This window comes from Tachypleus tridentatus, chromosome 3 (genome assembly GCF_004210375.1).
Source record: "Tachypleus tridentatus isolate NWPU-2018 chromosome 3, ASM421037v1, whole genome shotgun sequence".
Taxonomy (NCBI): Eukaryota; Metazoa; Arthropoda; class Merostomata; order Xiphosura; family Limulidae; genus Tachypleus; species Tachypleus tridentatus.
This window is the reverse complement of record NC_134827.1, coordinates 47,182,729-47,453,621: the sequence shown is the minus strand read 5'-3', so window position 1 is coordinate 47,453,621 and position 270,893 is coordinate 47,182,729. Positions and strand designations below refer to the sequence as shown.

The window sequence follows — 270,893 nt, the reverse complement described above, 5'->3', positions numbered from 1 at the left end:
TGTGTAAAGAGTATAAAGAGGTGTGTAAAGAGAAGAGAGTGGTGTGTAAAGAGTATAAAGTGGTGTGTAAAGAGTATAAAGTGGTGTGTAAAGAGAAGAGAGTTGTGTGTAAAGAGTATAAAGTTGTGTGTAAAGAGTATAAAGTTGTGTGAAATTGTATATATGTGGGAAACATTTCCAATCATGTCTTTTGGATGTTACGATTTAAGAATTAGAAATAAATGAAATCTTTAGTGTTAATATAACATTTCTGAATCGGAAACTAAATGTATTAGTTTCAGGAAACATAAAAAATTGTTAAAATCTCTACCTTTAGAATAAGCAAGAACTGTTTTTTGTGTGTGTTTTTTAGGTACTACATTTACTTATCGAGAAAGGAAACAGCTTTAGAAATCCAAACCCGACACATTAGGAACAAAGTGAAGTGAGTGTTAGACGTTTCGTGAACAGAAACTGGAGTGTTTGACTACGAAACGATCAATAAGATAATTTGAACAGTGACGTGATAACTTTTACCTTGGCTCTTATACAGGTCTGACTGTTTGTTATTGGACGTGTGAAAAAATAATCGAATATTTCCAGTATCATTTCGCAGAAAAAACAAGATGTCTTTCAAACTCATATTACACAATGATAGAAGCCAGAAAAGAACAAATATTTCTATTATCTGATAGTATCAGAACCAACTAGCTAATTAATGAACGTGTTTTTTATATCACAACTCCTTTAGAAGTCATTAGTCTCTGGTATAAACAGAAGAAAAGTTTTGTTATATTTTACTGTTTCCTAAGAGACTCAACTTTCGTAGAACGTAATAAATAATTTGTTGTAATTATATAATCAGAGACTTTAGTTAGGTTTCAGTCATAAATTTGAGTTGCTTAAGTCGGTAGATTTTAGTAGTTATAACTTTAGGCAAAAGTTTCTTGATCAAATAGCATTTGTTAATTATTGTTTTGTGTAACAAAAGCAAGAAATATCGATTTTGATTTGGACTTAATAACAAGAAATATCGATTTTGATTTAAACTTAATAATCACAAGTACTCCATGTATTATATTCTCTTACCTCAGTTTTCAGTTTATGATATTTAACTTTCATATATTTATTGAAAACATGTACGTCTATCTGAGAAAGTTTCAAAACTACTGTCTTAACTTTTAACCACTACATTTGCTATAATCAGAAAGTAAGATGGTTCTATAAGTTTTTGGTTTTACTTCTCGAATGTTCAATAAATAGTCAAGGATAACATCTCCAAAACTGGTTCGATAGCAATCGATCTAAATACAACTAGATCAAAGAAACGTAAAGCTAGGTTTGAATTTCGACAACACACCGCCTGTTTAGAAGACAGAAAAATAGAAGGAAACGTCTGTTATGAAATTGATGACGTGGAAACAGAGCTTTCTATTACAGCCGAGTAAAGCATCGGTCAGGAAGAACAGATTGCACTTGTTCAGTTGGAGTGAAAAGTTGTTTGGAACTTTGATCTGTCTTGTTGACACAGATCATGAGTGACACTTACTGATCAATATATCAATAGATCACAAGTGACACTAACTAATCAATACAATGTCAAATAAATAGTGACAATAACAAATTAATATCTTATCAGATCAATAGTGACAATAACAGATCAATAGTGACAATAACATATCGATATCTTGGCAGTTCAATAGTGACAATAACAGATCGATATCTTGACAGATCAATAGTGACAATAACAGATCGATATCTTCACAGATCAATAGTGACAATAACAGATCGATATCTTCACAGATCAATAGTGACAATAACATATCGATATCTTGACAGATCAATTGTGACAATAACAGATCAATATGTTGACAGATCAATATTGACAATAACAAATCCATATCATATCAGATCAATAGTGACAATAACAGATCAATAATGACAATAACAGATCGATATCTTGACAAATCAATAGTGACAATAAGAGATCAATATCTTAACAGATCAATAGTGACAATAACAGATCAATATCTTGACAGTTCAATAGTAACAATAACAAATTAATATCTATTCAGATCAATAGTGACAGTAACAGATCAATATCTTGACAGATCAATAGTGACAGTAACAGATCAATATCTTGACAAATCAATAGTGACAATAACAGATCAATATCTTCACAGATCAATAGTAACAATAACAAATCAATATCTTGGCAGTTCAATAGTGACAATAACAGATCGATATCTTGACAGATCAATAGTGACAATAACAGATCAATATCTTGACAAATCAATAGTGACAATAACAGATCGATATCTTCACAGATCAATAGTGACAATAACAGATCGATATCTTCACAGATCAATAGTGACAATAACAGATCAATATATTGACAGATCAATAGTGACAATAACATATCGATATCTTGGCAGTTCAATAGTGACAATAACAGATCGATATCTTGACAGATCAATAGTGACAATAACAGATCAATATTTTGACAGATCAATTGTGACAATAACAGATCAATATGTTGACAGATCAATATTGACAATAACAAATTCATATCATATCAGATCAATAGTGACAATAACAGATCAATAATGACAATAACAGATCGATATCTTGACAAATCAATAGTGACAATAAGAGATCAATATCTTAACAGATCAATAGTGACAATAACAGATCAATATCTTGACAGTTCAATAGTGACAATACCAAATTAATATCTATTCAGATCAATAGTGACAGTAACAGATCAATATCTTGACAGATCAATAGTGACAATAACAGATCAATATCTTCACAGATCAATAGTAACAATAACAAATCAATATTATCAGATCAATATGTTGACAGAAAAATATTGACAATAACAGATCCATATCATATCAGATCAATAGTGACAATAACAGATCGATATCTTGACAGATAAATAGTGACAATAACAGATCAATAGTGACAATAACTAGAGTGATACTTATTGATCAACAAAAGAGTCAAAACAATGAATAAAAATCATTGAAAAATATTTCGAGTGACATGTACCCTCTGGTTTTCCAGGCTGCACTGTTAATTATTGTTACCAGTGACATGTACCCTCTGGTTTTCCAGGCTGCACTGTTAATTATTGTTATGAGTGGCATGTACCCTCTAGTTTTCCAGGCTGCACTGTTAATTATTGTTATGAGTGGCATGTACCCTATGGTTTTCCAGGCCGCACTGTTAATTATTGTTACCAGTGACATGTACCCTTTGGTTTTCCAGGCTGCACTGTTAATTATTGTTATGAGTGGCATGTACCCTCTGGTTTTCCAGGCTGCACTGTTAATTATTGTTATGAGTGGCATGTACCCTATGGTTTTCCAGGCCGCACTGTTAATTATTGTTACCAGTGACATGTACCCTTTGGTTTTCCAGGCTGCACTGTTAATTATTGTTACCAGTGACATGTACCCTCTGGTTTTCCAGGCTGCACTGTTAATTATTGTTATGAGTGGCATGTACCCTCTGGTTTTCCAGGCTGCACTGTTAATTATTGTTATGAGTGGCATGTACCCTATGGTTTTCTAGGCTGCGCTGTTAATTATTGTTACCAGTGACATGTACCCTTTGGTTTTCTAGGCTGCGCTGTTAATTATTGTTACCAGTGACATGTACCCTTTGGTTTTCTAGGCTGCTCTGTTAATTATTGTTACCAGTGACATGTACCCTTTGGTTTTCTAGGCTGCACTGTTAATTATTGTTACGAGTGACATGTACCCTTTGGTTTTCTAGGCTGCGCTGTTAATTATTGTTACCAGTGACATGTACCCTTTGGTTTTCTAGGCTGCGCTGTTAATTATTGTTACCAGTGACATGTACCCTCTGGTTTTCCAGGCTGCACTGTTAATTATTGTTATGAGTGACATGTACCCTCTGGTTTTCCAGGCTGCACTGTTAATTATTGTTATGAGTGACATGTACCCTCTGGTTTTCCAGGGGGCACTGTTAATTATTGTTACCAGTGACATGTACCCTTTGGTTTTCTAGGCTGCGCTGTTAATTATTGTTACCAGTGACATGTACCCTTTGGTTTTCCAGGCTGCACTGTTAATTATTGTTATGAGTGACATGTACCCTTTGGTTTTCTAGGCGGCACTGTTAATTATTGTTACCAGTGACATGTACCCTTTGGTTTTCTAGGCTGCGCTGTTAATTATTGTTACCAGTGACATGTACCCTTTGGTTTTCTAGGCTGCGCTGTTAATTATTGTTACCAGTGACATGTACCCTATGGTTTTCCAGGCTGCACTGTTAATTATTGTTATGAGTGACATGTACCCTCTGGTTTTCCAGGCTGCACTGTTAATTATTGTTATGAGTGACATGTACCCTCTGGTTTTCCAGGCTGCACTGTTAATTATTGTTACGAGTGACATGTACCCTATGATTTTCCAGGCTGCACTGTTAATTATTGTTATGAGTGACATGTACCCTCTGGTTTTCCAGGCGGCACTGTTAATTATTGTTACCAGTGACATGTACCCTTTGGTTTTCTAGGCGGCACTGTTAATTATTGTTACGAGTGACATGTACCCTTTGGTTTTCTAGGCTGCGCTGTTAATTATTGTTACCAGTGACATGTACCCTTTGGTTTTCTAGGCTGCGCTGTTAATTATTGTTACCAGTGACATGTACCCTCTGGTTTTCCAGGCTGCACTGTTAATTATTGTTATGAGTGACATGTACCCTCTGGTTTTCCAGGCTGCACTGTTAATTATTGTTATGAGTGACATGTACCCTCTGGTTTTCCAGGCTGCACTGTTAATTATTGTTATGAGTGACATGTACCCTCTGGTTTTCCAGGGGGCACTGTTAATTATTGTTACCAGTGACATGTACCCTTTGGTTTTCCAGGCTGCACTGTTAATTATTGTTATGAGTGACATGTACCCTTTGGTTTTCTAGGCGGCACTGTTAATTATTGTTACCAGTGACATGTACCCTTTGGTTTTCTAGGCTGCGCTGTTAATTATTGTTACCAGTGATATGTACCCTTTGGTTTTCTAGGCTGCGCTGTTAATTATTGTTACCAGTGACATGTACCCTCTGGTTTTCCAGGCTGCACTGTTAATTATTGTTACCAGTGACATGTACCCTCTGGTTTTCCAGGCTGCACTGTTAATTATTGTTACCAGTGACATGTACCCTCTGGTTTTCCAGGCTGCACTGTTAATTATTGTTATGAGTGACATGTACCCTTTGGTTTTCCAGGCTGCACTGTTAATTATTGTTACCAGTGACATGTACCCTCTGGTTTTCCAGGCTGCACTGTTAATTATTGTTACCAGTGACATGTACCCTCTGGTTTTCCAGGCTGCACTGTTAATTATTGTTATGAGTGACATGTACCCTTTGGTTTTCTAGGCTGCGCTGTTAATTATTGTTACCAGTGACATGTACCCTCTGGTTTTCCAGGCTGCACTGTTAATTATTGTTACCAGTGACATGTACCCTCTGGTTTTCCAGGCTGCACTGTTAATTATTGTTATGAGTGACATGTACCCTTTGGTTTTCCAGGCGGCACTGTTAATTATTGTTACCAGTGACATGTACCCTTTGGTTTTCTAGGCTGCACTGTTAATTATTGTTATGAGTGACATGTACCCTCTGGTTTTCCAGGCGGCACTGTTAATTATTGTTACCAGTGACATGTACCCTTTGGTTTTCTAGGCTGCGCTGTTAATTATTGTTACCAGTGACATGTACCCTTTGGTTTTCTAGGCGGCACTGTTAATTATTGTTACCAGTGACATGTACCCTTTGGTTTTCTAGGCTGCTCTGTTAATTATTGTTACCAGTGACATGTACCCTTTGGTTTTCTAGGCTGCGCTGTTAATTATTGTTACCAGTGACATGTACCCTATGGTTTTCCAGGCTGCACTGTTAATTATTGTTATGAGTGACATGTACCCTCTGGTTTTCCAGGCTGCACTGTTAATTATTGTTATGAGTGACATGTACCCTCTGGTTTTCCAGGCTGCACTGTTAATTATTGTTACGAGTGACATGTACCCTATGATTTTCCAGGCTGCACTGTTAATTATTGTTATGAGTGACATGTACCCTCTGGTTTTCCAGGCGGCACTGTTAATTATTGTTACGAGTGACATGTACCCTCTGGTTTTCCAGGCTGCACTGTTAATTATTGTTTCCAGTGATATGTACCCTCTGGTTTTCCAGGCTGCACTGTTAATTATTGTTACCAGTGACATGTACCCTCTGGTTTTCCAGGCTGCACTGTTAATTATTGTTTCCAGTGATATGTACCCTCTGGTTTTCCAGGCTGCACTGTTAATTATTGTTACCAGTGATATGTACCCTCTGGTTTTCCAGGCTGCACTGTTAATTATTGTTACCAGTGACATGTACCCTCTGGTTTTCCAGGCTGCACTGTTAATTATTGTTACGAGTGACATGTACCCTCTGGTTTTCCAGGCTGCACTGTTAATTATTGTTACCAGTGACATGTACCCTCTGGTTTTCCAGGCTGCACTGTTAATTATTGTTACCAGTGACATGTACCCTCTGGTTTTCCAGGCTGCACTGTCAGCTGATGTTTTTTATTGATGTATAACAAGATGATTGTTTGGTTATTAGATGTTTATATATGCAATTGTTGATGTTTTTGTACACTAAAAGTGTTTATTTAAAAATTAACAATTTTTAAGAACTCCAGTTTTCTAGTGCTACATTAACAAATTACACCAATAAAGATACAATCAAAACCTTACATACAGTCCTAGTGGAAGTTGTGTTACTGCTGAGAGGATAGAATTTTTACTTCATGTTATGTTCTGTTATAAAGAAATTGTTGTTATACATACCACAATTAGTTTTGTTATGGCTAGAATCTTGAATAGCCATGTTCTGTTATAAAGAAATGGTTGTTATACATACCACAGTTAGTTTTGTTATGGCTAGAATCTTGAATAACCATGTTCTGTTATAAAGAAATGGTTGTTATACATACCACAGTTAGTTTTGTTATGGCTAGAATCTTGAATAACCATGTTATGTTATTAAGAAATGGTTGTTATACACACCACAGTTAGTTTTGTTATGGCTAGAATCTTGAATAACCATGTTATGTTATTAAGAAATGGTTGTTATACATACCACAGTTAGTTTTGTTATGGCTAGAATCTTGAATAACCATGTTCTGTTATTAAGAAATGGTTGTTATACATACCACAGTTAGTTTTGTTATGGCTATAATCTTGAATAGCCATGTTCTGTTATAAAGAAATGGTTGTTATACATACCACAGTTAGTTTTGTTATGGCTAGAATCTTGAATAACCATGTTATGTTATAAAGAAATGGTTGTTATACATACCACAGTTAGTTTTGTTATGGCTAGAATCTTGAATAACCATGTTCTGTTATAAAGAAATGGTTGTTATACATACCACAGTTAGTTTTGTTATGGCTAGAATCTTGAATAACCATGTTATGTTATAAAGAAATGGTTGTTATACATACCACAGTTAGTTTTGTTATGGCTAGAATCTTGAATAACCATGTTCTGTTATAAAGAAATGGTTGTTATACATACCACAGTTAGTTTTGTTATGGCTAGAATCTTGAATAACCATGTTCTGTTATAAAGAAATGGTTGTTATACATACCACAGTTAGTTTTGTTATGGCTAGAATCTTGAATAACCATGTTATGTTATTAAGAAATGGTTGTTATACACACCACAGTTAGTTTTGTTATGGCTAGAATCTTGAATAACCATGTTATGTTATTAAGAAATGGTTGTTATACACACCACAGTTAGTTTTGTTATGGCTAGAATCTTGAATAACCATGTTATGTTATTAAGAAATGGTTGTTATACATACCACAGTTAGTTTTGTTATGGCTAGAATCTTGAATAACCATGTTCTGTTATTAAGAAATGGTTGTTATACATACCACAGTTAGTTTTGTTATGGCTAGAATCTTGAATAGCCATGTTCTGTTATAAAGAAATGGTTGTTATACATACCACAGTTAGTTTTGTTATGGCTAGAATCTTGAATAGCCAAAGTGTGATTTTTTAGTACATTTACATAAATTTTGCACAAATTTTGATTGCATACACAGATATTAACATACACGCTAAGTCCATCCTGGTGAGATATAGTTAAAGTCCAGTCTTTATATCATGCCATTAATTATCTGTAAACACATAGAAAACATCTTATATCTGTTTGTAAGTGTTAACTCAATAACAACAGAACAACATGGACAGTCATTATAAATATTGTAGATATTAATTCACATCTGTTTGTGTTAACTCAATAACAACAGTATTACATGGACAGTGATTCTAAATAAGATACAGTATATGTCAATTTATATCTGAATGTAAGTGGTAACTCAATAACAACAGTATTACATGGACAATCATTCTAAATAAGATACAGTATATGTCAATTTATATCTGAATGTAAGTGGTAACTCAATAACAACAGTATTACATAAACAATCATTCTAAATAAGATACAGAGTATGTCAATTTATATCTGAATGTAAGTGTTAACTTAATAACAACAGTATTACATGGACAATCATTCTAAATAAGATACAGTATATGTCAATTTATATCTGAATGTAAGTGTTAACTCAATAACAACAGTATTACATGGACAATCATTCTAAATAAGATACAGTATATGTCAATTTATATCTGAATGTAAGTGTTAACTTAATAACAACAGTATTACATGGACAATCATTCTAAATAAGATACAGTATATGTCAATTTATATCTGAATGTAAGTGTTAACTTAATAACAACAGTATTACATGGACAATCATTCTAAATAAGATACAGTATATGTCAATTTATATCTGAATGTAAGTGTTAACTCAATAACAACAGTATTACATGGACAATCATTCTAAATAAGATACAGTATATGTCAATTTATATCTGAATGTAAGTGTTAACTTAATAACAACAGTATTACATGGACAATCATTCTAAATAAGATACAGTATATGTCAATTTATATCTGAATGTAAGTGTTAACTCAATAACAACAGTATTACATGGACAATCATTCTAAATAAGATACAGTATATGTCAATTTATATCTGAATGTAAGTGTTAACTCAATAACAACAGTATTACATGGACAATCATTCTAAATAAGATACAGTATATGTCAATTTATATCTGAATGTAAGTGTTAACTCAATAACAACAGTATTACATGGACAATCATTCTAAATAAGATACAGTATATGTCAATTTATATCTGAATGTAAGTGTTAACTTAATAACAACAGTATTACATGGACAATCATTCTAAATAAGATACAGTATATGTCAATTTATATCTGAATGTAAGTGTTAACTTAATAACAACAGTATTACATGGACAATCATTCTAAATAAGATACAGTTTATGTCAATTTATATCTGAATGTAAGTGTTAACTTAATAACAGCAGTATTACATGGACAATCATTCTAAATAAGATACAGTATATGTCAATTTATATCTGAATGTAAGTGTTAACTTAATAACAACAGTATTACATGGACAATCATTCTAAATAAGATACAGTATATGTCAATTTATATCTGAATGTAAGTGTTAACTTAATAACAACAGTATTACATGGACAATCATTCTAAATAAGATACAGTATATGTCAATTTATATCTGAATGTAAGTGTTAACTTAATAACAACAGTATTACATGGACAATCATTCTAAATAAGATACAGTATATGTCAATTTATATCTGAATGTAAGTGTTAACTTAATAACAGCAGTATTACATGGACAATCATTCTAAATAAGATACAGTATATGTCAATTTATATCTGAATGTAAGTGTTAACTTAATAACAGCAGTATTACATGGACAATCATTCTAAATAAGATACAGTATATGTCAATTTATATCTGAATGTAAGTGTTAACTCAATAACAACAGTATTACATGGACAATCATTCTAAATAAGATACAGTATATGTCAATTTATATCTGAATGTAAGTGTTAACTCAATAACAACAGTATTACATGGACAATCATTCTAAATAAGATACAGTATATGTCAATTTATAGCTGAATGTAAGTGTTAACTTAATAACAACAGTATTACATGGACAATCATTCTAAATAAAATACAGTATATGTCAATTTATAGCTGAATGTAAGTGTTAACTTAATAACAACAGTATTACATGGACAATCATTCTAAATAAGATACAGTATATGTCAATTTATATCTCAATGTAAGTGTTAAATCAATAACAACAGTACTATATGGACAGTGATTCTAAATAAGACAGATGTATGTCAGTCACTTCAGATACTAAGAAACTGAATTAAATTAGTTTTCAATAAAAACTAAACTAAACGTAAAATTATTCGACCTTATATGACCTTATGACCTTATATGACGGATTGGAACTCATCTGTTTCAAGACGGTGGCACGATATTAATTATGACGGATTGGAACTCATCTGTTTCAAGACGGTGGCACGATATTAATTCGAAACTTGATGTATAAAAGAGCGCGACTTTCAATGGTTATAATTTTTTTTCCCCAATACAAAGCCGCTCAAGGGTTGGCTAACAGCATTACCTAGGTCTGATCTAATACAGTATAGTGAAATCAACTGGTCTACAGCGCACATCGCAAACTGGTTTACTACGTATATGTGACAGAACAGTGGAATTTATCTGTTAGTGTGCTTCGTTGTAATCACACGTTTTAATGAAAATAAAATGGTGTGTGTGTGATTTCTCATAGCATAGCCACATCTGCTGAGTCCACTGAGAGGAATCGCTCCTCTGATTTTAGCGTTGAAATTCGTAGACTTACCCTTGTACAAGCGGGGAAGAAACTAAATGGATATTTTCACAATAATACCTGGACGCGAACCGCGAAACTTTGAGCATACAGTTCGAATAATCACCATAAACGTCGAAAATGTAATTACAAACTTAAGTGAAAATGACAAATCTTACAAGTGCAAATAGCAAAACTAATTGACAATATTATGATAAAACTAACTGATAATATTACAGTAAAAGTAACTGATGATATGTATATACAACTATATTATAATAAAACTAACTGATTATATTATAATAAAACTACCTGATGATAGTGTAATAAAATTACCTGATGATAGTGTAATAAAACTACCTGATGATATTATAATAAAACTACCTGATGATGGTGTAATAAAACTACCTTATGATAGTGTAATAAAACTACCTGATGATATTATAATAAAACTACCTGATGATAGTGTAATAAAACTACCTGATGATATTATAATAAAACTACCTGATGATATTATAATAAAACTACCTGATGATAGTGTAATAAAACTACCTGTTGATAGTGTAATAAAACTACCTGATGATAGTGTAATAAAACTACCTGATGATATTTTAATAAAACTACCTGTTGATAGTGTAATAAAACTACCTGTTGATAGTGTAATAAAAATACCTGATGATATTATAATAAAACTACCTGTTGATAGTGTAATAAAACTACCTGATGATAGTGTAATAAAACTACCTGATGATATTATAACAAAACTACCTGATGATATTATAATAAAATTCACTGATGATAGTGTAATAAAATTACCTGATGATATTATAATAAAACTACCTGATGATGGTGTAATAAAACTACCTGATGATAGTGTAATAAAATTACCTGATGATATTATAATAAAACTACCTGATGATGGTGTAATAAAACTACCTTATGATAGTGTAATAAAACTACCTGATGATATTATAATAAAACTACCTGATGATAGTGTAATAAAACTACCTGATGATATTATAATAAAACTACCTGATGATATTATAATAAAACTACCTGATAATATTATAATAAAACTACCTGATGATAGTGTAATAAAACTACCTGATGAAAGTGTAATAAAACTACCTGATGATATTATAATAAAACTACCTGTTGATAGTGTAATAAAACTACCTGATGATAGTGTAATAAAACTACCTGATGATATTATAATAAAACTACCTGTTGATAGTGTAATCAAACTATCTCATGATATGTAATAGAATTAACTGATTATATTATAATAGAATTAACTGATTATATTATAATAAAATTAACAGATTATATTATTAAAAAACGTACTGATTATATTTAATAAAACTAATTGATGGTCTTATAATAAAACTAACATATTATATAATAATAAAACTAACTTATTATACAATAATAAAACTAACTGATTATATTTTAATAAAAGTAATTGATTATATTACAATAAAAGAAACTGATAATATTATAATAAAACTTAATAATAATGTGTACCTTCAAAGCTCTATGTTGTAATAAAACTAACTGATTATCTTATAATAAAACTAACTCATTACATGACAAAACTAACTGATAATATTATAACAAAACTATCTCATGATATGTAATAAAACTAACTGATGATATTATAATCAAACTAACTGATGATACTGATATAGATACTAGTTAATATTTTCATGTGTTGTCACTTATAACTCAGTTTGAATACCCTGACACTATAATAGGTAATAATTACAATTTTTATGTGTTGTGACTCATAACAATGTTTGAATACTCTGACACTAAGATAATTAATAGTTAGTATTTTTGTGTGTTGTCACTTATAACACAATTTGAATACTATGACTTTAGGATAATTAATAGTTACTATGTTTTGTGTGTTGTCACTTATAACACTGTTTAAATACTATGACTTTAGTATAGTTAATAGTTACTATGTTTTGTGTGTTGTCACTTATAACACTGTTTAAATACCATGACTTTAGGATAGTTAATAGTTACTATGTTTTGTGTTTTGTCACTTATAACACTATTTAAATACTACGACTTTAGGATAGTTAATAGTTACTATGTTTTGTCACTTATAACACTGAATACTTTGGCCCTAACAAAGTTTATTTGTTGTATTGAACTTTATGTAGTTTGTAAATTAAGTATATTTACTTACATATAACCCACGTGATGTCACTAATTAATTCTATTTATATTTGCCAGCTGAACTCGCCTATAAAACCACTTGCACCTTTTTTCCTACGAGGTTCTTGTTCACATGGCTTGGAGGAATGTAATAAAAAAGAAACACCAAGTGACGCTTACAGCATATATTGCAACTAATTCCAGCGTTTAGCACGCGACATTAGATAAAATAAACCACAGCTAACAAGAACAACGATGCTGACGATTTCTTATTACAACAGCTCAGGAATATTTTATAAAACGTCTCTTGAAAACCGTGTTTATTTTAAAAATTGTAGGAGATTTCCTTTTCCTTCTGAAAGAAATTTGGTTCAAATAAACTTTGAACAACGTTAGCAAAATTAGAGAAAGGTTTCGTAAGAAATATTCCAGATTTTTCTTTCATTTTTAACATTTTAAACGCCCTCTGGTATAAAACATTCGTTGTTTTTATTGAAATTAATTACTTTAATTACCAGAAGTTTCCGTAGTTCATGTACAAGATATTCTAAACATGTTTATAGACTAGCCGTGTTTCTGTGCGATCTGTTAACCCAACGAAACGTATATCATTTCTCACATTTTACTTAAGAGAATAGAACTACAACCAATAAAGTGTACCACAGTTTTGTTAACAGGACGGAAACACTTCGTCATGTTTTAGTTATCTTCCCCTGTGAGGGAAACCCAAGGCTTCAAGTATAATAATCTTTATATAAACTTGTGTCAATTTTAGTACTGTTCGGGAGATATTTTCAGTTAGGCTTAACATGTTTAATATTTCTTTGTTGATTGAAGTGTGGCTTTCTGTGTGTTATTTGTCGTAAAAACGATGTTAAACTTTAGAACTCGTTTAGTTTTGTAAACATTTTCATTCCAACGAAATTTAAAGTTGTCCATTTTTTAAACTAAGGGCCTGATATGGCCAAGTGTATTAAGGCGTTCGACTCGTAATCTGAGGGTCGCGGGTTCGAATCCCGGTCGCACCAAACATGCTTGCCCTTTCGTTTTGATGGTCAATCCCACTATTCGTTTGTAAAAGAGTAGCCCAAGAATTGGTGGTGGGTGGTGATGACTAGCTGCCTTCCCTCTAGTCTTACACTGCTAAATTAGAGATGGCTAGTGCAGATAGCCCTAGTGTAGCTTTGCGCGAAATTCAAAAACAAACAATTTTTCAAAATAAAAACTTGTATATAGAAATGTTGCAGTAAAATAATTTTTGACATGAAATTTACTCCTAGACTGATTTAAATCTGTCTTATAATTTTTATTCGAAGTTATATGAGCTCTAGATATTTAAAGTACTAAAAGAAAATAACTATAATACGTTACTCTAGAAATATCTTCATATATTTACGAATTCACTGTTTTGAAGCTCGTCTAGCGCTATCTTTTAGGAATATATTCATCTCTTTAGTTTAATGAAACAAAGTAAACTGTGTCACGGTGGATTTAAATACACGTTTTGATAAACAGAAAATTCGAACCTTATTTTTAATAAACATATTAAGTTGTTCGAGAAATAACGGTAAACTTAAAATTTTAACTTTAATAAGAAATGAAAAATTCAAAAGCAACTTTATTAATCAAAATATAAACCTAGTAAATCTATACACTTTTATTAACGAGAAACGAAATTATTTATGTCATGACGATAAAACAACGAAGTCCTAGAAATAAAAAAAAAATATTCAAAGCCATCTCTGACGCTGTGCAAATGTTTGAAAAACTGGTAGTCGGTGGGTGACAGGTCTGGGGAGTAATAAAGTTGGGGCAATGTTGAGCTTCTGGGGTCGAGCATTATCTTGAAGCGAGATTGGTTCTTTTAGATTGACTAGTGCTAGCATTTTTTTCATGAAACTTTCTATGAATTTCTTTCAATTCTAGATAGATCGTCCGCAATGATATTCTGGCTCTGGTTAAGCAAGCTGTGATGGATAATACCGGCCACAGACCACCATATAGTAACCATAATCTTCTGTTGGTGCAATTTTGGTTTTGGAAAGTGTTTTGGAGCCTCGTCACGGTTGGACAATGTGCAAGTCACTTTTTATTGTTGTAAAGGGCTCACTTTTTTCACAAGTGCAATTATATTAAGAAATGAGTCATTTCTTTTGGGCAGAATCAGAATATAACACAGTTCAAAACGACAATTTTTCTGATTTTCACTGAGTTCGTGTGGAATCCACTTTCTACTTTTCCTATTAGCTCCATACGGTCAGAACTTGTGGAACATCCAATTATCGGCGCAGATTTCTTTCCACTAATACTTTCAGTTAGTGGTTTTCAACACCAGAAGGACTTCTTTATCTTCAAAACTCACATCTCCATTACTAAACTTTTGGAGCCAATGCAGTACTATACGATCAGAGGAAGTTCCTTCGCCCCATGCTTGGTTGATATTACGAGCTGTTTATGATGTATTTGACCGAGTTCGACTTAATGCAAAGAATGATGTGCAACAAGGGTCTGGAACATTGGACATAGTTTTAGAATAAAACTTTAGATTTTTAATATGAAGTAGTGAAAACAGATAGTTTCTTATCCCTATAAATAACTACAATAAAATTCCGCTATTATTTTTGGAACAGTCTGATATGAATACGTGCAGGGTGGGTAACTATAAAGAATCTAGAAATAGTGTAGAGCAGAAAATTTTACCTTTCAATCATTATACAGGCCGAAATATAAGAGTGAAATAGAATTTTATGTTAAAGGTTTAGTTTGAATTTCGCGCAAAGCTACACTAGGGCTATCTGCGCAAGCCGTCCATTTAGCAGTGTAAGACTAGAGAGAAGGCAATTAGTCATCACCACTCACCGCCAACTCTTGGACTACTATTTTACCAACAAATAGTGGGATTGATCGGGACATTATAACGCTCCCACGGCTGAGAGGGCGAGCGTGTTTGGTGTGACGGGGATTCGAACCCGCGACCCTCGGATTACGAGTTGAACTCCTTAACCCACCTGGCCATGCCGAGCCCCCGATGTTTAAAAACCGAAAAAAATTCTGAGTACATATTTGTATACAGTGTTTTTGAATGAAACTCGTCTTGGGAAGGACTGGAAATATGCTATTACTAAAGACAAACTGTATATTAAACATTGTTTTGAGAGAAATTAGTGAAAGGTTTTTTATCTTATTTATTTAGAATAGTACGTTTTGAAAGCAATTTGTTTCGTAATTTGGCAGACGAACAAATGCAAGCCGTGCTACAGTACTGCAGTGTCATCTACCGGTTTAAAGTGCTATTAGCAATATCGGATTATCGACGCGTTGCTAAATTATGTACAAAAATTAAAAAAAAAAGTTAACCGTGTATCTAATTAAACAGACATGAAAGTGTCCCGAAGACTTGTTTTTTAGTTAAGTTATTAAAATATCAAACGTTACTTTGATGAATTTATCAATTAAAGAGTTTAAAAAGGAATGAATTTTCTAAAAAGTTTGCTATAAAAATACTACAGAACTTTTAAAGAGTTTTTGGATGATAATTAAACTTCTCTAGAAGAAAACACCTTATTAAACAGATATATTATTTTTATCATAAATACGCTTCACAAAATGTAAAAAATAACAACTTTTCTAACAGCCTTTCCTTGTAGTTATATTTCTCTTTGACAACAAGTAAAAATATTTTCGCATACTACAACTCCGATAGCGCCTGGAATGTGTGATCATGTTATAATTATACGTTAAACGTCTGAAAGCAAACTTCGACTTTCTTTTATTTTTCAACTCAGTTTTCCGATATTATACAACACATCTGTTTTTGTTAACTAGCAATATTCGACACGCACGAATATTTTAATACACAGTTTCCGTTAAGCTGTTTCATTGCTCTATTTGTTTAATGTCGAACTGAAAACTACATAATTGGCTATCTGTGTTGTACCCACTGTTGGTATCAAAATTCGTTTTTTATCGTTGCAAGCTTTCATAGTTACGGCTAAGTCATAAAGTAGCAACTTAAAAATGTATTTTCATGGCGACTGGTATGGATATTAAAATTTCTACTTTGCAACTGTTGAAAATTCTCTCATTATCAACCTGAAGATGACCCAAGAACGTTGATCTCTACTTCATTTTAATGAAAGTGTTAATACCCAGACCAGACGTCTCGAGAACAAATTTTTACTTCAAGTAGGTTTCTCGTCATCACAAAGAAGCAACTTAACATAAATATTCGAACGTTTTGTTTTAAGACTGTCCAAACGTACATATATTCTCATAAACAAATATAACTATCTTGTTATTTGTATGGCTAGCTTAATTATATCGTCACAATTAAATACAATCTGTTTGATGGCCCGCAGATATACGTTACTCCCTCTAGTGAAATAAATTTCACCTTTTTTGATAAATGAGTGGTTAAACGTACCTAACACTAGTCGAAGCAAAGGTCATTAATTATTATTTTTAGTATAAAGAACTATATACATTTGTATAACAAACAGCGTTCTTGTTGTACGGTTGGTCATTCGATGCACGTTCCATAACGTATTATTCATAACTCTTCAAAATGAAATGTAACTTTACAAAAAATTAAAGAAATATTGGGTTGAGGAATAATTCGTGAGCGTTTTTTGAAGTTAAAAAAATATATTCATAAATGAAACGCTTTCGCAAAATATTTCATGTCATTTGGTAGATAATTTTTTGCTCTAATAGATGGTGTGTTTGATTTTCATATGTCTTTAATTTTTGCTTTCATTTTCAGCTCATTAAATGGAATGTCAAGTGGACAAAATCGAGCATTTTCGACACCATCTGCTTTTCGCATTTAATTTCTGGCAATTTCGTTTAAAACAATGCATACTATATACCTAGGTATTACATGAAATAAAGTATCATAATAAATGTTTTGGGTGTAATGTGTAATCCATGCATTGTATAGTCTTGCATGTAATGCTTGAATGAAATTATTTAAAAACGCTCACGAATTATTCCTCAACCTAATATTTAATATATTGTTTCATTTCAAACTTAACGACATACATAAATTAGTAATCCTACACAGATAGCAGCACCAACAAAACAATTAAAGAAGTATTATATATCTTATTTTATTTCAAATTCAAGGCCCATACAAAAATCATCACTCGTCGATAGATAGCAGCACCAACAAACAGTGTTTAATCTATACGGTTAATTCAAACATCAGATTTGGTTAACAACACCAGAAGATTTTGTATGTTTACAACAAATTAAGATTCGAACACTAGGCTATTATAAATTATTCGATCACATTCAAAATAACTTTTAAAATAATAAACGACAAAATATTTGTTTGTATTTTTGTAAAATATCTCCTTTAATTACCATCAACTCTGTAGGTTTTATTTTAGAATCAGAGTCCCATACCTATTTAGCTTCACAACCTAATAATTTAATTACTTCACATTTGGGCATAACACGAATAGCCCGTTTTACAGGTTTTTGCTTAATTACAAACACACAATATTTTTATCAAGATCTAGTGCTTCGCAAACTAAATGTTCCTATCTAATTCAAAACCTGATCCTTTAACCCTTCATTAATTTAGAATGTGTGATTTACAACAGTATTACTTACAACTATCTTCTATATCTGTACACACAATATTAAACATCACTTTATACCAAGTACCTGACCTTTAACAAACTTATATATCTGTACACACAATATTAAACATTACTTTATACCAAGTACCTGACCTTTAACAAACTTATATATCTGTACACACAATATTAAACATCACTTTATACCAAGTACCTGACCTTTAACAAAGTTATATATCTGTACACACAATATTAAACATCACTTTATACCAAGTACCTGACCTTTAACAAAGTTATATATCTGTACAGACGATATTAAACATTACTTTATACCAAAATGTTGACCTATGCTGACCTATGACCTAATCTGTTCTTTTTTAACAAATAAAATAACCTTTAGCACAAAATATTTATAGCTAAAACCTGACCTATAATGTAATCCATTAATTCAATACAATATCGTAACCTTTAATCTACAACAACATAACCTTTAACCTACCCTATTATTTTTCATCCACGGAATGAACCTTATTATATTTTCTTTCTTAAGTAACTTAAATCTCTATTCACCCTACACCTCTTAGGCCTTCTTGTCCTTGTATTCGTCTAAAATGGCAGTTTCTTTTTCTTAAGTTTTGTAAATTATTCTTGCATGAGTATTGCTTGATAAATAGGTTTATTATGTTTCCTCTGATCCCTCTTGTGATCTACTAAGAACAGTGTAAATTGTTGTGTCTTAGAAGGAATTGTTTCAGAAGTGTATTTACCATTGGACACACCAGTGGTTCAGGGAAATCAAGATGTGTGTTTTTCTGTTGCTCTGATTGTACTATGTCTTATGCCAGTAGCAACAGCACGTGTTCATGATGTAACCGACATTGTTAGATAACCAAGCCCCAGCTGACAATTATACACGGAAAAATAAAACTTTGAATTAAAAAAGCTACAAGGAATGATAAATTATAAACGTCCTGTAAGTTAAGAGTATCTGGTGAGGCCTTCATAAGAACTATCGAAATGTCATTGCTATGTCTATGAAATCTATTATAACTTTGGAAATGCAAAGCTCAGTTTCTCTACTTTGTCTTCAGAATAGCCAGAAATGATACGTTTCTTGGAACAGCTGCAGGGTTTTTTTCGTTGAGAAAAAAACGACATATAAAAAAGTTGTATTAAAGTTATTATTGCCTGCAGAGGTGGTTAACGTAATATTCTGGTCTTAAGATCTCGCTTCGTTTAAAAATAACTTAAGAATTTGGTACTCGAGGAGATTGGTTGCTTGCTATGTCGTAGTTTAGTGGCACGTGAGAGACAAACTGATCAAAAGAAACCTTCACATAACATACAAACGACGGTTTGTAGACTGTAAAACACATAAAAATAAACAAACTAGATACTGGATTCGATCTATTTATACCAGGGTATAAGGTCTTTTCAAGAATAAAAAAAAACGTGTCCGAACGTGTCACATAACAATTATACCACGTGTTACATAACAATTATACCACGTGTTATATAACAATTATACCACGTGTAACATAACAATTATACCACGTGTTACATAACAATTATACCACGTGTAACATAACAATTATACCACGTGTTACATAACAATTATACCACGTGTAACATAACAACTATACCACGTGTTACATAACAATTATACCACGTGTAACATAACAATTATACCACGTGTAACATACCAGTTATACCACGTGCTACATAACAATTATACCACGTGTAACATAACAATTATACCACGTGTTGCATAACAGCAATACCACGTGTAACATAACAATTATACCACGTGTAACATACCATTTATACCACGTGCTACATAACAATTATACCACGTGTAACATAACAATTATACCACGTGTAACATACCATTTATACCACGTGCTACATAACAATTATACCACGTGTAACATAACAATTATACCACGTGTTGCATAACAGCAATACCACGTGTAACATAACAATTATACCACGTGTAATATAACAATTATACCACGTGTAACATATCAATTATACCACGTGTTACATAACAACTACACCACGTGTTACATAACAATTATACCACGTGTGACACATTTGGTTACATGATTGTTTTTCTTATTGAAGGTAATAACACCCAAGAGTATTCTAAGATATTCAAACTCCCATGACATTAAGAATATTTTGATTGGTGTTTCTTAATTACAGACGGGGTATAATTTATTGACCACTAAACGTAACGACCATAAAACTTTGTGTGAATGTGTTTTTGTAACAAAGCCACAATGGGCTATCTACAGAGCCCATCCAGAAGAATCGAACCCCTGATTTTAGCGTTGTAAATCCGTAGACCTACAGCTTTAATAATGGAGGAGGCGATATAACTTCTATTTTTCCAAGATGTATCTTAGGACGGCTGGTATGGGTGTTAACACTTACTAAATACAGCAGAGAACAACGTTTGTTAACCTGAAGATGACCTAAGAAGGTCAAAACGTTGTTCTTTGCTTTATTTAGTAAGTGTTAACACCCATACCAGCCGTCCTAAGATACATTTTTATTTCAAGTGGGTTTCTCGTCATCATGGATTTGACCTAGAATTCAGAGACAACCTTAAATCTGTTTATTTATGAGACGTAATGAGTAAAACTAAAAAAAGATACACAATAGGCTATTTGTACTTATAATTTAAGGCGAGGCTTCTTGAAGTCTCTGTTGTTCTAGCTACGTTACAAAATGAAGTAAACTAGTATATGATGAAATACTGTGATAATGTTGTTTATTTTATTATGATTAAATGTTAGGACTTAAAAGAACTCTTTCATGAGTCTTGTCTAACCTGAAGTTGGTGTTTTGGACCTTAAGATAAAAGTTCAGAAACACTTCTTTAACCTGAGAGTATTTTGGACCTTAAGATAAAAGTTTAGAAACTCTTCCTTGACCTGAGAGTAATTTGGACCTTAAGATAAAAGTTTAGAAACTCTTCCTTGACCTAAGAGAATTTTGGACCTTAAGATAAAAGTTCAGAAACTTTTCCTTGACCTGAGAGTAACTTGAATTTTAACTTTCAACTTTGTTCCTGAAGAAGAAAGGTCCACCTTTCGAAAGCGATCGGATTATAAGTTTTTTATTCCTTCCTATCAAGATTTGTTGAACGTACGTGTTTTTCTAACATCATGAATTGGTTTTTAAGTGGAATTCAACCACATGGAACAAAGTGTTTTACAAACCCAGCTCACAGTTCATGAGTAACCTTGTTATTGTTGTAGAGCCATTAGGTATTGTCATTACTTCAGAAAATATCCTCGGCAGAATTAGGTGTTTAAGGCTAGTACAACTAGTGAACACAAAACTATAGACGTTTGAAGACTGGATATAATGACATGTCATGACGGCCCATCGTGCAACAAGTTGAATAAAAACCGTTTTTTTTTGTTCATCTTAAAGCTAGAATTTAAGACTAAAACGTTCAGATGTTGACCACAACAAACCAAATTGAGAGACCAGCTTGTTGCATCTTCACCAACCATTCTTGTAGTCAGGCCACTTGTGGTGCTAAATGTTGCACTCAACGTAGTCAGGCCACTTGTAGTACCAAATGTTGCACTCAACGTAGTCAGGCTACTTGTAGTACCAAATGTTGCACTCAATGCAGTCAGGCCACTTGTAGTACCAAATGATACACTCAACGCAGTCAGGCCACTTGTAGTACCAAATGTTGCACTCAACGCAGTCAGGCCACTTGTAGTACCAAATGTTGCACTCAACGCAGTCAGGCCACTTGTAGTACCAAATGTTGCACTCAACGCAGTCAGGCCACTTGTAGTACCAAATGATACACTCAACGCAGTCAGGCCACTTGTAGTACCAAATGTTGCACTCAACGCAGTCAGGCCACTTGTAGTACCAAATGTTGCACTCAACGTAGTCAGGCCACTTGTAGTACCAAATGATACACTCAACGCAGTCAGGCCACTTGTAGTACCAAATGTTGCACTCAACGTAGTCAGGCCACTTGTAGTACCAAACGTTACATTCAACGTAGTCAGGCCACTTGTAGTATCAAATGTTGCACTCAACGTAGTCAGGCCACTTGTAGTATCAAATGTTGCACTCAACGCAGTCAGGCCACTTGTAGTACCAAATGTTGCACTCAACGTAGTCAGGCCACTTGTAGTACCAAATGATACACTCAACGCAGTCAGGCCACTTGTAGTACCAAATGTTGCACTCAACGTAGTCAGGCCACTTGTAGTACCAAACGTTACATTCAACGTAGTCAGGCCACTTGTAGTATCAAATGTTGCACTCAACGTAGTCAGGCCACTTGTAGTATCAAATGTTGCACTCAACGTAGTCAGGCTACTTGTAGTACCAAATGTTGCACTCAACGTAGTCAGGCCACTTGTAGTACCAAATGTTGCACTCAACGTAGTCAGGCCACTTGTAGTACCAAACGTTACATTCAACGTAGTCAGGCCACTTGTAGTAACCATATGCATAGTGTGAGATGAAACCATACAATACCTCTACCTATTTACAAATACGAACTTGTTTTGTTCATTCAAAGCACCATATTCAATCAAAGTCAAAAGACAAGTAACTGGTTTCTGTATACAAAGATACATTCTGGTAACCAGCTCTTTCCTTGACCTCTTGGTGCAGTTACTGAACTACTATCACATATCACGAAGGATCTGATATCGATGATCCAACCAAAATCTCCTGGACCTAACGACAAGGGCTTGAAGAGGCAATTTCCCAAGAATAGCTACAAGTGAAAATGAACAGTTGAAATGTAGGGATCAGGTTTGGTGTTGGTAAACAAACAGTCCAAACTGTTTCACTACTTTTCTCTTAGAAACACATGTTATGTAACTGACTTACAACATGATACATTCTCTTGAGCATACAATAAATGTTTATTTAGGAAACGTTTAGGTGTTCTAATTAGATACAATAAACGGGAAAGATTAATAAACGTGTTTCCTGGAACCCAGCAAGTAAACATTCTCTGAGGACAAACAAACAGCATACTAAAATATTAGCAAGGTTTGGATGGATATATAACTCATGATTTTATGATAGTTGGCATGTTCTAGCCACACTGTGTGACAAGAGATACTGTATGCAAGAGGGATGTGTGTGCGTGTGTTTTTTATAGCAGAGCCACATCAGGCTATCTGCCGAGTCCACCGAGAGGAATCGAACCCCTGATTTAAGTGTTGTAAATCTGAACACTTAATGCTGTACCAACGGGGTGTCAAAGCTCTTTAGTTTAACAAATTAACTAAGTATCGAGAGAACTTCTAATTTTTGGAATAAATTTTCATGGTAACAAATCTTGGACTCTGAGTAAATGTTCAATATGGTTAGATCTGGTATTTTAATTCAATAGGATCTATCACGTTCGAAATATATCAGATAAATAATAGTCTATACTTGTATCTATCACGTTTGGAATATATCGGATAAATACTAGTCTATACTAGGATCTCTCACATTTGGAATATATCAGATAAATAATAGTATATACTAGGATCTCTCACATTTGGAATATATCAGATAAATAATAGTCTATACTAGGATCTCTCACATTTGGAATATATCAGATAAGTAACAGTCTATACTAGGGTCTCTCACATTTGGAATATATCAAATAAATAATGGTCTATACTAGGATCTGTCACATTTGTAATATATCAGATAAATAATGGTCTATACTTGGATCTATCACATTTGGAATATATCAGATAAATAATAGTCTATACTAGGATCTCTCACATTTGGAATATATCAGATAAATAATAGTCTATACTAGGATTTTTCACATTTGGAATATATCAGATAAATAATGGTCTATACTAGGATCTCTCACGTTTGGAATATATCAGATAAATAATAGTCTATACTAGGATCTCTCACATTTGTAATATATCAAATAAATAATAGTCTATACCAGGATCTCTCACGTTTGAAATATATCAGATAAATAATGGTCTATACTAGGATCTATCACATTTGGAATATATCAGATGAATAATGGTCTATACTAGGATCTATCACATTTGGAATATATCAGATGAATAATGGTCTATACTAGGATTTTTCACATTTGAAATATATCAGATGAATAATGGTCTATACTAGGATTTTTCACATTTGAAATATATCAGATAAATAATGGTCTATACTAGGATCTCTCACATTTGGAATATATCAGATAAGTAACAGTCTATACTAGGATCTCTCACGTTTGGAATATATCAGATAAATAATAGTCTGTACTAGGATTTTTCACATTTGGAATATATCAGATAAATAATGGTCTATACTAGGATCTCTCACATTTGGAATATATCAAATAAATAATGGTCTATACTAGGATCTGTCACATTTGTAATATATCAGATAAATAATAGTCTATACTAGGATCTCTCACGTTTGTAATATATCAGATAAATAATAGTCTATACTAGGATCTCTCACATTTGGAATATATCAGATAAATAATGGTCTATACTAGGATCTCTTACGTTTGGAATATATCAGATAAATAATGGTCTATACTAGGATCTGTCACATTTGTAATATATCAGATAAATAATGGTCTATACTAGGATCTGTCACATTTGTAATATATCAGATAAATAATAGTCTATACTAGGATCTCTCACGTTTGTAATATATCAGATAAATAATAGTCTATACTAGGATCTCTCACATTTGGAATATATCAGATAAATAATGGTCTATACTAGGATCTCTTACGTTTGGAATATATCAGATAAATAATGGTCTATACTAGGATCTGTCACATTTGTAATATATCAGATAAATAATAGTCTATACTAGAATCTCTCACATTTGGATTATATCAGATAAATAATGGTCTGTACTAGAATCTCTCACGTTTGGAATATATCAGATAAATAATGGTCTATACTTGGATCTATCACGTTTGGAATATATTAGATAAATAATGGTCTATACTTGGATCTATCACGTTTGGAATATATTAGATAAATATGGTCTCTCCCAGAAATTCCCTGATATTGTTTTAATTCGTATTATTATGTTACGTCTAACGACACGAACTGAACAGTTTAACTTACATATTATCTTTCAGAGCACGATGTCACGTGGACAGCTCACTTTTCACGTGAACAAACTCTAATGTTACATCTCTTACACTTGTAACGGGTTTATTGCTATTTGGAGAAATTCTTATTTAGTTCTTGTTGGACTTGTATTCTAGTCAGGGGTTGATTGAATTGAAGAAATCTATCAAGAATAATCAGATGTGGCTGAGTAAAAAACGACTTTGGACTTGTACAGGTGTAGAGAATCAGCGGAATACAGAATACTGACAGTACAGACCATTCAGAATACAGAACATTGACAATACAGAATTAGTAGGATACAGAACACTGACAATACAGAATCAGCAGGATACAGAATACTGACAGTACAGACCATTCAGAATACAGAACATTGACAATACAGAATTAGTAGGATACAGAACACTGACAATACAGAATCAGCAGGATACAGAATACTGACAGTACAGACCATTCAGAATACAGAACATTGACAATACAGAATTAGTAGGATACAGAACACTGACAATACAGAATCAGCAGGATACAGAATACTGACAGTACAGACCATTCAGAATACAGAACATTGACAATACAGAATTAGTAGGATACAGAACACTGACAATACAGAATCAGCAGGATACAGAATACTGACAGTACAGACCATTCAGAATACAGAACATTGACAATACAGAATTAGTAGGATACAGAACACTGACAATACAGAATCAGCGGAATACAGAATACTGACAGTACAGACCATTCAGAATACAGAACATTGACAATACAGAATTAGTAGGATACAGAACACTGACAATACAGAATCAGCAGGATACAGAATACTGACAGTACAGACCATTCAGAATACAGAACATTGACAATACAGAATTAGTAGGATACAGAACACTGACAATACAGAATCAGCAGAATACAGAATACTGACAGTACAGACCATTCAGAATACAGAACATTGACAATACAGAATTAGTAGGATACAGAACACTGACAATACAGAATCAGCAGGATACAGAATACTGACAGTACAGACCATTCAGAATACAGAACATTGACAATACAGAATTAGTAGGATACAGAATACTGACAATACAGAATCAGCAGGATACAGAATACTGACAGTACAGACCATTCAGAATACAGAACATTGACAATACAGAATTAGTAGGATACAGAACACTGACAATACAGAATCAGCAGGATACAGAATACTGACAGTACAGACCATTCAGAATACAGAACATTGACAATACAGAATTAGTAGGATACAGAACACTGACAATACAGAATCAGCAGGATACAGAATACTGACAGTACAGACCATTCAGAATACAGAACATTGACAATACAGAATTAGTAGGATACAGAACACTGACAATACAGAATCAGCAGGATACAGAATACTGACAGTACAGACCATTCAGAATACAGAACATTGACAATACAGAATTAGTAGGATACAGAACACTGACAATACAGAATCAGCAGGATACAGAATACTGACAGTACAGACCATTCAGAATACAGAACATTGACAATACAGAATTAGTAGGATACAGAACACTGACAATACAGAATCAGCAGGATACAGAATACTGACAGTACAGACCATTCAGAATACAGAACATTGACAATACAGAATTAGTAGGATACAGAACACTGACAATACAGAATCAGCAGGATACAGAATACTGACAGTACAGACCATTCAGAATACAGAACATTGACAATACAGAATTAGTAGGATACAGAATACTGACAATACAGAATCAGCAGGATACAGAATACTGACAGTACAGACCATTCAGAATACAGAACATTGACAATACAGAATTAGTAGGATACAGAACACTGACAATACAGAATCAGCAGGATACAGAATACTGACAGTACAGACCATTCAGAATACAGAACATTGACAATACAGAATTAGTAGGATACAGAACACTGACAATACAGAATCAGCAGGATACAGAATACTGACAGTACAGACCATTCAGAATACAGAACATTGACAATACAGAATTAGTAGGATACAGAACACTGACAATACAGAATCAGCGGAATACAGAATACTGACAGTACAGACCATTCAGAATACAGAACATTGACAATACAGAATTAGTAGGATACAGAACACTGACAATACAGAATCAGCAGGATACAGAATACTGACAGTACAGACCATTCAGAATACAGAACATTGACAATACAGAATTAGTAGGATACAGAACACTGACAATACAGAATCAGCGGAATACAGAATACTGACAGTACAGACCATTCAGAATACAGAACATTGACAATACAGAATTAGTAGGATACAGAACACTGACAATACAGAATCAGCAGGATACAGAATACTGACAGTACAGACCATTCAGAATACAGAACATTGACAATACAGAATTAGTAGGATACAGAATACTGACAATACAGAATCAGCAGGATACAGAATACTGACAGTACAGACCATTCAGAATACAGAACATTGACAATACAGAATTAGTAGGATACAGAACACTGACAATACAGAATCAGCAGGATACAGAATACTGACAGTACAGACCATTCAGAATACAGAACATTGACAATACAGAATTAGTAGGATACAGAACACTGACAATACAGAATCAGCAGGATACAGAATACTGAAAGTACAGACCATTCAGAATACAGAACATTGACAATACAGAATTAGTAGGATACAGAACACTGACAATACAGAATCAGCAGGATACAGAATACTGACAGTACAGACCATTCAGAATACAGAACATTGACAATACAGAATTAGTAGGATACAGAACACTGACAATACAGAATCAGCAGGATACAGAATACTGACAGTACAGACCATTCAGAATACAGAACATTGACAATACAGAATTAGTAGGATACAGAACACTGACAATACAGAATCAGCAGGATACAGAATACTGACAGTACAGACCATTCAGAATACAGAACATTGACAATACAGAATTAGTAGGATACAGAACACTGACAATACAGAATCAGCAGGATACAGAATACTGACAGTACAGACCATTCAGAATACAGAACATTGACAATACAGAATTAGTAGGATACAGAACACTGACAATACAGAATCAGCAGGATACAGAATACTGACAGTACAGACCATTCAGAATACAAAACATTGACAATACAGAATTAGTAGGATACAGAATACTGACAGTACAGACCATTCAGAATACAGAACATTGACAATACAGAATTAGTAGGATACAGAACACTGCCAATATAGAATCAGCAGGATACAGAATACTGACAGTACAGACCATTCAGAATACAGAACACTGAAAATACAGAACAGCAGGATACAGAATACTGACAGTACAGACCATTCAAACTATAGAACATTGACAATACAGAATTAGTAGGATACAGAACACTGACAATACAGAATCAGCAGGATACAGAATACTGACAGTACAGACCATTTAGAATACAGAACATTGACAATACAGAATTAGCAGGATACAGAACACTGACAATACAGAATCTGCAGCATACAGAACACTGACAATACAGTCATTTCAGGTCTACCACCACTACTACTATTACTGGTACTACTACCACCACTACTACTATTACTAGTACTACTACCACTACTACTACTATTACTACTATTACTGGTACAACTACCACTACTACTACTATTACTGGTACTACTACCACCACTACTACTATTACTATTACTACTACTGGTACAACTACTACTATTACTGGTCCTACTACCACTACTACTACTATTACTGGTACTACTACCACTACTACTACTCTTACTGGTACTAGTACTACTACTACTATTACTGGTACAACTACCACTACTACTACTATTACTGGTACTACTACCACCACTACTACTATTACTAGTACTACTACCACTACTACTACTATTACTGGTACTAGTACTACTACTACTATTACTACTATTACTGGTACAACTACCACTACTACTACTATTACTGGTACTACTACCACTACTACTACTATTACTCTTACTACTACCACTACTACTACTATTACTGGTACTACTACCACTACTACTACTATTACTGGTACAACTACTACTACTACTACTATTACTGGTACTACTACCACTACTACTACTATTACAGGTACTACTACCACCACTACTACTATTACTAGTACTACTACCACTACTACTACTATTACTGGTACTAGTACTACTACTACTATTACTACTATTACTGGTACTACTACCACTACTACTACTATTACTGGTACTACTACCACTACTACTACTATTACTGGTACTACTACTACTACTACTATTACTACTACTTACTACTACTATTACTACTATTACTGGTACTACTTCTACTACTACTACTATTACTGGTACTACTACTACCACTACTACTACTATTACTGGTACTACTACCACTACTACTACTATTATTACTCGTACTACTACAACTACCACTACTACTACTATTACTCTAGTACTACTACCACTACTACTACTATTACTGGTACTAGTACTACTACTACTACTATTACTGGTACTACTACTACTACTGGTACTACTACCACTACTACTACTATTACTGGTACTACTACTACTACCTACTGGTACTACCACTACTACTACTATTACTGGTACTAGTACTACCACTACTACTACTACTATTACTGGTACTGGTACCACTACTCACTACTACTACTACTACTACTATTACTGGTACTACCACTACTACTACTATTACTGGTACTACTACTACTACTATTACTGGTACTACTACCACTACTACTACTATTACTGGTACTACCACCACTACTACTATTACTGGTACTACTACCACTACTACTACTATTACTGGTACTACTACTACTACTACTACTACTACTACTATTACTGGTACTACTACTATTACTGGTACTACTACCACTACTACTACTATTACTGGTACTACTACTACTACTACTACTATTACTGGTACTACTACCACTACTACTACTATTACTGGTACTACTACCACTACTACTACTATTATTACTGGTACTACTACTACTATTACTGGTACAACTACCACTACTACTACTATTACTGGTACTACTACTACTATTACTGGTACTACTACTACTATTACTGGTACTACTACCACCACTACTACTATTACTGGTACTACTACCACTACTACTACTATTACTGGTACTACTACTACTACTATTACTGGTACTACTACCACTACTACTACTATTACTGGTACTAGTACTACTACAACTACCACTACTACTACTATTACTGGTACTACTACTACTACTACTACTATTACTGGTAAAACTACCACCACTACTACTATTACTACTACTATTACTACTTACCACTACTACTTTATTACTATTACTGGTACTACTTACTACTACTATTATCATTACTGGTACAACTGGTACTACTACTACTACTACTACTGGTATTACTACTACTATTACTGGTACTACTACTCATTACTGGTACTACCACTACTACTACTACTACTTACTACTACTTTACTACTACACTGGTACTACTACCACTATTACTACTATTACTGGTACTACTACTACTACTTACTATTACTGGTACTACTATTACTACTACTACTACTACTACTACTACTATTACTGGTACTACTACTACTACTACTATACTGGTACTATTACTACTACTACTACTACTACTACTACTACTATTACTGGTACAACTACCACTACTACTACTACTACTGGTACTACTACTACTATTACTGGTACAACTACCACTACTACTACTATTACTGGTACTACTACTTTATTACTGGTTACACTACTACCACCGGTTACTTCTACTACTATTACTGATACTACTACTACTACTATTACTGGTACTACTACTACTACTATTACTGGTACTCGTACTACTACTACTATTACTGGTACTAGTACTACTACTACTACTACTATTACTGTTACTGGTACAACTACCACTACTACTACTACTACTACTACTATTACTGTTACTGGTACAACTACCACTACTACTACTACTATTATTAGTGGTACTACTACCACTACTATTACTACTACTATTACTATTACTGGTACAACTACCACTACTACTACTACTATTATTAGTGGTACTACTATCACTACTACTACTACGAGAGACGTTTCTAAAGTTGTTAAGGATTTCCTGCAATTTGTTATTGTCGTAGGACCACGTAATATTGGAATTCAATTCCTGTCAGTTCACCTGCTTTACGAGACACACGTCAACAGCTGTCGCCGGTTCTGGAGAAGCAATATTTAGGATATTGGAAAACGGAAGAGGTGTGAGGAGGACACAAGTTATTTTACTCGCCTCGTGTTGACCAATGGAAGGTACCCGTTTGTCTCGAGCATGCTTGTTCATAGGCTTGACAGTTAACACGTAGTGGTCTTTTCTATCCGTACGTCCTGCTATGTCGATATTGACCTAATATGTACCAGTTCGAGGAGTCGATGAACTTTTGTTGATCTGTAGCAAACGGTAAATTTATTGGGTTATTTTGCTTGTCTCGAACACTTTCCCCTGATATTGGTGGACACTGTTGTTGTTGTTCTTACTATTTCTTAGTTACAAGTGTTGGTACACTTGTACTCTTAGTCAGACAGCAGGGTCGGTACACTTGTATACTTAGTCTGTCAGCAGAGTTGGTACACTTGTGCTCTTAATCAGTTAGCAGGGTTGGTACATTTGTACTCTTAGTCAGTCTGCAGAGTCGGTACACTTGTACTCTTGGTCAGTTAGCAGGGTTGGTATACTTGTACTCTTACTCTGTCAGTAGGGTTGGTAGACTTGTACTCTTACTCTGTCAGTAGGGTTGGTATACTTGTACTCTTACTCTGTCAGTAGGGTTGGTAGACTTGTACTCTTAGTTTGTCAGTAGGGTTGGTACACTTGTATACATAGTCAGTCAGTATGGTTGGTACACTTGTATACTTAGTCAGTCAGTATGGTTGGTACACTTGTATACTTAGTCTGTCAGTATGGTTGGTACACTTGTATATTTAGTCAGTCAGTATGGTTGGTACACTTGTATACTTAGTCTGTCAGTATGGTTGGTACACTTGTATACTTAGTCTGTCAGTATGGTTGGTACACTTGTATACTAAGTCAGTCAGTAGGGTTGGTACACTTGTACTCTTACTCTGTCAGTATGGTTGGTAGACTTGTATACTTAGTCTGTCAGTATGGTTGGTACACTTGTATACTTAGTCTGTCAGTAGGGTTGGTACACTTGTATACTTAGTCTGTCAGTATGGTTGGTACACTTGTATACTTAGTCAGTCAGTATGGTTGGTACACTTGTACTCTTACTCTGTCAGTAGGGTTGGTACACTTGTACTCTTAGTTTGTCAGTAGGGTTGGTACACTTGTATACATAGTCAGTCAGTATGGTTGGTACACTTGTATACTTAGTCAGTCAGTATGGTTGGTACACTTGTATACTTAGTTTGTCAGTAGGGTTGGTACACTTGTATACATAGTCAGTCAGTATGGTTGGTACACTTGTATACTTAGTCAGTCAGTATGGTTGGTACACTTGTACTCTTAGTCTGTCAGTATGGTTGTTACACTTGTATATTTAGTCAGTCAGTATGGTTGGTACACTTGTACTCTTAGTCTGTCAGTATGGTTGGTAGACTTGTATATTTAGTCAGTCAGTATGGTTGGTACACTTGTACTCTTAGTCTGTCAGTATGGTTGGTACACTTGTATACTTAGTCAGTCAGTATGGTTGGTACACTTGTACTCTTAGTCTGTCAATATGGTTGGTACACTTGTATACTTAGTCTGTCAGTAGGGTTGGTACACTTGTATACTTAGTCTGTCAGTATGGTTGGTACACTTGTATACTTAATCAGTCAGTATGGTTGGTACACTTGTACTCTTACTCTGTCAGTAGGGTTGGTACACTTGTACTCTTAGTTTGTCAGTAGGGTTGGTACACTTGTATACATAGTCAGTCAGTATGGTTGGTACACTTGTATACTTAGTCAGTCAGTATGGTTGGTACACTTGTATACTTAGTTTGTCAGTAGGGTTGGTACACTTGTATACATAGTCAGTCAGTATGGTTGGTACACTTGTATACTTAGTCAGTCAGTATGGTTGGTACACTTGTATATTTACTCAGTCAGTATGGTTGGTACACTTGTACTCTTAGTCTGTCAGTATGGTTGGTACACTTGTATATTTAGTCAGTCAGTATGGTTGGTACACTTGTACTCTTAGTCTGTCAGTATGGTTGGTACACTTGTATACTTAGTCAGTCAGTATGGTTGGTACACTTGTACTCTTAGACTGTCAGTATGGTTGGTACACTTGTATACTTACTCTGTCAGTAGGGTTGGTACACTTGTACTCTTAGTCTGTCAATATGGTTGGTACACTTGTATACTTAGTCTGTCAGTAGGGTTGGTACACTTGTATACTTAGTCTGTCAGTATGGTTGGTACACTTGTATACTTAATCAGTCAGTATGGTTGGTACACTTGTACTCTTACTCTGTCAGTAGGGTTGGTACACTTGTACTCTTAGTTTGTCAGTAGGGTTGGTACACTTGTATACATAGTCAGTCAGTATGGTTGGTACACTTGTATACTTAGTCAGTCAGTATGGTTGGTACACTTGTATACTTAGTTTGTCAGTAGGGTTGGTACACTTGTATACATAGTCAGTCAGTATGGTTGGTACACTTGTATACTTAGTCAGTCAGTATGGTTGGTACACTTGTATATTTACTCAGTCAGTATGGTTGGTACACTTGTACTCTTAGTCTGTCAGTATGGTTGGTACACTTGTATATTTAGTCAGTCAGTATGGTTGGTACACTTGTACTCTTAGTCTGTCAGTATGGTTGGTACACTTGTATACTTAGTCAGTCAGTATGGTTGGTACACTTGTACTCTTAGACTGTCAGTATGGTTGGTACACTTGTATACTTACTCTGTCAGTAGGGTTGGTACACTTGTACTCTTGGTCAGTCAGTATGGTTGGTACATTTGTTTGGTGTTTGATTGACTCTAAGTTCACTTTGTTCACAAAATCTGTCGTAATTACTTTTATTAACTAAGGAGAAACATTTCACACGAGTTTGTGATATTGAAAACAACTGTTGTTACAAGAATATATAGAGAAACAAAGTCCATCGTAATACTATGTACACCCTGTACGGTCCATCATACTATAATACACACCCTGTACGGTTCATCATACTATAATACACACCCTGTACGGTTCATCATACTATAATATACACCCTGTACGGTTCATCATACTATAATACACACTCTGTACGGTTCATCATACTATAATATACACCCTGTACGGTCCATCATACTATAATATACATCCCGTTAGGTCCATCATACTATAATATACATCCTGTACGGTCCATCATACTATAATACACATCCCGTTAGGTTCATCATACTATAATACACATCTTGTACGGTCCATCATACTATGATATACATCCCGTTAGGTCCATCATACTATAATATACATCCCGTTAGGTCCATCATACTATAATACACATCCTGTACGGTCCATCATACTATAATATACATCCTGTACGGTTCATCATACTATAATATACATCCCGTTAGGTTCATCATACTATAATATACATCGTTTACAGTTCATCATACTATAATGTACATCCTGTACGGTTCATCATACTATAATATACATCGTTTACAGTTCATCATACTATAATATACATCCTATACGGTTCATCATACTATAATAAACATACTCTACGGTTCATCATACTATAGTATACATTCTGTACGGTTCATAATACTATAATATACATCCTGTACGGTCCATCATACTATAATACACACCCTGTACGGTTCATCATACTATAATACACACCCTGTACGGTTCATCATACTATAATACACACCCTGTACGGTTCATCATACTATAATATACACCCTGTACGGTTCATCATACTATAATACACACCCTGTACGGTTCATCATACTATAATATACACCCTGTACGGTCCATCATACTATAATACACACCCTGTACGGTTCATCATACTATAATATACACCCTGTACGGTCCATCATACTATAATATACATCCCGTTAGGTCCATCATACTATAATACACACCCTGTACGGTCCATCATACTATAATATACATCCCGTTAGGTCCATCATACTATAATATACATCCTGTACGGTTCATCATACTATAATATACATCCCGTTAGGTCCATGATACTATAATACACATCCTGTACGGTCCATCATACTATAATATACATCCTGTACGGTTCATCATACTATAATATACATCCCGTTAGGTTCATCATACTATAATATACATCCTTTACAGTTCATCATACTATAATGTACATCCTGTACGGTTCATCATACTATAATATACATCGTTTACAGTTCATCATACTATAATATACATCCTATACGGTTCATCATACTATAATAAACATACTCTACGGTTCATCATACTATAGCATACATTCTGTATGGTTCATAATACTATAGCATACATCCTGTACGGTTCATCATACTATAATATACATCCCGTTAGGTTCATGATACTATAATATACATCCTGTACGGTCCATCATACTATAATATACATCCTGTACGGTTCATCATACTATAATACATATCCTGTACGGTCCATCATACTATAATATACATCCTGTTAGGTCCATCATATTATAATACACATCATGTACGGTCCATCATACTATAATACACATCCTGTACGGTCCATCATACTATGATATACATCCCGTTAGGTCCATCATACTATAATATACATCCTGTACGGTTCATCATACTATAATATACATCCAGTTAGATCCATCATACTATAATACACATCCTGTACGGTCCATCATACTATAATATACATCCTGTACGGTTCATCATACTATAATACATATCCTGTACGGTCCATCATACTATGATATACATCCCGTTAGGTCCATCATACTATAATACACATCCTGTACGGTTCATCATACTATAATACATATCCTGTACGGTCCATCATACTATAATATACATCATGTACGGTTCATCATACTATAATATACATCCTGTACGGTTCATCATACTATAATATACATCTTGTACGGTTCATCATACTATAGTATACATTTTGTACGGTTCATAATACTATAGTATACATCCTGTACGGTTCATCGTACATCCTGCACATCATGCTGTTACTTAGAGAGAGAATAGATCATAATATAATAAAGGGTATTGTTTGACTATTGTCGATTTTCACCTCCAAGTTTAAACATTATAAAATCAGAGAATTATCACAAAAGCTCTGAGTTTTGTGTAGATACAAATCAACTGTCTTTACTGTAAAATCCAATATTACTAAATCTAGAATGTTCATGTTCTCAATAAATCTCATGTTTTATATATAGTATATTACTGTGTACACAAAACAATTTTGAGATATGCGTTTTAGATTTAAATTGTCTCTCCAACAAGAAAAATATTAAAGTATTTTTACCCAGTTTCTGAATCAAACACGCAACATTATAAACTGTAACTATACCAGTATTATACTCTTTTGTTTTCTTTGTATAGTAATGACAAAAAGTACAATTCATTACGTGTGCGTATTTCGATTAAATTTCGGAGAAATGAAAAATCAGTTATCGCTTAAATATTTTTCTCTGTCAGTAAGACTGTTAGAGTGTAATATATCTCCTCATTTTAAATCTCGATTCCGGATACTTTGGTCTTTAAAGGTAGCTTATTCCGGACACTTTCTACAAGGCTCGTGCACGAAATCCTAAATAACAAAATTTAATATGATTGTGAAATGAAAAATATGACGCTTGTAAAACGAAATGAACACGGAAGTGTAGAAGTAAGAACATATGCTGGAAGTAAGCAAGGTGGACAGTTTTTACTTTAATACAAAAGACTTTATATTTACTCTTTATAACAAGATCGATTTTATAAAGTTACTATTTAAAATTAGGTTTACAATGAACCATTTTCTTTACAATAAATACAGAGTTTACAGTAAAACATTTTCTTTACAATAAGTCTAAATTTACAATGAACCATCTTCTTTACAATAAATCCAAAGTTTACAATAAAACATTTTATTTACAATAAATCCAAAGTTTACAATGAACCATCACCTCCACAGTAAGTGTAAATTTACAATGAACCATTTTCTTTACAATAAATCCAAATTTTACAATAAAACATTTTCTAAAGATTAAGAAACAAATTACTACCGGGATATAAAATGTATTAAAGTAACAAAACAAGAGACATAAAGTGACCATGAATTGACCCTAAAGTGACCATTAGTTGAACTAACTTAACACATTTCTACCTTTCATAGAATAAGATAAACTGGTGAAGTCCAGATAAGTAGATTCGTTTTAAAAACGAACCTGTTATTTTGTGTAACAACATTTTAAAATGAGAATCCAGAAAATATGAAGCTTCGGAAACACGAATTACTAAATCAATTTAATTCAAACCTAATATTAAAAATATTAGTTAAAAATCTGACTGGTGCATGAGGTTGGCTCAAGTTATTTCTTTTACCTTAAATCTATACACATATATTAATAACATCAAAAGTTGAGGACTTGATTTACAAGTTTGTAAAAATTAAAACTGAATCGATATTACTTTTAAAAATTTAAAATAAAATTTTATTTATTAAAGAACTACCCCGTTCCCATAAACATGCGCTTCGCAAACGGAGAAATGGGTGTGCTTTAGCTTAGCTGTTAAATCCCACCATTCAACTGGTGTGGCACAATAGCTGAGGGGAGGTGGCGCTGCTTTCCCTCCACTTCATCAACTCATCGTCTGCAGGGTCTCTCAGCTAGGCCTTGTTTAGTTTGTTTTTGTGTAAGTATTCGAGACAACAGACACTCACTCCTCTAACCATATTTTAAATATTAAACGTCCAGTTATTTAACGAGAGATTTTTTTCTTCTTGACGTTTCTTCAACTATTATTAGATTTTAACAACACATATTTTCACGTGAGGCCCACATGTTTATCTGTTTATGGAAATATCAGGTTGTTAACTCGATTCTCATATACTTTTCTGGAACTTTGTATTGCTACACTTTAGTCTAATTATTTAGACCACTGACATACAGTCTGTACTAAACATAAGTTTAAATATCTAGACTACTGACAAAAGGGATCTACCATATCTTCAGCCTAATTATCTAGACTACTCTCATACAGTCTGTACTAAACATAAGTTTAAATATCTAGACTACTGACAAAAGGGATCTACCATATCTTCAGCCTAATTATCTAGACTACTCTCATACAGTCTCTACCATAACATCAGTCTAATTATCTAGACTACTGACATACAGTTTCTACCATAACATCAGTCTAATTATCAAGTCTACTGACATACAGTCTCTACCATAACATCAGTCTAATTATCTACACTACTGACATACAGTTTCTACCATAACATCAGTATAATTATCTAGACTACTGACATAGAGTCAGTACCATAACATTAGATTTATTATCTAGACTACTGACATACAGTCTCTACTATAACATCAGTATAATTATCTAGACTACTGACATACAGTCTCTACTATAACATCAGTATAATTATCTAGACTAATGTCATACAGTTTCTACCATAAAATCAGTATAATTATCTAGACTACTGACATACAGTCTCTACCATAACATCAGTATAATTATCTAGACTACTGACATAGAGTCAGTACCATAACATTAGATTTATTATCTAGACTACTGACATACAGTCTCTACCATAACATCAGTACAATTGTCTAGACTACTGACATAGAGTCTCTACTATAACATCAGTATAATTATCTAGACTACTGACATACAGTCTCTACTATAACATCAGTTTAATTATCTAGACTAATGTCATACAGTTTCTACCATAACATCAGATTAATTATCTAGGCTACTGACATACAGTCTCTACTATAACATAGTATAATTATCTAGACTAATGTCATACAGTTTCTACCATAACATCAGTATAATTGTCTAGACTACTGACATACAGTCTCTACTATAACATCAGTATAATTATCTAGACTACTGACATACAGTCTCTACTATAACATCAGTATAATTATCTAGACTACTGACATACAGTCTCTACTATAACATCAGTATAATTATCTAGACTACTGACATACAGTCTCTACTATAACATCAGTATAATTATCTAGACTACTGACATACAGTCTCTACTATAACATCAGTATAATTATCTAGACTAATGTCATACAGTTTCTACCATAACATCAGATTAATTATCTAGACTACTGACATACGGTCTCTACTATAACATCAGTATAATTATCTAGACTAATGTCATACAGTTTCTACCATAACATCAGTATAATTGTCTAGACTACTGACATACAGTCTCTACTATAACATCAGTATAATTATCTAGACTAATGTCATACAGTTTCTACCATAACATCAGTATAATTATCTAGACTACTGACATACAGTCTCTACTATAACATCAGTATAATTATCTAGACTAATGTCATACAGTTTCTACCATAACATCAGTATAATTATCTAGACTACTGACATACAGTCTCTACTATAACATCAGTATAATTATTTAGACTAATATCATACAGTTTCTACCATAACATCAGTTTAAGTATCTACACTACTGACATACAGTCTCTACCATAACATCAGTATAATTATCTAGACTACTGACATACAGTCTCTACTATAACATCAGTATAATTATCTAGACTAATGTCATACAGTCTCTACCATAACATCAGTTTAAGTATCTACACTACTGTCATACAGTCTCCACTATAACATCAGTTTAATTATCTAGACTACTGACATACAGTCTCTACCATAACATCAGTTTAAGTATCTACACTACTGTCATACAGTCTCTACTATAACATCAGTTTAATTATCTAGACTACTGACATACAGTCTCTACCATAACATCAGTATAATTATCTAGTCCACTGACATACAGTCTCTACCATAACATCAGTTTAAGTATCTACACTACTGACATACAGTCTCTACCATAACATCAGTTTAAGTATCTAGACTACTGACATACAGTCTCTACCATAACATTAGATTTATTATCTGGACTACTGACATAGAGTCTCTACCATAACATTAGATTTATTATCTAGACTACTGACATAGAGTCTCTACTATAACATCAGTTTAATTATCTAGACTACTGACATACAGTCTCTACCATAACATCAGTTTAAGTATCTAGACTACTGACATACAGTCTCTACTATAACATCAGTTTAAGTATCTACACTACTGTCATACAGTCTCTACTATAACTATCTCCAGTTACAAAAGTACTGGTATATATAGAACCAATATGCTACACTATTGACAGTTACACTGGTGTACCAAACTCTAATATGTTACACTAGTCCTGGTATAGCTAACACTAATATGTTACACTAGTCCTGGTATAGCTAACACTAATATGTTACACTAGTCCTGGTATAGCTAACACTAATATGTTACACTAGTCCTAGTATAGCTAACACTAATATGTTACACTAGTTCTTGTTTAGCTAACACTAATATGTTACACTAGTCCTGGTATAGCTAACACTAATATGAATTTTTGAATTAGTCTTCTAACTTACAGTTCAAAGTTCCTAAACTTTTTTTTATAAATTAAGTTCCAAAAAGAGTTTTATATTCAAGTTTTCACTTTTTATTTAATATTTTCAATAGAGAAAAACATGTACTTTTGTTTTTTAACATATATTTTTTTTATCCGTATAAAATTATTTATATTGAGATGTAAATATTTTCAAAACTTTAGCTGGAAACAATTGTGTTGACTTCATTAGTAGTTTTCTTTGTAAGTTTGTGTTTTAGAGACAGTCTGAAGTAGTTTCTAATTTTCGGTGTGATAATTCTTATTTTGTTTTTCTGTGTAATAATATACTTCATTTGGTTACAGCTTTGTATGTTTTAGCCTTTAGCATTTCCATTATCCAAGTAAAGTACTTCTATTTTGCATAAATGAATGCAAACTGCTGATATAAAAAATAGAATATTCATTCGACTGTCATTCAATTAGATAATTCATGTTTATCTGTTCGTTTCCTCTTGAGAAAATTGTCAGGCTTCAAAGAAAACTCAATTTTCTAGCGAGTTTCGAGTAGGTTGGCTCTTCCACGCGACTTGTCTGTTTATTAGTTTGTAAAACAGATAACGAATCTCAGAAAGGAGTTAGAGACCACCTTCTTAAGCAGGGTATGACTTTACAGCATGTCGTTCTTAGGTTAATTTATTCAATATTCGGCTTTTATTGAATAGCCAAATTTTTATTTACGTTGTACTACGTTCGAGTCTTGGTTTGGTTTCTTTATTTAGTATTTGAGTGTTTTCTATGGTTATGTTGTGTTTATTTGACTTGGAGTGTTCGAAAACGTGTGAAGGTGACTTTTTATGTTCTTTGAATCTGGTTTCCATTTTTCTACTTGTTTCTCCAATTTTGAAGTCGTGGCAGTTATCAAATTGTATTTTGTAAATAATGTTGGTGTGGTGTTTGTCAGTGTAGTTTTTATATAGTATAGACCTCAGTTTTGTGCCTGGTTTTTGAATAAATTTGATATTAACTGGAATGTCATATTTTGTTACTAGTTTTTGAATACATTTGGTATTAACTGGAATGACATGTTTTGTTACTAACAACAAAAGAAACAAACATAAACAAACGCAAAATTAAAGAAGCCTTACTTATACAACAACTTAAACCCAAAATAAACCAATATAAAGGAACGCCTTTATACCTATATTAATATAATAAAATAAATAAAATTATGTATTCAAAATCTAACACTGCCCTCTACATTCCGACACTCAGTTACACAACCCCTTTCAAACATGTGGTCAGCTTCCGGTCAGTTACCTCTTTCTTTGTGAACCTGACGATGACCGAAGAAGGTCGAAACGTTGTTCGCTCTTCTATGTAAAATATTTTCTCAACCCAAATGAGCCGTTTTTTGCATATACATTTCTCAACAAGTGGGTTTCTCGACATCACTGAGTGTTCATTACCTAACTGACGTGGTGTTCCCTAAACTGTTCATTACCTAACTAACGTGGTGTTCCCTAAACTGTTCATTACCTAACTAACGTGGTGTTCCCTAAACTGTTCATTACCTAACTAACGTGGTGTTCCCTAAACTGTTCATTACCTAACTAACGTGGTGTTCCCTAAACTCTTCATTACCTAACTGACGTGGTGTTCCCTAAACTGTTCATTACCTAACTAACGTGGTGTTCCCTAAACTGTTCATTACCTAACTGACGTGGTGTTCCCTAAACTGTTCATTACCTAACTAACGTGGTGTTCCCTAAACTCTTCATTACCTAACTGACGTGGTGTTCCCTAAACTGTTCATTACCTAACTGACGTGGTGTTCCCTAAACTGTTCATTACCTAACTAACGTGGTGTTCCCTAAACTGTTCATTACCTAACTAACGTGGTGTTCCCTAAACTGTTCATTACCTAACTGACGTGGTGTTCCCTAAACTGTTCATTACCTAACTAACGTGGTGTTCCCTAAACTGTTCATTACCTAACTGACGTGGTGTTCCCTAAACTGTTCATTACCTAACTAACGTGGTGTTCCCTAAACTGTTCATTACCTAACTAACGTGGTGTTCCCTAAACTCTTCATTACCTAACTGACGTGGTGTTCCTAAACTCTTCATTACCTAACTAACGTGGTGTTCCCTAAACTGTTCATTACCTAACTAACGTGGTGTTCCCTAAACTCTTCATTACCTAACTGACGTGGTGTTCCCTAAACTGTTCATTACCTAACTGACGTGGTGTTCCCTAAACTGTTCATTACCTAACTAACGTGGTGTTCCCTAAACTGTTCATTACCTAACTAACGTGGTGTTCCCTAAACTGTTCATTACCTAACTGACGTGGTGTTCCCTAAACTGTTCATTACCCAACTGACGTGGTGTTCCCTAAACTGTTCATTACCTAACTGACGTGGTGTTCCCTAAACTGTTCATTACCTAACTAACGTGGTGTTCCCTAAACTGTTCATTACCTAACTAACGTGGTGTTCCCTAAACTGTTCATTACCTAACTGACGTGGTGTTCCCTAAACTGTTCATTACCTAACTAACGTGGTGTTCCCTAAACTGTTCATTACCTAACTAACGTGGTGTTCCCTAAACTCTTCATTACCTAAGTGACGTGGTGTTCCCTAAAGTCTTCATTATCTAACTAACGTGGTGTTCCCTAAACTCTTCATTACCTAACTAACGTGGTGTTCCCTAAACTCTTCATTACCTAACTAACGTGGTGTTCCCTAAACTGTTCAGTACCTAACTGACGTGGTGTTCCCTAAACTGTTCAGTACCTAACTAACGTGGTGTTCCCTAAACTCTTCATTACCTAACTAACGTGGTGTTCCCTAAACTCTTCATTACCTAACTAACGTGGTGTTCCCTAAACTGTTCATTACCTAACTAACGTGGTGTTCCCTAAACTCTTCATTACCTAACTAACGTGGTGTTCCCTAAACTCTTCATTACCTAACTAACGTGGTGTTCCTAAACTGTTTATTACCTAACTAACGTGGTGTTCCCTAAACTGTTCATTACCTAACTAACGTGGTGTTCCCTAAACTGTTCATTACCTAACTGACGTGAATTGTTCCCTAAACTGTTCATTACCTAACTGACGTGGTGTTCCCTAAACTCTTCATTACCTAACTAACGTGGTGTTCCCTAAACTGTTCATTACCCAACTGACGTGGTGTTCCCTAAACTGTTCAGTACCTAACTAACGTGGTGTTCCCTAAACTGTTCATTACCTAACTAACGTGGTGTTCCCTAAAATCTTCATTACCTAACTAACGTGGTGTTCCCTAAACTCTTCATTACCCAACTAACGTGGTGTTCCCTAAACTGTTCAGTACCTAACTGACGTGGTGTTCCCTAAACTCTTCATTACCTAACTGACGTGGTGTTCCCTAAACTCTTCATTACCTAACTAACGTGGTGTTCCCTAAACTCTTCATTACCTAACTAACGTGGTGTTCCCTAAACTCTTCATTACCTAACTAACGTGGTGTTCCCTAAACTGTTCATTACCCAACTGACGTGGTGTTCCCTAAACTGTGCAGTACCTAACTGACGTGGTGTTCCCTAAACTCTTCATTACCTAACTAACGTGGTGTTCCCTAAACTCTTCATTACCTAACTGACGTGGTGTTCCCTAAACTGTTCATTACCTAACTGACGTGGTGTTCCCTAAACTCTTCATTACCTAACTAACGTGGTGTTCCCTAAACTCTTCATTACCTAACTAACGTGGTGTTCCCTAAACTGTTCATTACCTAACTGACGTGGTGTTCCCTAAACTCTTCATTACCTAACTGACGTGGTGTTCCCTAAACTATTCATTACCCAACTAACGTGGTGTTCCCTAAACTGTTCATTACCTAACTGACGTGGTGTTCCCTAAACTGTTCATTACCTAACTGACGTGGTGTTCCCTAAACTGTTCATTACCTAACTAACGTGGTGTTCCCTAAACTGTTCATTACCTAACTGACGTGGTGTTCCCTAAACTCTTCATTACCTAACTGACGTGGTGTTCCCTAAACTGTTCATTACCTAACTAACGTGGTGTTCCCTAAACTGTTCATATAACTGTACTATAATGTACATCCTGTACGGTTCATCATACTATAATATACATCGTTTACAGTTCATCATACTATAATATACATCCTATACGGTTCATCATACTATAATAAACATACTCTACGGTTCATCATACTATAGCATACATTCTGTACGGTTCATAATACTATAATATACATCCTGTACGGTTCATCATACTATAATATACATCCTGTACGGTTCATCATACTATAATATACATCCCGTTAGGTTCATGATACTATAATATACATCCTGTACGGTCCATCATACTATAATATACATCCTGTACGGTTCATCATACTATAATACATATCCTGTACGGTCCATCATACTATAATATACATCCTGTTAGGTCCATCATATTATAATACACATCATGTACGGTCCATCATACTATAATACACATCCTGTACGGTCCATCATACTATGATATACATCCCGTTAGGTCCATCATACTATAATATACATCCTGTACGGTTCATCATACTATAATATACATCCAGTTAGATCCATCATACTATAATACACATCCTGTACGGTCCATCATACTATAATATACATCCTGTACGGTTCATCATACTATAATACATATCCTGTACGGTCCATCATACTATGATATACATCCCGTTAGGTCCATCATACTATAATACACATCCTGTACGGTTCATCATACTATAATACATATCCTGTACGGTCCATCATACTATAATATACATCATGTACGGTTCATCATACTATAATATACATCCTGTACGGTTCATCATACTATAATATACATCTTGTACGGTTCATCATACTATAGTATACATTTTGTACGGTTCATAATACTATAGTATACATCCTGTACGGTTCATCGTACATCCTGCACATCATGCTGTTACTTAGAGAGAGAATAGATCATAATATAATAAAGGGTATTGTTTGACTATTGTCGATTTTCACCTCCAAGTTTAAACATTATAAAATCAGAGAATTATCACAAAAGCTCTGAGTTTTGTGTAGATACAAATCAACTGTCTTTACTGTAAAATCCAATATTACTAAATCTAGAATGTTCATGTTCTCAATAAATCTCATGTTTTATATATAGTATATTACTGTGTACACAAAACAATTTTGAGATATGCGTTTTAGATTTAAATTGTCTCTCCAACAAGAAAAATATTAAAGTATTTTTACCCAGTTTCTGAATCAAACACGCAACATTATAAACTGTAACTATACCAGTATTATACTCTTTTGTTTTCTTTGTATAGTAATGACAAAAAGTACAATTCATTACGTGTGCGTATTTCGATTAAATTTCGGAGAAATGAAAATCAGTTATCGCTTAAATATTTTCTCTGTCAGTAAGACTGTTAGAGTGTAATATATCTCCTCATTTTAAATCTCGATTCCGGATACTTTGGTCTTTAAAGGTAGCTTATTCCGGACACTTTCTACAAGGCTCGTGCACGAAATCCTAAATAACAAAATTTAATATGATTGTGAAATGAAAAATATGACGCTTGTAAAACGAAATGAACACGGAAGTGTAGAAGTAAGAACACATGCTGGAAGTAAGCAAGGTGGACAGTTTTTACTTTAATACAAAAGACTTTATATTTACTCTTTATAACAAGATCGATTTTATAAAGTTACTATTTAAAATTAGGTTTACAATGAACCATTTTCTTTACAATAAATACAGAGTTTACAGTAAAACATTTTCTTTACAATAAGTCTAAATTTACAATGAACCATCTTCTTTACAATAAATCCAAAGTTTACAATAAAACATTTTATTTACAATAAATCCAAAGTTTACAATGAACCATCACCTCCACAGTAAGTGTAAATTTACAATGAACCATTTTCTTTACAATAAATCCAAATTTTACAATAAAACATTTTCTAAAGATTAAGAAACAAATTACTACCGGGATATAAAATGTATTAAAGTAACAAAACAAGAGACATAAAGTGACCATGAAGTGACCCTAAAGTGACCATTAGTTGAACTAACTTAACACATTTCTACCTTTCATAGAATAAGATAAACTGGTGAAGTCCAGATAAGTAGATTCGTTTTAAAAACGAACCTGTTATTTTGTGTAACAACATTTTAAAATGAGAATCCAGAAAATATGAAGCTTCGGAAACACGAATTACTAAATCAATTTAATTCAAACCTAATATTAAAAATATTAGTTAAAAATCTGACTGGTGCATGAGGTTGGCTCAAGTTATTTCTTTTACCTTAAATCTATACACATATATTAATAACATCAAAAGTTGAGGACTTGATTTACAAGTTTGTAAAAATTAAAACTGAATCGATATTACTTTTAAAAATTTAAAATAAAATTTTATTTATTAAAGAACTACCCCGTTCCCATAAACATGCGCTTCGCAAACGGAGAAATGGGTGTGCTTTAGCTTAGCTGTTAAATCCCACCATTCAACTGGTGTAGCACAATAGCTGAGGGGAGGTGGCGCTGCTTTCCCTCCACTTCATCAACTCATCGTCTGCAGGGTCTCTCAGCTAGGCCTTGTTTAGTTTGTTTTTGTGTAAGTATTCGAGACAACAGACACTCACTCCTCTAACCATATTTTTAAATATTAAACGTCCAGTTATTTAACGAGAGATTTTTTTCTTCTTGACGTTTCTTCAACTATTATTAGATTTTAACAACACATATTTTCACGTGAGGCCCACATGTTTATCTGTTTATGGAAATATCAGGTTGTTAACTCGATTCTCATATACTTTTCTGGAACTTTGTATTGCTACACTTTAGTCTAATTATTTAGACCACTGACATACAGTCTGTACTAAACATAAGTTTAAATATCTAGACTACTGACAAAAGGGATCTACCATATCTTCAGCCTAATTATCTAGACTACTCTCATACAGTCTGTACTAAACATAAGTTTAAATATCTAGACTACTGACAAAAGGGATCTACCATATCTTCAGCCTAATTATCTAGACTACTCTCATACAGTCTCTACCATAACATCAGTCTAATTATCTAGACTACTGACATACAGTTTCTACCATAACATCAGTCTAATTATCAAGTCTACTGACATACAGTCTCTACCATAACATCAGTCTAATTATCTACACTACTGACATACAGTTTCTACCATAACATCAGTATAATTATCTAGACTACTGACATAGAGTCAGTACCATAACATTAGATTTATTATCTAGACTACTGACATACAGTCTCTACCATAACATCAGTATAATTGTCTAGACTACTGACATAGAGTCTCTACTATAACATCAGTATAATTATCTAGACTACTGACATACAGTCTCTACTATAACATCAGTATAATTATCTAGACTAATGTCATACAGTTTCTACCATAAAATCAGTATAATTATCTAGACTACTGACATACAGTCTCTACCATAACATCAGTATAATTATCTAGACTACTGACATAGAGTCAGTACCATAACATTAGATTTATTATCTAGACTACTGACATACAGTCTCTACCATAACATCAGTATAATTGTCTAGACTACTGACATAGAGTCTCTACTATAACATCAGTATAATTATCTAGACTACTGACATACAGTCTCTACTATAACATCAGATTAATTATCTAGACTAATGTCATACAGTTTCTACCATAACATCAGATTAATTATCTAGGCTACTGACATACAGTCTCTACTATAACATAGTATAATTATCTAGACTAATGTCATACAGTTTCTACCATAACATCAGTATAATTGTCTAGACTACTGACATACAGTCTCTACTATAACATCAGTATAATTATCTAGACTACTGACATACAGTCTCTACTATAACATCAGTATAATTATCTAGACTACTGACATACAGTCTCTACTATAACATCAGTATAATTATCTAGACTACTGACATACAGTCTCTACTATAACATCAGTATAATTATCTAGACTAATGTCATACAGTTTCTACCATAACATCAGATTAATTATCTAGACTACTGACATACGGTCTCTACTATAACATCAGTATAATTATCTAGACTAATGTCATACAGTTTCTACCATAACATCAGTATAATTGTCTAGACTACTGACATACAGTCTCTACTATAACATCAGTATAATTATCTAGACTAATGTCATACAGTTTCTACCATAACATCAGTATAATTATCTAGACTACTGACATACAGTCTCTACTATAACATCAGTATAATTATCTAGACTAATGTCATACAGTTTCTACCATAACATCAGTATAATTATCTAGACTACTGACATACAGTCTCTACTATAACATCAGTATAATTATCTAGACTAATATCATACAGTTTCTACCATAACATCAGTTTAAGTATCTACACTACTGACATACAGTCTCTACCATAACATCAGTTTAAGTATATACACTACTGTCATACAGTCTCTACTATAACATCAGTTTAATTATCTTGTCTACTGACATACAGTCTCTACCATAACATCAGTTTAAGTATCTACACTACTGTCATACAGTCTCCACTATAACATCAGTTTAATTATCTAGACTACTGACATACAGTCTCTACCATAACATCAGTTTAAGTATCTACACTACTGTCATACAGTCTCTACTATAACATCAGTTTAATTATCTAGACTACTGACATACAGTCTCTACCATAACATCAGTATAATTATCTAGTCCACTGACATACAGTCTCTACCATAACATCAGTTTAAGTATCTACACTACTGACATACAGTCTCTACTATAACATCAGTTTAATTATCTAGACTACTGACATACAGTCTCTACCATAACATCAGTTTAAGTATCTAGACTACTGACATACTGTCTCTACCATAACATTAGATTTATTATCTGGACTACTGACATAGAGTCTCTACCATAACATTAGATTTATTATCTAGACTACTGACATACAGTCTCTACCATAACATCAGTTTAAGTATCTAGACTACTGACATACAGTCTCTACTATAACATCAGTTTAAGTATCTACACTACTGTCATACAGTCTCTACTATAACTATCTCCAGTTACAAAAGTACTGGTATATATAGAACCAATATGCTACACTATTGACAGTTACACTGGTGTACCAAACTCTAATATGTTACACTAGTCCTGGTATAGCTAACACTAATATGTTACACTAGTCCTGGTATAGCTAACACTAATATGTTACACTAGTCCTGGTATAGCTAACACTAATATGTTACACTAGTCCTGGTATAGCTAACACTAATATGTTACACTAGTCCTGGTATAGCTAACACTAATATGTTACATTAGTCCTGGTATAGCTAACACTAATATGTTACACTAGTCCTAGTATAGCTAACACTAATATGTTACACTAGTTCTTGTTTAGCTAACACTAATATGTTACACTAGTCCTGGTATAGCTAACACTAATATGAATTTTTGAATTAGTCTTCTAACTTACAGTTCAAAGTTCCTAAACTTTTTTTTATAAATTAAGTTCCAAAAAGAGTTTTATATTCAAGTTTTCACTTTTTATTTAATATTTTCAATAGAGAAAAACATGCACTTTTGTTTTTTAACATATATTTTTTTTATCCGTATAAAATTATTTATATTGAGATGTAAATATTTTCAAAACTTTAGCTGGAAACAATTGTGTTGACTTCATTAGTAGTTTTCTTTGTAAGTTTGTGTTTTAGAGACAGTCTGAAGTAGTTTCTAATTTTCGGTGTGATAATTCTTATTTTGTTTTTCTGTGTAATAATATACTTCATTTGGTTACAGCTTTGTATGTTTTAGCCTTTAGCATTTCCATTATCCAAGTAAAGTACTTCTATTTTGCATAAATGAATGCAAACTGCTGATATAAAAAATAGAATATTCATTCGACTGTCATTCAATTAGATAATTCATGTTTATCTGTTCGTTTCCTCTTGAGAAAATTGTCAGGCTTCAAAGAAAACTCAATTTTCTAGCGAGTTTCGAGTAGGTTGGCTCTTCCACGCGACTTGTCTGTTTATTAGTTTGTAAAACAGATAACGAATCTCAGAAAGGAGTTAGAGACCACCTTCTTAAGCAGGGTATGACTTTACAGCATGTCGTTCTTAGGTTAATTTATTCAATATTCGGCTTTTATTGAATAGCCAAATTTTTATTTACGTTGTACTACGTTCGAGTCTTGGTTTGGTTTCTTTATTTAGTATTTGAGTGTTTTCTATGGTTATGTTGTGTTTATTTGACTTGGAGTGTTCGAAAACGTGTGAAGGTGACTTTTTATGTTCTTTGAATCTGGTTTCCATTTTTCTACTTGTTTCTCCAATTTTGAAGTCGTGGCAGTTATCAAATTGTATTTTGTAAATAATGTTGGTGTGGTGTTTGTCAGTGTAGTTTTTATATAGTATAGACCTCAGTTTTGTGCCTGGTTTTTGAATAAATTTGATATTAACTGGAATGTCATATTTTGTTACTAGTTTTTGAATACATTTGGTATTAACTGGAATGACATGTTTTGTTACTAACAACAAAAGAAACAAACATAAACAAACGCAAAATTAAAGAAGCCTTACTTATACAACAACTTAAACCCAAAATAAACCAATATAAAGGAACGCCTTTATACCTATATTAATATAATAAAATAAATAAAATTATATATTCAAAATCTAACACTGCCCTCTACATTCCGACACTCAGTTACACAACCCCTTTCAAACATGTGGTCAGCTTCCGGTCAGTTACCTCTTTCTTTGTGAACCTGACGATGACCGAAGAAGGTCGAAACGTTGTTCGCTCTTCTATGTAAAATATTTTCTCAACCCAAATGAGCCGTTTTTGCATATACATTTCTCAACAAGTGGGTTTCTCGACATCACTGAGTGTTCATTACCTAACTGACGTGGTGTTCCCTAAACTGTTCATTACCTAACTAACGTGGTGTTCCCTAAACTGTTCATTACCTAACTAACGTGGTGTTCCCTAAACTGTTCATTACCTAACTGACGTGGTGTTCCCTAAACTGTTCATTACCTAACTAACGTGGTGTTCCCTAAACTCTTCATTACCTAACTGACGTGGTGTTCCCTAAACTGTTCATTACCTAACTGACGTGGTGTTCCCTAAACTGTTCATTACCTAACTGACGTGGTGTTCCTTAAACTGTTCATTACCTAACTAACGTGGTGTTCCCTAAACTGTTCATTACCTAACTAACGTGGTGTTCCCTAAACTGTTCATTACCTAACTGACGTGGTGTTCCCTAAACTGTTCATTACCTAACTAACGTGGTGTTCCCTAAACTGTTCATTACCTAACTGACGTGGTGTTCCCTAAACTGTTCATTACCTAACTAACGTGGTGTTCCCTAAACTGTTCATTACCTAACTAACGTGGTGTTCCCTAAACTCTTCATTACCTAACTGACGTGGTGTTCCCTAAACTGTTCATTACCTAACTAACGTGGTGTTCCCTAAACTGTTCATTACCTAACTAACGTGGTGTTCCCTAAACTCTTCATTACCTAACTGACGTGGTGTTCCCTAAACTGTTCATTACCTAACTGACGTGGTGTTCCCTAAACTGTTCATTACCTAACTAACGTGGTGTTCCCTAAACTGTTCATTACCTAACTAACGTGGTGTTCCCTAAACTGTTCATTACCTAACTAACGTGGTGTTCCCTAAACTCTTCATTACCTAACTGACGTGGTGTTCCCTAAACTCTTCATTACCTAACTAACGTGGTGTTCCCTAAACTGTTCATTACCTAACTAACGTGGTGTTCCCTAAACTGTTCATTACCTAACTGACGTGGTGTTCCCTAAACTGTTCATTACCTAACTAACGTGGTGTTCCCTAAACTCTTCATTACCTAACTGACGTGGTGTTCCCTAAACTGTTCATTACCTAACTGACGTGGTGTTCCCTAAACTGTTCATTACCTAACTGACGTGGTGTTCCCTAAACTGTTCATTACCTAACTAACGTGGTGTTCCCTAAACTGTTCATTACCTAACTAACGTGGTGTTCCCTAAACTGTTCATTACCTAACTAACGTGGTGTTCCCTAAACTGTTCATTACCTAACTGACGTGGTGTTCCCTAAACTCTTCATTACCTAACTAACGTGGTGTTCCCTAAACTGTTCATTACCTAACTAACGTGGTGTTCCCTAAACTCTTCATTACCTAACTGACGTGGTGTTCCCTAAACTCTTCATTACCTAACTAACGTGGTGTTCCCTAAACTCTTCATTACCTAACTAACGTGGTGTTCCCTAAACTCTTCATTACCTAACTAACGTGGTGTTCCCTAAACTGTTCATTACCTAACTGACGTGGTGTTCCCTAAACTGTTCAGTACCTAACTAACGTGGTGTTCCCTAAACTCTTCATTACCTAACTAACGTGGTGTTCCCTAAACTCTTCATTACCTAACTAACGTGGTGTTCCCTAAACTCTTCATTACCTAACTAACGTGGTGTTCCCTAAACTGTTTATTACCTAACTAACGTGGTGTTCCCTAAACTGTTCATTACCTAACTAACGTGGTGTTCCCTAAACTGTTCATTACCTAACTGACGTGGTGTTCCCTAAACTGTTCATTACCTAACTGACGTGGTGTTCCCTAAACTCTTCATTACCTAACTAACGTGGTGTTTCCTAAACTGTTCATTACCCAACTGACGTGGTGTTCCCTAAACTGTTCAGTACCTAACTAACGTGGTGTTCCCTAAACTGTTCATTACCTAACTAACGTGGTGTTCCCTAAACTCTTCATTACCTAACTGACGTGGTGTTCCCTAAACTCTTCATTACCTAACTAACGTGGTGTTCCCTAAACTCTTCATTACCCAACTAACGTGGTGTTCCCTAAACTGTTCAGTACCTAACTGACGTGGTGTTCCCTAAACTCTTCATTACCTAACTGACGTGGTGTTCCCTAAACTCTTCATTACCTAACTAACGTGGTGTTCCCTAAACTCTTCATTACCTAACTAACGTGGTGTTCCCTAAACTGTTCATTACCCAACTGACGTGGTGTTCCCTAAACTGTGCAGTACCTAACTGACGTGGTGTTCCCTAAACTCTTCATTACCTAACTAACGTGGTGTTCCCTAAACTGTTCATTACCTAACTAACGTGGTGTTCCCTAAACTGTTCATTACCTAACTGACGTGGTGTTCCCTAAACTGTTCATTACCTAACTAACGTGGTGTTCCCTAAACTGTTCATTACCTAACTAACGTGGTGTTCCCTAAACTCTTCATTACCTAACTAACGTGGTGTTCCCTAAACTCTACATTACCTAACTGACGTGGTGTTCCCTAAACTGTTCATTACCTAACTAACGTGGTGTTCCCTAAACTGTTCATTACCTAACTGACGTGGTGTTCCCTAAACTGTTCATTACCTAACTAACGTGGTGTTCCCTAAACTGTTCATTACCTAACTGACGTGGTGTTCCCTAAACTGTTCATTACCTAACTAACGTGGTGTTCCCTAAACTGTTCATTACCTAACTAACGTGGTGTTCCCTAAACTCTTCATTACCTAACTGACGTGGTGTTCCCTAAACTGTTCATTACCTAACTAACGTGGTGTTCCCTAAACTGTTCATTACCTAACTAACGTGGTGTTCCCTAAACTCTTCATTACCTAACTGACGTGGTGTTCCCTAAACTGTTCATTACCTAACTGACGTGGTGTTCCCTAAACTGTTCATTACCTAACTAACGTGGTGTTCCCTAAACTCTTCATTACCTAACTGACGTGGTGTTCCCTAAACTGTTCATTACCTAACTGACGTGGTGTTCCCTAAACTGTTCATTACCTAACTAACGTGGTGTTCCCTAAACTGTTCATTACCTAACTAACGTGGTGTTCCCTAAACTGTTCATTACCTAACTAACATGGTGTTCCCTAAACTGTTCATTACCTAACTGACGTGGTGTTCCCTAAACTGTTCATTACCTAACTAACGTAGTGTTCCCTAAACTGTTCATTACCTAACTAACGTGGTGTTTCCTAAACTCTTCATTACCTAACTGACGTGGTGTTCCCTAAACTCTTCATTACCTAACTGACGTGGTGTTCCCTAAACTCTTCATTACCTAACTAACGTGGTGTTCCCTAAACTCTTCATTACCTAACTAACGTGGTGTTCCCTAAACTCTTCATTACCTAACTAACGTGGTGTTCCCTAAACTGTTCATTACCTAACTGACGTGGTGTTCCCTAAACTGTTCAGTACCTAACTAACGTGGTGTTCCCTAAACTCTTCATTACCTAACTAACGTGGTGTTCCCTAAACTCTTCATTACCTAACTAACGTGGTGTTCCCTAAACTCTTCATTACCTAACTAACGTGGTGTTCCCCTAAACTGTTCATTACCTAACTAACGTGGTGTTCCCTAAACTGTTCATTACCTAACTAACGTGGTGTTCCCTAAACTGTTCATTACCTAATTGACGTGGTGTTCCCTAAACTGTTCATTACCCAACTGACGTGGTGTTCCCTAAACTGTTCATTACCTAACTGACGTGGTGTTCCCTAAACTGTTCATTACCTAACTAACGTGGTGTTCCCTAAACTGTTCATTACCTAACTAACGTGGTGTTCCCTAAACTCTTCATTACCTAACTAACGTGGTGTTCCCTAAACTGTTCAGTACCTAACTGACGTGGTGTTCCCTAAACTGTTCAGTACCTAACTAACGTGGTGTTCCCTAAACTCTTCATTACCTAACTAACGTGGTGTTCCCTAAACTCTTCATTACCTAACTAACGTGGTGTTCCTAAACTCTTCATTACCTAACTAACGTGGTGTTCCCTAAACTGTTCATTACCTAACTGACGTGGTGTTCCCTAAACTGTTCATTACCTAACTGACGTGGTGTTCCCTAAACTCTTCATTACCTAACTAACGTGGTGTTCCCTAAACTGTTCATTACCCAACTGACGTGGTGTTCCCTAAACTGTTCAGTACCTAACTAACGTGGTGTTCCCTAAACTGTTCATTACCTAACTAACGTGGTGTTCCCTAAACTCTTCATTACCTAACTGACGTGGTGTTCCCTAAACTCTTCATTACCCAACTGACGTGGTGTTCCCTAAACTGTTCAGTACCTAACTGACGTGGTGTTCCCTAAACTCTTCATTACCTAACTGACGTGGTGTTCCCTAAACTCTTCATTACCTAACTAACGTGGTGTTCCCTAAACTCTTCATTACCTAACTAACGTGGTGTTCCCTAAACTCTTCATTACCTAACTAACGTGGTGTTCCCTAAACTGTTCAGTACCTAACTGACGTGGTGTTCCCTAAACTGTTCATTACCTAACTAACGTGGTGTTCCCTAAACTCTTCATTACCTAACTAACGTGGTGTTCCCTAAACTCTTCATTACCTAACTGACGTGGTGTTCCCTAAACTGTTCATTACCTAACTGACGTGGTGTTCCCTAAACTCTTCATTACCTAACTAACGTGGTGTTCCCTAAACTCTTCATTACCTAACTAACGTGGTGTTCCCTAAACTGTTCATTACCTAACTGACGTGGTGTTCCCTAAACTCTTCATTACCTAACTGACGTGGTGTTCCCTAAACTATTCATTACCCAACTAACGTGGTGTTCCCTAAACTGTTCATTACCTAACTGACGTGGTGTTCCTAAACTGTTCATTACCTAACTGACGTGGTGTTCCCTAAACTGTTCATTACCTAACTAACGTGGTGTTCCCTAAACTGTTCATTACCTAACTGACGTGGTGTTCCCTAAACTCTTCATTACCTAACTGACGTGGTGTTCCCTAAACTGTTCATTACCTAACTAACGTGGTGTTCCCTAAACTGTTCATTACCTAACTAACGTGGTGTTCCCTAAACTCTTCATTACCTAACTGACGTGGTGTTCCCTAAACTGTTCATTACCTAACTGACGTGGTGTTCCCTAAACTGTTCATTACCTAGCTAACGTGGTGTTCCCTAAACTGTTCATTACCTAACTAACGTTAATTAATATTGTATGACGTAGTTCTCTTTAACTAACATTAATATTGTATGACGTAGTTCTATTTAACTAACATTAATATTGTATGACGTAGTTCTCTTTAACTAATATTAATACCATATAAGGTAGTCGTCTTTAACTGTTAAACCAATTTAATTGTTTTATATAATGTTTAAATTATCCACATATATACATATTCTTTTTAACATCCACTCATACAAAAGGGGAATATATGAAAACAAACACATTTAACTTAATAAAAGAGAGTGGCTTAAATATATCATCTTCTGCCTCTCAATTTAGTTCTATCAAAAGACTGTTAATAGTTTTGTGATAAGAGGGAGGAAACGTGTCTTGAATTGCTCTGTTTTCATTGGTCAATCATTTTCTATTGAACTACTCGTTTTACTAACACCACACAGAAGTTGGCTTTAACTTACTTTAATAACTCGCATTAAGTAGTGGAATAAGTTTAATTATAAAAATACGATCGTGTACCCCCTAGTAGCACAACGATGAACTTAAACCGTTAAAAGTGGGTTTTGATACCTGTGTTCAGTACAGCTAATCTATTGTGTAGTTTTGTGGTTAACTTAAAAACAACCAGTATAGTGAGTGTTTGTAGAAATAAATCACGCGTATTTTTCTCTCTATGTAAACAAGTTCTATTTATCGCTGCGAAATATTTCTCTTCAGAATAATAATAACGATTAGACAGTGGCGCCATCATTTGACAGGTGAGTAGTTAGCTGCCGGATAGAAAACCAGTACACACCGCGGCTCTGAACGAAGTCACCAGGCACTGCATTAATTCTCTGCTGTTTCTGGAGCACGAATTCGTGTGTGAACGTTCGTGAGGAATACTTAAATGTAACTATAGACGTAATACGGGTCTAAAAAAAGAAAATACATGAACTTACCTGCTGACATGAACAATGGCTTTTTGGTTTTGTAAGAATTCTGTTATTTGAGGCCCAATACAAATAGTGTTGACATCGTAGTAAAGACATTGGAGTTACCAACTTCATTCTACATGGACTGAGGTCAAAGAAAAAAAAATGAAAGAAAATAATGGAGTGAAGTGTAAGAAATTGTGGGGCCTTCTTGGAAACATCTGGTTCATCTTTAACCGTCCTGCCCTGCAGTTTGGTTTTATCTTCTTGGTTACAGGTAGGCCACCTAATGTTCCAGACACTTCGTAAACCAGTTACAGTCAACATACTTGCTCGAATTTATAACTGTACGGAATTAGAATACACACTTATCTCAGCTCGAAGCACGTCGGATAAAAGTCTTTCTACAATACACTAAAGATCGCACAACAATACTGTTTACTGTTACAGTACACACAACAATACTGTCGTAGTACACAGAACAATACTGGTTACTGTTACAGTACACACAACAATACTGTCATAGTACACAGAACAATACTGGTTATGGTTACAGTACACACAACAACACTGTCATAGTACACAGAACAATACTGGTTACTGTTACAGTACACACAACAATACTGTCATAGTACACAGAACAATACTGGTTACTGTTACAGTACACACAACAATACTGTCGTAGTACACAGAACAATATTTGTCACTGTTACAGTACACACAACAATACTGTCGTAGTACACAGAACAATACTGGTTACTGTTACAGTACACACAACAATACTGTCATAGTACACAGAACAATACTGGTTATGGTTACAGTACACACAACAACACTGTCATAGTACACAGAACAATACTGGTTACTGTTACAGTACACACAACAATACTGTCATAGTACACAGAACAATACTGGTTACTGTTACAGTACACACAACAATACTGTCGTAGTACACAGAACAATATTTGTTACTGTTACAGTACACACAACAATACTGTCATAGTACACAGAACAATACTGGTTACTGTTACAGTACACATAACAGTACTGTAGTAGAAAATATAACAATACTTGATACTGTTACAGTACACATAACAATACTGTCGTAGTACACAGAACAATACTGGTTACTGTTACAATACACATAACAGTACTGTAGTAGAAAATATAAAAATACTTGATACTGTTACAGTACACATAACAATACTGTAGTAGAACACATAACAATACTTGATACTGTTACAGTACACACAACAATATTGTCATAGTACACAGAACAATATTGGTTACTGTTACAGTACACACAACAATACTGTCATAGTACACAGAACAATACTGGTTATGGTTACAGTACACACAACAATACTGTCGTAGTACACAGAACAATACTGGTTACTGTTACAGTACACACAACAGTACTGTAGTAGAACACATAACAATACTTGATACTGTTACAGTACACATAACAGTACTGTAGTAGAACACATAACAATACTTGATACTGTTACAGTACACATAACAATACTTGATACTGTTACAGTACACATAACAATACTTGATACTGTTACAGTACACATAACAGTACTGTAGTAGAACACATAACAATACTTGATACTGTTACAGTACACACAACAATACTGTCGTAGTACACAGAACAATACTGGTTACTGTTACAGTACACCTAACAATACTGTAGTAGAACACATAACAATACTTGATAATGTTACAGTACACATAACAGTACTGTAGTAGAACACATAACAATACTTGATACTGTTACAGTACACATAACAATACTGTAGTAGAACACATAACAATACTTGATACTGTTACAGTACACATAACAATACTGTAGTAGAACACATAACAATACTTGATACTGTTACAGTACACACAATAATACTGTTGTAGTATACAGATCAATACTGGTTATGGTTACAGTACACACAACAATACTGTTGTAGTATACTGATCAATATTGGTTATGGTTACAGTACACACAACAATACTGTTGTAGTGTACTGATCAATACTGGTTATGGTTACAGTACACACAACAATACTGTCGTAGTACACAGAACAATACTGGTTACTGTTACAGTACACACAACAGTACTGTAGTAGAACACATAACAATACTTGATACTGTTACAGTACACATAACAGTACTGTAGTAGAACACATAACAATACATGATACTGTTACAGTACACATAACAGTACTGTAGTAGAACACATAACAGTACTGTAGTAGAACACATAACAATACTTGATAATGTTACAGTACACACAACAATACTGTCGTAGTACACAGAACAATACTGGTTACTGTTACAGTACACACAACAGTACTGTAGTAGAACACACAACAATACTTGATACTGTTACAGTACACATAACAGTACTGTAGTAGAACACATAACAATACTTGATACTGTTACAGTACACATAACAATACTGTAGTAGAACACATAACAATACTTGATACTGTTACAGTATACATAACAGTACTGTAGTAGAACACATAACAATACTTGATACTGTTACAGTACACATAACAGTACTGTAGCAGAACACATAATAATACTTGATACTGTTACAGTACACATAACAGTACTGTAGAAGAACACATAACAGTACTGTAGTAGAACACATAACAATACTTGATACTGTTACAGTACACACAATAATACTGTCATAGTACACAGAACAATACTTGATACTGTTACAGTACACACAATAATACTGTCATAGTACACAGAACAATACTTGATACTGTTACAGTACACATAACAGTACTGTAGTAGAACACATAACAATACTTGATACTGTTACAGTTCACATAACAGTACTGTAGTAGAACACAATACAATATTTGATAGTGTTACAGTACACATAACAATACTGTAGTAGAACACATAACAATACTTGATTATGTTACAGTACACATAACAGTACTGTAGTAGAACACATAACAATACTTGATACTGTTACAGTACACGTAACAATACTGTAGTAGAACACATAACAATACTTGATAATGTTACAGTACACATAACAGTACTGTAGTAGAACACATAACAATACTTGATACTGTTACAGTACACATAACAGTACTGTAGTAGAACACATAACAATACTTGATACTGTTACAGTACACACAACAATACTGTTGTAGTATACAGATCAATACTGGTTATGGTTATAGTACACACAACAATACTGTTGTAGTATACTGATCAATACTGGTTATGGTTACAGTACACACAACAATACTGTTGTAGTATACTGATTAATATTGGTTATGGTTACAGTACACACAACAATACTGTTGTAGTATACAGATCAATACTGGTTATGGTTACAGTACACACAACAATACTGTTGTAGTATACTGATCAATACTTGTTATGGTTACAGTACACACAATAATACTGTTGTAGTATACTGATCAATACTTGTTATGGTTACAGTACACACAACAATACTGTTGTAGTATACTGATCAATACTGGTTATGGTTACAGTACACACAACAATACTGTTGTAGTGTACAGTTCAATACTGGTTATGGTTACAGTACACACAACAATACTGTCATAGTACACAGAACAATAGTTGTTACTGTTACAGTACACACAACAATACTGTCGTAGTACACAGAACAATACTTGATACTGTTACAGTACACATAACAATACTGTAGTAGAACACATAACAATACTTGATACTTTTACAGTACACACAACAATACTGTCATAGTACACAGAACAATACTGGTTACTGTTACAGTACACACAACAATACTGTCATAGTACACAGAACAATACTGGTTACTGTTACAGTACACATAACAGTACTGTAGTAGAAAATATAACAATACTTGATACTGTTACAGTACACCTAACAATACTGTAGTAGAACACATAACAATACTTGATACTGTTACAGTACACACAACAATACTGTTGTAGTATACAGATCAATACTGGTTATGGTTATAGTACACACAACAATACTGTTGTAGTATACAGATCAATACTGGTTATGGTTACGGTACATACAACAATACTGTTGTAGTATACAGATCAATACTGGTTATGGTTACAGTACATACAACAATACTGTTGTAGTATACAGATCAATATTGGTTATGGTTACAGTACACCCAACAACACTGTTGTAGTGTACAGATCAATACTGGTTATGGTTACAGTACACACAACAATACTGTTGTAGTGTACAGATCAATATTGGTTATGGTTACAGTACACACAACAATGCTTCTTGAGTATAGATAGTAACACCGTTATCCTTGAAGTGACGTTTTGCCTACTAGATGAACGTTTCGCTTGGTATTTTTTAGGAAATAACCGATATAATTTAGAAAAATGGTGTTATCGCAAGTGTTTAGAACAAACAAAATAGTGTAATTATTATATCTATATCTTTGAATTAAAATTAACCATGAACGTTCTTGAAATATAAATTATACGACAAGATGAAGGATAATCTCTCATTATTTCTCTATGTTTTTGTTATAAACAACATGGTTTCAGTTTCGTTATTTCCATAGTGCAACTCGATATAAGAACCGTTGTTTCCCAGATCTGATGTTTCTAAAACATGTCAACAACTCCTGCGATAATCAGGCTTATTTATCCCAGAACTGTGTGGCTAATTGAATAAGGGTTAGGCATGATGAATGGATATCAAGATGAGCTTTCTTCTGGCTTCAACTCTACCCATTGTTACACAGTATCTTTGATTAAATACAATTGAATCATGAGCTTTGACGTTTAATCTATAATACTTAACTTTAACTTGTAATGATTTTCCTGAAATAGCTGTTTAGGGGTATTTAAGATGAGGCCTAGCGTTGAGGGGTGAATATGGTTAAAGATCTTGCACGTTTAGTACAGACTGTAAGTGTTTTATTGAAGGTGTAAAGGTTACACGTTACACGTGATTATGTTTGTTCCACACGTTCCTTGAATAATTAAGCATGTTACTTCGTATTAACCCTTGTTACTGAGGATGTACAAGTGACATATATATGTTTGTTCCACACGTTCCTTGAAGAATTAAGCATGTCACTTCGTGTTAACCCTTGTTACTGAGGATGTACAAGTGACATATATATGTTTGTTCCATACGTTCCTTGAATAATTAATCATGTCACTTCGTATTAACCCTTGTTACTGAGGATGTACAAGTGACATATATATGTTTGTTCCACACGTTCCTTGAAGAATTAAGCATGTCACTTCGTGTTAACCCTTGTTAATGAGAATGTACAAGTGACATATATAATGTCGTATATATAAATTAATAAAACGCAACTACCGAATTAATACAATATATATAAATATATAATAGAAAATAAATTTACAAGAAATAATTCTATCAACATAAAACCGTGAACTGTTTTATTTCAAAAATTAAAATAAAACTGAATCAAGATCAATAATAAAGAATCAGGTATGACCAATGGTCAGTATGTTCAGACTGCTAAACATACAGTATGGCTCAGTGGTTAGAATGTTCAGACTGTTAAACAAACAGTATGGCCCAGTGGTTAGCATGTTCAAACTACTAAACAAACAGTATGACCCAGTGGTTAGTATGTTCAAACTACTAAACAAACAGTATGACCCAGTGATCAGTATGTTCCGATTGTTAAACAAACAGTATGGCCCAGTGGTTAGAATGTTCAAACTGTTAAACAAACAGTATGGCCCAGTGATCAGTATGTTCAGACTGTTAAACAAACAGTATGGCCCAGTGGTCAGTATGTTTAGATTACTAAACAAGCAGTATGGTCTAGTGGTCAGTATGTTCAGACTGTTAAACAAACAGTATGGCCCAGTGGTCAGTATGTTTAGATTACTAAACAAGCAGTATGGTCTAGTGGTCAGTATGTTCAGACTGTTAAACAAACAGTATGGTCCAGTGGTCAGTATGTTCAGACTGTTAAACAAACAGTATGGCCCAGTGGTCAGTATGTTCCGATTGTTAAACAAACAGTAAGGCCCAGTGGTTAGAATGCTCAAACTGTTAAACAAACTGTATGGCCCAGTGGTTAGTATGTTCAGACTATTAAACAAACAGTATGGCCAGTGGTCAGTATGTTCAGACTGTTAAACAAACAGTATGGCCCAGTGGTTAGTATGTTCAGACTGTTAAACAAACTGTATGGCCCAGTGGTCAGTGTGTTTAGATTACTAAACAAACAGTATGGCCCAGTGGTTAGTATGTTCAGACTGGTAAACAAACAGTATGGACCAGTGGTCAGTATATTTAGACTACTTAATAAACAGTATGGCCCAGTGGTTAGTATGTTCAAACTGTTAAACAAACTGTATGGCCCAGTGGTCAGTGTGTTTAGATTACTAAACAAACAGTAAGGCCCAGTGGTTAGTATGTTAAAACTGTTAAACAAACAGTATGGCCCAGTGGTCAGTATGTTCAGACTGTTAAACAAACAGTATGACCCAGTGGTTAGTATGTTCAGACTGATAAACAAACTGTATGGCCAGTGGTCAGTATGTTCAGACTGTTAAACAAGCAGTATGGCCAGTGGTCAGTATGTTCAGACTGTTAAACAAACAGTATGGCCCAGTGGATAGTATGTTCAGACTGTTAAACAAACAGTATGGCCCAGAGGTTAGTATGTTCAGACTGTTAAACAAACAGTATGGCCCAGTGGTCAGTATGTTCAATCTGTTAAACAAACAGTATGGCCCAGTGGTTAGTATGTTCAGACTGTTAAACAAACAGCATGGCTCTGTGGTTAGTATGTTCAGACTGTTAAACAAACAGTATGTCCCTGTGGTCAGTATGTTCAATCTGTTAAACAAACAGTATGGCCCAGTGGTTAGTATGTTCAGACTGTTAAACAAACAGCATGGCCCTGTGGTTAGTATGTTCAGACTGTTAAACAAACAGTATGGCCCTGTGGTCAGTATGTTTAGAGTTCTAAACAAACAGTATGGCCCAGTGGTCAGTATGTTCAGACTGTTAAACAAACAGTATGGCCCTGTGGTCAGTATGTTCAAACTGTTAAACAAACAATATGGCCCAGTGGTCAGTATGTTCAAACTGTTAAACAAACAGTATGGCCCTGTGGTCAGTATGTTTAGAGTACTAAACAAACAGTATGGCCTAGTGGTCAGTATGTTCAGACTGTTAAACAAACAGTATGGCTCTATGGTCAGTATGTTGAGACTGTTAAATAAGCAGTACGTGGTTTACGAACCTTGTAGGAAGAGTGAAGATCGTGGTTTTATTTTCATGGATGCAACATAAGAATGAGAGTAAAGTCTGTCAGTAACCAGTTGGAGACCTTTGTATAATGTGCGCGAAAATTCTGAAACATAAGTCGTCTTAACTTGGTGTAGCACGAGTGATACGTCATATTATACAGTAATTTTGATTACGAGAAACCCACGTGAAATAAAAATGCATCTCAGAACGGCTGCTGTTGGTGTTAACACTTTTGTTGATAAACAGATAATAACGTTTCGACCTTCCTAGGTCATCTTATCTCCAGGTTAACAAAGAGAGAGTTTGCAACTGACCGTTGCTGGGCACATGTCTTGGGAACGAGAGTACAAACGGATACGAGTCACTTGCAAACTTTTTCTTTCTCAACCTGAAGATGACCTAGGAAGGTCAAAACGTTATTATCTGTTTATCAATTAAAGTATTAATACCCATACCAGCCGTTCTGAGATGTATTTTATACACTGATCTGTAAAACTTCTTGATCCATTACTTTGTTTGTAATGTATTCTACTGCATTATTTGTAATGTATTCCACTACTTTATTTGTAATGTATTCCACTGCTTTACTTGTAATGTATTCTACTGCTTTAGTTGTAATGTATTCCACTGCTTTAGTTGTAATGTATTCCACTACTTTATTTGTAATGTATTTCAGTACTTTTCTGTTTATGTTTTAGTTTATATTATTGTTGCTTCGATTTACTTTTAATATATTTCAATATCTTTCTTATGTGTTAAATGTTTTTCTAACTAACGTAAGATTTAGCGAAACTTTATCCAAAGCTACTTAAATAAAAACACAAACATTTAACCAAAAGTGTCTGCTTTATAGCACCGTTGGACAGAAACGTTTCTTGTTTCTTACGTTCTCTTGTTGGTTTTTTTAAATGTATCAAATGATAGTTTTTTATTATTTCGTGTGGTCTTTCATTTAACTGGATCATCTGCCTACCTTCAGCTGTTTAACTTATCCTACTTGATTTTTAACAATTTTTGAGCCAAAAATTCTCCTCTAAAAATAAACATCTCTAAGATTTGTGTAGTTGATGATATGTCAAAGTGTTTAACACGTTTTCCTGTGTTGTAATAGATATCCAATCGATAACGTAGGTCACAAAAACTAAAGTTAACGCAAATCATTTTTCAGGCGCGTGCATTTATTCAAATAAATTAATAAACATACATTTGTAGTATGTATTGAATACTAGTGTTCATAATTCCATCTTTGTTTCTACTGATTCGACTAGTTTTTCTTATATTTGGTTGTTGTCTGGAGCCGAAAGGAAATTATAGTACGTACTTTCTAATGCACGAGACAGAGCAAAAGCCTCATTTCCGGCTACTGTTTCTGATTAGATTCTTTAATTAACGCACGAGAACACTGGGAGTCTCGAGCGATCAAAGGATGGAAGCCAATAACGACGACAAATTAAGTATACAGTGAAGCAACTGTGGAACAAAGAACTGTTTTGTTCCCACTCGAACGTGGCGATTTGAAGCTCATAAAAAATACATTAACATAAAAATGTTACAGTAAAAAGCGACATCTTTTAGATGATTGAAAAAAAAATTATTCATAAAATTTATTAAAAACTTTTATGTGCCAAGCTGATCGATTTGATACAGCACGCAAAGCTTAAATTATCGTAGACCTGACTGTTCCAGTGACGATTAGGGTTGGCTGTCAATATGGTTAAGTCTCTACACGCCTAACCACTCTGGCTGAGTTTTATCTCTTCGAAGAGAAAAGTAAAGTGTTGTAACGTGAATTTTCAGTCTCCTGCTGGTACAGCGGTAAGTCTATGGATTTACAATCAGGGGTTCGATTCTCCTCGGTAAACTCAGTAGATAGTCTGATGTGGCTTTGCTGTAAGAAAACACACATACTGAATTTTCACCTCATGTAACAGAACTTCGTCCATAAAATTATTCACAATGATAACGATATAACAAATAATTAAGGTTCAAGTAATAAAGTTTGTATTTGTCAAGAAATCACGTCACGTTAAGTTAGTATATGATCATATATAGCGTCCTTATAGAATCTGGGAGACTGTTGAATTAGGATTTAACCAACGTACGGATGACTATATATCATATGATTGTCGTACAGTTACGACAGAAAGTGTTTGTACCCCTGCGTCCCGAGTGGTTTTTTACTCATAACTTAAGAAGTATCACGATTAGACTAATAAAAGTATAATATATTATAAATATTATATTAACACACATCTACATAAATTGTTATGTAAGTTACATGACAAATAAACTGTTTATAAACAAATAACCAAAAACAGGAGGAACAGAAAGTGTTCGTACAGTTCAGAACGTATGAAAAGACTGATATTCCCGTAAAAAGTTTGTTTAGTTTGGCAAATAAACTACATTATACCATTCCAGAACTAGACATTGGGTTCATAATTATTGGAATTTAGCGAGCAAAAAATGTACTTCCGGCAATTTAGCGCCATCTCCGTCTTTATCAGCTTGGTCATCATGGCGAACAGGAAACAACTGTCCAGTGATTTAAAAAACCGAATTATTGTAAACTACAAGTCTCGTATGTCTCTTTCCAGTATTGCTACACAACTTAATGTGCCAAAATCTACTGATCAAAACATAATTGCCAAGTTTAAGCTTACAGGATCAACTGCTAACCTTCCTCGCTCCGGACTCCCCACTAAAATTCCAGAGAGAACCAGAAGGAAGGTTCTCAGAGAAGTTAGTAGGAACCCTCGTTTAACACGTAATAACATACAGAAACTGGTAAGGGTAACTGGGGTTGAAGTAAGCACCTCTACGGTTACGAACATGTTACGCTCTTCTCGGTTCAAAGCATGTCGACCTCGCAGAACTCCATATTTAAAGCCTATTCATTTAGAAGCACGATTGAGGTATGCAGAAAAGCATGTAAATAAACCCTTTACCTATTGGAAGAGTATTCTTTGGTCAGATGAGACTAAAATCGAGCTTTTCGGCCATAATGATGTTTGCTATATTTTCCGTAAGAAGGCGGAACAAAATCTTCCAAAGAACACCGTCCCTACAGTTAAATACGGAGGTGGTTCAATCATGTTATGGGGTTCCTTCAGCTCTTCTGGTGTAGGCAGCCTTCACCGTGTTAACGTAATCATGAAAAAAGAAGAGCACGTTGATATATTAGGAACTTATATCAACAATGATGCTCGGAACTTGCGGCTTGGGCGTCGTTGGATCTTCCAGCACGACAATGACCCTAAGCACTCATCGAAATATGTGTAATCCTTATTGCAGAGTACCATATAAGCGTTCTGGAATGGCCATCGCAGTCACCCGATCTCAACCCAATGAAAACGTTTGGCATGAGTTGAAGACCAGGGTTCATCATCGTCATCCGAAAAACTTGCAAGAGTTGGAGGCTTCTGTGAAGAAGAATGGAAGAAAATACCAGTCGAGTACTGTCAAACAATCATGGAGGGCTATGAGAAGAGACTGCGCCAAGTAATTCACCTGAAAAGCTACACAACTGACCATTAAAGTAAACGAACGAACACTTTCTGCCCCTCCTATGTTTGGTTATTTGTTAATAAACAGTTTATTTGTCGTTTAACTTACATAAAAATTTATGTAAACATATGTTAGTATAATATTTATAAAATACTATATTTTCATTACCCTTATCATGATACTTTTTAAGTTATGAGGAAAAAACTACTCACGATGCAGGGGTACGAATACTTTCTGTCGTAACTGTATCTCGAAGACTGTTGAATTAGGGTACAACCAACGTAAAAACAGACGATCAGATAAAAATGTTGTATCGTAAACACAACAGTTTTCGAAGAACTAGTTCGATAATGTCACATCTAAAAACCAATAAAAACAGATAGAATTAATACATTTTAAACGGTTGTAAAATTATGTGTATTATTACAACTATCAACAATGATTAATTAGTGTGTTTTAAACACTAGTACAGTAAGATGTATTATTACAACTATCAACAATGATTAATTAGTGTGTTTTAAACACTAGTACAGAGGGATGTGTTATTACAACTATCAACCATGATTGATTAGTGTGTTTTAAACACTAGTAGAGTAAGATGTATAATTACAACTATCAACAATGATTAATTAGTGTGTTATAAACACTAGTACAGTAAGATGTATTATTACAACTATCAACAATGATTAATTAGTGTGTTTTAAACACTAGTACAGTAAGATGTATTATTACAACTATCAACAATGATTAATTAGTATGTTTTAACCACTAGTACAGTAAGATGTATTATAACAACAATCAACAATGATTAATTAGTGTGTTTTAAACACTAGTACAGTAAGATGTATTATTACAACTATCAACAATGATTAATTACTATGTTTTAAACACTAGTAGAGTAAGATGTATTATTACAACTATCAACAATGATTAATTAGTGTATTTTAAACACTAGTACAGTAAGATGTATTATTACAACTATCAACAATGATTAATTAGTGTATTTTAAACACTAGTACAGTAAGATGTATTATTACAACAATCAACAATGATTAATTAGTATGTTTTAAACACTAGTAGCGTAAGATGTATTATTACAACTATCAACAATGATTAATTAGTGTGTTTTAAACACTAGTACAGTAAGATGTATTATTACAACTATCAACAATGATTAATTAGTGTGTTTTAAACACTAGTACAGTAAGATGTATTATTACAACTATCAACAATGATTAATTAGTGTGTTTTAAACACTAGTACAGTAAGATGTATTATTACAACTATCAACAATGATTAATTAGTATGTTTTAAACACTAGTACAGTAAGATGTATTATTACAACAATCAACAATGATTAATTACTATGTTTTAAACACTAGTACAGTAAGATGTATTATTACAACTATCAACAATGATTAATTACTATGTTTTAAACACTAGTAGAGTAAGATGTATAATAACAACTATCAACAATGATTAATTAGTATGTTTTAAACACTAGTACAGTAAGATGTATTATTACAACTATCAACAATGATTAAATAGTGTGTTTTAAACACTAGTACAGTAAGATGTATTATTACAACAATCAACAATGATTAATTAGTATGTTTTAAACACTAGTAGAGTAAGATGTATTATTACAACTATCAACAATGATTAATTAGTGTGTTTTAAACACTAGTACAGTAAGATGTATTATTACAACTATCAACAATGATTAATTACTATGTTTTAAACATTAGTAGAGTAAGATGTATTATTACAACTATCAACAATGATTAATTAGTGTATTTTAAACACTAGTACAGTAAGATGTATTATTACAACTATCAACAATGATTAATTAGTGTGTTTTAAACACTAGTACAGTAAGATGTATTATTACAACTATCAACAATGATTAATTAGTGTGTTTTAAACACTAGTACAGTAAGATGTATTATTACAACAATCAACAATGATTAATTAGTATGTTTTAAACACTAGTACAGTAAGATGTATTATTACAACTATCAACAATGATTAATTACTATGTTTTAAACACTAGTAGAGTAAGATGTATAATAACAACTATCAACAATGATTAATTAGTGTGTTTTAAACACTAGTACAGTAAGATGTATTATTACAACAATCAACAATGATTAATTAGTATGTTTTAAACACTAGTACAGTAAGATGTATTATTACAACTATCAACAATGATTAATTAGTGTGTTTTAAACACTAGTACAGTAAGATGTATTATTACAACTATCAACAATGATTAATTACTATATTTTAAACACTAGTAGAGTAAGATGTATAATAACAACTATCAACAATGATTAATTAGTATGTTTTAAACACTGGTGCAGTAAGATGTATTATTACAACTATCAACAATGATTAATTAGTGTGTTTTAAACACTAGTACAGTAAGATGTATTATTACAACTATCAACAATGATTAATTAGTGTGTTTTAAACACTAGTACAGTAAGATGTATTATTACAACTATCAACAATGATTAATTAGTGTGTTTTAAACACTAGTACAGTAAGATGTATTATTACAACAATCAACAATGATTAATTAGTATGTTTTAAACACTAGTACAGTAAGATGTATTATTACAACTATCAACAATGATTAATTAGTGTGTTTTAAACACTAGTACAGTAAGATGTATTATTACAACTATCAACAATGATTAATTACTATGTTTTAAACACTAGTAGAGTAAGATGTATAATAACAACTATCAACAATGATTAATTAGTATGTTTTAAACACTAGTACAGTAAGATGTATTATTACAACTATCAACAATGATTAATTAGTGTGTTTTAAACACTAGTACAGTAAGATGTATTATTACAACTATCAACAATGATTAATTAGTGTGTTTTAAACACTAGTACAGTAAGATGTATTATTACAACAATCAACAATGATTAATTAGTATGTTTTAAACACTAGTACAGTAAGATGTATTATTACAACTATCAACAATGATTAATTAGTGTGTTTTAAACACTAGTACAGTAAGATGTATTATTACAACTATCAACAATGATTAATTACTATGTTTTAAACACTAGTAGAGTAAGATGTATAATAACAACTATCAACAATGATTAATTAGTATGTTTTAAACACTGATGCCGTAAGATGTATTATTACAACTATCAACAATGATTAATTAGTATGTTGTAAACACTGGTGCAGTAAGATGTATTATTACAACTCTCAACAATGATTAATTAGTGTGTTTTAAACACTAGTACAGTAAGATGTATTATTACAACTATCAACAATGATTAATTAGTGTGTTTTAAACACTAGTACAGTAAGATGTATTATTACAACTATCAACAATGATTAATTAGTATGTTTTAAACACTAGTAGAGTAAGATGTATAATTACAACTATCAACAATGATTAATTAGTGTGTTATAAACACTAGTACAGTAAGATGTATTATTACAACTATCAACAATGATTAATTAGTGTGTTTTAAACACTAGTACAGTAAGATGTATTATTACAACAATCAACAATGATTAATTAGTATGTTTTAAACACTAGTACAGTAAGATGTATTATTACAACTATCAACAATGATTAATTAGTGTGTTTTAAACACTAGTACAGTAAGATGTATTATTACAACTATCAACAATGATTAATTAGTGTGTTTTAAACACTAGTAGAGTAATATGTATTATTACAACTATCAACAATGATTAATTAGTATGTTTTAAACACTAGTACAGTGAGATGTATTATTACAACTATCAACAATGATTAATTAGTATGTTTTAAACACTAGTACAGTAAGATGTATTATTACAACTATCAACAATGATTAATTAGTGTGTTTTAAACACTAGTACAGTAAGATGTATTATTACAACTATCAACAATGATTAATTAGTATGTTTTAAACACTAGTAGAGTAAGATGTATAATTACAACTATCAACAATGATTAATTAGTGTGTTATAAACACTAGTACAGTAAAATGTATTATTACAACTATCAAGAATGATTAATTAGTATGTTTTAAACACTAGTAGAGTAAGATGTATTATTACAACTATCAACAATGATTAATTACTATGTTTTAAACACTAGTACAGTAAGATGTATTATTACAACTATCAACAATGATTAATTAGTATGTTTTAAACACTAGTACAGTAAGATGTATTATTACAACTATCAACAATGATTAATTAGTATGTTTTAAACACTAGTACAGTAAGATGTATTATTACACCTATCAACAATGATTAATTGGTATGTTTTAAACACTAATACAGTAAGATGTATTATTACAACTATCAACAATGATTAATTAGTATGTTTTAAACACTAGTACAGTAAGATGTATTATTACAACTATCAACAATGATTAATTAGTATGTTTTAAACACTAGTACAGTAAGATGTATTATTACAACTATCAACAATGATTAATTAGTGTGTTTTAAACACTAGTACAGTAAGATGTATTATTACAACTATCAACAATGATTAATTAGTATGTTTTAAACACTAGTAGAGTAAGATGTATAATTACAACTATCAACAATGATTAATTAGTGTGTTATAAACACTAGTACAGTAAGATGTATTATTACAACTATCAACAATGATAAATTAGTGTGTTTTAAACACTAGTACAGTAAGATGTATTATTACAACTATCAACAATGATTAATTACTATGTTTTAAACACTAGTACAGTAAGATGTATTATTACAACTATCAAGAATGATTAATTAGTATGTTTTAAATACTAGTAGAGTAAGATGTATTATTAGAACTATCAACAATGATTAATTAGTGTGTTATAAACACTAGTACAGTAAGATGTATTATTACAACTATCAACAATGATTAATTAGTATGTTTTAAACACTAGTAGAGTAAGATGTATTATTACAACTATCAACAATGATTAATTAGTATGTTTTAAACACTAGTACAGTAAGATGTATTATTACACCTATCAACAATGATTAATTGGTATGTTTTAAACACTAATACAGTAAGATGTATTATTACAACTATCAACAATGATTAATTAGTATGTTTTAAACACTAGTACAGTAAGATGTATTAATACAACTATCAACAATGATTAATTACTATGTTTTAAACACTAGTACAGTAAGATGTATTATTACAACTATCAACAATGATTAATTAGTATGTTTTAAACACTAGTACAGTAAGATGTATTATTTCAACTATCAACAATGAATTATCATAATTAGTGTCAGTGTTTTATAAATGCAAAGTACAACGTACATATAAGGAATAGAAATCATACTTTGGATGGTGTAGTTGATGTAGGACAGTTAACATTGGCATTTATACAAAAGTAACTTTCCCAGTGCTCAAGTAGAGAGTCATTACGTAGCTAGTATGAAGTTGGTTGTGTCATAGATAAATAGTGTTACTAACTGAATATCTTTTAATAAATGTTATAGATAGTGTTCTTACACAAATATGAAGAGAAGGAAACGTGGAAATCTCGAAGATTACATGAATAGGAAATTTGATAGAGATGTGAAAATAATTGTTATTATTTGAAGAGGTTATATGGAGTTTCCGATGGATACAAATTATTTGTTTTTGAGTTTCGCGCAAAGCTACACGAGGGCTATCTGCACTAGCCGTTCCTTAATTTAGCAGCGTACAAATAGATGAAAGACAGCTAGTCAACACCACTCGCTGCCAACTCTTGGGCTACTCTTTTACTAACGAATAGTGGGATTGACCGACACAATATAACGTCCCCACGGCTGAAATGGCAAGCTTGTTTGGTGCGACGGTGATTCGAACCCGTGATTCTCAGATTACGAGTCGAACGTCTTAACCCATCTGGCCATGCCAAGCCTGGAGACTAACGAAGAGATCGGTTTGAATCAGAGGAATCAGTCAAAGAAGAGCCCTCTGTGTTACAGAAGTGGTGGGATTGTGGATACTTGTAAATTAATATACTCAGTTTAACGTTGCTATTCTAGTTTTGAATTGAAATGAATATAGAGATTGTCGAGTTTAAAATGTACTGTGGGTTCTGTGTTTCACATACAAAACTTGACTATCGTAAAGACTTTATGTAATTGGTCTAGTCTGACATGGAATGTTGTATTTCACTATTGTGGGGGCGGTCTGCTTATGAGGTTGGTGATGTATAGTGTTTGTTATAGCAAGAAACTTTTCATTGAAATACTTGGTGGTTTGTACCCTATACAAAATATATACATACTCCAGTCTTTTTATTCTCTGTTTATTTCATAATAAGTATTGTTGATAAAAATTCATTTGGACACTTCTTCAGTTCGACACTTCATCAGTTAAACACTTCATCAGTTTTGAAAATAAAATAATTTTGTCTTGTTTGTTTAGATGTACCAATTCATGTGAAGAATCTTCTTGGTATAAGGTTGTTTTAGATCCACATCAGTTAAGGAAAACTATCTATCTATCTATTTATTTGAAACTTTGGTCATTTTTTTCAGAGTATATTATTATTGTTGAATATACCTTACAGGAAGACAACCAAGTATCTTAGAATTGAATAATTCTAGCCCTAAATCTGTTTGTCTAATTAAGTCATTTTTACGAACTTTAAAACACCGATTAAAATAATGACAAACCTTTCATTTTACTAACATTTAGAAAAGTCTGTTTTATGTTTAAAATATCAATTTATCAATTTTTAAAGTTTTATAAAAAGCACAGTAATTTAATCTCTAATGTTTCTAAGAGCAGAATTTTATAATAGACAATTAGTATTGTTTTATTAATAGATAATTAGTATTGTTTGTTAATAGATAATTAGTAGTGTTTTATTAATAGATAATTAGTATTGTTTTATTAATAGATAATTAGTATTGTTTGTTAATAGATAATTAGTATTGTTTTATTAATAGATAATTAGTATTGTTTATTAATAGATAATTACTATTGTTTTATTGATAGATAATTACTATTGTTTTATTAAAAGATAATTAGTATTATTTGTAAATAGATAATTAGTATTGTTTGTTAATAGATAATTAGTATTGTTTATTAATAGATAATTAGTATTGTTTGTTAATAGATAATTAGTATTGTTTAGTAATATATAATTACTATTGTTTTATTAAGAGATAATTAGTATTGTTTTATTAATATATAAATACTATTGTTTTATTAAAAGATAATTAGTATTATTTGTTAATAGATAATTAGTATTGTTTGTTAATAGATAATTAGTATTGTTTATTAATAGATAATTAGTATTGTTTGTTAATAGATAATTAGTATTGTTTATTAATATATAATTACTATTGTTTTATTAAGAGATAATTAGTATTGTTTTATTAATATATAAATACTATTGTTTTATTAAAGATAATTAGTATTATTTGTTAATAGATAATTAGTATTGTTTGTTAATAGATAATTAGTATTGTTTATTAATAGATAATTAGTATTGTTTGTTAATAGATAATTAGTATTGTTTATTAATATATAATTACTATTGTTTTATTAATAGATAATTAGTATTGTTTTATTAATATATAAATACTATTGTTTTATTAATAGATAATTAGTATTGTTTGTTAATAGATAATTACTATTGTTTTATTAATAGATAATTAGTATTGCTTGTTAATATATAAATATTATTGTTTTATTAATAGATAATTAGTATTTTTGTTAATAGATAATTAGTATTGTTTTATTAATATATAAATACTATTGTTTGTTAACAGATAATTAGTATTGTTTTGTTAATAGATAATTAGTATTGTTTATTAATATATAATTACTATTGCTTTATTAATAGATAATTAGTATTGTTTTATTTAATGTATAAATATTATTGTTTTATTAAAAGATAATTAGTATTATTTGTTAATAGATAATTAGTATTGTTTGTTAATAGATAATTAGTATTGTTTATTAATAGATAATTAGTATTGTTTGTTAATAGATAATTAGTATTGTTTATTAATATATAATTACTATTGTTTTATTAAGAGATAATTAGTATTGTTTTATTAATATATAAATACTATTGTTTTATTAAAAGATAATTAGTATTATTTGTTAATAGATAATTAGTATTGTTTGTTAATAGATAATTAGTATTGTTTATTAATAGATAATTAGTATTGTTTGTTAATAGATAATTAGTATTGTTTATTAATATACAATTACTATTGTTTTATTAATAGATAATTAGTATTGTTTTATTAATATATAAATACTATTGTTTTATTAATAGATAATTAGTATTGTTTGTTAATAGATAATTAGTATTGTTTATTAATAGATAATTAGTATTGTTTTATTAATAGATAATTACTGTTGTTTTATTAATAGATAATTAGTATTGTTTGTTAATAGATAATTACTATTGTTTTATTAATAGATAATTAGTATTGCTTGTTAATATATAAATACTATTGTTTTATTAATAGATAATTAGTATTGTTTGTTAATAGATAATTAGTATTGTTTTATTAATATATAAATACTATTGTTTTATTAATAGATAATTAGTATTGTTTGTTAACAGATAATTAGTATTGTTTTGTTAATAGATAATTAGTATTGTTTATTAATATATAATTACTATTGTTTTATTAATAGATAATTAGTATTGTTTTATTAATATATAAATACTATTGTTTTATTAAAAGATAATTAGTATTATTTGTTAATAGATAATTAGTATTGTTTGTTAATAGATAATTAGTATTGTTTATTAATAGATAATTAGTATTGTTTGTTAAGAGATAATTAGTATTGTTTATTAATATATAATTACTATTGTTTTATTAATAGATAATTAGTATTGTTTTATTAATATATAAATACTATTGTTTTATTAATAGATAATTAGTATTGTTTGTTAATAGATAATTAGTATTGTTTATTAATATAAAATTACTATTGTTTTATTAATAGATAATTAGTATTGTTTTATTAATATATAAATACTATTGTTTTATTAATAGATAATTAGTATTGTTTGTTAATAGATAATTAGTATTGTTTGTTAATAGATAATTAGTATTGTTTATTAATAGATAATTAGTATTGTTTGTTAATAGATAATTAGTATTGTTTTATTAATAGATAAATAGTATTGTTTGTTAATAGATAATTAGTATTGTTTTATTAATAGATAATTAGTATTATTTATTGATAGATAATTACTATTGTTTTATTAATAGATAATTAGTATTGTTTGTTAATAGATTATTACTATTGTTTTATTAATAGATAATTAGTATTGTTTTATTAATATATAAATACTATTGTTTTATTAATAGATAATTAGTATTGTTTGTTAATAGATAATTAGTATTGTTTGTTAATAGATAATTAGTATTGTTTTATTAATAGATAATTAGTATTGTTTGTTAATAGATAATTAGTATTGTTTTATTAATAGATAATTACTATTGTTTTATTAATAGATAATTAGTATTGTTTGTTAATAGATAATTGGTATTGTTTGTTAATAGATACTTAGTATTGTTTTATTAATAGATAATTAGTATTGTTTGTTAATAGATAAATACTATTGTTTTATTAATAGATAATTACTATTGTTTTGTTAATAGATAATTAGTATTGTTTTATTAATAGATAATTAGTATTGTTTGTTAATAGATAATTAGTATTGTTTTATTAATAGATAATTACTATTGTTTTATTAATAGATAATTAGTATTGTTTGTTAATAGATAATTAGTATTGTTTTATTAATAGATAATTAGTATTGTTTATTAATAGATAATTAGTATTGTTTTATTAATAGATAATTAGTATTGTTTTATTAATAGATAATTACTATTGTTTTATTAATAGATAATTAGTATTGTTTAATTAATAGATAAATAGTATTGTTTTAGCTGTCCCTGACATCTCTTTATTACAGGAATACTTCTTTATTTAAGTTTCGACTCACGAGCTTATTTGTAATTAGTGTTATAATTTGTTTGTGTAGAATCAAGCACACAACTACACAATGGGTATACTATGATCTGACTGCCACGAGTATCGAAACCCGATTGTTAGCAGGGTAAGTCCGCAGACGTGTTGCTCTGCTACAGGGTTCTATTGTCTTGAGTGAAAGCAACTTAATCTGGTTGTGTTCTATTACTACTAAACGCCCCATTTCTCCCTAAACGTGTCGATTGTTTAAGAGAAAGCTGGGATAGCTGCCCGAATTTTAAAACTTTATTACATATCGATTTCTAATGAGGTGAATCGGTTTTTGTAACAACAGTAAAATTCTCTCTCGCCCCTCTATAAATGATAAAGTAATTACAAATATATTACCAAACGTAATATCTGTTGTAGATCATTTATGAAATATTTTAATATTTTGCACATTATAAGAGCTTTCTTCCAACAACCACAGTATCAATGTGGTTAACTTATCGTGTCAGTAAACAACACATATTAAAAAAGGTTTATATCAAATTATCTTTACTTGTACTTAACCCAGCACAACCAAGTGGGTTAAAATGTTCGACTCATAATCTGAGGAGCGCAGATTCGAATCTCAATCGCACCAACTATACTCGCCATTTCAGCCATGGGGGTTTTATAATGTAACGATCAATCCCACTATTCGTTGGTAAAAGAGTAGCCCCAAAACAAAACGTATTGTAGTTAGGCAAATAATTATAAATGCACGAAGTCGCCAGTAGATGGCTAGCTGGCGAAGGATCGTTTGTTTTTGAATTTCGCACAAAGCTACACGAGGGCTATCTGTGCTAGCCGTCCCTAATTTACCAGTGTAAGACTAGAGGTAAGGCAGTTAGTAACCGCCAACTCTCGGGCTACTCTTTTACCAACGAATAGTGGGATTGACCGTCACATTATTATGCCTCCATGGTTGAAAGGACGAGCATCTTTGGTGTGACGGGGATTCGAACCTTGGACTCTGAGATTACGAGTCGAACCGAGGGAACTAATGGAGGGATGGAATGATAAAAACTAATTGTCTAACGGGAGATGAAAGGTTGAAATATACGAAGTTTTATTTTCTTCATTTGATTAGAGAAACCCACGACTTTAGGGTGGGCGTCGTTGACTAGTCGCCTTCTCTTTAGGCTAACGTTTAAAAACTGGAAACGGCTTGTGCAAGAGTCGTTGTGTAGTGAACCTCATTTGTTTTGCTTTCATCAAGGTAGTTATCTCTGGTTAGAATGTTATTAAATTACCGGGCGACTAGATAAACCATACTGAGATGACTACTAGTGTAAAAAATATATCAGAATGGTTTCTAAATTATACTTAAATTTTGTTTTAATATTCTCTGTATTTTTTTCTGTTCTATTTAATAATAATTTTAATTAGTAATTTACAAAACACGAAAGTAAGTTTGAAAATGTATTGATACCTTAACGTTTTACGTCACATTAAAAGTAATACGTCAGAGTAAAGAGTAGACAAGATAAAATTATCGACATTTAAAGTAGATTCAATGATTCAAGTGGTTGTTTCACCAACATAATTTTTATTTTGGATTCTCAAAACTAAAGAACATAAGGTTGCTTCTACAGTAGGTATTCGCGTTGGTGAACGCTCAGCGAGAATTAGACACTACAGAGATGTTTGGTTTGTTGTTGTTTTTTAGTTTCGCGCAAAGCTACACGAGGGCTGTCTGCGCTAACTGTCCTTAATTTAGCATCACCACGTACCGCCAACTCTTGGGCTATTTTTTACCAACAAATAGTGGGATGACCGTCACATTATAACGCCCCTACGGCTGAAAGAGCGAACATTCGGATTTCGAGTCGAATACTTTAACCACCTGGCCATGCCGGGCCCAGTGTAGAAAGAAACCAAAGGTTAAAATTTTGGTAATGTAGGAAGTTTCATTCCTTTATAAACAATGTAATGATTACAAAAAAACAGCTGCTTTACCAGAGATCTTGTTAGCCAGGATAACAGTTTTCTGGAAATGTTTTTAAACTAATCCTCAGTCAATATTATTGTCTTTACATTAATGAGTCCCTAACACAGAACACGAACTCTTTGTGTGCATGTATTAAGATGCGAAGCTGTATATCCGGACCGCGCTACTCTTCCGTGTGCACGAATAGAAAGTTAATTACCACAGTACACTGAAGCCAAGCAATAATTATTTTCTGAAAGAAAAAAAAATCTAAAACGTCTTTGAATTTCTAGTTAACATTTGTACGAAATGACAAACAAAGTGAAACGAAACTTTCAGCGTTAAAATTATTCTACAAATTGGACTCTTTCACACAAACAAAAAATACATTAAAATATAAAAAGTACTTTGTAATCTTATCTCATAGAATGTTTTTCCAGTGTGGATAGCCTTCTTAACATGGAAGTTCATACTTTTATTTTACCAACAGTCTAAGGCAAAAAAGTCTATTTAAAGTATAGATTGTAGCTTCAGTGTTATCATGTCTTGTTACGTATGTATTATCAAGTATGTACTATATTGGATATCCTGTATTGTAACACGTGTATATTCATTAGAAATAAAACCAGTTTCAATTCAAACAAACTGTTTGATGTTATCTTCTAATTAATTAAGTACAAAGATGCGAGCTGTGCTGTGGCCACCACGAATATTGAAATCCTTTTACTAGTGTTAGAAGGTTGTTGCGGGAAGGGCTACTCTAAAACTGGCTATTAATTTTAATAATTATCGTGCTACTAATTAGGTAAATAAACAAACGAATAAAAATGGCTAATTATGTCTTCAATGATCATTTGAGTTTCTGACCACAGCGCTTATTTTTGAGGGACTTTAACATTAAATATAGGGTTTCGATACCCGTGGTGGACAGAACAGAAGTAGTCTATTGTGTAGACACAAAAGTGACTTTAGATTAATAAAGTACTATTCTATTGTAATGTTGTTTTAGATTTTTTTATCTTCAAAGAAAGTAAATGCCTCCTATATAATGACTGAATTTCCAGGAAGAATTGAACTGAATTTTTTCATTGTAGAAAGTTTACCAATCTCTATCAAAACCTGCACTTTATAAACAATATGGATCTCAACTCGTCTCTATTATCATTAAAAATATTGGGAGTGAAAACTGAAGAGTTATTTTGGTTTATTTATAATGTTTGTTTGTTTTTCAATCTATTTCCTCGAATTTTTCTCTCACACTTGCTGTATTTAATTACCTAGAATTTGTGTATTGCTTAATGAGTTAATAAAATATTAGGATACACTAATGAAAACCAAAACCTAAGTAATTTTTAGTGAATCTTTGAAACGTTGTTATTCAGAACTCGTGGATCAGCTCCGCCATCTACTGGAGTTACTATTCATCTAATTGTTATTCCTACAATATTAAAAACTAACTAACTAACTATAAACAAGCGAGTAGTTAGTGATTTGTTAATATGTAGTTATGTGAGTCTTTATAACTCATTCGACTCGTAATCCGAGGGTCGCGGCTTTGAATCTCCGTCGTACCAAACATGCTCGCCCTTTCAGCCGTGGGGGCGTCATAATGTGACGGTCAATCCCACTATTAGTTGGTAAAAGAATAGCCCAAGAGTTGGCGGTGGGTGGTGATGATCAGCTGCCTTCCCTCTAGTCTCACACTGGTAAATTAGGGACGGCTAGCACAGATAGCCCTCGAGTAGCTTTGTGCGAAATTAAAAAAAACAAACAAACTTTATAACTCAGTTTGTTATTTGTTACGTTGCTCGTAACTCGCTTAATATATTTAAGACACATACTGTAACATATTTTAACACACATATTATAACATCCATATTGTAACACACACATTATAACATCCATATTGCAACATATTGTTATTCAGAGGAAATATTATGAGGAAATAATAAAAATGAAGTAATTACGTTACGTCGTGAGGAAATAATAACAATGAAGTAATTACGTTACGTCGTGAGGAAATAATAACAATGAAGTAATTACGTTACGTCCTGAGGAAATAATAACAATGAAGCAATTACGTCAAGTCCTGAGGAAATAAAATCAATGAAGTAAATACGTTACGTCAGAAAATAATAACAATGAAATAATTACGTCACGTTCTGAGGAAATAATAACAATGAAGTAAATACGTTACGTCAGGAAATAATGACAATGATGTAATTACGTCACGTCCTGAGGAAATAATAACAATGAAGTAAATACGTTACGTCAGAAAATAATAACAACGAAGTAATTACGTCACGTCCTGAGGAAATAATAACAATGATGTAAATACGTTACGTCAGGAAATAATGACAATGATGTAATTACGTTACGTCGTGAGGAAATAATAACAATAAGGTAATAAATTTAATTTATGAAGTGAATATCTTTGTTTACCATTCTATTATATTAAACAAACATTTTTATTGTACTTTAAAAACAGTGTAAATCTACCTTTTATATTTACACTTAAATTCTACAAACATTTTTCACTTAAAAACAAAATAAATGCTTAGTTGTATCCATACGTAAGAACACACACGTCCTGTACTCTTGTGTAATCTTTAAACCGACACTTTTACACCCAGTAACTTGACTTCCATCAACTAGAAGGTGCTATAATGATATAACCTTCCCTCTTCTTATGATCCATTTCCTTATTCTTTCTTTCTTTCAAATCGCTTCCGTGAGATAACATTCAGAGAACTCAAAGTTCTAGTTCGTCTTTCTCCCTTATCGGATTCATTCCACTCGGGTAATCCTGTTTTTACGATCAAACATTTGAAACCGTGCCAAAGCTATTACAAAGTCTAGTGTTTAATCTACTCAACGTTTTTTGGTTCTCCTAAGAAACAGTGGTTCTCTATAATAACAAAATCTTTTACTAAATGTCTCCTTGTAAGTTTTCTCATCTCATTTCCTCTGATTTTCCATAATGAAACAGTTCCTTATGAGACTGTTTTCTATATCTTATCTAGAGTTACTTCATCATTAACTTAGAATTAACATATATTTCAATTAATTTCTGTCAACGCTAAACCTTTTAAACACATTAATGTCTTGTTACCAAACATAATCGAGATATTACCACACTGTGGTTCTTACACTAAACATACGAGACAGAAGTCACATCAATAAAACCCATCAATGAACGAAGTGTTTATCTAATAAAACCCATCAATGAACGAAGTGTTTATATAATAGAACCCATCAATGAACGAAGTGTTTATCTAATAAAACCCATTAATCAACAAAATGTTTATCTAATAAAACCCATCAATGAACGAAGTATTTATGGCACAAAAGCCCCATTTATCAAGAGGGGTTTGTTTCTCTATAAACACCTAATACTCACTGAATTATTCATCTTACAATATACTTAACTATCTGTATATTAGAATGAATATCTTTCTTTTTCTGTCTCCTATCTGTCTTTGTCGTTAACAGAATAAATATCTATTTCTCTGTTTACTTGTATGTGTGTCTGACTATTTGTATATCTACTTATCCATCTGACTGGCTGTATATCCGTTAACTACCTATACGTGCCTGTTTAAAATATGTAGCTAGGATTTTCTTATTCAGCAGCTATATTTAATTTATTACAGTTAAAATATATATCATTAACATTTCATTCGAAATGATAACCCAAAATATACTACAATGTATTTTGTTCATGAGATGTGGTGGTTATGTACTCTGTTTGATACAACTGGATACACACGTGAAATATCAGTAGGTGTCGTTTAGGGTTGCTCGTGACACTTTCTCAGTCTTGTTCCTGAATAATTATAACTGAACATGCCTCTTTCCACCAAACTTGTAATGCTGCATAGATATAAGCTGTCTTTACATCCTTATGTTCTTATAAAGTTGTATATCAGTTGATAATAATTAACTATTCCCATTCTCTTCACTGAGATCATAGCATTTGAAGTTGTAAGTTTATAACATTAAACTAGATATAGAGGGCGCTGTCATACCACTGTCATGGCTGAATGGTAATTAAAGCTCACGGAGATCATTCTAACGACGACTGTAATATGTGTGGATAACATACTTGTCCAGCAATGGAAAATAACGAAGTCCACTTGGAGTACAACTAATTGGCGTTGCTCACGAAGCTGTTTGGAATAAAGTAACAGCTCCCTCTGTTGTTTTAAAACTTTCAAATAATATAAAGATAAATAACGACTTGAACAGTATTCACTGACATAAAAATTAGTTTATTCAACTGTCTATCGAAATAATCTGGATTTGTTAACTTTAATATGTGAGTGGTTTGTTTTGCACATGTATTGTTTAATGCATCATATAAATGTGTGTTTAAATCATCTAATGTTTAAATGGGTTATGTAATATGGGGTGGACCATGAAATAACTGAGAGATCATGTGACATCCGATGGGTCATATTGTAATACCGTGTAACAGTTGTTTGTGTATTGTGGGATGGGTTACAAATGTGTTGGAGAGTTATAAGTTGATGTGATATAATGATTCTTCATATAATATATAGGCTGGTCATAAAATGTTCATATAATATGCTCATTGTTCATCTAATGTATTGATTGTTTATATATGTTGATTGTTGTGTTGTCACTAAATACCATTACAATACAGTATGTTGTCACTAAACACCATTACAACACAGTGTGTTGTCACTAAATACAATTACAACTCAGTATGTGAGCATTTTTAAAGATATTAAAGACTTTGAAATATAAAAAACGTTTTAAATTTAGATAAAGTATAAACTTTCGTATTTAGTTCAATAAGATAAACATGGACCTTAATACTTGGTGTAATTAGATATAAATTATTAAATACAACAAAATATAACGTTTCAGATAAGGTACAGTCCTATTAAAATGGTGAATGTAACCAGATACCTTTTGTCTATGTTCTTTAATTAATAATAAACTAATTTGAGTGTTTGTGTGAGAGCGCCCAATCTTTAGATCCCAGGTGAGAATCTCTTGACCGAACATGTTCGTATTTTCAGCTATGGTGGGCGTTATAAATCATCAATCAATTCCACTGTTCTTTGATAAAGAGAAACCTAAGACTTGGCGGTGGGTGGTGATGACTAGCTTCCTTTCCCCTTGTCTGTCACTTCTTAATTAGGGACAGCTAATGCGGACAGACCTTGTGCAGCTTGGCCAAAAGTTCTACAAATAAACTAAAAAGAAACAGTAATTTGGTTCGCCAAACAACACATATTAAAAACCACCAGAGACGAAAATAACCTCAGTTCTTTCTTGTTTGGACCGGCATTGCCAGGTGGAATAAGACGTTCGACTCATGATCTGAGGGTTGGGGGTTCGAATCCCGATTGCATCAAACATGCTCGCCCTTTCAGCCGTGGGGGCGTTATAATGTTACGGACAATCCCAATATTCGTTGGTAAAAGAATATCCCAACAGTTGGCCGTGGGCGGTGATGACTAGCTGCTTTACCTCTAGTCTTACACTCCTAAATTATGGACGGTTAGCGCAGATAGCCCTCGTGTAGCTTCGCGAGAAATTCAAAACAAACAAACAAATATAAATACGTGCATAGCGCAAACATTTACCATTACACAACCATATATCATTACATAACTATATCCGTTACATAAATGTGTACCATTACATAAATATATATCATTACATAAATACGTACCATTGCATATATATGTACCATTAAATAAATATGTAAAATTAAAAATAAACACTCGTTTTGATCATATTAAAGGTGTAAGTCAGTATTGTCTGTTATTTTATTATTTTTATCATTATAATGTACTACTTACTCAGATCTATAAAATATCCTATATTTATTATTATGATCTCTAAGCTACTCATATCTAGACGGTATTCTATATTTACTATTATGATCTATAACTTACTCAGATCTATGAGATATCCTATATTTACTATTATAATCTATAACTTACTCAGATCTATGAGGTATCCTATATTTACTATTATGATCTATAACTTACTCAGATCTATGAGATATCCTATATTTACTATTATAATCTATAACTTACTCAGATCTATGAGGTATCCTATATTTACTATTATAATCTATAACTTACTCAGATCTATGAGATATCCTATATTTACTATTATAATCTATAACTTACTCAGATCTATGAGGTATCCTATATTTACTATTATGATCTATAACTTACTCAGATCTATGAGGTATCCTATATTTACAATTATGATCTATAACTTACTCAGATCTATGAGATATCCTATATTTACTATTATAATCTATAACTTACTCAGATCTATGAGGTATCCTATATTTACTATTATAATCTATAACTTACTCAGATCTATGAGATATCCTATATTTACTATTATAATCTATAACTTACTCAGATCTATGAGGTATCCTATATTTACTATTATAATCTATAACTTACTCAGATCTATGAGATATCCTATATTTACTATTATGATCTATAACTTACTCAGATCTATGAGGTATCCTATATTTACTATTACGATCTATAACTTACTCAGATCTATGAGATATCCTACATTTACTATTGTAATCTATAACTTACTCAGATCTGTAAAGTGTTTTATCTTTGTTTTCTCTAAGTTACAACGTGTTAAAAAGTTTCATATTTTTGTTATTATACATAACTTCCTAGTCTTATTACGTTTCTCATGTTTATTATTATAATACATTCCAGTGACGTTAGGTTAACAATACTTAGAGCATAATAAATTGAACTTAAGCTCAGGGTTCTATTGTTCACTGTTACTAGTGAGACGGTTTAACAATGGTTAGATCGTTTTATAACCTGTAGAGTTCCAGATTAATTGTTACGAATTTTTTTATACGTCAGGTACTTAAAACTCTAAAACTTTCATTAGAATAGAAGTATTCCTATCAGCAGGCGTATGAACATATGAAAGTATTTGTTATTCTACTGGTCTCTGAAATAAAAACAAGAGAGCCTGAGCAACCTCATATTAACACACACCACTTAATATTGGGTATATAAGTTGTGCTCTCCAATTGCACAGCGATATATCAGCGAACTTACAGCGCTAGACTCCAGGTTTCGATACCCGTGATGGGCATAGTAGAGTCAGTAAATTTTGTAGTTTTATGCTGAACAAGAAACAAAGAAAGCAGGCGTTATATGTTGACTTTCAGACAGTTTTAGGTTTCTTTAGTTTTCAGTGTATATTTCTGTTTCGGTTTTGACAACGAGCTTAGATCACGTTCGTTTAAATCACACACTAACATGAATATCGGTTCTAGGTTCTAAGAGATCTCTTTTGTATTTTGAATATTTGGTTTATTTTAGACGTGAACAAAAGCAGATGTAGTTTCATCTGTACGTGCCTTATGTTAAAACGCCTGTCAAATACATTGAAGTGTTTATTATTTGTTGTTTAATATTATAAGAAATGTACGTACTCGAAACATAAACAAACAAACCAGCATTCCCTTTTACTTCACAAATTATAAGAAAAGGTAAGTCCCTGTGAGGTAATATTTAATACGTGTTCGTTCATCATAACGTAAATACATCAGTACATACAGGACGTTACAAAAAGTGCTACATTTTGACGTAGCGATAGTAAAATAACGTTACTTCAGCTTTATAGACTATCTGCAGTTGCACTCTTACATTGTTATAACTGTATTGATATAGCGATAGTAAAATAACGTTACTACAACTACAAAGACTATCTGTAGTTACATTTTTACATTCTTGTAACTGTACTGAAGTTAAGATAGTAAAATAACTTTACTTCTGTTCTATAGACTATCTGTAGTTACAGTGCTACATTGTTGTATCTGTACTCAAATAGCGATAGTAAAATAACGTTACTTCTGTTCTATAGACTATCTGTAGTTACAGTGCTACATTGTTGTAACTGTACTCAAATAGCAACAGTAAAATAGCGTTACTTTTGTTCTATAGACTATCTGTAGTTACAGTGCTACATTGTTGTATCTGTACTCAAATAGCAATAGTAAAATAACGTTAATTTTGTTCTATAGCTTATCTGTAGTTACAGTGCTACATTGTTGTATCTGTACTCAAATATCGATAGTAAAATAACGTTACTTTTGTTCTATAGATTATCTGTAGTTACAGTGCTACATTGTTGTATCTGTACTCAAATAGCAATAGTAAAATAACGTTAATTTTGTTCTATAGATTATCTGTAGTTACAGTGCTACATTGTTGTATCTGTACTCAAATAGCGATAGTAAAATAACGTTACTTCTGTTCTATAGCTTATCTGTAGTTACAGTGCTACATTGTTGTATCTGTACTCAAATAGCGATAGTAAAATAACGTTACTTCTGTTCTATAGCTTATCTGTAGTTACAGTGCTACATTGTTGTATCTGTACTCAAATAGCGATAGTAAAATAGCGTTACTTCTGTTCTATAGCTTATCTGTAGTTACAGTGCTACATTGTTGTATCTGTACTCAAATAGCGATAGTAAAATAACGTTACTTCTGTTCTATAGCTTATCTGTAGTTACAGTGCTACATTGTTGTATCTGTACTCAAATAGCGATAGTAAAATAGCGTTACTTCTGTTCTATAGCTTATCTGTAGTTACAGTGCTACATTGTTGTATCTGTACTCAAATAGCGATAGTAAAATAACGTTACTTCTGTTCTATAGCTTATCTGTAGCTACAGTGCTACATTGTTGTATCTGTACTCAAATAGCGATAGTAAAATAACGTTACTTCTGTTCTATAGACTATCTGTAGTTACAGTGCTACATTGTTGTATCTGTACTCAAATAGCAATAGTAAAATAACGTTAATTTTGTTCTATAGACTATCTGTAGTTACAGTGCTACATTGTTGTATCTGTACTCAAATAGCGATAATAAAATAACGTTACTTCTGTTCTATAGACTATCTGTAGTTACAGTGCTACATTGTTGTATCTGTACTCAAATAGCGATAGTAAAATAGCGTTACTTCTGTTCTATAGCTTATCTGTAGTTACAGTGCTACATTGTTGTATCTGTACTCAAATAGCGATAGTAAAATAGCGTTACTTCTGTTCTATAGCTTATCTGTAGTTACAGTGCTACATTGTTGTATCTATACTCAAATAGCGATAGTAAAATAGCGTTACTTCTGTTCTATAGCTTATCTGTAGTTACAGTGCTACATTGTTGTATCTGTACTCAAATAGCGATAGTAAAATAACGTTACTTTTGTTCTATAGATTATCTGTAGTTACAGTGCTACATTGTAAGTGTACTGATGTAGCGATATATATATATATTATAGTTTATATAACTTGTCTATATGCTTTATACACGTACATTGTATAGTTTATTACCTGGTCAACAGGTTTTATATAGTTTATGAACCTTGTGTTTATTTTATTACCACAAAGGTGAAAATGTCGTTTAGTTTTTAGGGTCAAAGGTTATTACCCCAGGATTACAGTTGCAACACTGCAAGCCCTGTGTCTTTAGGCGTGGGAATCGAACCACGTTCTATAAAAGAGACGTCAAATCCTTCTTTTATCAAAACACAGTGTAGAACAAAATAACAAGACATTCTTACTGTCTTTTATCAAAACACGGTGTAGAACAAGATAACATGACATTCTTATTGTCTTTTATCAAAACACGGTGTAGAACAAGATAACATGACATTCTTATTGTCTTTTGTCAAAACACAGTGTAGAACAAGATAACATGACATTCTTATTGTCTTTTGTCAAAACACAGTGTAGAACAAGATAACATGACATTCTTATTGTCTTTTATCAAAACACGGTGTAGAACAAGATAACATGACATTCTTATTGTCTTTTGTGAAAACACAGTGTAGAACAAGATAACATGACATTCTTATTATCTTTTGTCAAAACACAGTGTAGAACAAGATAACATGACATTCTTATTGTCTTTTGTCAAAACACAGTGTAGAACAAGATAACATGACATTCTTATTGTCTTTTATCAAAACACGGTGTAGAACAAGATAACATGACATTCTTACTGTCTTTTATCAAAACACAGTGTAGAACAAGATAACATGACATTCTTATTGTCTTTTATCAAAACACAGTGTAGAACAAGATAACATGACATTCTTATTGTCTTTTATCAAAACACAGTGTAGAACAAGATAACATGACATTCTTATTATCTTTTGTCAAAACACAGTGTAGAACAAGATAACATGACATTCTTATTGTCTTTTATCAAAACACAGTGTAGAACAAGATAACATGACATTCTTATTGTCTTTTGTCAAAACACAGTGTAGAACAAGATAACATGACATTCTTATTGTCTTTTGTCAAAACACAGTGTAGAACAAGATAACATGACATTCTTATTGTCTTTTGTCAAAACACAGTGTAGAACAAGATAACATGACATTCTTATTGTCTTTTGTCAAAACACAGTGTAGAACAAGATAACATGACATTCTTATTGTCTTTTGTCAAAACACAGTGTAGAACAAGATAACATGACATTCTTATTATCTTTTGTCAAAACACAGTGTAGAACAAGATAACATGACATTCTTATTGTCTTTTGTCAAAACACAGTGTAGAACAAGATAACATGACATTCTTATTGTCTTTTATCAAAACACAGTGTAGAACAAGATAACATGACATTCTTATTGTCTTTTATCAAAACACGGTGTAGAACAAGATAACATGACATTCTTATTGTCTTTTAGCAAAACACAGTGTAGAACAAGATAACATGACATTCTTATTGTCTTTTATCAAAACACAGTGTAGAACAAGATAACATGACATTCTTATTGTCTTTTGTCAAAACACAGTGTAGAACAAGATAACATGACATTCTTATTGTCTTTTATCAAAACACAGTGTAGAACAAGATAACATGACATTCTTATTATCTTTTGTCAAAACACAGTGTAGAACAAGATAACATGACATTCTTATTGTCTTTTATCAAAACACAGTGTAGAACAAGATAACATGACATTCTTATTGTCTTTTATCGTAAGCAGTTTCCCTCTCGTTACATTTAACAAAAGTATCAATACTACATTATATGTCCCTTGTATCAATACTACATTATATGTCCCTTGTATCAATACTACATTATATGCCCCTTGTATCAATACTACATTATTTGCCCCTTGTATTAAAGGATACTCTATACTCTAGGAGAACAAGAATTATTAATTTAAAACTCTGTCCTGTGTTGGGAGCGAGAACAATCTATTTGAAACACGAACATACCTTCGATGATTTGACGTTAAAGTTCAGAGTTCGAACTCTACGGAGAGCACAGCTTAAAAAACATGAAGCAGTAAGACTGTTTGTTTTGAATTTCGCGTTAAGCTACATGAGGGTTATCTGCGCTAGCCGTCCCTAATTTAGCAGTGTAAGACTAGAGGAAAGGCAGCTAGTCATCACTACCTACCGCCAATTCTTGGGCTACTCTTTACCAACAAATAGTGGAACTGACCGTTACTTTATAACACTCTCAAGGCTTAGAGGACGAACATGTTTGTTATGACGTGGGTTCGAACCCGAGACCTTTGGATCAGGATTTGAATACTTTATCCACCTGGCCATGTCGGGTCGAATGAGTACGACCTAAATGAAGTTAATTTACACTTCCCTAACAATCGGGAATTTTATTATCTGAAGAGGATATGAAATATCTGTTCTGAGTGAACTTAGAAACTACCAAGAATTGCTTGTCGTTCTTATTCGTTCATTGTTTTCGTGGTAAACAAAACACAAGTTATTAGTGTCTTAGTAAGAAAACGACAATACAATATTCTAATAAAAAAACCTTTTATTATTATTTCTTAAAGTTTTAAATTGTGTTTCATCACGAGATAGTTTCCTTCTGCCATTATCGATTTGTCAGAATAAGTACATGAAAATAAAAACGGTATTTTGAGAAAATACTGTAATATTATCTCTAACCACAGGAATTATGAGTTAAGGTATTTTATTATCCTTGGAAGTAGTTTAATTCAAAAATATAATGTATTTTAAGTAGGTCTTAAAGTCCCGTGTATGTGAAGTTCACGTAAACACATACGTAGGTTATATAATCTCTTTGACTAGAAGAAAACCGAACAACTGTAGATCAGACACAATTGTGTCTTGTCTTTCCTGAAGATGACGTTCGAACGTCGAGTCATGTTGAGTCAAACAAAGAACTTAATTAAAATGTTTCTACTTGTTTTTAAAGTTGAATGTTATTTAATATCTTATTTCTTGTAATTAACTTCTCATCAGAATACTGAGATATGTCAAACGGAACCTTAATGTACCGATCTAACTCGGAGTCGGACGGTTTGTTTCAATAGTGGCGTACCTCCATTTATAGCGACATTTTAGGCCATAGTCTAAATAATTTACTTTAGTACGTTAGTGAAGTTTGGAGTAATATTTGTTTTTTCCCTATTATAATAAATGCAGATTACCATAATAGAAGTTTCTATCTTTTGTTTTCTCTGTCAACAGGAGTCGCTGGAGAGGTTACGAGGGACTATCTTCAAGGACCGTTCTTTTCCTTGGAACCCAACCATCTCGTAGAGTTTTCCAATAACAGCGGTGCTGAAGTTAAGTGTTCAGCAACAGGAAGACCCTGGCCTGCACTACAGTGGACCAATAGGGAGGGTCAACACATCCAAGATGTCACTGGAATCAGATACATCACATCGGACGGAACACTGGTCTTCGCGCCCTTTAAACCAGATGATTACCGACAGGATATCCACGCTGCTGTATACACATGCGTAGCTTCGAACAAAGTTGGTTCTATTAGAAGCAGAGACGTACAGGTTCGTGCAGGTAAGGTTTGGTTTCCGTTTTGTTTCCACTTCTAGTTAAAATAATGTTTCCTATGCCTGCGTGTCTTCTGTGAATGAATAAAACTAGGTATAATATTTTCATTCGTTTTGTTCCCCCTGGTGGCACAGCAGTATGTGTGAGCTAACCAACAAGACTAATCGGGTTTCAAAACCCGTGGTGAGCAGAGCACAGATAGCACATTGTGTAGCTTTGTGCTTAACTTTTAAAAAAAATCATTTTATTGTAAAAGATGAAAGAAAAGTTAAATAGAGTTTTGAGGAAAACCTTTGTTCTGACTGGGGTTCTAACAACCAGTACTTTATGACGTAAGTGCAGTTAGAGACTCACGGAGGCTGTCCAGCTTGGTTACCAACATACCTTCCTTTCATCGATTCAGTCACCTTCAAAAGTAACACGAACCTCAAGATGAATGGACAACAGATTGTACCAGTGTCTGGAAGAATTATACAGTTTCTCAGTATACTTTAGTGATAGCTTATATATTATTGTAGGTATATCACTGAGCAAACATTAATACCATAAAACAAATGGTGAACGTAGTAAACGTTTTTAATAAAATTTGATCGATTTCGCTTGTTTCCTTTGATTAATCAAACACGTCAAAATGTCATTTATAAATTACAGACTGTTAAATGTATCCAAATACACCTATATAAAAACTATCTTCTTTAATAAGTTATATATGAAAAAAATGGCATATGCACAAACAACGTACCATCTCAACGTACATGTCAACAAACAACATACAGTAATGATACACATAAAATACACTCTTCATCATAACGTACATGTCAACAAACAACATACAGTAATCATACACATAAAATATACTCTTCAACCCCATGAACATAAATACGTTTCCTAATAATAAACAGCAAACAAAGTGTTATTTTTAAATACGTAAGATTTGTATAACCTATTACCAACCGGAACATAGAGACTAACACCAACCGGAACACACTGACTATAACTAACAACACAAACAGGATGTCAACCTATTACCACACCAACAGGAACACGCTGACTACAACTAACAACACAAACAGGATGTCAACCTATTACCACACCAACAGGAACACGCTGACTACAACTAACAACACACACAGGATGTCAACCTATTACCACACCAACAGGAACACGCTGACTACAACTAACAACACAAACAGGATGTCAACCTACTACAACATCAAACACAACACAGTGAGTATAAGTAATAACACACACAGACAAGATGTCAACCTACTACAACATCAAACACAACACAGTGAGTATAAGTAATAACACACACAAACAGGATGTCAACCTACTACAACATCAAACACAACACAGTGAGTATAAGTAACAACACACACAAACAGGATGTCAACCTACTACAACATCAAACACAACACTGTGAGTATAAGTCACAACACACACAAACAGGATGTCAACCTACTACAACATTAAACACAACACACTAAGTATAAGTAATAACACACACAAACAGGATGTCAACCAACTACAACATCGAACACAACACAGTGAGTATAAGTAACAACACACACAAACAGGATGTCAACCTACTACAACATCGAACAAAACACAGTGAGTATAAGTAATAACACACACAGACAGGATGTCAACCTACTACAACATCAAACACAACACAGTGAGTATAAGTAACAACACACACAAACAGGATGTCAACCTACTACAACATCAAACACAACACAGTGAGTATAAGTAATAACACACACAAACAGGATGTCAACCTACTACAACATCAAACACAACACAGTGAGTATAAGTAACAACACACACAAACAGGATGTCAACCTACTACAACATCAAACACAACACAGTGAGTACAAGTAATAACACACACAGACAGGATGTCAACCTACTACAACATCAAACACAACACAGTGAGTATAAGTAATAACACACACAGACAGGATGTCAACCTACTACAACATCAAACACAACCCAGTGAGTATAAGTAGTAACACACACAAACAGGATGTCAACCTACTACAACATCAAACACAACACAGTGAGTAAAAGTAATAACACACACATACAGGATGTCAACCTACCACAACATCAAACACAACACAGTGAGTATAAGTCACAACACACACAAACAGGATGTCAACCTACTACAACATCAAACACAACACAGTGAGTATAAGTAATAACACACACAGACAAGATGTCAACCTACTACAACATCAAACACAACACAGTGAGTATAAGTCACAACACACACAAACAGGATGTCAACCTACTACAACATCAAACACAACACAGTGAGTATAAGTAATAACACACACAGACAAGATGTCAACCTACTACAACATCAAACACAACACAGTGAGTATAAGTAATAACACACACATACAGGATGTCAACCTACTACAACATCAAACACAACACTGTGAGTATAAGTCACAACACACACAAACAGGATGTCAACCTACTACAACATCAAACACAACACAGTGAGTATAAGTAATAACACACACATACAGGATGTCAACCTACTACAACATCAAACACAACACAGTGAGTATAAGTAACAACACACACAAACAGGATGTCAACCTACTACAACATCAAACACAACACTGTGAGTATAAGTCACAACACACACAAACAGGATGTCAACCTACTACAACATCAAACACAACACAGTGAGTATAAGTAATAACACACACAAACAGGATGTCAACCTACTACAACATCAAACACAACATAGTGAGTATAAGTAATAACACACACAAACAGGATGTCAACCTACTACAACATCAAACACAACACAGTGAGTATAAGTCACAACACACACAAACAGGATGTCAACCTACTACAACATCAAACACAACACAGTGAGTATAAGTAACAACACACACAAACAGGATGTCAACGTTAATAGTTTTCTTGATAAAATGCTGATTTCAGGAACTAGACATGTAGTCAGTCAGTCGAACCTCGAGAAGCAATATCAGCCTCAGCCACAGACTCATGCGATACCCACGTATTTGCAACAGACACACCTTCTTCTTGTAATAAGTACGTCTTTACAATCTATTCAGGAGAGTCCATTGTGCAAGATTGAGTAGACATTTGAACGATTGTCATATTTCATAGCCAGTCAGTTCTCAAGGGATTATAATATCATGGAACGGTGATCGGACATTTGACCCAACACACGTGTAACAGAGAGTTTAATGTACAAGATGATTGGTACTGTTCCTTAGTCTTATTGAGAGCCACGCCTACATCAACTATTTATTACTTTCCTTCTTTAGAAGTTGTTTGAGCAAGAAAATACTTCCAAACATTCGAAATATTTACACGCTATTTACCCAAATAATTTCTTTTATCCACGCTTTCATTAGGAAGGCGTAAGTCGCTTAGAAAACTTATAAAATATCGTAACTCGTGTGACAATAAAGTCCTTTCTCAAACAAAAACGATATGAACATATTGACTTCGTTTCACGTTCCTTCTCTGCTGTCTTGGTGTTTACACAGTGAAAACAAACACCTCTTTAGTTTACTTATATTGAATTTCACGTATCGCGCGATGAAAGCTAAAAACTTGATAATTTTTATGCTAATTCCTGTTTATAATTCAAAAAATTAGGCGGCTTCAGTTTTCACCCACAAAGAAACCTGTTAAAAGAAGAGGTCGAGGATTCCGTGTTCGCAACACTTTATACCAAAACGCACTTGGTGAGATAGGTAGACAGAAGTTACAACACTGGTTTACTGTATATTTGTACTTAGCTGAACACGTAATGTTGTCTCATGATAATATAAAGTTACAACACTGGTTTACTGTATATTTGTACTGAGCTGAACACCTCATGTTGTGTCATGATAATATAAAGTTACAACACTTGTTTATTGTATATTTGTACTTAGCTGAACACCTCATGTTGTGTTATAATAATATAAAGTTACAACACTTGTTTATTGTATATTTGTACTTAGCTGAACACCTCATGTTGTGTCATGATAATATAAAGTTACAACACTGGTTTACTGTATATTTGTACTTAGCTGAACACCTCATGTTGTGTCATGATAATATAAAGTTACAACACTGGTTTACTGTACATTTGTACTTAGCTGAACACCTCATGTTGTGTTATAATAATATAAAGTTACAACACTTGTTTATTGTATATTTGTACTTAGCTGAACACCTCATGTTGTGTCATGATAATATAAAGTTACAACACTGGTTTACTGTATATTTGTACTTAGCTGAACACCTCATGTTGTGTCATGATAATATAAAGTTACAACACTGGTTTACTGTACATTTGTACTTAGCTGAACACCTCATGTTGTGTTATAATAATATAAAGTTACAACACTGGTTTACTGTATATTTGTACTTAGCTGAACACCTCATGTTGTGTTATGATAATATAAAGTTACAACACTGGTTTACTGTATATTTGTACTTAGCTGAACACGTGATGTTGTGTCATGATAATATAAAGTTACAACACTGGTTTATTGTATATTTGTACTTAGCTGAACACGTGATGTTGTGTCATGATAATATAAAGTTACAACACTGGTTTACTGTATATTTGTACTTAGCTGAACACCTCATGTTGTGTCATGATAATATAAAGTTACAACACTGGTTTACTGTATATTTGTACTTAGCTGAACACGTAATGTTGTGTTATGATATTATAAAGTTACAACACTGGATTACTGTATATTTGCACTTAGTTTGGAAACATGCCTATCGGGGTTTATGAAAATCATATAAGAAGTGAATATAGTTTATTCGTGAGGTTAGTGTAGAATAAAATTAGTTTTTAACATGTTTACTCTTTATAACAGCATGTGAAAGAACATCTGAGGAACTCTCTATTCCTAGGTTCACGTGGCTGCTGGCAGCCTTACTTCCACATTATAACGACTATGTTTAATTACTAGTTTCTATCCTCCTACATGAGAAATAATTAGATTTTCCTTCTTTAGTTTGGTTTAATGAAGCTTTTCGTACTCGTGTCTTCTGTGTGTTGTAAACCAGCTCTCTTCCCCTCGGGAAATTAGATTATTACATTAGGGAGACACGAAGTTTCGCTTTTGATTGTTAGGAACAGTCTTTCTACAGAACAGTGTTACCATAACAACGTCTCTCTCGAAATTTCGCGCCTCGTTTCACGTGTTTTTCAAACTGCTTTCTTGTTAGTTGATACCGATGGAAGAGCCGCCAACTTCTGAAATCCTAGGTGTATTGTTTATCTATTTGTACAGGTTATAACTATCTGGTGTGTTTAGCTGTCTCATCTGCACTTCATGTGTCATGTTCACGTCTGTAGAGCAGTATAGATAAGATTTGTAATGTTAAAATCCGTAGTTCGGTTCCTAACGTTAGGAAGGACACAGACGTTTTATTACTTAGTTCTATAAAGATAAAATCCGCAGTTCGGTTCCTAACGTTAGGAAGGACATAGACGCTTTATTACATAGCTCTACAAAGCTAAAATCCTTAGTTCGGTTCCTAACGTTAGGAAGGACATAGACGCTTTATTACATAGTTCTACAAAGCTAAAATCCGCAGTTCGGTTCCTAACGTTAGGAAGGACACAGACGTTTTATTACTTAGTTCTATAAAGATAAAATCCGCAGTTCGGTTCCTAACGTTAGGAAGGACATAGACGCTTTATTACATAGCTCTACAAAGCTAAAATCCGCAGTTCGGTTCCTAACGTTAGGAAGGACATAGACGCTTTATTACATAGTTCTATAAAGATAAAATCCGCAGTTCGGTTCCTCACGGTAGGAAGGACACAGACGCTTTATTACATAGTTCTACGATTGAAATAGCATTACGTAGTGTTCGGATGGTGTGTTACGATTCCAATCACATTTTTAGGTTTTTTTTATTGTTGGTCAGTGAAAACTGAAATTCTGGTTTCGCATCCCGTAGTGAGCACAACATAAGTAATCGTGTAGCTTAGTTCTGAGCTATAAACGTCATATTCAAATAATTTCGGGATAATATGTCAAAACCTAAAGTAATTATTGAATGATATAAAAATTCCTATAATATCAACTTCTGAGTTTGAAAGGAATGATTTGAAAATCAAATCACGTAATAACGTTTCATTATAGTAAATTATAAAATATTAATTTCGTAATTTAATATGTACCCAACTTGAATGGATAACAATGGTTATAATGCCCGTATTTGGGATCATGGATTCGAACCCTAGTAATAAACCAAATAGCTTTGTGGTTGTGACGAACAAAAAAAGGTTTGATATAATATCTGATAACGGCCGATGAATTCATCGGTCGAAACGCTGTGAAAATAATAATTTGTATAATGGCCAGGTAGTTAAGGCATCGACTCATAATCCGAGGGTTGTGGGGGCGTTATAATGTGACGGTCAATCCCACTATTCGTTGGTAAAAGAGTCGTCCAAGAGTTGGCGGTAGGTGGTGATGACTAGCTGCTCTCACTGTAAGTCTTACATTGATAAATTATGGACGGCTATCTCAGATAGCCCTCTTGTAGCTTTGCGCGGAATTCAAATAAAACCAGACCAGACGAGAATAATAGTTTGAATGGTTATACTGTTAGTAATAATATGTTCTTCTAGGGTAAATGTGGTTTATTTTAATTATAACAAGCCAGGTGAGTAATTATATTAGAAAAATTGGATACAAGTAATTCAATCAAGGTTTTGATTCGAGGGAAATTTCACTTGGTAGAGAACTAACTTACGTGTAAGTTACGCTAGGGTTAACCGCACCAGATTTCCCTAATTTTAATGTGACAGACTAGAGGAAAGGCAACTAGTCAATATCACCATCCGCCAACTGTTGGGCTACTCTTTTAAAATACCTCCACAACTAAAACGACAAGTATGTTCTGGGAACAGATTTGAAACAAGCAAGTTGTAAGTCAAGCGCCCTAACCAGTAAGCCTAGTTTATACAGCCTAGCTGCCTCCCATCTAGTCTTACACTGCTAAATCAGGGGCGGCTAGCGCAGATAGCCTACGTGTAGTTTAGCGCGAAATTCAAAACCAAACGTTAAAAATTATACAGATTTATAAGTTTAAGTTAACGAAACCATGACGTCATAATTGTTAAGGGTCAGTGGACTTTCAAGACTCGGTAAAAATTACTAGTTGGGTAAAATAATTTTATAAAATTACCAAGTTTTACACAATTCTAATATTTTCACGTGATAAAAAGATAGTGTTGTGAATATCTCAATAGATAATATATTTTCAAACCTAAGTCCAGGAAGAAGAAACATGTTTACCACACGATATATTGTACGTATTGCTTAGTGGCATTTCAAACAATAATGTATAACAAAGTATCTGTACAGTTATAATATTATCAACTGGTACTTTTCTGATGGGCATATGATTTATCTCCTACAATCCGCGTTGATAGCACGTGTACGGTGCTTTCCGTACAGCCTTAATTATTTATTATTTTGTTTCCACGTTAATTGTATTTGTTATCGTTACCTGACCGCTGTACGTGCAGCGTACAATCCATTACAGTTACTACCAGCCTAGCCCTCGTTTAATAATCGTGTAAAGTGGAAATTAGAAGCTTCACCTTAATGATGGTACAAGTCCGTTCTGCTTCTCGTGGTTATTTCATTATCCTTAAAACTTCAATAAACCTCTTTAAATCCAAGCCAACTTTTAATATATTAAACAGAGTTAGGTTGTAAAATATATTTCTTTTAAATTATAAAACGAGACATCGGTTTCAGACTCAATAAATAACAAGTAAAATGAACATTCCTTCAATGCACATGAAAGTAAAAAACCATAACAACGAATATATATATATATTACTGTGATCTCAAGTTCTCTTTTGTTTGTCTACCCTCAGTACAAAGCCATACAATAGGCTATCTGTGATGTGCCCACCGCGCGTATAGAAACCCATGGTTTAGCTTTACAAGTACTGATACTTACGTCTGGTCACTCGAGCGCCGTCAAAGTGTAAACACCTTTATATATATGTATATAATATATCTAAAAGTAATTGTAATGAAAGTGAGATAATTTCCACGTAACAAATAAAAACAATAATCCACTGGAAGACAAAGAACAGCGAAAAGACGTGATTTATATCTTAATTATATAATTATTCTGCAATAAGTCGATTGTCTGAGTTATATAGCTAAAGACAGACGTTATGTCGAACAACGTTTCCTAGATAACGTTTCGGACCAAGTTACAATTATCAGCGAACTTAAACAGGCAGGTAACAATGATGTTTCTTCGCTCACAATAATGTTTGAAGTTAAACAATCAGTGCAACAATAAACACAATATTTAAACATTTACTGTAAGGTTTTCAACAGAGTCACAACAGTTGAGGAATATGAACAGTAAGCGTAATATTTCATCCACTCAAATAAAAATTATAATGTTTATACCTTAACAGAAATATTTATAATGGATTAAGACACAATATAGTGATAGTTTACATATATACACATTTAGTGTTTATAAATTACTAGAAATATTTATAATGGAACTGACATTAAGACATCACATGGTGATAGTTTACATGTATACACATTTAGTGTTTATAAATTACTAGAAATATTTATAATGGAACTGACATTAAGACACAATATAGTGATAGTTTACATATATACACATTTAGTGTTTATAAATTACTAGAAATATTTATAATGGAACTGACATTAAGACATCACATGGTGATAGTTTACATGTATACACATTTAGTGTTTATAAGTTACTAGAAATATTTATAATGGAACTGACATTAAGACATCACATGGTGATAGTTTACATGTATACACATTTAGTGTTTATAAATTACTAGAAATATTTATAATGGAACTGACATTAAGACACAATATAGTGATAGTTTACATATATACACATTTAGTGTTTATAAATTACTAGAAATATTTATAATGGAACTGACATTAAGACATCACATGGTGATAGTTTACATGTATACACATTTAGTGTTTATAAATTACTAGAAATATTTATAATGGAACTGACATTAAGACACAATATAGTGATAGTTTACATGTATACACATTTAGTGTTTATAAATAACTAGAAATATTTATAATGGAACTGACATTAAGACATCACATGGTGATAGTTTACATGTATACACATTTAGTGTTTATAAATTACTAGAAATATTTATAATGGAACTGACATTAAGACATCACATGGTGATAGTTTACATGTATACACATTTAGTGTTTATAAATTACTAGAAATATTTATAATGGAACTGACATTAAGACATCACATGGTGATAGTTTACATGTATACACATTTAGTGTTTATAAATTACTAGAAATATTTATAATGGAACTGACATTAAGACATCACATGGTGATAGTTTACATGTATACACATTTAGTGTTTATAAATTACTAGAAATATTTATAATGGAACTGACATTAAGACACAATATAGTGATAGTTTACATATATACACATTTAGTGTTTATAAATAACTAGAAATATTTATAATGGAACTGACATTAAGACATCACATGGTGATAGTTTACACATATACACATTTAGTGTTTATAAATTACTAGAAATATTTATTATGGAACTGACATTAAGACATCACATGGTGATAGTTTACACATATACACATTTAGTGTTTATAAATTACTAGAAATATTTATTATGGAACTGACATTAAGACATCACATGGTGATAGTTTACACATATACACATTTAGTGTTTATAAATTACTAGAAATATTTATTATGGAACTGACATTAAGACATCATATAGTGATAGTTTACACATATACACATTTAGTGTTTATAAATTACTAGAAATATTTATTATGGAACTGACAACGAAACCAGCATGTAAAAAAAAAACAACCCAACTTCATTCTAGAACAACACAAACTTCCGAAATTAAACCAATAGGCCTGAAGAAGTTAGGGTGTAAACAAGCATCCATTTCGCCACATATATAGATAGATATATAGATGGATCGACTTAACAATCCATTCTAATGGTCTCTCTCGAAACAATATGAAGACACAACTCTAACACGAATATCGTAAAACACATATGTTGACCGTAATGTTTTGTTTTACTTACACAGTTTTAGTAATTTGGATCCAGATTCGCTGAAACTAATTTATTTTTATTCAGATGACCTGACTATTTGCACACATTAATATCTTGATGTTACTTGGATTCTGTATATTACTTTATACAGAAGACGCACCTCATCTCTTTCCCAGTTAATCTACAGAAATGTGTTTGGAAGTTACGAAAGTTCAAACTGAGTGATTTTCATTTGTTTTGTTGTCATGTGTTTCTCTAGCTCACTCGGTAATGTTTGTTTCAAGTGTAAATTTACTCATTTTATAACAAAAAATTTCACATCTTATTAACTTAAGTCATGCAACTTTAACAAGCTCTTTCAAGACAAAAATTACAAATTAATTTTAAAACAAATTAATTTAAAATTTAGGTTTAACACTGATAACTGACGTAGCCTTATAAACAGTTTTAATACCGATAACTGACGTAGCCTTATCAACAGTTTCAACACTGATGACTGGCGTAGCCTTATCAACAGTTTCAACACTGATAACTGGTGTAGCCTTATAAACAGTTTCAACACTGATAACTGACGTAGCCTTATAAACAGTTTCAACACTGATAACTGGCGTAGCCTTATCAACAGTTTCAACACTGATGACTGGCTTAGCCTTATCAACAGTTTCAACACTGATAACTAGCGTAGCCTTATAAACAGTTTCAACACTGATAACTGACGCAGCCTTATCAACAGTTTCAACACTGATAACTAGCGTAGCCTTATAAAAAGTTTCAACACTGATAACTGGCGTAGCCTTATCAACAGTTTCATCACTGATAACTGGCATAGCCTTATATACAGTTTCAACACTGATAACTGGCGTAGCCTTATCAACAGTTTCAACACTGATAACTGACGTAGCCTTATAAACAGTTTCAACACTGATAACTGACGTAGCCTTATAAACAGTTTCAACACTGATAACTGGCGTAGCCTTAGCAACAGTTTCAACACTGATAACTGACGTAGCCTTAAAAACAGTTTCAACACTGATAACTGACGTAGCCTTATAAACAGTTTCAACACTGATAACTAGCGTAGCCTTATAAACAGTTTCAACACTGAAAACTGGCGTAGCCTTATAAACAGTTTCAACACTGATAACTGGCGTAGCCTTATAAACAGTTTCAACACTGATAACTGACGTAGCCTTATATACAGTTTCAACACTGATAACTGGCGTAGCCTTATCAACAGTTTCAACACTGATAACTGACGTAGCCTTATATACAGTTTCAACACTGATAACTGGCGTAGCCTTATATACAGTTTCAACACTGATAACTGACGTAGCCTTAAAAACAGTTTCAACACTGATAACTAGCGTAGCCTTATAAACAGTTTCAACACTGATAACTGGCGTAGCCTTATCAACAGTTTCAACACTGATAACTGACGTATCCTTATAAACAGTTTCAACACTGATAACTGACGTAGCCTTATCAACAGTTTCAACACTGATAACTGGCGTAGCCTTATCAACAGTTTCATCACTGATAACTGGCATAGCCTTATAAACAGTTTCAACACTGATAACTGACGTAGCCTTATAAACAGTTTCAACACTGATGACTGGCTTAGCCTTATAAACAGTTTCAACACTGATGACTGGCTTAGCCTTATCAACAGTTTCAACACTGATAACTGACGTAGCCTTATAAACAGTTTCAACACTGATGACTGGCTTAGCCTTATAAACAGTTATCAATGTTTAATAATCGACAGCTAAACTTTGTATCGCACTTTTGCTGTTTGTGTTAAATAAAAACCTTGAACTGTTTACTTCAAGTAATCATGGGTAACAAACATGTTAATATTCTCTTGTCCCAATCAAGTAATCATGTGTAACAAACATGTTAATATTCTCTTGTCCTAAAGACCTGACATGGCCTGGTGGTTAGGGCGTTCGACTTCCAATCCGCGCTCCCCGGATTTGAAACTATCGCCGAATGCTCGTTCTTTTAGCCGTGGGGGCGTTATAATGTGACAGTCAATTCCTCTCTTCGTTGGTAAAGAGTATACCACGAGTTGGCGGTTGGTGGTGACGACTAGCTCCCTTCCCTCTTGTCCTTCACTGCTAACTTAAGGACGGATAGCGCAGATAAGCCTCATGTAGCTTTGTGCGAATTTCAAAACAAATATACAGTCTTATCTGAAAACGAAACGCACGTAGAAATCCAGGAAGAGCTAATCTTGTGCTAATTTGTATTCCAGACTTCATTTCTGGCACCAACATAATTGTAACCGTCATCTCCTTTCACCAACAGTCAATACTGAACCATGATGTGGAATCAGCATAGGTTTCACTAACCGACACAAAATTGATGGCACCTTGACTGCTGGCAGCAACAAGGAGATATTTCTACAGTAACGTTAATTACCGTCTTCCAGCAGACCGTAACCCTACAGTGAAAATTTATCTTAACGGTGAAAAAGACAATGGAACTATGGTTTCACCTGGACAAAGTCCTTATGTGACCAATCTTGAAGAAGAAAGACGGACAAATAGAAGTTTCATCTCCTACCATCCAGTGTGCAAAATTCAAATCTCTTATTAACTTTAAATACATGAACGGGGGTCAACACGAGCATGTTACGACCTTTCTACAGCATGTCATTCAACACTGAGATATCAACCATTCATTTCAGTTTACAATGTTGATTTAGCAACATAGAACTTATCAGATACAATAGAGTTATACTGTAAAAACTGTAGTTATCGATTTCGAAAGTTCCAGAGATTACGAAAACAAAACACACAAACTGAAGAACAGGCAAAATATTTTTATTATTCAAGTTAGTTCCATCTTACGCTACGCCTTCTCGGACACAACATCACCAGTTCACAGGCAAAACTTGAGGTAAAACACTTTTCTAAAAAAAAATCATCATTTACGTACAACAGACGTGTACACTTATCACGTTTCCTGAAAATACACTTAATAAATTTGTAACTATAGACAGCATTCCCTTTCCAATTGGACAGATCTTTTTGACATCATTTGTTAATTGGTTGTTGCATTTTCAAACGCACAAATATTAAAGTTATTTTCCCGAGTCGAAGTTCAACCCTAACCTACATATCTTCCAACCAAACCTGTCACCAGCTTCTGATAAAATAGTTTCTAGTATGTTGACAAACTTTGTAAAGTACAGTTTTACATCTGACATCAGTAGGGAGGTAACACATCAGATAAACAGACGTCCATAATTTCAAATCCCTGATGGATACAACATTCAGATCAGTAGTAAATTTGAAGAATAACTGGCCATGCAGAATTAACTTGATAATTATAGTAAATAACGTACATAAAAGACGAAAACAGGTTTCCATAGTCGATAAAGTTCCATCACTCGGTCCGTAAGATTTTATGTTGTTTTCAACACGGGGCTAAAGTTGCTATTAGAACTACAGAAGAGGCTAACTTGGAAGTTGAGTCATTTCTTTAGGTCGGAGTTTCTTAAGAAAAAAAAAATCTTCCAAATTGTCAATATTGCTAAAGCAGCGTCATCTGTGTTCAGATGATTGAAACATCTATCAGCGCCCCCTATCTATAAGAACAAAGTTTTTGTACAACGAAACGTCAGCCAACTTCAGTCTTTCTATTGTGATTAAGTTTATGTTACCACACAAAACTTTTAACAAATTATCGTAACATAACAATTAAACATAATGTCACCAATCGAAGCTCTTCTTACTCGAATAAACTGATCTTTGGAATCGCTTCCACATTACTAAACCTTATGAAAATGATTCAAAGGAAACACTTCCACCTTAATAAACCTTATTAAAGTATTCTCTCGAATAAACCTCCATGCTAATAAACTTTAATAAAGTGATTCCTGGATTCACTTCCATATTATTAAACCTTTTTAAAGTCATCTCTGGAACCACTTCCATGTTAATGAGCCTTGTTAAAGGGCTTCCTGGTTTCACTGTCACGTGACCAAGTCGTAATGAAGCGATCGCTGAGTTTGATTTCCTACATATGATCATGTACTCAAGGGCCATCCTTTAAAAAATCATTATTCTTGTGACATTAAACTTTGTCCAGAATAAAAAATGCAGTTCCGTTATTAATACAGAAATTTGTCCAACCATCGCTGTGATGCAATTATTAACACAGAAACTTGTCCCTAACACAGATTCATGTCCAAATGGTAATGTGATGAGTTATTTTTACAGAAGCTTGTTCCTAACACAGGTTCACGTCCGAATGGTAATGTGATGAGTTATTTTTACAGAAGCTTGTCCCTAACACAGGTTCACGTCCGAATGGTAATGTGATGAGTTATTTTTACAGAAGCTTGTCCCTAACACAGGATATATCTGAGACTGACTTCTGTACTTACCTATATGTTCATTTTATCTTACCTTTGTTTTTACACGTATTTCATTCTTCGTTCTAGTGATACAACATCAATTTAAACCCCAGGTCCATAATGTGGTCATCACTAAGGACAACACTGCACTTCTTCAGTGTCACGTTCCATCTGTCGTTCGTCAGTTTGTAAGTGTAGAATCGTGGTCACGTAGTGATGGTGTCGTGTACAGACAAAACCACTCGGACGGTAAGTGGACAGATGAACAAATGTTTGTGGTAAGATTTTAACTACATCAATTTATTATTTTTATTATTCAAGCGCCAATTAGTTTTAATATTCTATTTAAGAAACCTTTTATTCATAGCCAGAAATAAAGAAGTCCACCTTGATAATTGTAGTTCACACATGTCCTTCCGGGTGCATGATTGTAGGTTAGTGTCAAGTTTTTTTCTATCTAAGCCTAAATTTAATATCATGTTTGAATATCCATGTGACTATCATGCTTATTTTTTCTCTTGTAACATGTAATGTTCAATCATGTTACTTAATGTTCCACTTCATGTACAGAGAGATTATCGAGTCATTTCCTTTCGAATCTCATACTTAAAGGATTGGACTAGCCCTAATCCCTTTTCTTTAATGCGCATGCGTTGAATGTTTATGGTAATAAGATTGGAGATTATGTGGCTCATTCAGGACAAAATTCCATCTCTCAGTAACAGTATAATCCTGTTCGCCTTTAAGACGATAAAAATAAATGTTACTTTCAAAGAAATGTTATATAAGAAATCATCTGTCTGTTCTGTCATCGTTTTCTTAGATAGCGATTTGAAATTCGACGGATATTCACAGACTGGGATTTTGTCTTCCATCATTTTGCGAGGGTTTTGTGAAAGAAATGTTTTATATTATAACAAAGATCTACATTAGGATATTTTACTTGTTTACCCTGGAATACAAAATATTATCTTGTAAAATGAAACGGGTAGACACAAATATAGAAGAAAGCATGTGTTTTCTTATAGCAATGCCACATAGGGCTATCTGCTGAGCCCACCGAAGGGAATCGAACCCCCAATTTTAGTGTTGTAAATTCGTAGACTTATTGCTGTACTAGCGGGTGGCTAGAAGAAAGCTGTTTAGATGAAAGACTTCTGATTTCTGACACTCTTAATTGTACTATGACTATTGGAATTAAAGATAAAGTGTCTATATGACATTACTGGTCTTTACGCTAACAACCAGTGGAATACGGACCAAAATACAAGAGTGTTCAGTATTCGTTTATCTTCAAGTGTTCCGGCGGAATTATTAGGATGTTTTTTAAAAAGACATTTTTCCAGATATGAGTTAGTGGTCAATGTTGGATTACGGTTGAAGATCCAACGTTCGAGATTTGATAACGTAAACAGCGTACTCGTTATTTTTTAAATTTTTAATTCAGACAAAGAACGTCTTTGTGGCGGTATATGGTACCGGGTATGTACCTCTGGTTTTGTCAATAGCTAAGAATTAGATACTTGCTTGTTTGCTTGCTTGTTTTTGAATTTCGCTCGAAGCTACATGAGAGCTATCTGCAGTAACCGTCCCTAATTTACCAATGTAAGACTAGAGGGAGGGCAGCTAGTCATCATCACCTACCGCCAACTCTTGGGCTACTCTTTTACCAACGAATTGTGAGATTGACCGTTACATTATAACACCCCCACGGCTGAAAGGGCGTGCATGTTTGGTGCGACGGGGATTCGAATCCGCGACTCTCAGATTACGAATCGAACGCCTTAACCCACCTGGCCATGTCGAGCCGTCAGTGTTTAGTAGTTCTTATTGGAAACAGTAAACCAGAATCATACGTGGATATCTATAGAAAGAAATGCTGCTCAACTATTCAAAGTTTGTGTCCTTTAGAGTATCGAAATTATGTTAAATTAAATTAACACTAAAAACAAATGATTCTCTCAACCTTCATAACTATATACACATCGCTTTGAATCGATACCCGTTCTTCAAAGGTTCCCTTTTTGTTTTCTTTCTGAAACAAAACACAGAATCCTAAAGAAAGATTGGAAAGCCTAAGTTGTAATAAAGAAAACTAAATAGCGATTCGTTTTTGATCAAACCCCTCATTTGTTGAACGCATGCGCACATTGTATCCATCTTTTCACTCTAACTAATTAGTGATTGGAAGCTACATAGAATAAAAAATAAAATAAAGTGAGACAGTCCACTCACTGTTACTGTTAATTAGATTATATTAACGTATTTCGTCTCTAGTTTAATAAAAAATAGCGACTTTTTGAATCAGCATTTTTATTATTTTTTTTTTCGTTTCACAAGATTTTTAGATTTGTTGTCACAGCAAGAAAGAATTCTTATCCGGATAAGAGTAGACTAAGAGTTGGCGGTGGGTGGTGATGACTAAATGCCTTTCCTCTGGTCTTACACTGCTAAATGAGGGACGACTAACGAAGATAGCCCTCGTGTAGCTTTGCGCGAAAGCAAACAGATAAAATTAAGCACTTTGTTAGCAGATTTCAGTACAATATTCAAATAAAAATCATAATTAGTATTCGACACAATTTGAAACAAGAACTGTTTTCAGATTCGATGTTAAAATAAACAACTTATCAATAAACATACTGTTTGCTTTTATTGATTTCAGATAACGTTCGTGTTCTTCAGACAGGAGAAATGCTTGTATATAATGTGGTAAATGATAACACACAATACACCTACATGTGTAAAGCCAAGCACAGACTGACCGGATACATCGCTACTAGCGCCACCTATGGGAAGCTCACAATACAAGGTACATTATAAATGGAGTTGTTAAAGCCAGCGATGTCTGTGCGTTAAGATAATTTTAATTTGCATATAAATAGAAGGTTTCACAACAACATTAAGCTATTAAAGCTAATACTCGTATTGTTTATAAATATTTAAAAATCTAGGAGATTAACTTATGAACTTCAACATATTCAAGGTATCAAAAACCACTATTGTCAAACCATGCTAGGACTACATCAAGTTGCTTTGACAGCTGTGAGTCACGCATTCTAATAATCACATGACTGGCACAGTTTTTTTTTATGTCGTATATTATTTACATAAGGTCAAATATTAGTAAAATAATAATTGTATTTACATTTCTACAGGCTGCTAAAACCTAAAGTTGTTAATCCTATAAAGTTATTTTTGCAGAACGACACCTGATATCTTAAATTCTATAGTCACTATTTACATCTCATTTTGCTTTGCTATTTCTAAGGTTTCTAGTTTTGTTCATCTTCGATATTTTTGCTGCTTGCTTCCTGTGAAAGTTCTAGATTTAATTAGTTAATTAATTAGACTGTCTCTTGAAGTGTTCGCCAATTTACTAAGAAATGACAAGGAGCAAAAAACTCTAAAACCGATTATTCTTGACACAATGAATAACAAAATATTTAATTGTAAGCTTTATATTTTTACTCGTAATACAATAGAACACAATCGGTCTGAAAATAAATTATTATTAGCAAATACTTGTCTGCAATGTATGCAATTAAAATGAGTATTTTAATATACTGTATGTAATTAAAAAGGAGAAATTATGTTCCCAAAATCTTAAATAAAACGAATATTTTTCAGGAGGTTCAAACAGTTATTGCTTCGTACAACGTTTAGAAAAAAAGAATTTATCGATATATATAGATGTACAACTATTCTCATTTTTTTTTGTTTTATTTATACAATAATATAATTAGAATTATGACGAATCTGTTTGGCTTATGTGTTTTTATATTTTCGCTCAAAACAAGAATGGAAAGCTATATTTTCGTTAGAACATCTGTACTTATCTATTGTTGTATTTGTTTGTGTTTAGTCAAACATTGTAGACGTAGAAACAAATACCTCGGTATAAACATTTTACAATATTACACACAATAGTCATAGTATCTCACAGAAGTCACAATGTTTTATGAAACTACGAGAACCGCAGTATTGTAAGTCGCTAGAGTCACGTACATTAGTTACAGTAGTCACACGTAAGTTGTGGTGATACGTAAGTTGTGGTGTCTTACAAAGAGTCACAACTCTTTGTCGAGTTTCACAAGAATCCCAGTATCTTAAAAAGTCACAGAAGTGTTACAGTATATTACAGTGACGTGTAAGAATTACAAAATTCTAAAGTTTGGAGAATAAATTTAACATTATAATGAAAACTTTATTTTATGTCAAAAGTTACAGTTCTTTATTATTGTCCCTTCGTGTATCATATTCTGTTGTAAATATGATTAAAATAAACGCGAACTGGAAGATATGTAATGATGCAGTTTACAGTAAAATATATATGAACTATTCTTATATTAAAGAAGGAACAGTTTATAAAACTGTTATCAATGTTTTTATGAAACAACTCAATAGGAAATGAGAATAAGTTTATTGGGTTGCAGTGAAACAAAATGAGTTATTTGGGCTTTACTCACCACGGGTATCGAAATCCGGTTTTTAGAGTTGGGTTTCTAGACATGAACATATTTAAAGGGAAATACAAATAGGTTTTTAGTTACAAACACATTCAACTGGTAATATGAATGGATTTCTATACATCAACACATCCAACTGGTAATATGAATGGATTTCTATATATCAACACATCCAGCTGGTAATATGAATGGATTTCTATATATGAACACATCCAACTGGTAATATGAATGGATTTCTATATATCAACACATTCATCTGGTAATATGAATGGATTTCTATATATCAGCACATTCAACTGGTAATATAAATGGATTTCTATACATCAACACATCCAACTGGTAATATGAATGGATTTCTATACATCAACACATCCAACTGGTAATATGAATGGATTTTTATATATCAACACATTCAACTGGTAATATGAATGGATTTCTATATATCAACAAATCCAACTGGTAATATGAATGGATTTCTATATATCAACACATCCAACTGGTAATATAAATGGATTTCTATACATCAACACATTCAACTGGTAATATGAATGGATTTCTATACATCAACACATTCAACTGGTAATATGAATGGATTTCTATATATCAACACATCCAACTGGTAAAATTAATGATTTTCTATACATCAACACATTCAACTGGTAACTTTAATGGATTTATAAGGTTTTTGGGATATCCTCATGTTTTCAGTATACATATTGTAATAACCAACTGTATCGTTTTGTTTTATGAATTTCTAACAAATCAGGGTTGAGGTAAGACAGCTTTCCTACTTTATTTAGAGCCTCATGGACCATCGAGCCCAAGGTTTGTTTTAAAATGCTCATCTGTGAAAGTACTTGAGGGACAACAATCCGAGTTACCATGTGTTACAGAAGGCTGGCCTGTTCCAACTGTTAGGTAATTAAGTCAAACATGGAAACGTTTATGTTAACTATAAATGTATTTCTTTTATCTTAAAACACTCGTTATATTGAAAGGTGATTGTACTTCCAATTACCAACCTGGCTGTCTACTTATATTTACCTGTTTCTATGTGATTGGCTGTCTATCTATCTACGTATTTCTGGCTGTCTGGCTGTCTACTTATATCTACCTGTTTTTATGTGATTGGCTGTCTATCTATCTATGCATTTCTGTGTGTCTGGCTGTCTACTTATATCTACCTGTTTCTGTTTGATTGGCTGTCTACCTATCTACGTATGTCTTTCTGTTTCTCTGGCTGTTTACTTATATCTACCTGTTTCTATTTGATTGGCTGTCTATCTATCTATGTATTTCTGTGTGTCTGACTGTCTACTTATATCTACCTGTTTCTATGTGATTGGCTGTCTATCTATCTACGTATTTCTGGCTGTCTTCTTACCAGCTAGTTTCTCTCTGTCAGTTTAACTTTATTTCTTCTCGTTGTATTGGTTGTGCAGCTAAATGTCTGTTTTTTTTTTCTCTTTATCTGCTTGTGTGTATGACTGTCTATTCACCTGTACTATTATTCGCTCATTATCAGCTAATATTTTACTTTGGTTTTCAATTTGCTTTTGTCTGACTCTCTTTGTTCTATTGTCTTTTCTTTGCGAATGTATTTCAACATATTTAAATATCTATATACTCAACATAGAACCTTTAATCTGAACTGTTATTATTGTGTTATTAAAAGTTAAATAATAACATCAAATATTTAATAATTTTGTTTATTTTAATGCAAAGCCAAGCATTTAATCTAAGAATGTTAATTCAAGTTTAACTGTAATTGTTTCTTTACTTCTCTGGAAGTTAGTTCTGGATAGTAATAATTCATCATAATTCATTTAAAGTGAATACGTTGAAGAAATTATCGCAGTAATAGTTTACCTAACGAAATTATGAAGACTGTGAGAAATCACTGATTAAGACAGGTTCTGGTTAACACTTACATCTGTTACTTTGAATAATTCTTAAATCAGTCAAGTCTAGTTCACTGGTTAAAACAGGTTCTGGTTTAACTCTTACATCTGTAACTTTGAATAAGTCTTAAATCAATCAAGTCTAGTTCACTGGTTAAAACAGGTTCTGGTTTAACTCTTACATCTATTACTTTGAATAATTCTTAAATCAGTCAAGTCTAGTTCACTGGTTAAAACAGGTTCTGGTTTAACACTTACATCTGTTACTTTGAATAATTCAAACATGTGGTCAGCTTCCGGTCAGTTACATCTTCCTTTCTTTGTGAACCTGACGATGACCGAAACAGGTCGAAACTTTGTTCGCTCCTCTACTTAAAAAATTTTCTCAACCCAAACGAGCCGTTTTTATATACATGAAATCTTAAACCGTTCATTATGGAACCTTTGTTAATGGATATGGACATTAAACGAACACACAGACATATATAAATGTATCTTAGACCCTTTATATTCTACAGTGATGAAACTTTAACTTCGACAGATGGTATAAAGAGTATAATGGAAAACTTGAGTCTCTGCCAGCCACAGAGAGAGTGTCGTCTGACCATGGTATATTGACCATTCGTGACACAGAGAGGTATGATGAAGGGTTATATGTCTGTATCACCAATAACAGTGTGGAAGAGAAGAGGGAAAAAACTATTCTCAAAGTAACCAGTAAGTCACCTTTGAATTATCTGTGTTAGGGCTGACCCTCTTTGGAATGGTCAAAACGTAATTACATGTGTTATGGGCTGACTCTCTTTGGAATGGTCAGAACGTAATTACATGTGTTATGGGCTGACCCTCCTTCGAATAGACAAAACGTAATTACATGTGTTATGGGCTGACTCTCTTTGGAATAGACAAAACGTAATTACATGTGTTATGGGCTGACCCTCTTTCGAATGGTCAAAACGTAATTACATGTGTTATGGGCTGACCCTCTTTGGAATGGACAAAACGTAATTACATGTGTTATGGGCTGACCCTCTTTGGAATGGACAAAACGTAATTACATGTGTTATGGGCTGACCCTCTTTGGAATGGACAAAACGTAATTACATGTGTTATGGGCTGACCCTCCTTGGAATAGACAAAACGTAATTACATGTGTTATGGGCTGACCCTCTTTGGAATAGACAAAACGTAATTACATGTGTTATGGGCTGACCCTCCTTGGAATAGACAAAACGTAATTACATGTGTTATGGGCTGACCCTCCTTGAATAGACAAAACATAATTACGTGTGTTATGGGCTGACCCTCTTTGGAATGGACAAAACGTAATTACATGTGTTATGGGCTGACCCTCCTTGGAATAGACAAAACGTAATTACATGTGTTATGGGCTGACCCTCTTTGGAATGGACAAAACGTAATTATCCGTGTTAGGGCTGACTCTCTTTGGAATGGACAATGTAATTATCTGTGTTAGGGCTGACCCTCTTTGGAATGGACAAAACGTAATTATTTGTGTTAGGGCTGACCCTCTTTGGAATGGACAAAACGTAATTACATGTGTTATGGGCTGACCCTCTTTGGAATGGACAAAACGTAATTACATGTGTTATGGGCTGACCCTCCTTGGAATAGACAAAACGTAATTACATGTGTTATGGGCTGACCATCTTTGGAATAGACAAAACGTAATTACATGTGTTATGGGCTGACCCTCCTTGGAATAGACAAAACGTAATTACATGTGTTATGGGCTGACCCTCCTTGGAATAGACAAAACATAATTAAGTGTGTTATGGGCTGACCCTCTTTGGAATGGACAAAACGTAATTACATGTGTTATGGGCTGACCCTCCTTGGAATAGACAAAACATAATTACGTGTGTTATGGGCTGACCCTCTTTGGAATGGACAAAACGTAATTACATGTGTTATGGGCTGACCCTCTTTGGAATGGACAAAACGTAATTACATGTGTTATGGGCTGACCCTCCTTGGAATAGACAAAACGTAATTACATGTGTTATGGGCTGACCCTCTTTGGAATGGACAAAACGTAATTACATGTGTTATGGGCTGACCCTCCTTGGAATAGACAAAACGTAATTACATGTGTTATGGGCTGACCCTCTTTGGAATGGACAAAACGTAATTACATGTGTTATGGGCTGACCCTCCTTGGAATAGACAAAACGTAATTACGTGTGTTATGGGCTGACCCTTTTTGGAATGGACAAAACGTAATTACATGTGTTATGGGCTGACCCTCCTTGGAATAGACAAAACGTAATTACATGCGTTATGGGCTGACCCTCTTTGGAATAGGCAAAACGTAATTACATGTGTTATGGGCTGACCCTCCTTGGAATAGACAAAACGTAATTACATGTGTTATGGGCTGACCCTTTTTGGAATAGACAAAACATAATTACATGTGTTATGGGAATAATAAGCGAATGTGAATCATATAAAAATATTTTTAAGTTATTAAAGTGACTTTAAGCCACTGACATACATATATATATCTATTCATTCATGTTGTTTTGTTTGACTGTTTGGAATTAAGCACAAAGTTATTTGTGCTCTGCCCATAATATGTATCTAAATCCAGTTTTTAGTGGTGTGAGTCTACGCACATACCGTTATACCACTGAGGGGGATTATTTGTTTTTTCTCAATTCTCACTCTAAATATTTATTGCATTTTCAAAGTAAAATCGTACGAGCACTGAAACCAGTCAGTAATTAACCCAAACACCGTGGTTAATCAGTAACATATGAAATTCATAATTAATCCAATTAAAATAGATCCGGTTAATGTTATATTTGTTATTTGACTAATGAAAGTTGTTAAACAAACTGAAACGGTTCCTGCTTATCAAATATTCGGAAAAATTACTTTTAAATTGGCGCATGCGCATAAGAATTGAAAAACACGTGATTAAATGTAATTATTCAAAAGAGAATGTAACTACCTCTAATTAACTAACATTTACACGTTCAGTAACACTTTTAAAACCCAGCTGACAATTATGTACATTTGTATCTAACGTATTAAGTTTGATACGAGATAGCTTAGATAATTTTCTAAGAAAGTGATTTATATGCCACTTTTAATTGAGTTGAATTATATGAATGCATTATCCAATAAATAGCATTATCGAATAAATAATTTTGTTTCTCTATATTTAACGTATGTTTGCATTTTCTTGCAGGTCGATTAAAGATCATAGTTATACCTAAAGTCCAAGTAGTTCAGATAGGTGGTGCAGCTGTTCTCAACTGCACCATTAATGGTTTTCCCATTAACGCCATCACATGGCTGAAAAATGAGCGACCTCTAGTGGTAAACTCAAGAATTTCCTATTTGTCTAAGACGGTAATGAAGATTTCATCAGTTGTAAGAAGTGACAGTGGAATGTACCAGTGCTTTATCTTCAACAACGATGAATCCGGACAAGGAACATCTGAATTAACAATAAGAGGTCCCAAGTCGTTCGTTTTACTTGTTTCTTGTTATTATTAATCCTAAGAATGTTTTACTTGTTTCTCCTAACTGTTAGTCCAGAGGAAGGTTTTCTTCTTTCACCTAACTGTTAGTCCAGAGGAAGGTTTTCTTCTTTCTCCTAACTGTTAGTCCAGAGGAAGGTTTTCTTCTTTCACCTAACTGTTAGTCCAGAGGAAGGTTTTCTTCTTTCTCCTAACTGTTAGTCCAGAGGAAGGTTTTTTTCTTTCACCTAACTGTTAGTCCTAAGGAGTTTTCTTGTTTCTTATTACTGTTTGTCCTAAGAAGTTTTCTTGTTTCTTATTACTGTTAGTTTTAAAACATTTCTTGTTTGTATTTACTGTTAGTCCTAAGGCTTCGATTTACTTGATTCTTTTTATTGTAAGTCCAAAGGCGTTCGTTTTACTAGTTTCTTCATGTTGTTAGTCCTACGATGTTTTCTCGTTTCTTCATGTTGTTAATCATAAGGTGTTTTCTAATTTCTTTTTAATGTTAACCCTAAGGTATTTTTTCATTTTCTCATGTTGTTAGTCCTAAGGTGTTTTTGTTTTTCTGTACTTTTACAGAAAAGTAAAAAAAGTCTTAAGGATTTTTTCCACCGTTAACCCTAAAACGTATTTTCTTGTTTCTTTTCGCTGTTAATCATAACGCCTTTTGTACCTTATATTTTTCTTTAGTGGTGCATTTCTTTAATTAGAAACGTTCATCAGAATGTATGTTAGTAGGACCTAATGGAAGTAGTCAGTAATTTAAGTTTATAACTATCCAGACACAGCTACAACTAGCTGTTTTTTTACTCTGGGCTACCAATCGCAATTAACTTTCTATATTAGTCAGTAATATTCTTTTTATAATTTCATTTCAGATGTTGCACCAATCTTGGCTTCCAGTTTTCCAGAAACAACTGTACACCCTGGTACGTCAGTATCTCTAATGTGCACAGCCACGGCTAATCCAATTCCAAACATTGCATGGTTCGTGGATAAACAGCCTCTCCATGATACCTACCGAATATCTCTGAGTAGCCACCTATTTGTTGAGGATAGCGTAGTGGGCCAACTTAATTTGACGGACACGAGAGTGGAAGACGGTGGAAGATACACATGCGTTTCTTCCAATGGGGTTGGTTCGGTTGAACACTCTAATAGACTTAACGTTTATGGTCCTCCATTTATCAGACCTATGTGGAACATGACTGTGGTATCAGATCATACTCTCGTGCTCAGATGTCCCTTTGGAGGGTTTCCAGTGGAAAGAATTACGTGGGAAAGGGGTGAGAACGCGCTTCAGAGTAGAACTCACTTTTCATTTTTAAACTCTAAGTGTAGCTCATAGCAACGTGTTTCTATGACGTTTTTTATTCCATTGTTTTACCTTTTTATGTCGTGTCTTTGCAATATTACGGAATGTTTATATAGAAAGCTATATAGACTTTGCTTTCCTAAGCTGTTTACGATATACTTATCTAGCTGTATGGTACATTTTTTTAGTTGTATGGTACATTTCTCTAGCTGTATACTACATTTCTCTAGCTGTATGGTACATTTTTCAAGTTATATACTACATTTCTCTAGCTTTATGGTACATTTTTCTAGTTGTATACTACATTTCTCTAGCTTTATGGTACATTTTTCTAGTTGTATACTACATTTCTTTAGCTGTATGGTACATTTTTCTAGTTGTATACTACATTTCTCTAGCTTTATGGTACATTTTTCTAGTTGTATACTACATTTCTCTAGCTGTATGGTACATTTCTCTAGTTGTATACTACATTTCTCTAGCTTTATGGTACATTTTTCTAGTTGTATACTACATTTCTTTAGCTGTATGGTACATTTTTCAAGTTATATACTACATTTCTCTAGCTTTATGGTACATTTTTCTAGTTGTATACTACATTTCTCTAGCTTTATGGTACATTTTTTCTAGTTGTATACTACATTTCTCTAGCTGTATGGTACATTTTTCTAGTTGTATACTACATTTCTCTAGCTGTATGGTACATTTTTCTAGTTGTATACTACATTTCTTTAGCTGTATGGTACATTTTTCTAGTTGTATGCTACATTTCTCTAGCTGTATGGTACATTTTTCTAGTTGTATGCTACATTTCTCTAGCTTTATGGTACATTTTTCAAGTTATATACTAAATTTCTCTAGCTTTATGGTACATTTTTCTAGTTGTATACTAAATTTTTTAGCTGTATGGTACATATTCAAGCTGTATGTTATAATTTTCCAGCTGTATCTCACATTTCTCTAGCTGTATGGTACATATTCAAGCTGTATGTTATAATTTTCCAGCTGTATCTCACATTTCTCTAGCTGTATATTACACTTTAGCAGTACGATACATTTCTCTAGTTGTATGTATATCTAGCTATATGTTATATTTACGTAGTGTTACATAATGCTGATATATAGTTGATAGCATTTAGATTTTTTCACAGCTTCATACTCTGATAAGTAAGTCACGTGTTTTACAATGTACGTTGTTACAGATACATACTCCGATATGTAAGTCACGTGTTTTACAATGTACGTTGTTACAGATACATACACCGATATGTAAGTCACATGTTTTACAATGTACGTTGTTACAGATACATAATCCGATATGTAAGTCACGTGTTTTACAATGTACGTTGTTACAGATACATACACCGATATGTAAGTCACATGTTTTACAATGTACGTTGTTACAGATACATACACCGATATGTAAGTCACGTGTTTTACAATGTACGTTGTTACAGATACATAATCCGATATGTAAGTCATGTGTTTTACAATGTACGTTGTTACACATACATACTTTGATATGTAAGTCACGTGTTTTACAATGTACGTTGTTACAGATACATACTTGGATAGGTAAGTCATGTGTTTTACAATGTACGTTGTTACAATACATACTTTGATAACGAAGTCACGTATTGTGAAATTTTTTCCTTTCTGAACGTTATATGTATTCTAAAAACGTGATTATCTCACGTCTAAACAAATCAGTTTATTTTTATAAGCTGGATACCTAAAACAAGTGTCCACGTAAACCGTCATCTGACTCTCAAAGCAAGATATTTAGAAATAATGAGACATTCCTAAACTTTAGAACAGGTAAGGAGCAATCTATGTAGGAACCTAACAGTATCAGTGTCCAGTATCAAGTCCACTAGTTTAACAGTATCAGTGTCCAGTATCACGTCCACTAGTTTAACAGTATCAGTGTCCAGTATCAAATCCATTAGTTTAACAGTATCAGTATCCAGTATCAAATCCACTAGATTAACAGTATCTGTTTCCAGTATCAAATTCACTAGATTAACAGTATCTGTGTCCAGTATCAACTCCACTAGTTTAACAGTATCTAACAGTATATGAATCCCGTATTAAATACACTAGTTTAACAGTATTTGTGTCCAGTATCAAATCCACTAGTTTAACAGTATTTGTGTCCAGTATCAAATCCACCAGTTTAACCGTATCTGAATCCCGTATCAAATCCACTAGTTTAACAGTATCAGTGACCATAAACAAATCCACTAGTTTAACAGTATCAGTGTCCAGTATCAAATCCACTAGTTTAACAGTATCAGTGTCCAGTATCAAATCCACTAGTTTAACAGTATCAGTGTCCAGTATCAAATCCACTAGTTTAACAGTATCAGTGTCCAGTATCAAATCCACTAGTTTAACAGTATCAGTGTCCAGTATCAAATCCACTAGTTTAACATTATCAGTGTCCAGTATCAAATCCACTAGTGTAACAGTATTTGTGTCCAGTATCAAATCCACCAGTTTAACCGTATCTGAATCCCGTATCAAATCCACTAGTTTAACAGTATCAATGTCCAGTATCAAATTTACTAGTTTAACAGTATCAGTGTCCAGTATCAAATCCACTAGTTTAACATTATCAGTGTCCAGTATCAAATCCACTAGTGTAACAGTATTTGTGTCCAGTATCAAATCCACCAGTTTAACCGTATCTGAATCCCGTATCAAATCCACTAGTTTAACAGTATCAGTGACCAGAAACAAATCCACTAGTTTAACAGTATCAGTGTCCAGTATCAAATCCACTAGTTTAACAGTATCAGTGTCCAGTATCAAATCCACTAGTTTAACAGTATCAGTGTCCAGTATCAAATCCACTAGTTTAACAGTATCAGTGTCCAGTATCAAATCCACTAGTTTAACATTATCAGTGTCCAGTATCAAATCCACTAGTGTAACAGTATTTGTGTCCAGTATCAAATCCACCAGTTTAACCGTATCTGAATCCCGTATCAAATCCACTAGTTTAACAGTATCAATGTCCAGTATCAAATTTACTAGTTTGACAGTATCAGTGTCCAGTATCAAATCCACTAGTTTAACAGTATTAGTGTCCAGTATCAAATCCACTGGTTTAACAGTGTCAGTGTCCAGTATCAAGTCTACTAGATTAACAGTATCAGTATCCAGTATCAAGTCCACTAGTTTAACAGTATCAGTGTCCAGTATCAAGTCCACTAGTTTAACAGTATCAGTGTCCAGTAACAAGTCCACTAGTTTAACAGTATCAGTGTCCAGTATCAAATCCACTAGATTAACAGTATCAGTGTCCAGTATCAAGTACACTAGTTTAACAGTATCAGTGTCCAGTATCAAGTCCACTAGTTTGACAGTATCAGTGTCCAGTATCAAGTCCACTAGTTTGAAATTATCAGTGTCCAGTATCAAGTCCACCAGTTTGACAGTATCAGTGTCCAGTATCAAATCCACAAGTTTAACAGTATTAGTGTCCAGTATCAAGTCCACTAGTTTGACAGTATCAGTGTCCAGTATCAAGTACACTAGTTTAACAGTATTAGTGTCCAGTATCAAGTCCACTAGTTTGACAGTATCAGTGTCCAGTATCAAGTACACTAGTTTAACAGTATCAGTGTCCAGTATCAAGTACACTAGTTTAACAGTATCAGTGTCCAGTATCAAGTGCATTAGTTTATTTATTACAGGACGAATTCTTCTTCCATTAAGTCATCGTGAAGAGGTTGGAGAAGACGGGACTCTGACTATTCGTGGTGTCCACAAGCAAGTGGACGAAGGGAAATACACCTGTACAGTACAAAATTCGGAAGGTCAGATAGCCAGTGGCTCAACTTTCATCTCAGTGGTAGGTAGGTCACAAGAAGAAAATCATTTTACTTATCAGTGTATAGTGGGTTTGTAGTTTAGTACAACGTGTTTCAGTAAGAATTCTAAAGTGATGGGTTTAATTGGTCAGCAGTGAATAAAAGCTACTTAATTATTTCAAACTGTTGGTCAGCAATCAATAGCAGCTACTTAATTAGTTTACACTGACAGCCAACAATCAATAGAAACTACTTCATTAGTTCACACTGATAGCCAACAATCAATAGAAACTACTTAATTAGTTCACACTGATAGCCAACAATCAATAGAAGCTACTTTATTAGTTCACACTGATAGCCAACAATCAATAGAAACTACTTCATTAGTTCACACTGATAGCCAACAATCAATAGAAACTACTTCATTAGTTCACACTGATAGCCAACAATCAATGGAAACTACTTCATTAGTTCACACTGACAGCCAACAGTTAATAGAAACTACTTCATTAGTTCACACTGATAGCCAACAATCAATAGAAACTACTTAATTAGTTCACACTGATAGCCAACAATCAATAGAAGCTACTTCATTAGTTCACACTGATAGCCAACAATCAATAGAAACTACTTAATTAGTTCACACTGATAGCCAACAATCAATAGAAGCTACTTTATTAGTTCACACTGATAGCCAACAATCAATAGAAACTACTTCATTAGTTCACACTGATAGCCAACAATCAATAGAAACAACTTCATTAGTTCACACTGATAGCCAACAATCAATGGAAACTACTTCATTAGTTCACACTGACAGCCAACAGTTAATAGAAACTACTTCATTAGTTCACACTGATAGCCAACAATCAATAGAAACTACTTAATTAGTTCACACTGATAGCCAACAATCAATAGAAGCTACTTAATTAGTTCACACTGATAGCCAACAGTCAATAGAAACTACTTGATTACTTCACACTGATAGTCAACAGTCAATAGAAACTACTTGATTAGTTCACACCGATAGTCAACAATCAATAGTAAATACTTGATTAGTTCACACTGATAGTCAACAGTCAATAGAAACTACTTAATTAGTTCACACTGATAGCCAATAGTCAATGGAAACTACTTAATTAGTTTACACTGATAGTCAACAATCAATAGAAACTACTTAATTAGTTCACACTGATAGCCAACAGTCAATAGAAACTACTTCATTAGTTCACACCGATTGCCAACAGTCAATAGAGACTACTTCATTAGTTCGCACTGATAGCCAACAGTCAATAGAAACTACTTAATTAGTTCACACTGATAGCCAACAGTCAATAGAAACTACTTAATTAGTTCACACTGATAGTCAACAATCAATAGTAACTACTTCATTAGTTCAGACTGATAGTCAACAATCAATAGAAACTACTTAATTAGTTTACACTGATAGTCAACAGTCAATAGAAACTACTTGATTAGTTCACACTGATAGCCAACAGTCAATAGAAACTACTTAATTAGTTCACACTGATAGCCAACACTCAATAGTAACTACTTGATTAGTTCACACTGATAGTCAACAGTCAATAGAAACTACTTAATTAGTTCACACTGATAGCCAACAGTCAATAGAAACTACTTAATTAGTTCACACTGATAGCCAACAATCAATAGTAACTACTTGATTAGTTCACACTGATAGTCAACAGTCAATAGAAACTACTTGATTAGTTCACACCGATAGTCAACAATCAATAGTAACTACTTGATCAGTTCACACTGATAGTCAACAGTCAATAGAAACTACTTGATTAGTTCACACTGATAGCCAAAAGTCAATAGAAACTACTTAATTAGTTCACACTGATAGTCAACAGTCAATAGAAACTACTTGATTAGTTCACATTGATAGCCAACAGTCAATAGAAACTACTTAATTAGTTCACACTGATAACCAACAATCAATAGTAACTACGTGATTAGTTCACACTGATAGTCAACAGTCAATAGAAACTACTTAATTAGTTCACACTGATAGCCAACAGTCAATAGAAACTACTTCATTAGTTCACACTGATAGCCAACAATCAATAGAAACTACTTGATTAGTTCACACTGATAGCCAACACTCAATAGAAACTACTTCATTAGTTCACACTGATAGCCAACAATCAATAGTAACTACTTGATTAGTTCACACTGATAGCCAACAATCAATAGAAACTACTTGATTAGTTCACACTGATAGCCAACAGTCAATAGACAATAATCAATAGAAACTACTTCATTAGTTCACACTGATAGCCAACACTCAATAGAAACTACTTCATTAGTTCACACTGATAGCCAACAATCAATAGAAACTACTTCATTAGTTCACACTGATAGCCAACAGTTAATAGAAACTTCTTAATTAGTTCACACTGATAGCCAACAGTCAATAAAAACTACTTAATTAGTTCACACTGATAGCCAACAGTCAATAGAAACTACTTCATTAGTTCACATTGATAGCCAATAGTCAATAGAAACTACTTAATTAGTTCACACTGATAGCCAACAATAAATAGTAACTACTTGATTAGTTCACACTGATAGTCAACAGTCAATAGAAACTACTTAATTAGTTCACACTGATAGCCAACAGTCAATAGAAACTACTTCATTAGTTCACACTGATAGCCAACAATCAATAGAAACTACTTGATTAGTTCACACTGATAGCCAACACTCAATAGAAACTACTTCATTAGTTCACACTGATAGCCAACAATCAATAGAAACTACTTCATTAGTTCACACTGATAGCCAACAATCAATAGTAACTACTTGATTAGTTCACACCGATAGTCAACAATCAATAGTAACTACTTGATTAGTTCACACTGATAGTCAACAGTCAATAGAAACTACTTGATTAGTTCACACCGATAGTCAACAATCAATAGTAACTACTTGATTAGTTCACACTGATAGTCAACAGTCAATAGAAACTACTTGATTAGTTCACACTGATAGCCAACAGTCAATAGAAACTACTTAATTAGTTCACACTGATAGTCAACAATCAATAGTAACTACTTCATTAGTTTTTCTTTTGGTAAGAAATCAAAGTTTTCTTAAGTTATTAGACATCATACAGAAGTAAATAAAAGAACCGAATGTTAAACTTATGTTTTTAGTCGGAGAAGATAATGTAGTTTCCTCTTTTTCTCTACTTAGTTTTAAAACTTGTTATTTTGCTTCAGTTCATGTTGTTTTTATTTTCTTCCTTATTATTGAAGTAGTTTCACGAATATCAGTGACGCCAAGTGACTTCAACTATTATTAAGCGGAATTCTAAAATAAATTATTTTGCAAAGAGATGAATCATATTGTGCAATAAGTCCATCAAACAGGGATTACCACTCACTGTATACGAGAGTACTGCTAGAACTCACTGTATACGAGAGTACTGCTAGAACTTCATGTTTTATTCAGCAATCTTACGTCTCAATTATTTAATCAAACAATTTTTATATTAATACTGAAAACTCGGATATTTACAGACATTTTTTATTTGTTTATTACACGAAACGTCTGACAGTTGGTTGTTGTAAGTCCATTAACAAAACGCCTGTTTTCATTTGACAATTATTTTTGATCTGTTTTTTCCCAGTGGCTCCAGTAATAGATGACAACTTTTTTCCTGATAAAGTTACCGTAACAGAAGGAATGACGGCTCGGCTCTACTGCAGTGTGGCTGAAGGAGAGCCCCCCATAAAAATACACTGGGTGAAGGACGGAGAAATACTGATGACCAAAGGTCACGTGAATGTAGATAACTCTCAGGAATATTCAGTGGTTGTTTTCAAGCACGTGACCGCAAGAGACAATGGGAAGTACACGTGCATTGCCTCCAACAGTGCAGCCTCTGTTAACAGGACCACAGAGCTGATTGTCAATGGTTTGTGGTATTTCTTTCTGTACCTACATTTCTGTACAGACTAACTGAGTCTCTGAACATCTCGGGTGCAAGCTAACCCGTGGAATTAAATTGGTGCGTCAGTTGTTCATCTTATGTTGATCTATTTAACACTAGTTTCGGCACGTTTTTGTAACGCATTATTACACTGGCGCTAATATTTATAATAGTTTTACTTATTTTCAGGCCCGGCATGGCCAGGTGGGTCAAGGCGTTCGACTCGTAACTCGAGGGGCGCGGGTTCGAAACCCTGTCACACCAAACATACTCACCTTTCAGCCGTGGGGGCGTTATCATTACGTTACGGTCAATCCCACTATTCATAAGTAAAAGAGTAGTCCAAGAGTTGGCGGTGGGTGGTGATGACCAGCTGCCTTCCCTCTAGTCTTATACTGCTAAATTAGGGATGTCGCTCGTCCACAGCTCTCGTGTGGCTTTGCCACCAGATTGTTTTATCTTATCACTTACTAGCAAATGATAGGAAAAATGTGCTTCTATTTTTTATTGAGATAATAAACATTAAAAGTGCAACAAAATACATAAATGTGCCAATATTGAAAAAAAGACCTACTGTTTTCAAGAAGTCTCTCAATATGAAATTTGGTGGGGGTCTAACCCTCTCATGACTATCTTCATGCTATCCTGTGTCACTGCACCAAGTTTGATGCTTATTGTTCAAGAAATGTTGAAATGTAAACGTTGGGTAGATATACAACATGCATTTTTTTTTCCCCCGTACCTCTGCCCCCTCTAGTGGCACAGCTGAATGTCTGCGGACTTACAACGCTATAGACCACGTTTCGATATCCGTGTTGGACATAGCACAGACAGTCCGTTTGTGTTTCACTACAAATATGTTTAGTGATTCCAAAACTTATGTCTGTCATTTGATGTTAAGATAAATAATGGGCTGTTTGTGATATGTCTACTATAAATATCGAAGTCTACTTCTGAAGCTATAAACTTTCAAAGTTACAGCCTAGCCACCAGGAAGCTATCTATTAAAACATTTTTTATACTCACATATTTTATTGTTTTACCTATTTATCAACAGGCTTAGTTTTTAGTTCACGTTTTTCAGAATAAAACACAGTAAATGTATTTTTTAATTACAAAATGTATTAATACTGATAATAAATACGTCAGTGCACCAGATATAAAGTAGAAATTCAGCCCCTCATCTTCAACGATACTGATCGCCATCAAGCGGTAAAAATATAAACAAATACTAGTTGTATTTGGTGATTAAAAATGCTTAAATCACCGCAAAAATACATGTTAAGTCTACGGACTTTAAACATGAAATTCCATAATACCAGTGCACAAATAGCTCATTGTGTAACATTGCGCTTAAAAAATAAAAACAGCATGAGAAAATTATTTGTTTATTTTCACCATGAACATTTTCTATAAGACAACCGTACGTTTTGGTACCAATATTTTTTACATTACTTGAAATATTCATGAAATAATAAATAAAGTAAATTATGTTTCCTCATGCTCAGTGCCACCTAGGTGGATTATTTCTCCCACTAACAAATCAGCGGTCGAAGGTCGAGACATTTATTTAGACTGCTCAGCTAGTGGTTCGCCGCGACCCGTGATAACATGGAGAAAATCCAAAGGTAAAGTAATAATGAGATTTGTAGTTTCGTTATAATTTATGTAAAGAGAAAGTCGAACTCGGTACAAAGTGTTTAACATGTAATAGGCCTAACTGTAATGTCTTGTGGAAAGTGTAATTAATTACGACCGTGCGTCACTGGCTTGGAAATGTTTATAAAACACCGCAAAAACAGTTTTCTGTAACTTTATTTAACGTAACTAAAACCAATAAACTAGACAAAGAAGGTTTTTAATCAAACGTTACTCACTGTAAATATGTAAACATGTGTAACAACCGTACAGAGTGAATAAAAGAACTTGTGTAACACCCGTACAGAGTCAATAAGTGAACTTATGTAACACCTCAACACAGTAAATATGTATATTTGTATAATATGTTTACCGTGAACTCTCAAAATTGTGTAACGTGTACATATGATGTGAACTTGTATAACGTGTATATATCATGTAAACTTATGCAACATGTGCAGACAGCTCCTAAACTTCTATAACATATGTATGTGTTCATGTAATATGTGTATATGATGGACGTGAAAACTTGTGTAACGTGTGTAAAAAGCTTATGTAACATGAGTATACATGCAATGTATGTGCATGTGTAACACTGGTCTTCTGTGAATTTACATCTATGGTAAACAATATACTTCAACATAAATATATATATTTTTGTTCTTAGAACGTCACATGATTTTTTATCCAGTAGTTATTACAATATAACTCCCATCGTGAAGTACTTGAAACTGTATAATAGTCGTGTTTCCGTATGAGACTGTAATCGTATTTGATATACAGATCAGAAAGACATTACTCTGATTAAAATGTAAGCTAAGTTAGGAGACAAAAAATCCGTCATGTTGTGATACTTTCATGTCTTCCAGGCCAGAATCCAGGAGATTTTGTTTATTTATACTCGAACTCCCGAGTGCAAATCTTTGGAAACGGTACACTGCTTTTCCGAAACGTTCAGGAATCAGATGAGGGTTATTTACTGTGTCAAGCAACGAACCGTATCGGTATTGGACTACGACAGCTTACTTTCCTTGAAGTTCAGGGTAAGAAAGTTCATGTATTGTTACTAGTTTTATTGTGGTCTGATATCATCTGTGATTTATTGATAGTTCATGTATTGTTACTAGTTTTATTGTGGTGTGATATCTCCTGTGATTTATTGATAAGTAATGTATTGTTATTAGTTTTATTGTGATCTGATATCATCTGTGATTTATTGATAAGTAATGTATTGTTACTAGTTTTATTGTGGTCTGATATCACCTGTGATTTATTGATAAGTAATGTATTGTTACTAGTTTTATTGTGGTCTGATATCACATGTGATTTATTGATAGTTCATGTATTGTTACTAGTTTTATTGTGGTCTGATATCACCTGTGATTTATTGATAAGTAATGTATTGTTACTAGTTTTATTGTGGTCTGATATCACCTGTGATTTATTGATAGTTCATGTATTGTTACTAGTTTTATTGTGGTCTGATATCACCTGTGATTTATTGATAAGTAATGTATTGTTACTAGTTTTATTGTGCTCTGATATCACCTGTGATTTATTGATAAGTAATGTATTGTTACTAGTTTTATTGTGGTCTGATATCACCTGTGATTTATTGATAGTTCATGTATTGTTACTAGTTTTATTGTGGTCTGATATCACCTGTGATTTATTAATAGGTTTTGTATTGTTACTAGTTTTATTGTGGTCTGATATCACCTGTGATTTATTGATAGTTCATGTATTGTTACTAGTTTTATTGTGGTCTGATATCACCTGTGATTCATTAATAGGTTTTGTATTGTTACTAGTTTTATTGTGGTCTGATATCACCTGTGATTTATTGATAGTTCATGTATTGTTACTAGTTTTATTGTGGTCTGATATCACCTGTGATTTATTGATAGGTTATGTATTGTTACTAGTTTTATTGTGGTCTGATATCACCTGTGATTTATTGATAAGTAATGTATTGTTACTAGTTTTATTGTGGTCTGATATCACATGTGATTTATTGATAAGTAATGTATTGTTACTAGTTTTATTGTGGTCTGATATCACCTGTGATTTATTAATAGGTTATGTATTGTTACTAGTTTTATTGTGGTCTGATATCACCTGTGATTTATTGATAAGTAATGTATTGTTACTAGTTTTATTGTGGTCTGATATCACCTGTGATTTATTAATAGGTTTTGTATTGTTACTAGTTTTATTGTGGTCTGATATCACCTGTGATTTATTGATAGTTCATGTATTGTTACTAGTTTTATTGTGGTCTGATATCACCTGTGATTTATTGATAGGTTATGTATTGTTACTAGTTTTATTGTGGTCTGATATCACCTGTGATTTATTGATAAGTAATGTATTGTTACTAGTTTTATTGTGGTCCGATATCACATGTGATTTATTGATAGGTTATGTATTGTTACTAGTTTTATTGTGGTCTGATATCACCTGTGATTTATTAATAGGTTTTGTATTGTTACTAGTTTTATTGTGGTCTGATATCACCTGTGATTTATTGATAGGTTATGTATTGTTACTAGTTTTATTGTGGTCTGATATCACCTGTGATTTATTAATAGGTTTTGTATTGTTACTAGTTTTATTGTGGTCTGATATCACCTGTGATTTATTGATAGGTTATGTATTGTTACTAGTTTTATTGTGGTGTGATATCTCCTGTGATTTATTGATAGGTTATGTATTGTTACTAGTTTTATTATGGTCTGATATCACCTGTGATTTATTGATAGATTATGTATTGTTACTAGTTTTATTGTGGTGTGATATCTCCTGTGATTTATTGATAAGTAATGTATTGTTACTAGTTTTATTGTGGTCTGATATCACCTGTGATTTATTGATAGATTATGTATTGTTACTAGTTTTATTGTGGTGTGATATCTCCTGTGATTTATTGATAAGTAATGTATTGTTACTAGTTTTATTGTGGTCTGATATCACCTGTGATTTATTGATAGATTATGTATTGTTACTAGTTTTATTGTGGTGTGATATCTCCTGTGATTTATTGATAAGTAATGTATTGTTACTAGTTTTATTGCGGTCTGATATCACCTGTGATTTATTGATAGGTCATGTATTGTTACTAGTTTTATTGTGGTCTGATATCACCTGTGGTTTATTGATAGGTTTTGTATTGTTACTAGTTTTATTGTGGTCTGATATCACCTGTGGTTTATTGACAAATCATGTATTGTTACTAGTTTTATTGTGGTCTGATATCACCTGTGATTTATTGATAAGTAATGTATTGTTACTAGTTTTATTGTGGTCTGATATCACCTGTGATTTATTAATAGGTTTTGTATTGTTACTAGTTTTATTGTGGTCTGATATCACCTGTGATTTATTGATAGTTCATGTATTGTTACTAGTTTTATTGTGGTCTGATATCACCTGTGATTTATTGATAGGTTATGTATTGTTACTAGTTTTATTGTGGTCTGATATCACCTGTGATTTATTGATAAGTAATGTATTGTTACTAGTTTTATTGTGGTCCGATATCACATGTGATTTATTGATAGGTTATGTATTGTTACTAGTTTTATTGTGGTCTGATATCACCTGTGATTTATTAATAGGTTTTGTATTGTTACTAGTTTTATTGTGGTCTGATATCACCTGTGATTTATTGATAGGTTATGTATTGTTACTAGTTTTATTGTGGTCTGATATCACCTGTGATTTATTAATAGGTTTTGTATTGTTACTAGTTTTATTGTGGTCTGATATCACCTGTGATTTATTGATAGGTTATGTATTGTTACTAGTTTTATTGTGGTGTGATATCTCCTGTGATTTATTGATAGGTTATGTATTGTTACTAGTTTTATTGTGGTCTGATATCACCTGTGATTTATTGATAGATTATGTATTGTTACTAGTTTTATTGTGGTGTGATATCTTCTGTGATTTATTGATAAGTAATGTATTGTTACTAGTTTTATTGTGGTCTGATATCACCTGTGATTTATTGATAGATTATGTATTGTTACTAGTTTTATTGTGGTGTGATATCTCCTGTGATTTATTGATAAGTAATGTATTGTTACTAGTTTTATTGTGGTCTGATATCACCTGTGATTTATTGATAGATTATGTATTGTTACTAGTTTTATTGTGGTGTGATATCTCCTGTGATTTATTGATAAGTAATGTATTGTTACTAGTTTTATTGTGGTCTGATATCACCTGTGATTTATTGATAGGTCATGTATTGTTACTAGTTTTATTGTGGTCTGATATCACCTGTGGTTTATTGATAGGTTTTGTATTGTTACTAGTTTTATTGTGGTCTGATATCACCTGTGGTTTATTGACAGGTCATGTATTGTTACTAGTTTTATTGTGGTCTGATATCACCTGTGATTTATTGATAGGTTATGTATTGTTACTAGTTTTATTGTGGTCTGATATCACCTGTGATTTATTTAAAGGTCATGTATTGTTACTACTTTTATTGTGGTGTGATATCTCCTGTGATTTATTGATCAGTAATGTATTGTTACTACTTTTATTGTGGTCTGATATCACCTGTGATTTATTGATAGGTTATGTATTGTTACTAGTTTTATTGTGGTCTGATATCACCTGTGATTTATTTAAAGGTCATGTATTGTTACTACTTTTATTGTGGTGTGATATCTCCTGTGATTTATTGATAAGTAATGTATTGTTACTAGTTTTATTGTGGTCTGATATCACCTGTGATTTATTGATAGGTTATGTATTGTTACTAGTTTTATTGTGGTCTGATATCACCTGTGATTTATTTAAAGGTCATGTATTGTTACTACTTTTATTGTGGTGTGATATCTCCTGTGATTTATTGATAAGTAATGTATTGTTACTAGTTTTATTGTGGTCTGATATCACCTGTGATTTATTGATAGGTCATGTATTGTTACTAGTTTTATTGTGGTCTGATATCACTTGTGATTTATTGATAGGTCATGTATTGTTACTAGTTTTATTGTGGTCTGATATCACTTGTGATTTATTGATAGGTCATGTATTGTTACTAGTTTTATTGTGGTCTGATATCACCTGTGGTTTATTGATAGGTTTTGTATTGTTACTAGTTTTATTGTGGTCTGATATCACCTGTGATTTATTGATAGGTTATGTATTGTTACTAGTTTTATTGTGGTCTGATATCACCTGTGATTTATTGATAGTTCATGTATTGTTACTAGTTTTATTGTGGTCTGATATCACCTGTGATTTATTGATAGGTCATGTATTGTTACTACTTTTATTGTGGTCTGATATCACCTGTGATTTATTGATAGGTCATGTATTGTTACTACTTTTATTGTGGTGTGATATCTCCTGTGATTTATTGATAAGTAATGTATTGTTACTAGTTTTATTGTGGTCTGATATCACCTGTGATTTGTTCGGTCATGTATTGTTACTAGTTTTATTGTGGTCTGATATCACCTATGATTTATTGATAGGTCATGTATTGTTACTAGTTTTATTGTGGTCTGACATCACCTGTGGTTTATTGATTGGTTATGTATTGTTACTAGTTTTATTGTGGTCTGATATCACCTGTGGTTTATTGATTGGTTATGTATTGTTACTAGTTTTATTGTGGTCTGACATCACCTGTGGTTTATTGATTGGTTATGTATTGTTACTAGTTTTATTGTGGTCTGACATCACCTGTGGTTTATTGATTGGTTATGTATTGTTACTAGTTTTATTGTGGTCTGATATCACCTGTGATTTATTTAAAGGTCATGTATTGTTACTACTTTTTTTGTGGTGTGATATCTCCTGTGATTTATTGATAAGTAATGTATTGTTACTAGTTTTATTGTGGTCTGATATCACCTGTGATTTATTGATAGGTCATGTATTGTTACTAGTTTTATTGTGGTCTGATATCACTTGTGATTTATTGATAGGTCATGTATTGTTACTAGTTTTATTGTGGTCTGATATCACTTGTGATTTATTGATAGGTCATGTATTGTTACTAGTTTTATTGTGGTCTGATATCACCTGTGGTTTATTGATAGGTTTTGTATTGTTACTAGTTTTATTGTGGTCTGATATCACCTGTGATTTATTGATAGGTTATGTATTGTTACTAGTTTTATTGTGGTCTGATATCACCTGTGATTTATTGATAGTTCATGTATTGTTACTAGTTTTATTGTGGTCTGATATCACCTGTGATTTATTGATAGGTCATGTATTGTTACTACTTTTATTGTGGTCTGATATCACCTGTGATTTATTGATAGGTCATGTATTGTTACTACTTTTATTGTGGTGTGATATCTCCTGTGATTTATTGATAAGTAATGTATTGTTACTAGTTTTATTGTGGTCTGATATCACCTGTGATTTGTTCGGTCATGTATTGTTACTAGTTTTATTGTGGTCTGATATCACCTGTGATTTATTGATAGGTCATGTATTGTTACTAGTTTTTTGTGGTCTGACATCACCTGTGGTTTATTGATTGGTTATGTATTGTTACTAGTTTTATTGTGGTCTGATATCACCTGTGGTTTATTGATTGGTTATGTATTGTTACTAGTTTTATTGTGGTCTGACATCACCTGTGGTTTATTGATTGGTTATGTATTGTTACTAGTTTTATTGTGGTCTGACATCACCTGTGGTTTATTGATTGGTTATGTATTGTTACTAGTTTTATTGTGGTCTGATATCACCTGTGATTTATTGATAGGTTATGAATTGTTACTAGTTTTATTGTGGTCTGATATCACCTGTGATTTATTGAGATGTCATGTATTGTTACTAGTTTTCATGTGGTCTGATATCAACTGTGATTTATTGATAAGTAATGTATTGTTACTAGTTTTATTGTGGTCTAATATCACCTGTGATTTATTGATAGGTCATGTATTGTTACAAGTTTTATTGTGATCTCATATTTCCTGTGATTTATTGATAAGTAATGTATTGTTACAAGTTTTATTGTGGTCTGATATCACATGGGATTTATTGATAAGTAATGTATTGTTACTAGTTTTATTGTGGTCTAATATCACCTGTGATTTATTGATAGGTCATGTATTGTTACAAGTTTTATTGTGATCTCATATTTCCTGTGATTTATTGATAAGTAATGTATTGTTACAAGTTTTATTGTGGTCTGATATCACCTATGATTTATTGTAAGGTCATGTATTGTTACTCGTTTTATTGTGATCTTATATCACATGGGATTTATTGATAGTTCATGTATTGTTACTAGTTTTATTGTGGTCTGATATCACCTGTGATTTATTGATAGGTCATGTATTGTTACTACTTTTATTGTGGTCTGATATCACCTGTGATTTATTGATAGGTCATGTATTGTTACTACTTTTATTGTGGTGTGATATCTCCTGTGATTTATTGATAAGTAATGTATTGTTACTAGTTTTATTGTGGTCTGATATCACCTGTGATTTGTTCGGTCATGTATTGTTACTAGTTTTATTGTGGTCTGATATCACCTGTGATTTATTGATAGGTCATGTATTGTTACTAGTTTTTTGTGGTCTGACATCACCTGTGGTTTATTGATTGGTTATGTATTGTTACTAGTTTTATTGTGGTCTGATATCACCTGTGGTTTATTGATTGGTTATGTATTGTTACTAGTTTTATTGTGGTCTGACATCACCTGTGGTTTATTGATTGGTTATGTATTGTTACTAGTTTTATTGTGGTCTGACATCACCTGTGGTTTATTGATTGGTTATGTATTGTTACTAGTTTTATTGTGGTCTGATATCACCTGTGATTTATTGATAGGTTATGAATTGTTACTAGTTTTATTGTGGTCTGATATCACCTGTGATTTATTGAGATGTCATGTATTGTTACTAGTTTTCATGTGGTCTGATATCAACTGTGATTTATTGATAAGTAATGTATTGTTACTAGTTTTATTGTGGTCTAATATCACCTGTGATTTATTGATAGGTCATGTATTGTTACAAGTTTTATTGTGATCTCATATTTCCTGTGATTTATTGATAAGTAATGTATTGTTACAAGTTTTATTGTGGTCTGATATCACATGGGATTTATTGATAAGTAATGTATTGTTACTAGTTTTATTGTGGTCTAATATCACCTGTGATTTATTGATAGGTCATGTATTGTTACAAGTTTTATTGTGATCTCATATTTCCTGTGATTTATTGATAAGTAATGTATTGTTACAAGTTTTATTGTGGTCTGATATCACCTATGATTTATTGTAAGGTCATGTATTGTTACTCGTTTTATTGTGATCTTATATCACATGGGATTTATTGACAGGTCATGTATTGTTACTAGTTTTATTGTGGTCTGATATCACCTGTGATTTATTGATAGGTTATGTATTGTTACTAGTTTTATTGTTGTCTGATATCACCTGTGATTTATTGATAAGTAATGTATAGTTACTAGTTTTATTCTGGTTTAGTATATCCTGTAATTTATTTATAGGCCATGTATAGTAACTAGTTTTATTGTGATCTGATATCATCTGTGATTTATTGATGGGTCATGTATAGTTACTAGTTTTATTGTGGTCTCATATCACTTGTGATTTATTGAAAAGTAATGTATAGTTACTAGTTTTGTTGTGGTCTGATATCTCCTGTGATTTATTAATAGGTCATTAACTGTCACTGGTTTCATTGTGGTCTGATATCACCTGTGATTTATTGATAGGTCATGTATAGTTACTAGTTTTATTGTGATTTGATATCTTTTGCAATTTATTGATGGGTCATGAACTGTCACTAGTTTTTTTGTCGTCTGATGTCACCTGTGATTTATTGATAAGTAATGTATAGTTACTAGTTTTATTGTGGTCTGATATCTCCTGTGATTTATTAATAGGTCATGTATAGTTACTTGTTATATTGTGATTTATTGATGGGTCATGTATAGTTACTAGTTTTATTGTGGTCTGATATCTCCTGAATTTATTGATAAGTAATGTACTGTTACTAGTTTTATTGTGGTCTAATATCACCTGTGATTTATTGATAGGTCATGTATTGTTACAAGTTTTATTGTGATCTTATATTTCCTGTGATTTATTGATAAGTAATGTATTGTTACTAGTTTTATTGTGGTCTGATATCACCTATGATTTATTGTAAGGTCATGTATTGTTACTCTTTTTATTGTGATCTTATATCACATGGGATTTATTGACAGGTCATGTATTGTTACTGGTTTTATTATGGTCTGATATCACTTGTGATTTATTGATAGGACATGTATTGTTACTAGTTTTATTGTGGTCTGATATCATCTGTGATTTATTGATGGGTCATGCATAGTTACTAGTTTTATTGTGGTCTGATAGCACCTGTGATTTATTGATAGGTCACGTATAGTTACTAGTTTTATTGTGGTCTAGTATATCCTGTGATTTATTGATAGGTAATGTATAGTTACTAGTTTTATTGTGATTTGATATCTTTTGCGATTTATTGATGGGTCATGAACTGTCACTAGTTTTATTGTTGTCTGATGTCACCTGTGATTTATTGATAAGTAATGTATAGTTTATAGTTTTATGTGGTCTGATATCTCCTGTGATTTATTAATAGGTCATGTATAGTTACTAGTTTTATTGTGGTCTGATATCTCCTGAATTTATTGATAAGTAATGTATTGTTACTAGTTTTATTGTTGTCTAATGTCACCTGTGATTTATTGATAGGTCATGTATTGTTACAAGTTTTATTGTGATCTTATATTTCCTGTCATTTATTGATAAGTAATGTATTGTTACTAGTTTTATTGTGGTCTGATATCACCTATGATTTATTGTAAGGTCATGTATTGTTACTCGTTTTATTGTGATCTTATATCACAAGGGATTTATTGACAGGTCATGTATTGTTACTGGTTTTATTATGGTCTGATATCACTTGTGATTTATTGATAGGACATGTATTGTTACTAGTGTTATTGTGGTCTGATATTATCTGTGATTTATTGATGGGTCATGTATAGTTACTAGTTTTATTGAGGTGTGATATCACTTGTGATTTATTGAAAAGTAATGTATAGTTACTAGTTTTGTTGTGGTCTGATATCTCCTGTGATTTATTAATAGGTCATTAACTGTCACTGGTTTCATTGTGGTCTGATATCACCTGTGATTTATTGATAGGTCATGTATTGTTACTACTTTTATTGTGGTGTGATATCTCCTGTGATTTATTGATAAGTAATGTATTGTTACTAGTTTTATTGTGGTCTGATATCACCTGTGATTTATTAATAGGTCATGTATAGTTACTAGTTTTATTGTGGTCTGATATCTCCTGAATTTATTGATAAGTAATGTATTGTTACTAGTTTTATTGTTGTCTAATGTCACCTGTGATTTATTGATAGGTCATGTATTGTTACAAGTTTTATTGTGATCTCATATTTCCTGTGATTTATTGATAAGTAATGTATTGTTACAAGTTTTATTGTGGTCTGATATCACCTATGATTTATTGTAAGGTCATGTATTGTTACTCGTTTTATTGTGATCTTATATCACATGGGATTTATTGACAGGTCATGTATTGTTACTAGTTTTATTGTGGTCTGATATCACCTGTGATTTATTGATAGGTTATGTATTGTTACTAGTTTTATTGTTGTCTGATATCACCTGTGATTTATTGATAAGTAATGTATAGTTACTAGTTTTATTCTGGTTTAGTATATCCTGTAATTTATTTATAGGCCATGTATAGTAACTAGTTTTATTGTGATCTGATATCATCTGTGATTTATTGATGGGTCATGTATAGTTACTAGTTTTATTGTGGTCTCATATCACTTGTGATTTATTGAAAAGTAATGTATAGTTACTAGTTTTGTTGTGGTCTGATATCTCCTGTGATTTATTAATAGGTCATTAACTGTCACTGGTTTCATTGTGGTCTGATATCACCTGTGATTTATTGATAGGTCATGTATAGTTACTAGTTTTATTGTGATTTGATATCTTTTGCAATTTATTGATGGGTCATGAACTGTCACTAGTTTTTTTGTCGTCTGATGTCACCTGTGATTTATTGATAAGTAATGTATAGTTACTAGTTTTATTGTGGTCTGATATCTCCTGTGATTTATTAATAGGTCATGTATAGTTACTTGTTATATTGTGATTTATTGATGGGTCATGTATAGTTACTAGTTTTATTGTGGTCTGATATCTCCTGAATTTATTGATAAGTAATGTACTGTTACTAGTTTTATTGTGGTCTAATATCACCTGTGATTTATTGATAGGTCATGTATTGTTACAAGTTTTATTGTGATCTTATATTTCCTGTGATTTATTGATAAGTAATGTATTGTTACTAGTTTTATTGTGGTCTGATATCACCTATGATTTATTGTAAGGTCATGTATTGTTACTCTTTTTTGTTGTGATCTTATATCACATGGGATTTATTGACAGGTCATGTATTGTTACTGGTTTTATTATGGTCTGATATCACTTGTGATTTATTGATAGGACATGTATTGTTACTAGTTTTATTGTGGTCTGATATCATCTGTGATTTATTGATGGGTCATGCATAGTTACTAGTTTTATTGTGGTCTGATAGCACCTGTGATTTATTGATAGGTCACGTATAGTTACTAGTTTTATTGTGGTCTAGTATATCCTGTGATTTATTGATAGGTAATGTATAGTTACTAGTTTTATTGTGATTTGATATCTTTTGCGATTTATTGATGGGTCATGAACTGTCACTAGTTTTATTGTTGTCTGATGTCACCTGTGATTTATTGATAAGTAATGTATAGTTTATAGTTTTATGTGGTCTGATATCTCCTGTGATTTATTAATAGGTCATGTATAGTTACTAGTTTTATTGTGGTCTGATATCTCCTGAATTTATTGATAAGTAATGTATTGTTACTAGTTTTATTGTTGTCTAATGTCACCTGTGATTTATTGATAGGTCATGTATTGTTACAAGTTTTATTGTGATCTTATATTTCCTGTCATTTATTGATAAGTAATGTATTGTTACTAGTTTTATTGTGGTCTGATATCACCTATGATTTATTGTAAGGTCATGTATTGTTACTCGTTTTATTGTGATCTTATATCACAAGGGATTTATTGACAGGTCATGTATTGTTACTGGTTTTATTATGGTCTGATATCACTTGTGATTTATTGATAGGACATGTATTGTTACTAGTGTTATTGTGGTCTGATATTATCTGTGATTTATTGATGGGTCATGTATAGTTACTAGTTTTATTGAGGTGTGATATCACTTGTGATTTATTGAAAAGTAATGTATAGTTACTAGTTTTGTTGTGGTCTGATATCTCCTGTGATTTATTAATAGGTCATTAACTGTCACTGGTTTCATTGTGGTCTGATATCACCTGTGATTTATTGATAGGTCATGTATTGTTACTACTTTTATTGTGGTGTGATATCTCCTGTGATTTATTGATAAGTAATGTATTGTTACTAGTTTTATTGTGGTCTGATATCACCTGTGATTTATTGATAGAACATGTATTGTTACTAGTTTTATTGTGGTCTGATATCACCTGTGATTTATTGATAGGTCATGTATTGTTACTACTTTTATCGTGGTGTGATATCTCCTGTGATTTATTGATAAGTAATGTATTGTTACTAGTTTTATTGTGGTCTGATATCACCTGTGATTTATTGATAGGTCATGTATTGTTACTAGTTTTATTGTGGTGTGATATCACCTGTGATTTATTGATAGGTCATGTATTGTTGCTAGTTTTATTGTGGTCTGATATCACCTGTGATTTATTGATAGTTCATGTATTGTTACTAGTTTTATTGTGGTGTGATATCACCTGTGATTTATTGATAGGTCATGTATTGTTACTACTTTTATTGTGGTATGATATCACCTGTGATTTATTGATAGGTTATGTATTGTTGCTAGTTTTATTGTGGTCTGATATCACCTGTGATTTATTGATAGTTCATGTATTGTTACTAGTTTTATTGTGGTGTGATATCACCTGTGATTTATTGATAGGTCATGTATTGTTACTACTTTTATTGTGGTATGATATCATCTCTGATTTATTGATGGGTCATGTATAGTTACTAGTTTTATTGTGGTCTGATATCACTTGTGATTTATTGAAAAGTAATGTATAGTTACCAGTTTTGTTGTGGTCTGATATCTCCTGTGATTTATTAATAGGTCATTAACTGTCACTGGTTTTATTATGGTCTGATATCACTTGTGATTTATTGATAGGTCATGTATAGTTACTAGTTTTATTGTGGTCTAGTATATCCTGTGATTTATTGATAGGTAATGTATAGTTACTAGTTTTATTGTGATTTGATATCTTTTGCGATTTATTGATGGGTCATGAACTGTCACTAGTTTTATTGTTGTCTGATGTCACCTGTGATTTATTGATAAGTAATGTATAGTTAATAGTTTTATGTGGTCTGATATATCCTGTGATTTATTAATAGGTCATGTATAGTTACTAGTTTTATTGTGGTCTGATATCTCCTGAATTTATTGATAAGTAATGTATTGTTACTAGTTTTATTGTGGTCTAATATAACCTGTGATTTATTGATAGGTCATGTATTGTTACAAGTTTTATTGTGATCTTATATTTCCTGTGATTTATTGATAAGTAATGTATTGTTACTAGTTTTATTGTGGTCTGATATCACCTATGATTTATTGTAAGGTCATGTATTGTTACTCGTTTTATTGTGATCTTATATCACATGGGATTTATTGACAGGTCATGTATTGTTACTGGTTTTATTATGGTCTGATATCACTTGTGATTTATTGATAGGACATGTATTGTTACTAGTTTTATTGTGGTCTGATATCATCTGTGATTTATTGATGGGTCATGTATAGTTACTAGTTTTATTGTGGTCTGATATCACTTGTGATTTATTGAAAAGTAATGTATAGTTACTAGTTTTGTTGTGGTCTGATATCTCCTGTGATTTATTAATAGGTCATTAACTGTCACTGGTTTCATTGTGGTCTGATATCACCTGTGATTTATTGATAGGTCATGTATAGTTACTAGTTTTATTGTGGTCTACTATATCCTGTGATGTATTGATAGGTAATGTATAGTTACTAGTTTTATTGTGATTTGATATCTGTTGCGATTTATTGATGGGTCATGAACTGTCACTAGTTTTATTTTTGTCTGATGTCACCTGTGATTTATTGATAAGTAATGTATAGTTACTAGTTTTATTGTGGTCTGATATCTCCTGTGATTTATTAATAGGTCATGAACTGTCACTAGTTTTATTGTGGTCTGATATCACCTGTGATTTATTGATAGGTCATGTATAGTTACTTGTTATATTGTGATCTGATATCATCTGTGATTTATTGATGGGTCATGTATAGTTACTAGTTTTATTGTGGTCTGATATCTCCTGTAATCTATTGATAAGTAATGTATTGTTACTAGTTTTATTGTGGTCTGATATCACCTGTGATTTATTGTTGGTCATGTGTTGTTACTAGTTTTATTGTGGTCTGATATCACCTGTGATTTATTGATAGGTCATGTATTGTTACTAGTTTTATTGTGGTGTGGTATCATCTGTGATTTATTGATGGGTCATGTATAGTTACTAGTTTTATTGTGGAGTGGTATCATCTGTGATTTATTGATGGGTGATGTATAGTTACTAGTTTTATTGTGATCTGATATCGCCTGCGATTTATTGATGGGTCATGAACTGTCACTGGTTTTATTGTGGTGTGATATCTCCTGTGATTTATTGATAAGTAATGTATTGTTACTAGTTTTATTGTGGTTTGATAACTCCTGGGATTTATTGATAAGTAATGTATTTTACTTGTTTTATTGTCGTTTGATATCACCTGTGATTTATTGATAAATAATGTATTGTTACTGATTTTATTGTGGTCTGATATCACCTGTGATTTATTGATAAGACATGTATTGTAACCAGTTTTATTGTGTTCTGATATATCCTGTGATTTATTGATAGGTCAAGTATAGTTACTAGTTTTATTGTGGTCTGATATGACTAATGATTTATTGATAGGTCATGTATAGTTACTAGTTTTATTGTGGTCTCATATATCCTGTGATTTATTAATAGGTCATGAACTGTCACTAGTTTTATTGTGGTCTGATATCATCTCTGATTTATTGATAGGTCATGTGTAGTTACTTGTTTTATTGTGAGCTGATATCATCTGTGATTTATTCCTTGGTCATGTATAGTTACTAGTTTTATTGTGGTGTGATATCATCTCTGATTTATTGATGGGTCGTGTATAATTACTAGATTTATTGTGGTCTGATATCACCTGTGATTTATTGTTGGTCATGTGTTGTTACTAGTTTTATTGTGGTCTGATATCACCTGTGATTTATTGGTAAGTAATGTATTGTTACTAGTTTTATTGTGGTCTGATATCACCTGTCATTTATTGATAGGTTGTGTATTGTTACTAGTTTAGTGTGATATGATACCACCTGTGATTCATTGAGAGGTCATGTATTGTTACTAGTTTTATTGTGGTCTGATATCATCTGTGATTTATTGATGGGTCATGTATAGTTACTAGTTTTATTGTGGAGTGGTATCATCTGTGATTTATTGATGGATCATGTATAGTTACTAGTTTTATTGTGGTCTGATATCTCCTGTGATTTATTGATAAGTAATGTATAGTTACTAGTTTTATTGTGGTTTGATAACTCCTGGGATTTATTGATAAATAATGTATTGTTACTGGTTTTATTGTGGTCTGATATCACCTGTGATTTATTGATAAGACATGTATTGTAACCAGTTTTATTGTGTTCTGATATATCCTGTGATTTATTGATAGGTCAAGTATAGTTACTAGTTTTATTGTGGTCTGATATGACTAATGATTTATTGATAGATCATGTATAGTTACTAGTTTTATTGTGGTCTCATATATCCTGTGATTTATTGATAGGTCATGTATAGTTACTAGTTTTATTGTGGTCTGATATCACCTGTGATTTATTAATAAGTAATGTATTTTTACTAGTTTTATTGTGGTATGATATCACCTGTCATTTATTAATAGGTCATGAACTGTCACTAGTTTTATTGTGGTCTGATATCATCTCTGATTTATTGATAGGTCATGTGTAGTTATTTGTTTTATTGTGAGCTGATATCATCTGTGATTTATTCCTTGGTCATGTATAGTTACTAGTTTTATTGTGGTCTGATATCATCTCTGATTTATTGATGAATCGTGTATAGTTACTAGATTTATTGTGGTCTGATATCACCTGTGATTTATTGATGGGTCATGAACTGTCTTTATTTTTATTGTGGTCTGATATCATCTCTGATTTATTGATGGGTCGTGTATAGTTACTAGATTTATTGTGGTCTGATATCACCTGTGATTTATTGATGGGTCATGAACTGTCACTAGTTTTATTGTGGTCTGATATCACTTATGATTTATTGATAAGTAATGTATATTTACTAGTTTTATTGTGGTCTAGTGTATCCTGTGATTTATTGATAGGTCATGTATATTTACTAGTTTTATTGTGATTTGATATCTCCTGCGATTTATTGATGGTTCATGAACTGTCACTGGTTTTATTGTTGTCTGATATCACCTGTGATTTATTGATAAGTAATTTATAGTTACTAGTTTTATTGTGGTCTGATATCATTTGTGGTTTATTGATAGGTTATGTATTGTTACTAGTTTTATTGTGGTCTGATATATCCTGTGATTTATTGATGGCTCATGAACTGTTACTAGTTTTATTGTGATGTAATATTCCACATGTACCCTGTTTTTTTCAAGTTAGGTGTTTTGCCTCTTGGTTCGTTACCATAAGATGTAAATTGTAGAGTGGTTTTCTATCACCAGATGACTTGCAGTCAGTATTGATAATTTCTAAGCCAAAAGTTTTTGATTGGCTATTAGAACTTTAATCAACGTCTGGAATCACTGCACAACAATTTTTTTGAAAAGTTTTGCTTCCTGAAAAGTTTTTGCTGATTGTGACAGGTTCCTGGTGGGTATGCACAAATATAGTTTTGGTTTTGCTTCATCACGTAGGAACTCTGAGAAATAGACAGTTTACTGTTTACCGGCAAAAACATATTTAATTGCCATTATGTTTCTAATATGCTGTTAAGTTCAACATAATTAAAAGAGTTTTGCTCCTGACTTTCGTTTGTATTCAGTGTCCGGTGCATCACGTTGCAGTGTCCACAATAGTCAGCAAGCATTGAGAATTCCAGTTGCTCTGATATCGTTTTTCCATTGTAGCAAAACTGAAAATTTCAATGAAACGGTACGTGATGGGCAAATTTGGATATGATTTTCGTGATCAGCATCTATATATGTAGAGTAACACCCAACAGTGTTCAAGAAGCAAAAACTTTGTTGTGCAGTGAAATAAAAGACAAGTCAGTGTTGTGAGATTAAAGTTAGCCTTATACTGTTTTATCTCCAGCTCTACCTCGATTTGACCTGCCATATAAAAGTGAGACTACTTTGAAGGGTCAAGATACACAGTTAACCTGCTTATCAAGAGGTGAACAACCAATGAATATTGTTTGGAAGAAAGGAAATCAATACGTAAAGAATTACAAATACGGACGGTGCGTAGTTAATTTAACTCATTTCTTTCTTTAAGAAAAGAAAGTGTCACTTACATAAGTGTTACTATGAGACTGGTACATTAATGTTCTAGTATCTCACACACATAAAAAAAAATCCAGAAGTATAAACTACATTAAAGCTGGTCGTATTAAACAGTATGTATTTCGATTACCTACGTACTCTGTACGGCCATTCTTACAATGCAAGGTATAAAATAAGACAATCTTCTAAAATGTAAACATCTATAATAATCTATTTTCATTTTCTATATGATCATACATTAAATCAGGTAATCTTTATTTTGTATGATCTTCGCATGAGATAGTTGAGAAAAGATAGTTGGTCGCTCCATATTTAGTATTGTATTTCTGAGAAATGTTATTACATGGTTAGTTTTTTGTATCAAGTGTTAGGAGTTAGGTTTTAACGTGAAACATAGTGACAACATCTCTGTTGTCTTTACGTTGTCACAGCAGGAACATTCTTGGTTTTAAGACCTAAATAACTACTGAGGTCTCTACAGAATCACAACAAGTTCTATTCGGATTACTTTAAAAGTCTGAACTACTCAGATATTTAAACAGTATTACATCAACATCTGTAAGAATCTCTGTGTGAGTTTAACATGTATGTTGTAATAAGGACCCCACACAAAACAATATGTTACAATATTACCTTATCACTAGTGTAATTTAACTTTCACTTCCAAATGTTGTAATTGTATCCTTGAAATATATCTTTATCAGATTTGCTAATCTTGAGACTTTTCAGGTGTGTGCAAAGGTTTAAAAACTTTTTGTCTAAAATAAGAATGTGGAAAAAGCTTACAGTAAACTTCACTTTCCAAAACAGGTTTGTAATCAGAGAAACGGATGGTGATAAAAGTAAAACGTCAACATTAACCATCCTGAAGTCGTCCAGAGATGACTCTCATCTCTACACCTGTATCGTAACCAACAGTTTTGGAAAAGACGAGATGAACATTCAGCTAATTGTACAAGGTAGGCTAAAACATAGGTGCTTCACGGTTTTGTTTGTGTCCGTTGATTTAGGTTAATAAAAAAATACACCACTCTTTAACTAGGGTTAAAAAAAAAAGGAACTTTATACAGAAATCACATGATTACATTTTACACGTTATCAGTTACTGTGGGAAATAGTTTGATCATGTGTGGGAGTTTTGTAAAAATTAATTAGAATTATACAGGAGTGATAGACGTGTAGTGTTCAGTTATGATAAAGTACCTAGAATGTCAAGGTTATACAGTAGTGAGACACGTGTAGTGTTTAGTTATGTTAGAGTAACCAGAATGTCAAGGTTATACAGTAGTGAGACACGATTAATGTTTAGTTATGTTAGAGTAACTAGAATGTCAAGGTTATACAGTAGTGAGACACGTGTAGTGTTTAGTTATGTTAGAGTACCTAGAATGTCAAGGTTATACAGTAGTGAGACACGTGTAGTGTTTAGTTATGTTAGAGTAACCAGAATGTCAAGGTTATACAGTAGTGAGACACGTGTAATGTTTAGTTATGTTAGAGTAACTAGAATGTCAAGGTTATACAGTAGTGAGACACGTGTAGTGTTTAGTTATGTTAGAGTACCTAGAATGTCAAGGTTATACAGTAGTGAGTCACGTGTAGTGTTTAGTTATATTAGAATACCTAGAATGTCAAGGTTATACAGTAGTGAGACACGTGTATTGTTTAGTTATGTTAGAGTACCTAGAATTTCAAGGTTATACAGTAGTGAGACACGTGTAGCGTTTAGTTATGTTAGAGTAACTAGAATGTCAAGGTTATACAGTAGTGAGACACGTGTAGTGTTTAATTATGTTAGAGTAACTAGAATGTCAAGGTTATACAGTAGTGAGACACGTGTATTGTTTAGTTATGTTAGAGTAACCAGAATGTCAAGGTTATACAGTAGTGAGACACGTGTATTGTTTAGTTATGTTAGAGTACCTAGAATGTCAAGGTTATACAGTAGTGAGACACGTGTAGTGTTTAGTTATATTAGAGTACCTAGAATGTCAAGGTTATACAGTAGTGAGACACGTGTAGTGTTTAGTTATGATAAAGTACCTAGAATGTCAACGTTATACAGTAGTGAGACACGTGTAGTGTTTAGTTATATTAGAGTAACCAGAATGTCAAGGTTATACAGTAGTGAGACACGTGTAGTGTTTAGTTATGTTAGAGTAACCAGAATGTCAAGGTTATACAGTAGTGAGACACGTGTAATGTTTAGTTATGTTAGAGTAACTAGAATGTCAAGGTTATACAGTAGTGAGACACGTGTAGTGTTTAGTTATGTTAGAGTACCTAGAATGTCAAGGTTATACAGTAGTGAGTCACGTGTAGTGTTTAGTTATATTAGAATACCTAGAATGTCAAGGTTATACAGTAGTGAGACACGTGTATTGTTTAGTTATGTTAGAGTACCTAGAATTTCAAGGTTATACAGTAGTGAGACACGTGTAGCGTTTAGTTATGTTAGAGTAACTAGAATGTCAAGGTTATACAGTAGTGAGACACGTGTAGTGTTTAATTATGTTAGAGTAACTAGAATGTCAAGGTTATACAGTAGTGAGACACGTGTATTGTTTAGTTATGTTAGAGTAACCAGAATGTCAAGGTTATACAGTAGTGAGACACGTGTATTGTTTAGTTATGTTAGAGTACCTAGAATGTCAAGGTTATACAGTAGTGAGACACGTGTAGTGTTTAGTTATATTAGAGTACCTAGAATGTCAAGGTTATACAGTAGTGAGACACGTGTAGTGTTTAGTTATGATAAAGTACCTAGAATGTCAACGTTATACAGTAGTGAGACACGTGTAGTGTTTAGTTATATTAGAGTAACCAGAATGTCAAGGTTATACAGTAGTGAGACACGTGTAGTGTTTAGTTATGTTAAAGTACCTAGAATGTCAAGGTTATACAGTAGTGAGACGCGTGTAGTGTTCAGTTATGATAAAGTACCTAGAATGTCAAGGTTATACAGTAGTGAGACACGTGTAGTGTTCAGTTATGATAAAGTACCTAGAATGTCAAGGTTATACAGTAGTGAGACACGTGTAGTGTTTAGTTATGTTAGAGTACCTAGAATGTCAAGGTTATACAGTAGTGAGACACGTGTAGTGTTTAGTTATGTTAGAGTAACCAGAATGTCAAGGTTATACAGTAGTGAGACACGTGTATTGTTTAGTTATGTTAGAGTAACTAGAATGTCAAGGTTTTACAGTATTGAGACACGTGTAGTGTTTAGTTATGTTAGAATAACCAGAATGTCAAGGTTATACAGTAGTGAGACACGTGTAATGTTTAGTTATGTTAGAGTAACCAGAATGTCAAGGTTATACAGTAGTGAGACACGTGTAGTGTTTAGTTATGTTAGAGTAACCAGAATGTGAAGGTTATACAGTATTGAGACACGTGTATTGTTTAGTTATGTTAGAGTAACCAGAATGTCAAGGTTATACAGTAGTGAGACACGTGTATTGTTTAGTTATGTTAGAGTACCTAGAATGTCAAGGTTATACAGTAGTGAGACACGTGTAGTGTTTAGTTATATTAGAGTACCTAGAATGTCAAGGTTATACAGTAGTGAGTCACGTGTAGTGTTTAGTTATGATAAAGTACCTAGAATGTCAACGTTATACAGTAGTGAGACACGTGTAGTGTTTAGTTATGATAAAGTACCTAGAATGTCAACGTTATACAGTAGTGAGACACGTGTAGTGTTTAGTTATGTTAGAGTAACCAGAATGTCAAGGTTATACAGTATAGAGACACGTGTAATGTTTAGTTATGTTAGAGTAACCAGAATGTCAAGGTTATACAGTAGTGAGACGCGTGTAGTGTTCAGTTATGATAAAGTACCTAGAATGTCAAGGTTATACAGTAGTGAGACACGTGTAGTGTTCAGTTATGATAAAGTACCTAGAATGTCAAGGTTATACAGTAGTGAGACACGTGTAGTGTTTAGTTATGTTAGAGTAACCAGAATGTCAAGGTTATACAGTAGTGAGACACGTGTATTGTTTAGTTATGTTAGAGTAACTAGAATGTCAAGGTTTTACAGTATTGAGACACGTGTAGTGTTTAGTTATGTTAGAATAACCAGAATATCAAGGTTATACAGTAGTGAGACACGTGTATTGTTTAGTTATGTTAGAGTACCTAGAATGTCAAGGTTATACAGTAGTGAGACACGTGTAGTGTTTAGTTATATTAGAGTACCTAGAATGTCAAGGTTATACAGTAGTGAGACACGTGTAGTGTTTAGTTATGTTAGAGTAACCAGAATGTCAAGGTTATACAGTATAGAGACACGTGTAATGTTTAGTTATGTTAGAGTAACCAGAATGTCAAGGTTATACAGTATTGAGACACGTGTTGTGTTTAGTTATGTTAGAGTAACTAGAATGTCAAGGTTATACAGTAGTGAGACACGTGTAATGTTTAGTTGTGATAGAGTACCTAGAATGTCAAGGTTATACAGTAGTGAGACACGTGTAGTGTTTAGTTATGTTAGAGTAACCAGAATGTCAAGGTTATACAGTATTGAGACACGTGTTGTGTTTAGTTATTTTAGAGTAACCAGAATGTCAAGGTTATACAGTATTGAGACACGTGTAGTGTTTAGTTATGTTAGAGTAACCAGAATATCAAGGTTATACATTATTGAGACACGTGTTGTGTTTAGTTATGTTAGAGTAACTAGAATGTCAAGGTTATACAGTAGTGAGACACGTGTAATGTTTAGTTGTGATAGAGTACCTAGAATGTCAAGGTTATACAATAGTGGGACACGTGTGGTGTTTAGTTATGTTAGAGTAACCAGAATGTCAAGGTTATACAGTAGTGAGACACGTGTAATGTTTAGTTGTGATAGAGTACCTAGAATGTCAAGGTTATACAGTAGTGAGACACGTGTAGTGTTTAGTTATGTTAGAGTAACCAGAATGTCAAGGTTATACAGTATTGAGACACGTGTAGTGTTTAGTTATGTTAGAGTAACTAGAATGTCAAGGTTATACAGTAGTGAGACACGTGTAGTGTTTAGTTATGTTAGAGTAACCAGAATGTCAAGGTTATACAGTAGTGAGACACGTGTTGTGTTTAGTTATGTTAGAGTAACCAGAATGTCAAGGTTATACAGTAGTGAGACACGTGTTGTGTTTAGTTATTTTAGAGTACCTAGAATATCAAGGTTATACAGTATTGAGACACGTGTTGTGTTTAGTTATTTTAGAGTAACCAGAATGTCAAGGTTATACAGTATTGAGACACGTGTAATGTTTAGTTATGTTAGAGTAACTAGAATGTCAAGGTTATACAGTATTGAGACACGTGTAGTGTTTAGTTATGTTAGAGTAACTAGAATGTGAAGGTTATACAGTAGTGAGACACGTGTAGTGTTTAGTTATGTTAGAGTAACTAGAATGTGAAGGTTATACAGTAGTGAGACACGTGTAGTGTTTAGTTATGTTAGAGTAACCAGAATGTCAAGGTTATACAGTATTGAGACACGTGTTGTGTTTAGTTATTTTAGAGTAACCAGAATGTCAAGGTTATACAGTATTGAGACACGTGTAGTGTTTAGTTATGTTAGAGTAACCAGAATATCAAGGTTATACAGTATTGAGACACGTGTAGTGTTTAGTTATGTTAGAGTAACCAGAATGTCAAGGTTATACAGTATTGAGACACGTGTTGTGTTTAGTTATGTTAGAGTAACTAGAATGTCAAGGTTATACAGTAGTGAGACACGTGTAGTGTTTAGTTATGTTAGAGTAACTAGAATGTCAAGGTTATACAGTATTGAGACACGTGTAATGTTTAGTTATGTTTGAGTAACCAGAATGTCAAGGTTTTACAGTATTGAGACACGTGTAATGTTTAGTTATGTTAGAGTAACCAGAATGTCAAGGTTATACAGTATTGAGACACGTGTAGTGTTTAGTTATGTTAGAGTAACTAGAATGTCAAGGTTATACAGTATTGAGACACGTGTATTGTTTAGTTATGTTAGAGTAACCAGAATGTCAAGGTTTTACAGTATTGAGACACGTGTAATGTTTAGTTATGTTAGAGTAACCAGAATGTCAAGGTTATACAGTAGTGAGACACGTGTAGTGTTTAGTTATGTTAGAGTAACCAGAATGTCAAGGTTATACAGTATTGAGACACGTGTAATGTTTAGTTATGTTAGAGTAACCAGAATGTCAAGGTTATACAGTATTGAGACACGTGTAGTGTTTAGTTATGTTAGAGTAACTAGAATGTCAAGGTTATACAGTAGTGAGACACGTGTAGTGTTTAGTTATGTTAGAGTACCTAGAATGTCAAGGTTATACAGTATTGAGACATGTGTAATGTTTAGTTATGTTAGAGTAACCAGAATACAGAAGGTTATACAGTATTGAGACAAGTGTAATGTTTAGTTATGTTAGAGTAACCAGAATGTCAAGGTTATACAGTATTGAGACACGTGTAGTGTTTAGTTATGTTAGAGTAACTAGAATGTCAAGGTTATACAGTAGTGAGACACGTGTATTAACCTCTTAACAATTCCTCTGTGTAAAACCACATATTTAACAGTTTTTACTCTAAAGCTACATTAGTATTAAACTATTAACAAATCCTCCAGACAAAACTACATAGCAGTATTTGCTATAAACCTGCATAACCTAGATTAGTATAAAACTGTTAACAATTCTTCTATGTAAAACTAACAGTTGGGTTTTCTTATAAATCTTTGTTAACGTTAAAACTGTTAGCAATCGTTATATTTTAAAATACTTTACTTTCAGTTTTTACTATAAACCTAGGTAACACTAAACACCGATAACACCGTAAAAACACTGTTTTCAGACTAAAGTAAACTGTTTTTCAGAACCACCCGACCCACCGTGGAACTTAACAGCTGTTAACGTCACCAGCAGATCTATAACTGTTCATTGGTTGAATGGCTTCAGCGGGAACAGTGAAATACTTCGACATCTCGTGCAGTACAAAGTTGATAAAGGTAACGAGAACATACGTTTATAACTGTGTGCATTGAATATTCATTACAATTCGTTTCTAGAGTTAATCTGTTGTCTTGACATTGCTTCTTCCAGTAACAAATCTACTCTAACTTATGTTTATAATATGACTGTCCTAGACAGTGTTTGTTGTTGAACTAGCATATTGTTATTCTCTCCTATAGTTAGTTGTTGAATCAGTTAAAGTTTTGCTGCTTGTGTTATGAATAGTTCTTAAGATATTATTTATCTGACTGTATTATGACAACTTGTAAGATAGTAGTGATTTCCTTGTGTTATAAATAATTTATTTATCTTATTGTGTTATGAATAACTTGGATGATATTAATTATCTTATTGTGTTATGAATGACTTGGATGATATTAATTATCTGATTGTGTTATGAATAACTTGGATGATATTAATTATCTGATTGTGTTATGAATAACTTGGAAGATATTAATTATCTGATTGTGTTATGAATAACTTGGATGATATTAATTATCTGATTGTGTTATGAATGACTTGGATGATATTAATTATCTGATTGTGTTATGAATGACTTGGATGATATTAATTATCTGATTGTGTTATGAATGACTTGGATGATATTAATTATCTGATTGAGTTATGAATGACTTGGATGATATTAATTATCTGATTGTGTTATGAATGCCTTGGATGATATGAATTATCTGATTGAGTTATGAATGCCTTGGATGATATTAATTATCTATTTGTGTTATGAATGCCTTGGATGATATTAATTATCTGATTGTGTTATGAATGACTTGGATGATATTAAATATTTGATTGTGTTATGAATGACTTATAAGATATTAGTTTTCTGACTGTGTTATATGTTATATCTGAACTTTTCTGTAACTTTACAACACTTAGAAGCTATTTTACAATCCATTAACATTTCTCAGACCTTTACAGCCAATGACTCATTGTTGAGAACTATGCTACAATACTTTTTCCAGTTAACTGGAAAGCGGAATTATGCTGTATGTATCTTCATATGGTTGGAACCTCACGTCTGTCAAGTCCGTCACGACGTTCCATTTACAAAACGAACATTTTGTTTCTCAAAGCCAAAAGAAAAGTAGGCCTTCTGATAGCGTACAGCAATGATGGATTTTTAGACAAATTCGTTGAGGTGTCTATTACGTCATCTTAGAGATGCAGACCATCGTCAACACGAATACTGGCTACATTCCGCGTAGCAACCTCTAGTGAAAATACTGTTAGTCACGCTCAGTATTGGACAAATTCGTTGAGCTCTCTATTACGTCCCCTAAAGCTGAATATCACTGTTGACATTAAAAGTGGCTATATTCAGCATATGTAACGCCCTCTGGTGATCATTATGAGTACCAATTTTCAGTATTGAACAGTTTCTTGAGCTTTCTAGCACATAGTTCCAAAGATTTTTGTTTGTTGTTTGTAGCCCAAAGCTACACAATGGGCTGTTGATGATGAGTCCACCACTGGTATCTAATCCTGGGTTTTAACATTATCAGTCTTCAGGCTTATAGCTGAGTCACTGGGGGCCTCGTGTTAACTGCAGTATTATAAAGTTGTGGTGTTTTTATAACGCAGTGTATAAACATACACCTACTAGTGTGTCAGGGGTAAGAATCGGTGTTCTATACCTGATAATTGCACTTACTTAATCATAAGTAAACAAAGAAAACCCCTAATGTAGGTAAAATGTGACGATTTCGTTTATTTACCGCCGAACAGCTATTATCGCTGTAATGCATCAACTTTACCACTCGTGGAGACCCGGCATGGCAAGGTGGTTAAGGCACTCGACTCGTAATCCGAAGGTTGCGGGTTTGAATCCCCGTCACGTCAAACATGGTCGCTCTTTCAGTCGTGTGGGGGCGTTATGATGTGACGGTCATTCCCACTATTCGTTGGTAAAAGAGTCGCCCAAGAGTTGGCGTTGGGTGGTGATGACTAGCTGTCTTCCCTCTGGTTTTACCTACTAAATTAGGGACGGCTAGCGCAGATAGTCCTCGTGTAGCTTTGTGCGAAATTCAAAAACAAACAAACAAACCACTCGTGGAAAGTTTGTTACGATTTCTTTTAAATTAATTTATCCATATTCCGAGCAATAGTTTGAGAAATCACAGCTGGTAGAATAGAACCAATTCATATCATATCTTGATATCATTGGTTAAAAGTATGTTCACGGAATTTATTGAATTTCGTGTGTTATAAGACAATAAGGTCTCTCGAAGACATCGTTTACGACGTATGGTTTTTATGACAACATAAGTTTTTTTTTGTTTTGTTTTTTACTTTTCTATCGAACTTTCCAAGAATGTCTGTACGAAGCATTTAAAATGCTCCACATTCTTAGACAGATATTCGTAAACTATAAAGTAAAATTTGCTCTAATGTTTAGATTTTTGGATGGACTCAACGATGCAGCTGATAATCCCTGGTGTCGAGAGTGTCACTTCCCTTCAAAACCTTCAACCAGTGACCACATATAATATTCGTATACTAGCCGAAAATAGTCAGGGACCCAGCGATCCGAGTAACGAGATAGAAGTAACCACACTGGAGGAAGGTAAATAGTAGTTCTATACATAAAGATATTTAAAATATTGAGAGTTTATTAATTACATAAGGGGGAAACCCTTACGTTTAAACTAAGATAATTAATAGGGCTCATGTCAACTTGGTTTGACATGTTCAGGAGGAGAGGGCGTTAGAATTGCAATCTGTGGATCGCAGGATCGAAACCCGTTCCCGAAATACCCTTTTAGCCAATGGGAAGTTATAGTGTGACAACCAATCCTACTATTGGTTGATGAACTGTAGCATGAGAACTGGCAGCAGAAAGTACACACTTTCCTGGAATATCTAAGAACGAAATTCAACAAACAAACCATAACTCATGAAGATTTCTAAACATAACACTACAGCTATTGATTTATCATATTTTTTGTTCTGCTGTGTCTGCTGCTTAACGTAACCCTAACAGCTCGTGACTCAAATAAGAATAAAAATTCAAATATTATCATTATATCACTTAATCCTAATCATTAACAAATGGTTTTCCCATTTGTTTGTTAATTATATACGATGAATGTCGTAACAGGTGAAAACATAAACTTACTTAATATGATGAAAATACGAGTTTAATGTTCCTAGAACTCACGTTAAATCAAATTTACATTGTTTACATAATAATAACACATTTATAAAGTATTATTGCTTAAATAATAATTAATCTGTAAATTATATATCATTGTTTGAAAGCAATCATATTTCAGTGATTCATTTTCCTTTATGTAGCGCCATCTGGTGTCTCTACTCAGGTGAACGTTTATTCCGCTGGTTCTCAGTCTCTCAAGGTTATGTGGAAGGTAAGACCAGAGCCGTGTAAAAAATTTATTTTCTTAAAGAGAATTAGGTCGAGACAAATCGACTAGAAGCTTTTGTTCATTTTCGTCTTTCCCAGCCAGTAAATAAAACTCTGCGGAATGGGCAGATAAAGGGTTACAACGTGGGTTTCCGGAAGACAAGCACTGATGAGCCGTACCAAATAAGAGACATCGCTGCTGTAACGTCAGCCTCTGAGACTGATGGCTGGCACACCACGTACCTGACCAACCTGGACAGACTAACCAACTACAGCGTTGTGGTACAAGCCTATAATAAAGCAGGTTTCGGACCCATGACCAAAGAAGTCATTGCATCAACACTGGAAACTGGTATGTTCTATACACTGAAATACAAGTTTTGGTTTCAGTTTTCTGATATTCTCAGAGGACATAACCTCAGTATCAAACTCAGAATTATCTATCATAATAAAAAATCGAATTTCAATTAAAATTATAATTTTCAACTTGAAGGTCGACTTATGCGCACGTAAACTGAACTCAGCCAATAGAAATGGAGTACAGCAGTCCCTAATTTTAATTACGTCTTTACCACAGGCAGGCATACAGAGAAAACCACTAGCTGTGCCACTTTATTTGTCAGGTTCCTCGAAACGGAATAAGAGATTTGACTGTAACTTTTATAACGCGTTCACGGCTAAAAGATCAGAGCGTGTTCTTCGGACGAGTGTCTCGAGTCCCAGATATTTGGGTTTCTAGCAAGACATTATAATCACTGGCCCACAACACATAATTCTTATATTGTGATTTAAGAATAAATGTTTGAAACTATTATTTCATGAGTAACTTAACATCGACTCAGAAGAATTCTAAGATTTCCAAGTACAATGGTTTCCTGTTTAAAGAACTGTGATAATTATATTAAGAATACTAAGAACTATGATAGTTATATTGTTCCTGATATTAACAATACCAAGGTAAAAACAAGGTGAGTACTTCAACAATACTTTTACTGCCAAAGTGCAAGTTCCAAGGAAGACAGCTTCAACAATACATATATTTTCACAGTACAAATTTCAAACAAGGTAAGTACTTCAACAATAGTTTTACTGTCACAGTACAAGTTTTAAAGAAGGTAAGTACTTCAACAATAGTTTTACTGTCACAGTACAAGTTTTAAAGAAGGTAAGTACTTCAACAATACTGTTACTGTCACAATACAAGCTTTAAAGAAGGTAAGTACTTCAACAATACTGTTGCTGTCACAGTACAAGCTTTAAAGAAGGTAAGTACTTCAACAATACTGTTGCTGTCACAGTACAAGCTTTAAAGAAGGTAAGTACTTCAACAACACTGTTGCTGTCACAGTACAAGCTTGAAAGAAGGTAAGTACTTCAACAATAGTTTTACTGTCACAGTACAAGTTTTAAAGAAGGTAAGAACTTCAACAATAGTTTTACTGTCACATTACAAGTTTTAAAGAAGGTAAGTACTTCAACAATAGTTTTACTGTCACAGTACAAGTATTAAAGAAGGTAAGTACTTCCACAATACTGTTACTGTCACAGTACAGGCTTTAAAGAAGGTAAATACTTCAACAATAGTGTTACTGTCACAATACAAGCTTTAAAGAAGGTAAGTACCTCAACAATACTGTTCCTGTCACAATACAAGCTTTAAAGAAGGTAAGTACTTCAACAATACTGTTACTGTCACAATACATGCTTTAAAGAAGATAAGTACTTCAACAACACTGTTACTGTCACAGTACAAGCTTTAAAGAAGGTGAGTACTTCAACAATACTGTTACTGTCACAATACAAGCTTTAAAGAAGATAAGTACTTCAACAACACTGTTACTGTCACAGTACAAGCTTTAAAGAAGGTAAGTACTTCAACAACACTGTTACTGTCACAGTACAAGCTTTAAAGAAGGTAAGTACTTCAACAACACTGTTACTGTCACAGTACAAGCTTTAAAGAAGGTAAGTGCTTCAACAATGCTGTTACTGTCACAGTACAAGCTTGAAAGAAGGTGTAAGTACTTCAACAACACTGTTACTGTCACAGTACAAACTTGAAAGAAGGTAAGTACTTCAACAACACTGTTACTGTCTGCAATACAAGCTTTAAAGAAGGTAAGTACTTCAACAACACTGTTACTGTCACAGTACAAGCTTTAAAGAAGATAAGTACTTCAACAACACTGTTACTGTCACAGTACAAGCTTTAAAGAAGGTGAAGTACTTCAACAATGGTTTACTGTCACAGTACAAGCTTTAAAGAGGGTAAGTGCTTCAACAACACTGTTACTGTCACAGTACAGACTTTAAAGAAGGTGAGTGCTTCAACAACACTATTACTGTTACAGGAACAAACTTTAAAGAAGGTTAAGTGCTTCAACAATGCTGTAACTGTCACAGTACAAGCTTTAAAGAAGGTAAGTACTTCAACAACACTGTTACTGTCTGATATAAAGCTTTAAAGAGAGTAAGTGCTTCAACAATACTATTACTGTTACAGGAACAGGCTTTAAAGAAGATAAGTACTTCAACAACACTGTTACTGTCACAGTACAAGCTTTAAAGAAGGTAAGTACTTCAACAATACTATTACTGTTACAGGACAAACTTTAAAGAGATAAGTACTTCAACAACACTGTTACTGTCTGGTACAAGCTTGAAGAGAAGATGGGATAAGCTTCAACAACACTGTTACTGTCACAGTACAAGCTTTAAAGAAGGTAAGTACTTCAACAACACTGTTACTGTCACAGTACAAGCTTTAAAGAAGGTAAGTACTTCAACAACACTGTTACTGTCACAGTACAAGCTTTAAAGAAGGTAAGTACTTCAACAATAGTTTTACTGTCACAGTACAAGCTTTAAAGAAGGTAAGTACTTCAACAATAGTTTTACTGTCACAGTACAAGCTTTAAAGAAGGTAAGTACTTCAACAACACTGTTACTGTCACAGTACAGGCTTTAAAGAAGGTAAGTACTTCAACAACACTATTACTGTTACAGAACAAACTTTAAAGAAGGTAAGTACTTCAACAATAGTTTTACTGTCACAGTACAAGCTTTAAAGAAGGTAAGTACTTCAACAACACTGTTACTGTCACAGTACAGGCTTTAAAGAAGGTAAGTACTTCAACAACACTATTACTGTTACAGAACAAACTTTAAAGAAGGTAAGTACTTCAACAATAGTTTTACTGTCACAGTACAAGTTTTAAAGAAGGTAAGTACTTCAACAATAGTTTTACTGTCACAGTACAAGTTTTAAAGAAGGTAAGTACTTCAACAATACTGTTACTGTCACAGTACAGGCTTTAAAGAAGGTAAGTACTTCAACAATAGTGTTACTGTCACAATACAAGCTTTAAAGAAGGTAAGTACTTCAACAATACTGTTACTGTCACAATACAAGCTTTAAAGAAGGTAAGTAATTCAACAATACTGTTACTGTCACAATACAAGCTTTAAAGAAGGTAAGTACTTCAACAATACTGTTGCTGTCACAGTACAAGCTTTAAAGAAGGTAAGTACTTCAACAATACTGTTGCTGTCACAGTACAAGCTTTAAAGAAGGTAAGTACTTCAACAACACTGTTGCTGTCACAGTTACAAACTTGAAAGAGATTAAGTACTTCAACAATAGTTTACTGTCACAGTACAAGTTTTAAAGAAGGTAAGTACTTCAACAATAGTTTTACTGTCACAGTACAAGTTTTAAAGGTAAGTACTTCAACAATAGTTTTACTGTCACAGTACAAGTTTTAAAGAAGGTAAGTACTTCAACAATACTGTTACTGTCACAGTACAGGGCTTTAAAGAGGTAAGTACTTCAACAATGGTGTTACTGTCACAATACAAACTTTAAAGAAGGTAAGTACTTCAACAATACTGTTACTGTCACAATACAAGCTTTAAAGAAGGTAGTACTTCAACAATACTGTTACTGTCACAATACATGCTTTAACGAAGATAAGTACTTCAACAACACTGTTACTGTCACAGTTACAAGGCTTTAAAGAAGGTGAAGTACTTCAACAATACTGTTACTGTCACAATACAAGGCTTTAAAGAGGTAAGTGCTTCAACAACACTGTTACTGTCACAGTACAAGCTTTAAAGAGATAAGTAAGACTTCAACAACACTGTAACTGTCACAGTACAAGCTTTAAAGAAGATGAAGTACTTCAACAACACTGTTACTGTCACAGTCAGCACAAGCTTTAAAGAAGGTAAGTGCTTCAACAATACTGTTACTGTCACAGTACAAGCTTTGAAAGAAGGTAAGTGCTTCAACAACACTGTTACTGTCACAGTACAAACTTGAAAGAAGAGATGGTAAGTACTTCAACGACACTGTTACTGTCACAGTACAAAGCTTTAAAGAGATTAAGGTACTTCAACAACACTGTTACTGTCACAGTTACAAGCTTTAAAGAGGTGAGAGTACTTCAACAACACTGTTACTGTCACAGTACAGACTTTAAAGAAGATAAGTGCTTCAACAACACTATTACTGTTACAGGAACAAACTTTAAAGAAGGTAACTACTTCAACAATACTGTAACTGTCACAGTACAAGCTTTAAAGAAGATTAAGTATTTCAACAACACTGTTACTGTCACAATACAAGCTTTAAAGAAGGTGGTGGCTTCAACAATACTATTACTGTTACAGGACAAACTTTAAAGAAGGTAAGTGCTTCAACAACACTGTTACTGTCACAATACAAGCTTTAAAGAGATTAAGTTCTTCAACAATACTATTACTGTTACAGATCAGGCTTTAAAGAAGATAAGTACTTCAACAACACTGTTACTGTCACAGTACAAGCTTGAAGAGAGAGGTAAGTACTTCAACAACACTGTTACTGTCACAGAACAAACTTTAAAGAAGGTAAGTACTTCAACAACACTGTTACTGTCACAGTACAAGCTTTAAAGAAGGTAAGTACTTCAACAACACTGTTACTGTCACAGTACAAGCTTTAAAGAAGGTAAGTACTTCAACAATAGTTTTACTGTCACAGTACAAGCTTTAAAGAAGGTAAGTACTTCAACAACACTGTTACTCTCACAGTACAGGCTTTAAAGAAGGTAAGTACTTCAACAACACTATTACTGTTACAGAACAAACTTTAAAGAAGGTAAGTACTTCAACAATAGTTTTACTGTCACAGTACAAGTTTTAAAGAGATAAAGTACTTCAACAATAGTTTTACTGTCACAGTACAAGTTTTAAAGAAGGTAAGTACTTCAACAATAGTGTTACTGTCACAATACAAGCTTTAAAGAAGGTAAGTACTTCAACAATACTGTTACTGTCACAATACAAGCTTTAAAGAAGGTAAGTACTTCAACAATACTGTTACTGTCACAATACATGCTTTAAAGAAGATAAGTACTTCAACAACACTGTTACTGTCACAGTACAAGCTTTAAAGAAGGTAAGTACTTCAACAACACTGTTACTTGTCACATTACAAGCTTTAAAGAAGGTAAGTACTTCAACAATGGTTTTACTGTCACAGTACAAGCTTTAAAGAAGGTAGAGTACTTCAACAACACTGTTACTGTCACAGTACAGGCTTTAAAGAAGGTAAGTACTTCAACAACACTATTACTGTTACAGGAACAAACTTTAAAGAGAGGTAAGTACTTCAACAATAGTTTACTGTCACAGTACAAGCTTTAAAGAAGGTAAGTACTTCAACAACACTGTTACTGTCACAGTACAGGCTTTAAAGAAGGTAAGTACTTCAACAACACTATTACTGTTACAGAACAAACTTTAAAGAAGGTAAGTACTTCAACAATAGTTTTACTGTCACAGTACAAGTTTTAAAGAAGGTAAGTACTTCAACAATAGTTTTACTGTCACAGTACAAGTTTTAAAGAAGGTAAGTACTTCAACAATACTGTTACTGTCACAGTACAGGCTTTAAAGAAGGTAAGTACTTCAACAATGGTGTTACTGTCACAATACAAGCTTTAAAGAAGGTAAGTACTTCAACAATACTGTTACTGTCACAATACAAGCTTTAAAGAAGATTAAGTAATTCAACAATACTGTTACTGTCACAATACAAACTTTAAAGAGAGGTAAGTACTTCAACAATACTGTTGCTGTCACAGTACAAGCTTTAAAGAGGTAAGTACTTCAACAATACTGTTGCTGTCACAGTACAAACTTTAAAGAGATTAAGTACTTCAACAACACTGTTGCTGTCACAGTACAAGCTTGAAGAGAAGGTAAGTACTTCAACAATGGTTTACTGTCACAGTACAAGTTTTAAAGAGGTAAGTGCTTCAACAATGGTTTACTGTCACAGTACAAGTTTTAAAGAGGTAAGTACTTCAACAATAGTTTTACTGTCACAGTACAAGTTTTAAAGAAGGTAAGTACTTCAACAATACTGTTACTGTCACAGTACAGGCTTTAAAGAAGGTAAGTACTTCAACAATAGTGTTACTGTCACAATACAAGCTTTAAAGAAGGTAAGTACTTCAACAATACTGTTACTGTCACAATACAAGCTTTAAAGAAGGTAGTACTTCAACAATACTGTTACTGTCACAATACATGCTTTAACGAAGATAAGTACTTCAACAACACTGTTACTCTCACAGTACAAGCTTTAAAGAAGGTAAGTACTTCAACAATACTGTTACTGTCACAATACAAGCTTTAAAGAAGGTAAGTACTTCAGCAACACTGTTACTGTCACAGTACAAGCTTTAAAGAAGGTAAGTACTTCAACAACACTGTAACTGTCACAGTACAAAGCTTTAAAGAGGTAAGTGCTTCAACAACACTGTTACTGTCACAGTACAAGCTTTAAAGAAGATTAAGTACTTCAACAATGCTGTTACTGTCACAGTTACAAGCTTGAAAGAGATGGTAAGTACTTCAACAACACTGTTACTGTCACAGTGCAAAGCTTGAAAGAAGGTAAGTACTTCAACGACACTGTTACTGTCACAGTACAAACTTTAAAGAGAGGTAAGTAAGTGCTTCAACAACACTGTTACTGTCACAGTCCTGAAGCTTTAAAGAGGTTAAGTGCTTCAACAACACTGTTACTGTCTGAGTACAGGCTTTAAAGAAGATGGGATACTTCAACAACACTATTACTGTTACAGAACAAGGCTTTAAAGAAGGTAACTACTTCAACAATACTGTAACTGTCACAGTACAAGCTTTAAAGAGGAGATTAAGTGCTTCAACAACACTGTTACTGTCACAATACAAAGCTTTAAAGAGATTAAGTGCTTCAACAATACTATTACTGTTACAGGACAGACTTTAAAGAGGTGAAGATACTTCAACAACACTGTTACTGTCACAATACAAGCTTTAAAGAAGATGAAGTTCTTCAACAATACTATTACTGTTACAGGACAGGCTTTAAAGAGATGCGTACTTCAACAACACTGTTACTGTCACAGTACAAAGCTTGAAAGAAGGTAAGTGCTTCAACAACACTGTTACTGTCACAGTACAAGCTTTAAAGAGGGTAAGTACTTCAACAACACTGTTACTGTCACAGTACAAGCTTTAAAGAAGATTAAGTACTTCAACAATGGTTTTACTGTCACAGTACAAACTTTAAAGAGGGTAAGTACTTCAACAAACTGTTACTCTCACAGTACAGGCTTTAAAGAAGGTAAGTATACTTCAACAACACTATTACTGTTACAGGAACAAACTTTAAAGAAGGTAAGTACTTCAACAATGGTTTACTGTCACAGGTACAAGTTTTAAAGAGGGTAAGTACTTCAACAATGGTTTACTGTCACAGTACAAGTTTTAAAGAATGGTAAGTACTTCAACAATACTGTTACTGTCACAGTACAGGCTTTAAAGAGAGGTAAGTGCTTCAACAATAGTGTTACTGTCACAATACAAGCTTTAAAGAAGGTAAGTACTTCAACAATGCTGTTACTGTCACAATACAAGGCTTTAAAGAGGGTAAGGGTAACTTCAACAATGCTGTTACTGTCACAATACATGCTTTAAAGAGATAAGTACTTCAACAACACTGTTACTGTCACAGTTACAAGCTTTAAAGAGATTAAGTGATTCAACAATACTGTTACTGTCACAATACAAGCTTTAAAGAAGGTAAGTGCTTCAACAACACTGTTACTGTCACAGTACAAGCTTTAAAGAAGGTGAGTACTTCAACAATACTGTTGCTGTCACAGTACAAGCTTTAAAGAAGGTAAGTACTTCAACAACACTGTTGCTGTCACAGTACAAGCTTGAAAGAAGGTAAGTACTTCAACAATACTGTTACTGTCACAATACATGCTTTAAAGAAGATAAGTACTTCAACAACACTGTTACTGTCACAGTACAAGCTTTAAAGAAGGTAAGTAATTCAACAATACTGTTACTGTCACAATACAAGCTTTAAAGAAGGTAAGTACTTCAACAACACTGTTACTGTCACAGTACAAGCTTTAAAGAAGGTAAGTACTTCAACAACACTGTTACTGTCACAGTACAGGCTTTAAAGAAGGTAAGTACTTCAACAACACTGTTACTCTCACAGTACAGGCTTTAAAGAAGGTAAGTACTTCAACAACACTATTACTGTTACAGAACAAACTTTAAAGAAGGTAAGTACTTCAACAATAGTTTTACTGTCACAGTACAAGTTTTAAAGAAGGTAAGTACTTCAACAATAGTTTTACTGTCACAGTACAAGTTTTAAAGAAGGTAAGTACTTCAACAATACTGTTACTGTCACAGTACAGGCTTTAAAGAAGGTAAGTACTTCAACAATAGTGTTACTGTCACAATACAAGCTTTAAAGAAGGTAAGTACTTCAACAATACTGTTACTGTCACAATACAAGCTTTAAAGAAGGTAAGTACTTCAACAATACTGTTACTGTCACAATACATGCTTTAAAGAAGATAAGTACTTCAACAACACTGTTACTGTCACAGTACAAGCTTTAAAGAAGGTAAGTAATTCAACAATACTGTTACTGTCACAATACAAGCTTTAAAGAAGATTAAGTACTTCAACAACACTGTTACTGTCACAGTACAAGCTTTAAAGAAGGTAAGTACTTCAACAACACTGTTACTGTCACAGTACAAGCTTTAAAGAAGGTAAGTACTTCAACAACACTGTTACTGTCACAGTACAAGCTTTAAAGAAGGTAAGTACTTCAACAATACTGTTACTGTCACAGTACAAGCTTGAAAGAAGGTAAGTACTTCAACAACACTGTTACTGTCACAGTACAAGCTTGAAAGAAGGTAAGTACTTCAACAACACTGTTACTGTCACAGTACAAGATTTAAAGAAGGTAAGTACTTCAACAACACTGTTACTGTCACAGTACAAGCTTTAAAGAAGGTAAGTACTTCAACAATAGTTTTACTGTCACAGTACAAGCTTTAAAGAAGGTAAGTACTTCAACAACACTGTTACTGTCACAGTACAGGCTTTAAAGAAGGTAAGTACTTCAACAATACTATTACTGTTACAGAACAAACTTTAAAGAAGGTAAGTACTTCAACAACACTGTTACTGTCACAATACAAGCTTTAAAGAAGGTAAGTACTTCAACAATACTATTACTGTTACAGAACAAACTTTAAAGAAGATAAGTACTTCAACAACACTGTTACTGTCACAGTACAAGCTTGAAAGAAGGTAAGTACTTCAACAACACTGTTACTGTCACAGTACAAGCTTTAAAGAAGGTAAGTACTTCAACAACACTGTTACTGTCACAGTACAAGCTTTAAAGAAGGTAAGTACTTCAACAACACTGTTACTGTCACAGTACAAGCTTTAAAGAAGGTAAGTACTTCAACAATAGTTTTACTGTCACAGTACAAGCTTTAAAGAAGGTAAGTACTTCAACAACACTGTTACTGTTACAGTACAGGCTTTAAAGAAGGTAAGTACTTCAACAACACTATTACTGTTACAGAACAAACTTTAAAGAAGGTAAGTACTTCAACAATACTGTAACTGTCACAGTACAAGCTTTAAAGAAGGTAAGTACTTCAACAACACTGTTACTGTCACAGTACAAGCTTGAAAGAAGGTAAGTACTTCAACAACACTGTTACTCTCTCACAGTACAGGCTTTAAAGAGGGATAAGTGCTTCAACAACACTGTTACTGTCACAGTACAAGGCTTTAAAGAAGGTAAGTACTTCAACAATAGTTTTACTGTCACAGTACAAGCTTTAAAGAAGGTAAGTACTTCAACAACACTGTTACTGTCACAGTACAGGCTTTAAAGAAGGTAAGTACTTCAACAACACTATTACTGTTATAGAACAAACTTTAAAGAAGGTAAGTACTTCAACAATACTGTAACTGTCACAGTACAAGCTTTAAAGAAATTAAGTACTTCAACAACACTGTTACTGTCTCAATACAAGCTTTAAAGAAGGTAAGTACTTCAACAATACTATTACTGTTACAGAACAAACTTTAAAGAAGGTAAGTACTTCAACAACACTGTTACTGTCACAATACAAGCTTTAAAGAAGGTAAGTACTTCAACAACACTGTTACTGTCACAATACAAGCTTTAAAGAAGGTAAGTACTTCAACAATACTATTACTGTTACAGAACAAACTTTAAAGAAGGTAAGTACTTCAACAACACTGTTACTGTCACAGTACAAGCTTTAAAGAAGGTAAGTACTTCAACAATAGTTTTACTGTCACAGTACAAGCTTTAAAGAAGGTAAGTACTTCAACAACACTGTTACTGTCACAGTACAGGCTTTAAAGAAGGTAAGTACTTCAACAACACTATTACTGTTACAGAACAAACTTTAAAGAAGGTAAGTACTTCAACAATACTGTAACTGTCACAGTACAAGCTTTAAAGAAGGTAAGTAATTCAACAACACTGTTACTGTCACAATACAAGCTTTAAAGAAGGTAAGTACTTCAACAATACTATTACTGTTACAGAACAAACTTTAAAGAAGGTAAGTACTTCAACAACACTGTTACTGTCACAGTACAAGCTTTAAAGAAGGTAAGTACTTCAACAATGCCGTTACTGTCACAGTACAAGCTTTAAAGAAGGTAAGTACTTCAACAACACTGTTACTGTCACAGTACAAGCTTTAAAGAAGGTAAGTACTTCAACAATACTGTTACTCTCACAGTACAAGCTTTAAAGAAGGTAAGTACTTCAACAACACTGTTACTCTCACAGTACAAGCTTTAAAGAAGATAAGTACTTCAACAATACTGTTACTGTCACAGTACAAGCTTTAAAGAAGATAAGTACTTCAACAACACTGTTACTGTCACAGTACAAGCTTTAAAGAAGATAAGTACTTCAACAACACTGTTACTGTCACAGTACAAGCTTTAAAGAAGATAAGTACTTCAACAATACTGTTACTGTCACAGTACAAGCTTTAAAGAAGGTAAGTACTTCAACAATACTGTTACTGTCACAGTACAAGCTTTAAAGAGAGGTTAAAGCACTTCAACAATGCCGTTACTGTTACAGGAACAAACTTTAAAGAAGGTGAGAAGTACTTCAACAATGCCGTTACTGTTACAGGAACAAACTTTAAAGAAGGTAAAGCACTTCAACAATGCCGTTACTGTTACAGGAACAAACTTTAAAGAAGGTAAGTACTTCAACAATACTGTTACTGTCACAGTACAAGCTTTAAAGAAGGTAAGTACTTCAACAATGCCGTTACTGTTACAGAACAAACTTTAAAGAAGGTAAGTACTTCAACAATACTGTTACTGTCACAGTACAAGCTTTAAAGAAGGTAAGTACTTCAACAATGCCGTTACTGTCACAGTACAAGCTTTAAAGAAGATAAGTACTTCAACAATACTGTTACTGTCACAGTACAAGCTTTAAAGAAGGTAAGTACTTCAACAATGCCGTTACTGTTACAGAACAAACTTTAAAGAAGGTAAGTACTTCAACAATGCCGTTACTGTTACAGAACAAACTTTAAAGAAGGTAAGTACTTCAACAATACTGTTACTGTCACAGTACAAGCTTTAAAGAAGGTGGCAAGTGCTTCAACAATGCCGTTACTGTTACAGAACAAACTTTAAAGAAGGTAAGTACTTCAACAACACTGTTACTGTCACAGTACGAGCTTCAAGGCACGTAAGTACCTTAACAATACTGTTACTCTCACAGTACAAGCTTTAAAGAAGGTAAGTACTTCAACAACACTGTTACTCTCACAGTACAAGCTTTAAAGAAGATAAGTACTTCAACAACACTGTTACTGTCACAGTACAAGCTTTAAAGAAGATAAGTACTTCAACAATACTGTTACTGTCACAGTACAAGCTTTAAAGAAGATAAGTACTTCAACAACACTGTTACTGTCACAGTACAAGTTTTAAAGAAGGTAAGTGCTTCAACAATGCCGTTACTGTCACAGTACAAAGCTTTAAAGAAGGTAAGTACTTCAACAACACTGTTACTGTCACAGTACAAGCTTTAAAGAAGATAAGTACTTCAACAATGCCGTTACTGTCACAGTACAAGCTTTAAAGAAGGTAAGTACTTCAACAACACTGTTACTGTCACAGTACAAGCTTTAAAGAAGGTAAGTACTTCAACAACACTGTTACTGTCACAGTACAAGCTTTAAAGAAGGTAAGTACTTCAACAACACTGTTACTGTCACAGTACAAGCTTTAAAGAAGGTAAGTACTTCAACAACACTGTTACTGTCACAGTACAAGCTTTAAAGAAGGTAAGCACTTCAACAATTACTGTTACTGTCACAGTACAAGCTTTAAAGAAGATAAGTACTTCAACAACACTGTTACTGTCACAGTACAAGCTTTAAAGAAGATAAGTACTTCAACAATACTGTTACTGTCACAGTACAAGCTTTAAAGAAGATAAGTACTTCAACAACACTGTTACTGTCACAGTACAAGCTTTAAAGAAGGTAAGTACTTCAACAATGCCGTTACTGTTACAGAACAAACTTTAAAGAAGGTAAGTACTTCAACAATACTGTTACTGTCACAGTACAAGCTTTAAAGAAGGTAAGTACTTCAACAATGCCGTTACTGTTACAGAACAAACTTTAAAGAAGGTAAGTACTTCAACAATACTGTTACTGTCACAGTACAAGCTTTAAAGAAGGTAAGTACTTCAACAATGCCGTTACTGTCACAGTACAAGCTTTAAAGAAGATAAGTATTTCAACAATACTTTCACTGTCACAGTACGAGCTTCAAGGTACGTAAGTACTTCAAATATATGCTACACAACACTTGAAGGACATTTTGTAGCGGGATTCCGTCTCTAGAAGGAACATCTGTCTTCACCAGATCTATGAAGACCGGCTCACGATGTAACGGTATTTAATCAAGGATTAGATTACGTTGAGTCATGTTTTCGAATGTTTTAGGGCTAGGAAACTCAATGTTTTAGCAAACAGGTTTTATTGATGTCTTTAAAATTACCCTGGCAACAAATTGTTGACAGTGAGTGATAGGCGTGGCCCACTTTACGTGTCAGTTAGTATCGTTTAGAAGATACTTTATAAATTAATTGTACATAGCTGATGTGGAAGAAAACCGTTTTTAGTCCAGTGCTAGACAAAACGTTTAAATATTCAAAATGTTTGTCTGTAGTCGCGTTAAAGAGAAGGAAACACAGTATTATTAGAATATAATCAATATGCATGCTTATAATATCTTGTTTTATACTTTATTTTAACATAAGTTTCAATATCTGATATCTTTAGACACATTGTTAATGTTTGAATGTTGTTCACTCGGTATGTTACGTATAACAAAAGAATCCAAATTAAATATTTAATATTTCATGATTCAGTTTACGGATTTTAGTGCACGACTGTACTTGCAGTTTCGGCCCAACGTTTACTAATGTTTTTAGTAGTTTGACTCGATCCTTCTGTGCAGTTTAATATATAATAATGTGCTACTACGTATAGGGAAACTGGTGTCAGCTCCATCATACACACATATTTACTAAAGACAAATCGTTAGTCAATATAGAAGGAAACTTGATGTTTTTAATTCAGCTAAAAATAAAATAAATGTTAGAAGGAAATAATAAGTGAAATATAAACAGAACCATTATAAAAACACAACAGAATTTGTATCACACGTGGTGGAAATAAAACACCTTAACGAAATCAGTTTGTTAGATTCAGTCAAACATAAAAAAAATATTTATAAAATTGTGAGTAAACGACTGTCCTTTTCAACTTTGAGCTATACAATATGAGATAGTTTTTGTGGTGTGTGTCCTCTTCAAAAAACACTTAATAACAAAACACAAGGTAATGTTACCAGATTTGACCAAAATCGTAGAGTTCAGTTAAACAGATGAAATATACAGGTGCTTTGTAAGAAGGTGGGTGTTATACTAATGAATCAGTTAAACAGGTGAAATATACAGGTACTTTGCAAGGAGGTGGGTGTATATACTATATACTAATGAATCAGTTAAACAGGTGAAATATGCAGAAACTTTGTAAGGAGGTGGATGTTATACTAATGAATCAGTTAAACAGGTGAAATATACAGGTACTTTGTAAGGAGGTGGGTGTTATACTAATGAATCACTTAAACAGGTGAAATATACAGGTACTTTGTAATGAGGTGGGTGTTATACTAATGAATCAGTTAAACAGGTGAAATATACAGGTAATTTGTAAGGAGGTGGGTGCTATACTAGTGAATCAGTTAAACAGGTGAAATATACAGGTACTTTGTAAGGAGGTGGGTGTTATACTAATGAATCTGTTAAACAGGTGAAATATACACGTACTTTGTAAGGAGGTGGGTGTTATACTAATGAATCACTTAAACAGGTGAAATATACAGGTACTTTGTAATAAGGTGAGTGTTATACTAATGAATCACTTAAACAGGTGAAATATACAGGTACTTTGTAAGGAAATGAGTGTTATACTAATGAATCAGTTAAACAAGTGAAATATACAGGTACTTTGTAAGGAGTTGGGTGTTATACTAATGAATAAGTTAAACAGGTGAAATATACAGGTACTTTGTAAGGAGGTGAGTGTTATACTAATGAATCAGTTAAACAGGTGAAATATACAGGTACTTTGTAAGGAGGTGAGTGTTATACTAATGAATCACTTAAACAGGTGAAATATGCAGAAACTTTGTAAGGAGGTGGGTGTTATACTAATGAATCACTTAAACAGGTGAAATATACAGGTACTTTGTAAGGAGGTGGGTGTTATACTAATGAATCAGTTAAACAGGTGAAATATATAGGTACTTTGTAAGGAGGTGGGTGTTATACTAATGAATCACTTAAACAGGTGAAATATGCAGAAACTTTGTAAGGAGGTGGGTGTTATACTAATGAATCACTTAAACAGGTGAAATATACAGGTACTTTGTAAGGAGGTGGGTGTTATACTAATGAATCAGTTAAACAGGTGAAATATATAGGTACTTTGTAAGGAGGTGGGTGTTATACTAATGAATCACTTAAACAGGTGAAATATGCAGAAACTTTGTAAGGAGGTGGGTGTTATACTAATGAATCAGTTGAACAGGTGAAATATGCAGAAACTTTGTAAGGAGGTGGGTGTTATACTAATGAATCAGTTGAACAAGTGAAATATGCAGAAACTTTGTAAGGAGGTGAGTGTTATACTAATGAATCAGTTGAACAGGTGAAATATGCAGAAACTTTGTAAGGAGGTGAGTGTTATACTAATGAATCAGTTGAACAGGTGAAATATGCAGAAACTTTGTAAGGAGATGGGTGTTATACTAATGAATCAGTTGAACAGGTGAAATATACAGGTACTTTGTAAGGAGGTGGGTGTTATACTAATGAATCAGTTAAACAGGTGAAATATATAGGTACATTGTAAGGAGATGAGTGTTATACTAATGAATCACTTAAACAGGTGAAATATGCAGAAACTTTGTAAGGAGGTGGGTGTTATACTAATGAATCTGTTAAACAGGTGAAATATACAGGTACTTTGTAAGGAGGTGAGTGTTATACTAATGAATCAGTTAAACAGGTGAAATATACAGGTACTTTGTAAGGAGGTGAGTGTTATACTAATGAATCACTTAAACAGGTGAAATATACAGGTACTTCGTAAGGAGATGAGTGTTATACTAATGAATCACTTAAACAGGTGAAATATGCAGAAACTTTGTAAGGAGGTGGGTGTTATACTAATGAATCTGTAAACAGGTGAAATATACAGGTACTTTGTAAGGAGGTGGGTGTTATACTAATGAATCAGTTAAACAGGTGAAATGTACAGGTGCTTTGTAAGGAGGTGGGTGTTATACTAATGAATCAGTTAAACAGGTGAAATGTACGGGTACTTTGTAAGGAGGTGGGTGTTATACTAATGAATCAGTTAAACAGGTGAAATATACAGGTGCTTTGTAAGGAGGTGAGTGATATACTAATGAAGCTGTCAATGGTTTACAATATCACAAGCATGTATATTGTTGTAGTTATTGTTTGTTTTTGAATTTCGTGCAAAGCTACACGAGAGCTATCTGCACTTGCCGTCTGTAATTTAGCAGTGTAAGACTAGAGGGAAGGCAGCTTACAGTGCAGTACAGTGCATTGTGCATAACTACAGTGTAGTATACAGAAAGTGTTTAATATTATATTGTGTTATATAAAAATAACACACTTGGTTAAAGGAAAACTTAATATAAACCCGAAGTCATCAGTAATACACATTGCTGAGCTACTAGAAAAGAGATGTATTGAAACCCAAACCCACGATCCTATTGAATAAATGAGGCACCGAAACATACAGCTATTCCCTGTTCTATCTTCGTTAATGTAATGAAACATACAGCTATTCCCTGTTCTATCTTCGTTAATGTAATGAAACATACAGCTATTCCCTGTTCTATCTACGTTAATGTAATGAAACATACAGCTATTCCCTGTTCTATCTTCGTTAATGTAATGAAACATACAGCTATTCCCTGTTCTATCTACGTTAATGTAATGAAACATACAGCTATTCCCTGTTCTATCTTCGTTAATGTAATGAAACATACAGCTATTCCCCTGTTCTATCTACGTTAATGTAATGAAACATACAGCTATTCCCTGTTCTATCTACGTTAATGTAATGAAACATACAGCTATTCCCTGTTCTATCTTCGTTAATGTAATGAAACATACAGCTATTCCCTGTTCTATCTACGTTAATGTAATGAAACATACAGCTATTCCCTGTTCTATCTACGTTAATGTAATGAAACATACAGCTATTCCCTGTTCTATCTACGTTAATGTAATGAAACATACAGCTATTCTCTGTTCTATCTTCATTAATGTAATGAAATATACAGCTATTCCCTGTTCTATCTTCATTAATGTAATGAAACATACAACTATTCTCTGTTCTATCTTCATTAATGTAATGAAACATACAGCTATTCCCTGTTCTATCTACGTTAATGTAATGAAACATACAGCTATTCCCTGTTCTATCTACGTTAATGTAATGAAACATACAGCTATTCCCTGTTCTATCTACGTTAATGTAATGAAACAGCTATTCCCTGTTCTATCTACGTTAATGTAATGAAACATATAGCTATTCTCTGTTCTATCTTCATTAATGTAATGAAACATACAGCTTTTCCCTGTTCTATCTTCATTAATGTAATGAAACATACAGCTATTCCCTGTTCTATCTTCGTTAATGTAATGAAACATACAGCTATTCCCTGTTCTATCTTCCTTAATGTAATGAAACATACAGCTATTCCCTGTTCTATCTACGTTAATGTAATGAATTATACAGCTATTCTCTGTTCTATCTTCATTAATGTAATGAAACATACAGCTATTCCCTGTTCTATCTTCATTAATGTAATGAAACATACAGCTATTTTCTGTTCTATCTTCATTAATGTAATGAAACATACAGCTATTCCCTGTTCTATCTACGTTAATGTAATGAAACATACAGCTATTCCCTGTTCTATCTTCATTAATGTAATGAAACATACAGCTATTCCCTGTTCTATCTACGTTAATGTAATGAAACATACAGCTATTCCCTGTTCTATCTACGTTAATGTAATGAAACATACAGCTATTCCCTGTTCTATCTACGTTAATGTAATGAAACATACAGCTATTCCCTGTTCTATCTACGTTAATGTAATGAAACATACAGCTATTCCCTGTTCTATCTACGTTAATGTAATGAAACATACAGCTATTCCCTGTTCTATCTTCGTTAATGTAATGAAACATACAGCTATTCTCTGTTCTATCTTCATTAGCTGTAATGAAACATACAGCTATTCTCTGTTCTATCTTCCTTAATGTAATGAAAAATACAGCTATTCCCTGTTCTATCTTCCTTAATGTAATGAAACATACAGCTATTCCCTGTTCTATCTACGTTAATGTAATGAAACATACAGCTATTCTCTGTTCTATCTTCATTAATGTAATGAAACATACAGCTATTCCCTGTTCTATCTTCATTAATGTAATGAAACATACAGCTATTTTCTGTTCTATCTTCATTAATGTAATGAAACATACAGCTATTCCCCTGTTCTATCTACGTTAATGTAATGAAACATACAGCTATTCCTGTTCTATCTTCATTAATGTAATGAAACATACAGCTATTCCCCTGTTCTATCTACGTTAATGTAATGAAACATACAGCTATTCCCTGTTCTATCTACGTTAATGTAATGAAACATACAGCTATTCCCTGTTCTATCTACGTTAATGTAATGAAACATACAGCTATTCCCTGTTCTATCTACGTTAATGTAATGAAACATATAGCTATTCTCTGTTCTATCTTCATTAATGTAATGAAACATACAGCTTTTCCCTGTTCTATCTTCATTAATGTAATGAAACATACAGCTATTCCCTGTTCTATCTTCGTTAATGTAATGAAACATACAGCTATTCCTTGTTCTATCTTCGTTAATGTAATGAAACATACAGCTATTCCCTGTTCTATCTACGTTAATGTAATGAAACATACAGCTATTCCCTGTTCTATCTTCGTTAATGTAATGAAACATACAGCTATTCTCTGTTCTATCTTCCTTAATGTAATGAAACATGCAGCTATTCCCTGTTCTATCTACGTTAATGTAATGAAACATACAGCTATTCTCTGTTCTATCTTCATTAATGTAATGAAACATACAGCTATTCCCTGTTCTATCTTCATTAATGTAATGAAACATACAGCTACTTTCTGTTCTATCTTCATTAATGTAATGAAACATACAGCTATTCCCTGTTCTATCTACGTTAATGTAATGAAACATACAGCTATTCCCTGTTCTATCTACGTTAATGTAATGAAACATACAGCTATTCCCTGTTCTATCTACGTTAATGTAATGAAACATACAGCTATTCCCTGTTCTATTTTCGTTAATGTAATGAAACATACAGCTATTCTCTGTTCTATTTTCGTTAATGTAATGAAACATACAGCTATTCTCTGTTCTATCTTCCTTAATGTAATGAAACATACAGCTATTCCCTGTTCTATCTTCCTTAATGTAATGAAACATACAGCTATTCCCTGTTCTATCTACGTTAATGTAATGAAACATACAGCTATTCTCTGTTCTATCTTCATTAATGTAATGAAACATACAGCTATTCCCTGTTCTATCTTCATTAATGTAATGAAACATACAGCTATTCTCTGTTCTATCTTCATTAATGTAATGAAACATACAGCTATTCCCTGTTCTATCTACGTTAATGTAATGAAACATACAGCTATTCTCTGTTCTATTTTCGTTAATGTAATGAAACATACAGCTATTCCCTGTTCTATCTTCATTAATGTAATGAAACATACAGCTATTCTCTGTTCTATTTTCGTTAATGTAATGAAACATACAGCTATTCTCTGTTCTATTTTCGTTAATGTAATGAAACATACAGCTATTCTCTGTTCTATTTTCGTTAATGTAATGAAACATACAGCTATTCCCTGTTCTATTTTCGTTAATGTAATGAAACATACAGCTATTCCCTGTTCTATCTTCATTAATGTAATGAAACATACAGCTATTCCCTGTTCTATCTTCATTAATGTAATGAAACATACAGCTATTCTCTGTTCTATTTTTGTTATGTAATGAAACATACAGCTATTCCCTGTTCTATCTTCATTAATGTAATGAAACATACAGCTATTCTCTGTTCTATCTTCATTAATGTAATGAAACATACAGCTATTCTCTGTTCTATCTTCATTAATGTAATGAAACATACAGCTATTCTCTGTTCTATTTTCGTTATGTAATGAAACATACAGCTATTCTCTGTTCTATTTTTGTTAATGTAATGCAACATACAGCTATTCCCTGTTCTATCTTCATTAATGTAATGAATTTTCGTTTTAAACTGATTATTGTTGCCATTTGAAAAATTAATTAATTAATGGCGAAATTTGCGTTTCTTAAACAACTTTTAAATGATTTTGTAACACAGTTTTGAAACTGTAAATTAGTAGAATCAAACGTATAATTAGATTTTAATTTCGGATCTGGCGAACTGGGTTCGAATCCTGGCACCATCACAGTAATATTCCTCGCACTTTAAACTGTGTTTATATGTTTTATTGCATAGTGGTTATGACTAGCTGTTTATATGTGTGGCGGCAGATGGCGTTAAATTTTTTGTCATAGATGTAACAGCTTCATAATTTAAATACATAAAGTTTACACTACCATGTGTTTTGTTTGATACAGCGCCACCTACATCTCCTGTTGTCAAAGCTACAGGAGTAACCGCTACCTCAGCAAGTTTTCAATGGAGCAGAGATCCAAAAGACAAATCAGCAATCACAGGTGAGACCTCACTTGATCAGTTTCATCATTATAAACCTGAAAACTAACCTTAAGTTTTAACAAATTAACAGTCACAGGTGAGACCTCGCTTCATCTGTTTCACCATTATAAACCTGAAAACTAACCTTAAGTTTCAGCAAATCAACAGTCACAGGTGAGACCTCACTTAATCTGTTTCACCATTATAAACCTGAAAACTAACCTTAAGTTTTAACAAATCAATAGTCTCTGGAGAGACCTCACTTGATTTGTTTCACCATTATAAACCTGAAAACTAACCTTAAGTTTCAGCAAATCAACAGTCACAGGTGAGACCTCACTTAATCTGTTTCACCATTATAAACCTGAAAACTAACCTTAAGTTTTAACAAATCAATAGTCTCTGGAGAGACCTCACTTGATCTGTTTCACCATTATAAATCTGAAAACTAACCTTAAGTTTTAACAAATCAATAGTCTCTGGAGATACCTCACTTGATCTGTTTCACCATTATAAACCTGAAAACTAACCTTAAGTTTTAACAAATCAATAGTCTCTGGAGAGACCTCACTTGATCTGTTTCACCATTATAAACCTGAAACTAACCTTAAGTTTTAACAAATCAATAGTCTCTGGAGAGACCTCACTTGATCTGTTTCATCATTATAAACCAAAAACTAACCTTAAGTTTTAACATTTTCTCTTTCTCTTGAACTTTCTTTTTTACTCAAATTTTAAATTTCATCTCCACATAATAAAGGTTGGAGTTTTATACAGGGTTGGATACATTTTATATTCAAACAACTTAGCATATTACGTGATGAAAATATCCTTGAACATAATAACATTGGATAAAAAAGAAATATTGAATAGCTTGAGAGACCAGGACCATGCAGAAAGCGACCTGCAACAAGTCGTGCCCAAGTTTTAAGCAACAGGCGAAAATTTATGAACACAAAGGTCATTAACAAAGTCCGTGTGTGTGCCCTAGACAATAAAACACGACAGATTCAAGGAGAAACACCATCTAGTAACAAAATTAATATAACATAGATTTATCAAGATAGCACTTTTACTCATGGCTCCCATTCAAATGTTCCATACCTCAAGGAGCTGGCGAATAAAATGGTATTCTTATTATGTCATACCATGTTGTAGTGTTGACGTTGCCTAGAGCAGTGCCTATGGATTTATATGTGACCAAGCTATTACTGATGGATTCAGTAAAGCCAGCAGGGAGGAATTGTGTACTTTATATATGACAGCCTTACAACGAAGTCTTTAACAATGAACAGTAAGCTATTGACTATCATTAAGATTCATGGTTGTCAGACAGATTATGAGTGTACTTGGTGAGGCTCAAATATCGTTTTAATATAATGTTTTCAACCTCTAGTGAGGTGACGTTTTGGTATTAGTTTGTCTTTTTTTATATAAAGAACCCTTTTTCTGTGATACTCGCCTGTTTTGTCTTTATTCTAGAATACATATTCCATTTTAAGACCACGAATGGAGAATGGTTGAAGCGACATCTACATAGCAACGATAACTCACTTACACTGAATGACCTTCGGTGTGGAACTCGATATGAAGCCTACTTAACAGCGTCTAACTCACTGGGAACTGGTGAGCCTAGTCAGACAATACGTTTTCGAACAAAAGATTCCGGTACGTAAGTCTTTACAAGTTAGAAACAAAACACAAAATTAGAAGACACGAGGAAACCTATAATGAACGTTTTGCATAATTTTGTATACGTGTGTTTGTTATACAAATATCTTCTTTCTCACAACAGGTGAAATTGAAAAGAGATCTTTGACGTAGAGGTCTGATGCGTTCCTTGATTGGCCACACCCTCTATTGTGGACTTTAGCTTGGATCAGCGTAGTTAAATTAACTTAGGTTACTATATGGTGAAATAAAACTGACTGAAAACACCTTAGATGCTGTGTTCACGTGTGCTTGTATTCGTTTGGTTTGCTGACTCACGCTGTTCTGACGAGTGTTGAATGGACAAAAGTCTAGTCCAAAAGGCAATCAAGCAACGTATTAGGCTCTGCTGTAAAAAGAAATGTTGAATGTATAAATGATCACTAAACAATTGGTTCGATATATAATACTAAATAATTCATTCGAAGATATGTCATAATATTATTTACTTACCAAAGTTAATTTAAGTTACTATACGGTGAAACGAAACAAGATCTAAATACCTTACATATTCTCTCTGTTTCACGTGATTTGTCTGGAATTTATAACAACAAATGAATGGCTTGTTTTAAACAATTGACTGCATTATTCGTTTTGCTGCTACTGTTACTGAAACATATAGGGTTTTCACTCCCGTATTTTTTCTAGTATAACGAAGTGTAATCCAAAGGGAAGAACTCAAAGAAAGTCAACGATACAGAAAAGTCAAAAGTCAATACTTGATTTATATTCAGATCTTCCAAGTTTTAAGTAAATATGACATATAAAAACATCCAACGTCGTCCACTGCTTACATTTCTGACAAATCTCAATTAGTGTTTTTCTTATTGGTTCTAGTACCTGTCCCTCCTCCGAAAGATCTGTTCCTTGAAGTCCATGGCACTTCACTAGTCCTTCTACTGACCACATGGAAAGATGGCGGCTGTCCCATTAAAAACTTCACGGTGTTGTACAAACCAAAAACACAGCACAGATGGCACAACGTTTCACACCAGGTTTCTTACGGCAACAAAAAATTTACTATTCCGTTTCTGAAACCAGGGGAGACATACGAACTTCTAGTGACCGCTCGTGGAGATGGTGGAGCCACTCAGGTCAAATACGAGTTTCAGACTCACCGTGTAATCACTACATTTGGTAAGTGCGTTTTCAACGTATAATACCAAGATGATAAATAATACAAGGTTTATAGTTTTTGTATGAAGCTACAAAGTTGTTTTCTGACAGATGTCAGTTGTAAAACATTTGTTGCTATTTGTTGTACAACGTGACACATAACATGGGATTTTGTTTGTTTGTTTTAATTTCGCACAAGGCAACACGAGGGCTATCTGCGCTAGCCGTCCCTAATTTAGCAGTGTAAGACTAGAGGGAAGGCAGCTAGTCATCACCACCCCAGGCCAACTCTTGGACTACTCTTTTGCCAACGAATAGTGGGATTGACCGATACATTATAACGCCCCCACGGCTTAAAAAGCGAGCATGTTTGATGTGACTGGAATTCGAACCTGCGACCCTCAGATTACGAATCGAGCGCTTTAACCACCAGGCTATGCCAGGCCAGACCAATTCAACTACTTTTCATAATAATGACATTTCAGTTGTTTTATACTAATAACGTGTCCAAGTTTCACGGATACATTAAGGTTGAGACTTCTCATCACACTACAGTGAATGATTAGGATCTGAGGAGGTTCTTCTAACTTACAGAAGGTAAATCTAACGTTATTCGTTTATTCAATATAAACACGTTTACCTCGAGAAGGAGCGGCGGGGGGAAGTAAACTTTCTGATTTCTCTTATTTATGATTTTGTTTGGATGTGTCTATCATAGTGGACAACAGCTATTTTGTTTGGATGTGTCTATCATACTGGTCAATAGCTATTTTGTTTGGATGTGTCTATCATACTGGTCAATAGCTATTTTGTTTGGATGTGTCTATCATACTGGTCAATAGCTATTTTGTTTGGATGTGTCTATCATACTGGACAATAGCTATTTTGTTTGGATGTGTCTATCATACTGGTCAATAGCTATTTTGTTTGGATGTGTCTATCATACTGGACAATAGCTATTTTGTTTGGATGTGTCTGTCATACTGGACAATAGCTACTTTGTTTGGATGTGTCTGTCATACTGGTCGATAGCTATTTTGTTTGGATGTGTCTGTCATACTGGACAATAGCTATTTTGTTTGAATGTGTCTATCATACTGGTCAATAGCTATTTTGTTTGGATGTGTCTGTCATACTGGACAATAGCTATTTTGTTTGGATGTGTCTATCATACTGGTCAATAGCTATTTTGTTTGGATGTGTCTATCATACTGGACAATAGCTATTTTGTTTGGATGTGTCTATCATACTGGACAATAGCTATTTTGTTTGGATGTGTCTATCATACTGGACAATAGCTATTTTGTTTGGATGTGTCTGTCATACTGGACAATAGCTACTTTGTTTGGATGTGTCTGTCATACTGGACAATAGCTACTTTGTTTGGATGTGTCTGTCATACTGGTCGATAGCTATTTTGTTTGGATGTGTCTGTCATACTGGACAATAGCTATTTTGTTTGAATGTGTCTATCATACTGGTCAATAGCTATTTTGTTTGGATGTGTCTGTCATAGTGGACAACAGCTATTTTGTTTGGATGTGTCTATCATACTGGTCAATAGGTATTTTGTTTGGATGTGTCTATCATACTGGTCAATAGCTATTTTGTTTGGATGTGTCTATCATACTGGTCAATAGCTATTTTGTTTGGATGTGTCTATCATACTGGTCAATAGCTATTTTGTTTGGATGTGTCTATCATAGTGGACAATAGCTATTTTATTTGATGTGTCTATCATACTGGAAAATAGCTGTTTTGTTTGGATGTGTCTATGATACTAGACAATAGCTTCTTTTAAAAATTGGGTTTTTTGTTCCACTTCATTAAAAAACCTGAAAGAAACAGTGTAGAGAACCTTTTTTATTTTTTCAGTTACCAGGTATGTAAAATGAAATGTTGTTGTCTTGTGAAGTTCCCATTACTTGTATTATATGTTAGTCTTAGCTGATACAGCATTCATATGAAAAACTATTAATCTATAGAAAATTGTCTTTCTCTTTTACCATATACATTTCTTAGTATGTTGGTGAGAAATGTTTATTGGAGAATGAATTTCTTTATCCTATAATCACTCCTCGATTTGCTTACCTGGTGAACGTGACATATGTTTTGTAGGTATTGCTGGTAGTTGTTCATGTGCGTGATTAGAGAATTTGATCTTGGGTAAAAACGGAAATTGAAATATCGCGAAAAGAATTGAAAATGAACGCTAAAAAATTGTTAAACTTAAAAGTTCCTATGCACATAATATTCAAATACAACGATGTACTTTCAGTTATCATTTCCATCCAACTGGGTCAGTTTTGAATGGCCGTTGCTAGTGCCTCTATCGCGTGAGTAATAAGAGTTATTTTTATTGCATTATTTATCTGTTTATTTAATAACTTGTGTTTAATATAAGAATGAAACAGGTTGTGTTTTTTTAAAAAAACACATGTCATTATTGCAACAAAATTCACTCGATACAATCCAGGATTTAATTTATTAATATTTCTATGAAGATACGAATCCAATATATTCATGTTTTACAAATACGTTAAATATAGAAAGTTTATTATTTATTATCATCACGTATTTATCGAATTTTTACACACAAAAAAAACACGTAAGTTTAGCGAAACTGAAAAACTGGAACCTTATTTTTTAATTAGAATCTTTTTAAGCACCCGTAACACTGCTACAATACCTGATCTGTATGTAAGAATGGAAAAGGAAAATTAAAATATTTATAAATATTTATGAAAGGTGAGCAGTGTTAGAAAGATAGTCTTGAGGTAAAATATTCAGAATAACTTTGCAATGATTTCTCGTTTTCTGAGAGACTTGGGAACTTTGATGAAGCGTTAACTTTACTTGGTTGTGATATGTGTTATTGTACATTTGAAATCAATGAATTGGGTTAGGGTTAGCACTTCAATATCAATGTAATGTAAAGGATGTCGAGTTCTCTTTATAAAAATACGACATTAGGCTAACAAAGCAGGTCTTAAAGGCCTCTTAAACAACACATGTAAACCGGTGATACTGTTTGAAATACATGAAGTCATATTTTAAACTGATATTAAAAGTAATAACTCAAACGTTGAATCCATTTAATATATTCATTGTTTTACTATAAGAACTGTTCGCATTGTAGGTTTAGTACATTTCTAGGACTAACCCGAATATTCTGATTTGGGTAAAAACATAGACATACATACATGCGTTCTGATTGGTAGAAGTTTATTCGTATTTGCTTGTAATTAAGCACAGAGCTACACATGGGCCAATCTGTGCTCCGCCTTCCACGAGTATCGAAAACGGTTTATAACGATATAAATCTGCAGATATACGGCTGTGCCACCTGGTGGGCACAAGTTTCTGTCATATATCAAATGAATTATATTAATTACTGTAACTGTTGTGTACCAGATGTTGTTGTTAGTGTTTTGTACTACAGTCTTGGTTGAATAACTGCACATATTGATGTTATTATCCACACGCACGTAGTAGTTGTTGTGTAGAAACAGAGAATATAACATTTAATGAAACCAAACATACACGAGTTGTTCTAGTGGTTTGTCTGAGTTGTTTTGAGCATTAACTCATTAAAGCACACCTGTTTTGTATAAAAGGGTGTGATTCTCGTATATTCGTTTCCGAAACAGGTCAACGTTTTGCTCAGACATTTTATCTGTACATGGTATAGAGGTATGCCTCATCACATTTCACAAGTTATAGGGTATCATATTGTTGAACTATCCAGAAATGGCATGAAACAAACGGACATTACCTATCAGCAGGATACTTCCCGTGTACTGTATCCAGAATCCTAAAACGTCATCGGTTTACAAGAAAATCTACTGGTAGACACTGGAAGACTACTGTCCAATGACCGTGTTAACAGATCAAAGTCAAAAGAAGTCTTGCAACACCTTACGACAGGAATGACGTGGACACATTCATTCCAGGGTATTCAGAAGGACAGTGAATATGACGTTGAGTAAATAAGGTTATTTTGTAAGAAGGGCTATCTACAAACAACTATTAACCAGAGCTCACTGTATTGCTTGGGAAAGACATCTGATGGTAGGATTCTTGTTCATCGTTCGCCAGGAAGACAGGTGAGTAAAGACTGTCTTTCCTACTGGGAATACACAGAAGGTGGTGCATTACATCTTTAGGCAGCTATTCATCATAGTGAAAAACTACTCTTCATATCCTCCAGGGCATCTCAACGGCATTTCCTATAAACATCACAAGGAGAAGATATTTCTAAGGTAATTTATGGCAATGCTTAGCAATAATTTTTGTTCCAATATGACAATGCTACTGACCACAGTCTTGTAATTTATAAGATTATCTCGACAAGGAGGACGTTAAAGTTTGCCATGGCCAGTGAAGTCTCAAGGTTGTAATTCCATTTGGGTTGTTGAGCAGATCTGAGCCGAAAGAGTGCTAACCTTAACTTTAAACCGTACTGCTGCTGAGTTACAGTGGCATTTAGTGACACGTTGGGATGAAATTATGTTGGATTACATCAATAACCTCATCGACAGCATGCCACATCGTCTTTTGAAGATTATTAGAGTACGAGGACAACCAACCATGCACAGAATGTTTAATATAAACTGATATAAGGTTAGAGCCGTTATTTCTAACAATATTTTTATTTTCCATTTTCTTACGGAAAATATGGAAGGGTATGGAAGGGTTGTATGTTTTAGTAAGGTTTTGTGGTGATAGGTGAAATATCTAATTAATACATCTAGGAATGGCCAGGTGGTTAATGTGCTCAACTCGCAATCCGAAGGTCGTGGGTACGAATCCCTGTCACACCAACCATGCGAGCCCTTTCAGCCGTGGGGGTGTTATAATGTAACAGTCAATCCCACTATTTGTTAGTAAAAGAGTAGCCCAAAAGTTGGCGGTGGGTGATGATGACTAGCTGACTTCCCTCTAGTTTTACACTGCTGAATTAGGGACGGCTAGCACAGATAGCCTTAGAGTAGCTTTGTGCAAAATATAAAAAAAAATTAAAATAATTGCACATCTTTCTATAGATGTCTTATAAAATTATTTACTGTTCTAACAAATTGTTAATGATGTCCATAGAACCTGTCTCACCACACCTATTACATGAGTAAATTTTTAATATAACATGCATTTCTCAGTTTGTCACGTGTCATGTTTTCATGTCTGTAGTGAAACAAAATCACATGTGTCATGTTTTCATGTTTATAACGATACAAAATCGCATGTGATGTGTCATGTTTTCATGTTTATAATGTAACATAATCGCATGTGATGTGTCATGTTTTCATGTTTATAACGATACAAAATCGCATGTGATGTGTCATGTTTTCATGTTTATAATGAAACAAAATCGCATGTGATGTGTCATGTTTTCATGTTTATAACGATACATAATCGCATGTGATGTGTCATGTTTTCATGTTTATAACGATACATAATCGCATGTGATGTGTCATGTTTTCATGTTTATAGCGATACAAAATCGAATGTGATGTGTCATGTTTTCATGTTTATAATGAAACAAAATCGCATGTGATGTGTCATGTTTTCATGTTTATAACGATACATAATCGCATGTGATGTGTCATGTTTTCATGTTTATAACGATACATAATCGCATGTGATGTGTCATGTTTTCATGTTTATAACGATACAAAATCGCATGTGATGTGTCATGTTTTCCTGTTTCTAGTGAAACAAATGCTTCGTGAATTTTTATACAATTTTCTTTCCTTCCTCAGTTGCTTCGTCTACAGTGAAACACAAAAGTCGTGCCTTGCCGTTCCATAAGAACCTAATTCTTGTTGTACCTGTTGTTGTGTCTGCGTTTGTTGTTACCCTGATTATCATCATAGTAGTTGTCTGCTTACGTAAGCATCCAACAGAGGGAAGAACTTCAGGAAGTGGTAAGTACCTCGTTTATCATATTCTGTTTAAATAAAACTTTAATGAAGAAAGTTTTAAACTACTTGTCTTTCCCAACGATCGTCAATCGTATTTCTTAGTTTTATTAATCATGTCTTTTTAACTGAGAATATATGATTCCAGTTCGCCAGCGAGGAAAGCAATCAGCAGACGAAAACGTCGTAATGGGAGACTTGTCGGAAAAGCTCACAGGTACCACAAAGACTGGAAGAGAACGACAGAGCTACTATTCATCACCAACAAGAAGGCCCATTCTCACGTCCCACATTGGAACCAGAGGTGCGTTTTATCATGAATACTTGAATTCCAAAATGCTGTCAAAATAATGTCTGTTTGGACAGGAAATGTATCAAAATAAGAGTAACAGTAATAATTGGCATCCCAGAAGGTAAGGTTTATCAGGAAAGTTGAGTCTCCTAAAGTAGAACAAAGTGGTAAGGTTTATCATGAGAAAACGATTGGTATCCCAAAGTGGATCCACAAGGTTTATCAGGGTATTGAGCTGTATGAGGAGCATTTCTTTGTTTGCTTGATTTGAATTTTGCGCAAAGCTATACAATGCAGCAATGTAAGACTAAAGGCATTTCTTTGTTTGCTTGATTTGAATTTTGCGCAAAGCTATACAATGCAGCAATGTTAGACTAAAGGGAAGGCAGCTGGTCATCACTACCCACTTTGGCTTCTCGTTTACTAACGAATAGTAGAATTGACCGTCACAATGCCTTCATGGCTGAATGGGCAAGTATGATTGGTGCGACGGAGATTCAAACCCTCGACCCTCAGATTATGAGAGGAAGGTCTTAACCGCCTAGCCATGCCAAGTAGCCTATGAAGAATGATTGGCATCCCAAATTTCTACAAAAAATAAGGTTCGTCTAAATGTCTCGTCTCACAAAATAGAAAAAGAGAAAATTTACAAACAATTAATTACATGATTTTTAAAAGGGCGTCAATTGTAAGAAGTTTTATTCACACGAGGTAAGTTTAATTAATAAACAAAAGAAATTTGAAAGTGGAAGTAGAGATGGTTCGACTGGCATCCCAAAGCTCATCCAATAATAAGATTTTTTAAACAAATGACATCCCAAATTTGAAGAACACTTTTGTAATGTTTCAAAATAAACAAAGACGAGCATCCCAAGATTGGACAAAATGAATATTGTTGTTTTTTAAACAAGTGATCTTCCAAAAATACACGGACTAACATCCTGATTTACAGCAACAAAGAGTGGTTACTTTATATGAGTGGTTCTTCATTGTAGATAAAGATTGGTATGATAAATGGAATAACTATATAAAATTTGTAATGTACAACAGTTCCCTAACGTTAATAATACTAAGTAGAACTGACTTGTGACTAGCTGAAACAATAAATTAAATAACTTGTATGATTATCCTACAAACAGGAACATAACCAGAATAAAATAAGTGAATTACACAAACGAGACTTGATCAGCTTGTAGAAAGTCTGTTACAAAGAAAAAGACCTCACAAACAGGACTTGATCAGCTTGTAGAAAGTCTGTTACAAAGAAAAAGACCTCACAAACAGGACTTGATCAGCTTGTAGAAAGTCTGTTACAAAGAAAAAGACCTCACAAACAGGACTTGATCAGCTTGTAGAAAGTCTGTTACAAAGAAAAAGACCTCACAAACAGGACTTGATCAGCTTGTAGAAAGTCTGTTACAAAGAAAAAGACCTCACAAACAGGACTTGATCAGCTTGTAGAAAGTCTGTTACAAAGAAAAAGACCTCATAAACAGGACTTGATCAGCTTGTAGAAAGTCTGTTACAAAGAAAAAGACCTCATAAACAGGACTTGATCAGCTTGTAGAAAGTCTGTTACAAAGAAAAAGACCTCACAAACAGGACTTGATCAGCTTGTAGAAAGTCTGTTACAAAGAAAAAAGACCTCACAAACAGGACTTGATCAGCTTGTAGAAAGTCTGTTACAAAGAAAAAGACCTCACAAACAGGACTTGATCAGCTTGTAGAAAGTCTGTTACAAAGAAAAAGACCTCATAAACAGGACTTGATCAGCTTGTAGAAAGTCTGTTACAAAGAAAAAGACCTCATAAACAGGACTTGATCAGCTTGTAGAAAGTCTGTTACAAAGAAAAAGACCTCACAAACAGGACTTGATCAGCTTGTAGAAAGTCTGTTACAAAGAAAGAGACCTCATAAACAGGACTTGATCAGCTTGTAGAAAGTCTGTTACAAAGAAAAGACCTCACAAACAGGACTTGATCAGCTTGTAGAAAGTCTGTTACAAAGAAAGAGACCTCATAAACAGGACTTGATCAGCTTGTAGAAAGTCTGTTACAAAGAAAAAGACCTCACAAACAGGACTTGATCAGCTTGTAGAAAGTCTGTTACAAAGAAAAAGACCTCATAAACAGGACTTGATCAGCTTGTAGAAAGTCTGTTACAAAGAAAAGACCTCACAAACAGGACTTGATCAGCTTGTAGAAAGTCTGTTACAAAGAAAGAGACCTCATAAACAGGACTTGATCAGCTTGTAGAAAGTCTGTTACAAAGAAAAAGACCTCACAAACAGGACTTGATCAGCTTGTAGAAAGTCTGTTACAAAGAAAGAGACCTCATAAACAGGACTTGATCAGCTTGTAGAAAGTCTGTTACAAAGAAAAGACCTCACAAACAGGACTTGATCAGCTTGTAGAAAGTCTGTTACAAAGAAAGATACCTCATAAACAGGACTTGATCAGCTTGTAGAAAGTCTGTTACAAAGAAAAAGACCTCACAAACAGGACTTGATCAGCTTGTAGAAAGTCTGTTACAAAGAAAGAGACCTCATAAACAGGACTTGATCAGCTTGTAGAAAGTCTGTTACAAAGAAAAAGACCTCACAAACAGGACTTGATCAGCTTGTAGAAAGTCTGTTACAAAGAAAGATACCTCATAAACAGGACTTGATCAGCTTGTAGAAAGTCTGTTACAAAGAAAAAGACCTCACAAACAGGACTTGATCAGCTTGTAGAAAGTCTGTTACAAAGAAAGAGACCTCATAACCACAATTACTGTTTTAAGCTTCTCTTTCTGGGTAAAAGACCTGATACTCATGATTAGTCTGTGAGTTTTATGTCACTGATAAGAAAACTGTATAACCAAGACTAGTTGTTAATATTCTGTTACTAAGAAGACCTAATAACCAAGATTAATTTGTTAATATTCTGTTACTAGGAAGAAGAACTGATAACCAAGATTAGTTTGTTAATATTCTGTTACTAGGAAGAAGACCTGATAACCAAAATTAGTTTGTTAATATTCTGTTACTAGGAAGAAGACCTGATAACCAAGATTAGTTTGTTAATATTCTGTTACTAAGAAGACCTGATAACCAAGATTAGTTTGTTAATATTCTGTTACTAAGAAGACCTGATGACCAAGATTAGTTTGTTAATATTCTGTTACTAGGAAGAAGACCTGATAACCAAGATTAGTTTGTTAATATTCTGTTACTAAGAAGACCTGATAACCAAGATTAGTTTGTTAATATTCTGTTACTAGGAAGAAGACCTGATAACCAATATTAGTTTATTAATATTCTGTTACTAGGAAGAAGACCTGATAACCAATATTAGTTTGTTAATATTCTGTTACTAAGAAGACCTAATAACCAAGATTAGTTTCTTAATATTCTGTTACTAGGAAGAAGACCTGATAACCAAGATTAGTTTGTTAATATTCTGTTACTAGGAAGAAGACCTGATAACCAAGATTAGTTTGTTAATATTCTGTTACTAGGAAGAAGACCTGATAACCAAGATTAGTTTGTTAATATTCTGTTACTAGGAAGAAGACCTGATAACCAAAATTAGTTTGTTAATATTATGTTACTAGGAAGAAGACCTGATAACCAAGATTAGTTTGTTAATATTCTGTTACTAAGAAGAAGACCTGATAACCAAGATTAGTTTGTTAATATTCTGTTACTAAGAAGACCTGATGACCAAGATTAGTTTGTTAATATTCTGTTACTAGGAAGAAGACCTGATAACCAATATTAGTTTATTAATATTCTGTTACTAGGAAGAAGACCTGATAACCAATATTAGTTTGTTAATATTCTGTTACTAAGAAGAAGACCTGATAACCAAGATTAGTTTGTTAATATTCTGTTACTAAGAAGAAGACCTGATAACCAAGATTAGTTTGTTAATATTCTGTTACTAAGAAGAAGACCTGATAACCAAGATTAGTTTGTTAATATTCTGTTACTAAGAAGACCTGATGACCAAGATTAGTTTGTTAATATTCTGTTACTAGAAGAAGACCTGATAACCAAGATTAGTTTGTTAATATTCTGTTACTAAGAAGACCTGATGACCAAGATTAGTTTGTTAATATTCTGTTAATAGGAAGAAGACCTGATAACCAATATTAGTTTATTAATATTCTGTTACTAGGAAGAAGACCTGATAACCAGTATTAGTTTGTTAATATTCTGTTACTAAGAAGAAGACCTGATAACCAAGATTAGTTTGTTAATATTCTGTTACTAAGAAGAAGACCTGATAACCAAGATTAGTTTGTTAATATTCTGTTACTAAGAAGAAGACCTGATAACCAAGATTAGTTTGTTAATATTCTGTTACTAAGAAGACCTGATGACCAAGATTAGTTTGTTAATATTCTGTTACTAGGAAGACCTGATAACCAATATTAGTTTGTTAATATTCTGTTACTAAGAAGACCTGATGACCAAGATTAGTTTGTTAATATTCTGTTACTAGGAAGAAGACCTGATAACCAAGATTAGTTTGTTAGTATTCTGTTACTAAGAAGAAGATCTGATATCCAAGATTAATTTGTTAATATTCTGTTACTAGGAAGAAGACCTGATATCCAAGATTAGTTTGTTAATATTCTGTTATTAGAAAGAAGACCTGATAACCAAGATTAGTTTGTTAATATTCTGTTACTAAGAAGACCTGATAACCAAGATTAATTTGTTAATATTCTGTTACTAGGAAGAAGAACTGATAACCAAGATTAGTTTGTTAATATTCTGTTACTAGGAAGAAGACCTGATAACCAAGATTAGTTTGTTAATATTCTGTTACTAGGAAGAAGACCTGATAACCAAGATTAATTTGTTAATATTCTGTTACTAGGAAGAAGACCTGATATCCAAGATTAGTTTGTTAATACTCTGTTACTAAGAAGACCTAATAACCAAGATTAATTTGTTAATATTCTGTTACTAGGAAGAAGAACTGATAACCAAGATTAGTTTGTTAATATTCTGTTACTAGGAAGAAGACCTGATAACCAAGATTAGTTTGTTAATATTCTGTTACTAGGAAGAAGACCTGATAATCAAGATTAGTTTGTTAATATTCTGTTACTAGGAAGAAGACCTGATAACCAAGATTAGTTTGTTAATATTCTGTTACTAAGAAGAAGACCTGATAACCAAGATTAGTTTGTTAATATTCTGTTACTAAGAAGACCTGATGACCAAGATTAGTTTGTTAATATTCTGTTACTAGGAAGAAAACCTGATAACCAAGATTAGTTTGTTAATATTCTGTTACTAGGAAGAAGACCTGATAACCAAGATTAGTTTGTTAATATTCTGTTACTAAGAAGAAGACCTGATAACCAAGATTAGTTTGTTAATATTCTGTTACTAGGAAGATCTGATAGCCAAGATTAGTTTGTTAATATTCTGTTACTAGGAAGAAGACCTGATAACCAAGATTAGTTTGTTAATATTCTGTTACTAGGAAGAAGACCTGATAACCAAGATTAGTTTGTTAATATTCTGTTACTAAGAAGAAGACCTGATAATTAAGATTAGTTTGTCAATATTCTGTTACTAGGAAGAAGACCTGATAACCAAGATTAGTTTGTCAATATTCTGTTACTAAGAAGACCTGATGACCAAGATTAGTTTGTTAATATTCTGTTACTAGGAAGAAGACCTGATAACCAAAATTAGTTTGTTAATATTCTGTTACTAGGAAGAAGACCTGATAACCAAGATTAGTTTGTTAATATTCTGTTACTAAGAAGAAGACCTGATAACCAAGATTAGTTTGTTAATATTCTGTTACTAAGAAGACCTGATGACCAAGATTAGTTTGTTAATATTCTGTTACTAGGAAGAAGACCTGATAACCAATATTAGTTTGTTAATATTCTGTTACTAAGAAGAAGACCTGATAACCAAGATTAGTTTGTTAATATTCTGTTACTAAGAAGACCTGATGACCAAGATTAGTTTGTTAATATTCTGTTACTAGGAAGAAGACCTGATAACCAATATTAGTTTATTAATATTCTGTTACTAGGAAGAAGACCTGATAACCAATATTAGTTTGTTAATATTCTGTTACTAAGAAGAAGACCTGATAACCAAGATTAGTTTGTTAATATTCTGTTACTAAGAAGAAGACCTGATAACCAAGATTAGTTTGTTAATATTCTGTTACTAAGAAGAAGACCTGATAACCAAGATTAGTTTGTTAATATTCTGTTACTAAGAAGACCTGATGACCAAGATTAGTTTGTTAATATTCTGTTACTAGGAAGAAGACCTGATAACCAAGATTAGTTTGTTAATATTCTGTTACTAAGAAGACCTGATGACCAAGATTAGTTTGTTAATATTCTGTTAATAGGAAGAAGACCTGATAACCAATATTAGTTTATTAATATTCTGTTACTAGGAAGAAGACCTGATAACCAGTATTAGTTTGTTAATATTCTGTTACTAAGAAGAAGACCTGATAACCAAGATTAGTTTGTTAATATTCTGTTACTAAGAAGAAGACCTGATAACCAAGATTAGTTTGTTAATATTCTGTTACTAAGAAGAAGACCTGATAACCAAGATTAGTTTGTTAATATTCTGTTACTAAGAAGACCTGATGACCAAGATTAGTTTGTTAATATTCTGTTACTAGGAAGACCTGATAACCAATATTAGTTTGTTAATATTCTGTTACTAAGAAGACCTGATGACCAAGATTAGTTTGTTAATATTCTGTTACTAGGAAGAAGACCTGATAACCAAGATTAGTTTGTTAGTATTCTGTTACTAAGAAGAAGACCTGATATCCAAGATTAATTTGTTAATATTCTGTTACTAGGAAGAAGACCTGATATCCAAGATTAGTTTGTTAATACTCTGTTATTAGAAAGAAGACCTGATAACCAAGATTAGTTTGTTAATATTCTGTTACTAAGAAGACCTAATAACCAAGATTAATTTGTTAATATTCTGTTACTAGGAAGAAGAACTGATAACCAAGATTAGTTTGTTAATATTCTGTTACTAGGAAGAAGACCTGATAACCAAGATTAGTTTGTTAATATTCTGTTACTAGGAAGAAGACCTGATAACCAAGATTAATTTGTTAATATTCTGTTACTAGGAAGAAGACCTGATATCCAAGATTAGTTTGTTAATACTCTGTTACTAAGAAGACCTAATAACCAAGATTAATTTGTTAATATTCTGTTACTAGGAAGAAGAACTGATAACCAAGATTAGTTTGTTAATATTCTGTTACTAGGAAGAAGACCTGATAACCAAGATTAGTTTGTTAATATTCTGTTACTAGGAAGAAGACCTGATAATCAAGATTAGTTTGTTAATATTCTGTTACTAGGAAGAAGACCTGATAACCAAGATTAGTTTGTTAATATTCTGTTACTAAGAAGAAGACCTGATAACCAAGATTAGTTTGTTAATATTCTGTTACTAAGAAGACCTGATGACCAAGATTAGTTTGTTAAAATTCTGTTACTAGGAAGAAAACCTGATAACCAAGATTAGTTTGTTAATATTCTGTTACTAGGAAGAAGACCTGATAACCAAGATTAGTTTGTTAATATTCTGTTACTAAGAAGAAGACCTGATAATTAAGATTAGTTTGTCAATATTCTGTTACTAAGAAGAAGACCTGATAATTAAGATTAGTTTGTCAATATTCTGTTACTAGGAAGAAGACCTGATAACCAAGATTAGTTTGTCAATATTCTGTTACTAAGAAGACCTGATGACCAAGATTAGTTTGTTAATATTCTGTTACTAGGAAGAAGACCTGATAACCAATATTAGTTTGTTAATATTCTGTTACTAAGAAGACCTAATAACCAAGATTAGTTTCTTAATATTCTGTTACTAGGAAGAAGACCTGATAACCAAGATTAGTTTGTTAATATTCTGTTACTAGGAAGAAGACCTGATAACCAAGATTAATTTGTTAATATTCTGTTACTAGGAAGAAGACCTGATAACCAAGATTAGTTTGTTAATATTCTGTTACTAGGAAGAAGACCTGATAACCAAGATTAGTTTGTTAATATTCTGTTACTAGGAAGAAGACCTGATAACCAAGATTAGTTTGTTAATATTCTGTTACTAGGAAGAAGACCTGATAACCAAGATTAGTTTGTTAATATTCTGTTACTAAGAAGAAGACCTGATAACCAAGATTAGTTTGTTAATATTCTGTTACTAGGAAGATCTGATAGCCAAGATTAGTTTGTTAATATTCTGTTACTAGGAAGATCTGATAGCCAAGATTAGTTTGTTAATATTCTGTTACTAGGAAGATCTGATAACCAAGATTAGTTTGTTAATATTCTGTTACTAGGAAGAAGACCTGATAACCAAGATTAGTTTTTAATATTCTGTTACTAAGAAGAAGACCTGATAATTAAGATTAGTTTTTTAATATTCTGTTACTAAGAAGAAGACCTGATAATTAAGATTAGTTTGTCAATATTCTGTTACTAGGAAGAAGACCTGATAACCAAGATTAGTTTGTTAATATTCTGTTACTAAGAAGAAGACCTGATAATTAAGATTAGTTTCTCAATATTCTGTTACTAGGAAGAAGACCTGATAACCAAGATTAGTTTGTCAATATTCTGTTACTAGGAAGAAGACCTGATAACCAAGATTAGTTTGTTAATATTCTGTTACTAAGAAGACCTGATAACCAAGATTAGTTTGTTAATATTCTGTTACTAGGAAGAAGACCTGATAACCAAGATTAGTTTGTTAATATTCTGTTACTAGGAAGAAGACCTGATAACCAAGATTAGTTTGTTAATATTCTGTTACTAGGAAGAAGACCTGATAACCAAGATTAGTTTGTTAATATTCTGTTACTAGGAAGAAGACCTGATAACCAAGGTTAATTTGTTAATATTCTGTTACTAGGAAGAAGACCTGATAACCAAGGTTAGTTTGTTAATATTCTGTTACTAGGAAGAAGACCTGATAACCAAGGTTAGTTTGTTAATATTCTGTTACTAGGAAAACCTGATAACCAAGATTAGTTGTTAATATTCTGTTACTAAGAAGAAATCCTGATAACCAAGATTAGTTTGTTAATATTCTGTTACTAGAAAGAAGACCTGATAACCAAGATTAGTTTGTTAATATTCTGTTACTAGGAAGAAGACCTGATAACCAAGATTAGATTGTTAATTTTCTGTTACTAGGAGGAAGACCTGATACCCAAGATTAGTTTGTTAATATTCTGTTACTAGGAAGAAGACCTGATAACCAAGATTAGTTTGTTAATTTTCTGTTACTAGGAGGAAGACCTGAGAACCAAGATTAGTTTGTTAATATTCTGTTACTCGTAAGAAGACCCAATAACTATGATTAGTTTGTTAATTTTCTGTTACTAGGAGGAAGCCTGAGAACCAAGATTAGTTTAATATTCTGTTACTAGGAAGAAGACCCAATAACTATGATTAGTTTGTTAATATTCTGTTACTAGGAAGAAGACCCAATAACTATGAATAGTTTGTTAATATTCTGTTACTAGGAGGAAGACCTGAGAACCAAGATTAGTTTGTTAATATTCTGTTACTCGTAAGAAGACCCAATAACTATGATTAGTTTGTTAATATTCTGTTACTAGGAAGAAGACCTGATAACCATGAATATGCTGAACCTTATGCTTCTGTTCCTCCACCAAGACGTGTACCAGATGGTGTGATCAGAGACTGTATAAAAGATAGGGTACATCATTGTTCACTGTTATTATTAATGATTGTGTAAAACATATATTTTTAAAATATATGATCATTAGCAAAATTCTTTATGTATTAACTGGAAAAAAAACTCGATAAAATATATTTGCTTTTTGCAATATATTTTTCACAATTCGAGGGCTGTTCAAAAAATACACGGACTGTTTGAATTGCGCGGCTCCAGTTGGTTCCAGAGAAATCCGCTTGGTGTCGCTAGGTTCGCACAGATCAGCTGATTACGACGCCATTTCCCGATTGCAGATATCTTCATTTGTGTATTAGCTTCGCGGTTGTAAGTGAAGTGCGATTTTTTCGTTTGGCGGATTTCAGAATGAATGACCTGAAGGAGCAACGACTTGCTGTGAAATTTTGTGTTAAACTTGGAAAATCTGCGACTGAAACTTTTGCTATGCTTAAAACGGCTTACGGTGATGTTGCTATGAAGCGTACGGCATGTTTCAAGTGGCATGAACGTTTTAAGGATGGTCGACAGTCCATTGAAGATGATGAGCGTCCTGGACGTCCTTTCACGTCAACTAACGACCCACACGTCGACAAAATCAACACCCTGCTGCGGGCAAATCGACGTCTGACTGTGAGGGAGCTTGCTGAAGAGTGTGGGATATCAGTTGGATCTTGTTACGAGATTTTGACCGAAAAATTGAAGATGCACCGCATTGCTGCGAAATTCAGCTTTCAGAACTCGTGAGCTTTTGGCCAAACACTCGATCACTGTTCTTCCCCACCCCCCTACTCACCTGACCTTGCTCCTTGAGATATTTTCTTGTTCCCCAAACTCAAAAGACCCTTGAAAGGAATAAGATTTGAGACGATTCCCGAGATTAAGGTAAATGCGACGAAGGAGCTGGAGGACATTACAAAAGAAGCGTACCAGGACTGTTTCAACAAGTGGAAACACCGTTGGGATAAGTGTGTGCGTTGGGGAGGAGAGTACTTTGAAGGGGTCCAAGACCTGTAACTTCTAAATAAAGTACATTTTGTTTTATGACGTCAGTCCGCGTATTTTTTGAACAGACCTCGTATTATAAATACTGGTTTCCTTGTATATTTTCTTACACCGAGCGTTATACCAGTATGTATAATTGTAAGTAAAGAAAACAAGTTGTCTGAATGTGTGCAATCTTTAGAATGACGTTTCAATCACAGTACTCTTGAGAACCAGCTATGTTTGAATGTTACAATAACTCTAGAAATATGTCTGTAAGTATAACTATAAAAACATTTTAACATGCATGTGGTTAATAGTGAAAACAACAACTAATATTTTAATGCTCTGAGTATGTCATAATTTAAGAAATAAATCTGTGAAGTTAATAATATGTTTGTTTGGTTTGAATTTCGAGCAAAGCTACTCGAGGGCTATCTGCGCTAATCGTCCCTAATACAGCAGTGTAAGACTAGAGGGAAGGCATGATCTAATCGTCCCTAATATAGCAGTGTAAGACTAGGGAGAAGGCATGAGCTAATCGTCCCTAATATAGCAATGTAAGACTAGAGGGAAGGCATGAGCTAATCGTCCCTAATATAGCAATGTAAGACTAGAGGGAAGGCATGAGCTAATCGTTCCTAATATAACAGTGTAAGACTAGAGGGAAGGCATGAGCTAATCGTCCCTAATATAGCAGTGTAAGACTAGAAGGAAGGCATGAGCTAATCGTCCCTTATATAACAGTGTAAGACTAGAGGGAAGGCATGAGCTAATTGTCCCTAATATAGCAATGTAAGACTAGAAGGAAGGCATGAGCTAATCGTCCCTAATATAACAGTGTAAGACTAGAAGGAAGGCATGAGCTAATCGTCCCTAATATAGCAATGTAAGACTAGAGGGAAAGCATGAGCTAATTGTCTCTAATATAACAGTGTAAGACTAGAGGGAAGGCATGAGCTAATCGTCCCTAATATAGCAGCGTAAGACTAGAAGGAAGGCATGAGCTAATCGTCCCTAATATAGCAGGGTAAGACTAGAAGGAAGGCATGAGCTAATCGTCCCTAATATAGCAGTGTTAGACTAGAAGGAAGGCATGAGCTAATCGTCCCTAATATAGCAGTGTAAGACTAGAGGGAAGGCATGAGCTAATCGTCCCTAATATAGCAGTGTAAGACTAGAGGGAAGGCATGAGCTAATCGTTCCTAATATAGCAGTGTAAGACTAGAGGGAAGGCATGAGCTAATCGTCCCTAATATAGCAGTGTAAGACTAGAGGGAAGGCATGAGCTAATCGTCCCTAATATAGCAGTGTAAGACTAGAGGGAAGACATGAGCTAATCGTCTCTAATATAGCAGTGTAAGACTAGAAGGAAGGTATGAGCTAATCGTCCCTAATATAGCAGTGTAAGACTAGAGGGAAGACATGAGCTAATCGTCTCTAATATAGCAGTGTAAGACTAGAGGGAAGGCATGAGCTAATCGTCCCTAATATAGCAGTGTAAGACTAGAGGGAAGGCATGAGCTAATCGTCCCTAATATAGCAGTGTAAGACTAGAGGGAAGGCATGAGCTAATCGTCCCTAATATAGCAGTGTAAGACTAGAGGGAAGGCATGAGCTAATCGTCCCTAATATAGCAGTGTAAGACGAGAGGGAAGGCATGAGCTAATCGTCCCTAATATAGCAGTGTAAGACGAGAGGGAAGGCATGAGCTAATCGTCCCTAATATAGCAGTGTAAGACTAGAGGGAAGGCATGAGCTAATCGTCCCTAATATAGCAGTGTAAGACTAGAGGGAAGGCATGAGCTAATCGTCCCTAATATAGCAGTGTAAGACTAGAAGGAAGGCAGCTAGTCATCACCACCCACCGCCAACTCTTGGGCTACTCTTTTACCAACGAATAGTGGGATTAACCGTCACATTATAACGAAACCCCGTCGCACCAAACATGCTCGCTCTTTCAGCCGTAGGGGCGTTATAATGTGACTGTCAATTCCATTATTTATTAGTAAAAGAGTAGCCCAAGAGTTGGCGGCGGGTGGTGATGACTAGCTGCCTTTTTTCTAGTCTTACAATGCTAACTTTGGGACGGCTAGCGCAGATAGCTCTCCAGTAGCTTTGCGTGAAATTTAAAACAAACCAAACCAAACAAACCATATATACTTCATAATGGAGAACGATATTTAATATTTCAATGATTGGTCTACATTTCGGTACAACATGAATATATAAATAAATATACAAGTTATATATATATATTATATTAATTCCATCATGTGAATTCCTAATTATGAGAAGAAACACGAACATGAACATGTGCAATGTGAATTCCTAATCATGAGAAGAAACACGAACATGAACATGTGCAACGATGACATACAATTTAAGAACAAAGAGTGACCGTTGGTCAGTCTAGTCATGGCTGAACTGTATGTGTATATATGTACTTAAAGCGAGGTTACGTCATTCAAACCATCTCTTATGTTTATCACTTCCCCTGACAACATATTCGAAAGGCCAACCACTCTCTTAGAAAAATAAAACTGTCTTACCTCAAGATGCCCCCTAACCCTGCCAAAAATTTATATTTGTTCTTTACTTTTATCACTTTCATTGTTAAGTATAAAGAAAAAATGTAACGACATTACTGACGTCTTTAACAATTAGATATTCCTGTATCATATGTCAACTGTGGAGTGAAGGATAGAGTGCATCTGAAACACATGTTGTATAAGTCGAACGCTTTTAAAAAGCCTAGTAATAAGTTGTTGTGTTAACTACGATTTCAGTATTTAACTTTCAATAATTCTACAATGTTTATCATGTGACATGTGATTGGTGTTTTTTGTAACAATAGCCTAACGAAGGAACCATCAGAAGTACTTTCAGTCGACCAGAAGGAGATATTTGGAACGGTAAGTTGTCAGAGAGAGGATTTGGAATATCTCGTGCAACATGTGAAAGTTATTCCTTTACAGTTTAAATGTATCGTATCTTCCTATAGACAATACTGGGACAGTAACTGTTGTATTGACTAATGTCTTCATTGATTAGCGTAATGAAAGTCGAACATTTCGTGTTTTGTATTACGATTAGTGAATGTCCTAGCAAATGTTGCAGTGGTTGTATTATGTTATAATTTTGTACTTATGGAAAACGTGGTTGGCACAAAACAGGTAACCCATTGTGTAACTTTGTGGTTAATTACAAACAAAGAAACTGACGTAAATAGAAAGCTTCCAAAAAAACGTAAAAATAGTATAAATATTGGAAAAAAATCGATAACTAATAAATTGGTTTTCCATTTTCATATAAACGTAGTTCAGGCATGCCCCAGTAGTTCGCGTGTCAGACGAAATCCAAGGGTTCATGACTTGTATCTCAAAATTGTACTACGTCATCTGGAAACCGTGAGTGCGTTATTAGAGTAGCTCAAAGACTTTGCGGTGGGTACTGTTAATTAGCTACCTTCCAATCGGCCCCAAATTATAGACGGGTAACGCAGATGGATTATTTGCAGCTTTTCGTGAAACAAAAAAGTTGCCCTTAACCTGGGCTGTCCCATAAATTTAGATTAAAATGTGATTTTTTTTTTTTTAAGTATTGAGGTAAGTCGTTATTCAACAACTAATTAGTTTGTCCGAAACGTTGCGTAAATGAATGTACTAATATCAGAGATGTTATTTTGAACCTCTGCTAACATTAAAATGTTGTGTTTTTATTTTTCATTTAAAACATCAGTTGTTTTTTAAATTTTACCTTCTTATTTTTGTATTTCTGTTTATTAACACTAGATGGCAGAAGTACTCAACCACCTGGATTATGGGAAAGGTACGAACCCAGCAGCAATTCTAGCCAATCAGAAAACAGCAACGACAGAACAAGCAGCCAATACAGTGTAGGCAGACGGATTCAGGTGTAAACGATTGGCTGGATTGTATTTTATCACTTTTTTTGTCCTCCACAATGTGTGTAGTCACTGTTTCCCAACTTTGTCTTTGTTGATAAAGAATTTAACCCTAGTCAATCGAATATTACATATCATTTCTTATTCTTTCCGGTCTGTAACAGGTACAAACGTTGTCTGTGTATCAAAGTTGCTCCAATAAACATGTTATCAAATTTCTTTAATTTTCAAAACACTGGTATAATTCAGCTCCACTGAGTAATATATTTAGATTAAATACCGAAATACCAAATGTAAATCTTAAAAGTATCATGAATTTAAAAAACAAAAAAATAATATTTATATATCATATTTATCTACCAAATAAGGTGAAATTAGATATTGTCGTGTAGCGTCATCTATTGAATTAAATCGGCAATTTGTATCTCAAAACGTCTGGTATGGATATTTATTAACACTTTTATTAATAAACAGATACTAGCCGTTTTGAGATACATTTGTATTCCAGGTATGTTTCTCGTCATCAAGAAATAGGGAATATGTAATACCACCATTAAATAACCGTTTTAATAAAGTCTACAAACCCTAAATTGATCTGTTTCAGTTTGCTGGTTCATGTGGTAGAGCTACGTGTATCATGATGTAAGACTTACTATTACCACCACAAATTGTCACGAAGAATTTTCTTCAGAGTAACTTATCTACCAATTTCACTTTAATATAGATGAAGTTCACTTTAAAACCAGACTGGTAATCTAAGACCCTAACTTCATTACCAAGTTCATTCTCTGGTACCTTAGTGCTTTAGCTGTTATATTCTCTCTTTGAATAGATTATTTTGACGACATATATTTACCCACTACTTTATTTTTTTCTCTCCTCTCCTCTAACTTATAAGTGTTTATTCTATCTTCTACAATACATAGATATAACTTGTTTATCTAATCACACTACATCACTATATAAAAATTATACACGAAGGGAAACTCTAATTATTGTACAAAACAATAACTGTATCTCGTTTATGAATTAGACAATTGGTTATCACCAAGTGCATCAAAACCTGGTTTCTGACGTTGTAAGTAATCAGACATTCCTCTTTGCCACTAGAGGGCGCAAGTGTTTCCTACTTGCATTTTTAAAAATAAGGGCTGAAACGTGTAGTCGTACTTTCATGAAAATTGGGTGCATTCTAAACGTAAACCTTGAATTAACAGACTATATAACGTTAGGTGTTGAGTATAAAACAGCAACACATATACGTTCTAAACTGAATAAGTTAAAGACAGAAAGAAATATAATTTGACAAGGAAGTTTCAAAGTTTAAATACGACTTATTCTAACTTATACATCATTTTAAAATTTAAGCCCATTTTTACCTGACATCAACTCATAAAACATTTTTGAAATTTAAACCGAACCTAAGAAGAAATAAACTCATAACACGTTTTGAAATATTGATTCAGTTCCATTAGGTTTTTTATGACATAATAATTTTCAAGTTTATTTCGAGTTGTATTAAACATAAGAAATCTACAGTCTAAATTTAACCTCATTTGACCTCGACTAAAAAGATAATTTTAAAATCTAAACTTTATAATAATTTTTAAAAATTACACCTAGTCTTAACATAATTAATTAAACTGTTATGAAAATGTTTAAACTTATGTCCTGTCATTCTAGACCTGAGTGATGTTGTAATCTAACACAGAGACACCTATGAGATTACACTTCAACTATTTACTTAATTGTTTAAACTTAAGTCCGGTAATTCTACACCTGAGTGATGTAGTAATCTAAGACAGAGACACCTATGAGATAACACTTCAACTATTCACTTATATGTTGAAACTTAAGCCCGGTCATTCTAGACCTGAGTGATGTAGTAATCTAAGACAGAGACACCTATGAGATAACACTTCAACTATTCAATTAAACTTGTTCTGAAAACATTTTCACAAATTTTCATCGTCTCGTGCATCACGTATACCAAATATATATGTTTCATCAAATAATTAACAGTCTATATCAACATGGTGGTATGTGTGATACAAATAATTTTACCCTGCTATTTATTATGACTTGTATGTAATGAATCCAGTTTATTCCAGAAACTTTTTCTAATTTTACAACTGGATTTTCTGTATATCTGAAATTAGTTCCCTTAAAAAGAAAGGATTTCCAGAAAACGAGGCAAAAAAATACGTCGATTTTTGTTAGTTTAAGGCTTAACATATATACAAAAGAAAACCTAAACACATTAGGTCACGTGTGAATTACCAACAACTATCATATTAATCCTACTATTAGTTTAAAATTTCAATATTTAGAATTTTCAGACCAGACGTTAAACTTGAATATATTAATCTTTAAGTTACAAATTTATTGTTACAATGCTCAATATATCTACTTTTAATGTTGTGTATTTATATTGTACAGATTAATTTGTGTTGTTAGCCAAGTATATAAGGCACTCGACTCGTAATCTGAGGGTCGCGGGTTTGAATTTCCGTCACACTAAACATGCTTGCGCTTTCAGCTGTGTTAACTTGTGTTGTTAACTTAGTATATAAGGCTCGGCATGGCCACCTGGTTAAGGCACTCGACTCAATTCTTTTCTGTGTAGCTATTTTAACATGTTTAATATTTTAGTTGTTGTTGTGATAATTCATTCCAAAATTGATTTTTATCTCCTAAGCTCTTTTTCTAAAGCAAGATGTTAATGCTATTTTCTCTCACACATTCACGGATTTTGAAAACAACTTATTTTCTATATTTTAATCTTCTGTTATTCAGTTATCATCATTCGTCGAAATTTGTTTGTTTATTGAAAAGGAAAGTTACATTGGGCTATCTTCCGTGTTCATTGCGAGGAATCGAAGCTCGAATTTTTTAGAGTTATTAAACTGTGTCACCTTCACTCTCCCAATCTTCTGTTACTTCTGGTGCTTAAAGTCAAAACTGCGCCATGTATCGTTCACCGTCGGGAATCTAACCCTGGATTTTAACATTATAAATCCATATACTTATTGCTGCCCTATCAAGGGTTTCTTTGAGCTTGTAACATGAAACGTTATAATCTACTTCAATATTGTGATTAATTCGTGGACAGAAGAAACAGAATTTTTTGTAAAATTTGGGAAGCAGTAATATATTATAAACTAGTGAAGATATTGTAATATTATTATTAATTAATAATCTACATGTATAATTCAAAGTTTCCCCCAGTATAAAACACTAAGTTCAGGTAAACTAGGTGTACAATGTAATTATACAGGGTGTTCGGAATGTCACTCTGCACTTATATATGTATATGGCTACAAAACTGCACAGTGACTTTCGGAACATCCTGCAGAACTCTCAAGTTTTATCAACACTTGGTTTATTTTCACCTCTACTTTTTTATGTATACAATCCAAATATACATATAATAATATTTTACACTTACCCATAACATGTAGCAGAAATGTACACCCTAATTCAGGCTCGGCATGGCCAGGTGGTTAAGTTACAAGAATACCTATCGTACCAAACACGCTCGCCCTTTCAGCCACGGGGGCATTATGGTGTGACAGTCAATTCCACTATTGATGGGTTAGAGCAGCCCAAGAGTTGGTGGTGGGTGGTGATGACTATCTACCTTTTCTGTAGTCTTACACTGCTAAATTAGGGACGGTTAACGCAGATATCCCTCATGTAGCTTTGCGCTAAATTCAAAACAATTCAAATCCACTCATTACGGTCCTTAAAACTGTTTCCAAACCAGACTGTAATGTTAGTACATTGTAGTCGTGCACGACCCATACATTTAAAAGTGTCCTCAACTTGTAACTTATTGTTCATGATTAGACTGAAATATCAAAGAACCAGTTTTTGTAAAGTAAACAGTGTACGGTTTCTATAAGAACCTCTGTTTAGAAACAGGTTTATCATGGAAACACGCAGTAATGCGTGTTTTTTCGTTGGTAAAAGAGTAGCCCAAGAGTTGGCGGTGGGTGGTGATGACTAGCTCCCTTCCCTCTAGTCTTACACTACTAAATTAGAGACGGCTAGCACAGATAGCCCTCGTGTAGCTTTGCGCGAAATTCAAAACAAACCAAATCAATATGTCACGAGAACCTGTTCGTACACGTGACCGAGATTATGTATTTAAGCATTTTGATGATATGATGAAACGTAAAGGTTAAGTGACTGGGAACTAGAATGGGGACGTGGTACAATATGGTGCTGGTCGTGGGGACGTGATACAGTGTGGTGCTGGTCGTGGGGACGTGATACAATATGGTGCTGGTCGTGGGGACGTGATACAGTGTGGTGCTGGTCGTGGGGACGTGATACAGTGTGGTGCTGGTCGTGAAGACTTGGTACAGGGTGGTGCTGGTCGTGAAGACTTGGTACAGTGTGGTGCTGGTCGTGAAGACGTGGTACAGTGTGGTGCTGGTCGTGAAGACTTGGTACAGTGTGGTGCTGGTCGTGAAGACTTGGTACAGTGTGGTGCTGGTCGTGAAGACTTGGTACAGTGTGGTGCTGGTCGTGAAGACTTGGTACAGTGTGGTGCTGGTCGTGAAGACCTGGCACAGTGTGGTGCTGGTCGTGAAGACTTGGTACAGTGTGGTGCTGGTCGTGAAGACTTGGTACAGTGTGGTGCTGGTCGTGAAGACGTGGTACAGTGTGGTGCTGGTCGTGAAGACGTGGTACAGTGTGGTGCTGGTCGTGAAGACTTGGTACAGTGTGGTGCTGGTCGTGAAGACCTGGTACAGTGTGGTGCTGGTCGTGAAGACCTGGTACAGTGTGGTGCTGGTCGTGAAGACTTGGTACAGTGTGGTGCTGGTCGTGAAGACTTGATACAGTGTGGTGCTGGTCGTGGGGACGTGGTACAGTGTGGTGCTGGTCGTGGGGACGTGGTACAGTGTGGTGCTGGTCGTGAAGACTTGGTACAGTATGGTTACTGGTCGTAAGGACGTGGTACAGTATGGTGCTGGTCGTGAGGGACGTGGTACAGTGTGGTGCTGGTCGTGAAGACTTGGTACAGTGTGGTGCTGGTCGTGAAGACTTGGTACAGTGTGGTGCTGGTCGTGAAGACTTGGTACAGTGTGGTGCTGGTCGTGAAGACTTGGTACAGTGTGGTGCTGGTCGTGAAGACTTGGTACAGTGTGGTGCTGGTCGTGAAGACTTGATACAGTATGGTGCTGGTCGTGAAGACTTGGTACAGTGTGGTGCTGGTCGTGAAGACTTGGTACAGTGTGGTGCTGGTCGTGGGGACGTGATACAGTATGGTGCTGGTCGTGAAGACTTGGTACAGTGTGGTGCTGGTCGTGAAGACTTGGTACAGTGTGGTGCTGGTCGTGAAGACTTGGTACAGTGTGGTGCTGGTCGTGAAGACTTGGTACAGTGTGGTGCTGGTCGTGGGGACGTGGTACAGTATGGTGCTGGTCGTGAAGACGTGGTACAGTGTGGTGCTGGTCGTGAAGACTTGATACAGTGTGGTGCTGGTCGTGAAGACTTGGTACAGTGTGGTGCTGGTCGTGAAGACTTGGTACAGTGTGGTGCTGGTCGTGAAGACTTGATACAGTGTGGTGCTGGTCGTGAAGACTTGATACAGTGTGGTGCTGGTCGTGAAGACGTGGTACAGTGTGGTGCTGGTCGTGAAGACTTGATACAGTGTGGTGCTGGTCGTGAAGACTTGGTACAGTGTGGTGCTGGTCGTGAAGACTTGGTACAGTGTGGTGCTGGTCGTGGGGACGTGATACAGTGTGGTGCTGGTCGTGAAGACTTGGTACAGTGTGGTGCTGGTCGTGAAGACCTGGTACAGTGTGGTGCTGGTCGTGAAGACCTGGCAGTGTGGTGCTGGTCGTGAAGACTTGGTACAGTGTGGTGCTGGTCGTGGGGACGTGATACAGTGTGGTGCTGGTCGTGAAGACTTGATACAGTGTGGTGCTGGTCGTGAAGACATGGTACAGTGTGGTGCTGGTCGTGGGGACGTGGTACAGTGTGGTGCTGGTCGTGAAGACTTGGTACAGTGTGGTGCTGGTCGTGAAGACTTGGTACAGTGTGGTGCTGGTCGTGGGGACGTGGTACAGTGTGGTGCTGGTCGTGAAGACTTGGTACAGTGTGGTGCTGGTCGTGAAGACTTGATACAGTGTGGTGCTGGTCGTGAAGACTTGATACAGTGTGGTGCTGGTCGTGGGGACGTGGTACAGTATGGTGCTGGTCATATTCCATACTTCAAACTTCAGTGGTAAATAAAATAACATGATTGAACTGCACGTGGACTCACGTGCCCAGTAGTAATGATAATACCAATAAAACAGAAACTAACAGATTGAGAATTACCAGCAGGGCTGGTAAGTGTATAAAAATTTAAAAATAGTACCTTAAAATAACGTAACAATAGTTTCAACGTCAATGGCACTTCTAGTGATCAAAACATATAAACTTGTATTAATTTCTTATGCTAATAAGGAGGTCTCCCTTCCCCCGAATGACTCAAGCCACTTTTCGAACATCCTAGAGATTTCGTGAAACAAATATTGTTGATTCTTACTCCCAAGAATTTTCCACAAATTTAGAAAACAGGATGCATTGCGCAATACACATCAAACAATATACGTCACATGCATCAAACTGAAACACACATAGTTATTAAAAAAATACGTAACATTAAGTCCCTGACACTGAACATAAGTTGTCCAAAACAAACAACTTGTACAAAATGAAAACAACATGTATTCTTGACAACTAGTGTTGTCACTATCAATCTATGAACAAAGCCAAAGATTTCAGTCGAGGCAAGTTGGTAGAAAGCAACGCAAAACAGGGTCGTCTCCAGCTGCCACGTTTTCAAAACTTTAATGGTGGTCTAATATGTGTCGTTTTCACATCCACAAACAGGCAGAAGTCATATAAAATAAGTAACGTCGCTGAATTTGGTGTAAACCAATTATGTCATAACGTTTTACCGTCTTCTACTGCAATTTGTAAGTCATGAGGACATGTTAAGCGTAATAAAAACCATGCTTACTTTCTTTATGGATGGTTCTAAATGAAAGTTCGTCTGTGGGCTCAGCCTTGACTTGGAGTAACCGGGTTGTTGCTTTCCAGATCCTCTCTGTTGAATGTGTACCTCTGTAGCTACTTTCCAAATACCCTCTACTGAATGTGTAACTCTGTAGCTACTTTCCAGATACCTTCTACTGACTGTGTAACTCTGTAGCTACTTTCCAGATACCTTCTACTGAATGTGTAACTCTGTAGCTACTTACCAGATACCATCAACTGACTGTGTAACTCTGTAGCTACTTTCCAGATACCTTCTACTGAATGTGTAACTCTGTAGCTACTTTCCAAATACCTTCTACTGACTGTGTAACTCTGTAGCTACTTTCCAAATACCCTCTACTGAATGTGTAACTCTGTAGCTACTTTCCAGATACCTTCTACTGAATGTGTAACTCTGTAGCTACTTTCCAGATACCTTTTACTGAATGCGTAACTCTGTAGCTACTTTCCAGATACCTTCTACTGAATGTTTAACTCTGTAGCTACTTACCAGATACCTTCTACTGACTGTGTAACTCTGTAGCTACTTTCCAGATACCTTCTACTGACTGTGTAACTCTGTAGCTACTTTCCAGATACCTTCTACTGAATGTGTAACTCTGTAGCTACTTTCCAGATACCTTCTACTGAATGTGTAACTCTGTAGCTACTTTCCAAATACCTTCTACTGACTGTGTAACTCTGTAGCTACTTTCCAAATACCCTCTACTGAATGTGTAACTCTGTAGCTACTTTCCAGATACCTTCTACTGAATGTGTAACTCTGTAGCTACTTTCCAGATATCTTTTACTGAATGTGTAACTCTGTAGCTACTTTCCAGATACCTTCTACTGACTGTGTAACTCTGTAGCTACTTTCCAAATACCCTCTACTGAATGTGTAACTCTGTAGCTACTTTCCAGATACCTTCTACTGAATGTGTAACTCTGTAGCTACTTTCCAGATACCTTCTACTGAATGTGTAACTCTGTAGCTACTTTCCAAATACCCTCTACTGAATGTGTAACTCTGTAGCTACTTTCCAGATACCTTCTACTGAATGTTTAACTCTGTAGCTACTTTCCAGATACCATCAACTAACTGTGTAACTCTGTAGCTACTTTCCAGATACCTTCTACTGAATGTGTAACTCTGTAGCTACTTTCCAGATACCATCAACTAACTGTGTAACTCTGTAGCTACTTACCAGATACCTTCTACTGACTGTGTAACTCTGTAGCTATTTTCCAAATACCATCTTCTGAATGGGTAACTCACGAGTTCTGTGTAATCTCACTTGGTGTATTCGATATATCAAGATGGTTCACTAATTGTATTGCACATACCAACCAATTCTCTCAGCTCTTTGAAGGTTTTTCACATGCTTTGGAAACTAAAAGTCTCTTGAGTTTTCAAAAAAACACTGGTCAGTCAGTATCTACTTGTATTGGCTCTCTGACTGTGTCATAATCTGAGAAAACGAGCTTGTTGATACGTTTATCAAGACACTTTGTTGATGAAGTCATAAACTTACCTATTATATAACTAGACTTTCAGATTAAGCCTAATGTTAGAGTAAGGTCACTTAATTTGGGTAGGACTCGAAGGAGGCAACTGTGCTTGCATTGGCTATTCTTCGGCCACAGTTTTATTATACCATTTTCTCTTACAAACTAATGATTTGTCCGTCAGTACTTTCCTGTTCAAGTTGTAATTGATCATGTGTCATTTTCATTCGGTTGTTATGATATCATATAATAGCACCATTGTGTATTTCGTATCTCAGTGGTATTAATCAATTACATTTGAAAACAACGAGTATTTAACATGGTCTAGTTGTTTGTGGGCACTTTTTTAAGTTGTCTGTTTCCGGCCACCTTTCAGCCATTATTTTTAATACTGTAGTTTTAACTATCTTTATTTTACAAAAAGTAATATATAATGTTTGGCAGTGGAACCTGCTCGATGTCTTTTACAATAAGTCTCCAAGACTGGTATATTAGATTTTAGGATCGCTGGACGAAATAAAACAAGACAGTAAACAAGTTTAATCGAGAGATGTCATTGACATTCGCTGACTTTTTTGCTGAGAGATGTCACTGACATTTCCTGACTTTTCTGCTGAGAGAAGTCAATGACATTTCCTGACTTTTCTGCTGAAAGATGTCACTGACATTCCCTGGCTTTGCTGCTGAGAGATGTCACTGACATTTCCTGACTTTTCTGCTGAGAGATGTCACTGACATTCCCTGACTTTTCTGCCAAGAGATGTCACTGACATTCCCTTACTTTTCTGCTGAGAGATGTCACTAACATTCCCTGACTTTTCTGCTGAGAGATGTCAATAACATTCCATGACTTTTCTGCTGAGAGATGTCATTGACATTCCCTGACTTTTCTGCTGAGAGATGTCACTAACATTCCCTGACTTTTCTGCTGAGAGATGTCAATAACATTCCATGACTTTTCTGCTGAGAGATGTCATTGACATTCCCTGACTTTTCTGCTGAAAGATATGAATGACATTCCCTGACTTTTCTGCTGAGAGATGTCACTAACATTCCCTGACTTTTCTGCTGAGAGATGTCATTGACATTCCCTGACTTTTCTGCTGAAAGATATCAATGACATTCTCTGACATTTCTGCTGAGAGATGTCACTGACATTGCCGGACTTTTTTGCTGAGAGAAGTCACTGACATTCCCTGACTTTTCTGCTGAGAGATGTCATTGACATTCCCTGACTTTTCTGCTGAGAGATGTCATTGACATTCCCTGACTTTGCTGCTGAGAGATGTCACTGACATTCCCTGATTTTGCTGCTGAGAGATGTCACTGACATTCCCTGACTTTGCTGCTGAGAGATGTCACTGACATTCCCTGACTTTTCTGCTGAGAGATGTGAATGACATTCCCTGACTTTGCTGCTGAGAGATGTCACTGACATTACCTGACTTTGCTGCTGAGAGATGCCACTGATATTACCTGACTTTGCTGCTGAGAGATGTCACTGACATTCCCTGACTTTGCTGCTGAGAGATGTCACTGACATTCCCTGACTTTGCTGCTGAGAGATGTCACTGACATTCCCTGACTTTTCTGCTGAAAGATGTCACTGACATTCCCTGATTTTGCTGCTGAGAGATGTCACTGACATTCCCTGACTTTTCTGCTGAGAGATGTCACTGACATTCCCTGACTTTTCTGCTGAGAGATGTCATTGACATTCCCTGACTTTTCTGCTGAGAGATGTCAATGACATTCCCTGACTTTTCTGCTGAGAGATGTCAATGACGCCTTCTGACATTTTTGGTACATTTTTATGCCCTACAATCCGAGCTCCAAAATACCTATCTCTATATTATATTTTCTTAGTGGAATCGGGCCCTAAAGTCTGAAAGCTAGCATTGCTAGGTAGTTAGAGCATTTGATTTGTAATTTGTTGTTCGGATCAGCGTCCCACCAAACATGTTCGTCCTTTAAGCCATAATGGCATGATGTTGTGACGACTGATCCCACAACACTATGTAACAAAATGTTTACTTTTTCTTGTTCCTGGACAGAAAGTGTTATTTACCAATTGCTTATGTCTAAAGTAAATAGAGAAGACCTATTTTGCTCTTTAAACTTTGATTTTATAACCTGGGAGCGTAATAACGAAAACATGATGGGAGACTATGTTTGAGGTTTGATAGGTGAAAGTGATTTACATTATGGTCGCACATCTCGAAAAACTACTTACTTCTAAACATTTTTGTATAACTTTAGTATAAATACATGTAAATCTTGATTCATATGTTGTTTTATTCAGATCTTATGTAAATGAAAATGTGCAAATTTGTCCGTTTTTACATATAAAATAGGTTAATTTCTAAATTTCATTATCCAGGTCACAAAAGCAAAGTTTGAAGGGAATAATGGCCATTTTCTGTACTTTTACAACGTAAGCAATTAAGAAATAACACATACTATCCAGGAACAAAATTTGTGTTACATTGTGTTATTCATTAGTAAAAAAAAGTGGTCCAAGAGTTGGCGAAGGGTCCTGACTATGTGCCTTCCCTCCCGTATTTTACAGCTAAATTAGGGACGACAATTATAATTATTCTTTCTGTAACTGTGCGCGAAATTCAAAATAAACCAAACTCTAAACATGCATATAATAACATCTCAGTCTCTCTAGCTCACTGATAGTAAACCAAGTTGACCTGACGTTGACTAATGGCATGTTTTGTTGTGCAAGCTCATAGTTCGAACATGGCCTCCGATTAATCACGCTTTTATAGATGTTTTCATAAAACTTATTCGACATGTTTTCTACAACGACATTGTCAAGGAGAGGACAACACATAATTAAAGATACACTTTGTCTTCTGACACTCGTGAAAGCGTCGGAAAAATGAAGCAACCGGTCAGCAAATTTTTAACTGGACAAACCTTCAACATGCTGAGAACTGATGTGTTCGTCCAGGCGTTTGTCTCTCGTTTACGTCGGCCACTTTCCGCGCTGCGTTTGAAAAGCTGCGCATCCAGTCAAAGGTGAACAATAACTTTTGAACTGACGGGAGAACAACCATGAAAATTGATGGTTTCATATGACATTGTACAATAAACTTTTAGAAATTAATCATACGTAAATAATAAAAATATATATTTACTGTATGTAACTGTTGGGCAGATGAAATGTTTAACAATTACATTATGTGGTGGAAGATATACGTAACTCAGACAAGTGGAACAAAGACTACAACACAGTTAACTTTTTTAAAGTCCATGAAGTTAGTTGGTTTGATAGATCAATGTGAGGTTCTACCGTCACTGGGGACGAGCGCTTTATTTGATATTATTAATTTAAAAATAGCTTCTAACAAAGAATATTTGAAGTCCGTATTTTAAGAATTTATAAAGCTTATAAGTAAAATCCGGGGTTCGATTCCCTATGGTATACGGAGCGCAAGTAATTTGTTTAGTTTTGCGTCAAAACAATAATGTACGTTTACAATTCATAACCAAAAAAAATAAATTCTATAAATAAAATATTTACCTCTTAGAGAGCTTAAAATAATTAATTAATGAAGAGTGACTGTTTCAATAATTATAATAATAACTTATTAGTAGATACCGTATGAAACTGTTGTAAATATTAATCTTTGGATTCAGATTGTTACAGAAAAAATATATTGTATTCAATCACTTCTCTCGCACCCAGGACCTTATTTCCCTTAATAGGTGTTAGCATTAGATAGTTAATTACAAAGGTAATGAAATTTACATTCAAAACTTTTCTAGACTTGAAACCATTAATCAATATGTTTTTACCGGATATCAGACTTGCATTATGCTTTGTGGCTGTGCTATAAGAAAACACACATACACGTTTTGTTAACACTACGTTACAGAAATGACAGACAAAAATATCTGTACTGTCCACAGGAACAAACAACAATAATTTAGCAGGGTGTGGATGAACCATACCCAAACTGATATGGATGTCCGTTAGGTCCATGGGGGAAGCGCATACAAATCTTCAGTTTTGCAGTTTATAATCGACTTTTTTTTTACAATTATATATAAGGGAAGTAATTTTCATGTCATGCGATAACCTTCCATTTATCATGAACTTACTTACATAACTTCTTTCCTAGGGACAGGTAATCCAACTAGTAACCTAATACTGTTGTTAGTCTATGTACTGAAAGTATAAGATAAAATCTATAGACAACAAAACTGGAAAAATATTGGTCGATTTTTTCATTTAGAATCTCCGTTGATTAAAGAGGTTTGTTGTTCTGTTAAAAACGTTGGTGATATAGCAGCCAATATTTAAGTTTAAAACTGAATAGATATTTTTACTTTAATGATAAATTTTATGCCCTTCGCTCGAAATTAGGTGATCCCACACTACGTTTTCACTTAACGTTTTACGGCACTTCACCCTCTCACGGCTTCCTTGTACCCCCCTTAATAAAACCGTAATTTAACAGTGATTGAACTATTCTGACACACCCTGGCTTTTATTTTATATAGATTTCTATATGAGTTACTTTTTCTTGGGGGGGGGAGATTGTTGTTAGATGTAAATTATGTTTGTTTGTTTTTGAATTTCGGGCAAACCTACACGAGGGCTATCTGCGCTGGCCGTCTCTAAATTTAGTATTGTAAAGACTAGAGGGAAGACAGCTAGTCATCACCACCCACCGCCAACTTTTAGGCTACTCTTTAACCAACGAATACTGGGATTGACCGTCACATTATAACGCTCCCACGGTTGAAAGGGCGAGCCTGTTTGGTGTGACGAGTCTCGAACCAGCGACTCTCAGATTACGATTTAGTGCCTTAACTATCTGGCCATGCCGGGTCTGTAAATTATGTCGAACAGTTAACGAAGTATAAAATAATTGTAGTTTAAAATAAAAGTACTAAAATAGTGTAAAGGTTGAGTGTAAACATTTAATTAGTTTTATTCAATATGTTTCAAACTTTGTCATATATATTTGATAGTTCATACAATTAGTGCAGATATCAAAATTATATTTTGATATTTGATAATTTCGACGCAAACTAAGTGAAGTTATTTAAATATTTCAAAATTAAAATTTAATTATTGTATTTTCTTACTCCCCTAGTGGTATACAATTTTAACGGAACTTCAACTCAAATGACATTAACTACAAATAATGTTGAAGTTATATAAGTTCCAACTCGGGTGAGATGTTGTAAGCCTAATGGGTATTTGTGTTTCTCTATTTTGTAAACGAAGTGAAGTAGAGTCTCGTTCAGATAGAGAATCAATAAGGTTAGCCTTCAATACTGAAAATACAGGGTAAGTATTACCGTAACGCTAAGTTTAAGTACTCGCATAAAAGTAATTTATAAAAGTAATTTAATGTAACGATAGTTTAGTCTGACTGTATCGTACTAGTAATATGTTAGCTTACTAGGTCCTAAGCCTACGTCTTGAAACCTGATCCTAGTGGGGATTTCATACCAAACCATTAAATAAATGTGAAAAAAATTGTGGTCTTGATACAAATTCAGAATTCGGATTTCATGTTTATTAAAACTGTCTTCGACCAAGTATTTCACGTAATGGACAGGCTATTCTAGTGAGCAAACCTTTAAGATATAATTTACGAGCGTTAACATTATTAGCTTAACCTAAATTAGAAGTAGACCATATCTTAAAACGATCGTTTATCTGGTGAGTTTTCTTATGCCTAACTTTCTCTGAACGTGTAAGCGTTAGGATAATTCTTTGGTGTTTTCTTTATAAACTTGTTTGCATTGTTTATTAACAAATCCGCAAACATATCTGAGTTTTAAAGTAAGGCTGGTAATAACTGCTGGTTTGTTTTCATCCATCATAGTACTTGAGTTTCTAACGTTTTGTTGACCAACCAACAAATGAAATGGGTAGAAATACACGATAGTACCATATTAGCATTGAATATTAATTAGAACAGGGGTGTGCAACATTTTTCGTCGGTGGGCCGTATAACCAACTTCATCAATCAAGCGGGGCCACTTAAAAAACAAGCTTATTCGTGTACATGCACAATAAATTAAAAAAAATTCTCAAAATGCAAGCAATAATTTTATATTTTTGCATGAGTGATCATTTTAGTGCGACACTTGAAATTTAGAGTCCTTGCAGAGCTTGTCAATATCAGCTTTGACAGAAGTGGTTGCCACTCTTAACTGACTGGTCAAATGTTCATCAGTCAGCTGACTTCTACATTTGGTTTTGATGAGCTTCATTTTGGAGAAAAATTGCTCACAGCAGTAGGTGCTACCAAAAAGGGAGGCAATTCTTTGTGCATGACGGGACAAATTGGGAAACTTTTCACGTACACAGAGTTTGTAAAGTCTAGCAAACTGTTTTCAGAGAATTTCCTTTTAGTGTCCATGTCAGCCTGCAGTTCAATGAGTTCCACTTGGCAATCATCAGGACTGTCTTCCACTGCCAAATCAAAAGGTTGAGCGAACAATTTCAACCTAATTTCAGTTTGTCTGAAATCTGGAAATCTGTTTGCAAACTCATCACGCAGCTTTTGTACACTGGTTCCATATTTGGTGCAATCCAGATTAGGAAATTCCAGTTTCCTGGTTGCAAGACATGTAAAATGGGTCAATATGGCTCTTCTCAACTGAACCTGGAAAAGTTCCAATTTCTTCTCAAAACCACAAATATGCTCAACTTATTCACAAGTTGACTTTTCCCTTGTAGTTTTAAGTTTAAATCGGACAGATGCTGTGTAATGTCTGTAAGGAATGCTAAGTCATTCAGCCAGTTCTCATTGCTCAAGAAGTCCACATTCTGACGTTTGCTCTCCATGAAGAACTTAATCTTCTCTCGCAGATTCCAGAATCTCTTCAAAGTAGCAGCTCTACTAAGCCAACGTACAGCAGAGAAGTACAAAACATCTGAATACTCACTGTCCAGCTCATCTAAAAAAGTTTTAAATTGTCGATGATTTAATCCTCGTGTTCGAATATAATTTACGCATTGGACGACATTTTTCATGACTTCTGCAAAATCCAGAACTTTGGTGCACAAGCTCTCTTGGTGAATAATGCAATGGCTTACAACTACGTCTTGTGCTCCAATTGCAGTTAGAAATTTCTTGGTGAATCCATTTGTCCTACCTGTCATGGAAGGAGCACCATCTGTTGTAACACCACATAATTTATAAGGATTCAGTTTAAACTTTTCTACAACCCTAAGCACTTGTTCACAAATATCCTGTCCTGTGGTTGTGGAGGAAAGGCTTGCCATATCTAAAAACTCTTCGAAAACATCAAAGCCTGCAGTAACAGCTCTGATGAAAATGACAAGTTGGGATGTCATTGATATCAGTGCTTTCATCCAAAGCCAGACTGAAAGCTTCACACGAATTCAATCTCTCTTTCAAAGTTTCTTTGATGTCCTCTGAAAGATCTTTTGTCCTGCGTGAGACAGTAAAGCGGGAAAGGCTAGTTTGCTCCACCAAATATTTTTTCTCTGGACATGCATATTCTGTGAATATTGTTAAACAATTTTAATAAATTCTCCATCACTGAAAGGCTTTCCTTTTCTGCCATACATTCACAAAGCTTAAAACTCAGTTTTGTCACCAGTTCTGAATTTTTCTTGAAAGTGGTAAAACACCTTGTTGCTTTTCAATGGATGTTTTAAATGTTCAATTTTGTCCTTTCGTGCCTGACCAACAATTTCATCAAACTGGGAGGAGTGCTTAGTTGCGTAATGTCGCTTAATATTGTACTCTTTCATGACTGCAATTGTAGTTTGACAGACGAGGCAGACAACACCTTGATTATGTGGGACAACAAGATATTTTGTGCACCATTCACTGTTGAATAACCTTCCCTCATCATCAATTTTTCGTTTCTTAACTGCTGACATTTTACTAGCCCTGAAATCAAAACAAAAATTATTCTCACGAAAATAGCAAAGTAGAAAAAAACATAGAATTTATTTACACATGGAACCTCTTATGGACAGAAACACATGTTTCTAAATTGGCATCCCGATCATAGCCTTCCGGTACTTAAATTAATTGAGAATAGCAAAATACAGTGTGACCTCGCCTATTCGCGGCCCCGCATATTCGCGGGTTATGCGCGAACTGCGTTTTTGTAGGTCACAGAGACTGAAAGGGCTTTTCGAGGAGATTTCTGTTGTATTTACTCAATCAAGCCGTTTTATCAATTGTCGTCTTCACCAAACAAGATTGGACTGCTATTGGCTGACTGCCTCAGCTTCCCAACAACGCAAACGGCAAAGCACAGCCCGGTAACGCACGGTACAATTTAGTGAAATACATAACAGCATGCAATATTGCTACATTATTACTGCATCAATGAGTATAAGTATCATTAGTGTTTGGGAAGCATTTAATATAGTATATAATCGCATACATATACGTTTTAAAACTGCGTCCAATATTCGCGGGAGGGTAAAGAACGTAACCCCCGCGAATAACGAGGTCACACTGTACATAGAATCAGATGCATCTGAAAGCAAAAATTTTAATAAATTCAGTAAAGTCACAACAATATGCTAAATAATAATCAATTTACCTTCAATCTCTTGTATTAACTGTAAAAGGTAAAATTTTCACCAATAATGAATGACGGACAGCAGAGGTTAGGGAAAATTGTCGCCAGCGGGCGAAGGCGAGGTTCAGGACATGACGTTGAGTCGTAGACAATAGTGCTAGTGCACGTCACCTATTCATGCCCTAAGGAGGCCGACCAATCGAATTCGGCCTGCTCCTCTCTAGCAAAGATAATTTTAGAAGTTTGTCGAGTCGAAGCCTGGGAATCCCGTAGGATCGATGCTTTTAAAAATATTCCATTTGCGTTGGATTACAGATCAGGCCACATGGTTAGATTACAACAACTAGGGCCACACTAAATGGCTTGGCGGGCCGGGTTGTGGCCCGCGGGCCGCCTGTTGCACACCCCTGAATTAGAAGATACTTTATGGTTTGGTTTCAAAATATGAAAACTTTTTATTTCACATTATGAATTTTTAGCGTCTAAAGAAGGCTGGGAACTGAACTTCTAAATACTTTAAAAACGTAAAGATAAATGTAATGTAAACACTTGTTAACTGTGTGGCTCAGTCTTCTAACTGGAGACCGACTATTGGAAAGGCATTAAATAGGTTAATTTCATAGTTTGTGGAACAGTTTAATATTTAGTTAACTAAATTATAAAATATGTGGCACTCTATTTAAGTGTCATAAAACACAAATTGACAGTAGTTTACGCTTGCATCTTAGTTTTGTGGATATCTTGTATAGCTCTTGTTAGGGTAAATTATAATAAGGTAACAAGCAAGAACAAACGGTTTTTCGTAACTTGTGTTCAACCATGGTCATTGACTGACCTCCCAACTGCAGTTTAACAAAGAATCGTAGCGTTGTTCGAGTTTCACTGTACCACTACCCCATGTATATAAATTACACATTAATATTTCTCTGTTAAAACTTTGGTTAATTAAAATAATTTTAACAAAAGTTAAACAAAAGCCACAGGGTTTTGCTAATTTACGGCGCTATATAAACTAGTGTAATTGTTAACTTACTGGTTCATAAACGTTTGGAAAATATTATAGGTATGGCTCTTGAAAGGATGGATGCACTTCAAAGGTTGAAATAAATGGAGCAGAGATGGTAATTTTATAACAGTATTCGATATCTCTGTACAGAAATGTTGTTTACTCACAAGCCTTACGTCTGAAATAAGCTGTTAACACCCTAATATTAATGACATGAATGCTAACCCTAAAGCTCAGTGATGTCGAGAAACCCACTTGTTGAGAAATTTGAACGTTGAAAAACGGCTCGTTTGAGCCGTTTTTGCATATAAATAACCCTAAAGCTGTTTAGACGTATCGTTTAACATTCGTCAGGTGCTAGTATATTTTCATGAGGGTTATGATAAAAATTTTCTCATCTATTTTAAGGCTTCTACAAAAGTTAAAATATATTTTAATGTAATTTTGTTGAGGAAAAAAAGTTAACTATATTACGAACAATAACTATTTAAGTTGACAAGTTGTCAATATTGTGCACAATAAAACTGGTATATTAAAGTGTTGAATGTTTTGTCTTGAGTGAATTTATGAGAATGTTAGTGAAATTATATTTTATGTTGGTCATTTTTTTTCGTTTCGTACCATCAGTTTTGTTTAGGCCACGCTCACTCAGGCTTCGTGCGAGTTTGTATTTCAGTTTAACATGGAGAGCATGGTTTTTTCAAACTACGCTCCATGGAGCCTTTGGGTTCCACCATAGTTATCTGGGTCTCCGCAAGGAAATTTTAGAATGTTAAGTTTTTTCCTAAAACTATAAAATTGGATTAGAATACGCTGTACACAAGTAAAATATATCTTCAATATAACACGTTTATCACGTATTGGGCCTTTTAATATTGTATTATGCCAAACATCAGGCGATTTTACTAAGTTCTAACGGTGAAAGTGTTAATACAGTCTCAATTAATATCGACGGGGGCGCCACTGATTGCAAGTAGATATGGTGCCATCTAAAGACCGCAAGCGTCATTGGAGATACAAGATAGGCTCATACTTGTATGAAACATCGGTCAAATCTGGGTAGTGAGGCCAACTGTCTTTTTTAAAATCCAGATCTGATATTAGCGGCTAAATATCGAACGAAATGAAATGACGTCATAGCTGAAACTTCTCCAAATTTGAACATTGATTCAACTAAATACCGTATCAGTTTCAAACTGTATTTTGTATGACGTATTCTTGTATTTATGACGATTAGTGATTGTTAGGTTCGGTTATATTCGTGAACTTTAATTACAAACTTGGTGCCAATGGGCTTTATGACGTCATGTTTCATTTCGTTCGAGGTTTAGATGCAAGTCAGATCTGAATTAATATTTTATTTGGATTAAAATTTATTTTAAAAAATACAAAAATTGTAAACATAACAGGTTAACCTTTTCCTTTAAAGATATATTAAAACATAACAGGTTAACCTTTTCCTTTAAAGATATATTATAGCGGCCTATCTTTTCTACCACAAATCTTTTTCTGACTTCGTTATGACGACACTGATATTAGGTCAGCTTGTCATCGTATAATGTATGATAAAACCCCAGTGCTTGTATACGTTTTCATTAAGAGGCTACTTTGTGTTTGAAAATGCTTTTGAAGTGCCAAAGATATAAGGCCGAAGGTCGCACCAAACATGCTTGCCCTTTCAGCCGTGTGGGCGTTATGATGTGACTGTCAGTCCCCACTATTCGTTGGTAAGAGAAGCCGAAGAGTTGGCGGTGGTTGACTAGCTGCCTTCCCTCTAGTCTTGCACCCCTACATTAGGGACAGCTAGCGCGGATATCCCACGTGTAGCTTTGCGCGAAATTCCAAACTAATTAATTAGTTGTCACCATTATAATGGATAAGTGGTGAATATTTGTAATAAATCTGATACGAGTAAAAACCTTTTTAGGCCTAATAACATATTTTTGAGCAAACATTTTTACTGCATACAACTACAAAGGCCAAACTTACAAACAAGCTAAATATTGAATATGTGCACTTACGACTAACAGCTATAACTCCCAAATATTCAACTACTTTGAACAGAAGCAAGCCCATCCAAGCCACTAAAACTGTACATTTTAACAGAAGCAAGCCCATCCAAGCCACTAAAACTGTACATTTTAACAGAAGCAAGCCCATCCGAGCCACTAAAACTGTACATTACTCTTGTAGAAATGTTTAATGTGAGCAAAAGTAAAACATTTTATTTTTAATAAATTTATATTAATAAAGTTTGAAGTAAACTTTATCTGGTGCTTGTGGCCGATTGTTTTTATTTAATGTGTTTTTATCATTTTATCAAGAAAATGGTTTTTTCTGAGGCATCGCAGGTCTTAAGTTTGAGAACCCCTGATCTAGAGAAGTACTACATCAAAATGAAGGCTCGTGCCGAGATGAACGAGCCTGTCGCTGAATGAACAACGTAGTTTTTCCTTTTTAACCTTTTATTTGTGCATTTAAATTCGGGGAAGTGCTGAGTAATTACTTGTAACTGAAACATTTCAATTTTCAGTGTATTTAGAAGAGAACTTGTTAATAGTAGATACTTGGAGTCGTTGTTTTGTAACTTAACCTTTGACCTCTACCTCTTTTTTTTTTTATATAAAGTCTTGGTTGAAGTTACAGAATTCTGGGTTAATTCGGTTTTCTCTCTCTCCCTGTGTTGGTTCTTTTATATAGTTGTGGGATCCTTGTATCAATACAAGAATTGTTATAATCGTAAGTAACTCTATATACATTACTGTTATTTATCCTTAGTATTATAGTTCTTGTTAAAGTTGACGTATGGTTACCATAACATTTACATCTAAAATCAGTATATTAGTTAGGAAGACAAACCTACGTAAGAACCTTCGACAAGTGTGCTCCAATCAAGCCAGTCAGGTTGATATCGTCAAGAGACAAGTCATAAAAACCATACATCGGCGATAATTTTCCAAATGTATTTCTGATTTTGGAGTTTCCTTATTCTTACTCGTTCTTCGGAGAAATAAGGAAATTTAAGTTTGTCATTTTATGAATATATGTTCATAAACTACATTAAATCATGATTTATTGTTGTCACTGAAGTACCTTGACTTCCGCTAGGGGTAAGACATCTTGTAGTCAACAGTTGAACCCGTTGTTACGTTCGGACAAATCTTCCATTTATTACGTTACGTATGTTAACGTATTAACAACTTGGATAACCGAAATATGAATTTTGAATTTAGTAGTTCAATATATAAATTTGTTTGTCAAGAAGAATGATACAATTCCCTTTAAACACAAATTTTAATATATAACCAAAAAAACAATACGATTTTATAGCAACTGTCAATAGTTGCTACATTATAATGGCCTACATACATCAGCTATTACTAACTTGCACACACTTGAGTTCTCTATACGGTCTGGAACTGGATGTTTTATCCATGATCCAGGTCCACGATGGGCAGACGCTCTTTTCCATGGCTAATAGTAAGTTGGTAAACTACCAACTCTAGATTCTCTTGAGAATCATTCAAACGTTACAATATAAGTATCTAGGTGTCTTCTATAGTAGCTGGACTTGATAAAACCAAACACTTAGTATTGCAATATGAATTCATAAGTGTTAGTTGTTTGTTAAATTTTACTTTAACATTACAACAAAATTTATTATAAGTACTCTTCTATGACTTGTATCAGACTTCACCACGTGTCACATGTAAGATGTTTGTATTTAAATATAATTTCAAGAAATATTAGTTTTCTAACTGAAACCTGACAATCATCAATATTGCATCCAAACTTTGAAAAATATTGTGTAGAGGAAGAAAACTAAATATTAAACTCGTGAACATCATAAAGCGAAGGAAAACTGAATACATTTTAACGCCAGATCAAAATGAAAGGATATGTGGCAGTGAACAGGCCTGAAGTGTGTACAAGATCCAAATCTGTCCATTAGTCAACTTGTGTAACAGGTGGAATATAAATTCGTAACTCCAACGTTTTAAGTTGGACTTCATTTCGTAAAGGATTTTGTCACGATGTTTAAACAATGTAAAATCTTAGTTCTAGGACAAAGATTTATTTAGCATTTCGCATGCGTGTTTAGCGTCATCCATTGTTTGGGTAGATTTCTCAATTTTGTGAAACATTAGACCATGTTTATTTCACATAACACATTAATCTGTTCCTTCTGTTTCTATAAACTTCAATCTTAAACCGTGCCTTATGAATTTAAGTGTTCAAACGAAAATGGTCTCGCTGATAGTGTACTGAGACTAAAGTGAAAATCCTACCACAGTAATCTGCATGACAATAAATCAAACTGATTCTACGCAATGGTGTGGATCCAGATGGGTGACACTATATCACTAACTCAATGTCTCACTGATTCTTGTATTTATAATCTACTCTGATCACTTCCTGAATTTGGTAGATTCTTGATGTCAAACTTGAACTTCGATTATCTGAGGGTAATTTTTATAAACGTGATCTTAACGCCCTCTAGCTAGCATCAGAGTTAAAACGCTGAAAATATAGCTCTCAAAAATAGAAACTTCAACGTATATCACTAGAAATATTAAATTTATTAATTAAGAAGTTTATCGCTACATGTAAACCGTTATTTTATGTTCATTCAGTACCGCGAGTTTCGGTGATAATGGTTTTCCTACTATCTTGTACACTGTTAATCCTATCATTCTAACATACAAAACTTCACCCTCCAAAGTAACCGTGGTTCTAATCAACACAGGTTTTAGAACACGTATACCACCAACTTTCCTTCATTCTTAGTGGTGGGTTTGACTCTATGAAGTCACTGCTGTAATCAGAAGTGAGCTCGAACTAAGGCTTCTCCGCAGACTCTGACAACGTCCTATCTTGCTCGTTTATTTGCTGTCGTTATGTTTTCTCTCTGGGTTTTAGGGTTCATTGTGAAGAGGTAGGAGGTATAGTTATATTAACGTTTTAGTGTCTTAGAATTACCAAATCTCTCGCATTTCGTAACTTCTGCTGTTGAAGGCCTACTGTCACTCCTATCTTTAGTATAGAACAAGGTAATGAGTGTTCGGAACGAGGGTGGATGGTGTAATTTTGAAAATAAACATTATTGTGACAGTGTCGTTACTGACTTAAACTGAACAATCTTGACAAGATGTTAATTTAAAAATACTTCGTTTTAAATATGACAACTTAGTTATATACATAATTGTAGGTAGTGGTTAAGTATCAATATTTAACGTCTGGTATGTGGTTTATCCAAGTATTGATTGATCGAACAAAGTCTCTGAAAGCTCGTATTTTGTAAAGTTAGCATTTTCACAGCGTTTACTAATGATGCAAACTTGTGATTTTGTTTGCTTATTTCACAACGAAATGTACATTATAAAAATTATCATAGAAACATTCCAAGGTACTTTAAATTTACCTTATACAAATAATGGTTCTAATTATGAAAGTTGGTTGAGGTCGGGCACATAACGAGGTCTGGACAATATGTTATGCAACTGTACAATGGTGTTGACAGAGGAATTCGGTGACTGCCCGTAAACACTATCCGTTACAAACTGTGTACTCCTAAAGTAAAAGCTTAAATAGTAGTTTGGAAGTCTAAATATGTTCGTATTGTACAGTTACACGTAAGTTCAAACGTGTATACTTCAGTTTATTGTAAAAAACCATTGTTTGAGTTCATCTATGCGAATGTAAACTGGTTTGTATCCGTACATATTGACCAAAATGTTTAGCACGAATTTTCAACTCTAGTATAGTTTACCTTGTATACGTTTATTCACTGTAGTCTTAGCTTGTTATAAGGACTTAGGGCAGACAGTGCTATTTAAGTATAAAACATCTTATTTTATTCTACTCCATTAAGCAATACAGATGTTCTCTAATGGTGTTTATACCTATATTAGTTGTATTTGTATATTATTGTCCGTAGGATTATTTGACGATATCACACGCATATGTTTTGTTTTTTATTGGTCAATAATCAGAAGTTGTGCGACTCGAGTGTTTGCATCATCAGTAAGGGTTATACTATATAATAAAACTAAAGTATTAACCTATAATTCACCTTCAGGGTTATTCAGGGTACTTGTGTGTCCTCTATCAGTTACCGAGTCTCTTCATAACCACGTTTCTCACCCATATCTAACAGGGGTAATGTTGCTGAAAGGTTTAACTTCAAATGTGTAAGTACGGCCTTCGTTACTGGACACTTTCTACCGACTTCCACATTTCCGGATACTAGTGTTTAAGCCTTAATATGACACTGGAAGAGAACTGGCGATCGTTAACTTGGTCCATAGATAACACTTGGACTTTCTTAAAACACGAATAAAATGTGGGCTTCCACGAAAATAAAAGCATGACGATGGGACCCGGCATGGCCAGGTGGTTGAAACACTCGACTTGTAATCCCAGAATAGCGGGTTCGAATCCCCGTCACACCAAATATGCTCGCCCTTTCAACTGTGGTGTCCTTATAATTTGACGGTCAATCCCACTGTTCGTTGGTGAAAGAGTAGCCCAAGAGTTGGCGGTGGGTGGTGATGACTAGCTGCCTTCCCTCTAGTCTTACACTGCTAAATTAGGGACGGCTAGTGCAGATAGCCCTCGAGTAACTGTGTGAAATTCAAAACCAAACTTGTATGAATAAGCATTTTTAAATAGCTCCATCTTTGTCCAAATGATAATTTAAATCTTGTTCTAAGCTTTATTTTATTATTGTTCTATAACTTAAGTAAAGATTTCAAGTAATCAAACGTTTAGTTCATTCTATCTTAAGTGCTGTATTTAGATTGTTAGATGTATTTGATTGGTACGTAATGATTGGACCTCTTCCAATAATTAAACTTAGCTCCGTATAAAAGCTGGAAATTTTGGTTTTGCTTATGAAACTAACTCGTAAATATTTGTCGTAAACTTATCGATAAAGTTGCTATAATTCTATAAATGTTTTCTTATTACTGAAAACATAACATTTCAACAGTGTCTGAGCAGTGTCCACATGTTTATACCAAGTAACTTAACAGTTTAACAAATGTTAGCTACGTAATGTGTATATAAATAACTTATCCTATACATGCAATATGATTCGTACTCTCTGTATTGAATATATGCCACTGTCCCCAGTGAAGTTAACATAGGTACTTATTTCTCTAGATAATAAATGTGTAACTCTCCATGTTTTCTCTTTCGTTAACTCTCTCACACGTGTTAATCTTTGAAAGAAAAGTGAAAACCTGAAATGGATAATGAACATGCGTTATTTCTAAGTAGCAGCTTTATTTAGAAACAAACTTTTATTCACAACAATCGACAATTAAAGAAACTGATTTAAAACTTAAACATTTGATGGTTTACCTCGCAGTTCTACGAACGATTACTGTTAAACGGACCAGCCTTTACAATTCAACTGTTTTGGATAAACGCGTATCTTGACTGTAATTAATGGAAAATTTTCTAGCTTATCTAAGATAAGCTGTTTTCTCCTAGCACGTGGTAAATCAACTCCTTTTATGAAAAACAAATTAACTCAAGTAAAGACACGAGTATTTAAAAATTTAACCAAATGTAGTCTGTCGTTTCTAGTATATACTTCAATATGGTATTTCTATTAAATATTTTGATATATAAATGTTGAACCTTTGCAACAAAATAACTAGGGTTCTGTTGATGCGGGTTGATGATTGGCTTCCAGTTGACCTTTAAAATGTTTGTCTTGGACGCGATGGACAAGATTCTGTATTGTGGATGACCCGTAACTGTTATCTTAGTTTTCTAACATGGGTGGTATAGAATATCGAGCCTGTTACCTATCTTTAATAAAACATGGTTCACGAATAATTTAACACAAAGTTTTGTGTGTGACAGGTGAAGTGGTTTGACATTTTTTTTTTTTTAAAGAACAGTTTTTTATAGGTATCATTATGAATGATAATAACACTTTAATTTTGAACAAGGACACTTCTATTTGTAAAATTGTTTACATAACACTTTGTTGTTTTCTTATTGACAATGTTACGTTCCTTCGCATATTTCTGTATTAAAATCTTATCATACAAAGTAACATTTTGTATTTTATGTATCATATTTTATCTGGTGTATAGTTAATCTTTATTCATGTCTTTCTATAATATTGAACCATCTATCTTCTCGTCTGCTTTTACAGTAAATATTTGTTTTCAGTGTAAACGTATGATATTGTGCGACATACCGAGCGACTTGTTCTTTGGAATAATTGGCCGCGTATTTAGTATTCGTGTCTTTTTTTAGACGTATACCACCGGATTCTAAAATAGACACCTTGTCTTGTGAGAGTGTGGAGAGATGTTCAGTTGGAAGGTGTGTGTTCTTGTCTTACTGTGTTCCGTTGTTGTATGGCATCTGAGATGGTCTTTACGTCTTTGGTAAGATGTCTTTTAATTCATAGGAAGCGCTACCCTTATTGTGTACGGATTCTAAAAGGGTTAACTGTACATCAAACAATACATTTTTGGTAGATGCTATACTTAAGCCGTTATTTAGTGTCGCAACATTAGTCTGGTGCCTACTATACTAACTATGTTAAGGGTATGTAGACCGAAGGTTAGCCTTACAACAGTACATTATTTTAAAGTCTTGGACTCCCTGTACAAAGATTATTGTGATAAGTTGAAGACAAACGTAAGTGCAGTAAAGATTTAAGTGTCAACTGATTGCTACGTGCAGTTTTGAATATAAGTGATGGAGTGTTATCACTAGTGTATTAGTGTTAGCCATCTGTTTATTTAAATACTTTTAACATGGTTTATATTTCAACACATCTAACCAACCTGTACACACTTTCGATAATGATACTCTGATAATGGCTAAATCCCCTGTTCGTTGAATGGTATATTTAATCATGGGTAAATAATTACTTCAGTATCGGTTGGGTAGGCTGCTCAAAGTTACAAATGTGGTTATGAATATAATTTATTTTAACCTGGGATGAATATTTTTACGATGTTTATCAGAAAGTTCCAATCGTTTAAGTTTTTCATTAAAAGTTAATTGATCATATCTTATTTTTGAATTGTACGTTAACGTTGAAGACAGAACCGGTGTCTGTCTAATCTTAAACACTAAATTTATCTTTGGAAAATACTGGTAATAGTAATATAATTCTATTAATCAGTACACACATGAAGCACCCGTTGATTTTTATCTGAGAAATACAATTTTGATACTAGTCTCGGTGGAGTTACTCTCTCTACAATAATCTACTTTCGATGTACCTTTTGTAATTTCACTCCAGCCGGAGAAAGCGCGTGATTCCAGATGTTAAGTAAGCAGTTGCGCGTTGTCTTGGAAGTTGTCCAAGTGAAGATGCTGAAAAAATCAAAACTTTAATTCTTACGGATGTGTAAAGAGGAAATACTGGGTCTTTAGCTTCCAACTTATTACTTGAATAAATCACATTTTCACATGTTTTGTTCATGAACCATATCTGAATTAACTTCATTATTTCTTATTAATTCATTGTCGTATTCTTAATTGTTTTCCTCAGTAAAAAGTACTTCGTCTTGTTTCATTACGCTTTCAAAATGATTATTGCATATTGGTGATAAAATACCACGTGATACCTCTCGACGTATCAGCTATCCCCCATCATGCCTTGCACTCCTTGTGTAAACTGCTGTACAAGGGAATAACTGAAATTTGCTCTTCAGGGACAACTTCTTTCAAGAACCAAACGAGAGAGAATCCAAAATGGTGGACGAGGTAACCATGGAGAAACTGGAGGCTGGCTTCCAGAAGCTTCAAGAAGCAAGTGATTGTAAGTCTCTGGTGAAGAAGTACTTAACCAAGGATGTTTTGGAAAAACTGAAAAATAAGAAGACAAAGATGGGGGCGACCCTTCTAGATGTCATCCAGTCAGGTATTTAACTTATAGTTGAAACCAAACAATGTACAATGTTTTTCTTTATGGTTACCGATTCTTCTAAACTTCTCCATTTCAATTAAAACTATACCACTAATGGTAGGATATTTTTAACATCTAATTCGTTTTTGTACTAGAACTCGTATTTCTTTGTAAGTGAACAGACTTAGAGAAGGCGGTGACGTAATTTCGCATTTATTAACATATTTTGAAACCCGTGGTAAAACAACAAATATTTGAAGTTGTAAACTTGTGTACCTGAAGACGTTTCTAAATTTTTTAGGTTTTTTTTTTAATTCAAGATTATATTCTTTCCCACATAAAGCAACTCATGACAAGCCGTTTGTTCAAAGCTATTCGATAAATGCTGCATAAAGCGCTTGTTTTATATAATTCAAATGTGCGGGCTGTTTGAGTGTGTGATTTCTAAATGTAAAGTATAGGGTTACTTATAGGTATTCTCGGTATTTACCCGTCTTCCTCTTCTAAAATCGATATTTCTAACGTCCAGAAATATCTGTGGATTCGTTGCTATAGCAACGCTGGTGCAGCTTGTGCTCTGAAATGACGTTCAACATCCTCGTGCTGTGTTTATAAACCCTTTAATGTATCCACACACTAACATTGAAGCTTCTGTGTATTGTACATCTTTCCTATTAGTCCACGTATCTCTACAGACACGTCCACTTAAAGCCTGTTATTTTTATTTCACTTCATGGAATGAACGTTTTAATCGGGTTTGCATGTCTTCGCGTGCATCTCAAACTAATACATCGATGTACACGGAAAGATGGCAAGTCTGTATGGAACAGCCTTTATCAGGGTTGATTTAGATTCTGGACCCATTTCTAAGTTTTTATACATTATGATGAACCAGGAAACTGTTGATTAGGGTTAATAGTTAGTCAGATCTGTACCAAGTTTCGTGGACACAACGTTCACACTACTAGACACATTACTAGAAATGGTCCGGTTTTGTCCGAATTCTCCTTTGTGAAATTCGGCGTTATTCAATATAAGCACATTTAATCTTAAAGCAGCGACAGGACTGGTTATCTCTGTAATAAGATTGTTACGTATCTCTTCCTAAACCACTGGAAACCCCATCTTAGTATCGGAGGAATCGTCTCGGCCTCGAGACTTGTACAAAGACAAAGTATTCACTCATCCATTTACAGAACCCAGAGATTTTCCGAAAACGGATCCTACATTTGACACTTTTACGTTAGACCACGTGAATAAGTAGCTATACTAATTATCACTCGCAACTTTAAAGAATTTAAATGGTATAATAGCGGACTTGTCTGGTTGTAAGCCTACGGGTTATTCAAAGGTCTCTTGTGTGCAAGCTTCAGTTAACGGGTTTCATTTCGTTGCTGAAAAACTGACCATAGTTGTTACTCTTGTTTTCCGCCTAACGACCTATTTTAAATTTTTTTTCAGAGATACGTAACTGTCGGTCATCTTTTCATCTTGCGTGTTCTTTTCCAAACCACGCGTAAGGTTGATTATTCATTTTAACATTAGTTTATAAACCTAAACATTCGTTTCGACATTTTAAAAATAAAACTACAAAATTAAAACTGTTGAAAGAAGTTATTTCAAGTAAATATTCACTATTTATAGGTTTGAACGTTTCGGAATAGCTTATTCCATTATTAGCGAAATCTAAAAATGTGTTACAAAGATGGCTATTGTACAATGTGTGCATTGTTTTAACTTGCAGTTTCTCCTAGTAACTAAATCAACTAAATTTTTATATAACTGTAGTTAAAATTCTTTTGTATACCACACTTTTCAACTATCGCTACCAAAATAAGTTATTCCGATCCTTGTAAATAACACTTGTCATTGTCAAACGGTTTTCTAAATAACTGTAGTGAATATTTAAATCTACGGATAAAAATAACCTAAAGGTCCTTGTTCTCACAAGGCTGCTATCAAATTATATTTGTGGCGTAAGATAAACTTTTATAATGTCAAGGTCTAGTTACAGTGAAGAACATCGTGTAACACCGCTAGCTAACGGCGGTGTTACGGTGAAGAGCATCGTGTAACACCGCTAGCTAACGGCGGTGTTACGGTGAAGAGCATCGTGTAACACCGCTAGCTAACGGTGGTGTGTGTGTGTGTGTGTCTACTTATTACCTTCGAAGTTTTACTAGCCTTCACTACCAAGGTTTATCATTTTGTCTGGGATACGACAGACAGCATGGATTATGAGTTTTAAGTGTTTGTAAGAACGATAGTTTAAATGTATTATCAGAGGCTATTGTACATCTACCTCCTTTAAAATATTAGATATCAAATGAAATGGACTTTAATTTATTGCAGTCAGGTCATGCACAGCGCCATGTGGTGATAATCAGCTTCCTTATAAATCAGACTAATTTATCTGAGGTATCAGTTATATCCACACACACACACACACACACACACACACACACACACACACACACACACACACACACACACACACTTTATTTTTTAATCACTACTCGCCATTTTGTGTAAATTGTGTATGCTTTTAGTTATGAGGAATGGTGTCCGCTGTGAAACAGGTTGACATGTCTCTAATATTATAGACTTTATTATGACACTGTTCCACACATTACTGGTATACAACTTTTGTTTCTGGCTTCGGTTACTGTTTGTTCAAGTTAAGAACGTACGATAAAAAAGAAGCCGTATATAACAAACTGCCAACTCAGCGTTACCAAAGCTAACTATAAATGTAACTTTTCCGTTTTCATTGTAGCTTAACAAAAGCGAATTTATCCGGTTTCACTTCATTTTCACATCACAAGTCTAGAAGGTAATGAAACCTAAAGCTGCTACACGTCAGTGAACGTTAACACTAATATTACAACTAAACCTCGTGTTTTCGTTAACCATATCACTAATGTTATTACTTACTACCTTATATTACGTTTTACCTTTTTAAATAGTCAAAATATTATACTGTTACATTTAAAGTTTCGTGTTGGGTAAAAAGTTTTCATATGTTTCCTGAAGTTTTATTCACCCTTGGTTTAATAATTTTAGTTCATGTTGTGACCTGTCGGTCAGTCAGCAGTTTTTATTTCTAATGTTTATAATAGAGACTGGTTAAATAATTATACCGAATTGTTTATTCGACGTATTTTGTCTCGGATTGTTTTATTAACAAACTTAATGTTTATCGAATTCTTATTCACAAAACTGACTTTTTTCGAGAGTTATATCGAAAGTCAACATATAACTAAACTCCTTAATTATATACTAAACGGCTGGTATTGATAGATGGCACAAATAGAGGAGCGAACTCTTAGTGCCTTCTGTACCCATATCAGCCGTTTTTAAATATGCAATTTTCTCTAAGTGGATTTTCCCCTCATCACGGACTAAACTCGTTAGATGCCTCATTTTGTGAGAATTTTCAACAAGATGGATACTTAGTTTCTGGCTTTACGAACTATAAATCGTCATGTATCAGGTGGAGAGAGGGCATGGCCATCAGTGCGTTGCCAATTCTATGGATACAGGTCCGGCATGGGTAGATAGTTAAGGTGATTGAGTCGTAATCTGAAGGTCGCGGGTTCGAATCCCCGTCACACCAAACGCGCTCGCTCTTTCAACCAGTGGGCGTTATTGTGATGGCTAATCCCGTTATTCGTTGATAAGAGTAGCCCAAGAGTTGGGGGTGGTGGTGATGACTAGCTACCTACCCTTTAGTCTTACCCTAAATTAGGGACGGGTAACGCAGATAGCCCTCGTGTAGCTGTGCGCGAAATTAAAAAACAACAAAGTTATTTATGCAATAACAAGTCAGGTAGGTGTGGATTTATTACCTAATGCTTTACCACCACCCTCTTACTGTAAGTCTCGCTTATCTATTTCTCGATAAAACTAATTTATGGTTAAACAAAACTGTTCACGATTAGGATTATAGACTCGCATGACGTGGGCGTGTAGCTTACTTTACAGTAAAGTCGAGTGGTTCTTAGCATTTCTAAGTAAACAGCCATATACAAATTACTTTGATAAAAACTGCTAGAAACTTGTTTATATTCCAAACTATGTACGGTAGTAGTGTTGATGTGTATTTTGCATATTTTAGTTATGTATAACTGGAATCTCGTCAGTTTGATCTTTCGAGGTTAACGTTAGTGTGAGATTTCATCTTAACCTTCGACACTTCGAGCAATTTTGTGATGAAATTAGCGTCGAACAGTACGGAAAATGTATTACTTTACTTTAAAATATTAAGATAAAAAACAACTGTTCACCTAGTGGTTTGCCACGAGGTTTGGTTTTGAATTTCTCGCAAAGCCAGAGGAGTCCTTGTAAACGCATAAAATAACTTCACAACAATGTTTAGGCCATCATCGAGTTAATGTTATATCTCCACCAAATATTTATTCCCGTTTCTGTCAATAGTTAAAAGTACTAACCTTCAGTCTATTATTCACGTTTAATGTAATGTACTAAGCGCAATAATACATCTATGTATATTTATAGAAAGGCTTAGTTCATAAACTAATAGAAGGATGTTCTTGGTGTATTGGCTTAACTTGCACGTAGCAAAACTTGTATGAACTGTTTGGAACCACTTACCAGTTGATGAATAAGACTTGTTGATAGTGTACAGAGTGGCTCTGAGGGACACTCCCCCTCTTTCTGAGACTTGTTGATAGTGTACAGAGTGGCTCTGAGGGACACTCACCCTCTTTCTTGGAATACTTGAACTAATCTCACATTCTAGCTTCTGTTTTAAAGTTTAAAAACCAACTTGATGTTGTGTACAGGTGTGTATTAATTTCACGTTTCGTGATTCTATTAATAGCAATGACGTAACGGTGTTTTTTCTTCACTCGTGTTTATTTTGAAGACGGTGAACTCGTGAGAAGCGAGTATGAATAGCTTTAAGACAGCTGTGAGAAATCATCGCCACTGTGTTAATTCTGTACAGTATGAGATCTTAATGTCTTTTGAACTTGGAATGTATTCTAGCCCAAAGGTAGAGCAACTTTGGAGACATTTCGTGTATTGCACGAGAGTACCAGTATATTTGTATAATTCATAATCTATGATAGTACCAAGGACTCGAGTACGTCACGTGCTATAAATTAATATTTGGGTTTCAGAAACTAGTGAATAAAACCGTTAATTGTAATAGTTTATCAATAAGAGGAACAAATAATGTACTTCGCTATCTGTTGTATCCAGTACCGATACGGACTTTCGTTGAATTCCAACGCTCACCAGGCCAACACGAATATGACGTGCATAAAAATGGCTGAGGAGCTACTTATAAAACTAATGCAAGTGTTTTGAGTTTGTTTAATTTGTCATATACGTGGGTGTGTATGGCATGTTTTTATCTTCACCTCTCACATGCCCCGTACAAACATAGAACGAGGAAACCATCACATAAATGTGTTCTGTTCTCGAGTTTCACTGTTAATAACTTGCTTTGTCTTTTACGGTCCGACTTGGCCAAGTTGTTTAAACACTAGACACGTAATCCAAGGGTCACGGGTTCGAATTTCCGTCACACCAAACATGCTTATCCTTTCAACCGTGGGGGCGTTACTTTACAATTAATCCCACTATTTGTTAGTAAGAGTAGCCCTAAGAGTTGGCGGTGAGTGGTGATTGACTAGATACCTCCCCTCTATTCTTACATTCCTAAATTAGGGACAGTTAGCGCAGATGTCCCTCGTGTAGGTTTGCGCGAAATTTCAAAAAAATTGTTTGCATGGACTGATAAAGCTGTTAGGCCTCTTGTATTATTGCACGCGTGTGATTTGTCTTGGTCTGTTTTGGTAGCGATATGTTGGAATGACGTAAAGAAAGTGCCAGAACCAATTGGAGTAGATTTGTGAAATTTAATTTCAAATTAAGGGACGTTGAATATGAATAATTTCTAAACTTAATGTTTTTATGGATGCATTTTTCATCGAATATTAACGATATGAAGTTAATAAAATTAGTTTTTCAATAATTAATGAATTCTTAATCAGATTTTAAAACTGAATTGTTGTGGTGGTATTCTCTGGTAAAGTTGGAGCAAAAAAGTGTCAGCAGATTTGGACAGGTGTTCGAGTCTTGCACTTTCTGTCGGTTCGTTTTATTCTCTGCACTACAAGTGTAGAACAGTTTCTTATGCTACATTGATAAATTGAGAAATGAAGATAATTGGTCAGCTTCTAAACTGTCGCTGTTGAAATCTTCTTTTTGAGCAAAGGAAGGTCTTTACAGAACAAAACTCTGGTATTATACCTGTCTTAACCTGTTAAGTGAGGTTAAGGTCCTAGTGCAGTATCCCATACTTCTTGGTTACCTGCATTAGTGATTAGTTCCTTTACGAAAGTGTAATGAGAAAATTACGCTTATTTCGTACTAATATGTAAAATGTTCTTAGATTGTGTCCCCACGCCTCAAAGTAACGCAAACACTCAACCCTACCCCTAGATATCACCCATGCATCCAGAAAATGACACAAGATTTATTCAGTAAACAACCTGTGTATAATGGTGTCGAATTTATTCTTAGCCATAGGCGAAGTTTATTATAAGCTTGTATTATTGCTGTCCTGTTCGCAAGGGCTTTAACCACCTTTAGAAATATCTGTATTAAAATGTACGTAAATATTGTATCTTGTTACATCTTTGTGTGAATTTTATAATGTAGAGAAATTCTTTATCGTGGTTAACATGTACGCGTACTTCCTATTTAGAACCTGTACCCGTGCAAGTCTACAATGTTAACCACCCATATTCACTTGCATCTGATATATACTAACATATATCAACAAGCTATCGTTTTCTAAGCAACATATGTACGGGATTAATCGACTTTTAAACTAGATTGATAACGTTACATGAAATAAAGGTCCTTTACTTATTATCCGTTAAAATTAATATACTTTGAACTTTTTGACGGCGCGTCCTGATACATTGTTTGCCCAGTCAGTTCGCCTTTCTACTAACTGATATGAAATTTAACTGATTTGGTAAGATTTTTTTTGGTGTCAACTGTAGGTGGGTGGGGGTGTATACTTCTGTGATCGACCATTTTTCGTGACGATCGGGAAGTTCGGGTGTGTTTACTATACGTACGAGAAACGACTTCTCGTATGTTACGAGACTTGAAGAAACTGCCCCTTATAACACCGAGTAACTTTCTCTGGTCTGTGGTACTCCATAGTGTTGCGAGAAAACTTAAATGTATTGACACAATGGTGTGTATTCCAACACTGATAGGTTACAACGTTTAAAGTTTGGCCTTCGAGAGAACGAAACTAATTATATTTGTAAAAGAATTCTCACTGGTGTTGTTTCAATACGACATTGTGAGGTTTTCAAGTATTGCATATTAACAAAAGTTTGAAAAAAATTCTGATTTTTCTGCCACTAATGACTGATAGATTCTGTTAGTCGTGTCACTTGACGTTGAGTTAATATATTACAGGAGTGCAATATATTACAGGAGTGCACCTACACTTTAATGAAGTGTTATTTAAAAAACTCGTTAGTCTTTGTCGACGTGTAGAAGTTCGATATAACATCAACAACCTGGCCATTTCACATATAAATTACTGTGTATTATGATACTATTAAAATGTAGTCCACTTTTAGCGCGTGCTTTATGTTTCGTGTCAGTATATTCTTTCTAGTGTAATATTCCGTTAACAATGTTTACCTTTTTTACCATAAATGTTGTTTGTTCTGATTTTGTGTAATTGTTCCCAATAGGAGTTGAAAATCTGGATAGCGGTGTTGGTATTTACGCTCCTGATGGAGAATCCTACACCGTCTTTTCTGAATTATTTAATCCAGTCATCCAGGATTACCATGTTGGATTCAAACCGACAGATAAACACCCACCTAAGGATTTTGGAGTTGTTTCCACTATGGTTGACCTGGATCCTGCCGGAGAGTTTATTGTTTCCACCAGAGTGCGCTGCGGCCGGAGCCTTGAGGGATATTCTTTCAATCCTTGTCTTACAGAGGCTGTAAGATATTGTTCTAATAATAACTTGTTTTGTACTTTGTCACGTACGGTAATAAGTGTCTTGTAGGGAAACTTTCTGGTAATGTGTTCTAGTTCTGACAGAAGTCTTACTATCCGTTAATAGTACGTTTTAATTATGTTAATCTAACGTTTTAGAGCTAATTATCCGTTTAGTAAAATATTTATTTTTAGTGGTTATATAACACTACTTTTAATGTGTTAATAACAACTATAACAACGCTATTTTCTTATGTCATTTGTGTGAACCAGTGTTAAATTATAAGTCACTTAGTCTCACCGGTAGAATATTCAGTTTCTAAAGTGTTTAAGTCGCTTATTGAGATGTACCATAACTAAAGTCAGCACAGATTTATCAAAGGGAAATACTACGTAACAATTTTATTGTTATAGAGTAAACGATATGATTAGCTACTTAAAATCACATCGGTCGATGCAGGTGAAGATTAGTTGAATTTCATTGTAAGGTAGTACAATGTTATTAATGGAGTCTACCTGACCTGGTACCAGTAGTACCAGTGTAGCTCAAGGGATACGTTGGGCTCATGCTTGTTCTTTATATTATGATATTGATACATAACTAGCGATGACATTAAGATCTTCCGTATTTCAGAGACGGATATTACATGACTTGAAGTTAATAAACTTATTTTAACCGCTTGTTTGGTATAAATGACAACACAATGGTTTTCCTCAGTGGGAGGATAAATCACGTTGCTACTAGTAAAGTCTATATAATTTTAGGGTGTATTTACAAACATTGGTTACAAGTCAAAGGTAAGTCATTAATTAGGCCTCACTTTCTATACTCTGTATAGACCAATTCCTTCCCTAAAGAGGGACATTGATTTATTGGAAATGGTTCAGAGTAACTAGGATGAACCTCGGAATGAGGAGGTTAACTTGTGTAGACACCTTTAGTAGTGAAAGATCGAATTTTAAGAAACTATTTTATATATCCTTAAACTAATTATGTAACTTGTTTTTAAGTGCTATACCTTGTTCATGTATCTACAAATTATACATGTAACTCTGCACGAACACCGTTTGGCCGATATTAATTTGTCATCAGAAAGTAAAAATACCAGTTCATGGCACAATAAATCACGTGATTTAAACAATGAACGAATCGTAATCGCGAAACAGTCAAATTATCGTGATCACGGTGAAAATTGAACTTCTGAATCCGTTTTGTGTCGTGGTAGATTGGGAACGGACCAATAGAAACTGCCAGACCCTAGTATGCAAGTTTATATATTAACTTATATTTAATGTCAGTGTATATTAAAACATCTTTTAATGTATTACCATTCTAAACATATTAAGTTCAAGAGGTCGATTTGATAATAAAGCAAACCTTCATTGTTCATGAAAATAATTCCACTTGATACAGACATTAGTGGTTCACTTATCTGTTACCTAATCGTTGTAAAATACAAATTTTTTCATATGGATAAGGTATACAACCACAAACGTCATAAGTAAATGCGCTGTTTAAATAATGCATTTAACAAAGGTAGTGATATTAGGTCACGTGAGTTTAGTTTAAGTTAAAGTAATAAACGTTTCATCAGTCATTGGGTTTTAGTTTTTGTATTTTATTCAGTATGTCAATATAGCCGACCTCATTTGAAAAGAACTGTTGTATTCACGTCTTTCTGGTGTTTCGTAAATTTCTATATTTCTTGAGGTAAATTAGGCCTTGGTTCACATTAAGTTACACATGTAAATCAGGAATATAATTGTATTCCTTGAATACCTTTTTAAATGGTGCTGCCATCTAGTTGTCAATATTTTAATATAGTACCCGAATTTCTTGAAATGGACTTAAGCTTTCAAATATGCGTATGGGTTCTGTGATGTAGGTGATATTTAACGGAATAACTTTATTTACAAAACATCTGTCATATTTTCAATTAATGTTGATTACAACATTTGAATTATTGTCAGTCTAAATGTGCACATGTTAGACCAACATACATTAGACTAGTTAAAATGTCTTTGTAAATACCATATTTACGTTAGTATTTTGTCCAAAACTAGCAGTAAACTTAATTACAGGTTTCATTAAAAATTTTAAAGTTTTGATAACTATTATACACCCAGTTCTTTTGTAGAAAGGGTCAGTTTTTCAAAAGGTTAATTATAACTTGTTAAAGACGTTAAGTGTCGCCCCAAGTCTAACATATACGTGCACCGCAACTCAATGCCACTGTTAATATACTTGTGGTTGTAGAAAAATGTTTTTTCTTTTCGAGAAAGTGTTCCCTTGCGGTAAAGTAAACACGTCTAAGTAAATTATGCATCGTAGTTCACAAAAAGTGGTCACGTTCGCACGAGACACTGACACCATGTTGGATGTTGAAGGCTGCGGTTACAACCCAACAAAATGAATCTCGTCGTATGATGTGAAGACTGGCCTTGTATTTTTTGCATAACTTAAATTTATTGGATAATACATTGTCTGTATGGGCAGAAATAATCCAAATGGTGCACGAAGTCCTGGAACATCACTTTCAAATTGTTATTCATCGGTGAAAAGCTCAATGTTTTTTTGTTTTTTATATACACGCGCACACACTGTCCTTTTTACTTTCATGGGGGGGGGGAACATTCCGTCTTGTACTGTCGACGAACACTAATTGGTACAAAACTCAATCGTACATATTCAACACTGCTTGCTATTCTTATTGGAGAACCAGAGACTAGTAGATACATCGAAAACGTTTCGTTTCACATATTCTTGGATGTATCCCAAAACGCTGCGTTTATGAAATAAATGCGACTACGTCACGCTTGAATTACTTAAAACAAATTTCGTACTGCAACCTTTACGTTCTTTAGTAATCTAGACTCCCCTTTGTGGCTTAATCCGTCAATGATTGGTTTTAACCTGTCTTACCCTAAGGGATGACTATCATATTGTACTACTTTCTGCACACTGAAATCTAGCGATGACTAGTTTTGCTAAAACTATACTATATTTGCAATTCCATTGTATTTTTTCAAGTAAAGGGGTGTTTTGACCTTCACTCGGTTAACTTGAATAAAACTATGTACCTTGTAGCAATACAAAGAAATGGAAGCCAAGGTCAGTGAGGTCCTGGGTAGCATGGAAGATGATCTTAAAGGAACCTACTACCCTCTGACAGGGATGGACAAGGCGACGCAACAGAAGCTCATAGATGACCACTTCCTCTTCAAGGAAGGAGACAGGTAAGGTTGACCTCGTAATCGGTACATCACAAAAATGTATTCTATACAAATTATTTGAACTGACGTAAATAGAAAGTTGTTTTACTTTAATTTTGACCTCCAGTTGTTACGAGAACATCTTTAGACTTGTGCTCTTATCATAACCCTGCTTTATTCGTAAAGATTAATTTGTGGGATTAAATTGTCTAATAAATCAACCAAAACGACTTTATCAGATCCGTGTAAGATAAAGTTTTGTGATTATACAAGGTTCCTTCAAGCAGCCAACGCGTGCCGTTTCTGGCCGACGGGTCGAGGCATTTTTCACAACAATAACAAGACATTCTTAGTGTGGGTGAACGAGGAAGACCACTTGAGGATTATTTCTATGCAGAAAGGTGGAAACTTGAAACAAGTCTACTCTCGACTAGTTCAGGTAAGTCCACTCTGGACTTTGGTCTCTATAAATACCTCTAACAAGAATACCACGAAAATAAATTTTCTTACAATTTAAATACCATTGTCTTGAAGCACTCATTGTATCCGATCTTTTGTGACGTGTTTTATATCAATTTCCTACAAATAAGGAACTTGTTCTAATATAAACATTTCTATTTTCCTAAACCTTTATTGCTTTAAAATATCTTCAGATTGTCTAATTTGTGGGTTGTGTTTTCTGAAGTAACGTTACTGTTATGTCTATTCTAGGCTGTAAACAGCATAGAATCTAAAATTCAGTTTTCCCATGACGACCGGTTGGGATTTTTGACGTTTTGTCCGACGAACCTGGGGACTACCATGAGGGCCAGTGTCCACATCAAACTGCCAAAACTTTCCAAAGACCGGAAAGCTCTGGAAGAGGCATCCACTAGGTTTAACCTTCAAGTGCGAGGTTTGTTTCCTTCAATGTACACAAGAATATTTCGGTCAAATTCAGTTGATGCTTTCTAATCAACGTTCTAGTGACGTAAGAACGACTGTTTCTAGTTTTCACAGTACTTAGTTTTCGGGTATTAACAGTTTTTATGAATAACGTTATCTGATTGACTGCTACCGTAAGACCTGACGCACATTTACTGATAACAGTAACAAGTCGAGAAGATACTTTGTGACAGGTACGAACTAACTCAAGTGAACTTTAAACTCTTAGTTAATTTGTTTCTGAATTTAATAAAATATCTGTTAGGAAACTAAAACTATTTCTTTGATTTCAGGCACTCGAGGTGAGCACACGGAGAGCGAAGATGGGGTTTACGATATATCTAACAAGAGACGATTAGGCCTAACGGAATACGAGGCCCTTGTGGAGATGCAGAACGGAATTCTAGAGTTGATAAAGATGGAGAGAGAAGCTAAATGAGCATCTTTTAATGCAAACAAATTAAACCAATATTAACTCTCCTTTAAAGGTGACTTGTTTCCTTTTCTCAATTTGAGGCTTCTGTGCTTGGGGTACCGTATTGCACGTGCAAGGCCTGTTGATTCTATTCTAACTAGTTCTTTAACAATCTAGCCAGCACTGTTTTCTATTTACGTTAATCAAATATGTGATGCTTAACCAGATTTGTTTGTCAGAATTTGTTGTTCAAGGTAAAGGAAATAAAAAAAACATTATACAAATCACTGGTTTGATGCCGAAAGGGCAAGCTAGTACTTAAAATCAGATGTGAGGAAATAGCATTACATTACATTCTATTGATAGCTTCGATTGACAGGTGCGATGGAATCTCCTATTTTAGTTTGCCTTATTAAGTTATGTTTAAGTTCTAACGCCTGATCAAAAATGTTGCATGTAAACAAATATCAAACAAATACATTATTTAAATTGACTTCGACTATCACTTTATAGATGGCAGTAGCATCGCCTATTGAACCTTATTTTTACTTAATTGCGGTGTTCATATAGTTCTGAATTTATTTTAAATATAACTTTAATCCGCACAATAAGTAGGTAACTTTAGAAATGAAGCAAATGTCTTCAACCGAGAAAAACATAATCTAATTATAGTTTGTACAGTTGTGGATATCTGTGCCTTAACCTTTAAACAAATTTACAACTGACTGTGGCTGCTACGCTGGTTACCTTTCACATTAAAATCTATAATGCGAATTTGTTTATGGTGTGTACAAATGGATTAAGTTCACCATGTCGTGTTTCTATATCTACTGATACAATAGCATGGTTTTCTGTAACTTCCTGGTACACCACAAAACGTACGAAGCTCTCGTTTCGGGTACTTTAAAACACTTTTCAATAATTACTCAAAACGAATTTGATTTATAAAAATTAAATAATTCTAATTCCCATAGTTGTTATCGTGAGATACTTCAGACATTAAACTGGATTGCACCAGGTTTTATTAGGCACACTTCTTTATTTGTACTTCGTAAGTTGTGGAAGTTTGACGAACTTTGACCTTTTTATAATATCCATGTTGAAGGGTTCGTAAAAATTCAGATAAAACAATTATCGGTTCTTATTGTTTAATAAATCTAATTCATACATATATAGAAACTAATTTTTAATATTTCATTTTTATGAACGAACAATTAACTTTAACATTTTTGTGAAAAATATCTCAAACTGCCAACTGACACTTGTGACCTAAGTAACAGCCGGTTGATGTATAAAACGGACAACAAGCCAGGTGACGCCCTCTGTTGGTACGGTTACATTGCTCATTACTGGTACATAGTTTCTGGATCTGGATGTATGGACAAATTATTTGTCTGCTACCAGTTTGTTGAAACTGATTAGGAGGACATCTGTATTCTGAGAAAAAACGAAAAACACAAGTCAGTCGTGAAGTTTTGATCAATGTAGTTGTAGTATATAGAGTTCAGTAAATTTTAACGGGAGTTATCAATTGTTTTAACACAACTTCTAGTTAGACTTGCATGGTTTTCTAAAAGAAATGTAAGTTAGGTTTTAAAAATAGGTATCAACATTTCTCAACAGTCTCCAACTAGACATAACTCGATTTAACTGATTTTGTCTATTCAAACGAGGTTTTGTTAGGTTTTTCAGTAAACGTCTTTATTAAAATTTTAAGGTAACTTTTATTTTTGACCTTATCATAATGTCCATCATAGTTTCCTTGTTTTATTTTCTCGGTTCCAGGTCTTTAAGTTACTAAATGTTTTCTTAATTGATTCACCAGCTAAAGTGCTTTAGAATATTTTAGATGTTTTGTATCTTGTAGTCAAAACCTGTAGGACATGTCTAATTAACATGATATATACTCTAGCGAATAAAAGTGAAAGAACACCAATCAAAATTCAAGAATTTATCTCCAGAATTTATTAATTTCTCAAATTTGGTATGTAACGGAAGAGTCTTGTATAAGCTATCCACTGGATAGCTTGGATGACCAGTCTGAGGTACAGAAAGTAGGTAATCTCTAGACTACCGTGTTTATCGTTATGCTTACATACTTACGCTGTATCGGAGCATTTGGACAACGACCTTTAGCTTGGAATACGGTCAAATAGTTTCCTGGTACACAACACTTCAACTTCAGGAGTCCAGGGTCAATGGTAGCACAGCATCCAGGTGATGGGCAGTCGGATCTGTATCTACAACTTGACCATCCTAAGGGGCAGACATTTAACTTTGTTTGTTTGATGAATGGTGGACTAACTCCCTAAAGAAATATTTCAAATTAAAATTAGATTTTATAATTTGTTTTACAGTTGAACAAAGAACCGGCAAAAAAAGGCAAAAACTCCGTGAACCAAACAGTTAGATTTACTCGCCATTTTCGAAGCCTCAGTGAAGATAGTTTTTAAATGAACTTGCGTTTCCAGCTTTACCCCAAGCATTAAGAAATGCAACCCATTAATATTGTTCAATAATCTAGATAAAGATCTCTGAGGTAAAGTTTACTTCGGAAGAAAAGCAACATTCAATCATCCGTTACACAAACTGTTCCTCTCAAACCAAGGTATTTCTAACTTCAACTCATGGGTTAAGTGTTACTACAGACAACCCAAGGTTCAAGTATCGCAATTCGTTATTTAGAATTGTTTACCAACGAAAAGTGTGACAACTCGGCAGCTTCTAATGTCCATGACTTTACCTGTTTTTTACATTTGTAACGTTTCCCACAGCTAATACTGTAGTGTTCAATGTCATATCGTGGCACGAACCTTGGGTTTTAAAGCGAAGCCTAACAAAGAAAGATGACCTAACCAAACTGGTATAACGTGGTGATAAGACTGGTATAACGTGGTGATAAGTTGAGTGAATCGAAGTGGGCTTTACACATGGTGTAAACTTGCGTTACCTAAGAGTAAAACTATGGGCTATCTATGCTGTACCCACCGCGGAAAATCAAAACTCGGATTTTAGTTTTTGAATGTGCAAACTTACAACTAACTTACCGGGTAACTTTATAAATAACAACTAATGGTGTAGAACTGGTTCTTCAAGAATTACAAAATTAAAAATTAGCATGTATAATAGCTATTGATAATAAAACTAAACATTGCTTTTTACATTCAACACAATGTAGTGAACATATCCTATTGTACGGTAACAAAGATAATAAACGTGCGCAATCGTTAGTAGAGACGCGTGAGAAGTTTCTACATGGTAGTAATTAATCGAGGTATTCATACGCCATAGAAAATTGAACATTTTCTAAACAAACTAATTTGTGGTTTAAGTTCAGTGTGTATTAATAATTAATAAAGTTGAACGTGAATTAACAGACCAACCAAAACTGTAGATTGAACGAATAAAGTAAGACCTCTAAGTTGTTAGTGTATTAACACAACATGAGCAGTGTGTGTAATGTTCACAAGTTGTTATAACTCGAAACAACGCTTGTAATAACGCACAAAGTACACAAGTAACAGACATCTTTCTAATAAGTGAAACCAAAGTGATATTTTAGACCTAAGTGACCATATAACATCTTTATCAACCTAATAGTGACCATATCTATCAATGTTGTATATTCATTGTTGTATATATAAACTTGTGTCAACATTAAGAAACTCAACGTGTTTCTATCCATCTCTTGCAAACATACGTTAAGCGTCAGGTGACATATCTCCAATAGTCAGTGATTTTTCATTCAATAAACACACGTGTGTGAATGGGTGGGTATCTTAAATATTTGATTCTTTACCTGCTAGCTGTAGAATTCTCGTATTAACTGAACACCCGATCAAAAAACTCCAGACTTATTGTGAGACACGTTATAACTTATTAGATGTTAAAGTTGAAGTGTTAGTTTGAGTTACGTTGTTAATGTTAACTGTTGTTTAGTTTCACTGTTAACACTGATGTTCCTTGTTTAGTTACGTTGTTAATGTTAACTGTTTCATTGTTAATTGTTTAATAATTGTTAATTTTAACAACAATATTAATATTTAACGTTTTTTTTTAATTTTGCGCAAAGCTACACGAGGGCTATCTGCGCTAGCCGTCCCTAGTTTAGCAGTGTAAGACTAGAGGGAAGGCAGCTAGTCATCACCACCCACCGCCAACTCTTGGGCTACTCTTGTACCAACGAATAGTGTCACTGATCGTCAGATTATAATGCCCCCACGGCTGAAAGGGCGAGCATGTTGAGTATGTCGGAGATTCGAACCTGAGATCCTCAAATTACCAGTCTAGTGCCTTAACCACCTGGCCATGCCGGGCCTTAATATGCATTATTAAACAGTTTCTATGATTAACAACATTAGTGAATCTGTGAAGTTTCTTTAGTGTCGTTTTATTTTTCAGATTGGTTATTCAAGTCCTTTCTTTTATCAAGATACATCTTTTTACATAAGAAATAGTGTTTAAAATGGTTACGAGGTTTCAATCGCTACACTGGCTTTAGTTTAACATTCCAGTCTGAACACTTTTATGTAAATGTACATAAATAATAAAGTTTCCAATATACTACTGTAATCTTGCTTATTGGAATTACTGTTCTTCTGATCAACTTTATAATAAATTATCATAAGATGTTAGTATCTGACGTTTCCTTACTGACCTGGGTAGTTACGATGCACAAGGCAGCGAGGCAAGCAGCGAGACCTAAACCTTTCATTCTTCTATCGGAACACAAGTCTGTCTGCAACGAAAAGCAAGCCTTTAATGTTTGAAACTCGAGGATGGTACCTCTCTGTTCAGGAAGGGTTGGAACTTGCTGTTAAAATGGTTGTTACATTTCTCGTCTCAACTTCCTGTGGTTTCACTTCCGTTATGGAAGAAAGGAAAAGGAAATCCTGAATATTCAGGTTTATCAGCATATGATCTGGAAGTTTGGAAGATCGTGACGTCTGTATCCTAGGGATGTACGTATTGATAAGAAAACTAAAATATTTTTTGTTTTTAGAAATCATGAAGAAATGACAGACTAAAATATTGGGTGTTGGACTTTGTGATAAGTGAGCTTGTTAAAAGGCAGACTAAAATATTGGGTGTTGGACTTTGTGATAAGTGAGCTTGTTAAAAGGCAGACTAAAATATTGGGTGTTGGACTTTGTGATAAGTGAGCTTGTTAAAAGCAGACTAAAATATTGGGTGTTGGACTTTGTGATAAGTGAGCTTGTTAAAAGGCAGACTAAAATATTGGGTGTTGGACTTTGTGATAAGTGAGCTTGTTAAAAGGCGACTAAAATATTAGGTGTTGGACTTTGTGATAAGTGAGCTTGTTAAAAGGCAGACTAAAATATTGGGTGTTGGACTTTGTGATAAGTGAGCTTGTTAAAAGGCAGACTAAAATATTGGGTGTTGGACTTTGTGATAAGTGAGCTTGTTAAAAGGCAGACTAAAATATTGGGTGTTGGACTTTGTGATAAGTGAGCTTGTTAAAAGGCAGACTAAAATATTGGGTGTTGGACTTTGTGATAAGTGAGCTTGTTAAAAGGCAGACTAAAATATTGAGTGTTGGACTTTGTGATAAGTGAGCTGTTAAAAGGCAGACTAAAATATTGAGTGTTGGACTTTGTGATAAGTGAGCTGTTAAAAGGCAGACTAAAATATTGAGTGTTGGACTTTGTGATAAGTGAGCTGTTAAAGGCAGACTAAAATATTGGGTGTTGGACTTTGTGATAAGTGAGCTTGTTAAAAGGCAGATTAAAATATTGAGTGTTGGACTTTGTGATAAGTGAGCTGTTAAAAGGCAGACTAAAATATTGGGTGTTGGACTTTGTGATAAGTGAGCTTGTTAAAAGGCAGACTAAAATATTGGGTGTTGGACTTTGTGATAAGTGAGCTTGTTAAAAGGCAGACTAAAATATTGGGTGTTGGACTTTGTGATAAGTGAGCTTGTTAAAAGGCAGACTAAAATATTGGGTGTTGGACTTTGTGATAAGTGAGCTTGTTAAAAGGCAGACTAAATATTGGGTGTTGGACTTTGTGATAAGTGAGCTTGTTAAAAGGCAGACTAAATATTGGGTGTTGGACTTTGTGATAAGTGAGCTTGTTAAAAGGCAGACTAAAATATTGGGTGTTGGACTTTGTGATAAGTAAGCTTGTTAAAAGGCAGACTAAAATATTGGGTGTTGGACTTTGTGATAAGTGAGCTTGTTAGAAGGTGACGCTTGCACCTAGTTTTAAGTTACGAAGATATGTGAATATAAACATATTCTGATTGAAGGTAAGATGTTTTATACAAAAGTAAAGTTGGTATGGGTATTAAAACTTTTAAATAAAGATTGACCGTTAACCTGAAGATGACCTAAGTAGGTCGAAACGTTGTTCAGTAGTTTACATGTATTTTAAAGTATCAATACCTATACCTGCAATCTTGGAATACATTTTCACTTGGTTTCTCGTCATAAAGAGTGACTATGGTGTCTACCTCTAGCGGATCATTGGTGATGGGTGTTTATCTCAAGTGGGTGATTGAAACGTGTGAATCTCAAACAACATTTCTCATGTTTTGTATTTGTGCATCGACTTGAAAATAACAACAAAAAGAAATCTAGTTTTTATGCTGATTGCTGATGTGTAAATTAATTTGGATAATTGAAGGGAAAATGTGAAAACAATTCAATCTCTTAAGGAATTTCTCATTTATTTTTTATGTAGGAAAACATGTTTTGGTTCTTTTTAACTTTGCGCAAAGCTACGCGAGTGCTATCTGTGCTAGCCGTCCCTAATTTAGCAGTGTAACACCAGAGGGAAAGCAGCTAGTCATCACCACCCAACGCCAACTCTTGGGCTACACTTTTACCAACGAATAGTGGGACTGACCGTTACATTATAACGCCCGCACGGCTAGAAGGGCGAGCATGTTTGATGTGACGGGGACTTTAGAAAACGTGTAATAATTTACTAATTAGTCTAACTTGATGTAACCCACATAAATTGACCTGACCTAGTGAAATAAAAATACGTATCGAATATTTCTCTTCATTTTAATTTATAATTTTGAAATCGGAATTGAAAATTTTTTTTCTGTTTTAAAGCAGTTTGGCATGTCCAGGTGGTTAAGACACTCGACTCGTAATCTGAGGGTTGCGGGTTCGAATTCCCCTCGCATCAAACATTCTCGTCCTTTCAGCTGTGGGGGCGTTATAATGTGACGGTCAGTAACACTATCATTGGTAAAAGTAGCCCAAGAGTTGGCGGTGGGTGGTGATAACTAGCTGCCTTCCCTCTAGTCTTACACTGCTAAATTAGGGACGGCGAGCGGTTGATAGCCCTCGAGTAACTTTGTGCGAAATTCAAAAACAAACAATATATTATAAACTACTATTCTTTTCGTGATATATCAAACCGTTGTAGATATTATTATTAGTATTATATATTACTTTTATTTGTTGACAAATTCAAGATGAAAATATTCTGTTCTTCAAAGTCAAAACTTTTTTTACTAGAATTTTGTTTTTTTTAAATATTACTGTAAAATAATTGTTAGTTGTAATTTTTATTCAGGGAAGGATATGATAGTAGCTGTGATCTGATAGTAGTTGTGACACGTTCGTTAACTGTGAACAGTTTGAAGTTGTATGTACAACTGATTAACTGACGGCACATTTCTTTTCATTACAAACCATAGGAGAAGTTTGTTTGTTGTTAAAACCAAAAGCTACGTAATGGGCTGTCTGTGCTGAATATATCTCGAGTACCGAAACTCACTTTTTAATAACAGGAGGATTCGACAGACACCGGCCATCTTTCAATGTTACAAATAGTGAATGAAGACTTCAGTAACCGAAACCTAAACCCATACAAATGTTTCAAAGTTAAATGAAACAACATTATGTATTTAATGCTTAACTGATGCCCGATGTGATGAACAAGGACTACATTATAATTTACTGAGCGGTTCCTCTCTGTTGCTGAAGGGAGTTATCATGTCTTGATGTTTTGACTTTTACTCAAGTTGAAGTTAAACACTTGTTTTGTTGGGCAGTGGAGATCATTTAATAAACAAAAGTGAAACAATTCTGGGCTTATGATTGGAGAATCGGGAGGATTAATCATTTTGTTTCTCAAATTGAACCAACGTACACTCAAACAGGACCAATGACTTTGACGTAACCAACTTTTTCACCAGAGTGAAGGATGACGTCATATAACGTACTGCCACACGTGCTTGTTCACACCGAAACAACACACAAAGAACAGATCTCTCGTTTATTAAGAAATAACTACCAAAACTTCACTGTACTTCGATCAACAATAAACAATGTCATCAACTTGTAGTTGATATTTCAACAGTGATATGATGACAACCTCAGTTTGATCTATAACAAAACACACCAGCCATTAATAAATGAATAAACGTTCTGTCATGGACTCATTAGTAAAACACGGACTTTTTACTTCTTAAAACTGAGTTGTTTTAGGTATAGATGTCGCCACTTAAACAAAGTGTGCAAATGACTGTATCAATACAACTTCTGATTAACTAAGCCTAAAACACACGTAATGTGAGCTATAAATGCACACATTAATCCTACCCACAATGTACATGAATTTATCACGTCAAGTAGCAATTCCTTACATGAATGTCCACTTCAGAAAAGAGGTAGAAGTGGCATATTGTTACTTGTATGCATGTAAACTAGCACGTGCGCGTACATCCTTTGCTGTTTTATGTTTCGACACCCTAATAAACTGATATCTGATAACAGTTTATTTTTATTCCGCTTGTAAATCCAAGAATTGAGACTCGATGAAAACCGGGAAACAGCGCCCGTTTAAAACGGGTTTAGAACGATTCCGTTTACTGTTTATCCTGACCAAAATTTGTCGTTCAAAAACCTCCGTGTTTTTACTGAAACGGCTAAACGTTGTATGTGGTTTACGCAAAACTTTGTACAGACATAGAATAAGTAATATGTTACAAGTGTATCCAATTTCATGAAAGTTGAAGTTATCTAAACATCTTTAAAATTTTTATAAACTGGTTTGTAGAAGAAAATAACACTAATCTGCACGGATTTTCTATATTTCAAAGGTGGAGTAAGCAAATAGGTGAAAAATGCCAGAAACATTTGTGGACATTGTACTAAATTGAAGATAGCTGAATATCGCAGTTCGTTGGTTGCTATACATAGCACACTGTTTTCCGTGTACTAAATTTCTGTATTAGCTGTACGTTACATTACCTCGTGCTCTGACCTATGACTGCACTCTTGTCTGCGGGTCAAGACGTTTAGAGAACGTTTTTCCAGCCACATGTTTTCTTATGACGTCAAGCCAAACCATCAAACGACGCCAACCTGTCCGCCTCCTGGTACTAAAACGAGTATCTTCAGCTAGCAGCCCATCTCGGTTATCTAACGCCATCTGTCCCCTTCCCAAACACCTAGTTCTGAGAGATCAAACCATCTACAGCCATCCACCACAGTTAAAAGAATCCGCCAGTCACAAGATGGCAGGAATACATCTCTTTGTTCCACATCATTATATTGATCAACGTCCTCAAGCTAGCTAACTGAAGCATTAGACGGGATTTTATCCAAGAGTATTCAAAACTACTGTAGCCATAAACAGATCCAACTATCAATAGGGGTGGATAAGGCACTCTCCAACCACACGTAGTAAACAGTGACAGGCTTAACATTCTCGTTCCCCGTGACTCTCCAACCACACGTAGTAAACAGTGACAGGCTTAACATCCTCGTTCCTAGTGACTCTCCAACCACACGCAGTAAACAGTGACAGGTTTAACATTCTTCCCCGTGACTCTCCCCACACGTAGTAAACGTGACTCTCCAACCACACGTAGTAAACAGTGACAGGTTTAACATTCTCGTTCCCCGTGACTCTCCAACCACACGTAATAAACAGTGACAGGCTTAACATCCTCGTTCCTAGTGACTCTCCAACCACACGCAGCAAACAGTGACAGGTTTAACATTCTCGTTCCCATCACTCTGATTGTATGAGAAGTGCAAGTCTTTGTGTTTTCTTTGTGTATTTGTACTTATGGGCCCGGCATGGCCAAGCGTGATAAGGCAGTGGGTGGTGATGACTAGCTGCCTTCCCTCTAGTCTTACAAACAATTTGTACTTACCTGTTACCATTATGTCTGAACTAGCATACCGTACACCACTATTAACAGTACACGCTCACACGATCGTTAAGAAACTAAGAAATTTAAACGAAAGAATTATCAACTGAAGAAATAACATCTATTTTATTGAACAAAGGAACAACTAACCCTAACTTTGTAAAGGTAAAACTATCAAAAAACTTTAATAAATACACAAACATTATCCACAATTTACAGAAAAAACTACTTAAAGCCATGTTGAACACGAAATACAAAGAACTGAATGACTTACAAAAACAAAAAAATGAACCTAGACCATCAACTGGCATGTTGCATTGAACCAGAGATTTACGGACTTATACAACGAAACATAAACCAAATCAACATTAGGAATGACAGAGACAAAAAGTTTGTTTGTTTTTCGAATTTCGCACAAAGCTACACGAGGGCTATCTGTGCTAGCCGTCCCTAATTTAGCAGTGTAAGACTAGAGGGAAGGCAGCTAGTCATCACCACCCACCGCCAACTCTTTGGCTACTCTTTTATCAACGAATAGTGAGATTGATCGTCACGTTATAACGCCCCCACGGCTGAAATGGCGAGCATGTTTGGCGCGACCGGGATGCGAACCCGCGACCCTCAGATTACGAGTCGCACGCCTTAACACACTTGGCCATGCCGGGCCCCAGAGACTAAAAGATCTGCCACAACAAAAAACTAGAAAAACTAAGATGCAAACAACAGAAAAGACACCAAAACGACAAACCGTTGACTAACCTCATAATTAACAGATCTGACTGACAATTAAACACAGACATCTACTTAACAAAGGACTCAACTTCCCAATAGCACCAAGGTACATTCCAACCTTAGAAATAAAAACATGTTTAGAAGACCTAGCCAGGAGACTTGTGATACTTTCTACAGAAAACTAAAACAAGGAAACAACCAAAAACAACCAACAGAAAGAAGACAATTTTATTGACATCCAACAGCCAAACTTTCCAGGTAAAATTACAAATTTATATTTTCCAGAAACACCTAAAAACAACATCTTAAACGATTTTTTCAAGAATTTTCTCACAAACTCATCAACATAATTTCACAAAACAGAAAACTAAAAAAAACAACCTTACAGAAAGAGACATTAATTCCATTAAAAACCTAAAACAAGACAAAAACACAAAAATTATAAAAGCAGATAAAGGTAACGCTATAGTTATAATGAACACGAATGAATACATCCAAAAAATGAAAAACATCCTATCAGACACGAACAAATTTAAACCAATACACACAAATCCAACAAAGACACACAAAACGCAACTGAACAAATTACTACTAAAAATGAAAAAAAACACAATTTCACAAACACTTTATTCCTACCTACGTAAAACCGACTCACGCACACCACAAATATACGGCATCCCCAAACCTCATAAACCAGATTGTCCATTACGACCAATAATGTCCACATATGAATCGTTTAATTACAATCTTGGTAAATACATAGCATGGGCATTCTCCAAATATGTAACATCAGCCAGCTCATTCATCAAAGACTCTTTTAATTTCAAGTCTAATCTAAATCAACTTAATCATAAAGCCTTAATGGCCAGTTTCGATGTTATATCCCTCTTTGCAGAAGTTCCAACCACTGAAGCCTGCAAGATAGCCTTAGAACTCTATATTCGAGACCCTAACCCAACTATAGACATTCCCAGCAACCAACTAGCAACCCTCATAGAATTCACCACGATAAAGACAAACTTCATGTTCAACAACCACAACTATATACAAACAAATGGCCTAAGCATGTGCAAACCAGTATCACCAATTGTAGCCAATATTTTTATGACACAAGTTGAAACACAAGCAATTAACACAGCATTACATCCACCACTATACTGGTACAGATATGTAGATGACACGGTTGCGGGATTCAAATCTACAGAACACATACTGAATTTTTTCAATCACATTAACTCTATACATCCCAACATTAACTTCACATGTGAACAGGAAGAAAGCAATCAAACATCATTTCTTAACCTCAAAATTACAAGAACCGATACACGATTCAAAACAGAAATCCAAACTGAAAAATCACCCATACTGGACTATACATTCCTTGGGACTCAGCACATGAAACAAAACAAAAACTCACATACTAAGAAACCAAATAAACACAGCCATAAAACTATGCTCACCAGATAAAATTAACGATGAAGTAGACAAAATAAAACAATACTTCATCAACATCAATAAGTTTCCTCCACAAACCGTAGAAAACATTATACACACATCTAAACAGAAAGCAAAATCAACCAACAAAAGTAAATACAGCTCACGAATAAAAAAAATCACGAAACCATATACTGCTGTATACCATATATTCCTGACATCAGCAGAAAAATAACCAACATTTAGCATAAACTAGTAACAAAATATGACATTCCAGTTAATACCAAATTTATTCAAAAACTAGTAACAAAACATGTCATTCCAGTTAATACCAAATATATTCAAAAACTAGTAACAAAATATGACATTCCAGTTAATACCAAATTTATTCAAAAACCAGGCACAAAACTAAGGTCTATACTATGTAAAAACTACACTGACAAACACCACACCAACATTATTTATAGAATACAATGTGATAACTGCCACGACTTCTATATTGGAGAAACAAATAGAAAAATGGAAACCAGATTCAAAGAACATAAAAAGTCACCTTCACACGTTTTCGAACACTGCAAGTCAAATAAATACAACATAACCATAGAAAACACTCAAATACTAAATAAAGAAACAAACATAAACAAACGCAAAATTAAAGAAGCCTTACTTATACAACAACTTAAACCCAAAATAAACCAATATAAGGGAACGCCTTTATACCTATATTAATATAATAAAATAAATAAAATTATTCAAACATCTAACACCGCCCTCTACATTCCGACACTCAGTTACACAACCCTTCAAACACGTGGTCAGCTTCTGGTCAGTTACCTCTTTCTTTGTGAACCTGACGATGACCGAAGAAGGTCGAAACGTTGTCCGCTCCTCCACGTAAAAAGAATTTTCTCAACCCAAACGAGCCGTTTTTACATAAATATTTAACTATGGCAATACTTCTCGAACCTATAAAAGGTATTCAAATCGTAACAAGTGTGTCCTGTATCATGTGATCTGTATTATGTGTCCTGTTCCTGTTTATTATTACACATACTTCTGTTCCCTAAACTACTTGACAAACAATGTAGTGTTTATACATTTAATAGGTCTAATACTAATGTCCACTTTCTAACGGACTTTACCCCAGTTTCCACCATCTTCCTGAAGTGACATACTCTGTAGCAAATTTTACATTAATCCCCTGTCCAGCATTCCTCACTCACTACAAAGTTTCCAAAGAAAATGGTAACACTACTTATAAAACCTACGGTGCTGCCACCAACAGTGAGAAAAATTCATCTATTTGTATACGTTTTCAAAGACGCTCTCACAACCACCAACTAAATACAATATTAATGATAACAGGTAACTAACAACTACTCAGACTACATCTCTTATCTCTTTCACGACAACACAAACAGGTCTGTTAATCTTTGATTAAATCTCTAATCTCCAATCAAGTAAATACAATATTAATGATAACAGGTAACTAACAACTACTCAGACTACATCTCTTATCTCTTTCACGACAACACAAACAGGTCTGTTAATCTTTGATTAAATCTCTAATCACCAATCAACTAAATACAATATTAATGATAACAGGTAACTAACAACTACTCAGACTACATCTCTTATCTCTTTCACGACAACACAAACAGGTCTGTTAATCTTTGATTAAATCTCTAATCTCCAATCAAGTAAATACAATATTAATGATAACAGGTAACTAACAACTACTCAGACTACATCTCTTATCTCTTTCACGACAACACAAACAGGTCTGTTAATCTTTGATTAAATCTCTAATCACCAATCAACTAAATACAATATTAATGATAACAGGTAACTAACAACTACTCAGACTACATCTCTTATCTCTTTCACGACAACACAAACAGGTCTGTTAATCTTTGATTAAATCTCTAATCTCCAATCAAGTAAATACAATATTAATGATAACAGGTAACTAACAACTACTCAGACTACATCTCTTATCTCTTTCACGACAACACAAACAGGTCTGTTAATCTTTGATTAAATCTCTAATCACCAATCAACTAAATACAATATAATGATAACAGGTAACTAACAACTACTCAGACTACACCTCTTATCTCTTTCACGACAACACAAACAGGTCTGTTAATCTTTGATTAAATCTCTAATCACCAATCAACTAAATACAATATTAATGATAACAGGTAACTAACAACTACTCAGACTACATCTCTTATCTCTTTCACGACAACACAAACAGGTCTGTTAATCTTTGATTAAATCTCTAATCTCCAATCAACTAAATACAATATTAATGATAACAGGTAACTAACAACTACTCAGACTACATCTCTTATCTCTTTCACGACAACACAAACAGGTCTGTTAATCTTTGATTAAATCTCTAATCTCCAATCAAGTAAATACAATATTAATGATAACAGGTAACTAACAACTACTCAGACTACACCTCTTATCTCTTTCACGACAACACAAACAGGTCTGTTAATCTTTGATTAAATCTCTAATCACCAATCAACTAAATACAATATTAATGATAACAGGTAACTAACAACTACTCAGACTACACCTCTTATCTCTTTCACGACAACACAAACAGGTCTGTTAATCTTTGATTAAATCTCTAATCACCAACCAAGTAAATACAATATTAATGATAACAGGTAACTAACAACTACTCAGACTACACCTCTTATCTCTTTCACGACAACACAAACAGGTCTGTTAATCTTTGATTAAATCTCTAATCTCCAATCAACTAAATACAATATTAATGATAACAGGTAACTAACAACTACTCAGACTACACCTCTTATCTCTTTCACGACAACACAAACAGGTCTGTTAATCTTTGATTAAATCTCTAATCTCCAATCAACTAAATACAATATTAATGATAACAGGTAACTAACAACTACTCAGATTACATCTCTTATCTCTTTCACGACAACACAAACAGGTCTGTTAATCTTTGATTAAATCTCTAATCACCAACCAACTAAATACAATATTAATGATAACAGGTAACTAACAACTACTCAGATTACATCTCTTATCTCTTTCACGACAACACAAACAGGTCTGTTAATCTTTGATTAAATCTCTAATCACCAACCAACTAAATACAATATTAATGATAACAGGTAACTAACAACTACTCAGATTACAACTCTTATCTCTTTTCACGACAACACAAACAGGTCTTAATCTTTGATTAAATCTCTAATCACCAATCAAGTAAATACAATATTAATGATAACAGGTAACTAACAACTACTCAGACTACACCTCTTATCTCTTTCGACAACACAAACAGGTCTGTTAATCTTTGATTAAATCTCTAATCACCTTTCTCAAAAACCCTTCGTCAAACATATTCGCCCTTTCAGCGGTGGGAGCGTTATAATTTCACGATCAATCCTATTATTCATTGGTAAAAGTAACTCAAGAGTTGGCGATGGGTGGTGATGACCTAATTGCCTATCCTTCTAGATGAAGACCAAAATAAGCTTTATCAGCAGTGGATGAGAAGTGCCGATAGCCCTCGAGTAGCTTTATCAGCGTGAAAGAATTCAACAAAGAAACAACAAAATAAGCTTTATCAGCAGTCGTGTAATGGTGTGAGAATCGTAAGCTTTATCAGCAGTGGTGTAATGGTGTGAGAATCGTGTCCTCCTAATTTTTGTTTTAAGACGAAACGCTGTTCTCGCACTATTTTGAATGAATCTTATCTTACAAATCTCTAACTTTGTGAAGGTTCCCATCCCTAGAAGAAAGAATCATTAACCCTTCCATCTATGTCGTAGGCAGTTTATCAAATGAAAGGAAATATTGTTAAATAAAATGTTCTGTTAGTATATATCAAAGTTTCAAACAACTTGTATCAGAGTTTATATTTCTCACTTTTTCACTTATTTTCTATAGTTATTATATTGTTAGCAACTAGCTTTTGAAACCGGACAAAACAAAATGTATAGCACCGATAGTTTCATGACTTCTGATTCAAAACTAGAATCCAAACAATTATGTAAAAAACGGCTTAGATGTCAGCAACTAGCTTTTGAAACCGGACAAAACAAAATGGATAGCACTGATAGTTTCATGACTTCTGATTCAAAACTAGAATTCAAACAATTATGTAAAAACGGCTTAGATGTCAGCAACTAGTTTTTGAAAATCGGACAAAACAAAATGGATAGCACTGATAGTTTCATGACTTCTGATTCAAAACTAGAATCCAAACAATTATGTAAAAAACGGCTTAGATGTCAGCATTGAGAAACTGATACACAAACAAGAGTAGACGAGTCCAAAGAATTCACGATGAACCAAACTTGGAAATTTCGCAACAGGCTCAATAACATAATACACACAAGTTCGTATACATATCTGGACACGTTAAGTATTTATATTATAACTTTTGATACAGTATGTGTGCCTTCACAAAATTTAGTGGACCGTCAGTAAAGTTTTGTACACGATAAATCAGGTTTTAATGAAATATTTTTATTAAAAAATTGTTGATGAGAATATAATCTGTTTCCTTAGTATTCACAGTGCGAAGTGATTTCAGGTAACGATTAAGAAAACTTCATCCTATTAATCTCGGATATTATTTGTGTAATTTCTAAAACCTCTTAAATACATTTCTGTTGTATGTTTTCAGTAAGACTTATAACCTAACTATGTGGGGTTGTGTCAACTGACCGACCTCGTAACCAAAGTTTAAAAAATATGAAATAAGTATAAATTATGCTTTTCTCGCGCTGGAATGACTACATATCATAACATGAAAATACGGTCGTTTAGTCTAAGTAGCTTAAGTCTCATAATGTTACACATTTATATATATTTATTATGTTGTATTATATTGACTTTCCCTTCCAGTGGTGACTAGCTAACAGTGCATAACTTCTACTGACTCGTTGCACGTGCACTCATTTTCTTCACAAAGTGACCTTGTCTTGGCTGTAATTTAGCTAGTATTTTGTAATATAATCGTATTTCAATTATGATGCATTATATATGCATATAGATTATTACTGTTCAGAAATAAGTTATGAAGCCTATTTTTCTTAAATATAGAACAACAATAAACAAAGAAATATAGCAAACAATTATCTCTTCTAGGTACGAATTTTGAACATCATTGTGAATGGGCATAGGTTGCTAAGCCTTTTAAAACTTTGCACGTGGAGGATATCATACCAATTTTTTAGGTCTTGTGTACAATTATAACCAAAAAAATCGTAAATAACTATACTGATACCACATAATTTCACAATAATTTATCAAGCTAAGTAACTAAGACGTATTTAGATTTTAAAAAATTATATGAAACTTCAAGTAGAATAAAGACACAACTTACCACCCTGAGATCGTAGATGGAATAAACGTTGTAGCCTTTTCACGTATTGAAATGGACGAGAGAACCACTAGGGGGATATTCTAAACTGTTGATTGGTTGTTCACATGCATATAATTAAAAAGGCGTATATAAGGAACCGTTTCAAAAGTGGAAAGAGTCGTTTTAGTCAGTTATAGTCAATTCTAAATCAACTCACCAGCCGCCAGGTTATACTGACCACAGGCCAAGGCCTGGCTCACTTCCCTTACGCCTCTCTCGTGTCCCTCTCACATACCCCACCTCACTTCTATACCTTAAAGAAATCAAACCAAAATAAAGACAAATTTCCATGAAAATTTCTCAATCTCTCAAGTAAAGGGACGAAGATGAACCACAACGTTCCTGACCACCGCAGTTGGAGAGAAGTCTTCTTCTGATTTCTCTCTCTGAACTAAAACTCTACCGCGTTTGTTTGCGAATAGAAAGAGGTAAAGGGGGTTTCTGTGTTTGATTCAGCAAAATAGAAGTGTATGATGTTCTTCTTTTAGCTTGTCAATACTGATAATTTGAGTTCCTCATTTTAACGAAACTGTAGACTTTGTATTGAGGCATGTGAAACATCTAATTTTAAACAGTACTGCATTCGGTATTCCACGTGACTCACTATAATTTATATTTAGATGTGTTATTTTAACATTTACTGTTAAATTAAAAGGTCAGTAATATACAGTAACAAAGTTGGAAATATAATCTGAAATCTAATTTCACACTTCTTGACATAAATTCATAACAGTGCAATAAAACGTTGAATGCAAGTCAACAAACGCGATGACATGGCCTTTGACATCTGACTCATCGCGAAAGGTTTTTGTTTTTTTTACATATTATCAAATAATTCGAAAATTCAAAGTGAAAGAAAAATTAATTTTTATTGTAACTTTTCAAATGTATCTTCAATCTTACACTTACATCTACTATTCGGGAAATATGTGTTTTTTATGTAACGGTGACGTAATGAACACTTTCATAATTACACATTGATAAACTTAACACTGTACCACTGTGTAATGAAAACACGTATTAACCCTTTCAACACCAATTTTTAAAAGTGCAGCTGACCTTCTCATCTCTCAATTATTTAACTTCTCTCTTCATTCTTAGTGGACCAAGCGTGTTAAGGCGTGCGACTCGTAATCTGAGGGTCGCAGGTTCGCATCTCCGTCCCACCAAACATACTCGCCCTTTCAGCCATGAGGGCGTTATAATGTTACGGTCAATCCCATTATTCGTTGGTAAAAGAGTAGCCCAAGAGTTGGCGATGAGTGGTGATAACTAGCTGCCTTCCCTCTAGTCTTACACTGCTAAATTAGGGACGGCTAGCACAGATAGCTCTCGAGTAGCTTTGCACGAAATTCAAAACAAACAAATCTTTCTTAGTGTTATTCGTTCCAGTGGAAATTCACCAATATAACAATCATTCCCAAGAAAGAAACTAAACCATTACGTCCAGTCAACTTTCAGTTTAGTGAAGTGTATTTTAAACAGTTCAAGTCTACCAGCTTGCCGCAGTATTCAGAACATAATAACGTAACTACGAGCAGTAAACCGAAAAACAGAAACCGATGTTTCATGTTCCTGGACGTTTAAAAGTATTTCAGTCCGTTTAAAAGAGGAACGTGAATCAAAGCAAAGTCCGACACAACTCCAAAATGGTTTTAGGTTGGTGTATGGTAACCTTTATTCGTCTATACAACTAAAGTAGTACGGCTGTATGGTAACAATCTATACGTCTACAAAACTAATGTAATACGACTGTACGGTAACTTTCTATACGTTTACATAACTAGTGTAATAAGGTTGTGTGGTAACTTTCAATTCGTCTGTAGAAATAATGTTGTACGGCTGGTAACTTTCAATTCGTCTGTAGAAATAATGTTGTACGGCTGGTGGTAACTTTCAATTCGTCTGTAGAAATAATGTTGTACGGCTGGGTGGTAACTTTACTACATCTACAGAACTAATGTTGTACGGCTGTGTGGTAACTTTCAATTCGTCTGTAGAAATAATGTTGTACGGCTGGGTGGTAACTTTCTATACATCTACAGAACTAATGTTGTACGGCTGTGTGGTAACTTTCAATTCGTCTGTAGAAATAATGTTGTACGGCTGGGTGGTAACTTTCAATTCGTCTGTAGAAATAATGTTGTACGGCTGGGTGGTAACTTTCTATACATCTACAGAACTAATGTTGTACGGCTGTGTGGTAACTTTCAATTCGTCTGTAGAAATAATGTTGTACGGCTGGGTGGTAACTTTCTATACATCTACAGAACTAATGTTGTACGGCTGTGTGGTAACTTTCTATACATCTACAGAACTAATGTTGTACGGCTGTGGGTTAATTTTCTATACATCTACAGAACTAAAGTAGTACGGCTGTGTGGTAACTTTCTATACATCTACAGAACTAATGTTGTACAGCTGTGTGGTAACTTTCTATACATCTACAGAACTAAAGTAGTACGGCTGTGTGGTAACTTTCTATACATCTACAGAATTAATGTTGTACGGCTGTGTGGTAACTTTCTATACATCTACAGAACTAAAGTAGTACGGCTGTGTGGTAACTTTCTATACATCTACAGAACTAAAGTAGTACAGCTGTGTGGTAACTTTCTATACATCTACAGAACTAATGTTGTACGGCTGTGTGGTAACTTTCTATACATCTACAGAACTAAAGTAGTACGGCTGTGTGGTAACTTTCTATACATCTACAGAACTAAAGTAGTACGGCTGTGGTAACTTTCTATACATCTACAGAACTAAAGTACGGCTGTGTGGTAACTTTCTATACATCTACAGAACTAATGTTGTACGGCTGTGTGGTAACTTTCTATACATCTACAGAACTAATGTTGTACGGCTGTGTGGTAACTTTCTATACATCTACAGAACTAATGTTGTACGGCTGTGTGGTAACTTTCTATACATCTACAGAACTAATGTTGTACAGCTGTGTGGTAACTTTCTATACATCAACAGAACTAATTTAGTACGGCTGTGTGGTAACTTTCTATACATCTACAGAACTAATGTTGTACGGCTGTGGGTTAATTTTCTATACATCTACAGAACTAAAGTAGTACGGCTGTGTGGTAACTTTCTATACATCTACAGAACTAATGTAGTACGGCTGTGTGGTAACTTTCTATACATCTACAGAACTAATGTTGTACGGCTGTGTGGTAACTTTCTATACATCTACAGAACTAATGTTGTACAGCTGTGTGGTAACTTTCTATACATCAACAGAACTAATTTAGTACGGCTGTGTGGTAACTTTCTATACATCTACAGAACTAATGTTGTAATGGCTGTGGGTTAATTTTCTATACATCTACAGAACTAAAGTAGTACGGCTGTGTGGTAACTTTCTATACATCTACAGAACTAATGTTGTACAGCTGTGTGGTAACTTTCTATACATCTACAGAACTAATGTTGTACGGCTGTATTGTAACTAGACTGTTAATAATTGGATGAAGATGTTATGGACGGAAGAGTCCAAGTTTGTAATATATGGATCATGTGTTGAATGTCTGGTAGAAGAAACATACATCAATGTTTTAAGACTTGGGGCTGCTTCTCTTCACAAATACCGATCCATCCTGGTGCACCCAGTGGTTTGTGTATTATTGATAAATGATTCTAGTCCCAAGAAGATAATAACCCCAAACATTCATCCAACCTATACAGAAATTAATTCGCTAAGAAAGAGGCTGCTGGAGTCATACAAATGATACAATGGTCCCCATACAGCTCTGATCTGAACCCAATTTACCAGATCTGGGATTTGATACATCAAAAACTTGACAGATCAAAATATGCTTCTAAAGATAATGTATGGAAGTATATTGGAGACACTTGGAGTAAAATCACAAAAAACACTTTGATTAAATATGTTAAAACAATGTTTGAAATACTTTCTGTATTTATTACAGTAAATGGGACATACAAAATATTAACTGTTTGATTAACTCAAATTTTCCACTAAGTTTATGTTGTAATAAACACGAAGATTAATCAATTTTTGTTTATGTTTCATCTATGATTTATCTTCTATTGTTCTTAGAAAGTAACCTGAAATACAATGTATGACTTTGTCCTTACACTTTTACACAGTAATATATATATATGTGTGTATGTTTATCCCTAACATAACTTTCTTTTCGATTTATATATTTTTTCCACTTGAAGGCGAATATAAAATGCTTGTATAAATTTTAAGAAAACTTGACATCAGATCCATAATCCCTACAGAGAGAGAACTACCCTCCTCGTGACGTTGTGTACAGATGTAATAGGTTTGTGCGCCACTTCTTACCTTATTCAGCCCGGTGTTTATATCACCCCTTCTACCACAATTAAAGTTCTTCTCAAGAAAATCAAAATCCAGTAACCCTAGCAACTAGATATGTCACTTCCAGGTGCAGCACGTGAAGAGTCGTGTTCATCCTAAAGAAGTGATTCGTAAGAAAACAACGAATTAAATAACTTCTCTCCATCAGAATTGAAACTTTGTAACCCTGAAGACGACACTTATGAATACAGTTCAAAAACAATGAATACTAGATAATAATTCTATTAGGATTATCAGCAATGTTAGAAAATCAGATAAGTCGTAGAATCTGAACAAGTGTAATGGCTCTAACTAGGACTAGATTATTCCACTTCATACACAGCACGAAAATCTTCAAGATACCAGATCACATAAGAAATAAACTGTTAACTGTTAAAAGTGCTTATCTCCTCCTAATCTATACCAGTAAGTCCAGTGACTTACATTTTGATACTCCTGTGGTAAGTAAAGCACGGGTACCCCTCTGAGCTTGAAAACTAATGAACAACTCACTGACATTTCTATACATCGAGAGGTCGCATTTAGAACTCGGATTTCTCGTTTAATAAAAATATTTTATAAAAGTAATCTGTCTTCAATTCCATTTCTGTCTGTATCCTGAATAATATGTGTATCACCCTAAATTAAATCTGTTTACCAAACAAGTGGTATTATTGTTAAATGTATGTGTGTTGTTGTTTTTTACAGCAAAGCCACATCAGGCTATCTGGTGAGCCCACAGAGAGGAATCGAACCCCTGATTTTAGCATTGTAAATCCGTAGACTTAGCGCTGTACTAGCGGGGGGGGGGGCTTGTGAAATGTAAGGCAAGATATTTTACCCAGAGATAATAGTATGTATGTTTTCCTATAGCAAAGCCACATCTGGCTATCTTCTGTGTCCACCAAGAGGAATCGCACCGAGAGGAATCGAATCCCTGACTTTAGCGTTCTAAATCCGAATACTTAACGCTGTTCTAACGGGAGACGAGATGATGGAACTTAAATATTCTTTGATAGATTGATTAGGCAAAGTATTCATGATGAAACTTTGTAGAATGGACGACAACTGTCTGTTGTAGAGATACGAGTGTAGAGGACGACCTGAAGACGGAAGATTTTGAAATGTCGTCCTCCACACTTGTGTCTCCACAACAGGCAGTTGTCGTCCATTCTACAAAGTTTCATGATGGAACTTAAAGTTGAAAGTTTTGGTATATCAGTTGTTAACACACAGGGTAAAAGTGGGATGAGTTGTTTTATTAAATAAGTTGTCATAATATTTATATAATACGAAACGAGATCAACAAACAATATAAACCATCATTCTAAAGGATTTAATATTTACAGGAGGGACAGGTTCATTCCAACAGTTTTAATCAAAAATTTAGTATTTATAGTAAGGACAGGTATCAATAAACATTCATTAGGGTTAACGGTTTTAGTTGAATATTTAATATTTATAGGAAGAACAGATATCAATAAACATTCATTAGGGTTAACGGTTTTAGTTGAATATTTAATATTTATAGGAAGGGCAGATATCAATAAACATTCATTAGGGTTAACATTTTTATTCAAATATTTAATATTTATAGGAAGGGCAGATATCAATAAACATTCTTCTGGGTTAACAGTTTTAGTTAAATATTTAATATTTATAGGAAGGGCAGATATCAATAAAATTTCATTAGGGTTAACAGTTTTAGTCAAATATTTAATATTTATAGGAAGGGCAGATATCAATAAACATTCTTTAGGGTTAACAGTTTTAGCCAAATGTTTAATATTTATAGGAAGGGCAGATATCAATAAAATTTCATTAGGGTGAATTGTTTTAGTCAAATATTTAATATTTATAGGTAGGACAGTTATCAATAAACAATTATTAGGGCTAACAGTTTTAGTCAAATATTTAATATTTATAGAAAGAGCAGATATCAACAAACATTCTTCAGGGTTAACACTTTTAGTCAAATATTATATAAGATCCGAATTAGAGACACTAGTGATTCCAGTGTTAAATAAGTCTTAGCTATTGATGTGTGGATTTCAAATATTAAATGTGCAATTATTAATATCAATATTTCACCAAGAAATCATCTTGATCAAAATATTTTTTTATAAAATTAATAATTTATAATGATAATTCACTAATTTTAGGTGATTTGAAGAGTAAACACAATGCTTGTGGCTGTGAACAAATTAACATAGATTAAGGATATATGTTTAATATTATAAATCCACATGTTATTTTGATAACAACTAAATTTCACTCTCATATTTATAATTTTGAAATTGGACCTGATGTCATTTCCTTGTAACTATTTATAGTTAGAAATTCGACTTAGTTAAAATTGGATGAAATCCTTTATAAAAATTTAAAATAATGTGAATTTCAAACTGTTAATAATGAAGAAAAATTACAATATTTAGTTTTATATTTTAAAGACTTTATAATTATAAATACAACAAACCTAAGTTTATCTAAATATTGTCCTAAACAGCTACAATGGAAATTTACCAAAGAGTTGAAGAATCAATGAAAAAATGAGAAAAGAGCAAGAAGGATAGTGATGGAAAATTATAATCCATACTTACATATAGCAAGAAGGACAGTGAGGGAAAATTATAATTCATACTTACATAAAGCAAGAAGGATAGTGATGGAAAATTATAATTCATACTTACATAAAGCAAGAAGGATAGTGAGGGAAATTATAATCCATACTTACATATAGCAAGAAGGACAGTGAGGGAAAATTATAATCCATACTTACATAAAGCAAGAAGGGCAGTGAGGGAAAATTATAATCCATACTTACATAAAGCAAGAAGGGCAGTGAGGGAAAATTATAATTTATACTTACATATATAAAGCAAGAAGGACAGTGAGAGAAAATTATAATCCATACTTACATAAAACCAAGAAGGATAGTGATGGAAATTATAATCCATACTTACATATAGCAAGAAGGACAGTGAGGGAAAATTATAATCCATACTTACATATAGCAAGAAGGACAGTGAGGGAAAATTATAATCCATACTTACATAAAGCAAGAAGGATAGTGATGGAAAATTATAATCCATACTTACATAAAGCAAGAAGGATAGTGATGGAAATTATAATCCATACTTACATATAGCAAGAAGGACAGTGAGGGAAAATTATAATCCATACTTACATAAAGCAAGAAGGGCAATGAGGGAAAATTATAATCCATACTTACATAAAGCAAGAAGGGCAGTGAGGGAAAATTATAATTTATACTTACATATAGCAAGAAGGACAGTGAGAGAAAATTATAATCCATACTTACATAAACCAAGAAGGATAGTGATGGAAATTATAATCCATACTTACATATAGCAAGAAGGACAGTGAGGGAAAATTATAATCCATACTTACATATAAAGCAAGAAGGACAGTGAGGGAAAATTATAATCCATACTTACATAAAGCAAGAAGGATAGTGATGGAAAATTATAATCCATACTTACATAAAGCAAGAAGGATAGTGATGGAAATTATAATCCATACTTACATATAGCAAGAAGGACAGTGAGGGAAAATTATAATCCATACTTACATAAAAGCAAGAAGGACAGTGAGGAAAATTATAATCCATACTTACATAAAAGCAAGAAGGGCAGTGAGGGAAAAGTATAATCCATACTTACATATAGCAAGAAGGACAGTGAGGAAAATTATAATCCATACTTACATATAGCAAGAAGGATAGTGATGGAAAATTATAATCCATACTTACATAAAGCAAGAAGGATAGTGATGGAAAATTATAATCCATACTTACGTAGAAAATTATGATCCATATCTACATAGATAATTTTAATCCATAGAAAATTATTTACATAGATAATTATAATCCTTAGTTACATAGATAATTATAATCCATATTTACATAGATAATTCTAATACATACTTAGATAGATAATTACAATCCATACTTACGTAGAAAATTATAATTCATACTTACATAGATAATTATAATTCATACTTACGTATATAATTATAATCCATATTTAGATAGATAATTATAATCCATGTTTACAAAAGATCCAAAACAAATATTAAGGATTTAATTTTAAAAAATCTAGATAATAAAAGACATTTTTTGAAAAAAGTTTACAATTAATTAGATAACAGCTCTGTTAAAGTAAATATCCTGATATTATACTGGTGTGAATTTCGCACAAAGCTACACTTTGGCTATCTGCTATAAGGGTCCATAATTTAGCAGTTTAAGACTAGGGGAAAGTAGATAGTGATTACTACCCACTATCAACTCTGGTGGAACTCTTTTCTCTCTTACGTTATAACCCCCAAGGCTACACGGGCATGTATGTTTAGTGAGACGTGAATTCAAACCTGCAACTCTCATATTACAAGTCTAACCTATTAACCGACCTGGCCATGTTGACCCGATATTATATTCCATTATAAAATTGCTAAAACTGATACACAAAAGATTAACTTAAAATTAATGAAACAAGTCACTATTTGTAAGATAATCCGGACTTTAATAATAAATTATTTGTAATGTTAATGAAAGAATAAATAATGATATCGGACAAATATCTTAACGACACAAAGTGTCGTCTTTGAAGATAATTAATATCAAATCTCATGAGGTAATGAAAGTTGTACAAACAAATAATACAACGTTTAGCAAGTATAACAAATATATTTCTCCATTTAGTTTCTATTGTTAGGGTTAGAGAAGATAAATAATTTTTTTATAATTTTAATTTTAATATTATTTTATTATCTTTCACATTAAACTGTATATAATTAAATTCATTAACATTACATTTATAAATACACACTGTTGGTAGAGGAAGTGCACTAGAACCTGAAACACCAATCCTCAAGAATTAGTGGATAAATATCTTAGCACCTGACTAAATATGGTGAATTTGACAATGTCCCCGTAGTTTTCTTTTCCATTGCAAAGATCTCTCTTGTGAAGCTACTTGGTTGCAATGGAAATCCATAGGGCCCACCAATTGACCAATATCTCTCAGCACAGAATAGTATTAAAATTCATTTTAATTTCTATTTGCTTTAGTAATGCAAATCGTCCAAAAGCTCGTGTACACGTGACTTACAATGTTTTTTTCATTCGGATGATTTTAATACTGTTGCATGGTCATGTGACACTCGTTTACAGCCTTTGAACTAAAATTTATGTTCGTGGATTCTCAACTGCTAAAACACTTACTTAGCTTATCACATCTCGAGCAAACTGAAAGTCTCTTTCCATATTGTTCTGCACACCTAAGATGATCCATATTCCTTAGTTTTCCAATGCCATTAACTAAAACCGATATACTAATCTCGAAATTCTAAAACCTTCATGTTAACAAATGCTTGAAATCTGAGAATACAAGAATTTTATATTGCAAAACGACAATTTTAACTCGATCAATCGTATTATTTAAGATACATTAAATAATGTCACGATATGGCTCCACAACCATAATAATAACTAGCTGAACTTAACACACCATGCGCATAATGTTACCTGCTATTAAACCACCTACACAACCATAATAACAACTACAGGTTATTACACCATGCTGCATAGGTTACCTGCTATTAAACCATCTACACAACCATAATAATAACTACAGGACATACGCCATGCTGTTGCCTGATTAAACCACCACCGCAAAATGATAATAACTGGATGACGGTTTAACACACCACATGCCACGCCAATGTTACCTGCTATTAAACCATCTACACACCATGATGGTAACTGGAGGACTTATTACACCGTGCTGCATAGGTTACCTGCTATTTATCTACACAGCCATAATAATAACCACAGTGACTTGTTACACCGTGCTGCATAATGTTACCTGCAGTAGGCTAACTATACAAGCCATAAAAGTAATGGCTAGGTGTGCATTATACGTAAGGGTTATGTACTATTAAATAGACTACAGCGATAATAACAACTACAGGACTTATTACACCATGCTGCTGTAGTATTTATCTGCTATAAACTACCCACACAACCATAATAATAACTATACAGGACTCATTGCACAGTGCTGCATAAATGTTACTTACTATTAAACCATCCTGCCCGTACCCAGGACTTATTGGACCAATGCTGCATAAAGACACCTACTATAAACTAACTATGCAACCATAATAATAACTACAGGTTATTACACCGTGCTTAAAGGTTATACTATTAAACAAACTACACAGCGATAATAACAACTACAGGACTTATTACACATGCTGCATAATGTTGCCTTCTATTAACCTGCAGCCATAATAATAACTACAGGACTTATTACACCATGCTATATAAAGGTTATCTGCTACTAAACCTTCAGCTACAACCCAACAGCTAAAGGACTTATGCACTGCATGAAGGTGCCTACTATTAAATAACTATACTGGTAATATTGCTACTGGAACTTATTACACGTGCTGCCATAAATGTTACCTACTTTTAGAACACCTACACAACAATAATAATAGCTGGGACTTGTTACACCATGCTCACATAAGGTTACAGCACTATTAAACAAACTACACAACGATAATAACACTACAGGACTTATTACACCATGTTGGATAATGTTACCC

At 33.8% G+C, this 270,893-nt stretch overlaps 4 protein-coding genes across 6 annotated transcripts; 3 read left to right on the top strand and 1 right to left on the bottom strand.

Annotated features, from left to right (window-relative positions):
- Positions 1 to 58,279: 58,279 nt before the first annotated feature.
- LOC143245841 (cell adhesion molecule Dscam1-like) lies at positions 58,280 to 115,523 on the top strand. Its single transcript, XM_076492097.1, has 6 exons — positions 58,280 to 58,659; positions 93,604 to 93,933; positions 108,495 to 108,656; positions 111,073 to 111,219; positions 113,677 to 113,794; positions 115,319 to 115,523. The coding sequence occupies exons 1-6, from the start codon at positions 58,548 to 58,550 to the stop codon at positions 115,521 to 115,523; spliced, it is 1,074 nt and encodes a 357-aa protein (XP_076348212.1). The 5' UTR covers positions 58,280 to 58,547.
- Positions 115,524 to 118,021: 2,498 nt separating this feature from the next.
- On the top strand, positions 118,022 to 202,172 carry LOC143246794 (cell adhesion molecule Dscam1-like). Its single transcript, XM_076493948.1, has 20 exons — positions 118,022 to 118,261; positions 119,147 to 119,554; positions 123,285 to 123,446; positions 127,060 to 127,347; positions 128,871 to 128,990; positions 129,870 to 130,043; positions 146,563 to 146,710; positions 147,564 to 147,712; positions 153,616 to 153,747; positions 156,165 to 156,332; positions 157,064 to 157,134; positions 157,230 to 157,482; positions 177,900 to 177,998; positions 179,461 to 179,646; positions 180,526 to 180,825; positions 186,564 to 186,728; positions 186,871 to 187,026; positions 196,662 to 196,762; positions 200,577 to 200,634; positions 201,514 to 202,172. Exons 1-20 carry the CDS (start codon positions 118,159 to 118,161, stop codon positions 201,639 to 201,641), a joined length of 3,369 nt encoding a protein of 1,122 aa, XP_076350063.1. The 5' UTR covers positions 118,022 to 118,158; the 3' UTR covers positions 201,642 to 202,172.
- Positions 202,173 to 215,333: 13,161 nt separating this feature from the next.
- On the top strand, positions 215,334 to 242,467 carry LOC143246796 (arginine kinase-like). 3 transcript variants are annotated; one of them, XM_076493950.1, is made up of 7 exons: positions 215,334 to 215,487; positions 229,425 to 229,633; positions 237,376 to 237,635; positions 240,720 to 240,868; positions 241,118 to 241,283; positions 241,556 to 241,739; positions 242,062 to 242,467. In XM_076493950.1, the coding sequence occupies exons 1-7, from the start codon at positions 215,390 to 215,392 to the stop codon at positions 242,205 to 242,207; spliced, it is 1,212 nt and encodes a 403-aa protein (XP_076350065.1). In that variant the 5' UTR covers positions 215,334 to 215,389; the 3' UTR covers positions 242,208 to 242,467. The 3 variants fall into 3 exon arrangements, with proteins under 3 accessions (XP_076350065.1, XP_076350067.1, XP_076350066.1); XM_076493952.1 differs by lacking the exon at positions 215,334 to 215,487 and adding an exon at positions 224,508 to 224,665; XM_076493951.1 differs by lacking the exon at positions 215,334 to 215,487 and adding an exon at positions 228,007 to 228,140.
- Positions 242,468 to 243,314: 847 nt separating this feature from the next.
- Positions 243,315 to 259,902, bottom strand: LOC143246797 (uncharacterized). Its single transcript, XM_076493953.1, has 4 exons — positions 259,880 to 259,902; positions 246,841 to 247,136; positions 244,287 to 244,491; positions 243,315 to 243,620 (listed from the first exon to the last, which is right to left on the bottom strand). The coding sequence occupies exons 2-4, from the start codon at positions 246,895 to 246,897 to the stop codon at positions 243,427 to 243,429; spliced, it is 456 nt and encodes a 151-aa protein (XP_076350068.1). The 5' UTR covers positions 246,898 to 247,136; positions 259,880 to 259,902; the 3' UTR covers positions 243,315 to 243,426.
- Positions 259,903 to 270,893: the final 10,991 nt, after the last annotated feature.

Coding starts and splice junctions, on each gene's coding strand:
- LOC143245841 (XM_076492097.1), top strand. CDS start 58,548: ATGAAAGAAAATAATGGAGTGAAGTGTAAGAAATTGTGGGGCCTTCTT. Junction 58,660..93,603: donor TTTTATCTTCTTGGTTACAG/GTAGGCCACCTA, acceptor CTCTGTCAACAG/GAGTCGCTGGAGAGGTTACG. Junction 93,934..108,494: donor AGACGTACAGGTTCGTGCAG/GTAAGGTTTGGT, acceptor TCTTCGTTCTAG/TGATACAACATCAATTTAAA.
- LOC143246794 (XM_076493948.1), top strand. CDS start 118,159: ATGAAGATTTCATCAGTTGTAAGAAGTGACAGTGGAATGTACCAGTGC. Junction 179,647..180,525: donor TTTTCGAACAAAAGATTCCG/GTACGTAAGTCT, acceptor TATTGGTTCTAG/TACCTGTCCCTCCTCCGAAA. Junction 186,729..186,870: donor GGGAAGAACTTCAGGAAGTG/GTAAGTACCTCG, acceptor ATATGATTCCAG/TTCGCCAGCGAGGAAAGCAA.
- LOC143246796 (XM_076493950.1), top strand. CDS start 215,390: ATGGGTATTTGTGTTTCTCTATTTTGTAAACGAAGTGAAGTAGAGTCT. Junction 229,634..237,375: donor TCTAGATGTCATCCAGTCAG/GTATTTAACTTA, acceptor TGTTCCCAATAG/GAGTTGAAAATCTGGATAGC. Junction 240,869..241,117: donor CTCTTCAAGGAAGGAGACAG/GTAAGGTTGACC, acceptor TGATTATACAAG/GTTCCTTCAAGCAGCCAACG.
- LOC143246797 (XM_076493953.1), bottom strand. CDS start 246,897: ATGAAAGGTTTAGGTCTCGCTGCTTGCCTCGCTGCCTTGTGCATCGTA. Junction 244,492..246,840: donor TGTGCATCGTAACTACCCAG/GTCAGTAAGGAA, acceptor ATATTTCTTTAG/GGAGTTAGTCCACCATTCAT. Junction 243,621..244,286: donor TCCAAATGCTCCGATACAGC/GTAAGTATGTAA, acceptor GTTTTTTCTCAG/AATACAGATGTCCTCCTAAT.